The sequence below is a fragment of the Chelonoidis abingdonii genome, chromosome 21 (assembly GCF_003597395.2).
Source record: "Chelonoidis abingdonii isolate Lonesome George chromosome 21, CheloAbing_2.0, whole genome shotgun sequence".
NCBI classification, from domain to species: domain Eukaryota; kingdom Metazoa; phylum Chordata; order Testudines; family Testudinidae; genus Chelonoidis; species Chelonoidis abingdonii.
Genome location: NC_133789.1, coordinates 6,872,464 through 7,160,013, shown reverse-complemented (window position 1 = coordinate 7,160,013; position 287,550 = coordinate 6,872,464). Strand labels below are relative to the sequence as shown.

At 45.9% G+C, this 287,550-nt stretch overlaps 6 protein-coding genes and 2 long non-coding RNA genes across 22 annotated transcripts; 5 read left to right on the top strand and 3 right to left on the bottom strand.

Annotated features, from left to right (window-relative positions):
• The first annotated feature begins 89,607 nt into the window (after positions 1-89,607).
• Positions 89,608-96,765, top strand: LOC116831472 (uncharacterized). The gene is given in 4 exon segments (XM_075059624.1): positions 89,608-90,073; positions 92,188-92,287; positions 94,344-94,397; positions 95,780-96,765. Coding segments are annotated over 4 exon segments (318 nt in total). The 5' UTR covers positions 89,608-89,962; the 3' UTR covers positions 95,833-96,765.
• A 1,134-nt stretch (positions 96,766-97,899) lies between these two features.
• KAT7 (lysine acetyltransferase 7) lies at positions 97,900-114,068 on the bottom strand. The gene is made up of 15 exons (XM_032791487.2): positions 113,859-114,068; positions 111,469-111,616; positions 109,749-109,925; positions 109,293-109,532; positions 108,001-108,083; positions 107,677-107,766; positions 107,051-107,149; positions 106,766-106,876; positions 105,629-105,820; positions 105,167-105,256; positions 104,241-104,381; positions 102,694-102,787; positions 101,830-101,976; positions 100,303-100,409; positions 97,900-99,719 (listed from the first exon to the last, which is right to left on the bottom strand). Exons 1-15 carry the CDS (start codon positions 113,871-113,873, stop codon positions 99,618-99,620), a joined length of 1,836 nt encoding a protein of 611 aa, XP_032647378.1. The 5' UTR covers positions 113,874-114,068; the 3' UTR covers positions 97,900-99,617.
• A 269-nt stretch (positions 114,069-114,337) lies between these two features.
• On the top strand, positions 114,338-131,412 carry LOC116831473 (uncharacterized). The gene is made up of 6 exons (XR_004375204.2): positions 114,338-114,457; positions 117,968-118,067; positions 124,784-125,021; positions 127,224-127,403; positions 128,232-128,369; positions 128,631-131,412. It is a non-coding gene; the product is annotated as an uncharacterized LOC116831473 (long non-coding RNA).
• Positions 131,413-132,466: 1,054 nt separating this feature from the next.
• FAM117A (family with sequence similarity 117 member A) lies at positions 132,467-167,944 on the top strand. 7 transcript variants are annotated; one of them, XM_032791489.2, is made up of 8 exons: positions 132,467-132,725; positions 155,391-155,557; positions 159,867-159,962; positions 160,581-160,685; positions 161,064-161,198; positions 164,340-164,565; positions 165,004-165,124; positions 166,194-167,944. In XM_032791489.2, the coding sequence occupies exons 1-8, from the start codon at positions 132,602-132,604 to the stop codon at positions 166,534-166,536; spliced, it is 1,317 nt and encodes a 438-aa protein (XP_032647380.1). In that variant the 5' UTR covers positions 132,467-132,601; the 3' UTR covers positions 166,537-167,944. The 7 variants fall into 7 exon arrangements, with proteins under 7 accessions (XP_032647380.1, XP_032647379.1, XP_074915716.1 ...); XM_032791488.2 differs by having other exon boundaries at positions 132,539-132,725; positions 164,971-165,124; XM_032791491.2 differs by lacking the exon at positions 132,467-132,725 and adding an exon at positions 138,144-138,165 and having other exon boundaries at positions 164,971-165,124.
• Positions 167,945-176,513: 8,569 nt separating this feature from the next.
• Positions 176,514-187,356, top strand: SLC35B1 (solute carrier family 35 member B1). Its single transcript, XM_075059811.1, has 10 exons — positions 176,514-176,536; positions 177,337-177,381; positions 178,446-178,549; positions 180,503-180,633; positions 181,275-181,305; positions 181,534-181,694; positions 182,902-183,028; positions 184,038-184,144; positions 184,452-184,605; positions 187,043-187,356. Exons 1-10 carry the CDS (start codon positions 176,514-176,516, stop codon positions 187,093-187,095), a joined length of 936 nt encoding a protein of 311 aa, XP_074915912.1. The 3' UTR covers positions 187,096-187,356.
• A 10,456-nt stretch (positions 187,357-197,812) lies between these two features.
• Positions 197,813-207,587, bottom strand: LOC142045801 (uncharacterized). Its single transcript, XR_012654669.1, has 3 exons — positions 207,352-207,587; positions 205,705-205,768; positions 197,813-198,638 (listed from the first exon to the last, which is right to left on the bottom strand). It is a non-coding gene; the product is annotated as an uncharacterized LOC142045801 (long non-coding RNA).
• On the top strand, positions 207,088-239,859 carry SPOP (speckle type BTB/POZ protein). Of its 9 annotated transcripts, none has more exons than XM_075059618.1 (12): positions 207,094-207,227; positions 207,893-208,044; positions 211,545-211,616; positions 225,993-226,136; positions 226,738-226,859; positions 227,381-227,532; positions 227,634-227,761; positions 232,574-232,751; positions 233,410-233,465; positions 233,903-234,025; positions 237,761-237,903; positions 238,648-239,859. In XM_075059618.1, the coding sequence occupies exons 4-12, from the start codon at positions 226,059-226,061 to the stop codon at positions 238,790-238,792; spliced, it is 1,125 nt and encodes a 374-aa protein (XP_074915719.1). In that variant the 5' UTR covers positions 207,094-207,227; positions 207,893-208,044; positions 211,545-211,616; positions 225,993-226,058; the 3' UTR covers positions 238,793-239,859. The 9 variants fall into 9 exon arrangements, with proteins under 9 accessions (XP_032647384.1, XP_074915719.1, XP_032647385.1 ...); XM_032791494.2 differs by having other exon boundaries at positions 207,095-207,227; positions 225,989-226,136; XM_032791493.2 differs by lacking the exon at positions 207,893-208,044 and having other exon boundaries at positions 207,088-207,227; positions 225,989-226,136.
• Positions 239,860-258,585: 18,726 nt separating this feature from the next.
• On the bottom strand, positions 258,586-261,320 carry NXPH3 (neurexophilin 3). The gene is made up of 2 exons (XM_075059629.1): positions 261,041-261,320; positions 258,586-259,617 (listed from the first exon to the last, which is right to left on the bottom strand). The coding sequence occupies exons 1-2, from the start codon at positions 261,092-261,094 to the stop codon at positions 258,889-258,891; spliced, it is 783 nt and encodes a 260-aa protein (XP_074915730.1). The 5' UTR covers positions 261,095-261,320; the 3' UTR covers positions 258,586-258,888.
• Between the last annotated feature and the right edge of the window lie 26,230 nt (positions 261,321-287,550).

The window sequence follows — 287,550 nt, the reverse complement described above, 5'->3', positions numbered from 1 at the left end:
CTCCATTTGGGCATTAAAAACAGTGGATGTATCTGACATTAGAGGCCTGCTAAACCCAGGGTTGTGAGTTCAATCCCTGAGGAGGCCATTTGGGGATTGGTTCCCCTTTGAGCAGGGGGTTGGACTAGATGATCTCTTGAGGTCCCTTCCAACCCTAAAAATATATGATTCTGAAGCCTTGCTCAGTGCCTTAACCACACAACTTCCTTTTTCTCCTACACCTGGGATAGAAATCCATGCAACTGCAAAGCCATACCTTGGGCACAGATTTGTTTTGCCACTTTGGCAACAATTGCACCCCATGTGATGTCCATAAAATACCTAATCTGCTGCTCTGTCTGATGCAGATTCCAAAGGCCATTCAGAGCCTCTCTGAATCTTCCACAGCCCTTTGCTCACTCCCTGGGAAATGAAATAATCCTGAAATGATCCCTGTCAAAGGAAATCCACCAAATGGGCCATAATTACAAAGAGCTCAAGAGGAATGGGACCAACACCAGCTGTGGTTTCAAGGTCTAGGGTTCTAGTACATGCTGGAAGAGGTTGCTATTTTGCTACGGGCTTGTAGGTTTTTCATGGATAGGGATGTACCAGGAGGAATCAGTGGGAGCCACTTGGGGGGCAGAGGGGAAGGAAAGGCCTGCTGTGCCTTTAATTTTCTGCAGCCCAGGCTTTAGAAATGCAGCTTTGCTTGGAATGCTGTTGAGTGTGTAGCCCTGGGACAACTGCGATCCCTTTGATTTGGCAGACTGGAGCCAATGCAGGTTGCTTTGTGGGTGTATTTCGTAAGAAAACACAGGAGGCAGCAGTCCTGCCCTGTAACAGCCTCCAGACATTCTGGCTGAGCGCTGCCACAGCAACAGCCAAGAAAGGCACCGCCTGCAAGGGTGGCGTTTCAAGGAAGCCTTCTCTGGCTTGGGACATTTGCCCAGCTTGCAGAAAGCTTGTCTGTTTTCTGGCTCCGCCGTCCTTTGCACAGGCAGTGCAGGGAATGACAAAACTGCTAGCCCCACATGCGCACTTCAGTTGACTAACCCCACAGTGTGCGGCCAGGAGCAAGAGCATGCATGTTGCAAGCTCCGGTTGCAATCCAGGCACAGCACGGAACCTTAGCTCCACCACAAGGCATGAGTGGGACTGTCATGCAACACATGCTTACGACACAGTATCCCACCCACAGTGCTACCAAGGGCCAGGAGCGTGTGCTGCCGATGACTTGGCGTGTTTTGAGCCAGGTGGCTGGGAGAATCTTAAATCAATGAAGGCCCTGAGACTTGATACTGACAGGGAACTACATAAGCTATAAGATTTATTGATCGCATGTAGGCTGCACCGGTTTTCACCCTGCCCAACTCCTGCCCTGGCATGCACTGAAACCAGAGATGGATTCTCCAGGGACTGTGCAGGCATCCGGAGGGAAAGGACACATTGACAGCGCAATAGCCGCCATGGCACATGTGGGGTGTGGATACACGTGTTGTGATGAGCCACAGTGCCATGCAGATTCGTGGGCCAGCACCCTGACTGTCATGGGGCCACAGCATGCCTTGGGAGTGACTCAGATTTCCTTCTGAGCCCTGGATCATTGTTGTTCAATAGAGTTGCTCCTTCACTACACATCTGGAGCAAGCTATGGAGACATGGTCTGGGCCTACGCTTATGTCCCAACACATCTCTGATCCTTTCCGTAGCTCTTCCTTTCACTGAAAACACACCATCCAGGAGCATCAGGCTGCGCTAAGATGACCAGATGTACCAATTTTATAGGGACAGTCCCGATTTTTGGGTCTTTTTCTTATATAGGCTCCTATTACCCCCCACTCCCTGTCCCAATTTTTCACACTTGCTGTCTGGTCACCCTAGGCTGCACGATACACAGGAAGACACTGTCCCCGTCCTAAAGCTGAACTGCACAGACAATCCCATCCAACACACTATGCCAGGCTCAGATGGGACAATCTTTGTTATCTTTGTCTAATTATCGTCAAACGGATTCAGAGCAGAGATGGGCCCAAAGCAAAAACCACATCTGAAAATTCTGCAGCAGTGTGGGGAGAGTTTAGAGCGTTATCCAAAGCCCTGTGAAATTAACGGAAAGATTTCCATAGTCTTCATGGGGTTTCGGATCAGGCCCTACGAGTTTCAGGCAGAGCTCTGCTTCACATTGGGCCCAATCCTGCAAGGTGCTGAGCACCCTCAACTTCTGCTTAAACCAATGGCTCCTGGTCAGAGTCAGTGGGATCATAATGAAGGCTGGTCAAATGCTAAAAATACTGATCTCAGTCATGTTTTCACAAGTCAAGGTGCCAAGCTCCGTTCACTTGTAATTCACTTGGTCATGAACTGTCAGGCCATTGTGAAGATGCACCTGAAAGTGTCACAAATTTTATCATGAACTCAGAGCTGGGCTGGGTGGTCCAGCAGACAGTACATGGGGCTGGAGCTGGGTTCTTTTTCCAGCTGTGACCCTGGGGAAATCTCCTTCCCTAGCATGTTTTTAAATCTGATCTATTTTCCAAGTCTAGACAGTGCCTTTGTCTGTCTTGCCTATTTAGCTTGTGAGATCTTCAGGACAAGGTCTGTTTCTTACTAGGTGTTTGTACAGCCCCTAGCACAATGGATCTTGAGACCTCTTGGCGCTACCGTAATACTCTTAATAACAGCAACAGTCAAATGAAAACGTCACTTGTCTAAAAAGCCCTGATCCCTCTTTGTTTCTCTTTTTGAGCAGGCTTGCTGAACCTCCCAGTACGACCTTTCTCCAATATTCACTGGCTGTTGTTACACCTAGGTTCTCCCATGGATGGATTGAGAACTCACCCTTGGCCCCATGCACTGCATCTGCCATACATGTTTTCTTCCAGCTCCTCAATATGCTACACATTCAAAACTGCCCATAGGCATCTGTGGTTAGACCCACTAATGGAAGTGGGTGCTGTTTTCAGTCTGTTGGAGGGCTCCAGGCTCCAGAATGACCTCAGAAAAGTCCCAGTTAGGTCAGCAGCAGCTACTGCTCTTGTACAAAGAACCTTTTCCATTGGGAATGTCTGTGGCCACCAAGGATACACCAACCCCATGACAGGGAATTATATGGCAAGTTACATGCGGGAGCAAGCAAAATTTCCTCAGTGATCCAGGAGATCTCCCCTAGATGCATATACACTCAGAGAGACCATTCTGTGGCGTGCAGGGCAGTCTGGTTGTAGAATCCCCAGGCTGGGCAGTGCAGAATGCACCTATAACTCACCAACATGTACAATACGACATGGACTCTAGGCACAAGCAAAGCAAGCAGCCACATGGGTTTCCCATGGCCCATCATATGTACAGTGCTTCTATTTCCCACTCTAGAACTGCTCTTGTGAGAAAATGCCCGATGTGATTTTTTTTTACCACTACCACACAAATCAACAATCACAGCAGTAGGGTTTGAACCTACAGTCTCCAGCACAAAAGCAAACACCTCTGCTACTTGAGCTAACCCCAGTGTATAGCAGCACTAGCAAGACCAGACATGGGGTGGATGGAGGGAGGAGACATGCAATATGCTTTACAAGGACCAACTGGACAGCCTACTCTAATCTTTAATTTAGATCAAGGAAAACAAAAGCAAGAAATAACTAAAGGAGAGAGCACGGTGTGGTCCCTCTATGTAACAGTCTACAGCACTGGAGAACAAAATGGCGCTCTCCCAGCACCTAGGAAGAGAACTTTGAAATTTAAAGGCACAGTACACTGAAAATAAGACATTATGGGTTCACAGCTCCGTTCACTGCATTTGAGATATCTCACCCCACCCGTCTGGTAGTGGGATAATAAGGAAAGGAGTTTCTCTGTTGCAGATTCCACCCTGGAAGTTGGACCAGACCATGAGGCTCTCATCTCTGTGAGGGCCCTGCAGTAGCTTTAGGCCCCACATACACCACTGCCAGCACTGGTCCAACCAGTTCTACTGGCAGCAGATCATTTCCTGCACCTAGTTCTTCTGGTATCCTACAGAGTTTTCTGCCAGGCAGTTTTGTCATACAGCTCCTTCCCAGAAGCTCATTTGTATAAGTGAAAAAAACAATCTCTATGAGCCCACCTCCACCCAGCCTTGAGAGGTACCACTCCGCACCCAGGGAGAGGCTGGGAACATGGAGAGAGGAAGGCCCTTAGCCAGTCACCTATCACATGATTAATATTGGCTCATTGTTTCCTGGTTATCTTCTATGAGTCTGTCAGTATCCAACAGCTGCCTCTTGGCCCGTTCTTAGACTATGAGTTCTTTGGGGTAGAGATTATCTCATCGTTCTGTGTTTGTACAGCACCCAGCACACTGAGGTCCTGGTCCATGGTTGGCGCCCCCTAGTGCTACTGCAATACAATAATATCACTTGTGCTGACCGGTAGCACAGCTGAAGTAGGAGTGATGCTGGCTCTAGGTCAGAGTCCTGTCAAGCCCTCCATGGCCATTGATCCTCTGTTCGCCTCCATGAGCCAGGACTAGAGGGAGGAGGGCCAAAGAGGGATTCCATTGTCTTGCTGGAATGAAAGCCCAGACCAGCAGTGGGAGCCAAATTACTTCCTGGTGCAACACCATTGATGGCAGTGGAGTTACACAGGGGTAGACTTAGCCCAGTGCATGTGTTGACTTGAATTATTATTATCTTGTGGCTAAAGCACAGGATTGGGAGTCCAGGAATTTAAGATCAATTCCTGGCTCTGCTGCTGACTTTCTGCATGAGCCTGGGCAAGGTGCATGCCCCCCACCCCCCGTCATTTTCTAGGACACATTTTTCAAGCGAACAAAGGGTTGCGCTAAAATGAGTGAAGACGTCAGGAGTTGTGAACTTTTACTCAAGAGCCTCGTGGTCATCCAAATTCAGAAGCACAAGAAATAGACAGGAGCCCGTGAACTTGGGGCTGTGAATTGCGATTGATTCTAGTGTTTCACTCAGTTGCCAGGGCTCATTTCAAACCTCTGCAAAAACTGGAAAAGGTGCAGGAAGAGTGCTCGAGACAGAAAATTCTGACTATAAGTATAAGATAAAGAATGGAGCAGAGTGGGAGAAATGAGAAAAAAAGTATAAGAAAAATATAGATTCTTTGGTATGATCTGGCCATTTGGCACTGTTCGGGAGGCCCAAATGGTTGTAAATGGCCAGTGGAGAATTCCTCTTCTCCACAGACCTAAACCTGGCAGAAGCAGCTTTGCACCAAGCACTTCCTCCCCACAGCATAAGGGGCATGTCAGGGGTGGGAAGGGGGTGTGGCAGATTGGAGCTCTGCTACACAATCTTTCACCGTATGCCAATGGCATAAACTAGAGCAACCCCTGGTTCACTCTCAGGCTTGTACAGCATAAGGGAACATTCCCTGACACCCTCACTGCACTGAGCAAAGCTCAGAGGCAGGGAAAATTGGCCCTATATCTTGTCCCAAGGCTCCATTTCTGCCAGCCCAGCTTGGACAATTTCTGCACCTTTTCTAGAGCATCCTGGTATTAAACCATTTGTAAAAATTGCAATTAATTAATTATCCCATGTTTGAAAGCGCTTAGAAAATGTAAGTGCAGCTGAGCATTAGTACTGCCAAGTTCAATTATGATTATTAAATATTTACCTAGTGCCGTTACTTTGCATGGCCCTTTAGAGAGATCAAGAAAGATACTGTCCCTGCCTCAAAGGCCTTGCGATCTAGATTAGACAAAAAGAGTACACAGAGATAGACAACAGGAGGGGACAGGGCTGGAAGGGATGAGGGATGCCCCAGATCAAGATAAACATGAGTCATCCTGTGAGCAAATCTTATATTTTAAAATAAAGTTTCAGGAAAGATAAGGAGGAGGAGGCAGTGGTCACATAACATGTTTGTAAAGTGTGTGTCACATCTCTCCCTCCCTGCACCTTCTACTGCCTGGCACACACAGAGAATAACCTGCCACCACCTCCAGTTAAAGGAGCGCCTCCTTTAGCTCAAGAGGTAGGGGGCTTTGCTTTGTTGCAGTTTCAAACCTTGCTGAGAAGAAGGGAGTTCAGTCTCTGTGACCCAGTTGGTTCTTTGCTGAGCAAGCTGCAGGAGAGGGTTACAATTTGCACCAGTCCTAGCAATGATGCTTTATGGGGTGTAGACATCCATCCAGGTGGAAACAGAGAGACTCTAGCCTTCCCCCCACAACACACTTCAACACCAAGCAGCCAGCAGATGGACACATTCCATAACTACCAACCTGGCCCTTAGAACAAGAGTCCTTTGAAAGGGAAGCTCCTTAACCGACTACCACCCCACCGAGCCAGTCAGTCCCTGCAAGCTCAGGTAGCCTTCAATATGGGATTATCCATCTCTGGGCTAGGCAGCTGCTTTCTCCCACCCACCTGCTTCTTTCAAAGAATTGGATGTTGCACGCTAGGCTTCCTGCCTAACCCTGGAGATCTGAAGCTCCCATGGATGGTGGAAACTGCTCCTTTTGTGACATGCTGCTGCTAGGACTTCCCTGCCCAGCAATGTCGGAGTGGAGGCAGTGGGTGAAAACCAACCCAAGCTGTACAGCCTAATTGTTCCCAACCAAGTGACATGGTCACAAAAATACAAGAAGGGATGGCCAGGCACAGAGAGAGGATCAGACCTCCGCTCAGAAAATGGGAGCAAGCAACGGGAGATCCTGGATTCAGGTCCTGTTTCCTCCATCCATTCACTGTTTGGCATGGGGCAAATCTCTAAATCTCTGTGTCCCCATCTGTAAATACAGGGATAATAATGCTACCATGGAAGAACCGACCCAACCTGAGCCTGCTCATCTTGAGACCTCTACAATCAAAATCACCACCCCAAATCGCATGGTTGCAAATATGAACATATTTAGCTGGCTCTCACACCAGATCAGAGGGGAACAGGGGATCAGATTTCCATGGGCTCAGCACACACCATGAGGGCCAGATTTTCCGAAGAGCTCAGCACCCAACAGGATGAGGTTTCTTGAAAATCTGACCCATTGTATCACTTTCCCCAGCAGAAGCTACCCATTTGCCTACCACCCTCTTTTACTGCTATCCAGATTACCTTTCTTGTTTCTCGTCTAGGCCATATTTTCTACCCTCCTCCTTAATTTTATTCTTAGAACTCAGGGGTGCCTCTGTTTTGCACTAGTCAGACCTGTGCTCACACAATATGCAGTTGCAATTTTTAAGGATGCCCCCTCCTGGTGCAACTGTTGCCTTAATAACTGATAGCCTACGGCACATCTTTTCCCACTCTATGTTTGGTCTGCACTGATGGCTCTTATCCATTGAAAACTGGACTTTGCCACCGGCAAGACAGAGATCTGAGCAGAACATTTCCTTTGACTCCCAGGTCTTTGTTCCAGACTTTGGCAGTAAACTCCATCCCTGGGGCTCTCAGAAATGCAATGCAATGTGATAAGGAACCAGTGAGAGTGGGAACATTAAGGCAGACTGTGTGATAATAACAATACTCAGTGATTACTGTGCAAAGCCCTGTGCAAACATTAATTAATCCTCACAACAGCCCTGTAAGTGTTATCCCCATTTTACTGATGGGGAAACTTGGCCAAGGCCACACAGCAAAAATCAGTGGCAGGGTCAGTGTCCAGGATGTTGCTGGCTCCTCATGCTGTTCTCAGTTCGCACCATCTCTCCCTCTACAGCCAGGCCTCATTCCTAGCTCAGGACTTCATGAGCTCTGTTTCCCTAGCTCGCAGCCAGGCTGGGGAGATGGGGCCACGCTCCAAATTTTACAGTCAGATCTGACCTTCTCCCCCTGAGTTTCGGATAGGGCGCAGCCATCCCCATTTACCAGGTCACAATGGGGATGGCTGAGGAAGCAGAGCTGGAGGGAAAAGTGTGGTGTAACACTCCAGGGAGGTTGTCTATTTACTGTCTCCTGGCCTCTCTACACATGACAGGAGGCCACATGCAGCAACCCTGTCAGACATGGTGCTTTGACTGTGAGCTCATCAAAGAGCCAAACCCGTGGCTGACCCAGCCAGGCATCAGCTGGGAAGAATGCAGGGATACTGGGGAGACTACCTGGTATGAGGGGTGACTCCCATCACTCCCCACTTCCAAAGGGGAAACCATCTGGAGATCTGGGACACAGACACCTTGAGATGGGCAAAATACTTTGGTTCACAACAAGTGGGAGACTGAGTCAAATAGTTTCCCTGAAGCTCAGTAAGTTCTTTCTTCCCCTCCCTCGCCATGTCAGGCGGACGAGCAGTGGTATCTAGGAACCGGGCAGCATCCCTTTAAATAGACTGTGAGTCTTCTATTGTAGAAGCTACCCGATACTAACAGAGCAGCAGTGGGTCCTTGTCGCCAGGAGGCTCCAGCTTAAATGCAGTTAGCACACATGGTTATTTGGAACCCAAGTGTGTCCATGTGGTTTCTTTCTATTATCAGGACCTCCAGAACTAAAACCATGAGCTGCTATAGACTTTACAAAAAGCCATCATTTGATTTTTGCCAATTTTCACCCAAATTTTGGAAGTGCTGGAACAGGGGGCTGGCCGGGTCAGAAGTCCCAGAACAACTCAAGAGCTGGGATATGTTCCATTGCCAATTCCATGCCCAGCACATAGATGTTACCAGCTTTACAGATAGCGTGGATAGTTAGTGCTGTTCAAAGCCAATAATAGTGACCTACTTTTCATGCTAAAATGGGTCTAAAGCAAAAACCTATATCCGACTCTGTTTCAAAATATAAGGTTTTGGGTTTTTTTTGAATGTTTAAATAAAAACAAAAACAGGAGAAGAGAGTGATATTTACCCCAATATCTACATAGAAAATGGCAACATTTTTTGCACCCATTTTCACCTGTTTTTTGTAATAAACATCGATGAATTCCCGGGAAGTTTAAAACAAAATGAAATCTGAAAACAAAGGGCTTGTCCGTAGGTTACACAACATGAGCACATCATGGGACCGAACTGCGCTTCCGATTTGGATTTGGCTCCATCTCTAGGGCTACACCTTCTCATGGCAGAGCCAAAGAGGATGCTGTGATGCCACCTAGAGGGGACAACTGACACCAGCACAGCTATTAATAAAGCATGTGGGGTCAGATTTTGAAGGCATCGGCATCCAGACCCTGGGCCAGATTTTTCAAAAGCACTCAGCCACCAATGTTCGTCCAATGCACTGAGCCCTTCTGAGAACCTGGCCTCTTATTCAGAAACTGAAATGAGAGCTGAGCTCTTTGGGAAATTTGAACCCCATTATAGACAGGTGCTGAGGTCTCCTGGAAATTCCTGCCCTAGCGCTGGCAAGAAGATGCCAAAGCGACAGCCCTGTGGTCACCTCTGTCTACTGGGTCAAAGCAAGAAAGGCTGCCCCGAGGCTGCTGTACCAATGTGCTCCAGTCGTGATTAGGCTGACCCTCTTTAGGGAAGAGACAAGGTGGGTGAGGTTATATCTTTTACTGGACCAACTTCAGACCTGAAGAAGAGCTCTGTGGAGCTCTTGTCTCTTTTACCAACAGATGATGGTCCAATAAATGCACTGGATATGTGGAAGGCAGTTTGCCTAGTGCCTAGAATAGAGCTCTGGGAGTTAGGAGAGTTGAGTTCCACTGGTTCACTACAACAGTCCACTTTGCCACTCTGTGCCTCAGTTTCCTCATCTGTAAAATGGAGCTAAGATCCTGGAATGAAACATACTCCGTAGGTGTTAGTGCTCTCCAGGGCACTAACAGTGGGCACAGCAAAGATATTTGGTGTGCAGCTCTGCCAGTGGTTCACACAAGTACACATACACCCCCTTCAAAAACACACAGCCCCACCCACACCACACCCACACATCTGCCTCTCACCCACACAGCCCTGGCCCTCTGTGCAGCCCCATCATACACATCCCCATCTCTCTCTCTCTCACACTCACTCACACAAAGTCCTTTCACACTGTCAGTCTACCCCTCTCACTCACACACACAGCCCTTCCCTTCCCCACAGTCCGACCACAAACACAGCTCTTTCATGCTCCATGTTGACATGCACACACACAAAGTAAGGGAACCCTTTGTTCTCTGTGAGCTTTCACCCACAGCAGCTCTGTTGCTCGGGCTCACAGATTCCAACACCGACAGACCTGGGATCGCCCCGCAAGCACCACAACTGGCGTAAGCAGCAGGCCACGGAGCCAGGCAGGAGGAGAAGGCCTTTCTCACAGCCTCCAGCTGACCTCAGCCCGAACCAACCCACGGCGGCTCCGAATTTGCCCAGCGCAGCCAGAACGGAAAGGACACAATGATGGGGCAAAAGGGGGAGCCAAGGGTATTTACTTTGAGGGGTCTAACTGAGGCTGAGTTCGTGGGCTGCGGGGTAATTAGAAGAGAAGATCTTTATCAGCTGGGATCTGGGGCTGTCTGGTGGCTCCAGCCGTTGATATTGTGGTGACTGTGGTAGGAGGGCAGAAGAGGAAACCAGATTCCGATATCACTGCCTCTGAGCGGTGACTCTAAACTGATTGCAATGTCCTGGGAAGCCGGCCGCTGGGCGAGGCTCACCCCACCCCCTCCACCCTATCAGCATCAGGTAAGTGACTCCTCACTTCCCCTTGGGATTGCGATGGCTCCTGGCTCCTGGCTCTCCCTCGCCCGGACTGGGGAAGCGGCATAGCATTGGGATGTATCACTCATGCACAGGCTCACAGAGAAAGCTCCCAACACTTGGGTACAATGTGACAGGCAGAGATCCAGACGCACTGATACAATGAGAAAGACACGGCCACATGTATGTGGCGACACGCATGGATATGGGGAGACTGCAGTGCCTAGACAGATACAAACACACATGCACCACTATCGAAAGAGACGCATGAACCCACACGCGCAAACATGGCTTTCGGAACAGGTCTGCTGTTTCCTTCTACATTATATTAATCTTATTTTATTTCACCCCTTTCTTCTTTGTCTCCCTGTCCAGTTTCCCCACTTGCCGGCATCCGCTCTGCTGACTGTGGATGTAAAAAACAGCAGATGGTCCCTCTGGTCCCCATGCCCCACCACAAGGCGCTCAGCGAATCCAGGGCATACGTCCAGAGATGAGAGTCCCACAACACAGCACTGCCTAGCCTTCTGCCTGGCACTTCCCGCTTTGCCCTAACTCTCTGTGCCTCACTACCCAGCCCCCTGTAGGGCATTTCTCACTTCACCACAATGCCCAGTGCCCCTCTGTCCCATGTCCAGCATGCCCACTCCTCTCATTCCCTAATGGGACATCATCTGCTTCTCTGGGCCCCACCAAGCATGGCGTGGCCCACTCTAGCCCCAACCTCAAGCAGTGGGGTCCCTCCCACCATGCTACTGCCCTCGTCAGAGGTAGTGTGGCCTAGTGGTGAGAGAACCATGTGCTAGGCTGCTGGTTGTCCACCTAGTGGACTGGGATTCTCTTTAGTCCCATCTCTGCTACTAAGCCTGTTGGGTGACCTTGGGGAAGTCACTGCCCCTGGCTGTGCCTCAGTTTCCCCATCTGTCAAATAGGGATCATGACACCGCTCTCCTTTGTGATCTACAAGTGAAAAGCACTCACAACAGCTGAGTATTAATATTATTCACCCCAAAGGGATACTGCCCACCCCACTCGAAAACCCTTGCCCCTCTACCGCCCAATCCTTAATGTCACACCGATCATTTCCTAGCCACCCTACATAGTCCCACTTCTTTCTCTGGCCAGTGCCTAGTGTGACATTTCATGCTCTGCTTGGGGACTCAAGCATGACGCTGTCTATATGAATGTATGGACCCTGGCAGGTTTCCACCCACCCTGACCCTGCACCGCCTTGTGCTAAGCAATGGATGCACAAACACCATGCATCCACCTTGACCTGGGGGTTCCAACATGCCACGCATCATTCCAATGGGATGAAGAGTCTTGCCAGCTTCCCCAGTCTGTCCTTGCATCACTGACGAAGAATATATCTTGAGGACCCTTCTCAAAGCAGCTGCGTCTTCCCTTGAAAACTCAACATATCATATACCCCTTTTCTAGGTAAAGGGTCTTGCCTCAAATCCCTCACTGCCCTGCAAGCCCTTCAGTCCATGTCAGGTGCAAGCTGCACTCCTATTGCATACAGAGCCTGGAACTGAAGGGACTGGTTTTCCAAGCTGCTGACTACCCACCACCCCCAGTGGCGTCACAGGCAGTGAAATGCTCAACACCTGCGATAATTTGAGGCTCTCCAAGCTCTTTCAGGAGCCCCATGCCCTAAGCAATCTCCACCACTTGGCCTTACCTCTCATGCTTGAAACAAGTGGAAGATGCAACTTCGGGTCTGACTTCCCCACCCAGCAGCTTGGGACCCTGGGACTCACAGGCTGATCATGAAGCAGTGCCCCTCTCCCCAGATCACTGCATTTCATCAGACTCCTTTGCCCAGGAGAGGTGGTTTTCCCGCCATATCAAACTCCAGGTTGACTGAGGAAGTGTCCTGGGGGGAAGTACTGCATAAACTTGGGAGACCCATTTCACACCTTCCCTTTGGAGATTGATTCTCGGTGGGATGGTGGGGTGGGGGGTGGGGGGATTGGGTGGCAATCCCCAAGTAGGCATAGCACCAGAATATGAATCCCTGACCATGGTACGGATTGAAATCCAGAGGGGGGCACAGTAAGTACTGTGGGGGGCTAGGTCTTAGACGCATGACCACCAGCGTAGCACATGGTTCTCAATCCAGCTCACAGCTGATGTCCTTTAACTGGCTCATGACTGAAGTTCTACGACATGCAATCTGACAAGCGGTGGCCCGGGGTTCCAACCAAGCAGCTGGTCCCCATTTTGGCTGGTGGGGCTGGAGGGGAGGAGGAGGGGCATGTGTTGTCTGTGGATAAAGGGAGAGATCATCCCCACACCTGGAATATCGGCGGGTGAAGAGGAGAAACGACCACTCTCTGCAGCTGATCCCCCCTAGGATGTTTGTATCATTCGCCAAGGAACTGGCCAGCCTGAACCAAAATAAAATGGGAGGGAATTTGAGAGCTTGGGGTTTGTGAAGGGAACCTGGGATGCCCAATCCCCACTGAAAATCAAGGGCATTTGGGCATTGCCTCTCCTTATGCAGCTGAGCCTGAGACCTTGGGTTTCACTCTGAAATGGCATCAAGTGCTCAACCCCCAACCTTCTCCCATACTCACTCCTCTCTCTCTGCCTTCTGCCCCCCCCGCACAATCCTTTTCAAAGACCAGTTCTACCTGGGAGGGCCCTGGGAGGGAGGGAGAAGGGCCGAGGCTTCCGGCTGCCGCCTAGCAGCAGCCTGTCCCACAACTTGCTGGGAGGACGGAGCCAGATCAACTGCATTCCAAGGCGCATGGTGTTCTTTGAAAGTGGGAAGGCCCCAAGCCAGCCCTCTCCTAAATGCAGGAGGTGCTGGAGTGGCGCAGCATGAGCTGGAAGAACAGGTCGGGGCTGCCGTCTGGATGGGAGCAAGACAGGTGGCAATATGGTGATTGCAGGGAACAGCGGGTTCCAGCCAGACATTCCAATGTTTGAGAAAGAAGAGATGGCAGGAGTTGGAGGTAGTGGCCGGACGTCACTGGGAGGGGGAGATGGGGATTCTGGCCTGGGATCCCCCACCACGAAAGCCTTCGCCTCCCCTTCGGAATGAGGGAAAACCAGGACAACAGAGAGAGAAGCCATTTTAGTGGAAAACTGAGGTTAAAACTGATCTGTAGGTGGTGGGGACTGCACAGACCCTTAGCCTGAGTCTGATCTCACTCACAAGCTTTTAGACTGGGGGAGCCCATTGAATCAGTGGAGTGACTCCTGATTTACACCAGGATTGGGTCCATCCGACAGACACAGCAAGAGTTCAGAAAATTATTTTTCCTTTACAAGCGTCTGGAGCTTGGTTTTCTTCCTGCTGCTACCTTTCCTCCGGCAATTCTAGCCTTAGCCTCACTGCAACCATCCACGCACCCTCCCACACCCCACCACCACGCAATCCATGTGCACACAATCACAAAACCAGATGTTGTGGTGTATTGGTTAGCCCATATTCAGGGCTGGGCCAGGTTAGAAGGAGAGATGGATGAGGTGAGTCAGGTATTTCTTTGGTGCCATCCTGTTTATTATTACAAAGAACACGCATAAAGCCAGAGAAGTAACAACAGCGACCTTAAATCTACAGATTCAGCCCCAGATGCACCTCCTCCACCCAGAGAACAGAGATAGTCTGATAACTAAAATGATGGGGATCAGATAAGAACCTAGAAAAACTGGAGAAGAGCAGCAGCTTCCATGAAGTCCTCTAAGGACTTCACAATCCAAATTGAATTTGTCTGGGGAGAATCTAGACTCCACAGTACAGGGTGCTGTACAAAACCCTAACGTATCAGGGTTACATGGATTACAGAGCACAACATTCTTAGAATTAAGAATGGGGCTTGGAGTTCCTGTCCCATAGTCCCAGCACTGGTACCTTACATGCGGCAGTGGTGAAGCACCACTCCAGAGACAGAGCCCAACAGCATTTTCCAGCCTCTAGCCTCTGATTCTCTCCTCTGAAATCCAGACTCTTTGCCCTTCTAGAGCTTCTTCAGTGTCTGAGTAGCATCTTCCGGGGTTCCTTTCTCAGCCAGGACCAGAACATCTGCCGCTCTGGGGCTGGGGGATACAGGGCTTCTGGTCAGGCTCTCCTTGAATAGGAGATTTCTCCTCAACACGCTCATCCCGTTCATCAGTGGAAGAGACAGAGAGACTCACGGAGAACAAGAGGCAGATGGGGAGAAGACATCGTGGAGATGCTCCCCAAGAAGAAAACTGGTAGGGATTGTGGGGACTGGCCAGCTGAAGTCCTCTGTCACACAACATGGAGCTGAGTTTTATGTCAGCCTCCATAAGCTAGGGAGGGCGGGGCTCTGTTCCAGTGAAGTGCTCTGAGAGCCAGGCAGTAACATGGAGGAGTCTGGCTTCCCTTTCCCACCACCTGATCCAAAGTCACTGGGAGAGTCTTGCCATTGACTTCAACAGGCATTGGATCAGGCCCCACACTGTGCAACTGTGGACAAGCTGCTGGACCTCTTTGTGCCTCAGTTTCCCCACCTGTCCAGTGGTGAGAACACCTCCCTTCGCAGAGCATATTGAGAGCCCCTCCCCCATAAGCAGGTTGCATGGTGCATACGTGCAAAGTGTTATTAATTGGCTATAATTCAATAATGGAGCAGCAATCCCGGGAGGAGGAGGAGGACAATGATTCTGGGATGTCTCCCAACTCCAAGTCCTCAGAATCCTCAAGAAGCGAGCAGAGGTGTAAATCACCATTTCACCGCTTTATCAGCCATCAACATCCACATGGCTGATCCAAGTCTAAATTGCCGTGGGCATCCCTGTTACTTCTCCTGTTGGTTCATCATTGGAAAGGCAAGTACAGAATGGCCAAAGCAAAAGGCACAATTAGGATTAACTGTGCTGAAACGGTCTTTGGACCCACAGGGCTTTAACAATCCACAATCAGAGAATTTTCCTTGGCTCCTCCCCCTCTAAGAGCTATTTGTTTAGGCTTCATCGATCTGTCAGTGGGAACTCTCGCTGCCTGGTGATTGCTTCGGCAATAATCTCTCTGATCGGTGGATGCCATATAATCCACGTTTTCCTAAGGAGCAATGAACACATCTTCCTGGTTTCCGGATAAGGAAAGGCTCTTCTCCGCACCTGAAATCCCCTTCTCTTGGCAGCATCTCTTCACATAGGGGCCCGCCGGCAGTTTGCAATAGCATGTGTTTGTTTCACAGCAAAACAGCTCCCCAGATGGGGATTGCCATGGAGAGCTGGCATGGTGGGATTGCAGACCTGCCAGGCTATTAAAGTGACAGTGTTATATTCTGTAACCATGCTTGGTAGGCCCAGTGAGGAAGGATGGCTCAGTGGTTAGGGCGCTAGTTTGGGATCTGGGTGTTGAAGTTTCTGCTCTACTACTGGCTCCCTGTGTAACCCTGGCCAAGTCACTTAGCCTCTCTGGGCCTCAGTTTCCCCATTTTCACAATGGGGATAACTGCTGTGGCCTGCCTCACAGGGATGTTGTGAGGATAAATGCATTGAAGATTGTGAGCCTCTCAGATACTATGGTGATGCAGCCATTGAAGTACCTATGACAGGACCTGTGTAAAGAGGTTCAGATATAACCTTTGTAAAGAGGACTAAAGTGAGCATCAGAGGTTTAGAGAAGGGGACATAAGGGACCAGATACCACAGTGAGGGTCATGAAACACAGATTCTAATGGCTGGCAGCATGGTCCAAAGGCTAGGGAACTGGCTTGGCCTTGGAAGGCCTCTGTTCTATTCCTGGTGTAGTAATTGGCCCACTAGGAATCATGTCCTAGCTCTGTGCCTCAGTTTACCCATCTGTACAACAGGGATTACGGTACCTTTGCAAAGTGCTTTGAGGCCTACAGATGAGCAGTGCTAGATAAGAGCTAAGGAGCAGATCATAGCCTGGAAGTAGATGTCCAGGTGTCGCGACCCCTTGGCCCTTCCTATAATAGAAAATGTGAGGGGGTAGTGGTATGGAAAATGTTGAGAACCACGTGAATGTGTAGTTGTAGCCATGTCAGTCGCAGGATATTAGAGAGACAAGGTGGGTGAGGTCGTATCTTTTATTGGCTCTGACCTATCACTCCTCATCCTCAAAGGTCACAGGCACAATCCTTTCAAAAGATGAGCCTGGGAGCTTAATTCATTACTCTGCTAGACACCGAAAATCATGGCCTGAACAGAGACACTGGATGTACGGCTTATTACAACCATCTGTAACCCAGTAACCCCCTCTTTTTGTCCTATGACAACAGAGATGTTAACGGGCCACTCTCCCTTATACTAGGCTAAATAATCTGCTCCACCTTGCATGTAGCTGTGATGCTGGAAGTAGCCTCCCCGGCCCTGAAGAAGAGCTCTGTGCAGCTGGGAAGCTTGTCTCTCTCACTAACAGAACCTGGTGCGATAAAAGATATGATCTCCCTCAGCACATGCATGGCAGTTCTGCAGTCTCTGCACTCCTGCAAGCGCAGTCATTTGGAGCAGCACATTTTATGCTTGCTGGTGGATGGCAAACGGGGCTTAATGGAGCCAGAGCGCAGCCACTTCATACTGGAGAGAGAGAGTCCTATAGCGAGAGTGACAGTAAAACTAAGGCAGCTTCAATGGGACAGGGATGTCTCCATCACTCACTTCAGCTCTGCAGCAGGGACAGCTCCTATAAGCTGCCTCGCGCTTAAGCACAGGCCTGCAAACTGACAGGAATGATTTGACACTGTAAAGTATTCACAGGGATGAACATTCTTCCCATCAAACCACTGTGCTCCCCAGACACCAGCTGGAGGGGCACCTGGACAGGAATCGAGGGGCCTGTGTTCCTTCCCCAGCTGGTAGAACTCCTGGGTTCAGTTTTCAGTGGGTAGAGCAACTAGAGAAGAACCAGGGCCTTCCATCAACTCTCAGACCCCCGAGTTTGTTCCCAGTCCCCTGAACTGCTGGAATACAGCTTGGGATGATCTGAATACTGAACTCCTTGGTGAAACAGTATGGGAAATGGCAGCCGCTCTCAGTGGCTCTGTCTGTGCCCTACAAAGGGTTAAGCTCTGGTCTGTTTAAACTCCCATCTATTTAGGGAAGGGAGTTCTACTCCAACATGCTTGCACAGCCCCGGATGCCCTCAGGTCGTGTGAGCATCATCTCCAGAAATCGTTGGCATGCTTAGCCCTCCTGGCAGGTCCAAGAAACATGCTCCAAATCTGCAGGTGACTGGCTAAGCCAGTGGAGGAGGGGACCTTGATGAATGAGCTGATCACATCTTTCCTGTAGGAGTGAGGAGAGCTGGCTGGGGTTGATCCCTGCAGGAAAGCAGGAAATAATTCCCAAAGCAAAGGAGAAATGAGATTCCAGATCCCAGTCCCTGTGACTGGCAAGCGCAGGACAGGAGACGGGATCAGGGGCACTCATATGGGAAATTGATCTGGGGGGCAAGGAAGGATGCAGCTGCCTAACTGTGCTGCAGCTGATGTGCTAACAAAAGCTTCTTCACAAGTCTCCATGTCCACCAGGCATGGGCCAACCTGTTGGGGACAGATCTGAACCAAATATCCAAACCTTTAGCGGAGCCCAAACCCAGCAGACCAATGCGCCCCCACATTCGCTTTATTTTGGTAGGTGCCTCTGGAATTTCCACATCGAGGAGCCCAAATGCCAACACCCCGAAGCACGCCATTCCCAAAGTGACCCGAGCTAGCGTTAGGTCTCTCTAGCACCCAGAATGGTGAATCTCATGGGCATTTCTGACCTGCCTGGGGTCTGGAGTGCGATGGACTGAGGACCGGCTCCACCACAGAGCAATAGCAAATAGCTGGGACGGGGACACCTATCAGCCAAAATAAAACCACCCCAGCCATGGGAGTGCATGAGGACAAGAGGCAGCCCCACCATAGCAAGTGTCTGGAAGTCCTTAGGTCTCATTAGGACCAGTCTTCAGTCTCCAGTGCTAGGGAGAGCCCCATGCTTGGGTGTCCTATGTAAAGGGAGGGTCATGTAGGTTTCATGCCACCTGAGAGCAAAAAGTCCCATCAAGGGATTGTAGGCGGCATACAGACAGAATTAAGGACAGGCCACATGGCATCAGTCCCCATCCCCAGTGCAGCTTTCAAAAGCTTCAGAGCTACCACCTGTCCTGACCCAGCAGCAGCTGAAACCCATCACGTCCCGCCAGGGACAGCTGCCCAGATGCAACGTCCCTCCTTTCCCTCCTTGTGTTTGCTTGGCAATCTGCGGAGGGATGCTCCACAGACCCTGCCGCCCTGCAGAAGGAGAGAGCCAGAGGAAGAGAAGATATCGGGGGCAGCAGTTACTCATCGGGGCTCACCATCGGGGAAGTGCTGGTGGAAGTCAGACACCACCGCAGTTGCTTAGGAGTAGGGGAACCACACTGCCTATTTGGCCACAGTACTGACCTGGTTGGAGACCAAAGAAGGTCAGCTACCACATGACCCATCATGGCAAGAATGCAGGTCCAGATCCTCAGAGGTATTTAGGTGCCTCATTCCTATTGATCTCAAAGGGCGCAAGATGCCTAAATACCTTTGAGGATCTGGGCCACAGAATGGAAAGAATTCAGGAAGGAAGGTTAAAAACCCCAGGGCTGGATGCTGACCCAGGAGCTGGGATCCAGAGACTAAAGATCTTCGAACCTCCACAACCTCCTCCCCCACAGTGCAAGGAATGTAATGGGGGACACTGCTTCCAACCAGAGGCTGGGGTGGGGGAGGGATGGATCAAGAATCTGAGTAACTCGGTGGTTCTCAAACTTTTGTACTGGTGACCCCTTTCACATTGCAAGCCTCTGAGTGTGACCCCCCCTTATAAATTAAAAACACATTTTTATATATTTAACACCATTATAAATGCTGGAGGCAAAGTGGGGTTTGGGGTGGAGACTGACAGCTCACAATCACCCATGTAATAACCTCATGACCCCCTGAAGGGTCCTGACCCCAGTTTGAGAACCTCTGGAATAACTGGACTGCAACTGGCTGACTTAGACTGGGGGAGGAGAAGTCTGGTGTGAGGAAAGAACTGCCTCGTGCAATGGAATATTATGGTCCCTGTTTTCTCAAAGGGCCTAATTAGCTGAACCCTACCGTATTTGCAAGCACGTCCAATTCCCCCACCCCCCAGGCCTGTCACCAGTACACCTTCCACCCTTCCCCCTCTGCCACTCATCTGCATGTGCAAATTAGGCAGTGACACACTTCATTACACATACACATGGGCAATTACCCTATTTGCTTCACCACACACACATTTTAAACCCACCCAGTTTTTCTCTCCCACTTCCATTGCGTGGCTCAGGTGCTCGGGAGGCATCAGGCAGCGCTAGCAAGGATTATAGAACAGGCGTCAAAACCTGTGTGACTTGCAAGGGCCCTGGAAAGAGCAGTCACCTGAGGAGGAGTCTGGATGTACCCTGCACCTGCAAGCAAAGAGATGACAGGGCAGCTGGAAACCTGATACAGCCCAATTTCACCACCTGCAGCCTTCGCTGGGACAGGCCAGGAGTACCCACAAAACAGTGCTCAGCACCATTCCCTGCTCTGAGTCCCTGCCAGCACTCCTCTGACATTCCTACAGCGCCCCCTGCTGGGAGAGGCTGGGACTCACAGCCAGGCACCTGCCCTGCGCCCTACAGCGCCCCCTAACGGGAGAGACTGGGACTGGAGCAGTCAGATATCCCCTCACAGTCAGAGCTACTGCCCTGTTCTCTACAGCACCCCCTGCTGGGAGAGGCTGGGACTCACAGGCACCTGCCCTGCACCCTACAGCACCCCCTAATGGAAGAGACTGGGACTGGAGCAGCTAGAGCACCCCTCACAGCCAGGCACCTGCCCTGTGCCTTACAGCACCCTCTAATGGGAGAGACTGGGACTGGCGCAGTTAGAGCACCCCTCACAGCCAGAGCACCTGCCCTGCACCTTACAGCACCCCCTTCTGGGAAAGGCTGGGACTCACAGCCAGAGCACCTGCCCTGCACCCTACAGCACCCCCTTCTGGGAGAGGCTGGGACTGGCGCAGTTAGAGCACCCCTCACAGCCAGAGCACCTGCCCTGCACCTTACAGCACCCCCTTCTGGGAAAGGCTGGGACTCACAGCCAGAGCACTTGCCCTGCGCCCTACAGCACCCCCTGCTGAGAGAGATTTGGTGCTATTGATGCTCTGAGTTCCCCCAAGATGAACACCTTATTTTTACTTAAGACTCCTGTGGAGAGAGAGCTGGGAATGGGTTTGGTGCAGGTGGGGTTCCTTGAACCCTTGCTGGGAAAGAAGGGGAGGCCGGGAGCACTGAGATGCCACAGGAGGACAGCTTCCTTAGAAATCTTTGTACAAGAAAACATCAAGGCTCCAGGAAGCTCCTGCTGATTTGGCTCTCTCCCCTCAGGAGCGGGGTGGGTGCACTTCTGGAGACAGGGCGCGGCCCCCGAAGGAGCTCAAACACAGCACATAAAAGGGGACGCCAGGGAGATAAAGCAATATATCTTGGGGAAGCTGTAGAGATTTTCTAACCCAATTCCTTCTAAGCCAAACATCTCCCTCCTCCTAGTGACTATGCCCCCTCCCTGCTCTCCCTCTGGAGAGGTTTTGGCCTGGAGGTTGTAGCCACAGCACAGCTGAAGAGAGACACCTTGTGGAGATCCTGCATTATAAATACCCAGCCTGGGATTCTGAAGAGGGAGAGGGAAATGATCGTTAAGGCCAGAGAAGTTTAAAGAGAGGGAAACTGACCTGTCAGATAGGGGAATCCATTCTTCCTGCTAGGGCAGAATTTAGTTCCTCTCAGTCGATGGCTGTATGTATCTGATATTAATAGGATAAGTAGTACAAAGAAAATCTGTTTCTGTGATCTATCTGCATAGGTAATTACAGTACCTATAGCATCTGAGCACCTTATAGACACTAATGAATTTGTGCTCATAAGATCCCTGTGATCATAAGATCCTCATTTTAAAGAAAGAGGGAAACTGAGGCACTGAGGAGGGATGTGATTCATCCAAAGCTACACAGGAAACCTGTGACAGATCCTAAAATTGAATCCAGGAGTCCTGTCAATGCCTTCATCACAAGGCCCTCTGTCCTCTCCAATAATTTATTTCAATACAAAATGCAGACTTCAGTGACTTTTACAGGCATACCCAATTGTGGCTTCTGTCATGTAGACACTGTACAGAATTACCATATGGTCTTCAACTGTTGGATCATGGCCCAAGTAAGACTTTGACTGTGTCCAACATAGAAACAGCCCTGAGAGTGAAAGGAAAAATGACAGCATTCTCGAGGCGCCCACTCTACACAAATGCACCTTCCACTGCTGCCCTCAGTCCAGTGGCACCAAGAGTGGCTGACCAAGCCGTTGGCTGAAAGGTATAATATAGATCTAAGTCAAGTGTTTGTGATAAAGCTGGTTGTAATTTTTGGAATTTCTAAATTCTAGCAAAAATCTCAACTTTTAAAATTAAAAAAAAAAGTGGAGAAAAATTCAGACAAATCTTTCATTAAATTTCTCCTTCTTTCCCCATTACAGGTCCAACTCTCTAGGACTGGCTAAAATTGTTCAAATTTTGAAATGTCTTCATTTTAAAATTTGAGAAATTTCAAAATTTCAAATGTATAAAAAAGGGAAAAACTTCAAAATATTTTTCGTAATTCCCCCCCTTCCCCAAGCAGTCTTAGTTATGTAAACGTTAGTGTTAATTATTTATTAGTATTTATTAGTATTAATGATTAATTATTATTATTGTAGAATCCAAAGGCCCTAACTAATCAGGATATTGGCCCCATTGTGCCTAGCACTGCACAAACAGAGATGGAAAGACAATCATAAGTGGAAAACATGAAAAAATAGGTGCTATTTACACCTTCACGTAACACGAGAACTAAGAGTCACCTGATGAAATTAATAGGCAGCAGGTTCAAAACAAACATAAGGAAGGAAGTACTTCTTCACACAACACACAGCCTGCGGAACTCATTGCCGCAGGATGCTGTGAAGGCCAAAGTATAACTGGGTTTACAAAAGAATTAGATTATTTCATAGAGGATAGTTCCATCAGTGGCCTTTAGGCAGGATGGTCAGGGACACAATCCATTCTCCAGGTGTCCCTAAATCTCAAACTGCCAGAAGCTGGGACTGGACGACAGGGGATGGATCACTTGATAATTGCCCTGTTCTGTTCATTGCCTCTGAAGCATCTGGCACCAGCCACTGTTGGAAGAGAGGATATTGGGCTAGGTGGACCATTGGTCTGACCCAGATATGGCCATTTCTATGTTCTTACGTAATTGTTTACAAAAAAAGAACGGATTCTTAGCTGGTATAAACCAACACAGCTCCATTAACTCCACACAGCTCTGCCAACTTTCCCCAGCCGAGAATCTAAACCAAAGAGCTAAAACTCTATTCCAGAGATCAAAACGTAACATCGGAAGAAAGGATGTTAATGATTAAATAATTCATACAGATTTTGGTTAAAACCCCAGTGGACAGAGCACTGGGATGGGACTCTGGGGACCTAGGGTCTGTTCCTGCTTCTGCCACTGGTCTGGCTGGGTGATCTTGGGCAAGTCACTTCCCTGCTTTGTGCCTCAGTTTCCCCATCTGTGAAATGAAGCTAATGATCCTGACCTCCTTGTAAAGTGTTTTGACATCTACTGATGAAAAGTGTTACCAGTGCTAGGTTTGCACGTGTGTGGGGGGGGTGGTGGTAAAATGCATTTCTAACAAACATTCATTTGATGTGTTATAACTAGTTGTAAATAGCTTCCAAAGACAAATTTTCTATTTAACTGATTTCCTGTGAAACCTCTCTCAAGTTTCTTATCTTCCCTTGAAAGGCTCTTAAAATATTAAGATCCTCCAAAGTCCCTGAAGTGAATCAGAATCATAGAAATGTCGGGCTGGAAGGGGCCGTGAGAGGACATCTAGTCCAGCCCCCTGCACTGAGGCAGGACCAAGTAAACCCAGACCATCCCCGGACAGGTGTTTGTCCAGCCTGTTGTTAAAAACCTCCAACAAGGGGGTTCCACAGTCTCACTTGGAAACCTATTCCAGAGCTTAACTACCCTAAGAGTTGGAAAGATTTTCCTAATCTATAACTTGACTCTCCCTTGCTGCAGAATACACCCATTACTTCTTGTCCCACATGGTGAACAATGGATCACCATCCTCTTTATAACAGCCTTCAACATAGTTGAAGACTTTTATCACGTCCCATTTCAGTCTTCTTTTCTCAAGACTGAGCATGCCCAGTTTGTTTAACCTTTCCTTGCAGGTCAGGTTTTCTAAACCTTTGATCATTTTTTTTGCTCTCCTCTGGACTCTCTCCAATCTGTTCACATCTTTCCTAAAGTGCGAGGCCCAGAGGTTGCAGTACTGCAGCTGAGGCCTCCCCAGTGCCAAGTAAAGCAGGACAATTACCTCTGTATCTTTCATACGACCTTCCTGTTAATACACCCAGAATGATATTAGCCTTTTTTTGCCACTGCATCACATTGTTGACACAATGGATTGCCCTGGTCTGGGATTTTTTTTAGCTAACCAGGCTCAGCATCTGTCAGTTTCTGCTCAAGTTTGGGTTGTTTCATTTTTCTATCATTTCTTTGGGGGTGAAATTCACACCCGCAGACACACACGTACAAACCCCAAAGTGCCAGACTGCGTGTCTAGAACTACAAAAGAGCTTAGAGAAGTGCAAAATCGAGCCCCATCCCACTGCTCGCATGCCCGTCTGTGGCTACTATTCCATTCCTATAGGCTAGGCTAGCCATGACATCCCCTTTGAGCCCCCTGTGTAAGGGTTGGGGCCATGAGCGCTAGACACTATGGTGAGCGATAGTAGATAGGCATGAGCTTGGCTCCAGTGGCTTGTCCCTCAAAATCTCCAACCTTGTCACCAGTACCAGCATGAAGTCCATCTCCATGGCCTGCTGGGAATCCAGTGCCCTCCTGTGTTGACCCTTCCCCCTTCCCATGTGAGGGTCCTGCAGGGGCAAAGGATGGTCCAGCAGACAGAGAGTTAACGACATGCCTGTAAATCCAAACAATCTGAATCTCTTGAGTCTCCCTGGGCTGCGAATCTCACCCAAGGAGGCTCACATATCCAGTCCCAGTGGACATGCCCCAAGAACAGCCTTTCCCATCTAGTCTCAGCCAGGGCTGGCTCCAGCTTTTTTGCCGCCCCAAGCGGTGGAAAAAAAAAAAAAAAGAGAAAAAAGAAAAAGCCAATTGATCTGCCGCTGAAAGCGGAGTGATTGCCCTGCTGCCAAAGTGCCGCTGAGGACTAGAAGTGGAGCGGCTGAGTTGCCACCGAAGTACCGCCGAAGAAGAGAGGGATCGAAGGACCCGCTGTCGAATTGCCACCAGAGACCAGGACGTGCCGCCCCAGTAACGTACGGACTGCTGCTGCCCCTTTCTATTTTCAGCCCCAGGCACCTGCTTCCTTCACTGGTGCCTGGAGCTGACCCTGGTCTCAGCCCCTTTCAGAAGCTGAAGGAAAAAAGCTCAGAGGAGCATTGAATCAGACTAGAAGGTGTTTTGCTTTGCCCCTTTTTGGTTCAGGGGGCCTTCCACCCTGTTCATAACTTTGAAAATCACTCCCTCCGGGGAATACTGAATCTTACCAAAGCCAACTAGCTTGGTCTGCATTCATAGACCCCCACACCTACTCCTGACTGCAGTGGAGAGCTCCAGTGGCCCCTTCTCCCTGCCCAGCCTCTCAGTGCCTGTCTCAACAGTCTGCAACCCACAGCCAGCCCCAAAGATGTGGTGTCTACTCCCTGCTGTGCGCCCAGGGTGTCATCTGCCAAGTATGTGCTTGGGAGACTGGCTGGGGTATATGATAGTTAGGGGCGGCAGCCCGGTAACAGGTGCGGAAGGGGCTGGGATGGGGTCCCTGCAACGACTCTGAGCCAGTCATGTCCAAGCTATGCCATGGGGAAGGCACCGCTCAAGTCCCTCTCTCCCCCTTTCCCACCTGCTCCGGGGGTCAATCTCTAACTTCACAACCAGCAGCTCCATTAATAAAGAATAAAAGAGCTGGATAACCTCAAAGGAAAGCAAACAACTGTCCCTCGGGCCTAATCAAACACAGCCCCAGAAAAGCACCAGCCAAGCCTCAGAAAGTGTCTGCTTCCTCCCTTGCAAGCTAACCAGGGTAAAGAGTTCAAAGAACTCAACTGTTTGTTGAGCACTTTGAACACAAAAATGGGCCCCAGGGTGAGAGGATGAGGGCTTGCAGTTTTGATGCAGGGCTGGCAGGCAGAAGTTTTCACTTCCATTCCCAGCTCAGCAGTAGATTTATTGTCCATCCCTGGTAGTGGAGTAGCTCTGTGCCTCAGTTTCCCCATTGGTGAAATAATAATAATAAAATCCATCGTGTGGGGGTTTTTAGAGCCTTTATATCTGGAAAGGGCTCAGAGATCCTTGGCTGGAGAGTGCAGAGAATTCTAACTGAAAGGCTCAATCTTTACTGATCTTGCAGTTGTGTCTAAAATCCCACGGTGCTGTGTGCAGTACGTACACAGAGCAAGAGGCAATCCCTGCCTGAAGATCTCACAGTCCACACAGACAAGGTGTAGTATGGTGACAAGAAGCCCAGGGAGAGGAAGTCACTTACCCAAGGTCACAGAGGAAATGTGTGTCAGAATCATGAACTGCGTCCACCTGCCCCAGTCTCATACTCTAACCACACGCTAGATTATATGCAGATAGACCAGGTGCCTCTCTGCTGCTCACATGCCTCACTATGCACACTCCAGCTGTTGACTGTGCTAACTGGGAAGTGACAAAGACAGAGAGATTTCACCTTCTCCTGCTACACTCTTGCTGGTTCCAGTTACTCATTGCAACCCCCCTTGGAGCACTGTCCTTATCAGGGGTCTCCCATTGTGCTCACACCCTTCCCCAACAGGCCTGGGTTCAGAGGCCTGGAAAAGCTACCTTGGGTTCCAGGGCTTTAGAAATCCTCCCTCGGCATCCTATGGTTGCCAATAGGCCCTGCCCAGAGTGGTGCTGGGCTTGGGAAAGAATCGCGTGGAATTGTTGATTTTTCCTTAGAACTTGTAATGAATCTGGAAGGTGAAAACAAGAGAGTCCTGTGCTCAGATGTACTCCTTCTTAGGGGCAGTGGTGTCCTAGGCAGGTGTGGCTGGCCCAATCTCAGACCACCTTTAACCCACCCGGTAACTGCTAATATAACCCACGTGAACAGACAGGTCATGAATCCCTCTAGTAACGGGCCTACATGAGAGGATAAGAGTCTACTACTGCTGGAATAGCAATCGCTGGAGCTATTCCTTTAGCTCAAGTGGCAGCAGCTCACGCTTTTAGTGTGGAAAGTCTGAGGTTCAATCCCTGCTGATAATCCAAGCAAGGAGACTGCTCATTAGGACTGTATGTGTCACCTGCTAAGAGGAGAGTGTTCATCTCTGGCGATGCCTCCATAGTCACACTCACACCATTGTCACTATCATTCTACCACCATAGTCACCATTAGTCACCACCCCAGTCCCGGGCACCATTAGCAGTGTCATCAGTTATCCTATCACTTACAGCAAGGCAGCATGGTCCAGCTGCTAAGGCATTGCGTTGGGTGCCAGGAAACCTGGTTTCTATTCCCAGCTCGACTTGTCCTCTCTGTGTCCCAGGTCCCCGTCTCACCTACTTAGACTGCGAGCTCCTCGGGGCAGGGACTTTCTCTCACTTTGTATTCATACAGCACCTAGCAAAGTGGGGCCCCCTGATTTCAGTTGTGGCCTCTAGGTGCTACTGAAACACATCCACTACTAAAGTTTATGATGGAAAAAAAAGCAGCACTTCAGCTTCTCTCCCTTCATCAGCATCCTACAGATTTTATGCAGTAAGGATGGCTGGGAAAAAAGGTAGCTGTGAACATGGACAATGCAGTAGACAAGGAGGTCTGTCTGGCCAGTGGCATTTCATACTTCTTCTTGTTTGGATTCTCAACTCCTCACTCCACTATTTAAATTCTCCTACTTATCAACAGGCATTTTAGCATGTGATTTCCCCCCATCCCCATCCCATATTTTATGAGAGCCAATATGGCTTGAGAATAGGCATTGGAGGGGGCTGTGAGATGGACAAATCTGAAAGAAAGAAAGAAAGAAAGAAAGAAAGAAAGAAAGAAAGAAAGAAGCTGTCAGTGATTAAACAATAGCAAGAGAGCACATTGTTGAAACTTAAATAATAAAGTAGGAAAGAAAGACGATGTTCTTCAAAGGGTTAATTCCGTCCAGGTAGCTTCTTCCAAAGCTGAATATTACAAGGCACATCCCATCTTAACCGCAGACATCTTCAAATCCTTGATGGAAAGCTCTCCGTGCAGACTCAGACTTGTTGCAAAGGGCCTGCCAGCTCAGAACAACTCTGTGTCACCTATCAATCCTGGAGCTGCCTCCAGGGATGGGGAGGCTCAAGTTACGGAGAGGAACAGGCTGCTAAAGCTGGCGACAGCTCCCAATACAGGAGGCCGAGTGCATTCCACCCTGAGCTAAAAAAAGATGGTTGGGCTTTGATCTCTGGACTCTGCGCCGCAGCGACACAAGGCAGAAGGCCCTTGAGGAGGAGAGGGGTGGGGGATGGACTTGACAAGCCATTCCCTAAACCAGCCTTCTGCTCAGGCCCCGGAATCAAAGAGGGTGAGGGGACTGGTATGGCACCAACCACCAGTGATGAAAGCAGAGATGAGCCCAGCAGAGAGAAAGACGCCACAAATAGCTGGCTGAGACCTCCTTCTAAACACAGGGAGAGCTCCAGCAAGGAGGGACCACTTGGCTCAGGGGAATGGGACTGAATTTGAAGAGCTTTCATCTCTTTACTGGCTGGAATCCAGACTGGAATGGGTAGGGAGTCAGCAGTGTCACTATCTGATCTCAGCCCAGTTCCTAGTGGGTCTTCTACACCAACTCCACTGCTGGCAGGGTCTGTGGTTAGGCCGAGGACTGGATGGGCTAGGGAGACTGAACTCCTTTTAAGATTAGAATTCAGGGTGGCCAGTTTTGGTTGGACGTCTTCCTGGAGATTTAATCACGTGACATATTTTTTAATTAAAGATTAATCTTTAATTCCTGGAGACTCCAGGCCAACCATGGGATTAGGCCTAGGCCTAGCTAGACTGGTGTCCAGGCCTCAATTAGTAGCAGTCAGCCCCTTTCTGGGCAATCCCATGGGGCGTGCAAAGGAACGAATGGCACTTGTGCAGGGGCGAATGAGGGGCAGACCCTCGAGCCACCGGTACCTGTGCTGTGCCCGCTGGTGCATGAAGGGAGAGCTACTTGACAAGCTGCTAATCCAGAGCACAACAGCAAGGTGAGCTGCTCTGTGTGGGAACACTTGTCCGTAGAGAAATTTTAATTCAAAGTCCAGTGAAATTTCAAAGAGATTGCAGGATGTGAAGGGAGGGGAATTATCAAAGCTTTTCGGGATCTGCTACATTTACAGATGTAGCGCTTTCATCCATCTACTTGCGTCTGCCTGTCTCCTTCATCTATCTGTCTGGGGGAGCCCAGTTCCTACCCCCACCTTGCCGCAGAGTAGATCCTGCCTGGTCATGGGTGCATCAGCCCTTGTTTCACTGCATGATGGGACTGAATAGCAAACTAATCACTATCAGGGCTTTTCTTCCTCACAGATTTTCCATGACAGGTTTAGATCTTGAGCTCCGTGTCTCCTTCTGGGTCACAAAATTGATCATCTATAAAATTTAGAACCAGTCAGAAAATGTGTTGGGTTTCTTCCCTCCCATGACAAATTTCAGCTTTTCATCGAAAAATCAAAAACAAGAAAATTGATTTCCTTCCCTCCCCATCATTTTTCACAACTAAAACCCAAATATTTCCAGCCAAAAAAAATAAAAAATAAATCAGTTTTTGGCTGAAAATTTTCGGTTTTCCTATATAACATCAAACAAATTCCAGGAGAGTGGGCACTTCCTGCAAAAATTGTCCTTTTGTGGAAAACGCTCTTTTTTCATTACAAAAAAATAAAAAGTTTTCAACCAACCCTAGTAAAATCATTGAGATGCCAATCTCAGCAGACTCCCTCCACACTTGCTATATTACAACGCAACAGCAACTAACCTCTCTCATTATTTTTAGTACATAGATTTCCTTGTCCATTTCACTAGGTTATTGTCTCTTCTCCCACCATCAGAATAGATATTTTCCAGCATACTCCATTGTAATTAATATTGCTGTAACACACAGAGGGCCCAGCCAATTTAAGGTCTCAGTGAGCTACATATAGTGAGAAGTGTCCTTCCCCAGACAGTTTATAATATGAAAGGACGTAAGAACATAAGAATGGGGCAGACCAGTGGTCCATCTAGCTCAGTATATTGTCTTCTGACAGTGGCTTGTGCCAGATGCTTCAGAGGAAATAAACAGAACTGGGGAATTATGAGTGATCTACTCCATCGGCCAGTCCTAGTTTCTGGCAATTGGAGGTTTAGGGACACCCAGAGCAAGGGGTTGCATCCCTGACCATCTTGGCTAATAGCCATGTGGACCTATCCTCTATGAATTTATCTACTTCTTTTTTGAACCCAGTTATACTTTTGGCCTTCACAACATCCCCAGGCAATGAGTTCCACAGGTTGATTGTGCATTGTATGAAGAAATTCTTCCTTATGTTTGTTTTAAACCTGCTGCCTATTACTTTCATTGGGTGAGCCACAGTTCTTGTGTTATGTGGAGGAGTAAAGAACAAGACAAAGGGTGGGAGAAAGGGACACGACATACAAGCAAAAGTTGGGAAACTGAGGCAAAGAGAGATTAAGGTCCAGATCCTCAAAGGTATTCAGACACTTCACTGCCACTGATTTCAATGGGAGTTACATGCCATCTGGGTTTAAGTGACTTGCCCAAGAAGCTGGTCGCAAAACTGGGAATCCAACCCTTCAGTGCAGATCTCCTATTTGTGGTTATTGCTTGGGAAGCTTCCAGGGCCTGCCTCTCAGCCCCTCCCACATACACACTTTAATCCTCCTTTTCCCTCCCTTGCAATCACAAGAATCTTCCCCAAGCGGGAAGCACTGGATTTGGCTCCCTCTGCAGCCCAGCACTGCTGCCCTTTCATTCTGTCCAAGGGGCTTGCTAGAGAACAAAGAAAGGTGCTCCCACCCGCTCGGGGACGGGGCTGTCTCACCAGCTCCTCCAGCCCTTTTCAAACTCACAGGAGAAGCACAGATCCCCTGTGTGGGGACACCTTGCGTGGCTGCTGCTGGGCCTACTCACGTGGTCTCAGTTACCAGCAGGACTAGATTCGATCCTGTTATCAGTACACAGAAGGGAAACACAATCCTACAGCCTAGATATGGCAACATGAACAGCGTACACAGTAAGGTGAGAGGAAGCCCGCCCTTCTGTCCTGAGGCTGAGGAGATCTGAGTGTGGTTCCTGGCTCTGCCACTGCCTGGTCTTGGGCAAGTCACCTAATTTTGCTGTGATTCAGTCCCTCATTGGTACCACAGAAATGATAATGTTCTGTTTCTTGCCTATTTAGATTGTAAGCTCTTTGGGGCAGGGACTGTCTCTCACTGTGTATGTACAGCGCCTAGCAGTAGGGGGTCCTAGTCTCATTTTCTGCCTTGCCATGATACTGGTAACACACCCGATAGTGAGAAAACACGTAGGGGATGGAGTTAAATATTAAGTCAAGGAACAAATGATAAGCACTACAGCGGGGACAATAAGGATTTGCTACAATGGTATGTTCCATCTTGGGGGACAATATGCCGTTCAGCAAGGGCAATACACAGCATGAAAAAGCCTATGAGAAATATATCCCCCTCCCTTTTGCAAGGTGGCAGACTTAGAATGCAATAGATCTTCACTACTGAAGCACAAGGCTTGGACATACTCCTGAGACTGACCTATCCAGTCACTGTCCCACTTCTAGCTGGGCCAAGGATACAGCACTGCAGGTACCTGTATTAAATCTCTTTCCAGGATCCAACTAACTGGCTGTTTGATGGTACTGCGATGCACACAGAATGCACCTGAAAGTACGACCTTACCACATTCATCTTGCCTGATGAAGACTCTGAGCCTGCCTGTTTATTATCTGTATTATGGAAGTGCCTGGAAACCCCTCGATCAGGGACAGAGACAGTCCCTGCCGCAGAGTTTGCAGTCTAAGCAGAAGGCGAGAGGTGACAGACGGCCGAGGCACAGAGGGGGAAGCCCAACCAGAGCTGTGAGACCATTATGGTTACTGTAATAAGCAGTGGGCCCAGCACACCAGCTGCCTCACCCTTCTGTAGGCACCATGGCATGGGTAGGTTTTCCGCAAAACTCCTACTTTACTCAATAATGGTAGCTACTGTCACGACAGACAACTGGGGATTCAACTGGAGAACCCTTCAGAGCTAAAAGCATGAGCCCCTCCCACTCAAGGCAGAAGATGAGATGCTGTAGCTGAGAGCAGTAAGAGACTGTCTCTGCTGTGGATCAGGCACATCCAGGGGAGGGACAACTGACACTCAGCAGTGGGTTACACCACCAAAGTCCCCAAGCTCCATTGTATTCAGTCCAAGCCTGGGCTCTCTCTCCCTGGGGAGCCTGCCCTTACCTGCAAATGCAACTCAGCTAATCTGTAACTGGCAACAAAAAGAAAACCACTCCCCATGTGTCTTTTAATGTTTCCACAGGAACCTGGACAATGCCTTTGACATCATACATCGTGGGTGGCAAGCAATGTAAATAACCCCCTTCCGCGACAGAGCAGTTTCCAGAGGTGCCAGTGCACTCGCTCCCGTTCAAATTCAGCTGCAGGATTTACGGCCTCAGTCCTGTCAAACTGCAGCATACACAGCTGCTCCACAGGAATTCCCTCCCTCGGAAGAGCCTTTCCAGTGCATTCATGTACAGATGTCCCACCGCTCTGCTAAAAGGATGTCACCTTCTCTGCTCCAGCATCTCATCAGCAAATACCTGGCCTGCCACAGCTCCTAGTGACGTCAGCAGGGACTGCAGGAGCTCAGCACCTTAGAAATCAGGTCACTTATTTAGATACCTAACAAATCTGAGGATTGCAGCCGCTAAGTGTGTTTAGGAAACGAAATACCTACGTCAGGCACTGATGGTCTGTTTCTTCCCCAAGTGCTGAGCACCTGCAGTTCCCCTTGACTGCACTGAGCGGTGGGGTTGCTCAGCACCACAGAGAAAATCAGGCCATAAATTAGAGTCGGTCCCAAATCTTTTCCCCACCCCATGGAAATATTCAATGACAATAAAAAAACCTTCCCTTTTTGTCAAAATTTTCCATGCAAATTTTTGAGTTTTCAGTGAAAATCTGAAAACCAAAAAATTTTGGCTGAACACTGAAAGTTTTGGGATGAAAACTTTTGGTTTTCATCAGAAATATTTTGATAAAAGAAAAGAAAAGAAACTTTTCCACAGAGCGCAGTCAAGCTTTTTGCTTTTCCCTTCTCCAAAATGCAATTCCCCGTCAAAAAGCAATTTTGAAGGAAAAATTTCCACCAGCCCTATTATAAATGCTGTTTTAGGCCCCTAAGTTAGCACTCAGATGCTTAAATGTGCATTTGGTACCTAACTTTAGTTTGAAAATAGGGTTCATAAGTACTGGGCAGCTCATCTCACACGGTCAGGTTAGCACGCTGAATAAAGGACAAGGTGGAGTTATTCTGCTCCAGGAACCAGACTGTGACCCCAAGAGTCACAGTTCAGTCAGTGCTTTCCCTTTGCTCCATGAAGCTGCTCCAGTGCAATTTATTTCATCCAGAGGTGGCCAGCACAATGGGGATAAAGCCAAGGCTCTGCCCACTTCTCATCCTTGCCATCCTACCTGTGCGGGAGGGGAAGTAGCAGTCCTGCAGAGGTTGCTCTCCTCACTGCATTGCAACTTGTAATGTTAGTAGCTGGTTTGTAAGGCTGTCTTATGCATCCGTGCTGGCTAAACAGACACAAAGGTAGGTTCCTCAGCTAGCACTCCCCAGGACTCTATGCAACCTAACTATCCTTCTGGGTATTCCCAACATGCCTCTCACAAAACTTTATTCTCACAACTCTGAGCAAGTTTCCAGAGAGCTCATTGGACACATCTATAAACTAATGACATGAATGGGGCACATCAGGGTGTTATTCACCGCATGTCATGTCTGAAATTCCATCTGGTACTACAGCTGTTAGATATGTTTTCCTCCCTAGCAGCATAGTAAGGTGATTAGAATCAACAAATAAAAAAATAATATTCAGCAATTAATAATAATTCACAACACCAATATTACCTTATTATTACGTTGGGAGAGGTGTTGACTAGTGGTAGGAGCACAAACCCCGACAGCCAGGAATGCCTGAATTATAACCCAGCGCTGCCACCAATACTCCCTCTCTGGCCTTGGGGAAGTAAAGGAGGGTTGAATCCTGCAAGGTGCTGAGTGCTCTGGGTCTGATCCAGCAAAGCACTTATGCATGTGCGTATCTTTAAGCATCTGATTAATCAAATTGACTTCAATGAGATTTAAGCACAGGCTTAATTTTAAGTGCATGCTTGAAGTGCTGTGTGCAGGTGCTTAAGAGCTTGCTGAATCAGCTCCAGACCCTCTCTGCTTCAGTTTCTTCATGATGAATTTGGGGGAGCAGGGAGAGGTGCTTATCTGCTAGAGACAAGGTGTCCTGGGTAGACTGGCTCCTGACTCCCCTTCAAAGAGCCAACTGGAGTGCAAGGATTAAGTCATTAATGTTAGTCAAGCACTAAGCAGAGGACAAGTACTCAGTACTATTGCATTAGCACCTTTCAGCCAGAACCCCAATTCTCTGTGCAGACAATACTCCACAAAGAAGACGCATTCACCTGACACAGCTCTAACCTGCAGCTGCAGCTGCAGCTTGTGTGGAAGGTGGCTCACAGCATGGCTTTTTGTGGCCTTTTTACTTCAGGAATCATAGAACCCCCCCCCTTCCCCCCCCAGTGAAATCAGAGTGGGGATTTAAGGAGACAGACTCAATCACCTGAGTTGGAATTTGGCCAAGACAGTTGACTCCTGTGAAAAGTGCTGTGAGCTCTTTAATGACCTCAAGTGGTCAAGACCTGGGTTTCATGCCTCAATCAAACGACGGATTACACAGCGGCTGCAATAAAGCCTGCTGATCAGCAGCCGAATGCAAAAGGACTCAACTGCTCCATGGTGTAAGTCCCTTGCCTTCTTTAGAGATGAATTTGGTCCCCAGGAGACTCCAACTATGGGACAGAATACGGTGAGGTCATCAGACGGAACCAGCGTGGGGTGATCCTGAGATGTGCCGGGTTCAAGTGCCAGCTGCGTGATGAGTCAATCGTGCAGAGCTAGGAGTACGATAATTGGACGTCCTGGCTCGGAAACCAAATTCTCTGAACTGTTCTGAAATAAGTCATCTCCCACTGCACTAAAGGAAGCCATCTGAGAGTGGCATAGCCAAGGGAACAGAACAAGCAAACAGCGCTGTACCGAACAATGTTCCCAAAAATGCTGGTAAGGAGATGAGGCTTCAAAAATAACCAGCCTTGGCCTAACTTTTGGCTCCCACTGATTTCAGTGGGAGCCAAACTAAGCCAAGATGTTTGGAAATTCCATCCAAAAGCTTACGTCTGCCCCATCTTACAGGTTTGCCAGCCCAATAAGATCATCATCGGGAGCAGAATTTGACCTGGAGCCATGCATTGCCCCAAGGGCAATATTCTTTGCTAGATGGCGCAATTCCATTGACCTCAGTGGGTCATGGATGAGTTGACAGGAATCAATGTCACAATTAGCACTAGAGCCGGTCAAAAAAGTCCCAATGAAACATGCAAAATGTTAAAAATGGCATAATTCTGCCAAGTTTCAAACTAGAACAAATTTTCACTTTTCAGTTTTTGATGAACGTGATTTTGTTCATTTCAAGTAAAGCATGTTGGCTTCGAGGCCTCTAGTGGGAGCAGGCAATAGAAGAAAATGTTTGTTTTAGTGGATGGAGTTACTCAAACCCAGAACTCATGCTGGCCACCTTCAGCTGAAAGCCTGTATCTTCTTCCCCATTAGTTCCCAGCCAGGAAGCCTGGGACAGATCTGGATACATCAGTTCAGTGTACAATGCAATAAGTACAAGTAATTCTTCTTTATATCAGTCAGGACCGTTTGCATTCTGGATATATGTTCTGTGGGTGTGAATAGAAGGGTATCTGGATAGAGGTCAAGGGACATGAAATCAGCCTTAGCTAGGAGACATGAGACCTGGATCTGTGAGGAGCTGAGTGCTCCCTGCAATGTGCTTTGTCAGTGGGAGTGGAGAGTTCTTTGGCAGTTGGGAGTGGAGGTCAGTGGGAGTGGAGAGTTCGTTGACAGTTGAATTCCTTCCTTCCTTCCTTCCTTCCTGTGCTCAGAGCCCTACAGCCTGCAGTCAGTCATACCTCAGAAGTGGTATTCCCAGCAGAGCCGTCCCTAGGGTATGGTGAATCAAGGCAGCTGCTCCAGGCCCTGCACTGTTAGGGGCCCTGTGGGCCGGCGCGATTGGCCAGCACAGTCGGTCCTGGAAGTGACGGGTTGGTCCCAGAAGTGGCAAATTCATCACTTCTGCCCTGGGCCCTGCAACCCCCAAGGATGGCCCTGATTGCCAGTCCCATCTGTTCAAAAATCACAAAACAGCATGTCCCCGGAACATCTCGAGGCTGGCTTCAAAATCTCTTCTTTTTTTTCATTCTTTTTATTCGTCTTCCATTTCTGGAGCCTTTAGAACTCACACTTCCCAGCTTTTCTCTGCAGCCACAAGGGCTAGGACCTTCCTTTTCCTTGTTTAGCAAAAGCCAAGGTTCTCACTAGAACTGGTCAGGAATTTGTCCATGAAATGGTTTTTCATCAGAAAATGGTGATTTGTCAAAACAAAGACTCTTCTCTGGAAAGGGCTGGTTTTGATGAAACTTTCATTAGGAAATTTGCTCAGGTCCAGGATGAGAATTCTGGTCAAAACCAGACAGAGAGCCCTAGAATAGACAAACACCTAGAGGTTAGGGAGTGACTCTGGGAATTCAGAGCAGGACCTTTACCCTGAGTGTCCTCACCACTGAGCTACTAGATAGCCTGGCTATGGAGATTTCTCAGTCTCTCTTGTTGGATCTGTTCTACCTTGTCTCTGAGTCAATCTCTCTCTGACCCCAGTGAATATTTAATTATGAATACAAAGTGGAACACCTCCATCAAGAAAGACTGACTCCATAGCCTGAGATTGGGGCTTCCACATGCCTGCTCAGTGCCCCAACCACTGGGCTATAGAGGCAGCCCTTGTTCATGCTCAAGTTTAAGGCCAAAAGGGGCTTGGTTTTGTTCCCATGAAGAAAAAAATGTAAATCTTGACAATTTTGCAGGGACAGGAAAATCATGCCCCTCCCAGCTCTACTGACTCCAGGAGCTGGGTCTTGAAGAAACCCCCAAATATCATGAGAGTCAAGAGTTGGCAACACTACAAAAACAACACAGTGAGGGTGAAATCCTGGTCCCATTGAAGTCCATGGAGTTTTGTCATTGACTTCGGCAGAGTCAAGATTTCTCCCGAGGTCTCCAGGTCTCTTAAAAGAAGGCAAACACCCAGGGGTCTGTGAGCATCGATCAGAACACCCAAAGGCCTGGTTAGAACAGGGACCCAAACCACCATGGACAGGGAAGTGCCCAACTGCACTGCAGTGCTTCAAAGACCAGCTTACCCAGCGTTTGCACTGAATTCTCACTGAATTAAGTTCCATTTCTTTGGGTCAGGGTTGGCCTAGCTCCTGACCAGTCATGGGTCTTCATGGGCTCCTTCCCTGGAATCCTAGAAAGCTTGAGTCTCGCTGGGTTTACATGTTCCTCAGCCACAGCAGCCTCCTCCAAGTAGGCAGGGTGCTTATTAACTGCTAGGGAATATCACAATGGGAGAATGAAATTGCAGCCTTCAGGAGACAGCAATCTATCATTTCGTTTCCCTCAGTCACCGGGAAGAGCACTGCTCTGCTCAGACGTGATTTCATGAGCTGGATCAGCTCCCCGTCAGCTCCTGCCAATGTCCTGATCCAGCACAATTCCTGCCTCACCACATATGGCTGGGACTATGCATTTAGAGGATTAAAGGGAGGGGAACAAACCCACTTTAGGGGAGGGATGAGCTGAGAGGCACTGGTAAAAATAATAGCTTAAGGGGAGCCAAGAAGTTCTCATCTGTGACGGACCAAACTTGCTCTAGAGGGAGGGGACTGTGGGCTGGTGGTTAGAGCAGGGGCCTGGGAGGCAGGCTCCTGAGTTCTATTCTCAGCTGTGTGTGGAAGTGGGCGTTCAAGTGAGGGAATTGCAAGCCAGGATGCTGGGTTCTATTTGTGGCTCTGGGTGGCTAGAACAAAAGGTCTGGGAGCCAGGGCTCCCTAGATTCCGCTCTCAGCTCCAACTGGGAGCATTATCTAGTGGTTAGAGTGGGGGACAGGGAGTTAGAACTCCTAGGTTCTGTCCCTAGCTCTGCCATTGCCTTGGTATGTGACCTTGAGCAAGTTACTTAAACTCTCCTTGCCTCATTTTATTCATCTGTGAAACGGATGCCCAGTTTAAACAATCAATATTTGCAAAGCCCTTTGAAAGCCGCACTTGAAAGGCACCAGAGAAGCACAGCTCTCAGGGAGTCCAAAAAGCTGAACTGTTGTAACACCGAGATCTTAGTTTAGGTCAATGTCTTTGTTGTTCAACGAGAGAAAACTGCCCCCCCGGGAACACGTGGCAGGACCTTCGCTCTTAATAGTCTAAGAAGGGCATGCAGCCAGGAAGACATGGTGCTCCGAGTCCTTTCACTCTCAACAAAGCACCAGAGGGACAGCAGGGTATTTCATAATCTTTAGACATGGGCCAAATTCTCACCTGCTGGAAACAGATGCAATTCCATTGATCTCCACGGAGTGACTCACGTGAGGCAAGGTTGCAGGATTGAATATAAGAACAGCCACACTGGGTCAGACCAAAGGTCCATCTGGCCCAGTATCCTGTCTTCCGACAGTGGTCAATGCTAGGTGCCCCAGAGGGAATGAACAGAACAGGGAATCATCAAGTGATCCATCCCGTCGCCCATTCCCAGCTTCTGGCAAACAGAGGCTAGGGACACCATCCCTGCCCACCCAGGCTAATAGCCATTGATGGACCTATCCTCCAGGAACTTATCAAGTTCTTTTTTTTAACCTTATTATAGTCTTGGCCTTCACAACATCCTCTGGCAAGGAGTTCCACAGGCTGATGTGCGTTGTGTGAAGAAATACTTTTTGTTTGTTTTAAACCTGCTCCCTATGTGCTCACAATTAGAGCCAATCACGGAGCACAGACACCCCACAGTCAGAAGCCCTTTGAGCAGTCAGGTGCTGCTTTGATCTTTTCTCAATATTATTTATTATCAGTGTAGTGCCCACAGTCATGGACCCAGGACCCCACCATGCCAGGCAGTGATTCTTAACCTGCAGCCCGCTGGCAGCTTGCAGCCCAATCACCACACAGCTGCAGCTCATGTGACATCCTGAGGGCCATCCAGGTACTATACATATTGTGTGGATGCAGCCCACATAACACATAGAGAGCTGCATATGCAATAGTAAATAGGTTGAGAGCCACTAATTTAAGGTCACAATTAAAGAGCTCTACAGTTTTGTCTACACTACAAATGCTTTGCTGTTACTATACCAGTCCAGCAGAGTGCTGATGCAGCTTACGCTGACTGAAGGCATTTTTCTGCAGGCATAGTAACACCACTGCAGCAAGCATTATCCTTTAGCCACAGCTGCATCTACAATTGGGTTTTGCTGGCATAGTTATGTCGGCTGGAGGTGTGGATTTTGCACGCCCCCCAACCTACATACCTATGCCAATAAAACTCTGTTGTGGACACCTGGCCTCGGGTCTGCAGCAGCTGCACAAGGGGTTTCCAAGGCCAGCCCCGAAATTAGTCTGTGTGAACTAAAAGGGGAATCTCCCAGGTAGGGCAGGGTGGGAGAGCTTTCCAAGTCTAGCCACATTCACCAACGTCAAAATTCCTCCTCTCTCCAAGGCAGGTTTCTCATTTCCCAGGTGTTATTTACTGTTTGCAATCTTCCCACTTCAGGCTCAGTGACAAAGAGGAGAATGAAGCTAAAATTTGAGCTGTGAGAAAAATGGGTTTTTTTATCACTGGTGAATCAAAAAGTTGAAAATAAATTCATTTCTGGTCAAACAAAATATTTCATTTGGACAAACTCAAAACATTTTATTTCCATTTGGACCATTTTTAAACATTTTTGATACAATTTTTAACCTGATTAAAGGAAAGTTTGAACCAAAAACTTGCTCTGAAACAAACAAATCAAAATGTTTCGGTTTTCTCAGAAAACGTGTTAGGGTTCCCCCCCCCAACCAAAATAATTAAGCAGAACTAACAAAAACTCACGACATGTTTAATTGTCACCACATCTGCATTTTTTGCCCAAAATAAATTAAATAGCTAAATAATTTCGCCCAGTCTAGCTACAATAAGCCAGACTTGCTGCTTACCACACAAGGACTTGTGAGGCCAAGCAGTTGCCCATCCAAATTATGATGTGCATTATCAGCGTTGACGGCTATGGTGCTAGGAACTGGACAAACATCCAAAAGACAGTTCCTTCTGCTCTCTACCAGCTTAGCTTGCCAGTCTCTTGTGGGTCCCAAAGTCACTTTGCAGGCCTGCAAAGCGCTTGACGTATCACCATGATGCTATGAGATGAACAAGTCACGACATCAGGCAAATGCAGCTAAGTGACGGCCCTATTCTAAAGGTGCATACTTTTTTCTTCCAGAGCTCTACCTGCAGGTCTCCTGTATGGGGCTTGTCACCAAACTAGCTAAGCAGGCTCAGGCTGGGTCAATACTTGGCTAGGAGACTTCCAAGAAACACCCTGCTGCTGCAGGAAGCACAGCAGATGATTCAGTAGGTGGGGTTCTCCCTTCTGGGTTAGTACTAGACAAGTGGCCCAGCATGGCTCTAGAGGGTGCTGTGCTGCTGAAGGTGCCATCTTTCAAATGAGCTTGTGATCGTTAATAATCACATGGCCCTTTCTATAAGAGTATTAACCTTGGTGTGTTGGCCAGATTCCAAATCAGGCAATCACATTTAGCCTGCCTAACATTCCCCCTGCGCCTTCTATTAAGTACTGACCTTTGCTTTGCTAAACCGCTATGCAGGGTATGCTGTTAACAGCAGCCACGTTTCATCCCAGAAGTGGCTGCATTTCAATAGTGCTGAAGGTTGATTGTTTGCAAAGCACATTAGAGTCCTTTGGGATCACAAATGCTAGAGAAGGAAAGCATGGCCTTGTGGTTGCCACAAGCTTCAGGAAATCTGCCTTCAATTCCCAGCTCTGTTGCTGACACGCTGACACCAGGCAAGTGTCTTCTTTGCTGTGTGCCTGAGTTCTCCATGATAATACTTTATTTATACTGGGAGCTTTTTACTATAATAATACTGGAAATGCAAACTGGGATTAATTATCACAGAGGTCATCAAAATATTAACTATTAATTAAGAACATAAGAACAGCTGATTAATAATAATCTTATCATTAAACTTAAGATAGAAATATAGTGGAACTGTTATAGTTGAGATCCTTGACACCCCCACTCCTCCACCCAATGGGGGTGGAGGGGTTATGAACATTTAGACAAAGCGACAAGGGTATTCTCCCCGTTGTAATCCTCCAAAGGAGCCTGGCAGGGATGGGGTTAAACGGGGCAGGGGGGTACTCCTTGCCAGCTGTTGCATGGCAGAGAGAGAGAGAGGGGAGGTGCAAAACATGTATCACGCGGAAATGAAAATAAATCCCCTCCTGCGTTTTCCTCCTGTTTTTGCATGCCACTGCCTCTGCGTGAGCTGGGCTCGCTCACCCACACTCACACATGTACAGGGAGGCGAGATGCAGCCGTGCGGCACTGGCTGGGGCCTAGCAGGAGACAGGAACAGGGCGAGGCCCATCTCGAAGCAGATTTTCCTGCAGACCTGCAGGCACCTTTCGAAAACCACAAAACGGTAACCAAATAAACAACAGGGGCGTCTCCGGCTCACCCCACCCCCACCTACCCCCCTGCAGGCACTAAGCAACCCACGGCTGCCAAGCCTCTGACTGAGCTGGTAAATCAGCAAGGAGCCGTCAAGTGCCAGGCCTGGGAGGGGAGGTGGGTACGGTGCTTTTTGACAGTCAGAGGCAGAGGGGAAGGCTGGGAAGAGCAGCAGGCAGGCTGCTCAGCAGAGCTCCTTTTTGCCCTAATAGGAGCCGAGCCATCTCCCCTTGGGCTTGTGCATCAGACAAGTGAGCGCCCCTGCTCCTCGGGAGCCTCCCATGGGCCGCCCAGAGCTCATCCCAGCCCCCTCGCCGATTGCCACGTCCGCAGCGGGGCGCCAGGAGGAGGGGCCAGCGGCCCAACAGGCCACAAGCAAAACGAGTTAGGCAGTCTTGGATAAATCATCGGGCATGACAGTCAGCCCACGACGCCCGACGGATAAATTGGCTGTATCCAACCCAAGAGACAGCAGGAAGGGAAGAGGGGCTTGATTCGCCTCTGCCATTGGTGTAAATCTGGAGTGACTCCCTTTCTAGTTAATGGAGTTATGTTGGTGTAAAACTAGAGTAACACCATTGCAGTCAATAGAGCGACACTGGCTTAAAACAGAAGTGACCCCATTAAGTCAGTGAAGCTATGCTGGTGTAAATCAGGAGTAATTCCATTGTAGTCAACAGAGATACACTGATGTAAGCAACAGGAGAATCAGGCTTCTATGCCATGCTTTTACTCTGAGCACATCTCCCACCCTCCTCAGGCCTTCTCTGGCTTCCATTCTCTTTCCACATCAACCTCAAGCTTCTTCTTTTGTATCCATCCATAAAAAGCAACCATGGAACGCCTCTTCTTCACAGAAATACCACCCTGAAAGCTAGCCCAGTCCACAAAACGTGATCAGCGTCACTTTGAGCCTTGCTCCTGCACCCTCCTGCCAGCTTTGCTGGTTTTACAACCACATTTTCCTAAATAATGTTCTCCTCCCTGTTACAGTGTGAGAAAAGCCACACGAGCAATGGGAGAAGGAGGCACAATGACTGATCCAAAGCCCATTAAAAGTCAATGGAAGCCCCTGCTCTGGAACAGCTTTCCAAGGGGAGCAGCGGGGACAAAAAACCTTGCTGGCTTCAAGACTGAGCTTGCTCAGTTTACGGAAGGGGTGGTATGAGGAGACTGCCTACAGTGGCACGTAGCTGATCTGTGACTGCTAGCAGCAAGGGTGCTGGAAACTTTGTGGAGGGGTGGGAGGCCAATGGCACTGGAACCGGGTGGCACTGTCCCCTCACTTTTTAACATGGGCATAGTTTGGGAGGGGTAGGGGGCAGCGTTGCCTTCCCCCCCCCAAAAAAACCCTGCAAGCCTCGGGCAGGAGTGGAGCGGCACCAGGGGCCGCACTTCGCGGTGGGATTGCCCCCACAAATTTCATGGTGAGGGAGCTAATACTGATGATCAGCTCCACTGCCAGCGCCGACCCCCCCCCTCCAAACTACATCCATGTTAAAAAGTGGGAGGGGCGTGGCCCCCCTGCCCAGTTCTGGGTGTCACTGACTATCTGTAAATATCTCCAATGGCTGGTGATGGGACACCAGATGGGGAGGGTTCTGAGTTACTACAGAGAATTCTTTCCCAGGTGTCTGGCTGGTGGGTCTTAACCACATGCTCAGGGTCTAACTAATCACCATATTTGGGGTTGGGCAGGAATTTTTCCCCATGTCAGATTGACAGAGACTCTGCAGGTTTTTCACTTTCCCTTGCAGCATGGGGCACAAGTCACTTGCAGGTTTAAACTAGTGCAAATGGTGGAATCTCTGTAACTTGGAGTCTTTAAATTGTGATTTGAGTAACTCAGCCAGAAGTTATGGGTCTATTACAAGAGTGGGTGGACAAGGTTCCGTAGCCTGCAACGTGCAGGTCAGTCTAGATGATGGTCCCTTCTGACTTTAAAGTATGAGTCTAGGAGACTTTGTGGAGCACCGGATCAGGCCCATATGGAGGAAACTGAGTCTCACTATACACAACATCCTATCGAATACACAGAGTAAATCGACCTGAAAAAATGCAGAAAAATAACATTTGAAGTACAGCGAATGCAGGTGTTCTTTGTAACAATAAAGGGGACAAAAATCCAGAGAGGTGTGAAGTTCAAGGGAACAGGGTCCCTTAATAATCATGGGTAAACAAGAAGAACAGAAGGATGAATTCTCCATGGGAGACAGCATCATGTGTCTCTCTCTTATAACAAGCTGCATCTCCTCTGCCACCCAAATATGGCAGCTGCTACTGTCCACAGCAGACTCTAGATAAGGAAAACAAAATCATAGGTTCCATTGCTACCTCAGCCAGTCCCCACCTTGAAGGCTTTGATCGTCTCTGCCCGGCCTGCATCTCTTCCCTTGTTTCCTTTCACACTCCCTTTTGCAATCTACACTCCACCCTGGCCTCTCTCCTTACCTCTCCTGCTCACTCCCGACTTCAGTCCACTTCCTGTGGCCAGCACTGTGAGCTCCCGGCCGCTCCTCCTCCTTCCAAAATCATTACAGTGCTGCCACCTGTTCCCTGGCGTGTTCCAGCTACTCCAAGATCAAAGTTCCTGCCGTTATTGTTATGATTATTATTTGTATATGGTAGTGTCACAGCCCAGGCCCCCTTGGTGCTATACAAACACAGAACAAAAACACAGCCCCTGCCCAAAATAGCTGAAAGTCTAAACTTATGTATTTATCTATGTCATTCACCGAAAGCCTCCAACAAGATTCCCTTTAGTTCCACGCTGGTGAGATGAAATCCTGGCTCTGCTGAAGTCAATGGATGCTTTGCCTTTGACGTCAATGGGACTGAGATGACACTCATGGGGTCATGAGACAGTGGGAGGGACTCCCAGGAAGAGCTGTTTTCTTTTAACCCTGGACAATGGATTTTATTAGAATAAGGAAAGCAATGTTCTCATTAAAGCTACCATAGTCCATCTGCCTGTCTCTGCTTCACCTTCGTCTGCCCAGAGCCAACACCTGCTTGTCTCCCTGCTACAGATTCAAAGCAGCAGTATCCTTAGAAAGAAGAAAGGAATGAGAGCTGAACAGTAACTCAGTTTTAAGGTCTAGAGGTTTCACAGGGTTTAAAACACAAGTGGATTGTGCAAATCTATAATAAAATAATAATGCATAAATAATAAATTACACTTAATTAGAGATGGACCCAAACTGCACAATCCAGATCAGGACCCCTCCAAGTTCAAGGAGTCAGGAGTTGGGTTCGAGTCCATCTGGGGACTGAATGAATGGATATGAAGATAACTGAGTCTCTCTGGAGGAGTCATTGGTGGCATCGTTCAGGCCAAGATACAAGACAGTAGGCAAAATGTGAGAAAAAACTACCGGTGGTGGTTGATTTTGCAAGACCAAATCAGGGCAGGTTCAGATTCATCCAAACCTCCAAAGTTCAAGGTCCTTGGGGGGTCCCTTCTCAAATGCACATGACAGCTCACCCCCGCCCCCCGGCACTGCAAGAACCAGATCAGTGGAACAACCTCTAAACTATTGCTGTGCAGGTGGAAGACTTTAAAGGGAGGCAGGATGTTCCACTTTGAGTAGGGTAGATGGTTTGCCTAGATACAGTCAGCCTCTTCCATGCCATTATAAGGGCTTCCTGAGGAAGTCATGGATGGTGGCAAGGTGATGGTCACAGAGTGGCTGGCCCTTTAGGGAATGTCTACACTGCAAAAACATCCCAGCAGCAACGAGTCTCAGAGGTCAGGTCTATAGACCGGGCTCCTGGGGCTTGCACTATGGTGTTAACCCAGTGAAGACATTCCTGCTAGGGCTGGAGCCTGGGCTCTGAAACCTGCCCAAGCTCCAGCCTGAGCAGAAATGTCTACACAGCTATTTCTAGTGCCGTAGCCCAAACCCAGGCTCTGAGACTCACTGCCACAGGTGTTTCATTGCAGTGCTGACATACCCTACAGGGGAGTTGGGCCCACCTCACCAGTGCCAGATCAGCTAGCGCTCAGCTGAGCCTGATCATCACATCCTCTCCAGTTAGCTCCTCAGGCTTATCACCACCTCCCCTGGCATGACTTTGGGATAAACCCCTCCCCTCCAGTTCCTTGTGACTGCCAGAGGGAGGCTGGAAGAGGATGACCTTCCAAAGCAAAACCATCAGGCAGGTTCCCCATCATTCCAGGGACAGTAGAAGTAGCTTGGCCAAGGCTGCTCAGAGGTCTTGGAATGCCAGCTCTAGCAGAACATCGTTCTCCTCTAGGCAGCAGCACTCCTTGCCGCATTGCTGGAGATCTAAAGCCTGGAGGCTGCAGCTCACACGCACACACTTCCCGGCTTCCTCCTGCTGCCCCTCACCCGCCCTCCAAACAGCAGCAAGTCTGCTAGACAATGGCACGTTTGGGCACTGTGGAGGGCAGACTTGGTGATTACAGGGAGATGGGGAGCAGGGAGGCGCGGCCATCTAAGAGTACATGGCTCCAGAAGGCGTTGCCAGGGCACAAACAAATTACTCTCAAACCAAGAGAAATTGATCTAGGTCTGTACTCAGGAAGGTACCCAGCAGCAGTCGAGATAGGCGATAAACATCCAGGTTTGAGATCTGCACCAAATAAAACAGGGGAGGAGGGAGCCCTTGGAATTCCTGTCTCCCATCAGGGGCCAGCAAAGAATCTCACTCTCCCATGCCAGATCAGATCACCTGGTGCAAAAAAGCCTGAAAGAGAAAGTTATGGGAAAATCTTAGCACAGGGAAAGGTCCTTCCTGGCACCATCAGTGATGCTGGGGCTCATGCTCTGAAGCAGGAGAGTTTATAGCTCTTTCAAAACTCTTGTTATTTTTTAGTACACCTCTACCCCAATATAACACTGTTCTCGGGAGCCAAAAAATCTTACTGCATTATAGGTGAAACCGCATTATATCAAACTTGCTTTGATCCGCAGGAGTGTGCAGCCCCACCCCCCCGGAGCGCTGCTTTACTGCATTATATCTGAATTCGTGTTATATTGGGTGGCATTATACCGGAGTAGATGTGTATTTACTATTGTAACTCTGTCTATTCTTTTCTCCACATCAATGTCTGGCTTCTTTTTGGAATGCTGCTAAGCAACTGGCCTCAATGCATCTTGTGGCAATGACTTCCACAGACAAACTGCATCCCTACTTCCATCCCAGCCTCTGATAGGGGAATCACTCTGCAGATCCCCATCCAATCCAGATCGACTCCAAGCTCCTCTTCTTCAGACACATCACAGGGCCATCCCTCTCTCCCTCTGCACCTTACTGGGAATGCTGTGGTCAAGAGGAGTGTTGTAGTGACTGAGCTCAAAGGGGACTCTCTCAGCAAGACCAGGGCTGGGACACTTGTTATTCAACCCTCAGCAACTGGACTCCCTAACTACAAAGACAACATTGGCTTCATATCCCACCTCTCTGCCTGATCCAAAGCCTGTTTGAGTCAACGGAAAAATTCCATTGACTTTGGTGAGCTTTGGATCTGGCCCTTAAGGCACAAGAGATCTCTTTTCACAGGCTTCCCGTAAAGAAGGCTGAAAATCAGCTCTGTGATATTCCCCCACCCCCCAGTACAATTCTTAGACATCTGACCACAAGCAGGAGTGGTTCATGAGAGGGTCCTTCGCTGGACAAGGTGCCTCTTTTAGGGTCTAACTCAGCAAGATGCTTGCTTCAAACCCCTCGACTTCAGTGGGCCTGTCAGCATGTGCTGGAGTGCGTTGCAGAACCAGGGCCTCTAGACTTGTACTCTGTGTACAGATGATATGGCAATGGGAAGGACAGATAGATGAGACAGGCACTAGACAGACCCAAGCCGAGAGGGAACGTTAAATGCACGTAGACACAAATCTACGTGGATTTAAGACAGTCACAAGAAGAATGGCCCAGTGGTTGGACACTAGCCTAGTACCTGAGAGACTGGTCACTACTTTGTCGCTCCCTTCTGTGTTTAGCCCAGTGTGTTAATAGTAGGGTAGTAAGATAAATAACCTTCCAATGAGTCAGTATCAACCAGAGCATCTTGTCTGCATGCAGACTGGGCTTAGGGTCGGGACAGGTCTACATGCAGACTCCCCAGGGGAGGCACCTGAAGGGCACTGTGAGATGGGTTTTTCCAAGGCTGGGATGCCCTGCCAACCTAGTGCTGGGACCAGTGAATGGCAGGTGACATGGGGATGTTGGGAACCATCCAGTGCCAGCTAGAGAACTGAGTGAACCTGAATCACACCAGCTGCTCGAGAACCCTGGCACAGCCTTCCATTGACTCAGACTGAACTTGGCAGAGGAGTTTGTGGCGTATCAGTTCTGAGGCCGTGTGGGGCTGTGCTTGGGCATCCGAAGGGTTAATCAAATACTCAGTGGAGGGTTTATGGTGTGTTCTTTTTAAAGCCTCATTCATCTCATTTTTTTCCCTCCCTTCTCCACTCCCACCTTCCCATGAGCCCCCTAGGGCAGAGCTGCTAGGGTGCCTGAACTCTATGGTATGTGCATGTGCCTGTGGCTCTTGGCAACGAGGCTGGGTGGTAAATTCACATCAAAGGGGCTGCAGTACCAGCGAGATGCAAAAGGGTGTAATTACCGCCCTGGCTGAGCCACCCTCCCAGACTGTTTGAAGTAGCTCAGAGCAGAGAGGCATCAAAGGAGAGAATGGCTCCGGAGCAGGAGAAAGAGGTAGAGAGAGACAGCCCAAGCACGTCCCATTGTATCGGGAGGAACAAACCTAAAGGCACTTTACACCTGTGATCAAGAACCTTCACTTAGATCAGGGCATCTCTCTTCTGAGCACAGGAGTAGTGTTAAGGCAGCCCTGTTGGTAAAAAGGGAACAGGAGCAGGTATATTTCAACACAGGTAGTTTTCAGTCCTGGCAATAGTGCACAGAACCTCGTGCACGCATGGACTTGGAGAGTGAACGCTAGGGCTAGGGCACAGGGGTGCCGGATCACCCTGCACTCTGGGGCTGTGAGTAGAGCTGGTCAGAAAATAGAATTTCCCTCCCACCAGAAATTTCGGAAAAAGATCAACCCAAGCCACCTTATTAAAATGTTTTGTTTCAATGTCAAAACAATATAATATAAAATATTAAATAACAGTATATGAATATATGGGATTATATATATGAATTGACATTATATATAAATATATTTTAAATTAACATAATATAATAATATAAATGTTGGAATAGAATAAAACAAGATCAACAACACAAAGCAAAAGGAGACAGTCAAAATGAAATACTCCATTTCAATTTCAAGTTGTTTTGAAATTATTTTGTTGAAATGGATGTTTCCATGAAACGTTTTGATTGTGACAAAAACAACTTTCTCTGACAGGAAACTGTTGTGCTTAAAATTGTCCCACCAGCTCTAGCTGTGAGAGGGAATTTTGATATTAGTGTCTTTGAGGGTGGATCCCTTTGCAATCCAAAATCCTGGCATCAGTGTGTGGATCCTACTGCATTCAGAAACTCAAAACGTGAGTTCCAGTTCACGCCCAGGGCCAGGAGTCAGCAAGTCCTGCCTTTTATTCCCAGCTCTGCCACTGACCTGCTGTGTCACCTTGGGCAAGTCATGACCCCTCCCTGTGCCTCAGTTTCCTCCCATCTGCAAAATGAGGATAATGATGGTTTACTATCCTACCCAGGTGTCGTAAGGGTTAATGTTTGTACTTTGCACGTGTAAAATGCTACAAAATGCACTGATAGAGTGTAGTCTGTGGGACAGCTCTAGCAACAGGAAGCAGAATGCACCAGTGCCCCAAATGCTACATTCCCCACAAAGGCCCTTTGGAGCAGGGGAAGCAGCTGACTGACCTGGCAGCCCCCCAAAGAAGCAGTAGTGGAGCAGGAGCAACTAGAGCAGGGGTCGGCAACCTTTTAGAAGCGGTATGCCAAGTCTTCATTTATTCACTCTGATTTAAGGTTTTGTGTGCCAGTAATACATTTTAATGTTTTTAGAAGGTCTCTTTCTATAAGTCTATAATATAGAACTAAACTATTGTTGTATGTAAAGTAAATAAAGTTTTTTAAATGTTTAAGAAGCTTCATTTAAAATTGAATTAAAATGCAGAGCCCCCCAGACCGGTGGCCAGGACTTGGGCAGTGTGAGTGCCACTGAAAATCAGCGTGCGTGCTGCCTTTGGCGCCTGTGCCAGAAGTTGCCTACCCTTGTACATGAGACAGGAGATGAGGTGTGTGGGGCTCCTTCCCCAAGAAAGTCTCTGTAGTATGGTAAGCTGCACCCAGAGATGTTCACTGCACTGCACCAACGTCCTGGTGAGTAGTAGATTCGCACCCTGACCTGCTGCGCAGTAACTTGCATGCAGACAAGCCCTAACTTCCAAAACATGAAGCAAGACCTGAAATCAGGTTTGGAGTGGTTTCATGTTTTGTAACCCATGCTGGCAAGGCTCTGGCTGACAGGCTCTGCCATGCGTGTCCTGGGTAGGAAGCCTCCCTCCCTCTCTCCTGCCCTGGTGCAACCTGGGTGGTTCTCGGCACATCTCTCTTACGCAGCTACACCTCCTACTCCAGGGCAACAGCAAATGTCAGGTTTAGCGCTTCAGAAGGAGGTTTATGCTAGGAAATTTACAAAGCATCCAGCCCTAGGACACTGAACATCAAATGCCAATATCGCTCCATCTCTGGTCTCTTCACTGTCATCTTCCTCCTGCATGAGTCACACTGGTTGCTAAATAAAACGTGAATTGGCAAACTCAAGTGGGAATGGGAATGTGGCTGGTAGTGATGACTCAGTGAAACTAAACACATCAGTCTGTGAGGCATTGGTGGGCAAATCTCCATGTAGGAAGCATGTTTGAGGGCAACCCATGTGGAGGATGTTAAGGGAAAAAATCTCTTCCCTTCAACCTTGGGAAGGTTAGCCCTGTAGATGTAGGGCCCATTAAGTGGTTTTCATAAATAAATAACAATTGCAAACTGTTAACAATGAAGGTCATTGACTTGAAACAGATTGCTAAAGGATGTGGCAAATTCAGCCTCTTGGGAGTCTTTTGTTATGGCTGGAGTCAGCAGGTGGCGCTGTTCCACACAGTCTTACAAGTGCTTTTTCTTAGCATGCCAGCACAGTTCATTCAGTATTTGAAGAAATGCTGCATTGTTGTTAGTTTGCGATGTATGTACTCTTGGCAGGCCCTGTTGCAAGCAGCAAAGGAGTTTGCTCTCTGCCTTGTTCTCTCCTGGAGTTAGTCCGTGGGACAGAGTTGCTCCCTGGAAACCAGGCATTGGTGTTGGCCTGAGACTTCGGAAAGAGGGGTTGCTTGATTGCTGTTTCTGATCCCCTCTGTTCAAGGACTGGTGTATCTTGTTATAAATAAAACAAGTGACACTAAGAATATACCAAGACTCTGTGTCATTGATTTTGCCTCCAGCAGGAAGCCGACCTGCAAGCTTCCAGTAATTGGGTACCATTCAGCAGAGGGGCGACGCTTTAAATTGAGGTTGGACATGACATCTTTCAAAACTACCAAAAGAACGTGAATTGACAATTCCCTATATAAAATGAATGGAAATTGAATATCCAAATCCATTCAGGCAGCTTTGAAAATCTCAGCCTTTTTTAAATATACACTGCAGTGCAACTATGAGGCATTGAGCAGGATGCAGGAATCGCTGGGTGAAATTCTGTCTTAAGCGGGAGGTCAGACTAGATGATGACAGTGGGACCTTCTAGACTTAAAAAAAATCTATGTATCTATACAACTATAATAAGATAGTAGTGTTATCTGGATTGCTGGAGAAGAGTTAGCAGGATACTGAATGTAAAAACTCTGAGGAAAAACCTCTGCCACTCTTAAATAGAACCCAACAGTAAGCATGTACTATGGGTGCCTCATAATGCCAGTTCACAGCAGCTGTGAGCCTATTACAGGAGCTAGAGAAGCTTGGCACTAGAGCAGCTTGTGCTTTTAGCTCTGGAGGATGCCGGTTCAATCCTTGGGTGTTGCCTGTCACATCATCATCATCTGCAAGGAAATTCAGGCCTGGTCTTTGCTGGGGATTTGACCTGATTTGAGCCCCCTTGAAGGCAGAGGAGACAATCCACAACTGGCACCAGTACAATTCACCCCATTTTCAGGCAGAAGTAATCTCCACAGGAGTGGAGTTTTCTAAAGCACCTAGCGCTGGTCTGATTCGGCCCCCACAGAAGCAGATGGTAAAGCTGCCATTGGCTTCAATAGGAGTGGAGTCAGGCCAGTGCAGAGCGTGTGTGAAAATCCTGGCTCTAATGACTGTCTGTAGCACGGCTCTTATACAATGGACACTGAGCAGTACATGGTGCCTGTAATTGGAGCCATTCCCAACTTCTAGGGCTGATTCAAAACCAGATCAAATTATCTGGGACCCTGAAATCCCAAAAGCATCTCCAGATTTTGGGGGACTGTAGACCCCAAATCGAGGGCTTGTTGAAGCTCATCCCAATACTTTGGGCTCAAGTCCTGCAGTCATTCCCTAGGCAAAATCCCATGAGAGTTTTTAGCTGCTAAGTGATGGGCACTATGGGAAAATGATGGTGAATATACGGACCAAAAGCCGTTGAGTGTTTATGGGGAAGAAAGTGAGAGAGACAAATAGGGCCTTTGGGTTTAACCCTTGCAGAGGAGAGAAATAACAGGCAGGAGAGAAGAGATTCCAAGTCAGAGTCTGAACATGCACGCACCTGTTTGTGCAAATGCACAAGTCTGCACACACTAGTGAACATGTCCATGCACACACACATCTTATCCTGTGTGGTAGCAGCACCACCGTTTGGCACACAGCCCGAGCCATAAATCGGAAGCAGCAATCAAAGCAGAAGAGCTGCATTTCTGACCAGCAGGCTGTATTTACAAGCAGCTGCTGCCCTCCCTCACCTTCTAATTTGGAAGTTTTCTTTATTAACCATTCTCCCCACCCTTGCTTTCCAAGTGAATGGGGGCAGCTTCTTGAAGTCTCCCCGGGGACCTGAGCTGAACTGCTGCAGCCAGAGTTAGCAAGAACATCCTGCCTGTTAAAGGGACGTGACTCTAGAGATATGAAACACCAAGGCACAGACAGCCCAGGCCCCAAGCACATGTGAGTTTCAAAGCTGCTAGTTTGAGCCCTGCCACCGAATCCAAAATACCTTGCTTAACACCAACATTCCATCGGCCCTTTCCCCACCATCTCAGCTCCTTTCACTGCCTTCCCAAACGCCCCACCCACCACTTCCTGCCAGCCCTTGGGGTTCTCACCATCTTCCCTAGCCGCACTCCTGGGCTTGACACCCACACTGGCCCAGCTCAGCAGAATTATCCCCAGCAGAGGTGATGAACTTTCCTAAAGCTAGTCCTGGCACTCAATCTCCCAGGGTGAAATTCGCCCCCGTGCAGCACAAAAACACAGGCATCACTTAACTCTCACTTGAGTCCTGGTTTGAGGCTTTCTGTGGCTCCAAGCCCTCTGTACAGGGATCAATTTCATGCCCAGTGCCAGAGCTGGTGCCCAGCATTTCTCTAGCCTACGTAGCCGTAATTATTTATTGATGTTATGGGAGCACCCAGGGGCTCAAACAGAGATCAAAGCCCCAGTGTGCTAGGCACGGTACGTACATATAGTGGGAGACCATCCCTGCCCCACAGTTTGCAATCCAACTAGACAAGACAGATACAGAGGAGACAAGGAAGGTTTGCGCTGAGGCCCAGGGAGATTCAGTGACCAGCCTGATGTCACACAAGGAGTCAGGAGCAGAGCTGCGAATTGAATCCAGATTTCCTGAGTCATAGCCTCCTACCTGAAGCACAAGAGTCTATAAGCATCTGCAAAGCGCCCACCTCTAGATCCTGTCAGTGCCTGCTAATGACCAGTTCCGAGGCAGTGGCCGAGGACCGCAGTTTGCTGGCAGAAGCAAAGATCGCTTGGGTGCCTGGGGCTCCCATGAGGAGTGGGTGGGAGCAATGAGCCACTTAGGCATCTCCTCCAACCCTGCCAGGCAGGAGCTCTTCTCTGTTCCTTTCCTGCTGCAGAGGTGTCACAACATGCCTGCGTCTGAGCCCTCTGAGAGTGGGGTGGGAAGAAGGGGAGGCTGGGGTGGACCTGGTGTTCACCCTAGGCTCCTGCCAGCTTCGGTGGTCACATCAGTGCACACACACACACACACACACATACACACACATGCAAGTCCACAACAGCGCTGCTGAAAGCTCCACCTAGCCACAGAGATAACAGGGGTTCCCAGGAAAGCGGGTGGCTGGCTGGCTGGCTGGTGAGGGGATTGTTTCATGTTTTCTGTCATCCTTTGCAGGAGCCTGCAATTTGTAGGGACAGAGAGGCTGGTTCCTTGGGCAGTTAAAGCCTCGGGGACTGGAGGTTCCTCCCCAGCAGAATCTGTCACCACATCTTGGGGTTTTGGTTACTCCCTGGGAGGTCTCTGAACCTGGAGACGGGAGGCCAAGCAGAATGATCAGCTCCCTCCTGCCAGCGTAGATTATCACAGGGAATAAGAGAGGGGAGTGGAGGGAGCAACCCGCTTATATGCACTGCCACCCAGACACGCACACATAATTCCCAGGTCCCCCAAGGGGGAAGCTGTAGGATCCTGCACAACCCTCACATCCAAACTGTCCGAGGGAACTAACCCAGCCATTCACTGTCTGATTTGCTAAACTGCTCATTAGATGGGGCAGCACAGCGTGTGATACCATCAGCTGGGGTCAGGGAGAGGTTCCTCTCTCTGGGTTAATACTGGATATTTTGGTACTTCACTGTTCCAGTAGAACCTCAATTTTACAAACATCGATCTTACCAGCAACCAGTTACACAAACCATTTTTTCCCCAACTGTATGGAGGGGTAGTGATAGTAAACAAAGCGGAAGGGGAAATCACATATCAAAAGTGATGTCAATGATGAACAAGTCAATAACCAAGGCTGGATTAAAGAATTTTGGGGATCTGTGCACTATGAAAATTGGGGGCCCCCCACCTGACTGGCATCACAACATGGCACCTGCCTGAGTGGCATTGTGACCTGGTCCATCACAACAGGGGAGCAGCTGAGCCAAATTTGAGTGAGTGGCATTGCAATCTGGAACACAGGTTCACACCACTTAGGATTTAGGAGAGGGGTTCCCCTCAAATGGAGGCCCTGTGTAAATGCCACACATACACATTAATTAACCTGGGTCTCCACATCCCAATGCTGTCAGTGGGTTGAAAATGGCTGTGCAATTTGAATGACAAGACACAAGTGAGGCAGGGCACCATACAGCGACTTATGCACCGCACACCTACTCGTATGTGGGCTTATCCTCAGTCTAAATAAACAAGGGACACGAATGGCAGGAAGGTAAACAAGTGAAGCAAATTCCCCCAAGTCACCGAGCACGTCAGAGGCAGAGCCAGTACAACTCAGACCTCCTGTATCCCAGGCGAGTACTCTAGCTACTAGACCATGATGTCTCCATACTGGGAAAGCCTAGATGGACATTATCAAAGAGGGATAAGCCTTCTTCTGAAGCCTCCTAGATGGGCCCTAGAGTTGCTCTGCCATGGAGACCACCGTAATGAGACCATTACACAAGAGATAGCACTTTCCATGCAGCAGCCAGGTGCCTCTGCCTTGGATTCTTGCCTGGTTCTGGGATTTAAGATGCCAACTAATCCAAGAGAGAGAAAGTTGACCTCTTCCTTCTGCAAACAGCCTTGACATCTCCATTCATTTCACTGGGAGATGTTTCCTTCTCCTCTTCTCTGAAGCACATAGCATATGCCATGGCACCTGAAGGATTCCAAAAGAGCAGATCCTTAACCAAACGGCTTCTGTCCCTAGCCCGAAGTGTAGTTCCCCCCTCTCTAATATGCACACAGCCTCCTCCATTGGAAAGCAGGGTGCGCAGCTGAACTTGCATTACAATACTCAGCTACTATTGGCAGTCGCTCCCTGACAAAGCTCTGGGCCGACCTCTGCCCTTCTTCCCAGAAAAGAAGAAACTTTCTCACTGGGAAATAAAAACAAATAAGTTCTTTTTTTAGTGTTTTTGTAGGAAAGCATCCAGCTTTGGAGAGAAAAGAAAAACGCAAGGCTCATTGCTCTCTGTTCTGGATCAGCTGGAAAAAAATAACACTCACTCTTGGAAGGAGAGCAAAGGAAACAGATCCATTCCAAACTGATCCCAGTTCTGCACTGGTTTCACTTGAGCACGCATATTGCTCCTCCCAAACTCCTTTCTATAAGAGAGAATTGCTCTGAAATCAAGAAGGATAATTATGCATGGGTCCTGCTGCCCCAGGGCTGTAATTTACTTTGAGTGTGTGGAACATCAATGTCCCTAGAGAATAAAAACGGCCTTCCCTGTTGCTGGGCTGAAGTGTCACAATGGCAGAGGAGAACCTACAGAGCCAGCTTGAACCTTTTACTGCCAGGGCAGTGGAAAGAGTGGCATCAAGACACAGTCAACCAAAAGCAGAAGGGGTTGCAATGATCAAACACTCTCTGCCTCCCAAATGCTCTGAAACACACAAGTAGGGCCCAATTCACCTCCTATTGACACTGCTTACTGTAAACAAAGAGTAAATCCTTAGGCATTTACACTGGTGTAAGTGAGAGGAGACTCAAGCTCAGTATCTTTTCCTGTCCTGGACAGTAGGTTCCTCCTTCAAAGGAGTTTTCTCAGGCCCAGCCAAAGTGCTTGCACCATGAACTTCCCCATAGCAGTGCCCTGGCAATGCCAACCAGAACCCCAGCACTGCGCACATTCCCATGGCAACATTTTGTTAATGCCATCTAGAGCTCCAGAGACACAAAAGGCCTCTAGGCAGTGCCTGAGCGATGGCAGCTGGTCCTTCCAGAGTGGGCATGTTCTAAAGTGAACATCAGACAGCTAATACCCAGCTGGCACTCCAGAAGCCTTCATGGCATTGCCAGCTTGAAAGCCAGCACCACAGTCATCTTCTTACCAGTGTCCTGCCTGTAGCTGCCACTCTAGATTGTGATGCCACCGAATAAGACAGGATGGTCTCAGTCCTGCAGTCCTTACGCAGGCACAACTCTCATAGCAGAAATGTCAGCAGACTCCATCAGAATCCTACTCCTATCCTCTGCTGAATTCTCTACTGGTCTCCATCAGAGGGCCGGTACTCCTAGGAACAAATAGCTCACTTGACTGGTGACTGTTCCCAAGCAAAAGTTGGGCATCTGGAGCCAATGGGAAATTCTCAACTGGAATTTCCTCACTGGGCAATGGGAGTAAGGCCTGCAAGACAGGGGGCCTTAGGGCTGCTTAATCACCACCATGCCAAGCAGTGCCTGAGTTAGTGGCGTCTCTGCCTGTGCTCTGCTTTCCGGCCAGCTCCTGTAACCAGCCTGCTGCAAGGCTGGCGACCAGAGGCCTCGCCACAGCGAGCGCCTGTCTCTGGAGGGTCCTCCCAGGAGGAAATGTGGTTTCACAGTGGCTGCTTGTCCGTGGGATCTATTTGGAGACACGACCCCACCCGCCCGAGGGGTTGATGGATGACCAGCCAGGAGGATAAAAGGCTTTCCTCTTAAAGAAGACTGGCTAAATATAAACTCTTGCTGGCTTTTATGTGTCTTGAGTGCTAACTGAAACCAGCTGCAATGGTAAATCTGCTATTCCAGGCCCAGCCACTGCCTCCAGATCCGGGAGGCTGTCGCAGCCCAGCTCAAAAAGGCAGGCGCAGGGCACAGCTGCAGCCCGCGTGTGCTCCTAAGTTGTGGCTGATGCATCGTATGGGCGGGCGGGGTGGGGGGGCGATCAGAAGCAGAAATATAGCTAGTCAGATGCATTTTGTGTCCTCTTTCCCACCCGCCTGGCTCCTCTGTGCTCCAGAGGTGAACAGAAGCTGGAATGGTGCCACAGGAACACTCCCCCACAGCAGGTGCTGCTCAAGGCTGCCAGAAGGACCCTTGTGCTGCTCCCCTTATAAGCCCCAGTAGTATAGGAGTCACCGCAGCTCCTGGCACCACAGAGATTCTGGGCTGCTCCAGACAGGGCAGCAAGTGGTGGGAGGATGCTGCAAACTAGAGCAGCCCAGAGGCTGCTCTATTTTATGCTGCGGGCTGCTTCAGCCTCTAGAGCAATACAAAGGTGGTCTACAACTGAAGGTTGTACAAAGGTGGTCTAAACCCAAGTTCTATTCCCCACTCTGCCACTGGGCTGCTGGGTGACCTTGGGAAAGTCACTTCACCTTTACATGCCTCAGTTTCCCCATCTGTAAAACAAGGATGATGATTCTGCCCTCCTTTGTAAAGTCCTTTGAGATCTAGGAATGAGAAGTGCTACACAAGTGCTCATCATCCTCATCCTAAGGGCACTAGCTCCTGAGGGGGTTGCCAGGAGCATCTAGAGAGGGCTTGGCATGTGGTACCACAGTCACTGTATAATCCCCCTCAGTGCAGTGAAGCAGGAGGGAATTGGACATGGGCAGTGGTTCTAGAGTCAGACCTTATGCTGGAGCTGAGTGGCACATGCTGAGCCAGTCTCACACCGATTTCTCCTCGCTGCTGAAAAACTAATCCAGGCTCTGTGATACAATGAAGATGGTCCAGACAGATTAAACCCACAGCCTTGGGATCCTTGCTCCAGCAGCAACTCAGGGGCAGAGTGGCAGGCAGCCATCTGCTGGGATGGAACGAGCTGCCTTCCCCTGAGAGGAAGATCACAGCATCACGAGGCGGCAGGCAGGAGAAGGAATCTGTCCATAGAGAGAAAGGGCAAAGGATTTGGTGTGGGGAGGGGACACGAGTGGAGATGGACACTTTGATGGATCCAGATATTACCGGGAGAGAGCCCCATTTATAGAGGCAAAGAGGAGAGGAGAAGACCCAGAGTTAATGGCCACAAGGCCTGGCAATGTATTATGGGGGTGGTCGCAGATGGCTGATAACTGGACATTGGAGTGGACTTTTCAGTGAGGTTTGGGCAGATGGGTCTAACACTGGAGTAGCACACGGGAGCCCAGAGCCAAGTCCCTTAGTGGCCATCCAGGACAGGAAAGGAGTTTCTGTTAATAGTTTTAGAGGATGTTTTAAAGTAGGAAAAAGCGAAGGATGGGCTTTTGTTCTGCAAAACCTGATCAGTCAAGTGTGAATTTGCAAACCCCAAAGCAGGGGTTGGGAGAGCTGGATCAGGGTCCTGTTTCATCCAAACCCCAGAAGGTTTGAGGAGGGGGTTAGAGAACTCTCTGTCGCTGCCCCCACGCAGTGCAGTCAGAGAAGTGGGGAGCTACTCAGCCGGCAGGTGCCAGTGAAGCACCCGGAAATGAAAGGGATTGAACGATTGTTTTAGAGGAGGCGGCTTTCAGTTGAGTGATGCACATCTGGGACAACCACCCCTATAACCAACCCCCTAAAGATTGAATGGAGGACCTCCAGCACATAAACCACGAGCTGCTATAGTCTGAGCTGAAGAGCAATTCACGCTACACACATCCTCTGTGCCCTCACTCACACCCTTAGTCCGTCCGCTCCAGCTGGGGAGGCATAACGTACCCTAACCAGTAGGCTGCACATCCACCTGCTTGAAATTCTATCAAGGGGCTGGACCACAATATGCTTCCAATGCCATCCCAGGCCAACTCACACCCATCCCCCCTCAGCCCACCTGAGTAGCTTGCTCCCTGGCAGCCTCAGTCAGGGAGGGCTGTGGTCTGCACTGTGCCAGGGCGCTCTGCCAGCCTTCACCAATGGCTCCTACGCCCTGGAGCCCAGTTTAGAAGCCTCGTTTTACTGCTTCCCAAATACAGCGGGTTCGGCTCAGTGCACTTTCCCCAGTTTGCCCTGCGGAGGACGCAGGCTCGAAATAGACAAAGGAAGGGACACCTAAAAATAAAACCTAATTACAGAGGGGCAGGGTGTCTGGAGTTCAGAGCCTTCTGCTCTGCTGGTAACTAGTCACCATGGCTCCAAGCACAAATTGCCCTCTCTTCCTCCACAAAAGGGGAGAATCGACCTCCCGAGCAGCCTCCTAGATCTCAGGAGTGCCTTCTACCTCCCCGGGTCCAAATATGCCCAAGGAGAAGTCCTGTGGCATGCAGGGATACCAGTTTCTATTCCCCAGCCCCCATCCAGTGTCTCTGCTGCTCAGCAAAATGAACTGCCCTTGTGGTGTCAAGATTTCCACCCTCCCGTGGTTACACTCCAGGAGGTGCCAAGCCAGCCTGCCCTTTGAGTTGAGGAGGGAGGGGCGGTAGCTCTTCCAAAGTGAATCCACTTTGCTCCTAGATCAGGGTATTTGCTAGCAATGGGGATGCTCAGGCTACGTCTACACTACAGGATAAATTTGAATTAGCTTAAACCGATCTTATAAAACAGATATTATAAAGTCGATTGTCCGCGTCCACACTAGGCACATTAATTCGGTGGTGTGCGTCCATGGTCCGAGGCTAGCATCGATTTCTGGAGCAGTGCACTGTGGGTAGCTACTGTAAAATAATGAGGCCAATAATGTCGATTTCCGTCCACACTAACACTATTCCGATATAGTAATATCGATTTTAGCATTACTCCTCTCGTTTTGTAGGAGTACAGATATCAATTTAAAGAGCCCTTTAAATCGATATAAAGAGCAGTGTAGTGTGGACGGGTGCAGCATTAAATCAATTTAACGCTGTTAAAATCGGTTTAACAGCGTAGTGTAGACCAGGCCTCAGTCTCCCTAAAGGGAGGGATGAGGAAGTGTGTAGCTTCTACCATGCAAGAGATCAATCCAGAGCCTGGACATAGGACAGCTGAGGTCCCCTTTGGAGCGTCTGCCCTCATCCGAGCCTGGCAAAGAACCAACAGTGATAAAAGTCACGGCCTTCCCCAGAGGCAACCACAGCTGACAACAGAGGAGTGCCCCGCCCAAATGACCACTGCATACTGGGAGGGGGGTGGCTGAACTCTCTCACTCCCTATCAGTTCGTGGGGTCAAGAAGTTTAGATTGCTCAGGGCTGCTACAGAGAGAGCGAGGACTCTGTGCCCATTCACACAAATACACTGGAGAGAGTCTTGGAGGGAAATTCAGCCCTGGTGGAGACCCACCATGGGCAGATCCTCAGCTGGTACAAATCAGCATAGCGCCACTGACTCTAGAGGAGTTATGCTGTTTGCCACCGGCTGAGAATCTGGCCTACTGACTTCAGCACCAGGGCTGCACTTGGCCGGAAGTCTAGACCAACATGTGACCATGCAGCACAATCCCAGTGAGACAGGTGCCTGGACAGTAGAAGAGGGTTTCAGCATTTTTGGTTTAGTTTGTGAACAACTGTATTATTATTATGATACTTCCTGCCACATAAACTTCCCTCTGAGGTTATCAAAGCAGCTCCCAAACATTAATGCATGAATTCTCATCTCCCACCCACCAAGTACAATTATCCCCATTTTACAGGTGGACAAAATGAGGCAGAGATTTGCCCCAAGTCACCCTGGGAATCAACAGCAGACCCAGGAATAGAACTCAGGATTCCTGATGCCCAATCCCCGGCTCGACTGCTAGACCACATACCCTCTTTTCCCCACTGAAATACAGCCACCTCTGGGGTGGAGCGATGCAGCAGTGCCTCACCTCAGTTTAGGACAGGGAGGATGCTGTATCCCATTGGAACAGGGGGGTGGGAGGGTAGAGAAACAGAATAATGAAATCACTCAGATAAGAATAAAATCAGGGCAGGATAAAGGGTCATGGGATCTTTAAGGGCCATAACCCATCAGGACCTTAGTTTTGGGTCTCAACTGACAGAGGCCACAAAGTCTCCCTGTCCAGTGGTGACTCAGAAGGAACAGCACTATCTGCTGAATCACCAGCACAGCTTCCTGCACAAGCACGCGTCGCATGGAGAACTCCCAAGGAGAAATCAACCAAGCCCAACGCTGCTGAGCTCACAGGCCCAGCGTTTAGGAGAGGACTGTAGGGCTCCATGGCACGACCTGCTGAGGAATTAGGGTTTGTGTGGGGTATCTTTGCTCCTGATTAAGGGATCCCTGTTCAGCCATCCCCACTTCAGTACTGTCCTGATCTTGGTTATTACTGGCACTACGACAGCACCTAAAGGCCCTAACTGAGATCAGGACCTCATTGTGCAGGGTGCAATCCAAACAGAGAGAGAGGAGAGAGCCACCCTTGCCTCCCAGAAGTGTATGGACTAAGTAGACGGGACAGACAGAGAGTGGGGAAACCTAAGTACAGAGCCCAAGTAACTTCCCCAAGGTCACATTACAGAACTGGGAAGAGAATCCAGATCTCCGGACTCCCACACCAGCATTCTACCCACTAGATAACACAGCCTCTGATTTAACACTCCCCCATTTCTCTCTTCGGGGAGCAATCCTGCTCCTACTGTAATCAATGGGTAGTTTGGCAATAGGAGCAGGATTGAGAAGGTGATGTTTCCCCATGCACTATCCAAGCCTTGCCTTTCCCTCTCCATATGGGCTGGCCTGGAGCTGTCTTGTCTGCTCAGCCTATCTAGTCTCCATCTGTCAGCCTGGGCAGGACACAAGCTCTGCCTGTTTACCTGCATCATCTGGGTCTGACTGGCAGGCTCAGAGCTGTCCCTAGTTCTGTCTCCTATAATGCCTACAGAACTGTCTCTGTCTTTCTCTCATCTTAGGAGAGCAGCTTGCTGCTGCCACTGCCACAAGCAGCCTGGCAAGACTGACCACTGAAATTAATGGGAGTTTTGCCACTGGCTTCCATGAAATCAGCATTTCCTCTCTTGTCTCTTGCTCCAGCCACTGTGAAAACCTCCCCCTCTAAGTGAGAGAGTTACCAAGTTCCTAAGAAATGATAAGAGAGAGCAGAGAGGAATGCTGAGGCCACAGGCTGGGTGTGAACAGAAATGCAGCCTGGGTGAAGGCTGGAACCACAAATAATAGGAAGGCTGAAAATTCAGAATCCCTCCTGATCTGGGTCAAATTAGCCACTCACGCCAGTGAAGAGGGGGCTGACCTGAAGCGGCTGCATGAGGGAAGACATTCACACTGTGCAGAGGGCCAACACTAGGCCTAAGAGTGGGAATGAGGTGGTTGTATTGGGCCTCTCCGATCTGGGGGTTAGACTGGATCATTAATTGAGTCTAAGTCAACAACATGATGCAGCTGTGATGCGAAAAAGGCGAATATATTCTGAGGTGTATTAACATGAGTGTTGTATGTAAAACACAGGAGGTCATTGTCCTGCTCTATTCAGCACCGGTGAGGCCTCAGCTGCAGTACTGTGTCCAATTCTGGGCCCCGCACTTTAGGAAAGATGTGGACAGATTGGACAGAGTTCAGAGGAGAGCAACAACAATGATCAAAGGTTTAGAAAACCTGACCTGTGAGGAAAGGGTAAAAAAATGGGGATGTTTAATCTTGAGAAAAGACAACTGAGGACGGACCTGATAGTCTGCAAACTTGTTACAAAGAGGACAGTAATCAATTGTTCTCCATGTCCAGGACAAGAAGCAATGGGCTTAATCTGCAGCAAGGGAGATTTAGGTTAGACATTAGGAAAAGCTCATTGGAGGCTTTTAGAACAAGTTGGACAAACACCTGTCAGGGATGGTCTAGCTTTCCTTGGCCCTTTCTCAGTGCTGGGGGCTGGACCTGATGACTTCTCAAGGTTCCTTGCATTTTTCTGATTCTGTGTGTTTCTGTTTCACTAATGATGAATGACCTCTGCTCCTTTCTGTTCCTCTTACCCCCTTGCTGTCCAGGATGACTCCAGTTTATCCCTGAGCTGGAATTCACTGCATTTACCCCTCAGCGCAAGCCCTTGCACATACCACAGCCCTGCCTCTTACTCCAGGTCCTGCCCTCTGCCCTGGTTGGGGTTTCCCTTGAAGAAGTTGAGGTTGGAGACGGTCACCTCTGGTGAGGCTTCCAGGGGTTTATTCTCTGGGTTAGCATCTAATAACTAGCAGGACCTGAACCATCCCTGTCCAGATAGGAGCAGTCGCCTCTATTGAAGCAGGGAGGCTCTTAGGCCTGATGTTGGATTCTCCTCTAAATCAGCCTTACTGCTCTGCTTCCCCAGTCTCTCCCAGGTGTGGTGGTATCTGCAGAAGGTGCTAGGCCTGACTGTATTTTACAGGAAACTTTGCCACCTATTAGCCAGCGTAGGGCACCAGGTTGGGATTCAAGAAACCTGAATGCGATTCCTGGTTCTGCCACCGATGTGCTGTGTGACCTTGGGCAAGTCACGTTCCCTCCCACCCTGTGACTATCTTATCCATTCAGACTGTAAGCCTTTGGGGCAGAGTCTGTGTCTGCCCAGTGCCCAGCACAATGGAGCCAGAATCTTAGGCAGGGCTTCTGGGTGCCACCATAAGGCACACAACGTAATAATTAGCCAAACCAGGCCCTAAACTCAGCTCCATGGCATTTCTCGATCTGCAGCGTGATGACTTTTGAACGCGCAGCCTATCAATTCCAAAACATCAGGGAATGTTTTAAGCATTGGTGGGCAGAACCCAGATTTGGGTGAATATCGGAACACCGGAAAAGCCTGATTTCCACTATTCAGGCCCACACAGGTTGCCCATTTGGCACTGCAGGGCAGGGGACCCTCTGTGATGCCTCCTGCTGCTGCCTATACATATCGCAGGCGGCAGCTTAGGCTGCTCTCACGGGGCGTGCAGCTTGGCTGACATAAACTATTTGGGGCAGGGATTTTTCGGTGCCTAGCACAATGGGGGTGTGGTCCATGACTGGAGCTCCTAGGTGCTATGGTAACACAAATAAAGCAGCAGCAGCACTTCCCCCGTGATCTGGGTCATCGGTGGTGCCAGCAGACAATGGGTTAAAGCTCCATTAGTCATGTGCTGGGCAAAGTGATGCAGCAAAGCACCTCAAGGGAGCCCAGCCAACAGTGGAGGCCTAGCGCCATCTAAAGGCCGCATCCTGCCTTGGCTGCTCCCTGTGCTCAGGCGGGGAGGGGCTTTCGGACTCCAGGGAGCACTACTGAGTTTACGAAGGACCATGACTCGCTGGGGCAGGCAGCCAAGCCAGGCAGAAGGACCCAGCTAACTGCGGAGGCTCTGCCTTCACCCGCGGCCACTGGAGGGGGCAGGGAGAGCGAGCCACCAGCAGCCTCTCCCTGCAGCAGAGCCCAGTGGGACTGGGTGGCACCTGGTTTGTTTGCAGCTGAAAAGCCTGAGACAGCGCGAAAGCCAGAGCAGAACTCTTAGAACAGCCTGGAGCTGGGTGCACATCAACAATCCCTCCCAGAGAAGTACTGGGGTGTCAGGCACCTTCCCGCCACCTCACACACATATAATGCTTTCACCACCAAGCTTACAGACACCAGACACTCTGCAATGCTGAGTCTCTGCTGGGTTCTGAGAGCACAATGGTTAAAGGGCTCAGACATTTGCCAAGAACCCAGCTCCGCCCTCTCCACCAAAAATCCCTATTTCTTTATTAATCCCGCCACAAACGAGGACTTGGTGGGGAAAGGGAATGGATGTGCTCAAAAGGACACTCCAATTATTGTGATAGCAGCTAGGCGCCCCAGCCATGGAACAGGCGCCCATGGTGCCAGATGATATGCAAACACAGAACAAAAGACAGTCCCTGCCCCCAAAGAGTTTAAAATATAATACCACCTGATGCTTACAGAGCTCTTTCCACAACTAAGGAGATCAGTGTCATTATCCCCACTTTACAGGTGGGTAAACTGAGGCACAGAGCAAAGTGACTTGCCCAAGGCCATCCAGCAGGCCAGTGGCTGAGCCAGGAATAGGACCCAGGGATCCTGAGTCTCAGACTCATGCTCCATCCACTAGGCATATATATAAACTTTCCAAAGCACGGACCAGACAGTGATGTACATCCTCCAGAGCACATGTGTCAAACGCAAACACGTCTGCCCTAAAAGAGGCACATGCCCCAACATAGGGATAGCTGCCCTCAAATGTCATGCTTGGCAAACATCCTCTTCCCCTGAACTTGGACACACAGCTGTTTTCACTTTAAAAAAGAACACAGTAAAAGCATACTTGTTTGCAGAGAGAGGGAGAGAGAAAGGAAGGCAGACTTTGCTCACCCACACCCACGACAGCCAGTGGATTAACTTCCAAAGGACACTCAATCAGCAACTGTTCAGCAGATTTCCCTGAAGCTAGAGAGGAATCGCCCTCTGCCGGCTGCTGAGAGCAAAGCAGATCCAGCCATAAAATGTCTTGGATTGATATTTCAAAGAAGATTTCCAGTGTCTTTTGAGCACCTGCTTGTGGGCAGGTTAGACGCCAAAACACATGCGAGCTGCCTGTTGAATTAGCCAAGTCTAGCAAACCATATGATTATACTGACAAAGACAGCAATGGGTGTATAAGACCCCAGACCTGGCTAGAGGCAGGGGCAGTGTGTGATCAAAGGGGACCATACTGCAGGCTCAAGGTCTCCTGCCTGTAGATAAATGCTCAGTGTTGGATCTTTGCTCTCTAAACAACATTAAGAATATGATCAAACCCCATGGAGACAAGTATCAGAGGGGTAGCCGTGTTAGTCTGGATCTGTAAAAACAGTGAAGAGTGGCACCTTATAGACTAACAGACGTATTGGAGCATGAGCTTTCGTGGGTGAATACCCACTTCGTCAGATGCATGGAGACAGCTCAGCTTCACATAACTGCTTATATTTCCTATATTCCAGCATGCAAGGCCTAGCTACATAAACAAAGGATGCTGCTCCGTTGGGTTCTGGTGATTTCTGCAGCAAAAGACAGGGAGGTCCACAAACTAGTTAAAGGGGTATTATCCAGTTCCTATACACTCCATTCAGCTAAAGCCAAAAGACTTGGGGAGCTAAATTTCCTGAATGGCACCCAGCAGCTCCCACTGTGACACTCAGAGACAGATTTTCCAAAGAGTGCCAAGCACTTTAGAAAATCTGGCCACTTTATTTTCCAAGTGGCACAGAAAAGGAGCCAGTGTATCTCAAGATGCTCGTGATTAACAAATAGATAAACGCTTCCTGGACACATCATGAGACAGCAACACAGCTTGTGTGGCACAGAGCCCAAGAAGGGAAGTCGGAAGTTAACAATCATTCATTATACGTAGTTGCTAAGGCTTAGATAACTTACATGGTGCTTTTCATCTTCAAAGCACTGTACGGAATCAGCACATGAGGGATGCAGAGACACATACCTGTCTCTGTTCTGCATGCTCTGATTTATGTTGAGGTCAGCTGCGCCTATCACAGGGGTGCAGCAGACCCTCATTCCAGGTGTCATGCAAATTCTATCCCGCCCCAAGTGTATCCTCACAGTCCTCCCCATGTAGAAGTCCCTATCCCCCTGAGCACTGACACTGGAACTGTGGGGACCACCCAGACCCAAGCTGATCCTGCTGTTTGCCTTTAGAAACCAATAAAAGCTGCTGCACAGATGCTAAAGCTGATGGGGCAGAGGGAAGCACTTTCCATCCTGCAACAACTAAAGGACTCCTGGCAGCTTTCTGAGCTGTAGAAACCCATGAAGACAAGCCAGTATCGTACTGCTCATGGGAAGGATGCATTAAAGTTATGCCACTGAAATACTACACTGCAGCTTGTATGTTAGCACTGTTTTATTCTGAAAACGTGAAACCTGTGTGAACTATATTTGCTGGGCCAGATTCTGATCTCAGTTATGCCACTGCAAGTGTGGTGTAAGGACCAATTTCAGATCTTGGTAAGGCTGGCGTAAGTCCAGAGGAATTTCAGTGGAGTTACTCTGTATTTATCTTGGTGTCACTGAGGGCAGACTGTCTCCTGGGTGGTAAAGTGGTTACAGCTCAAGATGCCAGTGCTCTCTCATCAGTGTTTCCTTTGATAAAGGCATTTCGCTGAAAGGAATCCATGGCTGGTTGCTGCATTTGAAACTACTCTTCCAGCCCAAATCACGCCAAACGTAGGAGTCAAGCTGCGGCTCATCTTGATACACCTTGGCTGATTGCCACGACATGTTCCGCTTTCTTGCGGAAAGATATAGGCGCTGCCACTGCAAAAGAAAAACTCCTGCAGCCTGTATTCATGAATGCTCTGGAGCTGTGCCTGATCTCAGGGCAGTTTCACGCTGCTCTCAACTCTATTGACTTCGGTGGAGTTGCCCCGGATCTATCTACCCCCAAATGGCTTTGTTTGGATTAGGAAAGGAGGTCATGGTAGCTCCCTCCATCTTCACCTGGGCCTTGTTTACTAACCTAGACAAATCCATTCTGACTTTCCACTGGCCTGGCCTGCACCTTGTGGAGTCATTATCACCACTGCAAGTGAGAGCAAAGTGCTACCATCCAACATTCTGCCCACACTTGACACTGGTGTCAATGACTGCACATGGTGCAGGGCAATGAGTAACCTGGTCTGGCTTTGTCTTTGAAGAGTCCCCAACTTTAGCATAGAGTTGGGTAAGTCCAACCTAACCTTGGTCTTTTTCCTAGTCTGGGAAGAGATCCCTGGGAACCTAATTAAAGGGAAAGCAAACCTGAGCCAGACACTAATCTGTTACCCATCTGGCTTTGAGCTGCACATATTGAATGTATCTGTGGCAGCAAAGCAAAGTGTGAAAGAGCTCTCATCAATAGCAGAAGCTCCCAGTGAGTGACCCTATACTCCAGTGTTCCTGCTATGTCTGGGCTATCACTGAGTCATACCATGATCAATCATTTATAACAGGAGTGGAGGGAATTCAGAAAAGGAACAGCCTGGGGCGGGATTAAATTTTCTACCTTAGTCGCTAGGTTTTGTTTCTCAGTCCCAGATGATTTCTGTGGTTCTCTGAGGCAGCAGCATTTGGAGGGTGGGGGTGGCAGGAAAGGAGGTCCAGAAAGCCATCCCCCATATACCTCCTCCCTCAAATGCCCCATCTCTGTCCACCTGCTCCTTCCAGCCGTGCATAGCAGAAGAGCGGGGCATCAGCTGGGAGGAGGATCCTGGAGAGGCAGCTCCATGAAAGGAAGGGGTGGGAAAGTCGAAGCATTTCACTCTGCAAAGCAGTTTCCAAAGTCCCTCTGGAGTTCAGAATATTGCTGGGAGCACAGATTTCCAGGGTTTGTGGGGATTTACTGGGCTGATCTGGTCCCGAGGCACCTATCATAAAACTAATGCCCGGGAGTGAGGCTGTGAGACTGCTCTAATGTCCTGGGTCCAGGCACATGGCATGAGTCAGGGGTACAGAAGGTTAACACCATTGTTAAGTGTCAGAGGTCAGTCTCCATTGACTCCCCCAGTTTTGAAATTACAGTCCCTTCTTCCCCACCACCCCATAGCCCTCTATGTTCCGGCATTACCCCTGCATTAGCATCATCCTCTCTCTTGATCTCCCTCCACTCTTCTCTAATTTGTCATAGCTAGCCCCGGCCTGCTGAGAAAGGCTGGGATCCTCACTGCCTTTCAATCATCTGTCTCAAGGGACAGCATTAAGTGACAAAATGAGGCAGTTAAAGCAGCGGGTGATTTATTTCATCGGAAGGAGCAGCAACAGATCTGCTCAGCAGCCTCATGGGGAGGGGACAGGGAGCGCAGCTGAGCCTCTTGCTCAGAAGCATCAGCTCATTAGACACAGATGGAAGTTGCCACCTGATGTGCCCTGTGCCTCTCTCTTTTTGCTGGAGGGGAGGAAGCAACAGATGCAGAAATGCCAGGAGAGAATAGAAGCTTCCTGTTTCCGCTGGCGTACCTGAGCTCGACTCAGAAAGGCCTGGGGAAGCACAGCTGCCCAAGTTGGCTTACAACCCCATATATCTCCCTGCAGAAGATCCATAGACACCCCTCTGTCCCACTGCACATGACCCATAGATACACATATCTCCCTACAGAAAGTCCCATAAGGTGTTGAGAAGGCCCACAGAGACCTTAATAACCTGCCCTAGGTGACAATGTACATCAATGGCAGAACTGGGAATAGAACCCAAGAGTCATGAGGTGAATTCCTGACCCCTTGAAGTCAGTGGGAGTTTTCCCAATGGCTTCAATGAAGGTGAGGTTTCACTCCGACTTGCCAGTTCACTGCTTTTGCCATAGCCAGACAGTGTCCCAGACACAGATTAACCTTGCGTTGACTCTTATACACCAGTGTTAGTGAATGTACCAGCCATGCTCCTTTAGAAAGTTATGCTACCTAAAGTGTGAGCTGTGTCATGGAATGTGGGATGAGGCATCACTAGCCAGGAGCTCCGGAGGACGGCCTAGCACTGACAGACACTGGCTTTTCTCAGTCCTTGCAAAATACGAACAGACTGAAAACAAATAGCGACAATTAAACCTTTCGTACTTGATAAGTGCAAAGTGATGGACATTGGAAGGATCAATTTGAACTGCTCATCCACACTGATGGGTTCTAAATTAACTTGCAACTGCTTGTCAAAGCGATCTAGGTGCTTATGAAGTCAGGTCCACAAAAATCTCAGTTCACTGAGACCTGATGGTAAGAAAAAAAGCAAACAAGACGGCTGGCTTACGAAAGAGGTAAGGAACAACACTTAAACACATCATGCTGATATATTAGATGGCAGCGCATCACCTTGAACTCAGTGGTCATCCCACCTCCTAAGGGGTATACCAGAAACAGAAGCAATCCAGACAAGGACAATGAAAATAGAGAGAGACCTGGACAGGTTTCCATGCAAGCGCAGAATATCTAACATTTTCAAAAGTGCCTAAGGCCCAGCTGCGGGAAGGTATTGAGGCACCTAATTCCCGCTCAACTCAATGAAATTAAATACCTTTCAGGGTCTGAGCCTAAGTGGCTTAACAGCCTAACCCTCATTTTCAGAAGAGACACTTAGACTCCTAAGGCCCAAGTCCTCAAAGTTATGTAGGTGCCTAACTCCTATTGATTTAGGAGCCTAAATCCCAGTGACTTTCAATGGCCCCTAAATGCCTAAGTCAAGGTTGAAAACGGGACTTGGGCTCCTAAGTCACTTAGGCTCAGTCTATGCTTAAAAGTTTTGCTGCTATAGCTAGATTGGCAAAATCCTAGCAGTAGACGGTGCAACAGCCCAGCCTAGTAAGGCAATTGCTATGTAAGTAAACAGGTAACAAACTCCTCTGCCAGCCCCAAACTGTGCGGAAACAGACTGCAACCTTTCTAGCTGCGATAACGCATACAATTCAAATCCACGCTTCCAGCCCAGTAGCAACAGCGAATGGAACTTTTCAAACTATGAGCAGACACGTACAATACTGAGGGAATAACACAAATCATATCAAATCACTGGCGCACCAGTTCTAAATCCTGCAGCTGGTAATGAGCAATACCTGATGTTTCAGTGGAAAACAAAACATAAAGGCACAATTACCTAGGAAATTGCTCAATGCTGCCCACTCCAGAAATATTCCTTCCTGGTGACCCTTGCGTTATGCCTTGTTTTGTAAAGGGCCCGCTCAGTGCACAAGAAACACATGCTCGCTACAGCACTGCAGACTGGGAACCTGCTGCTTCATTGGGGGGACACCCACTAATGATGACCATTTCACTACATCTCTCCCTTCTTAATTTACAACCAGATATATTCTTTAAATAACCAGGGTCTCCCCTCTCTTTCATGGGTAGCGTCTCCCCTGAGCAGCCAGGGGAGACTCTGAGGGCAGAGAAACACTTACCCAGTCTCAGGCATTCCTGGCAAACAGGTGTCCTCTCCTGGTCGTGGCTCCTTAGGTGGTCATCACCCAAGGGCACAGGCTCTGGTGCTTGCATATTAGTTCACAAGCAGACATGATCCTGATGTCACCTTATGACTCGACAGTCACTTAATTGGACTTCAAAAGACAAGGGTCCAGTTTGTTCTAGGATAGCACCTTCTCCAGTGTGGATAGACATTCAGCATCGCTTCTGTCTGCGACAAGGATATTGTCAGCCTTTCATACCTTTCAACACATTTTCCAGGGCTCTCCGGAAAATCCAGCCATTGGCTGTGGACAATATTCCACATGGCGGTCTATTGTATAGTATAAGCCCTTGTGTTTATAAAGTCCACCTCCGGGCTTATATGCTGGTATGACTGCAATATGTCCAGCTTGCTATGTTTTTTACCACCAGCAGGTCCTCATCCATGTAGTGAAGTAGTTGTCTAACTTGGAGACTCCTGGCTGGTTTCACCAGCACATTAGATGTTGGCCATTCAGAAAACTGCACTGATAAATACTCCCTGCATTTTCCCCCCTAACTCAGTTTGTCTTTTCTCTGAGAGCATAAGGACCTGGTCTTGCTCTAAAGTATTTTGGCTTGACTCCATCCTGGATATAGAACCTCCATCCAAGGTCTCTAACTCTTTTTTGTAAATGGTTGGATAAGTATCCAGGACTTCCTTGAGTGCTGGTGTTTGCTAGGCTCAAATATGAAAATTTCCTTCCAATTCACTTTTAGTTCGTACAACCAATCCCTGCCTTAACAGTTTTTTTGATGTTGCCCCCAGATAACTAGGACTCATAGCTTTTCCTTCTGGCTTTTATATCTTAGAAAGATAAGTGCAGAACCTACCACCTAGATGCATTATCCGGTGTAGGTTTGCAGGGTAACTCCTATATTTGCTAGTGAGCCCAATCCTGCTTTGCATTGCTGACATGTGTAGTCCTTGATCACAGCAGCCGAAACCCCATTAGTATTGATTGATTGTGTAATTACTGTTACTTCCTAAGGTCCCACTTTCTTCCCTTTTTAAGCAATATACAGTGTAAACCTCCCCTCATGTCTTCCTCCCACTCAAGGTAAAAAGTCCTCTGTTTCATCTTTTCTTCTTGTCTTTTAGCATCTACCCTCCTGGGCTTCCCATACTGTTTGAGAGCCACCTTTGCATTTGTTGGCTAGGTATCTAATCTCAAGGCATTTATGACACTGGACCATTTTAAATTTACAAACTGATGCAAAATAAGTTCCTCCATGCTGGAAATGAACCCCTGGGAGTCTGAGTCCCTTGCAACTGGCTTTGGATTTTGTTTACTGAATCAGTTTAATTGTCCCTGCAGTTGAAAAGTGCAAATTTTGCAAGTTTTTCACTGCTTATTCCATTGAGGTTACTAAATTCTGCTACTTTGGGCCGGTTAAGTTCCTGTCTGCCAGCAATCATCTTTGAAAAGTCTCATTATTAACAACTTTACATTTTTTATTAAAGCTAATGTTAAAAAACTATATAATAGACAGGTTTTAGGGGGGAGGGATAGCTCAGTGGTTTGCGCATTGGCCTGCTAAACTCAGAGTTGTGATTTCAATCCTTGTGGGGGCCACTTAGGGATCTGGGGCAAAAACTGGTCCTGCTAGTGAAGGCAGCAGGCTGGACTTAATGACCTTTCAAGGTCCCTTCCAGTTCTAGGAGATTGGTATATCTCCAGTTATTATTTTTATTTATTATAGGTTGTAAAAAGAGTCTCTGTACATCTGGTTATAGTGCTTAGATTAGCCACAAATACAAAGTTTGTTTTAGAAGTCATAAGATACATATAGTGCTTAATCAGCAATAATCCAAATCAAGGTGAATAAATTTAGCAATACAGTTTGGATATTAGCATCCAAGTATTTGGGTATATCACTCATGAAAAGTTATAGAGTTGGTTTGTAGAAAACATATATATTAATGAATGAAGATTGTCAGTACAGGAGAATTTAGGTTAGGTTGTCCTTTAGAAAATACAGTCCATCAGTATTTCAGTTACTTTCCTGACCACGCTTCTCATCAGCACCTACACACCTATCTGTCCTGCAGCAAATCCTCTAGGACATTTCCAAATGAGCATTTATCTTTGCCACATACACAGCTCCGATCTTCCTTGCCTCCCCATACGGCTAAGGGTATGTCTACATTGGCAGAGTGACAGCACTGGCAGTTACAGCACCGCTCAGAGAGCATTGAAGGGAAACCACTGTAGTGTGTTCACACTGTCAGTTGCCTGTGCAATAGCGTGTTCACACTTGCAGCAGCATTCGGAATGGTGCATTCTGGGCAGCTATCCCACAGAGCATCTCTTTCTCTTCTGCCACTAAGAGCTGTGAGAAGGCAGAGGGGGTCCCCGGGCACCCTGGGTCCTGTCCCAGTGCCCCATGATACATTGCTTCGCATCCCAGCAGCCCCTGTGATTCCATCCGCATTTGGCGCCATCTTTCAATGGTTTGTGTACTGCGTGCCCTGCCTTTTTGGGCTGCAGGAATGGATCCTGAACTGTTGACCAGTATGCTGCTCACTCTGACCAAAACGTCATGAGTGGCAGTGGAGTTATTCCTTAAACTACAAAGGCAAGAGGAGTGCGACTTTGATCTCGCCATGTATAGTAGCTACAACACAAGATTGTTTGTGGCATTCACGGAGGTGCTGACCACAGTGGAATACCGCTTTTGGGCTCAGGAAAAAAGCACTGAGAGGTGCAATCACATCGTGATGCACGTCTGAGGTGAGGACCAGTGGCTGAAGAACTTTTGAATGAGGAAAGCCACATTCATGGGACTGTGTGATGAGCTCGCCCCAGCCCTGAAGTGCAAGGATATGAGAACGAGAGCTGCCCTGCCATTGGAGAAGCGCGTGGCGATTGCACTGTGGAAGCTGGCTACTTCACACTGCTACTGATCGGTTGCTAACCAGTTTGGAGTGGGAAAGTCTACCGTTGGACTCATGTTGACAGAAGTCTGCAGGGCCATTAATCGCATCCTGCTCCAAAAGACCGTGACATTGGGCAACGGGTATGACATTGTAGATGGCTTTAAACAAATGGGCTTCCCTAACTGCGGAGGGGTGATAGATGGCACGCACATTCCAATTCTGACACCAGACCACCTAGCCACTGAATACGTTAATCACACAGGGAATTTTTCAATGGTTCTTCAGGCACTTGTGGATCAACATGGGAGTTTCACAGCCATTAACGCAGGCTGGTCCAGAAAGGTGCATGACACACGCATCTTTCGGAACACTGGCCTGTTCAGGAAGCTGCAAGCATGGACTTTCTTCATGGACTTTCCACAGGATGTGGTCATTATGGATGATATCTCCCTGTTGAGGGTGAGCAAGGAATCAAGGGAGGGTCTTCTCCAAGACTGCGGCTTCCACCCTGGCCCCTATGCGGCTCACCTGTGTGCAGCAATGCTGTCTCCCACCCCCCTTTAACGGCACAGTGGCACGGGAAAGTTACTGTTAATGGGGCAAGAAACAAAGCAGCTCTGCCAAAGAACCTGCGGCAGTGGATTGCCCGGTATCTCTATGCAGTGGGAGACAAGCCTGCTTTCTGCAACCTTCTTGCCCCTAACAACTCACTTCAGCAATTCCCAAAATCAAATCCATTACCAGGGGCCTCCCCTCCTGTTTGTGCTTCACCAGCATCTTTCAGCTGTGACTGGTTAGCCTCCTCCAAGGTAGAAAAGAGCTCCTGGCGGCATCCATCTCTGACTTCTGAGTCATCCTCTGCCTCTGGGTCCCCCTGCCCCCTTCCCCTCCAAGATTTCCTCCTGGCTCGGTCTACTTTCAACCAGCACACGAGTCACTGAAGTATCCACAGTGGTCTTCACAGTAGAGGTAGGGTTGCTGCCGAGTATCGCGTCCAGCTCTTTGTAGAACCAGCAGCTCATGGGCGCAGCACCGGAGCAGTGGTTTGCCTCCAATGCCTTGTGGTAGGAGTTCTGCAGCTCCTTCTCTTTGACACTGCACTGCAGTGTGTCCTGGTCATGGCCCTTTTCTGTCATGCATCGTTAAATCTGTCCATATCATAATTCCTACGGCTGGAGCACAGCTGGGACTGGACAGCCTCCTCTCCCCAAATGCTGATGAGGTCCAGCATCTCAGCATTGCTCCAAGCGGGGGATCACCTGGTGCGTGGAGCAAGCATGGCCACCTAGAAAGATCCACCGAGACCACTGCACGCATCACCAAGCAAACAGGAAGGGGACTTTCAAAATTCCAAAGAATTTACATGGTTGGTCACCTGAGGGCAGGGCAGTAGAGTTCAAACCAAAGATCAGAAAGGCAAGAACAGGCATTGTTGGACACATCCCGGAGGCCAATCGCAGCACTGTAATTGATCACGATGTCTACACTGGCACCGCAGTGCTGTAGCCCCTGTGCAGAAAGCTCTACGCCTCTTGTTGGGGTGGCTTTTTTAAAGTGCTACAACTGCGCAGTTTCTGTGCACTAAGTGGCTTGGCAGCGTGTACACCTTGGGAGTTACAGCACAGAAAGCTGCTTTACTGTACAGAAACTTGCCAATATAGACAGGGCCTTCCATTCTTGTATTTTCCTTATCCTCCAGTTTTGTAAAGGGGCTGCTCAGTGCACAAGAAACATACTCAATTTACACGACTGCAGGCTGGGAACTTGCTGTTTAATTCACAATCACTACATATCAAACAAACCAGGTCCAAGAGGGAAACATCCACTAACTAAACAGAAAGTAAGGGAGGGGTGGAATGTGGCTCCAACCCATAATCCTCTGAGCCAGTTAACCATTTGATGACCGCTGTCCTACACCCTGAATCTTATCTTACCATGTTCAGTGCTTGATGTGTTTGTGGGATGTGTGGTTTAAATACTGGACAGCAATCATGAAGGACTGACACTGAGTTAGTAGCAAAGACACCAGCTTAGGAGTCGGAGGGCGTGCGTCTCATCCTTGCCATGCCAATGACCTGCCAGACAGAGGAAGGATGTCCTAGTGGTTAGGGCACTAGCTTAAGTGACACAAAAGTCTAAGTCCTGTTAATTTTCAATGTGACTTAGGCTCCCAAGTCATTTGGAACATGGGACCACACTCTTGAGTCACCTGGGCACTTTTGAAAATTACACCCTCAAGTTCCAAAGGCCCAGATTCTCAAAGGCATTTAGGCGCCTAACTCTCATTGATTTCAATGGGCCCTAAGCCACCTAGGCACTTTTGGAAATGTGACCTCATGTCTACAAACCACTCCAAACATGAAAACCTATTGGCATGATATTAATGATCATATGTTTATCTGGAATTCTGCCTCCCTCTGCTTCTGTAGGTTACATAACAATTCCTTGTTCCCAGCCTCTCCTGGGCTCTGTAAAGATTCTTGTTCTATGGTTGTTATGAGCAATCAAAGGTTTCCTGGACAAATAATAAAAGTCAGAGGAAAATTACAGCCTGTCTACTGCAGGACCTAGCATCTGATGCATCTCTTCCTTGGGGCAGTGTTGCGGTCAAGTTCTCCATGTCATTTAAGAGGCTGGAAGCAACATGCAATCCATCAAAAATGATTAAAAGGCATCCAACCCTGTAGGTGTCGATCAGGAACCTTCTTCTACTCCTCAGCCGAGCAGGCTTTACAGCAAGGGAAGAGAATATCCTTTCAATGGGCAAGTGCTGGTGTCAGCTGAATAAATCATCCCATTTGGCACTGGGGTTTTGCGTTTCTGTGTCTAATTCCAACATGAAAATGCTGTCAGCCGAGCAGCATCAAGGTGACTTTGCTCCACATCTGAGAGACTCTGTTTGAGTCTGGGCACTGGAAAGAAATAGACAAAGTGGAGTGGGTTCAGAGAAGGGCACGTGTAACCCACTGGTGAGTGTGTGTTGCAGGTCCCCTGTCTGTGCCGATCCACAGAGACTATGAGTTGTCACGGTCCTCTGCCAGGGAACTGGGCTCTTCACCTGGAACAGATCGATCTTTTCACTCTAGCAGTCCCCAGTTCAGGCCCTGTTGTATTGGCAAAGATGGCAGCCATCACACAAGGAACATGATTCGAAGCTGGAAGTGTTGATTGATGACTGGAGAATTAAAGAGTTAAATGTATCGAGCCTGGCTAAGAGCAACTAGAACAGGACTATGGTATGCAGAATTGTTAATAAGTTAGTGGGTACAATAAAGCTGTTGTTGTCATGCCCTGCAAATGGCCTTCCTGAATAAACACAGTCTTGCAAAGTCTCACAGTTTCATCATGAGTCTCATGATATCCAATGTTCTTCTTAAAGCCCCAGCTCCCGGAGCCAGGTGATGACATGAAAATCTCAGCTTTCATTAAAGACATTTCTAGCTCTCATGGTCGCAGAAAACAGCTTGAAAGTATGTGACACAAGTGCACTCTAGATGCTCCGGAATCAGAAGTCAAACAAAAAGAACACTAAAAATATTATTTTTTCTAATCTCATGATTTTAAGCCAGTCTCATGATTTTTGGCGCCTGACACGATTTTTGAATACCTGGAATTGGCAACACTGCAAGGAACTCTTAATAAGGGAATGAAATTAAGAAATGTCAAATTTAGACTGAATAATAAACAAAACTACCTGGCGTGAAATCTGCTAAACTCTGGACCACTCTCTCATCGCTTGGGACACCACGAACTAGAGACAGCACTGTGGACTATGCTGTAGCGAACAACCCTGCCTGACGCTGTAATAGTTTAGCAATTTTCTGTTCCATATGCCACCTAGTAAAATCCTCATGGATAAAGGAAGAAACCTGCATCAGGTGAGAGCGTTCTCCATCCCCATGGCCTGATATTCTCATTTTCTTCCCCCTGAGCTTGTGAATTCACATTGGCCCTCAGCTACGGTCATCCCAGAACCTCTGCTTTAGGGTGATGTGCTACTGTGGCAGATTACCCTGGGAGCCCTCTAGCTCCCTGTGCTGGTCACAGTACACTGGTGACTGATACGCTGGACCCACCTGAGATCAAGGTGATTCTTGCCCAAACTTGAATACTTCTTTTGAAAGAGATCTCAGGGCTCATCGGGATGCACTGAGCATCTCGCAGACAATGGCACTGTTTCCTCCTTCACTTTAGCTTGAAGCTTGTTCTCTTTCTCTTCCTCTGGCTCATTACAAGACAGAGGAACAAGCCATGGGTTTCTAAAGGATGACCTGATACAGCCCATTAGGCTGGTCAGTGAAAGCCTTCCCAGTGTGGTATGAATCTCTAACCTGCTGCTAGGAGGACAGCAGAAGCAGGAGAGATAGGGGGATGAGGTTAATTAGTTGTGAAGGAATCAAGGACTCTGCCTGCAGCATTAATAAGCCAGGAGAGATCTGTAAGTACAACAATCACCCACGCTAGCGATACCAGCAAAGGATGCAGAGCTTTTGTTTCGCTGAAGGGCTTATGGTCGCGGAGGAGAGGCCACACCTTGTCAGGATTTAGGGCCCACTAAAGTCAATGGCCCTTGGGTTTTGCTCTGAGCTGGAATCTGCCCCCACCCTTAATCCCTGAATCGGCTGTGGGGTGCAGTGATGGGCCAGTCAGTTAATCTAGTGTGGAGAGCTGCAAAAACTGATCTGAAGAGATGTTTCCCTCCCATTCAGGTGCTGCAATCAATCATATCCTGGAGCATGGAGCCAGGGAGGGACTGGCACTCAGCATTACAGCGACAAACCTCTTCCCTGGCCTGTAGCCTCCAGACAAGCGAGAGCTCCCATTGACTTCAGTGGATTTGCCATCTTGCTCCTCTATTGATGTTTACTGAACATATAATAGCTGTGTTACATCTAAATCAAGGGGGCAAACGTAACCCCCACTCTTTCCTTTGTGTGTCTAGAGGGCTCTGAGCTGGTTCCCAGAAATCCACAGAACACAGATCTACAGGGGTTCTCCCTGGTTCTAACATACATAGGGCAGGCAGGGATGAGCCAATGGATCTGCCGTTCCAGCTCTCACAGAGTGGACAGCACTGGGATAATAGCCATGGAGCAGCTCCAGTGCAGCTCTGCAGCCTTGTGGTGTGGGAGGAATCCCTGTGCCTCACGCACACCCCTGCCCCTCTTTCAGTTCTACCCTGTGTGCAGCCTGTCACTATAGCTGTGTACAGGGAGTAGGATCCCCCTCGCCCCCTGGTGTGAGTCACACCTGTGCAGAGGGACCAGCACAAAGTCTAGGCACCGCTGAAACCTTGAGTGGGCTTAAGTGGAGGTTCAGAGCTAGGCCTCTTGCTGGCCCTTTGCCCAGGGAGGAATGTCACCCCCAGTGCAACCTTAGAGACACTGTCAAGGATTTGTAGGCTCCAATTTGAGGCTGAGGAGCTGACTCTGGCCCTGTCCCAATATGCCTCTCTGGCAGCCGTAGGGGCTGCTGAGAAGTTGACTGGGACCATGGGAGAATCCTGCCCCCCACGTAAGTGGCTGTCTGCAGCCCTACTCACAGCCCCAAGGGTAGCGCATGTGCCGGGGTGACTAGCTACCTTAAGGCAGAGCAGCCCCATGACTCTGCAGCTCCCCTGCTCTACTCTGCAGCAACCCCATATAGCAGGAAAAAGCCAGGCTTAAAGGCAGCTTTGCTTCTCTCCCTTCCCCTGTGCTGCCTCCCTCAGAAGATGCAGTGCAGAAGAGGCCTTTTAGCATTTCTTTAAAATGTTAATACAAACGTTCTCACGATGTTTCCTTTCAATAAAACCTGGAGCGAGGGGTGTGTCTTTTGCGTTGGTTAAATAATCCCCTGCCCCTGCTGGACAGAACTGTCCCATGCTCCCCCAGCAGCTTGGTATTTGTGTGTTTGCAAGCCAGGAAAGGGAAAAGCCCTGGGCAGTGTCCTCTCTCCAAGCAGCATGCAGAGCAAGAGGCAAAGAGAAAGACAACGCCACCACAACTCACTTCTGTTCAAACCAATCCATTTTAACCATCTCAGGTGGTTTTAGTAGCACATTGAGGAACACTTCAGATATAGGGGCTGATTCTCCACTGCCTTACTCTTCCTTAGTGAGGCAAGGAGACCCATTCATTAGGGGCATTAGCCTGGACATGAGAAAATACATGTTCAGTTCCCTACTCCGCTACAGGCTTCTTGGCCATTCACTAGTCTCTCTATGCCTCAGTTTCCCCACTGATGCAACATGTGTTTTGTCCTCTCCAAAGTAGGGTTGCCAATTTTGATTGGACGTATTCCTGGAGGTTTCATCACATGACATAATCATTAGTTAACGGTTAGTTCCTGGAGACTCCTGGCAGGGCTGGCAACTCTACTTCAAAGGGCTAGCTAGTGCATGTATGAATCTCCTACTGCTAGCAGCTAGCAGAATAACTCCTCTGGCTCCAGAAGCAAAGGCCTGTCCTTTTACTCCTGAATTCAGATCCCACTGATGAGATGACCCACGGGGGAAGATTACTGTTGCTTTAGCACCTTGAATAGCCATTCACACCTGAGCAAAGCGGACACTAATCAGAATTGGGGCCCACGTCACATTCTGTGTGCACAGGTGTTAATGATGAGCCACGGAGCCAGGCAGAATTCGGCTCATGATTCTTCACAGCATTCCTTAAATTCTCTTTCTTTTCAGCTCCTCTGCCCTCATCCCAGATTCGGGCTGGGCGTTTTCTTGCGGTGCATGGGCAGGAGCACAGGATGGGGGTGGGAGGGGGAAGCAGATTTAATTATAGGGGATGCTTTTAAAAATAGAACTGAGTTGCCCTCCCCTGTTTGAGCTGGAGGGAGATGCAGCTGTTCTCGTTCTTTCCACGGTATCGGAATAACATGGAGGAGGGATGGAGTCCTGGGAGATGGACTGTCCTACGTGGGTTAAAACTGAGCTCTGCCTTAAACTGCAATCACAATAGAAATGACCAAAATAATGTCACTTATTTAGCTTTCCTTCCTCCCTGCTTCTCGCTCTCTCTCTCCCTTTTTCCTCTCCCATGCTTTATAGGAATATTAGCCACCTCGCAGAGCCTCACGTGCGGATGCATCACCACCACATCCTGCCCCCCACGATTACATCCAAAAAGAAAAGCCAGCAGGAATTTCAGTGCTCAGTGGGAGAAAAGAAACAGCAGCAGCAGCAGCAGCCAAGGGCTGGATGGATTCCTGGGTCTGCCTGCTGAGAAGTGTGTGGTTGAAAAAAAAGGAACATAAGAGTGGCCACACTGGGTAAGACCAAAGGTCCATCTAGCTCAGTATCCTGTCTTCTGACTGTGGCCAATGCCAGGTTCTTCAGAGGGAATGAACAGAACAGGAAATCAAGTGATCCATCTCATCGCTCCCTCCCAGTTCCTGGCAAACAGAGGCTAGGGACATTACAGAGTCTGGTTTTGCATCCCTGCCCGTCCTGGCTAATAGCTATTGATGGACTTATCTTCCGTGAATATATTTAGTTCTTTTTTTAACCTTGTTATAGTCTTGGCTTTCCCAACATCCTCTGGCAAGGAGTTCCACAAGTTGACCGTGTGTTGTATGATGAAATATTCCCTTATATTTGTTTCAAACCTGCTGCCTATTAATTTTATTGGGTGGCCCCTAGTTCTTGTGTTATGAGGAGTAAATAATATTTCCTTTTTTACTTTCTCCACACCAGTCATGATTTTATAGACTTCTATCAAAGACCCACCCCGCTTAGCTGTATTTTGCTGTGCAAAATATACCAATCCAGATGCTCCAACTCTGTGGGTGCTCTGGCGCTGGAACACTTATGGGGAAAAAATGGTGGGTGCTGAGCACCCACCAGGAGCCTCCCCATCAGCTTCCCCATCCGCTCAGTGCCTCCCGCCCACTGGCAGGCCCGGCCAATCAGTGCCTCCCCGCGCCTCCCGCCTGCCATCAGCGCCTCACCACGCCTCCCACCTGCCATCAGCTGTTTCACAGTGTGCAGGAGGAGCTGTGGGGGTTGAGGAAAGGAGACGAACAAGGGAGCGGTGTGCTCAGGGGAGGGGATGGAGCAGGGCAAGAAGAGGCAGGGTAGGTGTGGAGCGAGGGTGGGAAAAGGCAGTGCGGGGCAGAAAGAAGTGGGCAGGAGTGGGGCCTGGGGCAGAGCCAGGGATCAAGCACCCCCTGGCACATTGGAAAGTCAACACCTGTGTACCAAACTGCTCCACTTCTGGTGAGAAGCAAACTCTGAGTGTGCAATTATTATAGGGGGTCCAGAATAGATGAGAACCAGGAGGCCTAGGGCAGTAGTGGTATTTCAAAATGATACTGGGGAAAGAAAGAAAGAAAGAAAGAAAGATGAGAACAACCTTAGACATGGTCCATTCTCTCCAGTTCATGACAGCACCAACACTTTGTTTCTGACCTTAGGACACAGCCCTTCAAGGTGCTCAGCACTCCTCCATCCCCACTGGCTTCAGTGGGAGAGGAGGGTGCAGCACACTGCAGAATAGTCCCTTACCTGGCTTGCTGCTGATCCACCCTTAACCCCCATGTGCCCAATGCTATGGTTGTTAGTTGGAAGGGCTGCTCTCTCTGTCTGCTGCCCTCGCTAACCACACGGTTATCCCCTAAACAGCCCAGGGGCCTTATTACAGACAAAGTTATTGTTGTGGTTATGATGATGATGAAAGTGCCAGTTGGAAGCTACAAAGGGAATGGTGCTTCCCCGCCTGTTTACTCGCCTGCATTGAGCTGAGCAGCCATCTGGCATGGAGAATGGTTGCTACACAGTGTTTTGTCCCTTGCGTTCCCCACATATGCTCCCCTGGCCTCCTCATTAACCTTCCCTCAAGAGTCAAGTGTCTCCATTGTTTCTGGCCTGCTCCCCCTGAGAGCAAGCGGGGCTGGATTTGCATGACAAGGCTGAAGCACCCAGCTGTCCTGTGGGATTTCATGATCACTGCTTCCAGCAGCACCTGCCATCTCATTACCATCCCATTGATCCATGCCCCACTCGCATCAGGACTGCACCTATTTCACTGTGCTCTGGGGATGGGGTAGGCTGTGTTTTGGAATGGCCATGTGTCAGAGAGGAGGATCTCTGGGGATGTCTTCGCTGCAGTTGGAGGTGTGATCTGCAGCTCAGGTAGACATACTCACATTAGCTTTAATCTAGCTAGCATGGCTAAAAATAGCAGTGGAGACATGGCGGCCCAGACCCTAGTGCAGGCTAGCAACATGAATAAGTACAGTCCACGCAGCTGCATCTTCTCTGCTATTTTTCGGTGCGCTAGCTAGAATAAAGCTAATGCGAGTGTGCCTACCTAAGCTGCAATCACACCTCCAATTGCAGTGTGGACATATCTTCTGGGCTCAGGAAACTCTGCTTGCCAGGCCATTCCATCCCCCTCTAAATCTTAGGCTACTTAAATGGACAGTCCATTCCCATATAATTGAACTACTCCTATATCCTCGCATTCAATTGTCATTCTGCACCTGCTGATCCAATAGCTGAATCTTTCCTGGGTGCTGCCAAGGTGTCTGATTGTACAGCTTCATGAGCCAGGGGAGCAAAGGATCCACTAGGATCACTATTGGCATTTTAATATCGCTGCAGGTAATCTGCCGGTCGGGAAAGAAATTCCCTGCTTTCTGTGTACAGTCCAGTTTTCTTAAAGATATGAGGGTCATGCACCTTCTCTGAGCAGCCAACACTGATGACAGTGAAGCATCCCCAGTGATCCACCAATGCTTGCATAGCCACAGAAACGTAGCCCTTTCTGTTGATGTGCTCTGTAGCAAGGTAGTCTGGTGCCAAAACAGGAATATGCGCACCATCTACGATCCCTCTCCAGTTCAGGAACCCCATTGCTGCAGATCCATCCACTATGTCCTGCATATTGCCGAGAGTCACAGTCCTGCACAGCAAGAGACAATCAATGGCCCTGCACACCTGTGTGACATTGGCCTCTGCAATGGGGTTTCCAACCCCAAAATGATTTCCCACTGACCAGTCGCAACCTGGAGTTGCAAGTTTCCACAGTGTGGTTACCACTCACTTCTCCGCTGTTGATGCAGGTTTCATTTTGGTGTCCTTGCACTGGAGAGCTGGGGCAAGCTTGGCACACAGATCTAGAAAAGTGGCCTCGCGCATCTGAAAGATCTGCAGGAACTGCTTGTCCTCCAAAGCCTGCATTACAATGCGCTTCTACCTGTCAGTGCTAGTTTCTTGGGCCAGAAGTGCTGCTCCACCACCTGCAGCTGCTCTGCATACACCTTGAATTGGTTCTTGCTGTGTCCCACAGCAATCTGACCTGAAGAAGAGCTCTGTACAAGCTCAAAAGCTTCTCTCCAACAGAAGTTGGTCCAATAAAAGATATTACCTGACCCCCTTGTCGCTCTAATATCCTGGGACCAATATGGCTTCAACAACACTGCATACTCCAAGAAATCATCACGTTCCCGCTGATTCGGTTCTTCTTACGGTTTTGCAAATACCGGAGGATCACGTGTCCTGTCCTTGCAATGCTTATGTCAATAGTGCAGAGCTGTGCAGACTCAATGCTTTTGTCAGAGATGGCAGATAGTGAGGAGAGCCATGAGGGTTTGTGGGATACAGATGGTGACATTATGAGGTGGAGACAGTTGCACACTGGGCAACCAACCCTTTGCTCTCAGTTAATCCTGTGTGAATCATTGCCAAAACTTCCCAAAAGAAAGTGTGCTGGATGGTGGCAGGTTGCACTCTGGGATACCAATCTATGGTGCACCATACAGTGCACTGACACAAGCACTCCTGGTGAGTACATACAGCGCCAGTGCAAGGAACCGAGTATGCAGGCACACATGCAATATACGAACTGCAGCGGCTTTAGGCCAACATAAATTGTGTCTACAGAAGTTTGTAGTTTAGACATGGCTTTGCTGTGAATTGCCCCTCTCAGGAAGAAACTATTCCAGGGATACAGACTTGGGAAAGATTCCAGAAATGTCTTCTTTTTATTATTCGTATTTTGGTAGTGCCTGGGTCTTCCAGTGCTGAACCAGGACACCCATGGGGCTAGGTGCAAGCACAGAACAAAAAGATGGTCCCTGTCCCAAAGAGATTACAATGTAAGTATAAGAGAAAAGACAACTGGTGGAGACAGACAGATAGACAGATGTGGGAGAAGAAATAAAGAGTGCATTCTTGTCAGCATGATGGGCAGCATGGCCATTCCAAAACACAGCCTACCCCATCCCCAGAGCACAGTGAAATGGGTGCAGCCCTGATGCGAGTGGGGCATGGATCAATGGGGTGGTAATGAGATGGCAGGTGCTGCTGGAAGCAGTGATCATGAAATCCCACAGCACACCAGCTGCCTTGTGGTTGTTAATTTTTTTGTAGGCATCATGGCAAAGGAGAACTTTTAAAAAGGGATCCCTTCATCTCTCCCAAACAAGCCCTCTTTAAAATCTTTCCTTCTCTGTTCTGGGAGAGTTCCGTTTTCTAGGAGGACCTTAACTTTTCATTTCCTAATTTATTTAGTGTTTAAATTCATAACCTTGATTTTGTATTATCTAATCTAATTTAACCTATTTTCACCATACACACCCCAATCTCTCTCTGCCCACACACATAATCATCATTTATCTCCACAAATAAGCATCTATTTAATCTGCCTAGACACATCAGGCTAAATTCTTATCTCATTACACCAGTGTGATATCTGAGTAAGCGAGGTTACTTTGGATTTGCACCAAGGTCATTAAGATCAGAGTCTGTACTACCACCACAAAAATATTCATTGTATCAGAATGACTGGGAATAGAGTCACATGCTGCCCTATAATAGTGGGATTGCCCCTGCCGCTAAGGGAACCAAAAACTGTGGCTGGGTAATGTACGTTACATGCTGATCTGTTAAGCACTATATAGCCACACTAGGGGAAAATGTAGATGACTCCCCTAAGCATTCTTGATGGGATTAACTCCCACCCCGGCCTGTATGACGCCCAGATTTCTTTTTCCTTCTAGGGAATTAGGCCCAATGTGGGGGTCCCTGACATTTTTTCCTTTGAGATTCCCAAACTACTAGTACTCTGATTTTCCACAAAGATCTTTGCATTCATATACCAGAATCCTTTGCAATTTATGCCACTGCAATAATCATCATCAATCATCATCTTTTTCCCTAGAAGTTACAGCACAGGGCTTGAAGCCAAGACTTCCGATGTCAATTTTGCTCTGCCACTGGGTTGCTATGTAAACTTGGGCAGTTCACGTCACATCTTTGTGCCTCAGTTTCCCCATCTGCAAAATGGAGGTTAATAATATGTAACCTATGGACCTGTGAGGTTTAATTCAAGCTACTAGAGAAATACAAAGGATGGTTATGCTGTGTGGCAGCAGGGTAACTTGATTCCAGTGACCTATGCAGAGTTTAGCAGCCCTCCTTCACAAATCCCCAACTGTACCAGGTCCCAGCAGCATTGACTCATTGAGGCACGATGGTTCATTATGGAGCACTCTACGAGAATCATAGAATATCAGAGTTGGAAGGGACCTCAGGAGTCATCTAGTCCAACCCCCTGCTCAAAGCAGGACCAATTCCGCGGATGAAGAATAAAGTCAGAACTAAAAGCACAATATCCTATGTCAGGGAACAGAATCAAAGACGGGCTCTCTCCTCAGCTCCAAGCCCCTGTAGACCTGACAGGACCTGGCATGAACAAACTAGGCTTTGGCTAGTCTGATCATTGACAGAGGCTGGATCTCAGATGCACATACAGGGAGGTAATTATATGAAGCTGCTTTCTGTGCAATGCTGGAGTTAACGGCCTGTCCTCACGTCTATTTGAAATCTCTTTTTTCAAGGTTTTCAGCTGTGAAAACTTACCCTGGGCAGAAGCGCAGCCAGAATGCTCTCTGTCCAGGAACAGGATTTATTTCCTTCCATTTTTTACTAAATTCAGGGGGGAAATTAATTCAAGCATGTCCACGTTCAAAGGGGCAAAATAATTGGCATTTTCCAGTCTGAGATTTGCTTTAAAAATCCTGGGTATGATTCTTAGTTACACTCTGGCAAAAAGTGGCCTTAAAGTGGGTGGAAATTGCTCCTTGAGAATGCCCTGTCTACAGGGGGTTCTCTGACCAAGATAAAATTACTGTAAAGTCTCTAAATCTACTCTGCTCCCAGCCTCTGGAGTTGGGAACACATTGGGGGTGTGGCTGGAATACTATGTGCTGAGACTATCCTCTGTTTCCCTGGGCCAAGGCTGCTCTGCCATACATGGGGGGCTGAACAGGGCCCTTCATGGCTCCAGAATACAGGGAGCCCAAACATGGCCTAAAGCCCTCTTTGCCCCCAAGTCCATCCCCATTGCTGCCCCAAACAGTATAAAAAAAGCATTTCCTTTGATCAGTTTTGAATTTGCCACCTTTAAATTTAATCAGATGTCCTCTATTCTCATGTTATGAGACAGACAGAACAGAAGTTCCAGTCTACCTTCTCTAGACCATTCATTATTTTACCAGGTCCCCTCTTATTCATCTCCTTTCTAAAAGGTAAATTACGCCCATTTTTTCACTCTCTTCGTGTGAGTTTTTCCATGTGCCTCCGCCTGTGAGAAGATTAAATATCTAATGCTAGGCAGAATCTGTGTTGCCTTTAATCGCTAATATATGCTAGAGGCTGCAATTTCAATATTAATAATACTTTGAACTTCTCTAGCATCTTTCATCTGAGGGCTTGTCTACATGGGAAAGTTTTACCAGTAATACTGGTATAATAATACTGGTATAGTTACGCCAATATAACTCCCCATATGCACATTCTTATTACAGGGCCTTTTTTTGGTTAAGCTTAAACTGCTTTCCAAGTGACATAAGCTAAACTGAAAAGAGGCCCCCTTATACCAGTATATAGATGCAGGGAGCTCTATTGGTGTAACGACACTGCTTTAAATTTGTCCTTTAGCTTATATTGGTAAAACTTGCTCACGTAGACAAATCCTGAGAATCTCGAAGATCTCTGTAAGCAGTCATTAATTAAGCCTGTTTTTCAGATGGGCAAACTGAGGCACCATGAATTGTCTAAGGTTACACAGCAAAGTGGTGAATCAAACCCAGGAGTCCTGGCTTTCAGATCCTCAACTAGACAGGCTCTTTTCTGCAGTAGAAGAGCTCTGCTAGAGTGTTTTACACAACAGGTCACCAAGCGAAGTGGTGAGGAAGAAGAAATTTTCACTGAATACCAATCTAATTTTTCCTAATCTAAACTTCATTTCAAAGTGTCATTATTTCAAATGAGGGTTTAAAAAAATCCCTTCTACACAGTGTGAGAAGTCAGTCAAGGAGAATTCTGGGTAAAGGTCTGGCTTCTGCTGGCAAGGTATTTAGCGGCAGTGTCTATAAACAAAGCAGCAGCGGAAGTATACAGCTAGCAAGGCAGAAGGATTGCGATGAGATTCCTGCAAACTAGAGTAAGATGGGGACGTTTTTATGAAGTCTTTGTTCCATTAGTAACTGTCTGTTCTAGGGTTTAACTATGACAAGATGCTGTCAGAGTGGGTGCACAGAATGTACAGGCTGAGTCAGACTCAGAAGAAAAGTAGAAGCTATTCAATGAGTGAAAGTGTACTGTTGATGTCGTAGAGGGAACATGCACAGTTAAATAAACTGATAAGGAAATACAGAATGAAAAGAAGTGGATCAGAAAAGAAGTCCACCTCGTCCAGTTCCCTGCCTTCAGCAGTGGCCAGTGCTTGATGCTTTAGTGGAAGGTGAATCTTTTCCCCCAGCATACACACATTTGCTTGGCCAGATATGTAATGCTGTATATGGGGTGGATGAGTATTCCTTTTGGAGCCCTTCAGCTATCAGCACATGTCTGGTTGGTTACCCCTGTATTTGTAAGCAGCTCTGAAAAAGCTTCTTGGGTTATGTTTTTAGAGGTGGCATAGCTGGAAGATCAATACTGTGTTATGGTGGTGAGGGAAGGGGGAGGAAATCACTGGCTGGAAACAATGTTTGACAGGTTTAATTGGATGCTTCTTTGCAGTTGAGCTGTGGAGTCAAATTGACTCTCAACACTGTGGCTGGTTGTGCTGTGTGTGATTTCAGAGCAGTGAGACCCAACGTATCATTTCCTGGCTCAAAGGAGGGAGCTGTCCCTTCTGATGAGCATGAAATGGATGGCAGAAAGAGGGATAAAATGACACTTGGCAGTGGAAGATGAAGCCCAAAACTTCTGACTTCCTCAGAGTCAGAGGCTCTGGCAGCCCCCCTGAGCAGAGCACCCATTGGAATAAGTGTGTGTTTTTGTGTGCAAAAGGAATGCTGCAAACATCAGGGAAAATGAGAGCACCCCTCGGAATAAGTGTGTGTGTGTGTTATCAGAAGCCTTTAAAAAGGCATACACAGTCAACCTGCCTTGAGGTTTGAGTGATGGAGAGAGGTAATAAATGATAGGAGGACAGGGGAGCACAGAGCATCCCTCCCTCTCCTATACAAAGCCCACCTCCTCAGAGATTACCCTAGAATCACTGGGTACTTCTTTAGGTCATAAGAGTAGCTGCTCATTGATTGGACTGGGGAAGGTAAATTCCTTTGAGAAATCTGGATAAATAGAGGCAACAGAGCTCAGATTTGCAGATAGGTAAAAGGCGACTCTAGGACTTTGACAAGACAGAGGAAGAATAGAAAGAAACAGGCATTGAATTAAGGAATTGATGTCTTATTAAACTGATGCACATAGCTCTGGCTCTTACCAACTTACAGTGCAGCTATAAGACAGAAATAAACAAACGAGTGAGGAAAAAAAACAAGATCTTGCTTCTAAACTCCTTCAGCAGAACGTGAAAGAGCCCCAACCTTCTCGCTGAGGTCTTTAAAATCCAACTATTTAAACGTTTGCCAGAAGAGGTTTAGACGAGGATCTTTGTCAAGAGCTATGGAAAGCTTTAGAGTTTTTTTCCTGCTGATTTTTCTTTGTTCACAGATTTTCTGTTTTGAAGATGTGCCCAGTTTGGAGGAAGACCCTTGGATGGCCCCATCTCTGAAGGTAAATGGCTTATTCTTCCTTTCTTTGTGGATTTTTGAAGGCTGGGAGGGTGTTTTGAAGCCATTTATGGCTTGGGGAATTTGTTCTCTCAGTATCTTAGCACAGTCTGATTTAACTTTAGAGTCTCCTGCAAAGGAGGACCACTAAGAGCTAGTAGTGATGCTTTGCACTGATGTAGGACTTGTTCTCTTCATAGTCCTTTCCAAATAACAATACTCACAACACCCCCAGCAAGGTGTGGTGGGTAGAGAGGTATTTATTATCTCCCCTTTACAAATCGGAAAACTGAGACCTAGACAGATTAAGTGACTTCACCTCAAGCTTCTCTGGTTAAAAAGGAAAAGTGTGTAACATATTTTTAAAGGAATGATTTCTAAGAAGTGAAAAACATCCATCAGTAATCCCACTGGTGCTAGACACCACAGCAATGGGTACGTTAGGAATAAGGTACTTTGAAGGGTTACTACATAGGGTACGTTTCTAGATAGCGTTATCTGCTTTGAAGTGCAGTTGCATACAGAAAAGGGGATACTTTAAATATAGCACCTTCAAGTCCTATCTGCTTAGATCTCTATCACTAGTAAGTGTTAGCCAACGCAGCTAAGGGACAGGAAGCTAAAATATATTCTGCCCATGTATCAGCAGCTAAATTGTCATGCAAGCTTCCACTGAGTACTGTAATCTTTTCTACTGGCAATAAAGGGAAAAAAATAACAACCATACTTAGCTTGTACATAGTGCTTTTCATCTGTAGTTCTCAAAGCACTTTACAGAAGAAGGTAATGATATTCATCCCTACTTTACATGTGGGGAAACTTGAGTCACAGAGCAAGGCCATGATGTGCCCCAGGTCATATAGTAAGTCAGTGGCAGAGCTGAGAACAGAATGCAGGAATCCTGACTCTCAGTCTAATGTCCTTGCCACTGGACCACACTACTGTCCCAGTATGGCTTGGAGTTTCAGATCTCATAGTGAGTTGGCAGGCCTGGTAGTCTGAAAACTCCTCTTATGATTTGTAAGCTATAAGCAAAGTTGACTGGAAAATTGCTGAAAGCACAAGGTGGAACCCTGTAATGTCTTAATGATACATAGGAAGTGCCAGACTGGATCAGATAAGTTCGCTGTCCTGTCCCTGGCAGTGGCCAGTACCAGCTGCTTCAGAGGAAAATGCAAGAACCCTACAGCAGGTAGTTATGGGATAACCTGGCCATCAGAACATTTTCCTTCTGACTCCCATCCATTAGAGGTTGGCTCATTGATCTTCAAAAATTCTGTGATTTTTCGATTTGAAACATTCTTTTTACTAACAGCACAGCATATTAAACAGGAACTAACTCCTACCCTTTATAAGAGTTCCAGCGTTCCAGGACATGAGGTTAGAGTTAAAAAAAAATCCACATTTGTGACATATATTAATGCATCTGAGAACCTTTATATTACAAGTGGCAGAAATCACTTATAGGCTATATCTCAGTAATAAGGAACAAAAGAAAAAGTGGAATTGTGAGTTTGTTTAAAACCAAACACTGAAACACACTCGTCCCCTACAGTGCACACACTGAGCCCGATTCTCTATTGCAATGGAGAACTGGGCCCACACACACTGGGGTTTGTTTTACCTCTTCATTTGCAAAGTATATACAGCAAGGCTCCTGCTTTGCCTCCTGAGGCTTTACAAAAGCCATAATGAAAATCACTCTTTGCCATTGCGTGTTGTATTATCATTAATGTTCAGTAGTGGTTAAAACTACCTGAGCTCTGAGTGGAAATTTCATAACCTGGACTATCTAGCTACAGGGATTGGATCTCCCGGAGTCATTTCAATGGAGGGATGAACTGAGGCAATGGCCCAAGCTAAGTAGCACTATGGCAATTAATGTCAAGCTGTGTTATTGAAGTCCTATCAACTGTCTGTAGATATCAGTATCTGTATGTGTAGCATGCTAACGCAGTCGCATGACCAATTTGGCATCCTTTAACTATTTCACCCTCAAGGCTCCAAACTGCTGCTTGAAGGGAAGTTTTCACTCCCAGATTCTCAGCTCCTTGTTCATTACTAACAACGGGGATGGGATTTCAGCTTCTGTCTTTGGCTCTCCCTTTTGCTTTCTAGGATGAGGGCTTGCAGAGCAGCTCACTTCAGCGCTTTGCACAGCTGGTGAAAAGGGGGAAATTCCAGCAGTTCTACGGCCTGATGGGAAAACGAGCTAGTGGTAAGTTCAGTGCTTATCAGAAATGAAAGCAACAAGCGTCCACTCTTGCTTAGTCCATCAGACCAATGCATGCAAATTGCCACTGAATGCAAGGACCTAGTACTTTCCCTTGTTCAACAAGAGAACTGTTGGGCTTTTCTTTTGGTGAAGGGGACGTCAGCTGCTTTCATACTGTAGCCCTAACGGACTTCTATTTTCCCCTCACTTCTGTGATCCTTTGTGACAACCATTATTGTTATGCCTGAAGAGATTTCATTCAGAACTTATCAGTGGCACCTTGGTAATCAAAGGGTCGATATTTTCATAATAATACCACTTATCAGAGGAGCCAAAGGTTACCAACATTATCCCCATTTTAGAGATGGGGAAACTGAGGCTCAGAGAGGCAAAGTGACTTGACTAAGGTCACAGAGTGAGTTAGTAGGAGAGCTAGGAGCAGAACTTAGGTCACTCTTCTCCCACCCCCTTGCTCAAACCACTAGACCAAATGGCCTCTCTGAAGAACAAGCCCTCCCTTGGCTCAGAGTGCTTCCTACACAGCAAACCTAGCCCCTGCTCATCTCCACTGCACAAGAATGAGACTAGATCTGAGCACCTGGCAATACAGTATTAAACCGCCACCTCTTCCTCTCCTACATTAAATAGCCACCCAAGAGGGAATCCCATTGCAATTATAACACGTGACCTTGTACATCTCTCTAGAATGTGGGCAGTGTAATAAGCAAAATGCATATCTGACATTACACAGATCACTAGGGAGAGATTCAGGGGAAAAGAATGAGGTGTTCACGCCCAACTTTCATTTCTCTCTTTCTTTTTAAAAAGGGGTGCCACATACTTCACCAGTGGAGCATAAGAGTGAGTGTTTCTTTTACCCTCATCTTTCTGTTTGTAAAGCCAGTGATGCACATTCACCCCTACCCACAGCCCAGAGAGGCAGACACAATAATTTTGCCTAGAGTCCCCTGCCTCTGTGTCCCTAAAAATGATAGATGAGCTTTTTCCACCACCAAATGCTAACGGGAGTCTAAGTGGTACCTTGATCCGTTGCTAAGGGGAGGAAAAATGTTACTAATGAGATTGCGGTAACATGCTGATGTGCTCCAATCTGTATGAAAGGAGAGATGAGCACAAAAACCATCCTGAAACATACTCATGCTGCTTACCCCCCTGCCCCCCATAAAGGCAGATAAATACCATTCCTATTTTACAGCTACAGAAACTGAGGCAGGAGGTGAAGTGACTTGTCTATGGCCACTGGAGGAGTCAGTGGGATTAGGAGTTGGGTGCCCTGGGTCTCAGTCTCATACTCACACCCTCAGAATACACCTCTCTTTCCAAACAATGAGGGGCAGGGGAATGCTTCAATCCTCCATCCTGCCCTCAAAGGATTCTTATTTGCACAGGTCAACACTCAATACCTAGTTCCAGGCTTTCCTCGGGTCAGGTCGATCCAGACAGACTAACTTTGTCTGAGCTTTTTTTTTTTTTTCTTCCTAGCTTTAAGCCACAAAATTTTTTTGAACCAAAGTCTCTTCTTAGGAACAATACTGTCCTCCCCGCTCAGCTCCAGAGTAGCTCTGGGCCTGCGGCAGAGGAAGAGACACAAGGCTCTTCACACTTCTAGAGTATGGCTGTTCAGCAATAGACAGTGGTTCATAGTAATATAGCAGGGGAATCTGTGACAAAACCAGAGTAAGGGCTTGGCTACACGCTGTCTGGGTACTGCTTTAGCTAATATCGGTTTGAAAACCATATAAAGTTGTACAACCCTCCCCTAGTGTGGATGCAATAATGCCAGCATAAAGATGCCTTGTATCAGTAAACCGCAGCCAGCCTAGGGGTTTTACTGCTTGAAACTATTGTGGTAGAAAAACAGTTTTACTGGTACAAAACCTGTGTGTAAACCAGGCCTAAGGGAGGCTGAAATGACCAATTATGTCCACTGTTGACATACTATAGGTATGGGTCTCCCTCTACTTTTCCTGCCTGTAATAGTCTGCGTTTCACTTTTATACGTCTCCTTGCCAATCTCTGCATCTCTTTTCCGTACTAGGGCACCAAGGAGAGACGTTCATAGGACTCATGGGATGAAGATCCTCTAGTGGAGGTGGGTGAGCTCCCACGCCTGATGCTCCTTAGATCAGTCTCTCTCCCCCATCAGCTATTCTGACAGGGAGCTCTGAGCTCATTATTCACCTGTCCTCCTCCTCCACCCACTTATTTATAGGAATCCTCTATAGCTGCTGGCGTTTGCAAGAAGTTTGCTTGATGCAGACGGACCCTGATTGGTTCAAGTCTCTCTGGTGGCATTTGTGTGTGTACAGTTGTGTCTTAGTCATGCAGCACAGGGTTTTTATCACCACCTCCCCCAATCCCTTTCACTAAGGAACTGGCCTCTTGGCAATTTACCATCATATATACTACATGCTGCTGATTTACTATTCCAGCTCCAATTCTTGAGAAGCAGCTGGTATTAACTAATTGGGAATCGCCAACTTTCCTACCCAAATTAGTTTGAGCACAATTTAAAAAGAAAGATTTGATTCCCAAATACTGGAGTATGAGGATGGGGCATTTCCTACCTTTACGTCCACATGAGAGCATAGCCTAAAAGCTAGGAATAACTACTGCACATGATAGCATGACTTCATCCCCTCTGTGCAAAGTTTTTCCGAGTTGCCGTTTTTCTCTTCCATAGAATATTTTGTAGCTGCAGTTTATGATTTTGAAGGAAGCTAAAACATACTGGAACCCAAGTCTCTTCTTACACTCGCCCCCACTTGCATACATTTTCTGCTCCAGAATTATTTTTTGTATTAGGGTAGCACCTAGAGGCCCCAGTCAAGATCTGGAGCCCAGTGTGCTAGGTTCTGTGCGGACACATAGTATGAAACATTCCTTGACCCGAAGAGCTTACATTCTCAACAGACAAGATCAACAAGGGGAGGGAGAAATGATCCCCAGTTTGCAGATGGGAAACTGAGCCCCAGAGAGATTGAGTGACTTGCCCAAGATCATACAGGAAGTCTGTGGCAGAGCCAAGAAAAGAAATCTGGGTTCAGGAGTCCCAGCCTTGGGCTTTAACCACAAGACTACCGCTCCTATCAGGACTGAAGGTCTTCTCCACTGCAGAAATTGGATCTCAGACCTGGTCCATAATAAAAAGTTAGGTGGACTCAGCTATGTGAAAAATCCACCCCCTGGGCGACAGTTAAGCCAGTCTAACACTTGGTATAGACAGCATTAGGTTGACAGAAGAATTTTTCTGTCGACCTAGCTACTGGCTCTGAGGGAAGTAGATTACTTACACCAATGGGAGAACCCCCTCACATTAGCACCGGTACTACATACACTGAAGTGCTTCAGCGGCGCCGCTGCAGCACCTCAACTGTGCTGCTGTAGCATTTCAAGTGTAGATGAGCCCTTACTACTACAGAAACCAATCCAAATAGACTTTCCTCATGCAGATATTTTTCTCTCCTCCTACAGAGTCAACACAGGACTGGGACAACAGCCAGCCACTTCCTGCATGGGCGCCATAGCATGACATTCCATCAGCAACCAACATCTGCTCCTTTCCTTCACAAGCACTAGATTACGATAGCTATGTAGTCTGTTCATCGATTCACACCCCATGAATGGAGTAACACAGTGTTTTCTAGTACCAGATAAGCGCTTCAGGATCTTTTCTTTTACTACTGTCTCCTTTTGTCAAACTGCTATGATGTATAAATGTATTGCTGTTGCAGGGAAGAGTTGGCGCTTTCTTTACATCACATTTGATGAGCAGGGCACAGGGTGAGCACATCCCGTCCTTACTCCTGTAGAAAGACAGACACACACACTTTGGTTTCCTTGATACAGCCTGAAATGTAAGTTCTTAAAAATCAAAAGAGGAAGGAAATGCTTATCTAATATCTTTTCTTCAGTTTTTCAAAGTTAATAAACTGACTGCAGGGAGCCAGTGGGGACATAAAAGTTGAATAACTAAAGTACACAATGTATATGGCAAGAAAGCTTTATTTTCTCTCCTTCATCTCCCATTTCAATTCATTATGGAATAAGCATCCATCGTGGGGCAAGCACAAAAAACAACACCTGAAAAGCTTTCAGTCACCTCATTGTGGGCGGGAATGGAGATTTTTTTGTTCTGTATTTGTACACAGAACAATTGTTCAGCAGCATTATAATGGGGTGCATCGCTCTGGTAGGTTAGGCCACAGAGCTCTGTAGTCTAAGGTGCAGAGTGTAATTAGGAAGCTACTGCATTCAGCAAACTTTCAGCCATTAAGAGTATGAAGAATTTCCTAGTGATCAATAGCAGCCTCAGCTCAAAGAGACTACAGTGTGTCTCAGCACCACCCTTCTCTCGAGAGATGCATACAGCTGCTGGTTGAGAAAGACGCTCCCCTCTACATCCCCACAAACACTGTGCGATCCTCACAGAAACCCTGAGCATCCCATTCATATTTCCTCTTGTCCCTGTAGTCTAATAAATAGACAAGTGATCTAGTGGTACAGCTACCAAGATCAATGGTTCTCTGCCAAATTCTCCACAAGTTGTTTTCTACAGCAAGAGTATCAGACTTCACCAGGGTGAGACATTCCCTTATTTCTAATGTCCAACCCTTCTGCTATAGGAGAAGGGTGGGGGAAGGATGCCAGCAGAGCTATTTGGCAATGTTCTCATCATCAAGGTTTCATATATTCTCCCTGCTGATCAAAGGCTCTTCCTCTTCATGGAGGAACAGAAGCAGATGGTAACACAGAGTAGGTGCATGGATGCTCATCTCAACCAGAGGGTAAGAAAGGAGAGCAGAAAAAAGGGGAACCCAGGATGATTTGCTTCCCACAGTGAATCTCTGGAGAGAGATGGAACCAGAGCAGTTTGATTAGCTTCCAATTTAAATCAGACATTGTAGCAAAGGCTCCAAATCTTTGAGGTCTGCCTTGAACTTCAAACTTTTGATCTTCAAAAGACAGAGACTTAGTTCTTCAAAATCCTCCGGGGGAGAAGAAATAGGTCTCATTTCAAAGAGTTTAAGGCCAGAAGGGACTATTAGATCACCCAATCTTACCTCTATACCACCGCTCATTAATTATCAGCCAGATACCCCTATATTAAGCCTGAAGACTTCCATTAGACTAAAACATTTCAGTCCTCAGGGGACTAAACTGTGTGCCACAGGCAGAGAATAGGAGACTAAAAGGTGCCATGATCATGGAATAACAACTAGGACCATCAGTCTTAGGAAGCTCCTCCCTTCTTTCAACAACTTTGGATGGCCACTACAGTCAGCTTGGTATGAAGTATGGACGTTGGCAGTACGGTCTTAGGGCTATTGTACCTGCTAGAGTTACACATTCTCAACAGCACCATTCACTGCAGAGAGCCACTTCTAACCAAAGCTAATACAGGATCTAGGACATTTTTAACGCAGCTGACCTGAAGGCTGCTTCAGTCACTATCCCCATTACAATGACAGCATAAAGGCAGGTTCAAAATTAAAGTATCTTACACATTAGGAACGGAAAAGCAGTCTCACTCGACGGAAGAGTCACCTTAAATCCCCACTGCTCAGGAAAACTAAATGGAAGGAACTGACGACTTGAGCAGAGAACATGCTTTATTGAGAAGTAGATACAGGAATAGCACATTCTACCACATCAGGGGAACAGAGTTTAGCTTGTGTACGTGAGTGGCCTTCTTCCCCACTCCCCAGAGTTCCACCCTGCCAGATGTCTTCAGCTACAATGTATGATCCAAGGGCACTTGACAGCAATCCTCAGTAATGCCCACAAAGATATAAATCCTGTGCCGAGATCTATTTATTTAGGGAGACAAAGAAAAAGGCACAGCATGAAAGGGCCTATCGAGAACTTCTCCACATTGGGAATGGTCAGTGATTAACAAGAAATGGCCCTTACTTACCAGCACAGGGTAAGAGCTTCATTTCAGACACCACACAACAAGAGATCATCGGAAGGGTCTAAACGCAGCTATCACTCACCTCACATCTGTCCCCTTGCAGGAGATAGATAGGAAACACATAGCACAAGGACAGTGGTTATACTTGAAAGCCATTTTACAGAGGTTTCTTTTGGTGGTGCAGAGGGGTGTGTGTGTGGGGGGGGGGGGGGTCACTGTTGTTCTACAAGAACAGATAGGATGCACTGTCAACAGAAAAGCAATCATCCACACAGCTAGCTGGAGCTGCTGTTGATGCACAGAATGTATGCTTTAGACAATCCAACAACTGAAGATATTGCTTTATAGACTCTCTGTGGCTGTTTGGACAAGGTTATCAAAAATTCACCTGAAATTAATATTTTATTTCTTTAATATAGAGTCTTTTCAAAAAGCTACAATTCAAAGACTGTTTTAGGAGAACAACTAAGTTGAAATACACTAAACTTGTTTCTATACGTGTAAAGGAAAAACCACCAACTCCAGCAACAGGAAATCAGTGATATCTGACCTAAGAAGCCTGTACTGCCACAATACTGTACTAACCTCAGGAGAGCCTGCCACCCCCAAAAGGGCTACTCTGTACCAGTATGGCACATAACAGTGCTTTCACACTATTAATCTGGACTCTTCCAGGGTAACACCAATGATCACACCACTCACTGACAGGTGCAAGTTGTGCAAGCTTCAGAGTGTACAATCTTAGCAGTCAGTTTTTGTTACACGAAGACCTGGTATATTACGTGGGGAAGCTCTCTTTAAAGAGGTGTCATGCTGTCTTACTGAAACTAATTGATACATGGGGTAAGGAAGTTCATCAGACAGGGTTAGTTGTAACAATGCTAAAGTCAGTAAACTGGCAACATGTTGAGAATCTGCTTGGATGCAGATTTACAACCCTTTTCCGAAATCAAACGTTGATAGAATAATTTGGAGAACAGATTTGTAGACCTTGTTCAAAGGCCACAGAAGCTGTCATGTCCATTACTTAGAAAACAGAGTGCCTGCAGGAAGGAACACAAACAGATTATAGGACACGACACAACCTCATTGGAATAAGAACATGAGGGTAGGACCAGTGACTGGACAGGTACAGTACCAGATATCAGAACTCCTTGGGCCAGTGCTTGGGTCCTATACAGATCCAATCCTTGCAACCTCATTGAGGCCGAAACAAAAGTTCCTCAGAACCAGCGTCTGTGGTGTGCACAAAAGATCTGGGCCAGAACAGTACCAAGGGGAACTGATCTTCCTGGAGGGTACTGTACCAGCCAATCACAACAGCAACAGATACAACAGAGATCCCTAGGATACTTCCTACGGCTGGGGTTCTTCACTGCCTTCTGGAGTGATGGCCAGTTAAGTTCCCTTGGGAGGGGTCCATTTCAAACAACTGGGATCCATTGTCTTATTGGTGTTTGATCTTTTTGCCTCTTTGGCTATCCATTCGTCAATCAGATCCTGAGAAAGAGAGCATGAAAGGGCAGGTTAAACCAAAGAGAATAATTGATGTGAATTATCCATTGGACAACCCACATGCGAGTCCAATACTTTGGAGACGACCTGCGCACCATCTGCTTGGTACCACAGAGATGACACGTTGTGAATGGAGCAGCCCATATTACTTTTTAGGAACTCCGCTAATAACATAGGTCAGGTTGTCTTCACCTACAGGTAAGAGCCTCAGGAAGGGGAAATTAAAATAAATAGTGAAGAGGGGAGCTGGGTTTGAGGATTTACTTGCTTAAGACTAGCAGTGGAATTTCCCTATGTCAAAAAACAGCACAGACGGTGGTTAAAAAGTAGAGGATTTCTAAACTAGTTGGGGAGGAGGGAAAAATCAGACTGGGGACCCCTGAAACTTTATCAGATATTTTGTTTCGCGTTAAGATTAAAAAGTTCCCTCATCAGAATCAAAGCGCAAGAAAACCCAACACAATGCATAGAGAACGTAGATTAAGATAGGATATTATCCTATGGACCTAACACACAAAGCTGAACTGTAAGCAACGAAAAGTGCAGGTGCAGCCACCAGAAGTCTCACCTGTCTCTTTAACACCAGGTGTTTTCCCTTCCAGTACTTGAGCATTTGAAGTGCCTGCAGAGTACTAACTATGTCAACAGGGTTCACTGCAGTCTCCTGGCTGATTTCTGAAAAACAAGGTCACAGTCCACAGGAGGATAGGAGGCAGCAGGCCAGACCACCAAAGAATTTCCTCAAGACTGCAGCTGTCGTACTTGTTTAGTTCTCAAATACAACTTCATGTTTTGCTGTACCCACTCTTCATAATCACATCTATAAGATGCCTTGCGAACACTGAGATCTTTTAAGTTTAATGCGAATACTCATTCCTCTGCTTCAGCTTGGTCAATGATTAGGGAAGCAGTGTTATCTAGTGGTTGGAGTCCACAGACCCTGTTGTGTCACTGACTTGCTATGTGACCATAGGCAAATCACCACCTCTATGCTTCACTTTCCTCACCTGCAAAATGGGAATAATTGTTATCGCCCAAGGGATGACTGCGAGGCGTAACTGTTTGTAAAGAACTTTGGAGAGCCTTAGATTCTATACAAATTGCTAATAATGAAGTCTACGTATCTATCACTGCATAGATTCGAAGTATTTTTAGAAATTTTCGGAAATCTCTCCTTAGCCAAAGAGTTTTTCCCTTTTGAAATTAATATTCTAAATTAGCGATGCATTTCGTTCTCTAAAGAAAGCCATAACACAAATCATCCTCCACCTCCTGGTACTCTCTGTAGCCAGTCGGCATATGCAGTGACTGAATGCTATTTACTCAGACCTCAGCAGTGACCACTGTGGAGGAAAACTACAAAGATTTACTGGATTGTCACACAAAACTGTCAATTCACACAAAGACAAGAAGAAGAGAGGTAAAATGGCCCCATATTCTCCTCATATGAAAGGAAAGTAAAGTAATGCTGCAGGTCAAATATTTCAGCCAGCTGGCCACCAACACCAAACCTCAGAAGAAAATCTGGATCTATTGGGAACGAGCGAGAGAATACTCACCACCTACACTGAGTAATGCAGCAATGAAAAGGGTTGATTTTTGAAAGCATAGACATAAGCTAAGCAGCAGTCCACGTGCCTGCTGTGTTCCTATTAACTAGAGCTGCATAGCATCAGAGGTGTAAAACATTACCCATTTGTATCTAGTTATTCAGTCTTGCTTTTCTGGAGAGCGAGCTGTGCAGGGGAGCTGCTCAGAATGCTCAAGCTGCTGTTTAGATCCCTATCGCTCACTGTTTTTCTTTTTATAAACAATTAAGGGCATAAACGGGGGTGCTCTGAGAGTCTTCAAAACCCATCAACCTAACTTAATTTTAAAAATAGTGGGGTAAGACAGCCAGACAAAACCCCATCTAATTACAGTCTAGAGGGGCCACGCCACTTTAAGAACCCCAGTAGGAGAAAGCAACTCACCCATGAAGGTAAAATGGACCAAACGTCAGTCACCGTAGGTCTGGGGAAAGGGGTGAAGAACAAAGAGCACAGAAACGTTCCTGAACAAATTCTCTATGAGCTCATTTAGCACTAGAACCCACCTTTGATAGAGATCTCTTTGCCTTGGAAATTATGCAGATAACGGAGAAGAACTTCCTTCCAGTAACTACGGTAGCTGATAAGGCCCAAGTCAGACAGCGGGCGTTCTGGAGAGCCAACCTTTTCTTCCACTTTGGAAAGTAAATAACCTGTGAGCAAGAGAAAACATTTACTCACAGTATACCAGGCTCCCTCCTGACTGTCAACTAGCTACAGTTAACTGCAGGGATTTGTCATCATGGATGCCCAAAAAGCAACGTGTGTGTTGCACAAGTTCACCAAGAAATAGTTAATCTGGGGCAGCCAATGCCTCCTGAATACCACTTTACGTGAAGCACTGGAAAAGCAGCTCAGAAGTCTTTTTCCATACAGGCAGACCAACTACAGCCTGCTAAATGGTGAACGATTATAATTCAGTCCAGGAAATACTGCTGACTTGCATCATGATCAGGATGATCTGAGACACATTTGGAAAGAACCACAAGAGGCAGCTGTGCAGATTTTGTTAGCGTAAGTTTCCCTGTAAGGGAGTAACAGTACCTGGATATGAACCATGCTAAAGGCTCTTCTTTTGATTGGCCAATTCTGCGCCCACACATCTGTTACAATCCTGCCCTGCCCACTGGCGCACACATGCAAAAGCGTGTGCTGAACAGCTCTTCTGGGAGTCAAGGGCACGGATACATTATGTGCAAGCTTGGTCTGAAGGAAACTTATCTGACTCAGCTGTGCATTTCTCTGCTTCTCAAAAGTCAGTGCAGGAATACAGTATAGAGACAAAAGCTGAACTCTTGAAGAAAGAGGGTTTGCCTCAAATTTCACAGACATTGCTGAAAGATTCTGTCATAACTTTTCCATATACTTACTGAAGTCAATGAGCATTTTGCCATAACCCTGCCTCATGTACTGGGGCATTGTCAGAATACAAGACACATTGTAGTTGAGAAAAGAATTCTTCTCCTGAAAGCAAAAAGAGGGAGGAACTAAATCAGCAGGTCTCAATCTGCACAAACAGCAAGTACATCACTACTGCAGCAGGCCAAACAAGGCAGCACAACTGATGCAATACAAGTTGAGTGAAATAGCAATGTAATAGCCAACCTGACAACTAACTTTCAGTGTGAGCGTCCTCCACCCACCTAGCTGGCTTAGAGTTTATTACTGTATTAACCCTTAAACTGGATATCCACTCTCATGATTGCTAGGGGTAGGGTGGAAGGCAAATTGAGCCCTGTCATGAGAGGTTGTTGATTTAACCAGGACATTAGGGTACTGCTGGCACAGCAATCTCTGTTCTGAATCCAACAACCTTCTTAAGTGCACATGCAACATAAAATCAACACTGCATTAGAATGATACACATACTGCACTAGCAAAAAGTTTAATGAGGGAAGAGACCCATTAGGACAAATGTTATCTGCAGGCCAAGGCAGGATATTTCTTTATGTTTCTTTAGTGCTTTATCCAGTCATAATTTAGGTGGCTTAAGAGACGGAGCTTCCAACACTCTCCTTGGGAGACTATTCTACTGTCTAATGGCTTTCATTTGCTGCATTTTTTACTCTCTCAGGACAACTGCACCACAGAAACTGCATTTAAATAAAGATAGCTAGGAAGTGTACTTCACAAAGATGTACTAGGCATTAAGAAAACAGTCCAGAGACACTTCTGTCTATTAAGGAGGCAACATGGGTGAGCAGACAAGGCACCAAACTATGAGCCAGGGGACCTGGCTTTTACCCTAACTTCTGCTACTGACATGTGGTGTGGCCTTGGGCAATTCACTTCACCTTTGCTCCTCAGTTCCCCATCTATAAAATGGATATGATATTTTCCCATCTCAAAATGCTTTATAAAGATCTAGGGATAAAAAGCATTAGAAGTGCTAACTACACCTCTACCTCAATATAACGCTGTCCTCGGGAGTGAAATGTATCTTACCACATTATAGGTGAAACCACGTTATATTGAACTTGCTTTGATCCACCGGAGTGCGCAACCCCGCCCCGCTGGAGCACTGCTTTACCACGTTATATCCAAATTCGTGTTATATCGGGTCACATTACATCAAGGTAGAGGTGTATTATCAGAAAATGAATCTAAATGTATCACAAAGGAATTCATCTCCATTTGAGACAGCGAGATCCTAGCTAACTTGTATACAAGTGATTACGAATTACTGTTTAATATAACGTCTCTTTGCAAAGTTTGATTTTGCTAGCAATTAGGAAAGCTAAATAGCAAAGCTTCTGAAAAGCTTTTGTAGTTTAGCTTTGAAATTTTAGCTCTGCCTGGACACTTGGATGTTGGGACTTGTAGAAAACTGAAGAGTGAGGGTTTGCAAGGATAACCTCTGTCTCAAGCTACAGCATTAATACAGGTTTACATATATCGGTGGTTGATTTCTACTGACCTTGGAGAAATACCCTATCAGGTGGCAGCCAGTGTTGTCAGCTTCTGTCATGACATAGAAGAGGAAGGGTTCAACGTCATAATACAGAGTCTTATGATCCAAGAAAAGCTTCGCCAGCAGGCACAGGTTTTGGCAGTAGATCTGGAAGCAGAAGGAGAATCTGACACACCTGTTTGTCATGGTGCAGCATCTCTGAAAGAGAACCCCTTCCACTTTTGAAAGGATGGGAACTGTAACAAAATACAGATTAGAGTAGATCTGTTCTTCCACCAAATGCGTGTCTTCTCAAAACAGCTTCATTCCTAGCCATGGCAACAAACCCCCTCAATGTCCAGTTTCTAGAAGGGCTTAGAAGGGTCTTCCACTATAGCAACGGCTCTAGCCATTTGGAGGCAACTGTACCACTTCACTAGACTAAGCCCTCAGTTGTACCTGCCAGTACACACTACATGCTAGTCAACTGCGCATGCTCTAACCAACAATGGAGCTGGGTTGCTCCACTGCAGTTTATAGCACTCGTAACTGAATGGGAGACAGGCAGTGGTGGCTTGAGTCCAGGAACTGAGGGTCCTCATTAAAGGTTCAGAAGGGGAACTGAACATACAATTGACAGCAGCTTCTGCTCTAGTACTTGTATGTGAACAAGCCGATGGAACCATGGACCTCCAGGAGGGCTGAACAACAGCCACAAAGACAATGCAGATACACATTATTCAGGTGCACTGTTGCAAGAACCAACCAGTGCATTAAGATAACTACTAGCATTGCGAGAAGGGGCAATGTAGGCACTAACACCCCTTCTGGAATCAGAGGGAAAGAGGCCATGATCTCCTGCTTCTCTGCAGTGTAAGGCAGGAAACATATGAAGTACATTAGAAGGGTGAACACCAGAAGCAAGACTGTGCCATCATTGCAATTCCAGTTACCTTGTTCTTTTTCCCATCCACTTCAAACACCGAAATGGAGCCTTTGCGGTAAATTTCGTCCCCTGGTGGATGTTTCCAGACACATTTTGCCTACAAGAAAATGACAATCAAAGTTAGGGTAACAATACTGCTCTAGCAGCTGCTTTGAAAGCAGAAAGAGCCTCTTGGATACCGAATAAGTGTTCCCAACATGGAAACATTCATTCCTGTTCAGCTACAATGAGAAACTGGATTCCCAGCCCCTACTCCTACTCAACTAGAGTCCATCCAGTTGGCCCAGGGATTAAGACAATCTGAGAAAACCCGTCTTCCTTTCAAAGCTGTGCTGAGCACTTAGCATTCAGGGAGGCAGGCTCCCAAAGTGACTATTAGAGTCCAAAACAGCTACTTTGTTTAGACTGTTTTCATTATACTTCCAATCTCTAAAACTAAGGAGCTGGGCAATGATCACCAAGGATTTACCATGTGTCTGCGTAGTATTGTCTGACTCTTCATGTATTTGAGACAGAACTCGCACATGTAGAGGCGTCCCAAACGAGCATACTCTTCTGGATAGGGAGAATGATACCAGGTGTCCAGCTCATAGCGGCCAAAGGCAATCGTTTTAATCATGTTGCTGCCTTCTGTGATCTGGCCCTGAAGCCGTAACTTCTCCTATCAGCGGAAGGAATAGAGGAAATGTAATAAAAAAGGAAAAGGAAAAGGAAAAACAAACATTTATTTCCCTTCTGTGAGCCTCTTCCAGAGCCATCTTACAAAATGCAAATCCCCAAGGAGCCCTCCATGCTAGCCTGACACGTTAACAAGTTTCTTGTCATGCCAGTATGGCCTGTGATCTCCAGGACCTCACATTGCTCAACCTTACCTTAGATTGTTAACTTAAAAGCAAATTTACCCTCCATGCCACTTCGTATTTTCTCCCTCCCACAAGGGGAGGAGGGCCACTGACCATCCTGGTCGAGGTGGCCCCAAGCTACCACCAGAGACCATCAAAATTGCTTCTGGATCAGCTTTGGGGGTGGGAAACAGCATCTCAAGAAGCCCTTATCAGTCTAGCTTAAGACACAGTTCCGAACTCCAGGATGGCAGCGCGTTGATAGGCTGGCCTCCTGCAGAGCATTTTAAACTCTCAACTCAATCAATACTCAGCTATTGTTTCAATGTGTGAAGCTGTTGCTCATTCTGCCCAGGAACACATTGATCTTCTCTCACAGGAGGAAAGCTGCAAATGAGCACTTGATAAATGGGACAGAATCACTCTCTCGGCTCAGAGCTCTCGCAGTGTCCAAGACTGGAAAAGCACAGCTCCAGCTGTACCGTGGGCAAATTCATTGTCGTCAGACACCTCTAGACTCCTTATATTTTTAAGACCAAAATACAGGAAGACAGTCAGCCCTGGTGTAACTCCACTGACTTGGCTCTTATTTTGAAGATGTTTCACTCTGCATTCTATTGCCATTTACACTTTGCATAGTTCAGAGGTGGTTCTCCTCACACACTCTCACTTATCAGCACAAGCACTGCAGACTGTGGGCACATTCAGCTCTTGGAAAAGCAAAGGCCGCTGCTAGCAGACATGTTAAGGATTAAGAGTCTCACCAGGTCTTCAGAGGCCCGTGCTTGTGCTCTTCGGAAAAGCTCTAAGTCATACTCGCTCGTCAGGTTTTCCAAGAGGGGTTCTCTGGTGTTGCCATAGGTTTGTCTGTGTTCCTGAAACAATTAAATATTAGGAGCTTTAAACCTCTGAATGATCTATGCCAACCCTGGGCTGCCGAATGCCACAGCCTTGTTAGCCCAGCACTCTGCAGGATGAGTGGAAAGCAAAATCTCCGTATGCTTGTTGCATATTATAGAAAGGAACTAAAGTAAATTTTGCTGTCATACCATGTACTTTTCTTTCTGCTCTTTGGTTAGTCCCGCATTCCTTTTCTTCCTCAGCTCTGCTACTTTCTCTTTGTACCGCAGCTGTCTCTCTGTTGGTGCCTGAAAGAGAGAAGCTAGGAATAGTCAATGCACTTAGCTTACTTCAGACATTGCCCATATCCTTTCAGTTCTAAAGGACTCAACATTCCATGCGTTCCCCCTTTCATCAAGTCTTTCTTCCCTGAAGGATACGTTCAGTTGATTGTTCGTCACCAACAGTTAGGAAGGGCAACATGAAATCACAAGGCAACATAAAGGAATATAGAGCATGTTACGTGAGCAATGCGTTAATAATGTGTGCAAGCTGCATCTTCCATTTAAAAAAAGTGTTTAAATGAGTTTTATGAATTTCAAAGCTCATGAGAGAACACAGATTAGAGTCGGGCAGAGCGCAGACATGGAAAAGACAGAGTCCTCTTTCTTCCCCAGGCCTGCTAGTACGCCTCAATCCCAATGCATAGAACCATAAATTCATCTAGATTTGAATCAGGAAGAGGAATGCAAGAGTTCCAGTCACAAAAGCTTGAAGGCCCAAACTGAGGTTTCGCACCTGGAATTGGGACACTGTTTATGCAGAGAATGCATACCTGATGTCTGGTGGCATGCCTGTTGTTGTCATCCTGTCTGTGGGACAGCATCCTCTCCTCTATCTGTTTATCTCGGCTCTGTGCTCTCACCTGGAAATCAGAACAAAGCTCTCAAAGCATGTGAGGACTCTTTTTCCAGTTCCCCTTTGAATTCCAGTATACAGAATGCACACCATGACATAAATATGCACTGCCGTTTCATGTCTGAAGTGAGACTACACTTTGAGCATAATAATCATTCATTTAACGCTGGGCTATTAATGACAGGCCTTGACATCTCGTACTGTAAAAGCAGAATGAAAACAGAAGAGGAGAGAAAGTTACCTTGCACTCATCTGCTGAGAGATTATGATATAGTGGACATCCTGATATGGAAAAGTGTCTCTCATGCTTCCCTGTTAGGTGTCCTGTGGAGAACAAGAGAAAAAACCTTATAGCCAGTAAGTAAAAAAGCCAATAATTAAAGCATCTTTAGATCAGGTGGTTAGACACTGTGGCTGGGTTTCAAAGAGGGGCTTAATAAGTTATTACCCATAAAACACGACGAACAAACCTCATGATTCAAGAGATAAGCTGCAGGGGCCAAAAAGAAAACCCAAATATACACACTACATCACATTATCAGGTTAGATCATCTTCCTTCCAAGTATCCTGCTTCTTGCAGTAAAAGGGTCTTATCTCAAGGACCCTGTATTTTCCCCAAGCCTTTCTGAGAAATCACTTTCCTGTCACATCACATCCGTTCCCCATGTACTCTTCACCCCTCCACTGCAGGGTGCAAGAATTCCAAAAGGATTTACTAGGCTTGGAACCAACAAATTTCAACAATGTTCCATCCAGAATACCGCAAGATATCAATGTAAAGAGGGTTTTTTCATTTTGTTTCAAAGTGAATTTAGCGCAGATTGCATTTGTCCACAGAACTGGTAAAGTTCAGACAGCAGCAGGGCAAGCTTCCTCCACACTATCCTGTCACAGCACTGACACGCATTGACCACTTCAAGTGAGAAAGGGTATTTCAAACTCCATGGCTCATTCGGTTGCTCTCTTTGCTGAGAAACTATTAAAAAAGGGGCAACTGAAGTTTGCGTAGGCGGAAACTGAAGCAAAATCAAAACTATTTCCACATATGCCAAAGAGCCAACAGGTAGCACAGCATCTAGTCACTTCTACCAGACTGGATCTCAACTACTGACCTAGAAGAATATTCCATTGACCTTCCAGGCCCAACGCTGCAGAGAATTTTGCAGTAAACTCAGAGCTTTTTGTATGAGTGATAAGGCATCTTGAGAATTCCACTGATCTTGGTGCAGATAGAGAAACTTGGAAAAAATCAGCACTGTAACCATCCATTCTCAGGCTTTTCTTCTCCTCACCACCCTCAACTATTTCTGGCCAAAAGACACCCCTGAAATGTATGTATTGCTGGCGTGTTCCAGTTCCCACAAGTGGTTTTCTATTTCAACCATCCATAAGATACCCTGATCCCAATAAAATGCATGCTGCTGAGACATGCAACTCCACCCAGTGGGGGTTCTCAACCCTGTGAAACGTGGGCTACTGAGCTCAGTGTCAGAAATGGAAGGGAGAGGAACTAATCTTGGAGCTGGCTTTACCTAGGGAGTTGCAACCAGGTGTGGGACACTTCATGTTGAAGTTGTAGCTTTCGTGGAAGCGGCGGCGCTTAGGGCGGTGAGACAGGTCACTTCCAGAATCCTTCATGGACATGTCCTTGGCAATGCTCTCATCATGGGACACATTTGGACTGGAAATATCTATGTCAGACTCTGAAGAGGGGGCATTCCCAGTTGGGGTGCGCGGTGGAGACTCGTCATGATCCACTGCATTTTTGGTATCTGAATGAGAGTTGAGACGTTATAGATTTGCATGAAGGGAAGCTTACAAAGAAATTAATTACGTGACTTCACACAACACACAGCCACCTGCTGCAAACCCTCATCCTTAAGCCCTGCATTAAACCCTCAGTCTCATAGGGCTGGTCTCAGAGAGAAAGTACACCACTTAGCTGACATCGTCCTGCAAGCACTCAAAGCCACACCTCACTCCCATACCTCTATCGGATAAGTCAACCACTTGCTCTGTTTCTGATCCAGATGAGCGGGTCTGTCGGAGTGGATATTTTTTTGGAGTCACAGGGGTGGGTTGCTGTTGACTGCGGGTCACCCTCCTAGTAGAATAGGCAGGCTCCTGTGTGCCAAAGGATGGCGGATTACGAACTGGGCTGGAATCTAGTTTAATAAAAAAAACAAAAACAAAAAAACACACCACCAATTTAATTGAAGGCAACCACTACCAATCACTAACCTGCCTCCCCGCCTGACCCCAAAGTCAGGGTCAAATTACCTTGGGTTCTGCTCCTATCAACATTCCAAACTACAGGTTCATCATCATCTGACAGCTTGACCCCAACAGCAAGGTATCTCTTCCGACGCCATTGATACATCTACTAGTATCAAGATCTGTTTGTCTAAGCCGCCCTCTTTCACAGTTTTACAGACACTATGAGCCACAAGAATCTGAGGAATGAGGCACAAAGTCAACTTGCTCTATACTCCATCATGTATCCAATTGTTACAAACCATCTCCCAGTGAGAAAGAGAAAAAGTTGTCTGTGAAGATGAGAATCATTACTAGTTAGATCAGCCCTCTGTATACCACAGCTGCTTTTGGTGCAAGGCAGTAGAGTCGGCAACCTGCATGTAACCTTCCAGCATTACCATCCTTAAAGATTCTCAGGCAGCAAATTCTCCAGCAAAAAATGTTTTTTTCCTTTTAATTACTGTCAGCAGTCATTAAATCAACTGAGAGAAAGTGGAGAAGTAAAACATACCCTCAGTCTAGATGCCAAAATGTAAAAGTTTGCAAAATATACCCCACTGACACAATATATTGATTACACTCCATTATACAACAGGCTTTTCAACTAATCTGAAAATGCACTCCTCCTCACAGCACAGAGCCCCAACTTCCATTTCTGAGCACCTCCAAGCCGCCTGAAGTCTCCAAATACCAACTTCCCTCTTTCTGTCTAATTATTTATATGCTGTTCTCATCACCATGATATTACTAAGCTAAAATTCAGGAGAAAAAACCGCGAGGTCCAGTTTCAGGGACATGGTTACAATGAAGCCATAACAGAACAGTGAATTCCAGATGTGTCAGGCCTTTATGCAAAGGTATGTTTTGAACATTTCTTCTGATTACAATACAAATAGCTGTTCCTTAAAATAAGTCAAGTGACTTAGAAATTTTGGGAACATTCATTCATGTGAATGATACTTAGCACTTCTATATAACTATACGCTTAAGAATCTTTAAGTGCACCAAAAACACTAAAGTGAGCATCACAAACGTTTGTATTAGGTAGGCAGCATCCATTATACACATAAGGAAACTGAGAGAGGTCAAGTGACTTTTTAAAGGTCTCAGAAAATCAGTGGCAAAGCTAAGAACAGAACCTAAGAATTCCAACTGCCAGTTCCTTTAACTATGAGACAACACTACTTTTCAGATTAGGGAATAGATAGGTGGTCAGACTTCCAACCCCCTGTTTAATCATTAGATTGAACAGCCTCATTTATGCAATGCATCCTTGCAATGCCTTTTTTCCTTTCCCTGGCACACCTGTATTCAATGAGAAAAAATAATGAATGGGATTAACTAATGTGGAGGTATAGATTCACTGAAATTCCTTTTAAGCATTACCAAGCCAAGAATACTGTGACTGCTCAGCCGGCTGCATCTGGTGGAGCTAGGAAGAAAGGCATTTACCTTGAGAGCTCTGACTGAGCCTGGCTGAGGAACGGGTCACGCGGGCGGATCTTCGCGACGTGCCATCGCTTTCAGAGCTGTCCGTGTGCTCAGGATCTGTAGAGAAATCGGAGTCTTCGGTTCCATCTGAACTACTGCCTGCATTCCTCTGTAACACCACAGACCCAGACATTAGCACAGGAGCACTTCTACTTGTATAAATACTAGAAATAAGAGAACATTTGATGCTAGAAAGATCATTTCAATACACAACAAAAACAAACTAATGCATCTAGGCAGTTTGCCCCGGAGGAAAAACTCGCTTTAGTACAACAAAGATGAGATATCAGACAGTACCATCCATAATACAGGATTTTTGCAAACAGATCAGGTCCATAAAACTGCAGATGACACTAATTTCATTTTAGAAGAATATACTTGAAGTTTCAAGCAATTCAGACATTAGCTCCCTAATTTAACACAAAAGATTCCAGATTACCTGCTCTCTTTCCAGGGCTCTCACTACACCACCTCACATAAGAAGCAGTGCTTCCCCTTCTATCCTCTGAAAGCATGCTCTTTCAAGAAAGTGAGGCAGCAGAGCCAAGGCCCAGTGCATCCTAGTGATGTGCAAGCACCGGCAGAGTTAGCAGTGGGAAAGATGGGAACCAAGACTACATGTTCTGACCAAATGACCATTCCACTCGCCCCAATGGGGCAGGGTTTGGGGTCCAGAGTGGGAGCGATGTGAAAGAAAGCCCAGGACGGAGCGAACATGCAGGATTTCATGCCATGGCAAGCTGATGAATGCAAGTGCGTCATCCTGAGTCTTCTGGATGCTCCTATATACAGGGAGTCCCAGCTACAGAATCCTGGGATTTGGGAAGGAGGAAGGTGAAGGAGCTCAGGGGAATCTGACGAGGTACAGAGGGGAGTATAAGGGGTAGCTGATGAAGTCCATCAAGGGTGAGCTTTAGCAGAGCACAATGGTGTGGTGTAGAGAGGGTATGGGGAAGGGGCGAGATAAAAGCAGTCCTGTGGGTGTGGTATAGCAGGAATAGCTAAAGCAGCCCACGGTGGGGGTGCGTTTATGGCATAGAGGGAAATATGGGGGAAGAAATAAGGCCAAGTGCAGGAGGGTGGCACAGATAGAAGCATGGGGAGAGCTAAGACAGTCTGGGTGGTAGTACAGGAGAGTGCATGGGGGGCAGGGAATTAATGCAGCCCAATGCAAAAGTCTTCCGAGGTCATTAACTCAGCCAGATATTTGCCTAGTTTTACACAAAAAAAGCACTAGTGAAGTCAGTACCAACTACAGTGTCACACAATGATTTGTTTATACTGCTCTACATACTAATACACTGACATGTAAGTTCACTCTAAGTCCCAACTGATTTATTTGATAATTATACGGTAAAAATGAGAATGGCAGGAGGCAGCAACTTTCCAGTACTAGTGGGGCTGTGACACTTTGGTGGTTTTAGGCCTGATTTTGTAAGTGAGGTGAAAGGGGGGGGGGAAGGCAAGCCCAATCAGACTCCTGAAAGAGGGGTCCAGTCCGTGTGGAAAGGTGGAGAACTCTGCTCTAGAGGGTGAGGCGAGCCCAGGCGGGGACGCTCTAGTGGGGAGTAAGGCAATCCTGGGCGGGGGGTGCCCGGGGGGGGTGGGAAAGGGCAAGACAATCGGGGGGGTAACAGACTAAACCAAGCGCTACACCCCTGTCCCTGGCTTGGGGATGGGGCGCCCCTACGTACCGCTGCCGCAGCCGCTTTCTTTTGCCTCCGCTGCGTTACCGCTCACTCGCGCGCTCCCCTGGCCTGGTCCAACCAATCACGGGGGAAGAGGGGAGGGGCGGATAGGAATCCTCTCCAATAGAAACGGTAATGAGAAAAGGCGCGGCCCCAGGGAGTGACTGACAAGAAATTTCGGCCTATCCGCGTGCATTTCGCTGCCACAGAACCAGCCACTCAGGGAGCACAGATTGAACGGGAGGGAAAGGAGAGCGAACGGGAGAAACAAGGCACGCGTGGGGAGGTGACGGTAGGGGCGGAGACGGGCAGCAATGATGTCCAATCAGCGTCGAGCAGAACCGTAAAGAGGAGCTAATAAACGACCAGGTCTCCAAAGAGTTGTCCAATCAGTAAGGCAAGAAGGCGGAACGTGCTCCAAGAGGGGGAAGGGGAAAAGACGACCGTTGAGGCGATGAGTGACAGCAGCGGTGACCAATCAGTACTCAGCAGGCCCTACTGAGGAGCCATTCAGGTTGCAAAATGGGCGGGTACAGGGGGCTGAAGGCCGCTATTTTCGCTCAGTTTTCATTGCTGTAGGGGCTGTTCGGTGGGGGGACAAACAGGATCTAACCGCCCTTTCCCTCCCCAAGGCTTTTCCAGCCTGCTCGGCCCTGTACTCACCTTCCTGCGCGGCATCCTTGGTGGGGGCGGGGGCAGCGAAGGCGGTTGGTCTCCGGTGCCCCCGGCCCGGGAAGCGGCAGTAGCCGCCGCGTTAGCACCGGCGGGCTCCGTGGTGACAGCCGTGTCTCTCGTTCTATCTCGCTGACGATTACTTCGCGCCAGGCCGCTCCTCCGCTGCCAACAGCTCCTGTTTCCAGCTAGGTCCCTCACGCTTCCGCCGGGACACGGTCCACACCCCCGTCACGTGACTCAGATCTAGCCTCACGCCAGCGGCCGCCGCCATCTTGGATTCGGACAGGTAGAGTCAGGATCTGTTGAAAATGAAGCTGATTGCAGCCATTTTGGATGTGGGCACTGACACTTCCAGGCGGGGGGCTGCCCGCCATCTTGGTTTAGGGCATTAAGAAGGATTCGACCCTGTTGACGCTCAAAGTTGGAAGGGCCATTTGTGATTCGGACACGATGTTTTCCAAGGAGCCTGATGTCTGCGACCGATTAGGGCAGGCGCCGACTGCCTCTGAGGCCATGATCAGCCATCTTGGATGCTGTCAATAGAGCCCCTTGCTGGTTTCATTGATCGATTCGGTGTGAGTAGGTCGGTGAGTATCGATGATTTTCCTTTGCGAGGTGGGAGAGTCAGGTGTTGTGGTCTCGGTACTACAGCTTGCTCTCCGCTTTTCCTGACTACCGGGGGCTTATGGGACTTCATCCCTGGGTTCTATCTCTTCCAGATTCAGTCGGATATCTGGCGCTGAGGCGGGGTACGACAGGGGGTTTCAGGGGACTGGGAAACCGAGTTCTTTTTACCCAGCTTGGGGTGGCAGCGTGAGTTGGTGGGTGAATCAGCTCCTTAGGAAACCAGTGCTCATTGTAGGATTGAGGTCTTAGGGTACCTTTCCCATCAGAACTCACAAATTTATAGCTCTTTCGTATGTCAGTGAGCCAACATAAAAAAAGTCAAATTTCAGCGGCTTAAAAAAATGGCCCACACTTATATAGGCCACTATATAAAGTCACTTAGGCACCTTTGAAAATTTTGCACATAGTGATGATTTGGGATGAAAATTTGCAAAAAGAAACTAAGAATCCTGGTTCCCCCCTTATTATTTTCACATGCTGCTGTTCTTTAATCTGGCATTGAGATGCTGTGTGATAAAGTCACTTAACCTTTCAATGTCTCAATTTCTCCATCTTTCAAATAAGGATAATACTTCCTATGTGGACTGTAGGCATAACCCAGTAATTTTTGCAATATGCCTACTGGAATGAGTAAGTAAAATCTATATTAATAACTGTTTGTTTATTTGTTTTGTTATAGTCTGCTGTTACAAACCTGAGAAGGAGAGAATTCTATCAAATGGAAAGTTTGTGTGCCAGTCACAAATAATGAAAAAGATTAAAAGAAATGGTTTAAATGTTTTTAGATTTTTTAAATGGCAATTCCCACTAAGTTAAGCAGACTTCTTATCGGTACGGGTTAAAAAAAAATGGAGATATCCCTATCTCCTAGAATGGGAAGGAACCCTGAAAGGTCATTGAGTCCAGCCCCCTGCCTTTACTAGCAGGACCAAGTACTGATTTTGGCCCAGATCCCTAAGTGGTCCCCTCAGAGGATTGAGCTCACAGCCTGGGTTTAGCAGGCCAATGCTCAAACCACTGAGCTATCCCTGCCCCCCCTGTAAACAGTTAATGAGCTAAACATTCATTGCAAGGTTTGTTTATTGCTTTAATAATACTTGATGTGTTTTATATTTCATTAGCATCATATGGCAGTACAAAGATCTCAGAGTACTTTAAAAATTAATAATAATCTCACAACAGTCTTATGGGGTATTGTAGATAAGGCCAGACCCGCCCTAGAAAATTTCGCCATTATGGCATTTTACACCAGCAAAAAGCCTTATTAGTGTAGACACAGTTATGTTGGCAAAAATGTCATATTGCTTGTATAACTCATTTTGTTGGGGAAGCTGGGTATGAGCTTTACATTGCACTTCTACTGCAGGAAGAGGGGGCCTTGCTGGTATAGTTATACCAGAAAATCCTTTCTAGCATAGACAAGGCCTAAATGTTATCCCTATTTCTACTGATGATGAGTGACCTATCTCCTCCAAATCCTAAACTTTACAAAAACTGAGGTTGTTTCCTTCCACCCCAAACAAATCATGATGTTCTTCTATAATCTTGATATTTGATGTATTTGAAGACAGGCTATGGAATCTAAAAGAAAGGTCTTGATCATCTGCGTTCATTTAAGAACGGCACCTTTTCATTTTTGCCAAAATGTGTACTCTGGGGTTTTGGCCCAATTCTAATGTGGGCAGTTATATTCTTCCTCACTTAAATCCTCTTTCATATTCAATTGGATAAAGAAGCCTTTGCTAGTGTTCCTGCACATTATTAAACAGTGCTGGGGTGGGATGTGGCAGTTGCTGTATTTCAGTGTTGGGTGAAGGATTTGTCTGTGCAGCTTGTACATCAGTTATAGTTTAAGTGTTTTGAGATGAGTCTGGCTGAAAAGTTCTGTAGAACTGAAATTCTATTAAGTGTGCATCATACACCTGTGACTTATGATTTTTGTGGAATGTTGCTTAAATTAACTTCTTGCAAATGTGCACATCCTGTCAAGTTAGACTTCTCTGGAAGTGTCAGTGCTGACAAGAAAACTATTGGCTAAATGGGACAGACAATCCTGCTGTGATAAGACTTGATTCAAATTTCTTTGAAGAAGTTAATAAGCAGTGAAACTAAACAGCATTTTGCAAATTGCTTAGAAAATTGCTACATGGTCCTGATATAATAATTGTCTGCTGCTGCCAAGGGACAAGAACTGTAGAATTGAGAACAAAGGGCATTTTGTGGCCAATGAGACATTAATTTCTATATTTAACTTGGCCAGGGCTTTATTGCAGTTATAGCTGCATCTTGTTGTTATGTCAGCAGAGCTCTCTAAGCAACATACAGTATATAACCATGTTTAGAGCTGGTTTATTAGGCTGTTCCTGCTCTGTATCTCCAGAGTCAATATTCACTTAGAAGTAAGAGTCAGGATCCTGTGACTGCCTGTGCTCTAAGTGAATGGAAAGTCTATTTCTGGGAGTCTTTATTTGCAGTGGTCCAGTGTGTAATATTCTGCACTTAGCCATAATGTTTCAGTTGGTAATCTCAAAGCATTGCACAAAAGTGGGTAAGTATTTGACTAAGTTTATATAGCTGATGAAACTGAGACGCTGAAGTTCAGCAATTGGCTCAAATATTACGGCACTTGGAATCTAGGCCTCCAATCTCCCATGCTTCTAATAGCAACACTGGCTCGCTTTCATAGTTCCTGAAATAGTTACTCCTAGGGGAATTTGGTGCCAAAAAATTCTGTACACAATATTTTCAAATTCTGCATATTTTATTCATCAAAATAACACAATATAATCATGCCTGTTTCAATTATTTTGGTAATTTTATTTCAAAATACCTGACAACAAATATATCTATAACAAAATAGACAACAAAAAGATTCAGGAAATGTTTTTTGACAAATAGATTCCTTACTAGGCATATTAATACAGAACTTTGAGTAATTTATTTAAAATACAATACAGAAAAGTGTTTTCTGCACCCCTCAGAAGCTGTGCGAAGGCGTGGGGGAATCAGGGGTAATGAGGGAGAGAGAAGTAATTGCTGGGAAGGGACCTGGGAATGAATTTGAAAGGTTGTTGGGTTTGGGTGGGAGAAGTTTTTTGGGAGGGGGATTGTTAGGGGGTTGGGGAGTCTCTCCCTTGCAGACTCTGTTTGACCCCTAGCCTCTCCCATTGATTCATGCACATCTGTCCCTATTCCTGTGTGTTCCACCACCCTTCTTCCCTCATCCCCATGTTTCCTTTCATTCCCTGCCCATCATGTGTCAATGCATCCCGCAGCCACCCCTCCTCTCCTTCCTTCTGTCCCTGTGTGTCCCTGTACCTCCACTCATCCACCCCTTCTCCCCCATCCCCATGTATTCATGCACCTCCTGCCTGCCCCCCAGCAGTAAATAGTATGAGGACGATTGACAATACCGCTATTTTAACAAAGTATGCGTGAATGGAAAAAACACATTTTCCTCCTGTAAATAGGTTTTGTTCAGATGCCTGATGAGAAAGGAAGATAGATGCCTTCAATGCTGAGTGTTTCCATCCTCCTTCCCATCCTCTGTTGAAAGGAGGAAAGGACCAGGTAATTATTATGCTGCAGCTTGCCAGAACTTTTCTCACAGAGATAAATCTATGATGGAGCTAATTTTAGAGACTGGGTGGCTCAGGGGATTGATAATGGGATACAGAGGCTTTTGCTGTGTGTCTGCTAGTTCAAAATCCAGTTCAAGTTGGGAATGTCTGGGAAATGGTAAAATCTGATGGCTGTTCAGTGACTTGCCTATGGAGCATGTTCAAGGTCTCTGTCCAGCTCCTCTCGAAAATTCCACTATCACTAGTTCTGATTAGTGCAGTTGTACGTACTGGGGAGAACTATGTAGTAAAAGTTTCTTGTGCCTGCCCAGGACATGCTTGGTTCAAACCCTAGTACAATTTTCTCTTTCACTAGCACAGATTGATTGACCTTTTAAAGATATATTAGGGAGAGGGTATGGGGAGGACATTTGTCTATTTATTTTTTTTTTTTGGCCATTGTGTTAAAATAAATTCCCTTGCATGAAGAGCAGTGGGCTGTGTCAGGAACGAGGATCCTTCTTTCTGTCTGAGTTTTCAAGCGTTCCCTTCATTGCCTGAGTTTGGAATAAGGCATTTAAAGTCTCATTTCTACACTGACTTAGCATTACCACTAGATGTCACTGTATTAAGCGAGTTATTCACCCTTCTAGATTTAAAACTTCACAAGTTCTTAAGTTAAAGGGCTGGATCTGACTCCTCTACATGCAATAATCAAATGAACTTTTATCTATGAAGAAAAAAAAACATTTCTGGCTCCCTGTGGTCCCTTAAGCAAGACTGAAAATCTTCCAAGGAAGACCCAGAATGAAGAATTTTCTGGAGTCACTTTGGGTTACGTTTTCAAAAGCACCTACATAGTTTAAGAGGCTAACTTCTATTGTCAAAAGTGACTGAGGAACCAAAGTCTCACTGAAAGTAATTGAGATGCATTGCGCAAATCTTAGCAGTACCAGCAACTATAAGAGGTGAAAGGAAAAGCGTTCCTGAAGAAGGGTGTGGCTCTTCTGATAAGTAAAAGCAGTCTTCCTAATACCTAGTGAGGCAATGATATGTAATGGTTAGGACAGAAGACTGAGAGTTAAGAGACTGGAGTTCTGTACCTGGCCCTGTTACAGGCTTGCCAAATCAGTTAACGCTGTTTTAGGTTACCGACCCATAAAATGGGGATAATACAAATCTGCCTTAACAGGGATGTCATGAGGCTTAGTACATGTTTGTGAAGCACTTCACGATCCTCAACTGAAAAATGCTGTACAAGAAGTGTTCTATTATACATTATTAATTGCTAGGGTTAGGGGGTTATTTTTTGTGAGACATTAAGAGATCCCTTTACCTGCAGCAGCACAGTTAGGTGAAGTGGGGACAAATGACATAAGAGTAAAACACGACACAGGGGAGATATCTGAAACATTGGCTTTTCTTTGCATGATTGCACATATCCATTCCATTTCAGGTGTGTGTGCATGCCCAGGGTACCAGAATGACAGATTTTTCCCTTAGCAGTGGCGGTTTGGGCAGTACATGGACCCTTCGTTACCTTGTGCTGCTGCACGTTTGGCATAAAGATCATGGTCGCCCCAGATCTTTCTCGGTTCCTTCCTACCATTTTGACTGGTAGTTGGAGGGCATCAACTTGCCACTGCAAGTTTCTCCCTTGACAGGAAAATTTGTTTTTCATCCTGTGAATAGTAAGTGTATTTGTTAGTGTTAGATAAGTATAGGTTTTCTTTGTTGTTTTTCTTGGAGCCTAAGTTCCTTTTTTTTCACTGGGTACCAATGCCTGGTACTGGAATATGCCTTAGTCTCTGGATTTTAAGCCTTGTGCAGGCTACAAGAAATCTATGCCAGTGACCCACCCTCATTACACCTGCCTGAAGTGCCTCAAGAAGGTCGCATTCAAGACTGCTGCCAGATTTGCAGGACTTTAAATCCCAGACAAAAAAGAATAGAGAGGTGAGGCAGTGTCACGTCCTCTTGGAGGCAGCCCTGCATATGCCTTCTGAACCTTCCCGCTTTGGGCACACACTGAGTACTCTGCATCAATGCAGATTGCTCTCTGGACATCACTTCTGAATGTTGGCACTGATCCCCTACCCTGGCGCCAAGAAAGAAGCACAGAAGATCAGATTCGTTAAAGGAGCAGAGGTGTGGCTCCACTAGAATAGTGGTTCTTAAACTGTGGATTGGAACCCCAAAGTGGATTACGATCCTGTTTTAATGGGGTTGCCAGGGCTGGCTTAGACTTGCAGTGGCCAGAGGCTGAAGCCAAAGCCTGAATCCCACTGTCTGGGGCTGAAGCCTGAGGGCTTCAGCCTTGGGGGTGAATGGGGCTGAGTGAGGCTTTGGCTTTGCTCAGCCTCCATCTGGGGTGGCAGGTATCAGGCAGGCTCAGGCTTCGGTCTCCCTTCCGGGTTGGGTAGTAACTTTTTTGTCAGAAGGGGGTCGCAGTGCAATGAAGCTTGAGAACCCCTGCACTAGAGGATTGAAGTCCCTGCTACCATCCACCAATAAAGAATCAAGAGGACAGGGTAGAGCATCTGGGAAGAGATGCTTTCGCATACAAGTCTCTTCTCATCAGGGGTTGTACAAGTGTCAGTAGAGCTGCATCAGAAAAGTGTCTCATTCCCAAGCATATAATGCTAGGACAATTCCCATGCTCACCTATGCTGTCCCTGGAGAGATCTTCAAGGTGTACGTGACAAATTGTCACTGTCTTTCACAAAAACATCTCTTTCAGGGCTGATAGTCTCTTTGTGCTGCCAACTGCATGTCACTGGCTAGGAATCTTGGGCCTGATTCTTTACTGTCTTGACCTTGTGTAGTTATTTATCCCTGTGCAAACAGGGTGTAAAATGCCAACATGCTGATTTGGTAGTTCTTACACTTTTTTTTGCATGTGTACAAAGATGATACAAGGTGCAAAGCTGTAGTGAATCTAGTCTGGATTAAAGAGCAGATGCAATTTCACAGCAGTAAGGCTGGCTCTGCAGCTGTTGAGCCTCCACCTCCGTTGGAGTTGAGGGTGCACAGCAGTTCTCAAGAGGCCCTTCGTACTTTTCAGGGTTAGGCCCAGTCTGAGTGAACTTGTGTATAGCCCAGCCTGTAGCAGTCATGAAGATAGTCTAGGATACTGGATTCATTTTCATATTGGCCCAGTGTACTTATTCATGGATTTAGCAATTAAAATATTCATCAGCTGTTGCATGCAAAGGGGACTCTAGTTTTGAGCATATGTGCCCACAGTCCTTTCAGCAAACAGCTGGCTGAGATGGACCAATGCCTCTTCTTCATTCCCTTTCTGCTCTGATTTCCCATGAAGCAGAGGGCAGCTCAGAATCCTTTTGTCTGGTAACCCCAAGTTCCTTTTCCAAGCCAGTTTGCATGTAGCCAGGATCTGGATTATACTGTAAACAATAACTACAGAAATCTTCACTATCAAGAGACAGTCTTGGCCACCTACCATTTATTGAGTTGGAAGTTTTGCAGGGCACAGTTAGCTTTAGGTAGACAAAGGTACTACGGGGAACTCCAACAGAACCCTTGCAAGTACTTTTTCTGCTGGCATCGTAGGCAGTTCTCTGGAGCCAGCATTTTCTGGCATCCAAGAACAAGGTCTAGGCCAGTTTGGCCCAGCTGACTTTTAGTGTAACGGAAAACAGTCCAGTTTGAGCTTTGCTGAAAGCGAAAAAGTTTTCACTCAGCTATAGCTGCAGACTTCCTGGTTCTTTCCCCCAGCCCCAATGTTATAGTTGAATTTATTGAATAGGTCCATAATAAAAGTAATTTTTGCTAAGCCGAGTCAAAACGCCTCATGATGGGCCAAATGTTTTATGCCTTCCCTGCCCCACCCAGCTTGGGTTTTTTTGTATCCTCTTGGCTGCTTTTGAATTCATAACCTGCTCCTTTAATACATTCCTTCCAGTCTAAGCAGTGCTCTCCAACTGCCTGGCACTGATGTTAATGTCTTGCTTCCTGATCAATCAAGTTCTTTGCATGCTTCCTTAAAGGAAAACTCTACTTATTTTATTCAGCCCACTGGCACAAACATTCCCAGGGGTAAGAAACATTTATCGCTAGGACTAAAACTTTGACACACGTGGGAAGGGAGATTAAAATGTTTATCCCACTTGGCATTTCTGACCCTATCCTGTGGGCAGTCATTTTCCCCTAAAATTGACCCAGGCAATGTGGATAATGAGTAGCAGAGACTGTGTAATTTCCTGAATAGTGGTTTGACTGTAATAAAGAAAGAAGAAGGGGTGGGCGGGGAACCTTTAAGCACAACCTATGCCCTTGGTTACAGATGATCAGTTTCCCTGGAGTCAGTGGATGTACTGGGGATAGAATCTATTTTGCAGTGTTTCAGTTTTTAAACAGTGGCCCCAATTCCCCATTGTCCTGTGCCTCTTGTAGTCACACCAATATGTATAAAATGTTATCAGATCAGACTGCTAGCATTTTATACCCACTTTACCCTGGATTACATGAGTGCAGTGGTGAGTTGGGCCAGTAACGTGTCCTTTTTTCTAATGAGTGTCAAACTAATATCAAAGCATATGGGGAAACAAGATGAGTGCTCTTTCCAGTAGGCCTGCACTCTGCCAGAATCACTCTCCAACAAGATGGCTGCCCTAGGAGAAGGTTCAGAAATGCCAGCTGGAATTGAAAGTTTATTTGAAAACTCCTGTTTTCAGTTTATTCATGGTAAAACAAAATCCACCCCAATCTTCTTTCCTTTGGAACTTCTAGACTGTTATGTTCAGCCAAATGGGTTGTTTTCTTTCAGTATCTGCTTTTTCTTCCTATATTCTGCCTGTTACTAAACAGCTCTCTCTATGTAACCTATTTCCGAATTCATGGGGTCTTAAGCGTTTTCAAAACGAGAAAACCATCTTAATAGAAAAGCTGTCATTGGAATCACCTTGCCTCTGATAGAATAACATTCCTGTGCCAAATATAGCAGTTTACATGGAAAAGTAACATCAGGAAAATATTTAATGCATGTTTAACTTATTCTAATACAATTTAGTAGCTGGAAACAAAGCAATCCAACACCAAGTGACCAGGCAGCTGCCTGCAGGCCACCAGCTAATGCTCTGTGGATCACAACTGGTCCATAGATAAGAGTTCTAATTACAGAGGGTCTCATACACTAGTTCAGAAGCCATGTTTTCCCCCCACCCCAGGAATGTAATGCTTACTCCTGCTGTTTTATAATTCATTCTCCTAAGCAAGCCATTATTCTGTGACGATTAACACTTTGCATTTAATGTAGCCCCTCTTTTCAAGGGGAATCTCAAAGCATTTTAACAAACATTAGTTAAGCCTCTGAGGCAGGGTAACCTTTTATACCCATTTTTTTGTGGTACAGTGACTTTTTTTTTTTTTTTTCCTTCAGTGTGAGTCAGTGGCAGAGTTGGGAACAGAACACGTGAGTGGGGATTTTTAGTGTCTCATTCTATCCATGGGACAGCATTCTCACACTGTTTCTGTAACTAGACCCTTTATCTTCTGAATCCATGCATTATCTGGCACTGATTCTTCAGTGATTGACTGGTTTTCTCTCACGGGTGCTATTCTTTATTCATTTACATGCTCCCTTGCTGAACTGGCAATTTTTTGACATCAGTGATTCCTCTTATGTGAATTTATTACTTTCTGCTGTATGATAATATATAACTTAGTGCAAATTGTCTGTTTCATAATATCTCATCTTACTTTTATTATGAGTTAATGGCAAAGGTCCCACTGAATTCAATGTGAGCCAGATCAGACTCTGAAGTAGCTTAGATGTGTGGAGAATAATCTGTCAAAGCCTCTAATTTAAAAAAAAATAACATCAGTTATGCTCTTTTACATCAAACCATGTGAGTGTCCAAACTCCCCACTAGTGAAAAGCAGCCATCTTTGGGGGATGGGGATAGAAGGCAGGTAACCATTTTATGTAACAATTTAGAGGGAGTGAGAAGAATTTTGTTCAAGGATACTGAGGGAAAGTCTGGTTCATACAAAAACATACCCTTTGAAGTTTCACTAAAAGATCAAGACCTTAAAACTTAGCTTTGTCTCCCTCCCACCCATAGTAAACACCAAGGAATTTACTTAATCTCATTCAGGATTTGTATGATGGACCAGAATGATAAACTGTATTGGATCTGTTCATTCTGAGAGATTTCCATTTTGCTTGTCAGTCCCTCCAGTGAAGCTGATAGACTCAGAGCCAAGGAGGGGGAGATGGAGTTGTTTTTTTTTAAGGTGTGACTCAGGGCAATGAGAGGAGGAAAACCTGTTACACACAAATAGATGCTCGTACACATACAGACTATAAATACTGAGCATACTGTTGTACAGACTGTGCTTTTTAAAAAGGCTACTCCTTTTGAGAGAGTATTGACTAGATCAGCACTTTGCTTCAGATACTATGGAACAGATTTGATAGATTCGGATGCTTTGATGCAGCATTTGCTCTTCCTAATGAGGTAGCTGGCATTCTGGGGTTCTGCAAAGAGAGAGATGGGTGAGAATGGTAGTTGGCTGGCTGGATTAGATCTCTGCAGTAGATTAGTTCTGCTTCTTGACTGTTCAGGATTGGAAGGTTACAGAAATTACAACAGCAGGATTCATAGAAACCAGCAGATATAATACAATAAACAAAACATGGGTTCTTAACCTTGGGTCCTTTAACACCAATAAGACTACATCGCTTTTTTTGCTGTTTTACAGCACAGCATTGAGGAACCTCTGTTATGAGGAGATGACTACATTGTTCAGCTATATTTGAGCGCAGGATCCAGCACTTCAGAAAAGTAATTGTTTTACCTCCACCATTCTCAGAGCTGTGGCAGTGACTTCTGGAAGTGCAGCAGCTCCTGAAGGGGTCCAGAATGCACATCATGTAGACATTTTCTTCTGTCACAGTAGACACAAACCTTCCATCCTGGGCTGATTTGATGAGATTGAGGTGAGATCTTAAAATAGCTGCAGCCCTCTGGATGGATAAAAATTAGTTGTTTTCCCATTGTGGAGTAATTTAAAACCAACTGTTTTTAGCAGGATGCCAAATACTGCAGCTGTCAGCCTTGCTAATTATCAACTCATCCCACTCCTAACCATCTTCCTTCCTTACAGTTCTTTTCTCCTCTTCTTGGGAAGCTCTGCCTAAAAGTCTTAGAGGTAGTAAGCTTAGAGGCATTGGCAGAATGAAATAAATCATTACCTATAGGGTCTCCTGGGGCAAGGCACTGTAGCTATATCACTGTAATATCATAGTGTTGATGCTTTCTACAGTGATAGAAGGTTTTTTTTCCATCACTGCAGGAACCTCATCTCCCTGAGCAACAGTAGCTCGGTCAAAGGAAATCGTCTTTGGTCAACATAGTTGCATCTACAGCAGGGATTAGCTCATCATAGCTACAGTACTCAAGGGTGTGGATTTTTCACATCCCTGAGTGCTGTAGGCAGTGTCAACCTAACTTTTTTTAAGTAAAGACCAGGCCTAAGAATCTAGAGGAGGAAGAAACAACTTGGTGGCGAAGACTATCTGGGGTAGTGCTTCTCCTCAAAGTAGCAAAGCTAAGCTGCATCCCATTGCAGCCTGCAAACACCCCAGCTATATTTATAACACATGATCTGGTTAACTCAGGCACTGGAACACATTTGTTTTACCTCTCTTATGGCAGAGTGAAACAACAGCATGGAAACACCAGTGCTGAGGTGGCATGAGGCATGATAATTTTTGATCTGTGTCCAGTTGTAGAAATTGTTTGAAAGGTGAGTTTGAACTTTCACAAAGTATGGACCAATTAAATGATCAGGGATTAATAGAAGGGTGAAGCTACCAGTCAAAAGCTGTGATGAAAGAATGCAGTCAGTGGCCTTTATTTAGCATTGCTAATTCCATTCTTCACTGTCTTCTTACGATGGAGCTGTTCTCTTACCCATGTACCGTCATCAGTTCCTGCTCCATTCTTGTATCTTGGCTCTCCCAGCTGACTTACATTCATCTCCTGTTCCTTTGACACTATTCCATTTGGACCTTGATAGTTAAGTGTAGTTATTTCCAGGGCCAGTGGTTTGCTATTGAAAAGGCTTTGTATACAGAAAGGCAGAAACAGCCTAAAAGAGTGTCTCCAACAGATAAATTTTACTCGTAATTTCATACACAAATTTTGAAGGGGTGGGGGCGATTCTATGTGGTCAGCCAGGAGAACAGGCTCAGGGACTCTCTAACAGGAAGTTAAGGAACTAGTGTGAGGTCTTAGGTGAATTGAGGAGAACCTGCAGAAACGGCATCCACCAGAAAAGCCATCTGGGAATATGTAGTATAATTTTTCCCCTGCCTTCAAGAGAGTGGTGCTGTGAATAAGGTCAATAGTGTGTCCTTCTGGGAGAGGCTGGGACTAGAGTATTACTATTTATTTATTATCATTATCATTATCTATGAATTCCTGCAGCACCTAGGAACCCCAGTCATGGACCAGAACCCCATGGTAGTGCTGTAGGTGTTCTACAAACACAACAAAAAATGGCAGGTTTGAGCTTCCGCACATAGAGATCCTAAATCATTCCTGCCCATGATGGGATAGGATTGGAGTAGATGTGAGCTCCCACACAATTGGTGCTCCTGCACAATTTTTTATAGTACCATGAGCTAGGAGAGGGTAGGCCAGTAGTACCTGTGAGCTCCCAAACAGGGACTGATTCTATAGTATCCGTAGTTAGGAGTGATTGGACGAGAAGATTTTATGGCGATGACAGTAGGTGGGTATTTTTTTTTTCTTTTAAAAATGTTAATAACAAAATTGTAGGTTATACTTCATCTGTGCTTCAATTACAAGATTAATTCTATGCATCTGTCATTCCTTCATTAACTGAAATATTGCAGCATACGCATGCATACCCTCTGTAAGAGAGTTCTTCTTGAAATAAGATTGCGCTCAATGCAAGAGTTATGTCCTGAGTGTTCCACATGCAAATTGAAGCAGCAAGTCTTGTGAGAAGGGGGATAGAGGAAGATGATGAAGAGCACTGCTCTGCTGTGATCTCCACTATAGGAGGTTAGCTGCTCACTCCTGTAATATAACGTTTTCTTGTTTCCAGAAAGGTTGGAGTGGAGCTGAGGCTGCTTTGCCACCTCGCTCCTTTTCTCTTCTCTCTTATCTAGTTAAACCACAGCTTCCCAGGCTCTGCTGCGTCTGCATGAGATATGCATACCACACCCGTCTCGCTGCACACCAGCCATCCCCTCCTGAAGACACCCATGGGGAAGCAGAAAAGTGATGTCTGAAACCATTAGACAGAGTCTGGTCCCAGGGTGGGCCAGGATAGGATTACAAGAGCCACTGCAAGTCTTTATAACAATATCTCTTGGCCTGAAGTTTGATCACCTCCCTTTCAGTTTGGACTAGGACATAAAACTATATGTTGTGTAATAGCTTGCATACAGAATGTGTGAAATAGAACTACAAAGCTCCAATGAAAGCAAGAGCAGGAAAAATGATCCCAAACGATATCTGAGAATTAGGGGGGTGGGTGGGGTGATGGAGTAAGAGACACAGAGGTTGTGAAAGGCTCTTCCAGGCAGTGGGAGATGCAGGGGAGAAGGTCCTTGCATCTGAAGGAATGGAGAAGTAGATTAGTTCCAGGAGTCACATTTTCAAAATACCTCAGGACCAGGTTTTCAGCACCCAACAGCTCATATTTTGACACTTTTGTGAATAGATTTGCAAGAGAACTCTGTATGCCAAATCCAGAGCAATGGTGAAAATTTTGGCTCTGATTGTGGGTACTGAGCTCTTTAAAACCCTGGCCTACCTGAGTGGAAGGGATAGGGAGGGGAATAGAAGTGAATGAATCCTGTGAGGAAATACAATACAATTCTAAATATCTGTTCTGCAGTCAGACGTATGCTACATGTGAACTTAGGAGGTCTGCCTGCCTTCATGGATCTGATTTTGCAGGATTGAGTCTTAGAGTATTTTCAAAGAAAATTAGTTAGCTAATTCCAGCTATCAGACAGTAAATGGTGTAAATAGCAGAAAGCTGGTGCGAAGGCGTTGTATAGTGAATACATTTAAAACAATAATTGAGGCCAATAGCAGAGGAAGAAGCTATCCGATATTAAGAACCTTATACTGATGTGCTATGTGTCTCAAATAATTCCTTATTTTAGAACATTCAGGGTCCTACTTAAACTCTCCAAATCCAGGTGAAACCACGCTGCAGCTGTCATGCCAACACTTAAACTCTGTGTACTGTGAGCCACCATCACGTCAGAGAAGATGCACCAAGCACAACACCAAGAGTACATGTGAGTCTTGCATACCTGTCTGTGACATTATGGAGTAGCTACCCTGCTTTGTTGTCCCTCTGTTGTGGTACCTATGGTGTGTTGGTTTGTCCACTGCGTAGAGGCTCTGGCAGTACCCCCCGTACAAGATAGTTTAAGGGTGGGGGCGTCTGCATTTTCTGGCTTTTTTGTTTGAGGTTCATCCAGTTTATTAATGCTGTTTGAACATATTTTAAATGTAGCTTAATTTCATGTGTGTATTTATTTCTATCTTTTCCTTAGAGGATCCAAAGAGAATAAGGTGGGAGTATTAAAGCAGAATGGAACCAAATTCATCCACTGCAGTTGATGGTTACACTAGGGTCTGAATTTGGTCCAGTGCATTTAACCACGTTCACCATATTCCTGTGATACAGTTTTAAAATATTTTATGATTTGGATCTTGTATGATTTTAAACTTGTAGGTTTTTGAGGTGCCTGGAATGCTGTGGCAGGTAGGTGATATCAAAATAAAATATATTAATAATATGGGGCCTAACTTTGAGGTCTGTTTTTTATTCATTCCATAGGATTTGACCTATGTGTATTATCATGTATTCACATGATGGACTAACAAACTGGATCATCTTGAATTTTCTCTTATTCTCCACAGGTGACCCAATGATCCTGTTCCCCCCCCCCCCCCAACCTTTAACCCTTCCATTATTATTAAAGCCCTACACTACAGTGATCTCCCTTCAGGCAGGGGGTGGGGCACTGGATGGGACAATTTTTGGAAGCTACAAGTGCTGCTCCTTCATTTAATAAGAGACACTTCCAGAATCTACACTCCTAGGGGCTTGATCCTGCAAGTAGCGCAATATCTCCTGAAGATACCGAATGCAGTCAACCCATTAAAGTCCGTTTGAGTTGAGGGCACTCTGCAGATTGGAGGATTGGCATCTAAAGAGAAAGGGTCTGATCCCTTTGGCAACAGGAGCTGGATTAGACCCTAAAACCTGGACTGGGAGTCAAATCCTGGAGTTACAAAACATCACTTTGGCTTGTGCACTTGGCACTAGCATGAGTTACTCTGGTTTGAAAGCAGCATAAATGGCACTAGTGCAAGCCCTGCCGTATGCTGGTGTAGCATATCTACCTTGAGACTTTGCATCAGTGCAGCTCTACTGTTGCAAAAATTCTAATGTAGACAAACCCTAACCTATCACTTAAGCCCACATGGCTTTCCCTTCTTTGCCTATACCTGTTTCTAATTTATCTCTGTGGTATCTTTATAAATCTACAGTAGCTTAGCTTTTTTTTTTTTTTTTCCCTTCTCATTCACCCACCACATTTTTTAAAATGCTATTATTTGAGGGGGGAGGTATGCTGAGATAGAACTCTTAGATTTCACCTGAAAGCAGGAAGAAGCTATGGTCCATCTAGTAGTAAATAGTACTAGTGAAACTGCTGTTAGGAGAAAAACTTTTTAAGGAGAGTTTTCTAGTTTAAAGACAAACCATGAACATTTCACTGACTTCAGTGTGGGCAGAGTTAGGCTAAAACTGAGTGCTTTTGCAGATCTCAGCCACTAAGGGACCATGGACCAAACATGAGGTCAGATATTAGGAATCCTGAGTTCTAATCCTGCCTGCTAACTTGGTGCATGGCTATAAGCAGGTTTAAACCTCTTCCTGCCTCAAGTTTCCCCAACTGCAAAAGAGGGCTAATACTTAAAAGCCTCTCTCACAGGGATATTGGAAGGATAAATATTCGTGCATGGCATTGAAACTAATAATTACTAAATATTTTCATTAGGAACTTGTTCATAAACACGCTTTGCAGTCACTGAGGATCCAGCATTCTTCACGCAAATTACATCACCTCAGAGAAAGTACTGAAAGCACTTCAAGCAATCATTGTTAGAAATGGCTAGGTTATTTGAGGTGGATGATGGCATAAGTGTGTAATTAATGGACTGTTTAGTCAAACTGTAATAGTAACCTAGGTGGACACACAGATAGGTTCATGCAGTTATGTAATGTTGTAGCAATATTTTTGTCTTCTCCTCTTTTCTATGCTACAATTATTATTAGGGCAATCAGAATTACATGTGAGAAAAGACTGAAAGGGTGTCCTTTATATTTTGCAAGAACAGAAATCATTTTCCATAGGTAATATCTTTTAAATTGAGCAACCCATCCCCTACTGGGAGCTGACAGCCTAAAAATTTAAAATAGCTTAATTGTCTGCTAAGGAAAATATCTGAGCAAATATGATTCTCCCCCTCCCCCAACCATGATAGCTTTTATTCTAAAATTTCAGAGGTTAGGACAACTTTTTTCATATTTTGTGTCTGATAATTATCAGGACCACATACCAATACATTTTCTCTTTCGCTCTGACACGTGATGATGCTCTTCTAGCTATATCACAGTACTGGCAGTAAGAAAACATGCTCTGCTTGAAGACACATACTCTCTGTGAAGTATAATATGAATGATGCTGCAAATGCATCATATGGCACATTGTGTCAAGAACAATGGATTTAGTTACTTCTAATTGTCCTGTAAAATTATTTCATTTTTTTAAAAGATCTCTAAGAAGGGGAGTGCTAAAATCTGAATCTGTTAAGCTACCTCATTTTCTTCTTTTCCTCCCTTTTGCATGTAGATAAATCAGTAGCTGGGGATCTAAATGATTTGGAGGATTCCTGGAAGAGGTGAAAACCTAAGTCACAGTATTCAAATCTGACCCAGCAAAGACTGAAAGCTGGTACTTTCTGACAGCTAGTCAGTAAGGCTTACGGGCTAGGAAATGAATGGAGGATGCTTGCTGTAACTTTAGTGTGAATAAAGGACTTCAGTTTCCTGATCTGACATCTCCTGGGAATACTCAAATTGATAAAGATGAAATTAAGTACACTTATGTGAACATTTATTTCTTATGGTCTCATTGCTGTCAATGATCAGGTACCTATTATAGGTTAATTCCTGAATCCAGAGGAGTCTTGACTATTTTTTTCTATGCTCCTTTTATTCCAGGTCATACAGGAATCTGTATTAAATAATTATTTAACTGCAAACCAGTGGGACCTATTATAGTGAAATGTTTTCCTCACAAAAGAGGTTCATTGTAAGTAAAGGTTTTGCTTCACTAGAAATAGAGGTTCAGTACACCCAGGTTCTGAATACGATGGTGTTTCTGTTCAATATTTGGAGAAGATCAACTGTGCTCAAACCCTTTATCAATGCATCACTGTGGAGACAAGAGAAAAGAGACCAAGTTTCTTGTTAGGTGTGCAGTTTGGCAGAACTGTTGCTTTGTCCTGCTAAGAAAGTAGTAGTCAATTAAACCTCTGCTCCTGTCTAAGCTCCCCCCACAGTAGCGAGCTTGATGTTCACTTCACCATTTTTAAGGTGGTGATATTTCAGTAACTCCTGTTAGACAATATTCACGCTCTAGATACAGGCACAAGCTAGGAGTCCTGACTCCCCACTCGTCTTAACAACCTTTTTATGAAGGGTTGAGAGAATAGAGTGTATCTATGTCATCGCCTACTACGTGTTTTGTGTTAGCGACTCCAGCTGTGTGCGCTCAGCGCAGGCAGGCCCTACCACAGTGAGCTTCCCGCACGTGGTCCTCATGTAGACCTCACGCTCTTGCCCCAGTAACTGGCTCTAAAAGCGAAAAACAAACTCGGTATCGTCAGTGAGCTGCGAACCAGCCGGCAAGCGCTAAACCACAGCGCCCACCTAATCTAGCATGGGGAGGGGGCGGGACCCTACTATCGCCTGCCTTCCTGACTGGGCACTGCGGCGGGGATTGAGACACAAACATGTCCTGCCTTTCTGATTGGTGCTTGGCGTGAGGGGGTGGGACTCCAATTCGATTTCTGATTGGATGCCGAAGAGAGGCAGGCCTTTTGTGCGCTTCTTCTTTTCTGATTGGTCTGAGGTGGTTTGTCCATCTGTTGCGTCTCTATTGCCCTCTGGTCCGGATAGGAGGGGAGCGCGATATTATTATTTCTTGCTCTTCTGATTGGACCGTGCGTGAGGGGCGGGACCTTCGCAGTCTTCTCCCTTCTGGGTAATACTCGGGGCGTGGCGGCGGCCCTCTATTGGCCGGTGGGCGGAGCTAGCCGCCGTCGGGGTCCAATGGGCAGCGGCGTACGTTGGTCAGCTCGTTCCCCGAGGCTCTGATAAGTGGCAGCGCGCGGGGGGGTTCGCTGGTTACTGTTGGGGCTCGCGGGTGAGGCTGGGTCGGAGCTGGGGATGGCGGGAGCCGCCGGGGCCTCCTGCTGCCGGGGCGGAGTGGGGGGGCTGCAGCCGCTTAGGGCCACCATCCCGTTCCAACTGCAGCAGCGGCGCGGGGCAGGCGGAGACGGCGGCCGGGCAGGTAATGGGGGCCTGAGGGAGGGGCGAGCTCTGGTGTTGGTGGGGGAATGGGAGGGAGGGGGCTGGGCTGTCGGGCGCGCAACGAGGTGTTGGGGGGGCACGGGAGAGAGCTGAGGGGGAAGGGCGGGCGAGTGAAAGGGAGACCGGGGTGGCCGTAGTGCTTACAAGACCGTACGCGAGCCTCCACTCAGAACGTTAGGGTCGACGCCCCCCGCCCCCCCCACGAATCTCCCCCCGCCCCTCCCCCGTGTCAGTTGGGGTCCCGTTAGCGCGCACCCGCCCGCCACGTGCTTCAGGACCCAGTTGTGCGGGGCGACGCAGCACCGCCGGGGCTGGTCGGGCCCTGAGGCGCTCCCCCCGCAGTGGCCGTAGCCCCCACCCCTTACATCTGCGGCCGTTCAGCTCTCCCCGCCTCTCCCGGGGGACGGTTCCTAGCTGACAGCTGGCCAGTAGGGCTTGCTCACCTATTCCCCGTTAGGGGCCCGTTTCTGTCTGTGGAGCCAGATTGTTGCCAACCCAAGTTCTTCTCTTGCACGTGCAGTAAACAGGTGTGTGGGACGCATACAGTAAGACCTTGCAGGGGTACGTATGTAGCGCCACAAGCAGACTAGGGTGGGTAGGTAAAAGTCAAACAGATTAAGATTGAAGGAAAGGAGGGGCCTGTGCAAGAAGTGGTGGGATGTTAGAAAAGAAGATCTTTATTTTGGCGTTCGGTGCTTTACAGGATATGGCACTAAATAGAGCAGTTTGGAGGGAGACAACTTGTAGAGCAGACTCCATTTGATGCGGTTTACACAAGGAAGAAGACCAAAAGTGGCAAGTGAACAAAGCAAGGCCCTTTTCCCACCCAGTAAAACATCCTCAACTGTACTCCTGCAGAGCCTGATCTGGCCTTTAGGGCATATGGCAAAGCACCTTGGCTGGCTCTTGCTTGAGGGTTGTGATGGAGAGTCTTATCCTTGGGTTACTTAGCTAAGGTTGAGTTTAGCATAATGTGCTACCGTTTGAGTTGTAGGTAGCCCAGAATCTTTGTGATGAGCTGGTTTTTAATGGTGGAAAACTAGCTTAGTACTTGTTAACATGGCAGTGTGCATGTGATAAAATGCTTAACGTCCACTTCTAGAGCTGGGTCAGGTTGGAAACATAACTTCCCTGTATTTATCAGCTGGTACTGGCTTGATTATGGTGATATAACTCCACAAGTTCCTCCACCTCTTTGCCTTCCATTTCCCATCTTTGAAAAGAAAATAACGTACTTCTCACAGGGATGGTTAGGAGGATTACTTAATGTTTGTAACAAGAAGATGAAAAGCTTTATTAAGTGTGCCATTATCAACTTGGCAAGCTGAGCAATGATCCCACCCAGCATAGGGATCAAAACTTGTTAGCTACACTTCGATGGAAGGATCTGTATGCTGAGAAAGGGAGGAGGGAACAGCGACATGGCAGAGAGCAAAAAGGTAGAATTTTTCAAATTTACTTCATGACAGTAGCTCTGGTGATCTTGGATTCCTAGAACCTCCGTTCTTAGCTTCAAAGTTAGTTTCAAGTTTAAATCTGAACTTTCCTGAAGGATGTGGGTGGAAAGCCCCTGCGTCTTAGTCTAAACATGCTCTCCGGTTGATTAAATTTACAGCTTACACTCTCTTTATTCTAAACATATCATCAGTCTGAGCAGGGTGACTTTGGCCCAAGCCATGAGTCTATAGTGTTCAAATGGCTGATGCTGTGACTCAGGCTGATACTGAAATTATATAGTGGTGCAAGTTGTTTGTTTTTTTTTTTAAAAGGGAGGTAATTTGAATCCTTATCAAGTACTGTGTCAAGGGAAATAGTATTGCCTAGAGCTAGACCTATGGACGGTTCTGAGACTTGTTTTCTGTTCCCACATCTGCAGCTAACTTTGAGAAAAATCACGCTGCTGGTTCCTACGTCTGTAAAATAGGGATATTTACCCACCTTTGTAAACCACTTTTAGATTCAATGAGGGAAGTCTCTTTTCAGAGTATTAATGTAAGAAAAGTACATAAAATGAGTATGTACTTGTGAGTGCTTTTTAAATACAAATTGAGTGGGTCGAAATGAGAGACTGGAATGGGTGAGATATGGGGGGACACTGTGGGGGGGATTTGGGATGAGAAGCAAAGATATAGTGGAAGGTGAACAAGAGCTAAACTAATTGGAAGATATTTTTAACTGCATTAAAACCATTTGGGTAGATGCGGTAAGTTTAAAATTCCATGTGGGCATTCTAATTAAATGCACAAATAAAGAGCTTTCATCTTTGGGCTCTTGCCGTCCCTTATGCACATTTGCCTGTTTGAGGCAGGGAAAATTTGTTCTTTGCCTTTGCATTATAACAAATTGCCTTATTTTAAGATGACTTTAGGTCACAATTAAAAGAAGCTAAACTGAAAGCTGTATCTGGAGTTGAACAGCGTATCCTATTACTGAGGTCACTTGACTTGATACAGAAGCAATCATTTAAATTTGTTTGTACTATAAACCATAATGGATCCCAAAACTGCATTGCTGAGGTATCTCTAAAGTCTTTTTTTTAATCACTAAATATAACCCTTTTGGAGGGTTTATATGAGCTTGTGGAAATGTTTTTCCTTCATGTGTGATTGCTGATTTATTTATAGGGTTGCTCATGAATGCTGAGCTGCTGCTGAAATCTTTCTTACTATTTGAAAGAGCAGTGCAACACTTATTTTGGACAAAACACAAGATTGCATGGGCTTTTCAAATAGTAAAGAATGTTGGTAAAAATTTTGGCCTACCAACCTTGACACCATCCATTTGAAATGCTTTCATCTGGTTTTATGCATCAGTTCTTAAATCTACTTTAGGGTGGGTTAGAGCAGTCACTTTTATAAAGTAGGAATTAATGGCTGTTCGTCAAGTGTTGTGCATTTCATTATTTGAGGCTTATAGTACTAGTTTTTCCTGCCACTGTGAGGTTTAGTATTGATCAGAGAAGCCATTAGAGTATTTTGCCCAATTTACACTTGAAATGAGTTCATGAAATAAATAGCCCATTTCTTTGAGTACTCATCCCCCCTCTATGCCACCTCTACTCTGAAACTGAAATGAAACTGCTGTGAATATGGCAATTTATCATTTGACAGTCTGAAAACTTATAAAATTAAAGCAAAACATTATCAAGAAATTAGGACATATGTAGGTTAGCTTTTTCTGCCGGCTGCATTATGGAGTCTCACTGTGGCTCTGTACTGCCCTGTGACATGGCATTAGATGCTTGTCGGTTTTCTGAGGGTTAGAAGGCTGAAAATCCACTGACAGTATTCAGAAACAGGAATTGCTGGTCTTCATTTCTTCCTGGCTTTGTGCCCTTACTGCTCAGGCTCCGGCAGCTTGAATTTTTCCTCTTGATTTCGTTCATGTACAGTTTGAGATGTATTTAAATTTCCATTGCTGTGCCCCAGTCACTGTTCATACAATAAGCTTCACTTACCATTTGTATGTGTGGGAGCAACTGCAGTAAATTGACTGTGGTTTAACTAAAACTATATCAGTGTTTCCTAACTTGAAAACTTTCTTTGCATTCTTGGGATCTCAGCCCTGAAATCTGTTGCTATCAGTTTTTTTCTTCATTCCTGTGCCCTGGTTTATTGGATTGCTCATGAGTGGCTTGACTGCTGGGCTGCTGAGGTGGGTTGCTCTTAAAAAGCTGAAGCCCAGCAGTTTCTCCAGTACTAGCTGCGTGTCTTTCCATGGCTTCGACTGACGCATGGAAAGACAGTCTTTGAGCCAGTCTGATTCTGCAGCTGCTCTGTTCACAGAAAATCCTGCTGAAATAAAATAGGGAGCAGCTGTTGAATCTGCCCCTTAAAGAGCTTTTGCTAAACTGCATAGCTATTCTGCAGTGGAGAAGCCAGGAAAACAATTCTGTGGAGCCTGGGGTTTGTTGTCTTGGTGTTTAGCAGTCTTCATGCTTTGAAGTTTATAGTGTGTGTCAATGGAGGTAGCCATGAGGTTTTCCATCATCCCGTATCTCTTCAGTGGTGTAGTTTATGCTAGTAAGGTAGGTAAATTACTACCCTGTCTTGAAGATCCTGTTCAGATATGGGCCAAACCTGTTCCACTGTCTCCTTTTACACCAGTTAGATGGCTTGGAGACTGCCGGTGCTATCAAAATTTCATAGGTTCAGTAACAGTCAAGAGCTATGTTCTCACAAAGGTGGGATCAGCTCTTTGGAAATGGTTAGATTTATTTTAGTTCACTGTAGAGAAAGCTGTGTTGTGTGAAGCTCCAGTTTCCCCCAGTGTATATTCCGAGCTCCACATTAACTGGAAAATTTCTCTTCTGAGTATCCAGACTCTAACCTCCACAGGGACCTATGAATACATTTCTACATGCTTCATGCCCTTGAATCTACTGGGATGAGAACCAAGCAGTCTTCGCTTTCTGAAGATCTTGCACAGATGGCTTAAATTTGGCTTTCTAATTGTCTAAAATAAATTGTTGAGGTCCTCTGAGCTTTCTCCTTGCCAGACTGACCATTGGAAATGGCAGCTGCTTAAGAAAACTTGGAACTTAATGTATGTGGCAGCATTGGTGTACGTGGTGCTTTATGAATACAAGTGGTCCAACTACGTGCCCTGCTGAGCTTGCAGGCTAAATTAGACAACGCATAGAAAAAAGTAGGGGATGGATCAGTGCATCATAAAAGCAAAGCAACTCTATAGTTGTTTTCTTAGTAGTTCCAATAGTTCCAGTAATGATAAAAATAACAAAACTTTTGTTTATACTGTAATATAAGTTGTGTTAAAGGGTCATGTGGTGATTCGGGGCTGACTGCTTAGCGGCGCACAGGTGGTCACAAACTGCATTTTAAGGGGAGTCTTGGAGGAAAGGGAGGACGTTTCTTGATCCACTGGAGGAGACACTCTATAATATAGGGAGTGACATGAAAGAAGTGCATAGTTGGTGGAGGGCATAGGAGTCAATTATTGGTGGCAGAGTGTAGTACATGAGAGGTGGAATAGTGTGAGATGAGTAGAGATGAAGTCAGAGGGTCTTCACCTGTGCATGCATGTAGCTATGTTTAGAGGATGATGTTGGTTAGGGATTACTTTTTTTGCCAATTTCCATACGTCCTGTCATCTTAATAGAGATGTATTGGTAAAGAATTATGGACATGATCGCTTATGGGTAACTATTCCCTTTTCACCAGGACAAAAAGTTTCCTGTGTCATGTAGCTTATAGAATTATATAGTGTTCTTTAACTTTTTGGGAAGTTGATATTAACTGAGGTGACTCATCCAACTAGCATTTTGTAGCTTGCTCTCTGAATCTGCCTGTTTCTGAGATGCCAAATCTTTTTCTTGCTGCGTAGATCTTGCTAGACCAGTGAAGAACTGAGTGAATTACCAAATCAAGTTTTATCATGGCATCAGTGTGAAACCATGTCTGGTGAATATTCTAGATTTAAAGTGGTTGGGACACGGTTTCATAAGCAATTAAGTCTGTGTATGCTTGGGAGAACAAAAATGTTGTTTAGGAAGAAAATGTCTGTTTACCGCTTGAAAGCATTGTGAATGTACTTTGTCTACATGGTATATCTAGAGCAGAGCCTGATAAATTAATATTTCTTCTCCTCACCTCTGCCATAGCAGTTTTGAAATGAACTTGAAGGCTTTCACTACCAAAATAGTGGCCCAGGTGTTTGTGGTTTTGCTGTTCTTGGGTTTTCTTTTGTGCTGTTGAGTAACTTCCGCAGGTGCATTTATGCAGGGATGGTCAGAGTGGGGCACACAGCCTACCCCTCATCTTTAATATATACCTGTCTTCTGGTAAGGAATTGCTTTGTGGGAGTGATTGCTTAGATCCAGTAAAGCATTGCATGGTGGAATCTGTAGTCTCCATATGCTGCAGCCATCCTTTACTTTAAATAAGGAGTTGTGGCCAATTATCTGATCAGTTTAATGTAGGTTGGCTAAAAGTTATATGTCCTTGAAGTAATGGATCTCTTGCTAACTCTGGCATTCCCTCCCAGGGATTTCTGGACTTCTGGAAAACATGTGAATGTGCTGTTGATACCATGTTGAGCAGGGCTGAGGATCTTGTTGCTAGTAGTGATGGGAGTAACTTTAGCTGCCTTCAGTATTCTATTTCTTGCATTGTTGGTCTGATTTTTTTCCTCAGGTGAAACATCCACATGTTGGCTGATTATATAGTAAAGGTTCACATGCATGTGTTTAGTATGTATGGAATGAATCGTTCCCTGTGATAGGAATAAGTTGACTGGTTTCATTCCGCAGATCTTGGATTCTTGAGTGAGTCTATGGTTGTCTAATTGGCAGTCTACCTGTAACCCTGTGTTTTGGATGAGGGATGTCTCAGGCAGGATTAACAGGTCAGGTTGTGTCAACCATATAAAAGTAGGAGAATTAATCCACTTTCACTCCAAGTGAGAAGATAGTAATTGTAGGAGGTGTAACTCAGGACACTAGGAACTCATGGGATGAACTTCAGTAATAATAGAACCTAACTTGAATTATATTGTACTATGTCACACAGCAAAGACACTTGCACACAAACTCTGCTCAGCTAAATTGAAGGAATAAAGCTGAACTATTCCTTGCGAAAGTCATAGGACATCCTGCTGCTTTTCCCTCTTAAGGGCTTTTTCAAGCGTGTGGATTGACAGGATTTGAGGGATTAGGGACAGGGAGGAAGTTGTCCAGAAAGTGAACATCCTTAGGGACTGGACTGAAGATGGGAAGATCTTGCAGTTAATATTCTTGCTGCTGCTCTAGACAAAAGCAGTTCATCTTTGCCCTATGCAATCAAGTCAGTTCTCTTTATCTTCTATAAAGTGTGGCTATATACAGTATATGGCTCTGACTTGAGGCCAGATGCAAAACACAGGTGGTGTAATGTTAAGTGCAGAACAAGTTTGTCATGAGCCGTATAATTAGAGCCACTTCAGGGAGTTGGTGTCTTCTGTTGATATGGATCATAACTTCACTGTAAACTTGCTGCTCTCAGCTTCCTTGCCTCTTTACAAGTCTGGGAATGGGGAAATAAAGGATGTGATCACATCTCACTAATTTTGATTTGTATTGACAGTTCTGTATCAGACAAGCTGTTCCCTGCTTTAAAATTTTGCTTCTGTTGGGTAAATTTGAGGTTAGCTTGTGCCCCGAAGGAACGAGATGGCTTTTATGGGCTATCTGAATTGCTCTCTTGAGATCTAGGTTTGTGTCTTTGGATCCTTTTTTTTCTATCAGAATGTAAACAATAGAGTTTCCGATGGTCTACCAGTACATTTCAATAACATTGCTTTGAGTATGATGCAGAGCCGGAAGCACTGGAGACAGTAATCTGTTAGGGACCGGGTGGACTGTAAACTCTTAATTCCAGGCACTGTTTTACTTTGCATTTGTACAGTGATAGTATGTTGGTGTCCTGATCTCAACTGAGGCTTCTAGACTCTACGGTAACACATAATAAAATAACTTTTCCTATGGGAAGTAGTTGGATACAAAAACAAATAATCCCAGTTTAAACTAGTTGTGTTTAAAACAGGAATGGGCAAACTTTTTAGCCCAAGGCCACATCTGGTTATAGAAATTGTGTGGCAGGCCATGAATGTTCACGAAACTGGGGGTTGTGGGGGGGGGGTGAGGGCTCTGGCTTGGAGTGCAGGCTCTGGGGTGGGGCCAGAAATGAGGTGTTCAGGGTGTGAGGGAGCGTTCTGGGCTGGGGCCAGGGGGTTGGAGTGTGGGGAAGGGCCGGGGGTACAGGCTCTGGGGTGGGGCAGGGGATGAGGGGTTGGGGGTGCAAGAGGGGGATGAGGGCTGGGATGGGGGTTTAGGGTGCAGGAAAGGGGCAGGGGTGGGATGTAGGCTCCAGGTGGCACTTACCTCAGGCAGCTCCTGGAAGCAGCAGCAAGTCTCTGCTCCGGCTCCTAAGCGGAGGCACAGCCAGGCAGCTCAGTGTGCTGCCCTGTCTGCAGGAACCTCCCCTGCATTTGGGGTGGGGGCAGCATGCAGAGGTCCCTGGCTGCCCCTGCATATAGGAGATGGAGGGAGGACATGCTGTTGCTTCCGGGAGCTGTGCAGAGCAGGGCAAGGCCCAGCTGGATTAAATTAATCTCGAGGGTCAGATTAAAATGTCTGAAGGGCCGGATTGCGGCCCTTGGGCCCTAGTTTGCCCACCCCTGGTTTAAATGCAAGCTGACCTCATTGGCCACACTTCCCTTTTCTCCAGATTAGCAAAGCCATAAGAGAAATTTTGGTAACATATTGTGTATTGTAATTCTTTGCTTTTTTACTTTTGCATTGGAGTCATGCTATAACTTGTAAACTTCTGTTATGCTTTCTACTGTGCAGAATTTACTTACTGGCTTCGTTGTTGGACACCAAAAGCAGGTGGCAAGGCCTGGACAGTTTCTTGCTTGTTTTTAACTTTAGAAATACCAGCAATATCAAATCTGGTCTGCTGTTCTTCGAGTGCGTGCTCATAACCATTCCAGTTAGGTGTGCGCGTGCCGCGTGCATGTTCGTCAGAAGACTTTTACCCTAGCAACGCTCGGTGGGTCAGCAGGGCGGCCCCTGGAGTGGTGCCGCTATGGCGCTTGATATATACCCCTGCCAGCCCATCCGTCCCTCAGTTCCTTCTTACCACCCGTGTCGGTCGTTGGAACAGTGGAGTGCGTCTTAGCTGATCTCCACCTCCCTAGCTATTCACTCGTTTATATAGTTATTGTGTATATAGTTCGATTTTTCTATAGTTCTATTTTAGTAGTTCTTGTAGTAGTTATTGTATATTGTCAAAGAAGATAGGGGGTTAGCCCCTTCTCCTCAGCCAGTACAGGGGCCCATGCCCAGTTCCCCAGGCTTCAAACCGTGCACGGCCTGTCATAGGCTGACGCCCACAGGAGACCCTCATGACTCCTGTTTAAAGTGCTTGGGCGAATCCCACCTCGCGGACAAGTGCCGAATCTGCAAGGCTTTCAAGCCCCGGACAAAAAAGGAATGGGACATTCGCCTGAAGCAACTTTTGATGGAGGCAGCTCTAACTCCTCCAGCTTTGGCACCAACTGCGGCACCAGGGACAAGTGCCTCCTCTGCACCAGAGCGCACGACTGCAGTGAAGGCTCCTCGTCTCCAGCCTTCACTGGCCCAAGCTTCTGCCCGGCACCGCTCCCTCTCCCCAAGGAGCAAGAGACATAAGACTCCTGCGGCCCCTGTATCTACACCGCATTCAGAGCGTACAACCAAGTCGGACCGCCCAGCACTGCCAACTGCCACGGCACCGAAGACCTCTGCACCGTTGATTCCGGTCTCACAAGAGCCGTCGAGTCCGGTGCCTATCAGCTCCCCGGCACACGCCGGAGACACACATGGTCGAGCTTGTCGTGCCCTTCACGCCGGAGACCTTCTCCACAGCACGAGAACTGATTGCCTTGACACAGCCCGAGCTGCTTCAACCCCCGGCACCACCGGTGCGGGTTGTTCAATCATTGGGCAAGCCTGCCATGATGAGGCCATCTTCACCTGGTATCATCGACCGTTGCCGGTCACGATCCACGTCCCACAGGCACTCTCTGTCCCGCCATCGATCCTGATCCCGACACCACTCACAGTCCCGGTACCGCTCTCCATCTCAGTACCGGTCATACTCTTGGCACCGGTCCAGGTCCCGACACCACCATACCTCTCACAGCCGATCTCGGCATGGAGATTCAAGGCACCAGTCAACCTCCCGGCACCGCGCTGGTCGCAGGTCCCGGTCCCACTCTCAGCACCGATACGACTCCCGGTACCGTTCTCTGGTACCACGTAGAGAAGGATCGAATGGACGCAGAGACCCAATCCAATCGGCCTCAGCTCCTCCGTGGCCTTCTCGTCATCTATCCGTCTCATCCCATGCAGACAGTGCTTCCTATGGGGATTTGGATATGCATACCCATGGCCCGGACCACGGACCTCATCAGTGGTCCTTTTGGACACCTTGGGCTTATCACCAAGCCCAACCGGAACCGGCTGGCTCATCACGCTCTGGTCGCTGAGAACACCGCGTGCCAGAGGCCACTGTGAGCAGACCTCCCCCTGCTGGTACAGAGGAAACCCGTATTCACGCACTGGAACTGCATGATCTTACGGCTCCGGAGGTCCCCCAGGATCAGGAGTCAGTGCAGGACCCACTCGTCCCTGGGCTGTCGTCCTCCTCTTCTCCGGATGAGGCAGTAGTGGGGACGTCATCATCAGGCCCACTTCCGATTGACCTCAGGTCACACCAGGACCTTCTGCGGCGTGTTGCCCAGAATCTTAACTTAGTGGTAGAGGAAGTTCCAGAGGTGGAAGACCCGGTGATAAGCATTTTGTCTGCGGAAACACCAACTAGGGTGGCTCTCCCCTTCATCCGTTTGATCCAGGCTAGAGCAGACACCATCTAGCAATCCCCGGCATCCATCCTGCCCACAGCCAGAGGGGTCGAACGGAAGTACATGGTGCCTTCCAAGGGGTATGCGTACCTCCAATGTGCACCCCCCTCCCTGTTCATTGGTTGTACAGTCCGTCAATGAACGGGAGCGCCACGGCCAACAAGCCCCTGCACCTAAATCAAGGGAGGCCAGGCGTATGGATTTGTTGGGACAGAAAATCTATTCCGCGGGAGGCCTCCAACTCAGGGTAGCGAACCAACAAGCCCTCCTGAGTAGGTACAACTACAACACCTGGGAGGTGGTAGGGAAGTTTACAGAGCTGGTCCCACAGGACTCGCGCCAGGAATTTACAGCACTCCTGGAGGAGAGGAAGAGAGTTGCGCGGACCTCCCTACAGGCCTCGCTAGATGCCGCCGATTCGGCGGCTAGAACAGTTGCCTCTGGAATAACCATGCAACATCTATCATGGCTGCAAGTGTCAGGCCTGCCACGGAACTTCAACATACCATACAGGACTTGCCATTTGATGGACAGGGCTTGTTCTCACAAAAGACAGACCCCAGGCTGCAGAGTCTAAAGGACAGCCGCGTTATTATGCATTCGCTGGGAATGCATACGCCACAGACTCAAAGAAGGCCATTCCGCTCCCAACCTCAATGCCCTTACCCCCTGCCTAGGCCAAGGCAAGAATTTGCCAGAAGACGAGGTTGTACCAACCGCAGACGTCAGTCTGAACCTCAAGGGGGTAACAATTCTGGTCCCACCAAACCAACAGTGGGACCCAAATCAAACTTTTGAGGGTGCGCCTGAGAGCAGTGTACCAATTGCCTCCCAGGATCCCTTTCAGTTCTACAACCGCCTTTCCCCGTTCCTCCTTGCGTGGTCCCAATTAACTTCAGGTAGTTGGGTCCTACGCACGGTGGAGCTTGGATACCATCTTCAGTTTTTCACCCCCTCCCTTCAACCCCCCCCATCCCTCTTCAGGGACCCCTCTCACGAGCAACTCCTCCTGCAGGAGGTCCGGAGACTCCTTACAATCGGAGCTATAGAGGAGGTACCGGAGGAATTAAGAGGCAAGGGGTTTTATTCCCAATATTTCCTAATCCCCAAGGCAAAAGGGGGCCTCTGGCCTATCCTAGACCTGAGAGGACTGAACAAATTCATGAAAAAGTTCAAGTTCTGCATGGTATCCCTGGGAACCAACATTCCTTCCCTGGATCCCGGAGATTGGTACACCGCTCTCGACATGAAGGACGCATATTTCCACATTGCAATTTACCCCCCGCCCAGACGGTATCTCCGCTTTGTGGTAAATCATTGAGATTATCAATTTACTGTCCTTCCCTTTGGCCTCTCCTCGGCCCCTTGAGTCTTCACGAAGTGTATAGCGGTCGTCGCAGCTTCCCTACGGCGTTGTCGAATACATGTCTTTCCTTACCTTGACGACTGGCTTATTCGAGGGGCCTCCGAGGCACAAGTCATCAGTCATGTGACCATCATCAAGGACCTGTTCACGCGTCTAGGCCTGATAATCAATGGAGAAAAGTCCACTCTGGTGCCTATGGAGAGGATGGAGTTTATTGGGGCCATGCTGGACTCCAACCTTGCAACGGCCAGTTTGCCCCCACGTCGTTTTCAGGCTATAGTCTCCCTTGTACAAAGACTTCAGAGCTTCCCAACAACCTCTGCCCGCATTTGCCTTGGTCTCCTCGGTCACATGGCTGCATGCACATTCGTCACAAAGCACCCCAGACTGCGAATGCGTCCTCTCCAAACTTGGCTTGCCTCAGCCTATTGTCCGGGCAGAGACGCCATAGACATTATACTCACAATTCCGCTGAGCATTCTGGGCTCCCTTGACTGGTGGCGAACGTCATCCCTGGTGTGTGCAGGTCTGCCGTTTCGTCCACCGCAGCCCTCCACATCCCTAACAACGGACGCGTCGTCTCTCGGCTGGGGTGTTCACCTAGGGCACCTTCGCACTCAAGGCCTTTGGTCGTCCCGGGAGTTGACGTTACACATCAATGTCCGAGAGCTGAGAGCGGTTTGGCTGGCATGCCAAGCGTTCCAATGCGATCTGCAGGACCGTTGTGTTGCAGTGTTCATGGACAACATGACAGCCATGTATTACATAAACAAACAGGGAGGGACACGGTCCTCCCCCCTTTGTCAAGAGGCAATCCAACTGTGGAACTTCTGCATAGCCCATTCCATAGATCTAGTAGCCTTCTTTCTCCCAGGAATCCAGAACATTCTTGCAGATCCTTCCTGTCGCACGAGTGGTCCATCCGTCCGGACATTCTCCATTCTGTTTTCCGGAGGTAGGGCTTTCCCCACATAGATCTTTTTGCCTCCAGAGTGAACAGGAAATGCCAGGTGTTCTGCTCCCTACAAGGTCGCTCCCCGGGCTCCCTCTCGGACGCGTTCCTAATTCTGTGGAAAGGTCACCTATTTTATGCCTTCCCACCATTTCCTCTCGTCCACCGAGTTCTACTCAAGCTCCGCAGGGACAGAGCCCGCCTAATACTGATCGCTCCGGCATGGCCGAGACAGCAGTGGTACACCCTGCTGCTCCATCTTTCTCTGACAGAGCCGATTCCCCTGCCACTCTGCCCGGACCTCATCACATAGGACTTCAGCAGGTTTCACCACCTGGACCTGCAGTCCCTTCATCTGACAGCATGGCTGCTGTCTGGTTGAGCCAATCGGAGTTGCGTTTTTCCATCTCAGTGCAGCAGGTGCTGCTGGGAAGCAGAAAACCTTCCACGCGAACAATGTATCTCGCTAAATGGAAGCACTTCTCTCACTGGTGCACCCAGCATGACCTTACCCCACAAACTGTATCTATCCCCATTATCTTGGACTATTTATGGTCCCTCAAAGAGCAGGGCTTGGCACTCTCTTCTATAAGGGTGCGTCTTGCAGCTATTTCCACCTTCCATCCTGGGGAAACTGGCAGTTCCATTTTTTCTCACCCCATAGTTTCCAGATTCCTCTAAGGCTTGGAGCAACTCTACCCTCAGGTCAAACGCCCTACCCGTACCTGGGATCTAAACCTCGTATTAGCTAGGCTCATGGGTCCCCCCTTTGAGCCTTTAGCCACATGCTCGCTGCTGTACCTGTCCTGGAAGACAGCCTTCCTCGTTGCTATCACCTTGGCTAGGCGAGTCTCGGAACTTTGAGCATTGACTGTGGATCCCCCGTATACGATATTCCACAAGGACAAGGTACAGCTACAACTGCACCCGGCATTCCTCCCTAAGGGTGGTCTCTGCCTTCCATGTTAATCAGGACATCTTTCTGCCAGTCTTTTTTCCGAAGCCACATTCATCGCATCGGGAACAACAGCTGCATACTCTGGATGTCTGCAGGGCTCTCCCCTTTTACATCGAGAGGACCAAACCCTTCCAACGTTTGCCTCAGCTATTTGTAGTGGTGGCAGAGCGCATGAAGGGCATGGCAGTCTCTTCCCGACAAATTTCATCTTGGGTGACATCCTGTATTCGGGCATGCTATGACTTGGCTCACGTTCTGACCGGCCGTCTCACCGCCCACTCTGTTCGGGCTCAAGCCTCATCTGCCGTGTTCTTGGCCCATGTTCCCATCCAGGAAATATGCCGCGCGGCCACCTGGTCTTCCATCCACACCTTTGCATCGCACTACGCATTAGTCCAGCAGTCCAGAGACGATGCCGCCTTTGGCTCAGTGGTCTTACATTCTGCAACATCTTGCTCCGACCCCACTAACTAGGTAAGGCTTGGGAGTCACCTAACTGGAATGGATATGAGCAAGCACTCGAAGAAGAAAAGACAGTTACTCACCTTTGTAACTGTTGTTCTTCAAGATGTATTGCTCATATCCATTCCAAACCCGCCCTCCTTCCCTATTGTCGGAGTAGCCGGCAAGAAGGAACTAAGGGACGGATGGGCCGGCAGGGGTATATATCAAGTACCATAGCGGTGCCATTCCAGGGAGTGCCCTGCCGGCCAACTAAGTGTTGCTAGGGTAAAAGTCTTCCGGTGAACGTGCACGCACACCTAACTGGAATGGATATGAGCAATACATCTCGAAGAATAACAGTTACAAAGGTGAGTAACTGTCTTTTTTTTTTTTTTTTTTTTTATTGGTATATTTCCAAGAACCCAGAGGATTGAATGGGTATTTCCTCATCCTTTAGTCGAGGACAAAGTTGAATCTTAGTGATCTCTACTCCTAACTGTTTGTCAGGTGTTTGGTTTGTTTTTGTTAAAGACTTTTATTTTAAATAGATTTAACGAGGACTAGAAATTAGTTCCTCTCAATTGCTCAGGGTTTCACTTTCTGTATTTGACATAATCCTACTAGTTCTCCAGTCATCTGTAATCTACTAGGTAAAATTTCAAATGTAAAAACCTGTTTCTGAAGCAACCCTTATTTGGTCCATACAGGGTCAGTAACCCACCTGTTCTTCTTTGCCAGCTCACTCTTAACCTTGCAGAGCATAAAAGCCAGTTCAGAAGTGCTGCATGTATGCACTGGGATAAGTGATCCACTTGCTTGAAGCCCTTGTTGAAGAATGCCTTCAGACTGGGCCTGAGAATGTCTGTTGGAGCCAAAGATTTCAAGTTGGAGGATGTTGAAATACTCCAGATTGTGTTTTCTTATTATAAAATAAACTTTAGAGAATTAAGATAAAAGGTGAAAAGTTCAGCTCATTTCCTCCAGTAACTGGGTGTTTAGCTACAGCCTTGTACCCTAAGTAACTTGTGTTTGTGTTCAGTGGAGCTGCTCCTTAAGGCATGCATTGTCTTTGGATTTGATTGAGAGCCACAGAAAAGCCTGAACTTCTAGTATTCCTTATTGAATAATATCCTTAAATTACATCTGCAGATGGCTTTTTTCCTTGGACAGCTTTCTCCAGCTGCATTCAAATACAGCCTGTAACTAGGGAAATGGTTACAAAGACTGCAATTTCTTTAGTTTTGCTTGCAGGCCAGATCTTAAAACTCCAACCCAGTTTAGCAGTGCCTACAGGAGAAGTTGATGAGAGTCATAACTAATGTCAGTCTAGCTCTTCACTCTGGTAACTCCTCTTATCATACACTGCTCCTTACCCTTGGCTATGAGTGAATGAAAATTCTTTTCCACAAGGTCATCAAGGGACTGCCTCTTTCAGTGCAAAATGGTAGCCTATCCACATGATTCAGCCTAGATGACTAGAAAGCTCTTACATGTTTTTCAGAGGGTTACATTTACGAGTTGGCTGTCTTGAAACTGTGTTGGAGTTTGGAGTCTGGATGTCTTGGAACTGTGTGCACAGATCTTATGCAAGAATTGGAGGGGTACTGTGGTTTAACCTCAGCTTCTGCCTAATCACCGGAAGATGCAGTGGATTTCAGTGCTCCCAAGGCTGTGCAGTTTATGTATATTTATTGAAATGGAACCAAGGGCTATGAAATGTGTAACTGGTACGTATGTGAATTTACCGTGTTGGTTGTAAATCTTTTACAAGTAAAAGGATTATAATCCTCAAGGTGGAGGAATGGAACAGAGGCAGAGATGTAGAATACTTACTTTGCACGGAGATGTCATCTTAAAATAGAATGTATGCCAAGAGTTGTGGACATTTTCAGCTATTTGTGCTACAGAGAAATGTTAATGCTAATTGTTGGGGGTGGGGATGGACATTTTTGTCCTCTCCCTAAATCCTCCTGTAACCTGGTGTTTTTTAAACTTTCACTACCATGAACAAACCCCTTGGCTGAACTTGCTTCCAGTTCAAATTATTCTCGTCTACTTATTCATGTATGTTGTATGGTTGACATAAGTTATCAATAGATGTCTCACTTGACTTTATCCCTCCTCCATATTTGTGAACATAGTCTTCTTTTCTACACCTATGTTCTGAATAAAGTGGGCTTTTTTCCCACTAGAATCAGCACTACCTTACTGTTTTCAGCTCTTGAAACAAGGAGATGACTCACTAGCTAATCTGCTCCTTAGCTTGCATCATGGATCCCTTTCTTCATACCCGTTTCAGCGTTTATTTCTATTTTGCAGTACTTTGGAGTTCCTCCAGTACTATTGTGATAGGGGCTTATTAGTACCTAAATAGCTCTGCCCTTCAGTGGTTTGAACAAGAAGCCAGCATGTTCTCTCTGGGTGCACTTAAAATGCTGCTTTTGTTTCTGGTACAGGCTTTAGATCTGCCCTTTGTCCCTTCCACTTCAGAAGGGCCTGTCTATTGTCTTCTTCCATAGAGACAGCTGTCTTTTCTGTGACATCCATGTGAGCTTTAACCCTGAACCCTGCCAATTTCCACATCTCACTTTGATCCCAGTCTTGACAATCAGCTCCTGACTATGCCCTAAATTCTTGTTAATTCCTTCAGACTAATATCCTAGGCTTCTCTGTAGCGTTAGCTGTGTGCTAAGCACAGGAGTATTGATCAAGGATTTTAAACTTCATCATAACTGTGACAAGTGAAGTTACCGATGCACTGCTTTGCAGAACTCCTAGATAAAGACTTATATATTGCATAATACTAAATTGCTCTCAAACCTTTTGATGTCATCAAGGTGTGCTCCGGCAGCAGTTTGAAGAGGAGGCAGCACCTAATGATATATTGCGCTTTAGCAGTGTATGGAATATTCGTATTGAGAGTCATTAAGGGAGAGAGTAGCTTTTTATAGATTTGGCTATCACTTCCAGAATATGAAAGACAAGAGCCTCATCTGGGAAATAATAAACGTTTGGTTTAGTCTTTGTTCAGATGAGAGATGATGCTAGTAGGATTGATGGATGCTGCAATTTGCCAGTGCTGCAGTGTACCTTGAAATGGAGTAACAAATCTTTCTTGCACCTGCCCAGTCTGCAAAATATAAATGCCAAGTTTAAAATGAAAATTGAGAATAAATCTATAGACTCCGATCACTGCTGTTAAATATTCTAGCCTTCTTAGTGACAAAGACCTCTATCAATTTAAACTATGATGTACTATTGTCCTGAGTCTGCCAAGATACTGAAATAACTCCATGATGCAACACTGAAGCTTCAGCTCTGATCACTTTTGTCAGTATTAATGCTTTCACTGCACTGGAAACCTCTAGATAGTGCTTTTATGGCACATCTTGACATTCTGTGAGAGTAAGGTAGCAAATATCTGTTGGTATTTGGAGATCTGATGCCTTCAATTAAAGTGATGTCAGATGAAGTGTCTCCCTGAATGTAGTCTGTGGACTCCTGAGTTTTCTCTGAAATGTGGTTCATTAGACTAGAGCCCTCCATGTGTCTTTTGCTAAAATGTAAGTAGGTACAAGAGAACAAAACTCCATGTAGACTCTTCCTTGAGAGAGATCCCTGCAGATTTGTCGACTGTACCCATAACATCTTGAATTTGGATCCTGTCAGATTATAGCTGAGCTGTTAATAGGGCCTAGTTTATGCTGTTTTTGTAGTGATGTAACTATGTAGATTAGGGGTCTGATTTTTTTTTAACCAATATATTGATACAACCCCTGGAGTGGACACAGTTAAACTGACAAAAATGTGGCTTATCAGTGTTACTTATTCCCCTTCCCATCTAGTTGATAAGGTGTATGCCAGTCTAGTGAAGGCTGTACTGCTTTCCAGTGTTGACATGACCCCTTAGATAGGAGATCACCAAAGGACGTCTAGATCAGTGGTCCTCAAACTTTTGTACTGGTGACCCCTTTCACATAGCAAGCCTCTGAGTGTGACCCCTCCCTTGTACATGAAAAACACTTTTAAATATATTTAACATCATTATAACTGCAGGAGGCAAAGCAGGGTTCGAGGAGGAAGCTGATAGCTCATGACCCCCCCATGTAGTAATCTTGCAAGTCCCTGAGGGGTCGCAATCCCCAGTTTGAGAACCCACCTGATCTAGATGATGGAGAAACTGTTATTGCTAATTCAGGATGGGGGCACACTTTTTAGACACTCAGCCAATGGCCTACCTTGATGTTAGGTTTCACTGCAAGTCATTTAAAAGACCTCCTACAGCACAATCAAAGTACCTGTTGTAGTTTGCGAGAACTATGATAGAATGCAAGCACCCCACTGGAATTTTATCTGCCTAAAATTCCTCCTGTAGGATCAGCTGGATATAAAGTATTTACGATATGCTTTGAAAAATTTCTGCCCAAGTGAAGTGAGCTGTTCATATGTAGCTTGTAAAGCTTGTTGCATGCTTTGGGATACGTGGCTGGAAGGCACTGTATAAATCAGTTATTGACCCTAGTAATCCTCACATGGGAGTGGCTTTGGCTGTATCTCTACTGGATTCTCATTTTCATGAGAGCCTCTAAAAAAAGTAGACATCTTGCATTAAATGTTTAGATTCTTTGCTTGAGCTAATGAGCTCAGAATTGTAACAAATTCCTTGATGTGCTCATATATCACAGCACAGAAGTAAAATTTCTCCACTGTTATGATACCTGTAACAGTCAGGCACAATGAGATAAGTTTAGCATTAGTTCAGCCTTAACTTTGACTTTTATCTAAGCTCTGTCAGTTTGTTAAACCTTTAAAGGGACACAGTTAATCTTAAGAGTTGACATATTTCAAAAGACTTCAGTGTCTGATTAAACTGCATGTCCTTGAACTTTTAAAAACATTTTTCTGCTTCCCTTTTGATAAGGATTAGCTCAGCAAGGGAGAAACTATAAGGGGGATTGTGAAATAAACTATATGCAAATGCAAAACTACTGAAAATATTTTTGCTAGCTTCTGTTTGTATATTAGGTGTTGCCTGTAACTACATTGGGTACAAAATTTCCAGCTAGAAATGTGTTGCTGTCCCTTTAATGATTTTTAATAAGTTTGTCCAGGGATCTGATATGTCCTTCTGCAGATGAGATGGGCACTTACGTTTTCTTCCTACAACTCCCTAGAAAGCTATATTTGCTGAGAGCCCAATGCTAATGTGATGGGGATAGAGTCCAGAGTTCTAGTATAAAAAATGAACTGAAAAGGTACCCACCTTAACGATCAGGTCACTCTTGACCTGAGTGAGTGAAAAGGACTATGCAAAAGTTGTCAGTGCAGCAGTGAGAGACAACCAAGTGGGTCTCTGAGATATAGCAATGGTTCTGTTATCTTGAGTGGCTTTGCTGTCGCATGAAAATCGAAAGCCCTCAAACTTGACTTTTGTCAGCTGTGTAGTTAGCTTTGGACCAAATCCAGAGCCTACAGCCAGGTGGCAGGGCTGTTTGGACTTAGTGCAATAGGATGATAATAGAACTGCTGTAAACAGGACACTCCACCCTGTCTCGACTTCTCTCATGCACCCACTTTGTCACGCTGGAAACGTTGTTTTACTGTCTCCAATGCTTTTTTTAGATCTATTCACTTTGACTGGAGGAGGGTAGCCCTCATCCAACACAAGCCCTGCCATCTGACTTCCTCCACACCCTTCCCCATCTTAGATTGCTACTGCCTTTAAGGGAACAACACTGTCCACTTGCAGAATTGACCTACTGCAGTGGCAAGATGCTCCATCTGAAAGAAGGAATCGTGGTACGGCCACTCACATATTGCAAGTAGGCATTCCCTCCTCAGGACTTTAATCTGTGCATTTGTGATTCCTCTGTGCAACAGGCATAGCTATCTTAAGAGACTATGTTCATGCCCACACTCATTTCTCGTGTATGCTGTAGAAGTCATTTTAGAATGGAGAGGAGCTGATATTTGCCAGACCATCCCCACAGTCTAATTGTGTTTGTAGATGGAAAGGCATCAGTCCTCATGTATCAGCAGGTGATGGCTATTGCAACACAGAGAACCTTCAGTGGTGGTGTAAAGGGAGTTTCTGGGATCCAATAGGCGCTGACTCTGGGTGCTCTGGAACTGGAGCACCCATGTGGGGAAAAGCCTCCCATATCAGCTCTCCCCCTCCCCACATCTCCCACCCACCATGATCAGCTGTTTCACAGTGTGCAGGAGCTCTAGGGGGGAGGAATGAGGATGTGGTGTGCTCAGGGGAGTGAGTGGGAAGAGGTGGAGGGGTGTTGGGGGTGGGGAGGGAGGGAGTGGATTGGGGCAGAGTGGAGGCGGGGAGGTTGGACCGGCACATTAGAAAGTCAGCACCTGTGCTGGGATCTCTGGGATGTAGTGGACTGTGGGGTGGTGGAGATGGGAGCAGGAGGTTGTCCAATTATGGTAGCAAGTTTAACTCCTCTTTTGCCAGAAACCTATTCTTGGGGAGCTGCATGAGTGGAGGGGACAGCTGATGCCATATATAATTGAGATGCAAGTGATGCAGCCTGTGAGGCAGTGACTCACTGAAAGGAACTGCTAACACTTGAGCAGGTTTTTAAACTAAAATTAGGGTGGTGGTTTTTCTCAGGCTGAGAGTTATTTAAGGCAGGGACCATCTCTTCATATTTCTACATGTCTGTCCACAATCCAATCTGAGAGCTTCTAGGTCCTGTTGCAGTACAAATATTAATCTTTTCCAGCCCTACCACAGGCCTCTATGGCAAGTTGCTTTTTGTTTCCACTCCTTCTCACCTGGAACTCAATTTCCATTACTTCTGTCATTTTTAGATGACAGATTAAGTTGATGGGGAATCTCACCGGAAACAGAGGTTAGTAAACAGATGGCAGCCATTTCTGAGCACTTAGGATGCCATGTGGCAAGGATTGAAAGCCTCTGTATATTGAATCATTCGGTTACTAGAGTATTTTTACTAGAATTGTTAGAAATTTATAGAAATATTAATACTAGAGTACAGGCTTAATTTACACTGTGAAACCAAAGTGCTAAATTGTTTTTCACCCACTGTGCTCTGAATTTGGGGGATTCATATATAAAACACCTGAACCAGGGCTGTCCAAGGCCTCATTGACTCTTTGCCAAGAGGCCAGTGTGCTGATTCTAATTTGCATATTAATTTACATGTATAATCAAACTAAATGCAAAAAAACCCTAGTGTTGACTTGAGGTTGCATGTTCCTTTATAGAATAGAAAATGCTCATTTGACTTCATCAGTAATAAAACCCTGCTGTTCTGTCACTGCACTGCAATTCCAGGGAGAAGGAGACTACACTGTATTGTCAGGCCACACATGGAGTGCACACCTACTTTAGAGCTGACTAGGAATGTAATATGCTGGGGGCTGAGGTTATATGTAACATGTCCCCTCTTTCAGTGTGCCTGCCAAGAGAGAAGTTTGGCATTCTGTACTCTTAGCTGTTGGCATGAAATAGAAGCACGTCTGTGCACACAGTTACTGACATGGGAACTTACACTGGTGGTGTTTACAGAAGCTTTTCTGTTCGTCATAAAGCTGCAATTGTGAAAATATTCCTCTCTGAATAGGCAATATAGTTGTCCAGTGGACTGAGCATGAAACAGAGCCAGGACTCTTCTGAATTTTTGTTCTGGCTGTGACGCTGACCACGTCACTTACCCCCTATGCTTCATATCTGCTTTGTAAAATGGGGGTATGTATTTACTAACCTCCCTTAATGCTTACATAACTCCTTTCATTGGAGGATCCCACAGTGCCTCAAGTAAATACCTCCTTTTTTACATATAGGGAAACTGAGGCACGCAGGCTCCGGCTTGCATGCAGTGTCATTATCTTAGATTAGAACCCAGGTGTTACGACTCGGTAGTGTACTTTGGCCACTAGGCAACATTGCTATGCAGGCTTAATAGATGTTTGCACAGTACAGCATTAATGCAAAAATATTGTATGTGTGTCGAGTATTTCAGTATGCCATTGAGCTGTGACTACATTGAATTCTTAAGTTCGACTGGAATTTCTGATCAACAGTTTCAAGCAGGTACTTCAGCACTGATTTAAAAGTTCTTGCACTAGGGAAAGAATCTTACTGTGATAAACATTAGCAAAGATCTCTGTAGTGGGGGCATTTAGGCAGATTTCCCTTCCCTGACCCAGCTAGCCAATGACCATGGTGACTTCTGACAGTTGAGGATGAATAACAGGACTTTCATTGTGGTCTAGATTCAGGCTGGGAGATGGCAAGTGAGAGCCTACAAGTTTTTGCTACTATAATGGCATGAGTGCAGTGGATTAATTAGAAATAATAGGACTTCTCTTGTTTCCAGTAACTGAACTAATTTCTCTATCCCTATCTGTGCATTCTGGTTACTCTCATAACCATCCCTGAAATGGATTTTCACTTGGTTGCAGTGTATCAAATAGAAGACATTTAAACACTAAGTGTTAGTTGTAGGCAGAGAGTTAAATTTTTTTTGCTTTTTTCTTCTAGCTAGCGTTCCATGTGCTACTGCTGTTGAAAAGACATGCCGGACCAGAGCACCCAGAGTGAGGCGCACCTCTTCGCTCGATACCATCCTTGGATCGTACCTCCTAGGACAGTGGCCACGGGATGCTGATGGAGCTTTTGCTTCGTGCATGAATGACAAAGCTACCCAGGTATGGAAGGTACCTTTTGCAAGGTCTGAGGTAGTGGAAGGGTTACAGAATGCTGAACTGGGGCTGCATAAACTGATTGTCAAAGAAGACATCAAGCTTTTGTCTGTTCTACTGCAACTTTCTAGGAAGACCTTCCCCTCTTACTACTTAACCTCACTTCACTGCAGTTTGGTGTGGAGTTAGAATTCCCTTGTCCTTGTCTGGAGGCAGATGGCCTCTGGTGCTTTGCTTCAGTACTGGCTCAGTGTTGGGTTTTGTGTTTTTTTTGTTTGTTTTTTTGGTGGCTTGCAGCTCTGGGCCAAATCCTCATATAACACTCATGGGCTCTGTGCCACAGCAAGAAGTCAAGGGTGCTCCCACAGAGGACTTGCTCAATGTGAGCCACACAGCACTCTGCTGTATAGTGGAAAGGCTCCAGACTTTGAGGAACTCTTAGCCACCTGTAAATATTACTGTATGGCAACAGATACTGGCTCTGCATATGGAGAGGTGGAAGAATTTAGAAGGATAAGAGCATCCTTAACTCACTTAACTAGCCATTTATTTAGCACATTAAAGCTGTCTATTAATGGAGTGTTCATTCTCCAGCGGTTTATTACTTACTGGGCTGTTTGCAGGAAATTCTTAATTGGTTTCCAGGTTCCACGTTCAGGGGTTGGAGGGCATTCTGAACAGAAAGGGAAGGAATTCTTTCGCCTTGTACCTCTGGGGTGGGAGATGAGGGAGCCGGTCTCTTAAAGCCTATTGGCACCAGAAAGGAAATTTAACCATAGTATTTAGGATCTACAACTAAAATGTTAACTTTTTTTTTGGCATTTGACCCTCTTTCCGGGCCCTCTTCTCACCAGTATGTTAAAAGCTGATATGTTCATCTGACCCCTACTTCCCATGTGGATTTAACTGGTGTCCCTTAAGCAAGTTATGCCAGTGAGGTAACAGTACCTTCCATCTGACTGTCTGAAAGCTCTCTGCAAACAACAGCTCCCAGTACACCTGTGAAATAAGTAATTATCACCACTATTTTGTCGATGGGGAAACTGACAGGGTTAGGAATTTCCTGGGAAAAACTAGATTAGGCCAGGGTGCTGGTAAAATCCTGGCTTATGCCTGATTTAAACTGGGAAAAATAATTGCATCAGTATCCAGCAAGAGCAGCAAGTATAGAATGAATCTTTTTTTCAAATTTGGGATACATCCATTCAGAACTGCAAAAGGAATAGGCTCAGTGTGTCCAGTGCATCAGAGTTGGTTGTCTTCTACAGAATGTGGCATGGCCGAATGGACCTGGACTGCTAGGCTGAAATTCTGTGCACCCGATTGCTTAATACTTCAAGCCTACCACTCTGCATTATTGTTTTCATATCGAATGTTTTCAACTTTTGTTTATACAATATTGAAACCTGAAATGAGTCACAACCTGTAGAACTTCCTTGAGCAAATACTGAACCAAAATGTGTAGACATTCCAGTGTTCGGTATTCTTAGTAATATGCCCACTGCAAGTTACTTTTCTTTTGTACAGCTCTAAAGTAACCTACTGCCCTACGTAGCCACAATTTGACTATAGAACTAAAACTAAGTGTAATGTGGTGTGCAGTAACACATCCGTTTTTAAAACAGAAAATGCCTTAAACAGAGGCTAACTAGTTTTTCCTAGGGTGGTAAAAAACACAATTTTACCTGCTAAAAAACACCTCTGGTAAATACCATGCCATCCCTGGAAACTGAGACACATAGGTTGTGACTTGCCTAGGTGTCACACTAAACTTGTGGCAGAGCTTAGAGTGGAGCCCAAGCTTCATAGCTGCCAGTCTTGTGCCTTATCCATATCACGTTCTTCCACCTGTCATCCCATTCTAACTTTTACTGAGCAGCAGGATAATCTGTGGTGCTGTTCTGCAATTTACCAGACTGAATTTGTCAGTGTCTTCTGGCACAGTGAAGCGTACTCCCTGGAACTTCTGGTGGCCTGTGCATGTTTACACCTTTCTTTAAATAGCTACTGATCAGCTGTTTTGCAAAACTCTAGATCTGCTAGCTTAAGGTGGTTAAGTGAGATGCAGCTGCAGGTCCTGAGTGCGGGGGCGAGGATGGCAGCAATATACATGATTGGAGCTTGTGGTTTCATCTTTCTTGCTGCACAAAGCATTTTGTCCCTTCTCACTCTGAGAGGAAGTGGTTTTTGCCACAGTTAGTACAACAGGTTCTGTAATTTCCTTCTCTGCTGACAGACTTGGCCCTAGAGAGGTAGGAGGCACATGCATGCTCAGTCTTCAGGCGTTCCCACTCCTGCAGTGTTCCTTCTTCATTTTTAGGCTCTGTTCTTCTGATGGGAGCCTTCAAGCAGTGCTAAGTGCTCTGGTGTTAAGGTTCTCTAGCCCTTGGAGTGCAGAGCCCAGTGTAGATATCTGGAGCCCACTAAGGTGGTGAGGGACCAAATGCAGCTTTGGAGTATAACACCCCACACCTACTATGAGCGTCCAGTAGCATTTTACAAACAACTTGGAATAAATTGTCTTGAATATGTTTCTTAGCATTGGTTCATAAGTACATGAGGTGTCCAGCATTTTAAGAAGTTAAATTACTTTAACCGCAGAGCAATAGCAGCCCTGGAAGCTGCAATTCAAGCATCCCCATCAATGTCCCTGCTGCTCTGACCAGGTTGCCGAATGTGGGGTTGGGTCAGCCCCATGCCGATTCAGTCTTGGATCTGGCAGACACTAGTTTGTTTCATGGAAACCACTAGCAACAAATTTCAAGTGTTGCAGCGAACACAATTTTTCACTTATTTGAAGTGGGCAACTGGATCCAATCTGCTAACATAAGAGGACTTCACTTAAGTTTTTGGTCTGGTGACTACCCTTCCTATCTGCATGCCACATCAGGCGACAGTGCTGCTGCTGCAATCCCGAAGAGGAACCCCTGAGTAAAATCACAAGGTTGTTGGTGGAAAAGCAGAATGTTAAACTGCCAGTGGTCCTAAGGAGTCCAGCTCAACCTCTGCTATTCAGTGAAAGTTGGAGCACTACCTGTAAATCAGCTGTATTCGGTTATAAAGCTTAATCTGTCAGAGGAAACCTTGTACCTGTCTGGATAGCTTGTCTTGTCCCTCTGGCTTGGACTGTAACCTTTTAAGCAACATTCTGCAGAGAGGATTCTGCAGCCTTAGTGACTCAACAGGGCTGTTTTAAACAGCTGCTGTTTTTGCAATGACCTCTCCAGGGAGGTCAGTTGAGTTGCTTGGAGAGAAACTGTTCTCAGGCCTTTGCACCTTCTGGCAGCTTGTCCAGTGAGGGCTGAGGAGGAAATTAACATCAATCCCTCCCACAGAAATGGCAGGGAGGGGAATGACTTGGGATGAGTGGTTTGTAATGGGTTTAAATGCGGTGGTGGGGAAAACGACTGCTGACATTTGAGTGAGGTACCTTGGGACTCCTTTCTGATCTCATGGGTGAGATATTAGGAACTGAAGTTCACTGTCCAGTACAAGGAAATTCACATGCTTTACCTAGCTGGAGATTGGCAAACAGTTTCTTTTGATGATTGAAATATAGTTGTCTCTTGAAAAAACAGTTCTGTAAAATAGTGCTGAGGTTGTTTCCCCAACAAGTTCAAATTTGCTCAGTTTACTGTCAGTCTGGCAGACTCAAATGGGATCTGAGTCAAGCCAGATTCTGGTATCACTCATGCATCAGAACCAATACAAGACTCTGGTAGCCAACTTCTGCTTTTGGTTACACGTATGAACTTCCACTCAAGGCTGGACAGGTGTAATGGGGAAGAAAAATCTAGCCTAGCGGTCAGAACATAACAATTTGCTCTGAGATGTGCTGACTCTGCTAGGCTAACATGAGTGAAAAGGAAAATATGTACATCACTCCCGTCACCAGATCTGACTGGGTGTATGTGGGAGGCAGGAGATGTCATTTATACATGCCTGCTTTTTTCTCTGGCTGTGCGTAGCAATATTATTCATCACTGATATCTGAGCACTTGTCAAAAAGATAAAGCCAGTGGCTCGAGTGGTTCTCTCCTTGCCTATCCCAGTACAGGAAGAGGTAGGTTCAAAGAACCACAAGTTCAAACAAACATTGCTTGATCTCAGAGTATTAACATTCAACTATTTTCTGATCTGTTTTACTATGCATAGTACTGAGACCCAAAATGGTTAATCCAGAGCTGAAGGAAAAACTGGAATGTAAGTGTGGATGCACAGTACTTGTTCACTTTTTTCCTAGGAGGCCTTATCCCCTGCCTAGAAGACAGTAAATTTGGTGGGTGCAGTCCTAAATAATCTCTCTTCCCTTCAGACTCCAACATCCTGGCATGAAGTGGAAGTCGGGAAGGCCAGTGCCAGTACTCATAAGCGTTCTGCATCTTGGGGTAGCACGGATCACCGCAGAGAGGTAAACAGACCCCCTTCTACAACTTACAACCGATAAAAATCTTACTCATTATGGACTATACCTTGCCCATAAAGTGAGGAAAGAGGGTATAACTGAAGCTGAGATATTTAAACTCCCATGTGCACTCATTAGCCCTTAGTTTGAGGGCTGCATGGCCTAAGCAAAGATTACATGGCAGGTCAGCATGCTCTTCCTCCCTCACCCACCCTTTGTTTGATAAACTGCAAGTCCCTCCTCTAGCCAGCTTCCATGTAAGGAGGTTTGCAAGTGATGCACTGAGCTATGGGCATGGCCTCTCTGACTATAACACCAACCCTTGGGGTGAGCTCTATTGAGTCCTGGTTTAGAGCTGATGCTGTAAATGGAAGACTAATATTCCTGGACCCTTGGAAAGGGAAAGCTGTCTACACCTTTCTAAAATGGGGGAGTTTACCATTAAACCTTTGGAATAACGTCCTCCCCACCCTCTGAGAGATGTCCAAGGTTTGTTCTAGCTTGACTGAATGTGTCCCTCAGTCTTATAACTTCCTGTGGGGGGAACATTGGGGAGGGGATGGTGAATTTTAGTTGAGTCCTGTTTTCTTGTCCAGTTTAATATACACTGAATTTGTTTGCTAGATTGCTAAACTGAAGCAGCAGCTCCAGCGAACTAAGCTAAGTGGCAAAGAGAAGGACCGGAGCTCCCCACTTCAGGGGGATCACGCTGTCCTTGGATCAGTCAGGGTACGTTTCATGTTTCCCCTCCTTCCCAATCTGTTTTGCAGTGTACCCTACTTAGCCTGGGGAGCACAGTCCAGTTCTGCTGCCAGATTACAAATTCAATTTCCAAGTGGTTCTCAGTTTTGTTTAAATTCTAATATCCAGTGTGGTGGTTTTTAAAAAACAACAACCTTCCCCACGTACCCCTTAAGGCTTTGGACTGCAGTCAATGGGTTTAATATACACACTCTCCTATCAAGGTTTTCCCCAACCAGCTGGCTTCCTAGAACATCCTGGCTGAAAATTCAGAGCTGTGGGATAGACAGCTGTGCATGGAGATCAGTATGAGTTTGTGTGGCTGCAGTGGACTCTACACCTCAGTCTGACTCTGTGTTGTCACAGGACTCCCCTCCTGGACTCCCTCCTGCTTCTCCTGTTTTGAAGCTCAGCCCCTGCTTACATAGGAGCCTGGAAGGACTAAACCAGGAGCTGGAGGAGGTGTTTGTGAAGGAACAAGGAGATGAGGAGCTTCTCAGGGTGAGTTGTCCCTTCAGGGTAGAATCATAAGTATCAAGCTGGAAGGGACCTCGAAGTCATAAAGTGCAGTCCCCTGCACTAAGGCAGCTCCTAGTAAACCTAGACCATCCCTGACAGGGGTTTGTCTAAGCCTCCAACAATGGAGATTCCACAGCCTCCTTGGAAGCCTATTCCAGAGCTTAATTACCCATATAGTTAGAAAGTTTTTCCTAATATCTAAGCTAAGTCTCCCTTGCTGGAGATTAAGCCCATTAACTGCTTGTTCTGTATTCAGTGGACATAGAGAACAATGGATCAGTCTTTATAACAGCCATTAACGTTTTTGAAGATTTATCAGGTCCCCCACCATCTTTTCTCAATACTAAACAAGCCCAGGTTTTTAACTCTTCCTAATAGATCAGGTTTTCTAAACCTTTTATCATTTTTGTTGTTCTCCTCTGGACTCGCTCCAATTTGTCCACATCTTTCCTAAAGGATGGTGCCCAGAACTGGACACAGTACTCCAGCTGAGGCCTCACCAGTGCTGAGCAGGACAATTACCTCTTATATATAGCACTCCTGTTAATACACCCCAGAATATTAGCCTTTTTCACAACTGTCACATTGACTCGTATTCAGTTTGATTCATTGTAACCACACATGCCCTCACAGGTTTTTCACCATGACTACTACCTAGCCCCTAAGTCCCTATTTTGTAGTTGTGCATTTGATTTTTCCTTCCTAAGTGAATTATTTTGCACTTATCTTTTTGAATTTCATCTTGTTAAATTCAGACCAGTTCTCCAGTTTGTCAAGGTGATTTTGAATTCTAAGCCTGTCCTCCAAAGTGTTTGCAACTCTTCCAAGTTTGTCATCTGCAGATATTGTGAGCATACTCTTCACTTTATTATCCAAGCCATTAATGAAAATATTTAGTACCAGATGCATGACTGACCCCTGTGGGACCTCACTAGATAAGCCCTTCCAGTTTGACAGCAAACCATTGATAACTACTCTTTTTGAGTATGGTCTTTCAAGCAGTTGTGCACCATCTTTAAGCTCATCTAGAGCACATTACCATAGTTCGCTTATTAGAGAGTCACTTGTATCTTAATTTTAGTTGATACAGTCCCATCATGTCTACAGCTTCTTCCCTCTCCACTGGGCCAATAACCCTGTCAGAGAAGGGAATTAGGTTGGTCTGGCATGATTTGTGCTTGACAAAGCCATGCTGGCTATTCTTTATAAGCTTATTATCTTCCAGGTGCTCACAAACTGATTGTTTAATAATTTGTTTCAGTGCCTTTTCAGGTATTGAAGTTAAGCACACGGCTCTAATTCTCTGAGTCCTCTTTGTTCCCCTTTTTTAAAGATAGGTACTGTATTTGCCCTTCTCCTGTCATCTGGGACCTCACCTGTTTCTTCCATGAGTTCTCAAAGATAATTGCTAATTGTTCTGAGATTGCTTCAGCTAGTTCCTTATGTACCCTAGGATGAATTTCGTCAGGATTTGTTGATGTGACTACATCTAGCTTATCTAAACATTCTTTAACGTGTTCGTTCATTCTCTATCTTGACTTGTTCTTTCCCTCTTGTTGTTAATTGTATTGAGTATCTGACCACCTTTTTAGTGAAGACTGAAGCAAAACTGGCCTTAAACATCTCAGCCTCCTTGATACCATCAGTTAATAGCTCTTTTCCTGCTAAGTAGAGAATTTGCACTTCGCTTCATCTTTCTCTTGCTCCTAATGTATTTAAAGAACCTCTTTTTGTTGCCTTTCATGTCCTTTGGTAGGCATAACTCATTTTTGCTTAGCTTTTTCTGACTTTGCCCATACATACTTGTGCTATTCTTTTGTACTCCTCAGCAATTTCTCCATGTTTCCACTTTATGTAGGATTCCTGCTTGATTTTCAGGTAAACAGCTCCCGACAGAGCCATATTGGCCTCTTGCTAGTCTCCCAGTCTTTCCTTTGCATCAGGATAGTTTGCAGTTGTGCCTCTAATACTGTCTCCTTGTGAAAATGCTAACTCTACTGAACTCCTTTCTCCCTTCATTTTCTTTCCATGGGACTTTACCTACCAGTTTCCTCAGTTTGTCTGTCTTTTTTTAACAAGTCTGTTTTTATTCTGCTGCTCTCACTCCTATCCTTTCCTGGGGATCATGAAATCTATCACTTTGTAACTGTAGATTTTTAAAGATTTAGGCACTGAACTACCACTGGTTTCAGTAGGCGTTAGGTGCCTAATTACCTTAAAATTCAATTCTGACTTTCACATGGTCACACGGAGTCTGTGGCAGAGCAGTGAACTGAACCAAGGTCTGTTGAGTCCCAAACCACTGCCCTGACCACTTCTTCTTCGGTTTGTGTTTGTCATTAAAACTATAGGAAGCAACCAAGGAAGTTCTGAAACTCTTACAATTGCTTTGCCAATAGATGTTATGATTATCTGCTCATTTGTCAGCTCTCCACCTTCTTACTTGGGCCCTTTGGGTATGGAACTCCATCCCAGAGCTGAGCCATAAGTCTTCCTCTCTGCTCCACATCCCTCTTCAAACCCACTGCTGCTGTGACACTTAAGAAATCAGCCGGTTAACTACACGCACCCTCATTTTAAAAAGCATATTAAATTATGGTAATGTTCCAAGGTCTCAGTGAGAATCAGGGCCTCCTTGTGCATATGTAGGAGAGCTCTTAATCTAAAGGATTGTGCCTATACCAGTTCTGCATAGTTGCCTATCCCTCCCCATTTGTATGTTGCTTGTCTAAGATTACATAAACTCTTCAGGGCAAGGGTTGTGTCTTTGTATTGGGCCAGGCTCTGTCTGTGTCCAGCCAGGCTGAGGGCCTTGCTGAAGTATCTGGACATTGCTGCAGCATAAATATTGAGTTGTTGCCTAAGGTGTGTGGCATTAAACTGGCAGGGAGAGGGAATTCGTCTGAAGGCTAGTAGAGAAACGACTCTCTAATTCAGCACCTCCATGTGTTCTGGGTGGGTATATGATCTGGCCCTGCCTGTATAAATCCCAAAGCGCATGGTCGAGAGCAGTAGGATTGCTTCAGTCCACTGAGATCTAAATGCTACTTGTAAATTCTGCCTGCCTGTGTGAAAGGGGGCTGAGGTTGGGGGCTTCTGTTCAATAAGCTTTCCTCCCTCTAGATTCTGGATGTTCCAGACGGCCACAGGGCACCAGCCCCTCCCCAGAGAGGCTCTGAGGATCTTTTGCTGCTGACTCTGGAACCCAGCAGTAGCAGCTGCAGCAGCCTTTCTCTTTCCCCATCCCCTTCTGTGCCTCTCCGATCTTCTCCGCACACCCCTGCAAGAGCAGCTACAGAGGAGCTTTCTTCTGTCCTGGAGGAGCCGCTGCCTGACCCCAAGGAGAAAGGTAAATGGCAGTAGCTGGGCTCAGCAATGGCCTTATCTCAGCACAGGGAGGTATGGGAATGTGAAGGATGATGTGAACACATTAACCTTTAGTGTAACAACCCAGCTCTCTCCACCTCCAGTGTGTTTTGAATTGGGATTGTGGGAGCCCAGAAGTTAAAATAGGAGGTGGGGAGAGTGGGGTGGGGTGTCTTTGAGTAGGTGCTGGAACAAATTGGAGTTGCAAGGACTCTTCTGTGTAGGTTTTTTTCCCCTCAGTCACTTGAGAATTCTCAGCACCAGACTGACTGAGGATACAAGTTGGTAACTGAATGCAGTTCTGGCGCCAGGACTTTTTAGGACACTACTGTGATCTCGGGGAGCTTATCCTGTGTTGATTTAAAAGGGCTCTGTTGAATTCTTCTAGAATCTTCTCAAAAAAGTCTTCCTTCCCTGCTAGAGGATGGTAGCCCCTCTCCAGTCCTGGCCTTTGCCTCATCTCCTCGACCTAACCACAGCTACATGTTTAAACGGGAACCTCCCGAGGGATGTGAAAAAGTCCGGGCCTTTGAAGAGGCTTTGTAAGTATGAGAAGGGACGAAGACTTGATGGAGAGTTTAAATGAGATAGTGCCAACGCTTACGCATCTCCCTTGCCTACATTGTACTGCATAACTGTCACTCCCCTCTCCTTGCCCCAGCTCCAAGGAAATAAACCTCTAAACCAGACTGGAATTGGGGAGCAGCTTCTCTTGGGATGTACACAGACATTAGATGTGCTGCCCTCTTGTTGGGTGCAGAAGCAACGAACCAGAGTGCTTCTGGCACACTGGAGGACTCTTCTGTGAAGATGCCTAGTGGCATCTGCCTTCCCACCACACACACAAGCACTTTGCTCACCCAGCCAACACGCCTGCTTGGCCACAAGAGTTGGTCCTCAAATAAACCAGTTCTGCTTTCCTCAACCCCCAGCAGGATGGAGCTGTTGACCTCACCTGTGCTATTGGCTGTCCTTCCTGCTCAGCCTGGTGGTTTGTTCCCATAACCACCCACAGTTGCCTGGATGTTTCTCCCAGTCAGCCTGTTTCCCTTCTACTGGTCTCCAGCCCAGTGGCTGAGCTGAGAACTGTAGGGAGGGTGAGAAGAGGCCAGTGGGGGTTCCTACCATTGTCAAGGGTGACTTGGGTCTCATTCCATCTCAGGCAGGTCTACGCTTAAAATGGTGCACCACAGTAGTGCTTCAGTGAAGATGCTACTGCACTGAGAGCATCTCCGGTCATCATAGCTACCTCCTCTCGTGGAGGTGGATTAATGTCAGTGGGAGACGCCTTTGACATAGCTCTGTGTACACCAGGGGCTAGGTCAGCATAACTGCGTTGATCAGGTGTGTGGATGTATATTTATAGTGTAGACCTGTCCCTAGAGTCTTGGTCTGCCCAGCTGCTCATAGCCCTCACTCATTGCTGGCCGTGTGCTTCCGACTGTTGCCTGCCTGGGAAGTGGCCAGCTTGTGAAGGGTTAAGACAGTAGGCAGTCTATGCCCTCCCCACAACAAGCATATACCATTAAAGCTGCAATTGCTTGAACAGCTGTAGGCACTCCGAGGGCTCCATTCCTAACCTATTTCCTTTTGTTTCTCTCCCTCCTTCAGATCCCCCAGCCCTGATCAGAATTTTCTGCCCTCCTGTCCTGATAAGAACAAAGTCCACTTCAACCCAACAGGCTCTGCCTTTTGTCCGGTCAGTCTGGTAAAGCCTCTCTTTCCAAACATGGGCTTTCTGTTCAGAAGCTTCCCTACTACCCCCAGCCCCGTGCCACCAGGCACATTCACCTCCTGCCAGTCCACTGCCCCAGGCCCATTCCTTGGGTCGCGGAAAGACTCCGCAGCAGATGGCTTTAGTGAGGTCTCCAAATCACCTCCACTGAACTTTGAACACTGGAAGCGCACCCAGACAGAAGAGAGTGTCCTCTTCCATAGCTCTCTTGTGGTCTGAGGCCTTTGGGAGACCCGGCACAGCAAAGCATCTGTGGTTCTTCAGTGCATCTTAAACAGCCTGTGGTGCCTTGAAGTTGGGACTTGAAGGTTAGATGGGCAGCCCTGGGATTGAAAACCACAGCAAGTTTCCTCCAGAATGATGGTGAAAACTGTTAAGTACAATGTGCCACAGGACTCTTGCTGCTGGAGTGGTTCCTTTCTTCGAGCCCCCCAGTACTTTAAAGCACTTTCCTCTCCTGTGTTGAAATGTCATTTTTTCCTGTATGATTGTTTTGCTGTCAAAGAGCAGCTGGGACTCTGCTGCTGGTGAGCAGCATGGAAATTCAAGCTCTCTGGCTCTGTAAATGAAATTCCTTGCTGCAGGTATTCAGGGGACAGAGTTTCCTAGCACTTCTCATCCCCACAGTTGTCACATGGATTTCCTGCACCCAGGGGGAGGCCAGTAGCTTGGCTGCCTTTTGAAGAAGCTGGTAGAACCTGGCTTAGCTGATTTCAGCTATCTGAATGTATTGGGCAGAATTTGACAATGCATCTGCACTCTGCACATCAAAGGCAGCTTGAGCCACTTAGAGCACCCAAAATACAGAAGAGAGAGACGTGAGGGGTTTGGAAGTGAACTGTAGACAGTTCCACTACTGGATATCCGAACCCTTTGATATAGCCACCTAGAGCTTTCAGGAGCCTCTTGGAATGCCTTGCTGTACAAAGATAGAGAATGCAGATCAGATACCTGCCAGTGCACCTTCAGGGACCTCTGTTTGCGTAAGACCTGTACTCTGGGATGCTTCTTACATGACGGAGGATTAATAAGGAGAGATGTGCTGCTGTGGAGCTGTCTGCATGGCTTGGTAGGTAGCGGAGGGCCTCTCAGACCCCCACAACAGCCTTTTTTCAGGGGAAGAAGATGGAAATCCAAGGCTGAGCAGCATACAAAAGGTTTCCATGAAATTTATGAAGGTTGCTGCTAGTAGAGATGTTACATGCTGCTTTCCAACCGGATGCTGTGGACAGCCTGACTGGCTCTGGTATTGTTTGCAATGTGCAGGGGTGGAGTTGGGGATCAGAACCATTTTGTCTCACTGCAGAAAAACTTTATGCACAGACGTAAGATCATCCTACCTGGGCTGAAGTCTGAGATCCTATTAGACCCAGTGATGCTTATCCCAGCACAAAGCCTTATAAGGTGAAACTATAACATGGGGAATTCTGATTGTAATGCCTCTTGAAAATGAAAGTATTTGATTTGTGTTCTGTTGCTAAGGCTCTGGGTTGTATTGAAGAAGCCTATTTTCTTGTATCTGATGTAGAAACTCTATTTTCTTCCAAAGACACTATTTTTGCAGCTGTTTGACGTTTGTATTTTATGTATGTATTGCAAAGCTTAAAGGAGGAATGTTAGCCTTGGAGTTTTTGTCTTATGTTCAGAGTTTTTTGCAGATATTGGTGTTGCCAGTAAAAAAAAAAAAAAAAAAAAAGTAATTATTCCACGTATCCAAAGCTCCTTTTCTCTTTCTTTGGGGTTTGAGTGTATTTAGTCTAAACTGGAATTTCTGCATAGTTTAATCAACGGATGCTGAAATGACAGGCCAGATCGACTGCATTTTCTGCTGCAGTGGCCTCCTATCTGTTGATACATTACCTTTGTCTCAGAACGTGGGCTTCCCAGCCCGTTGCTGGTGCACAGCAAAGGGAGTGGTTCAATACTATTTACCACTATCCACTAAACATGCTGTAGCTCCACTGCAGAGCATATGCTAGGCAAGAGACTTGCTAGTGTGCTACACCTCAGGTGGTCCTTGTACTGTTTTTAGGCTTAGGACTGACTTTCGAAACTCTTGCCAGTAATGCTAAATAGCAGCTAATGTTAAAATTGCTTGTCTGTAATGTACTGAAGATGTGTGCTCATCTTAGCAGTATGAATACAGCTTCTAAATTAGGCTGTGGAGAGGAAATGCAGCCGGTTTGGAGGAAAACGCCTACATACATAAACTCTGCTTCATCCTACTGCATGGTCATGGCATTTCAGTGCTGCCCTGGGAGAGCTCTGCAGCTGTTAGTAGCAAAGGCTTATTGAAAATGTGAGATGAACCTCACTAGGCCAGGTAACCATGTACCCAGAGCAGGGGAAAGCTGCGGACCTCAGCTTGGAGAACATAAGTCAGATTTATTAGAGGAAGGTGCAGTGAACAAGGTACTGCATTTTTTTATTTTTATTTTTTTTATTTTTTTTTGAAATCTTGAGTCCCTCTATCCAGCTCTTCTTGAATCAGAATTTAATATTGCAGTGGGGGAACGCTCTGCTACCAAGAGTTCCAAACTGCTCCCAACTTTTCAGCTGTTGCCACCTTCTGATGAAACCTCAGTCATGAGTTTGAGTGGTTTTGGCAGGGAGAGATGGGGAAGAGTCTTTAAACTAACATGCCAAGTAGCCTTAAACACTTATTTTTGCTTGCTTATAAATGTTAATTCAAATGACCTCTTCCTGACACTGCAAGTCACTCCATCTGCAGCTCTGCCAACACCACAATCTCTGACCTACACCTGCCATACTGCAGACTCTGGGGGGAAAAGGTGGTCAACCAGCCCAAACTGTGTGAAGAGAAATAGCAAGTAGACACCAGAAAACACAACTGTACAGGTGCTGCCCCAGGAATAGCTTTCTTTGCTGTTAATCTGTCAATCCATCCTTTAACTCCAAATGGAGTGGGTAATAGTCAGTGGGGCCTGTTCAGAGCATGGCAACCTCCATCACTCAGTGCTGTGGTTTGAGAGACATGTCATGGCTCCTAGTGTGTGCTATGCATGGATTACAAGCTTGCTGTATGATTCAGGGAAGCAAGATGGAAAACTGGCTGCCTGATGAAACACTAGGCTTCTCATAAATTGCTAGTGCATTCATTTCTCTGCACCCCCTGCCTGCAGACTGAATGACATACTTCACTCCTCTCCTCTGGTGTGCAATTAAATCTTGATAGTAGTGCCCTGCTGGAGTACTCCTTTCAGCAGTCTGCATTCCAGTCAAGGCTGGGATTATTTGAATAAAGAATCCCTACTGAAAGGAGACAGAAGCAGTGAGGAATAAATGACTACAGACAGGGGAAGCCAGCACTGTAAACCAAGGAGCCTTGTATTTAGTTCTAGCTAGAGTTGGCCTGGTTCCTGCAATATGCTGCTCAGTCATAAACTCCACAGCCACCTAGACTGATCATCCTTCCTCCTGTACCCATAGTTAGGACTGGATACATGGTGTGCAAGTTCTGTACAAAAATGCTCAAAGCTTTCTGAGGGCTCTGGATTGTCCTGTTGATGATGGTAAAATGTTTGGATTTGTGCACACAGAAAGCAGAAGATAACCTAACTGAATTGGGTTAAGATCCTGAATGATAGCGAGCTGTATGTAGATGAGTGCTAGCACATTTTGCCTGGATAAGTAACGGCAAGTTTGGATAACCAGAGGAAAAATACTTCCGTCAGCAATATTTCACCTCTTGTCTACCCTGGAGGAGTTCCTAAAGAACTTCTGTTTTTGTTGCCAGTCTATGGACAATATGAAGATACTACATTTAATTAGATTGTGAATAAAGAGCCCTTACGTATCCCAGAAGCTGGACTTTTGGAACTGAGTGGACAAGATCGTCCAGATAATTGGCAGTTATATGAGTAAATTTAGCAGAGATCATTTAGGGAGGGGCTTATATATTGTAGGCAGGCACTACCAGCATTTAAAAAGCATTCACTGCCTCCATATATTTTTCTTCTCCAGAACCCCACCAGTATAGTTGATCCCTCAGTGTTCCTCCACAATGATCTTTAATATTAGGGAGGTGGGTCTGGTAGCTAAAAGCCCTGTCATAAATTTGCGGGATGGAGTTGGGTTCTAGAATCACAAAGCAGTTTCTGTATCACTGTTAAAAGTTAAGTTCTAATAAATATACCTCCCCCTGTTCTTCTTTCCCTAACCATCTTAAATCATCCCAATATCCAGGTCAGTTGGACTCACTGGTTCTTGTATTGTAGCACCGTGCTGCTCTGTTTGGATTGCAGACAGGAATGTTTAAATATCAGCGTTTTTTATTGGGATTCCACTTCATGGAGCCACTTCTGATGCTTCTAAATTTGGGGAAGTCTTGTGCCTCTTTAAACAACATGACCACACTGACATCAGCGTACAAACCCTGTACATGTCAGCTACGGCCAATGTTACTTCCGCACTCCCACTAAGGTGGACCTAGTGGGGAAGTCAAACCTGTTCTCAGCGGCAGGCTCTGTGTTTAAAAATAAAGAGTTTTGCAGATGTGGGGGGTCAGCCCAGCAGGAGGTAACCATTCTTGCTAGACAGTAACAACGGCATCAGAGTTTCTAAAGAGTAATTGCAGTAAACCAAGTAGTTTGTGCAAGCTGGGAAAATGCTAATCAATCTTAACACTGAAATGATTTCTAAAAGTCTGTCTTCAAGGTGAAGTTCTGCTGAACAACCCCAACCCCATCCTGCTTTCTGCAGGTGCACAGACATTCTACACTGGTATTTCCCAAACCTCTGGATTTAGTTTGAAGAAAAGCAAATGGAACATCTCATGCTGCTAAGTGCAGGATGTGGTCCTTACACCAATCCCCACGCAGAAGGAAGAGCTGTGGAAAAGTGCCTGTTGGAGCTGGTTTTTCTTTTATAAAGGGGAGAGGTGGCAGGGAGGGAAGAGAACATTCCTTGGGCTGGTGTGTGTTAATTGAAAACCAGCAGACACTCTTTTTTAAAAACAAGAGGAATGAGAACCTGCAGTGTAGTGTAATTGTATTTGTAAATTACCTGGGGGGCGGGGAGAAAGGGTGATTCATCTGCCAGCATGTGCTGAGCCCTATGTGAGGGTGGGGAAGGTGGCTGTGCTTTCCCTAGCCTGGAGCTGCCAGGGGAGGATGTACACCTCGCTGAAGGTCAAGGGAACTGTCAGAGCTGATCCCACTTGCACCCTGCCTGCAATAGCCCCTCTGCACTGTAGGGGAACTGCTGTCATGAGAACCCTCTCCTGTGACCAGGCCTCCTACAACAGCAGTGTCTCTTTCAGGGGGTGTAGAACAGGCCCTGTGCCTGCCCAGGCTCTCCCTTATGAGGGCAGTGTCCTAGGGCTGCCTTATGCCTGTTTTGTGACCCTAAAATGGAGATTATGTAAGCAGGAAATCCCTTCCACTTCATATGTCTTCAGTTGTGTAGGGGTTTAAAGCCTAGTGTTAGGATTTGCCTGCTTGTTTGCTTTCTGGCCAAGACTTGACACTATACATGAATAGGCTAATATGTACCAATTCTAGATGTACTGGACTAGACTGCTTACTACTTATATAGCTAATGCTGATTTGCCTTTAGTGCCAGCAGCCTCTGCTTTTGGAACAGGCCAAAGTAGGTTCTGACCCTAGCAAGACAAGAACTGGGTAGTGGACTGAACTGCAAGTGACCTGGGTTCAGGTCCTATCTCAGTGAGACTTACTGTGGGAGTTAGGCAGGTTAGTTTATTCTGCACTGGTTTTTATCACCAGGGGAGGACTGTGTGCAGTCAAGGACTTTGTTTGGAGTTTTTTCTAAATGGTCTCTGTGCTCTGGCTGTAGTAGAGATGGCAGCCTGTAGAAGTGCACCTGGCAGTTGGCATGGAAGATGGGGAGGGTTAGGAAAGTCCCTCCTTCCTCAGGCAGTTCACTCTACAGCCTCAGAGCAGCTGCTGTGAAAGCTCCTGTTTTCTACATCCATGAGCTTCCCCTTCAGGCTGAAAAAGTTCCCTGGAGCTGCTGACCATAGGCCTCAGCCTGCAGCTTTAGATGAGGTGGGCTTAGTTCCTGGTGGTGCTTGAACGTGACTTGATATTCTGTGGAGAAACTACTGCAGGGGGCAGAGGCCAAGTTGTTGAGGACACGGGCTGCAGGGTCCTGTACTAGCCCCTCAGCTCCCCAGCTGTAAACAGGGGGCTAGTGCTTCAATCCCTCACCGGGCCACCTGAAGTCACAGTCCAAAGTGCATACGGTGGCTGTGAGAGCTGGTGCTTCTGGAAAAAAAGAGGTGATCCCTGCACGTGCGGGGTGGGGGTCAGAGCACATGGTTATACCACTAACCCCCCCACCCCTGACAGGTAGTACAGAGGTGACTGGCCAATGCAATAAAACTGGATTGTGCCGATACAGAGACTTCTATATGCTCCCCTACCTGCCTCTTTGTCCCTCCCCCTCTTCTACTGACTCCCCCTGCCTGCCTCTTCCCTTCCCTGCTCCTACTGGCCACCCTCCCCTCTTTCTACCACCCCCCACCTGCATCTTCCTCCCTCCCCCCCCTTCTACCGACCTCCCCTGCTGCTCTTCGTCCCATCCCCGTTCTTCTACCACCATCCACCCCCGCCTGCCTCTTCCTCCCTCCCCTCCTTCTACCACCCCCCCCGCCCTTGCCTCCTTCCACTTCCTACCGGCCACCCCCCCGCCTGCCTCTTCCCTTCCACCTGCCCCTCCCCCCTTCTTACAACCCCCCCACTGCCTCTTCCCTCCCTCGCCCTATTCAACCCCGGCCGCCTCTTCTCTCTTGTTTCTACCACCCTTCCTGCCTCCGTCCCCGCCCCCTTTACAGGCTCCCAACGCTGAGGGCTTCCCCGCAGCCTCTCCGATAGCAAGCTGCTGCGGCGCATGCGCCCTGGGCGGGTCACAATGCTTCCCGGCAGCCCTTGTGTATTCGAGCTTGACACTTTAGGACGCGCTAGAACCGCGCTCCTGGTTCCGCCTTCGCAAGCCACGGGGCCAATCCGCGCTGTCCACATTGGAGCACGTCACTGCCGGAGCGCCGGAGCTATGAGAAGGGATCCCCAGGCTTTGGCGAACGTACGCGCTGCCTGATCGAAAAGCTGCTTTGTTGGGGCTCGGCTGCGGGGAACAAGGCGGCGGCGGCGGCGAATTAACCCTCTGTGCGGCAGCAGTGTTCCCTCTCGCCCGGCAGGCGGGGCCGCTGCCCCTCCACTTCCCGCTCTTCCTGCCTCGCCGGGTCCGGCAGCGCGAGGGCAAGCCCCACCTTGGAGCCGGCGGGGCTCGGGTGCGGCTGTCTCGAGTCGCTTTTATGAAGTCCCCTGCGTCGCCGCTGCTGCCGGCTCCGCTCCGCGAAAGTGCGCTCTGGACGTGCCGCCTTTGGCCCTGAGCGGGCCCAGCGCCGCAGCCATGGGGGCGGAGTCGGGGGCGGCCCCCTGCTGCCGAGCGGCTCCGGCTGCCCGTCTGCTTCCTGGGCGTCTTCGTCTGCTACTTTCTACTAGGATCCTTGCAGTAGAGCATGTGAGTGACCCCCCGGACCCCCCCAGGGGACCCCCTCCCGCTCCTGCAGGAGGAGCATGTGATGTGACCCCCGCGGACCCCCCGCCCGGCCCCTTGCAGGAGAGCATGTGAGGACCCCTACGGGACCCCCAGGGACCCCCCCGCCCCGGCTCCTCAGAGAGCTATGTGAGTGACCCCCGGGGACCCCCCGCCCGGCCCCTGCAGGAAGCATGTTGTGACCCCGCCCCGGGACCCCCGCCCCGGCTCCTGCAGGAGACATTTGAGTGACCCCCGGGACCCCCCCGCCCGGCCTGCAGAAAGACATGTGAGTGGACCCCCCGGACCCCCCCAGGGGACCCCCCGCCCGGCCCCTGGCTAGGAAGATGTGAGTGACCCCCCGGGACCCCCCCTCCCGGCCCTGCAGGAGAGCATTGGAGTGATCCCCCCCGGACCCCCCACGCCCGGCCCCTGCATGTGAGATGCATGTGAGTTGACCCCCGCGGGACCCCCCGCCCGGCCCTGCAGCATGAGAGCATGTGAGTGACCCCCGGACCCCCCCGCCGGCCCTGCAGAGAGCATGTGATGACCCCCTCGGACCCCCCCCAGGACCCCCCCGCCCCGGCTCCTGCAGGAGAGCATGTAGTGACCCCCCCGGGCCCCCGCCCGGCCCCTGCAGTTAGAGAGCATGTTGATGTGACCCCCCCGGTAAACCCCCCAGGGACCCCCCCGCCCGGCCCCTGTCAGGAGAGATGTGAGTTGACCCCCCGGGACCCCCCCGCCCGGCGCCCCTGCTAGGAGAGCATGTGAGTGACACCCCCAGGGAACCCCCCTGTCCGGCATCTGCAGGGAGAGATGTGAGTTGACCCCCCCGGGACCCCCGCCCCGCCCCTTGCAGGAGAGCTGTGAAGTGGAACCCCCGGGCCCCCCCCAGGACCCCCCGCCCGGCCCCCTGCAGGAGACATGTGAGTTGACCCCCCCCGGACCACCGCCCGCCCCTGCAGGAGAGGCATGTGCGTGGACCCCCCGGGACCCCAGGGACCCCCCCGCCCGGCTCCTTGCAGGAGAGGCATGTGAGTGACCCCCCCGGGGACCCCCGCGGCCCTGCAGGAGGAGCATGTGAAGTGACCCCCCCGGGGACCCCCCCGCCGGTCCCTGCGTGAGAGCATGTGATGTGACCCCCCCGGGGACCCCCAAGCCGCCCAGGCGCCCTGCAGGAGAGCACTATAGTAGTGACCCCCCGGCGAGAACGAACCCCCCAGGGACCCCCCGCCCGGCCCTGGTCAGGAGGGCCATGTGAGTGACCCCCCGGGACCCCCTCCGCCGGCCCTGCGAGAGAGCATGTGAGTACCCCCCCCCGGGGACCCCCCGCCCGGGCCCCTGCAGTGAGAGCATTTGTGAGTGACTCCCCCGGGACCCCCCGGCCCGGCCCCTGCAGGAGAGCATGTGAAGTGACCCCCGGGACCCCCCGGCCGCGGCCCTGCAGGAGAGCATGTGAGTGACCCGCCCCCTCGGACCCCCCCGCCCTCGGCCCTCAGGAGTAGCATGTGAAGTGACCCCCCCGGGACCCCCGGACGCCTCCTGCCTCGTCTAGGGAGAGCATGTGAGTGACCCCCCGGGACCCCCACGCCTCGGCCCCTGTAGGCAAGAGCATGTGAGTGACCCCCCAGGGACCCCGCCCCCGGCGCATGAGCTCGCCAACCCCGCGGCCTGAGGAGCATGTGAGTGACCCCCCCGGACCCCCCAGGGACCCCCCCGCCCGGCATCCTGCAGGAGAAGCATGTGAAGTACCCCCCCCGGGACCCCCCCCGCCGCGGCCCCTGCAGGAGAGCATGTGAGTGACCCGCCCGGGACCCCACCAGGACCCCCCCGCCCGGCCCTGCAGGAGGCATGTGAGTGACCCGCCGGCCCCTGCAGGAGAGCTTGTGAGTGACCCCCCCACGGCGATCCCCCCGGCCCGGCCCTGCAGTGAGAGCATGTGAGTGAACCCCCCGGACCCCGCCCCGGCCCTTGCAGGAGAGCATAGTGAGATGACCCCCCGGGACCCCGTCCCCCGCCCTGCATGGGAGAGCATGTGGAGTGACCCCTCGGGACCCGCCTCCCCAGGAACCCCCCGCCCGCATCCTGCAGAGAGCATGTTACGACCCCCCGGCCCCACCGGCCCTGCAGGAGAGCATGTGAGCGACCCCCGCCGGACCCCCGCCCGGCTCCTGCAGGAGAGCATGTGGAGTTGACCCCCCGGGACCCCCCCAGGACCCCCGCCCACGCGCCCTGCAGGAGATGCATGTGAGGTGACCCCCACCGGGACCCCCCCGCCGCTCGCTGCAGGAAGCATGTGAGTACCCCCCCGGACTCCCGCCCGCTCCTGCAGGAGAGCATGTGATGACCCCCAGGGACCCCCCTGTCGCTCCTGCAGAGCAGAGATGTTGAGTGACCCCCCGGACACCCCCAGGGACCCCCCGGCCGGGGCTTCCTGCAGGAGGCATGTGAGTGACCCCCCCGGACAAACCCCGCCCGTGGACCCCCGCCCGGCTCCGCATGGAGAAGCATGTGACAGTGACCCCCCCACGGGGACCCTCCCCCCGGCTCCTGCAGGAGAGCTGTGAGTGACCCCCGGACCCCCCGCCCGAGGCCCCTGCAGGGAGTAGGCATGTGAGTGACTCCGCCCGGGACCCCCCCGCCCCGCTCCTGCGGAGAGCAGTGAGTGACCCACCATGCCGGCTCCTGCAGGAGAGCAGTGAGTGACCCCCCGGACCCCCTGCCGCTCCTGCAGCGATAGGTTGTGATGACCCCCCAGGGACCCCTTGCCCGGCTCCTGCAGGGAGAGCGTGTGAGTGACCTCCCCCGGAACCCCCAGGACCCCCCGCCGCCCGGCCCCTGCTAGGAGAGCTATGTTAGTGACCCCCCCCGGACCCCGCGCCGGCGTACCTGCAGAGAGCATGTGAGTGACCCCGCGGACCCCCCGCCGGCTCTGAGGGGAGCATATGAGTGACCCCCCGCCTGGACCCCCCCGACCCGGCTCCTGCGTGAGAGCATGTGATGCACCCCCCAGCCCAGGACCTCCCCGCCCGGCTCTCAGGAGAGCATGGTGAGTGACCCCCCCCCGGACCTCCCCGCTGGCTCTGCATGAGAGATGTGAGTGCCCCCCGGCCCCCCCCCCCGCCCGGCTCCTGCAGGAAAAGCTTTGTGAGTGACCCCCCCGGGACTCCCCCGCCCGGTCCTGCAGGAGAGCATGTGAGTGACCCCCCCCTCGGGACCCCCCACCCGGCTCCCTGCATGGTGACCCCCCCCGGGGTCCCCCGCCGCCTGCCCGGCTCCTGCTGTAGTGACCCCCCTCCCCGGACCCCCCCCCGCCCGCCCATGCTCCTGCAGGAGAGCATGAATGACCCCCTGGGACCCCCCCCCCGCTGCCCTGGCTCCTGCAGGAGCAGTCTGTGAATACCCCCCGCCACCGGCCCGGCTCCTGCATGTGAGTGACACCCCCCCCCAGCTCCTGCAGAGAGATGGTGAGTGACCACCCCCCCGTGCCGCTCCCAGCAACAGGGGACCTCCCCCGGACCCCCGGCTCCTGCAGGAGAGCATGTGAGTGACCCCCTCCCCCCGGCACCTCCCGTCCGGCTCCTGCAGGAGAGCATGTGAGTGACACTCCCCCACCCACCTCTCCTCCCGGAGAGACCTCGACACCCTCCCGCCCGCCCCAGCTTCTGCAAGAGAGATCACAAGTGACCCCCTTTCCTCCCCGCACCCCCACCTCGGCTCCTGCCAGAGAAACCGTGATTTCCCCGCCCTCCCCAGTGCAGACACTGGTGAGCACCTGTCTGGGTCCTGCAGTGACCTATATTTGTAGATTACACTGGTGTGTGGGCGCGTTTGTGTTTCATTTGTGGGCATGTGCAGAGCTCCCCCATGCCAGGCCTGAGGGTGGGAAAGGGTTCGTTTTCCCTAGCCTGGAGCTACCGGGGGAGGATGTACAGCTCCACACGTCATCAGTGACAGCCCCTCCCAGCCCCATGCTAGGAGAGCATGTGAGTGACCCCTGCCTAGTGCCTCTTCTGCCCCAGCACTGGGGAGCTGCTCTGCCTGGATCTTGCACCAGAGCATGTAAGAGCCCTCTCCCAATCTGGGCAGCCCCCTCCCAGCTTGGAGACCAGGACTGTTTATAGCCAAGCATGTAAGTGACTCCTATTTCTCTGTTTCTGGGTCTTACGCTAAGATGTAAATTGCACCCTTCCACTGCGAAGTCTCCCTCTTCTAGTCTGGGGACCTCCCCTACTTTCTACACAGTGTCAGAAGCTGGACATGTCATCTCTTCTGGGCATCCTACCAGAAAGCAAGACATCTCCATGGGGGAATCTTCAGGATCCTGTGTTGTGCTGGAGTTTCTTTCTCAGCTGTGTGACGAGGGTTTGAGAAGCCTCATTCCACTGCAGGCTTAAAGCAAACATAGCTGAAGGAAGGGGAGGTGGGGGGACTGGTAGATACAGCTGAGGGCACCATTTGCAACATGTTTAAACAAGTTGGTAGCTGTTGGGCTAAATCACCTGGGAAGAAAGCATGAGTAAATGTGTGCCATGCCTTATGCTGCAGTCTCACTCGGTGTACCTCTCACCCTCTCAATCTCCTGTTTAATTCATTTGTTCTTACAGAACTAGAGGTAAATATGGAGAAGGTGCCAAGCAGGAAAAGTTCAAATATGCTTTGTCCTTGGTCTTCATTCAATGCGTGATCAATGCCATCTTTGCCAGGTTAGGTAAGTGTTCCAGAACAACCAGTATGTCACGCCTTGCTTTTCTACATCAGGACCTCTTTGAGCCTGACTCCCATCCCACTTCCTTCTCCTCTGGACTGGGGAGTGACTCTCTTCCAGAGTCGTGGGGTCCACCCAGTGGTTACCTGTAGTGTAGGTCACACTCCCGATACCAACGATTGCCTAAGTCGCAACTGACCATGCTGCGCTAAAGTGGCTTCATACAGCCAAAGGGAACAACAAAAAACTTCTTCGTTGGAGTTTAGCTCTCCAAGATTTTGATTTTGAAATTCAACACATTTCAGAAGGTTTCTAAACAAAGTATGCTGATTGCACTCTTCCGTAAGGTTTCCCAGAATACACTTGCCGTTAAAACTTTCCTTAAGATGTTAGAAGTCTTTGTAGTTTACAACTTCGTAGTATATGTAAAGGTCATGTGTTTATTAATCTGTTTAGTCTAAAGTTCTAGGAAGAAATCACGCCAGTTGATTTAGTTTCCCCAAATAGTGCTGCTTTGTCTTGTTTACTTTCTACTTTGTACTACGCATTCCCTCTGAAAAGACAGTGATGCGTGACTAGGGCAACTATGGTCAAAGATACAGCTTGAGATAGAAAAAAGCACTAAAACTACCACTATACTCTAGCATAGTATAAGCAGCTTCTCGTAGAGTGCCCAAAAAAAGAACAGCTAGAACATCTAGAATGTACATACCTATAAGCACTCTCTCTATTCCATCCTACTGAGTTGTCAAGTTCATTGTGCTCTAAGTGATAAACGAAGACAAAGTAAATCACCCAACAACGTGGCTTAACCCCTACACAACTGAAGACATCATAGAATGGTGAAGAGTGTCCTGCTCTCTAGCGTATCAATCTAGCGCTGATTTTGGGTCATATCCACCAACTCAGTCATTAAGGCAGGCGCTTACCATTCACGACCTTGCCTTCTATAAGGAAGAGTTGAACAGGACACAGAGGCCATATTATAACTTTACACTCCCCTAGAACGGTAACTGCTGGTGTTTAGAGCCTGTCACATAGGAGCACTACGAAGTGGTTTATGTAGCGCTACTCATGATCCAGTCCTCCTGACAAATGAGCGAGGACATTGCATGCGCAAGAGCGTACTGGGTGCAGAGTGATATACAGCTCCTGAGCAGTCCTCCTCTGAACTCTACAAGCACTGATTTGGAGTGTACAAATACTCGTGCGCATACACTGCACTCATACCCAGAAGCAGCGCAGGAATTATCACACCACCCTAATCACCTCTCACCTTCTATTCATTAGCAATGTCTGCATGTCTTAACTATGGTCTGGAAGGGGGTCAAGTGAGAGAGATCCACTGGGATTGCTACTCTCCTCCAGACCCAACATTCCCTCCCTGAGTTTTGAAAAAATCCAGTTTCCTGATTGGTCCTCTGGTCAGGTGTTTGGTTCCCTTTGTTAACCCTTTACAGGTGAAAGAAACATTAACCCTTAGCTATCTGTTTATGACATGAGCACACAGTGGTTTTTCCATTTGTCTGCACAGACATTGCACAACTACTGGCTAACCTGATTTAATAAAGACTTTTATAAATGAGAGACACTGCATAAAACCAGATTCTAAATTCTTTTCATTCAATGTGGTTTTATTGTTGGGAGGGGTCAGAGGAGACCACTGGGATGTCCAAGCTTTTGTCTCCTGTAAGAGATTCTATACCTATTTCCTTGTGGGTTTTTTCATCTTCCTTCTGTCCCACCAGGTTTCAGGAATTCAGCATAACTCCTTTGCCTCAGAGAGCATGTGAGCTGAAAAGATTGAGTGGTTTTGATGCTCTGGAGAGTTTATCTCCCCTCTGCTGTAGATACTTTGTGGCTTTTGTATCTCAATGGCATTATAAAATAGCCTTATGATGCCAACTTCCAGTCTTATCAGTCCATTTAGGTTTCTTTTATGTTTTGTCTTCACAGTGATCCAGTTTTTTGACACCATCAGGGTGGATCGGACCCAGAACTGGCTGTATGCAGCTTGTTCACTTTCCTATGTGGGTGCTATGGTTTCCAGCAATTCAGCTCTGCAGTTTGTCAACTATCCAACTCAGGTGAAGAAAGGCAGACAGATGAGTGTGTTAGGAAGAAGGTTGTGCTGTAAAAATTCCCCTTTACAGATTTGCCCTTTCCCTATTGAGGATTTTTACAAATTCTAATTCTGCACTCTTGGTATGTGGGATGCTCACATGATCCATCAATGCACTGTGACAGGAAGCAATTCTAGTTAAAGAGTAAGTCACTAAAAAAGATTGACCGTGGAGGACGCTGCAGTTCTGACCCTCGTTGTCCTGCAAGAGTGACACTGAGGATGGTGTTCTACTGCTTTTCTTTTTACTCTATCCTTGCAAGGCACAGTGATGGTAGTGATTCCAAGAGGGACTAGCCATCCAGATGGATAACAAACATCCAGAGTTCTAATAGGAATTGCTGAAGGAAAAATCCTCCATGTTTCAGGGGTTAAGCCAGTGTCAGAAACCTACATTGGGGAGGTGGTAGAGGATCCTCCATCTGCCTACTGCAAGGTTTCTTGCATCTTCTTCTGAAGGATCTGGTGCTGACCACCATCAGAGACAGGACACTGAACTAGATGGACCATGGGTCTGATCTAATATGGCAGTTCTTGTGATCCTCTTGCCTGGTGTGGGGGAGGCTGTAGTATGCAGCTAGTTAAGATACTCTTTTTCTCTTACAGGTCCTTGGGAAGTCCTGTAAGCCCATTCCAGGTGAGCAGCTACTAAATTATAGCTTTGTGTGTGTGTCATGCCATGAGCAGGCCATGGGTTGCATTCCCAGAAACAGTCCAGCTGCTCACTCAATAGCTCCATACCAACTAGTGTGGATAACAAACTGTCTGTGAACTTCCCAATTAGGTCCAGAACTGGACACCAAGTCATTTGATTGCTAGCGGAGGGTTTTGAGGAGCACTTTACCAAATCATCTTTTCTTTTCAGTTATGCTCTTAGGGGTGACGGTGCTGAGGAAGAAATACCCACTAGCCAAATATCTGTGTGTCCTGCTGATTGTCACAGGCGTGGCTCTGTTCATGTACAAGCCTAAAAAGGGAGGTGATGGTGAGGACGACCACATCTTTGGCTATGGAGAACTCCTCCTGGTAAGTACTGGGTTGTTTGAAGCATAAGTCGTTCCAAGGTTTTGTATTGGTGAAAGGTACTAGAGGAGAAAACAATTACAGGTGCGGCTTCTGCCTGGATCTACCCACCATGAGGGATTGGCAAAAAGCCAGCATTAGAATGCTTTGGTAGCGATGATCTTTTCAGAGGGACATGCTTGCATACTGCCATATGATGATATGGGGTGAAGCACTGGCACCTCCTCAGAATGCCCTCTGAACTGTTCTTAAATAAGCAGGTAGAAGCAAGAAACCTATAGAATTTAAATGCTGCTACTTGGAAATTCTGCACATGTGCAGAATTTACGTCCCCTGTAGATTTCTTTGCTGCCGTGCAGAAAAATGACTTTCTGGCAGGGAAGCCACAAGAGCAGTTATACAACCTCCCCCAGCAGTATGTTTCAGGTGCCCAGGGCAGCCGGCAGAGAGAGCAATCACTGTGGGGCAGGAGGCAGGACTGGGAAAGACCTGGCTGGTGGCTCCTACTCTGCACTAGGCTCAGCTGCTAGTCACAGCTGGGCTGGGGAGGATGGGACTTTCTCGTCCCCTTCACAGTATCCAGGGCCAGATCAGATCCACCCTCAGATTTCTCCCCCAGCTGGAGGAAACTCTGCAAACTGCCTCCCCCCTCGTGCTTCCTGCACCCATCGCTCCTCAGTTGTAGGGGAGGGATCACTGTACAGGGAGCTGCTCCCCCATCTGCCCAGACCTGCTCATACCCAGATCTTCCTCCCAAGCCTCACCCCCACCCCCTGACAAGCCCCATTTTCCCTGCACCTGGAACACCCCAATGAGCCAGCCAGATCCCCACCCTATTGAGCCCCAACCAGTTGCACCTGACTGCGCTCCCACTGACCTCCCTTCCCCAGCATCTGGACACCTCCCCCCCCCCAAGCTCCCCACATCCAGACACCCCTCCTGCTGAGTCCCATCCACCTTCACCTGGACCCCCTGTGTAGCCAGTGGCTGTGCTCCCCACTGTCATGTTGGAGCCTCCTCATTTATTTGACAAATAAAATATGCAGAATTTTGCAAAATTTTAAAATACTGTGCGCAACATTTTTAATTTTTGGTGCAGAATGCCCTCAGGAGTAATTCAATGCATGTTCCAGGAAGGGAGTAGCTGGCAGAGTTCTTCTAGTCTTCTGCAACATCACTTTTTTTTTCTTTTTTTTTTTCTTTCCCTTAGCTGTTGTCACTAACATTGGATGGACTGACAGGAGTGTCTCAGGACCATATGAGAGCTCATTACCAAACTGGTTCCAATCACATGATGCTAAATGTTAATCTATGGTCCACCTTGTTCCTGGGGGCTGGTAAGGAACATCTGAGGAAGCCATAGTGACCTGGCCTGAAGACTGATTTGTAAGATCCTCTAGGCAGGACCCTCATCTCTTGTTCTAAAAAGGGCCTAGTATGTCTTGCAGAGCTTATTTTTTGTTTGTTTTTTAAACCTAATTTGTGGAGATTTTGTTGTAGTTTCTTAAATTGCCACCAGGGGACACTGCTTCTCCTAAAGCACCATTCCCAAAACTGCATTCACGTGTCTGAAAAGTTCCTGTTTTCAGGCTGGCTCGGTAGCATAGATTGCAGCTTCCTAGGCTACAATTTGGTGTCTCTTGTTTTGGCAAAGGACTGGGGTCACATCAGGCTTCTAAACAGAAGCTGCCTGTTCTATTTCTCTGTCTGTGTGTGTGTGTGTGTGTGTGTGTGTGTGTGTGTGTGTGTGTGAGAGAGAGAGATTGTTGGCGGCTGTCTTTTGAGAATTGGGCTACATAGTGCAAGGTACAATCTGTTGTCATGAAACACCGACTGTAATGTTTGTTTCATCTGTTCCATTCATAGCTGAGGCCAAGTTTAAAAGTGTACATCACATCTGGAATGTGAAGGACATGTTCCTTGCTAAGATGACATTCTTACGTTCTGCTGTAGCATCTGATTCCTCTCACTGACCTCCAGGCACCCCTTATGCTGGCTGCAAACAATGAGTTCAGGCTAAGTGGGTACAGGAGGACAGCAATAGTACATAAAGCTGCAAAACTGAAGCAGCAAAGTGAACTTAACTCTTGGATGTTATGTTACTTTGTTTAAATCGTGGGGTGGGTAGCCAACTTGCTGTTTTCTCTTCCAAAACAACCTATCTGGCATGGTGCAGTGACTGAAAGTTCTTTGCCACTGGTATTCTCTGCGTGGAGCTTAGTCTTTGCTATCTGTATCTGTTATCGGACCATAGTGAACGTGAGCTAGGAGTATAAATGCTCCAGCCCTGTCTGCCCAGGATGTCTCTGCCTTGAGTTCATCCTGCTCTCTTTAAACTTTCTGCAGGTATCTTGTTCACTGGAGAGCTCTGGGAATTCCTGAGTTTTGCTGAACGCTATCCCAGCATCCTCTACAACATCTTGCTGTTTGGCCTGACAAGTGCACTGGGTCAGGTAAGTAACTTTCTGGTTCCCTTACCCCAGGCACTTGATGACCAAAGAACATTGAATGCTCATTTACTTGTGGGACGGAAATGTCAAGTTGTCTGGTCTTCCTGCCATATCTGATTGTTCCTAGCTCACTGTTCAGTCAGTACTTTCAGATCAATACTGTCAAGGTTGTGTACAAATTCTTGTCGTCTTCAGGTTGTGGTTGGGATTTGTTCTTTGCCAAAAGATTCTCTGAAAAGGTTTAAGATGGATCTTCATGTTGGAGATCTTGCCTTCTCAGACAGACTGAATCTTTCTTTCTCTCTCTCAGAGTTTCATCTTCATGACTGTGGTATACTTTGGACCCTTAACTTGTTCAATCATCACCACAACCCGCAAATTCTTCACCATTTTAGCATCTGTCATTCTGTTTGCCAACCCAATCAGCATGATGCAGTGGGTGGGAACTATCCTGGTATTCATGGGTAAGTCCTGGAAGTCTGGCTTTTTAAAGTCTCTTCCTCATGTTAGAGCGGTGGAGTATAGACAGGCGGGGAGATGGGTTGACCTAGGATTTTGGACAATGGGATTTTCTTGGACAAGCTTGCTGGCAAAATCACTATCTCAGGGCCCTATCTCTATTAAGGGCCCAAAAACAAGCTAATCCGATGGGTAGGAAAGATAAAAAATGTGGCAAAAGACCACATTGGCTTAACCACGAGATCTTGCATGACCTACAAAATAAAATGGAGTCATATAAAAAATGGAAACTAGGTCAGATTACAAAGGATGAATATAGGCAAACAACACAGGAATGCAGGGGCAAGATTAGAAAGGCAAAGGCACAAAATGAGCTCAAACTAGCTATGGGAATAAAGGGAAACAAGAACAACTTTATCAATACATTAGAAGCAAGAGGAAGACCAAGGACAGGGTAGCCCACTGCTTAGTGAAGAGGAGAGAACACAGTAACAGAAAAACTTGGAAATGGCAGAGAATGCTTAATAACTTTTGTTTCGGTCTTCATTGAGAAGATTGAAGGAATGTCTAACATAGTGATAATGCTTATGGGAAGGGGGTATCGGTTTAGAAGATAATAAAAAAGAAGCAAGTTAAAAAATCACTTAGAAAAGTTTAGATGCCTGCAAGTCACCAGGCGCCTGATGAAATGCATCCTAGAATAACATCAAGGAGTTAATAGAGGAGGTATCTGAGCCTCTAGCTATTATCTTTGGAAAGTCATGGGAGACGGGAGAGATTCCAAGAAGACTGGAAAAGGGCAAATATAGTGCCCATTATAAAAAGGAAATAAAAACAACCCAGGAAACTACAGACCAGTTTAGTTTAACATTTCTGTGCCAGGGAAGAATAATGGAGCAAGTAATTAAAGAAATCATCTGCAAAAACTTGGAAGGTGATAGGGAAATAGCCAGCATGGATTTGTAAAGAACAATCGTGTCGAACAAAATCGTGTCAAACCAATTCTGATTGGTTTCTTTGATAGGATATACGAGTCTTGTGGATAAGCGGAGACCCCGGTGGATATGGTATACCTAGACTTTAGTAAGGCATTGGGATACGGTCTCCGCATGATATCCTTATCGATAAACTAGGCAAATACAATTTAGGATGGGCTACTATAAGGTGGGTGCATAACTGGGCTGGATAACCATACTCAGAGTAGTTAGTATAATGGGCTCCCAATCCTGCTGGAAAGGTATAACAAGTGGGGTTCCGCAGGGGTCTGTTTTGGGACCGGCTCTGTTCAATATCTTTCATCGACGACTTTAGATGTTTGGCATAGAAAGTACGCTTATTAAGTTTGCGGACGATACCCAAACTGGAAGGGATTGCAACTGCTTTGGAGGACAGGGTCAAAATTCAAAATGATCTGGACAAATTGGAGAAATGGTCTGAGGTAAACTGGATGAAGTTCAATAAAGACAAATGCAAAAATGCCCCACTTAGGAAGGAACAATCCAGTTTCACACATATAGAATGGGAAGAGGACTGTCTAGGAAGGAGTATGGCAGAAAGAGATTCTAGGGGGGGGGGGGTCATAGTGGACCACAAGCTAAATATGAGTCAACAGTGTGATACTGTTGCAAAAAAGCAAACGTGATTCTGGGATGCATTAACAGGTGTGTTGTAAAACAAGACACGAGAAGTCATTCTTCCACTCTACTCTGGTTAGGCCTCAACTGGAGTATTGTGTGTCCAGTGTCTGGGCACCACATTTCAAGAAAGATGTAAGTGGAGAAACTGGAGAGGGTCCAGAGAAGAGCAACAAGAATGATTAAAGGTCTTGAGAACATGGACCTAATGAAGGAAGGCTGAAAGAATGGGTTTATTTAGTTTGGAAAAGAGAAGACTAAGGGGGGACGATGATAGCAGTTTTCAGGTATCTAAAAGGGTGTCATCAGGAGGAAGGAGAAAACTTGTTCACCTTGGCCTCTAATGATAGAACAAGAAGCAATGGGCTTAAACTGCAGCAAGGGAGATTTAGGTTGGACATTACGAAAAAGTTCCTAACTGTCAGGGTAGTTAAACACTGGAATAAATTGCCTAGGGAGGTTGTGGAATCTCCATCTCTGGAGATATTTAAGAGTAGGTTAGATAAATGTCTGTCAGGGATGGTCTAGACAGTATTTGGTCCTCGCATGAGGGCAGGGGACAGGACTCAATGCAAGGTCCCTTCCAGTCCTAGAGTCTATGAATTTATGTTTTGGGGAGGGGAAGTGGGTATCTTTGAGGCTGTTGCTATGGTCACATATCCAACTGACCTGGGAGACCTTTTTTGGACTCTAAAAAAAAGTTTCACAGGTACCCACTGTCTCTCAAGTAATTCGGCATCAGTTAGCATGTGGAGCTATAGAAAGGCCTTGGGCTTTCCCTTAGAATTTTTTTCTCATTTCTCTGCAGGTCTTGGACTTGATGCCAACTATGGGAAGGGATCAAAGAAGACAACACATTAGGAAGACTTGGAATGGACTCTTTAACTTATTGTCTTGTACCTCAGCATCTGTTACGAAACTAGACTCAGGATGGGTGCCCAGGGAAAGGAATGGGTATTGGTTTTTAATTATGAAGTGTTTTAAAATGTGTTGATTTTAATCAAGAGTTTAGCCTTTTTTTTTCTCTAATCAAAATTGCATTGATAGATCCCAGTAGCAGGGAGAAATTCAAGTCTTAATGGGAGAAACACTTCATACCTTTATTAAAGAAAAGGAGAGAAGTCACTTTTCTGACCTTTATTTCAAAGCAGTCTTCCGGTTGTTCTTGAAGGCCTTGTTCTCTGCGACCTTGCAGCCTTCTCAGCATGTAGAAATATTACAACTAGCATTCCTCCTCTACCATACTCCAAAGGAAAGTGTCAGTCTTTGTTTCTTATGTCTGAGTTTGGTGCAGTGTAGCAAAAGCCCAGGATTGAGTGACAATATTGAAAAGAGAAATCCCATCTCTCCCTAGGAGAATGGGTCTCCAGAACATGGTTGGTGAAGCAGTGAGAGGGGGTTCTAGTTTTCATTAATATACCCAACTTGTACAGCTTGTAATCTTCTCTCCATCAGCACTATTTAAAATAGAAAGAGCAACTTTGTTACATATACCCAAAATCCTGGGCTCTGCAGTTTTCATCCCATCTGCTTAGCCACTTGTGGCCAAATTAATTCTCTTTCATCCCACCCCCTCTGCTGTTGAAGAAACAAGACTCTCTGCTGCTAAAACCATGCCAAGGTTTTGTGACAGCAGCTTCTAAATGTTGAAAGCGATCTTGTTAATTAACCGGCCTCACTGAGAGCTGTGGAACGCCTGCTCCTGAGTGCACAGGCTGTCTCCCAAGTGTTGTAGGGGGAGGAGCTATTAGCATAATGATGCCTTCAAAGTTGGAGAGCAAAATTCTCCAAAGAGCAAACTTTACACATGAAAGCGTGTTTCCACCAGCTGTTGCTTCGTTTCCATCTGTTCTGTGACTTGGCCTCTTGCCCCTCCAGATGGGATCTTGATCGCCTTCCTGAGTGACTGCTGCAAGTCTGTTCTTCCCCACACCCCCTGGAACCTTTCTGGCCATAGCTTGGCTTTCATTAATCTTTTTAATGTCCCATGGCTCTTCCCAAAGGACAGGTTTCTTTCAAAATTGAACTTTTTAGGAAAAGATATTAAAGTTCATCTGGACATCTTTTCCTCCATCACCAACTCCTCCACACTAACTTCCTATTTCCTTAAAGATTGACTGATTAATAGCAAACACGTTCTCTGTAGGGGAGAATCCCTGATTCAACTCTCCTGCTATTTAACTCCATGAGTCCTGTGTTCACCATGAAATCTAGCTATTCTTAGTCCCTATGTACACTCTGACATCTCCCATGTAGGTACAGCTTTAGCCTCTTAACATCCCATTTCTACAGTTCAAGAAGTGAGCCATAAACTGTGACGCAGTTCACATAGGGAGCCTATGGCAGAACTAGAAATTGGACCTGGCTCTCCTGATTTTCAGTCCAGTGCCTTAATTATAAGGCTATCCTTCCTCCTTTTAAAGATGAAGACTAGCATGAGTGGTGGGAGATGGATATGGCCTATGCACCTCAAAGAAACCTGTAGCTAAGACTCCATACATTTATTCTGGAGCAGTAGCAAAATTGTTCTAGGTTGGCTCTATGTTCTGATAACTGTTTCTTGCATTTGCCCCTTTAAAATTACTGTTGAGATTGGTGCCTGAACTCCTTATGTAAACAATGCCTTATTCCCACATCACTCAGGCTGCAATGTAGTTGTAGGGGTTTGTACTACTAACAAACAGGGTTTACCGTAGGACTGCTTACTTACCCACCTCTGAGCTCAGTACAGCCAGGGTTGACATTCCATCAGACAAACCCAGCATATTTTTAGGATATACAAGAATCAATCTCTTATTAGTAACTGTGAGTCTATGCCTGGCGAACACTGCAATTCAAAGGGAAATTAGTCAGTTTTTACTATATCTTAGCTAGACACCAATTTGTTGTTAGGACAACGAAACATCTTTAAAAACAAAGAAACCTCTTCTGCAAGGATTTAAGCATTACTCTCCCCTGCAGATAGTTTGATTGCTGGTGTTAAATTTATTTAGCTGTTGACTGACTTGTCAGCATTTGTTGAAGGAGAGTCACAGAAGGAAGACCTGTGTCTAAACTCAGCCTTCTTCAGTGTATCTGATTGTCCTGTTATACAGCTGCAAGAAGCTGGAAATGGAAATTGTTTTTAATAAAAGGGTGATTTGGCAGAGGTGCTGACAAATGCATGATTTAGACTGGAAACAAAACAGCAAGTGCAGAACACAGTGAGAGCATCCAGTATCAAGATGACAAGTTAGCAAAGGCCACATCTTCCTCTTCTCTGCCTGTTCTGAGATTCATGTATGAGAGCAAGGGTGGGCAAACTTTTTGCCCCAAGGGCCACATTGGGGTTGGGCAGCTGTATGGAGGACCAGGTAGGGATGGCTGTGCCTCCCTAAACAGCCTGGTCCCTTCCACTTTCCACCCCGACTGCCCCCCTCAGAATCCCCAACCCATCCAACCTCCCCTGCTGCTTGTCCCCTGACTGCTGCCTCCGGGGACCCCCTGGGATCCCATCCCCCCTGCTTCCTGACTGCCCTCCTGATCCCTGCCCCCTGGGACTCCCACTTTCAACCCTCCCTGTTTCCCATCCTCTAATTGCTGTCCCCCCCCGAACCTCCACCCCATCCAACTTCCCCCAGGATACCCTGTTCCATGCCCCCTTACCACCAGTAGTTTGCCCACATCTGTACTAGAGGACTTTTTTTTGGTGGAGAACTAGCAAGTCACAACTAGGGGGCAGTCTCATTTCAAGCATGTCAATATTATATATGAATAAAACAGCACTTTGGTTAATATACTTTTATTTCTAAAGTCTGTGGGCTTACAGCAGAAATACAATTTGGGAATTAAGGTCTTCCTCCATTATTATTCTATTTGTAGAGTCTCTGAACCCCCAAGATGCAATAGTGAAGATGCGTCATTAAGACCAAATACTGATTCTTCACTACATTTCCAGTATGAGAGCTGTTGTGTGTGTGCACGCACACACTTTCATGTTCTCTTGTCATTGTATAAGAAACAAGTGCCTTCATTCACAACAGCTGCCACAGGCCTTGCAGTCATTTTTAAAAGCACATCGAGCAGAATCCTGTTAGGAACATTAAAAAGGTTGCAGAGCAATTTTTAAACTAAGAGATGGGGAAAAGCCAACAATTAAAGAGGAACACATGGATCAGACAGAGATTTCTCTTAGAGGAGAGTCTATTGATAGAGATTCTCTAGGTTATAGTCAGGTGCAGAGGATGGAAGAAGATAAGGTAAGGGCCAGATCAGACGAGAAAACATTCACAAAGAATCGGCCACATTAGAAAAGGGCAGACAAACAAACAGTGAAGTTTTTAAAGTGCTTGTACACAAATGTTAGAAGTCTAAATAATAAGATGGGTGAACTAGAGTGCCTCGTGATAAAGGAGGATATTGATGATGATAGGCATCACAGAAACCTGGTGGACTGTGGACAATCAATGGGACACAATCATTCCAGGGTACAAAATATATCGGAAGGACAGAACAGGTTGTGCAGGGGGGAGGAGGAAGTGGCACTATATGTGAAAGAAAATGTAGAATTAAGTGACGTAGATTCACTTAAGATTTTTACATCTTCCATAGAAACTCTATGGATAGTAATTTAATGCTCTAAGAAGAACATAACATTAGGGATCTCTTATAGACCACCTGACCAGGACAGTGATAGTGATGATGAAATGCTAAGGGAAATTAGAGAGGCTATCAAAATTAAGAACTCAATAATAGTGGGGGATTTTAATTATCCCCATATTGACTGGGAACATGTCCTCAGGACAAAGTGCAGAGATAAAATTTCTTGATACTTTAAATGACTGCTTCTTGGAGCAGCTAGTACGGGAACCCACAAGGGGAGAGGCAACTCTCGGTTTAGTCCTGAGTGGAGCACAAGAGCTGGTCCATGAGGTAACTATAACAGGACCGCTTGGAAATAGTTACTATAATATAACAACATTTAACATCCCTGTGGTGGGAAGAACATCTCAACAGCCCAACACTGTGGCATTTAATTTAAAAAAGGGGAACTATGCAAAAATGAGGGGATTAGTTAAACAAAAGTTAAAAGGTACAGTGACTAAAGTGAAATCCCTGCAAGCTGCATGAATGCTTTTTAAAGACACCACAATTAGAGGCCCAACTTAAATGTATACCTGGAATTAAGAAACACAGTAAAAACTAAAAAAGAGCCACTGTGGCTTAAAAAACATGTAAAAGAAGCAGTGAGATAAAAAGGCATTTTTTAAAAAGTGGAAGTCAAATCCTAGTGAGGTAAATAGAAAGGAGCACAAACACTGCCAAATTAAATGTAAAAATGTAGTAAGAAAAGCCAAGGAGGAGTTTGAAGAACGGCTAGCCAAAAACTCCAAAGATAATAAAATGTTTAAGTACATCAGAAGCAGGAAGCCTGCTAAACAACCAGTGGGGCCCCTGAATCGAGATAGAAAAGGAGTGCTTAGACAATAAAGTCATTGCGGAGAAGCTAAATGGATTCTTTGCTTCAGTCTTGACGGCTGAGGATGTTAGGGAGATTCCCAAACCTGAGCCAGCTTTTGCAGGTGACAAATCTGAGGAATGGTCACAGATTGAAGTGTCACTAGAGGAAGTTTTGGAATTAATTGATAAACTTAACGTAAACAGGTCACCAGGACCAGATGGCATTCACTCAAGAGTTCTAAAAGAACTCAAATGTGAAGTTACGGAACTATTAACTATGGTTTGTAACATGTCCTTTAAATCGGTTCTGTATCCAATGACTGGAAGATAGCTAATGTAATGCCAATATTTAAAAAAGGGCTCTAGAGGTGATCCCGGCAATTACAGACTGGTAAGTCTAACGTCAGTACCAGGCAAATTAGTTGAAAACAATAGTAAAGAATAAAATTGTCAGACACATAGAAGAACATAAATTGTTGGGCAAAAGTCAACATGGTTTCTGTAAAGGGAAATCGTGTCTTACTAATCTATTAGAGTTCTTTGAAGGGGTCAACAAACATGTGGACAAGGGGGATCCAGTGGACATAGTGTACTTAGATTTCCAGAAAGCCTTTTGACAAGGTCCTCACCAAAGGCTCTTATGTAAATTAAGTTGTCATGGGATAAAAGGGAAGGTCCTTTCATGGATTGAGAACTGGTTAAAAGACAGGGAACAAAGGGTAGAAATTAATGGTAAATTCTCAGAATGGAGAGGGTAACTAGTGGTGTTCCCCAAGGGTCAGTCCTAGGACCAATCCTATTCAACTTATTCATAAATGATCTGGAGAAAGGGGTAAAAAGTGAGGTGGCAAAAGTTTGCAGATGATACTAAACTGCTCAAGATAGTTAAGACCAAAGCAGACTGTGAAGAACTTCAAAAAGATCTCACAAAACTAAGTGATTGGGCAACAAAATGGCAAATGAAATTTAATGTGGATAAATGTAAAGTAATGCACACTTGGAAAAAATAACCCCAACTATACATACAATATGATGGGGCTAATTTAGCTACAACAAATCAGGAAAAAGATCTTGGAGTCATCGTGGATAGTTCTCTGAAGATGTCCACGCAGTGTGCAGAGGCAGGTCAAAAAAGCAAACAGGATGTTAGGAATCATTAAAAAGGGGATAGAGATAAGAACTGGAATAAGACGGAAAATATATTATTGCCCTTATATAAATCAGTGGTATGCCCACATTTTGAATACTGCGTACAGATGTGGTCTCCTCATCTCAAAAAAGATATACAGGCACTAGAAAAGGTTCAGAGAAGGGCAACTGAAATGATTAGGCTTTGGAACGGGTCCCATATGAGGAGAGATTAAAGAGGCTAGGACTTTTCAGCTTGGAAAAGAGGAGACTAAGGTAAAGGTATATAAAATCATGAGTGATGTGGAGAAAGTAGATAAGGAAAGGTTATTTACTTATTCCCATAATACAAGAACTAGGGGCCACCAAATGAAATTAATGGGCAGCAGGTTTAAAACAAATAAAAGGAAGTTCTTCACACAGCACACAGTCAACTTGTGGACCACCTTGCCTGAGGAGGTTGTGAAGGTTAGGACTACAACAGCGTTTGAGAGAGACCTGGATAAATTTATGGAGGTTAAGTCCATTAATGGCTATTAGCGAGGATGGGTAAGGAATAGTGTCCCTAGACTTTGTTTGTTTGTCAAAGGGTGGAAATGGATGGCAAGAGAGAGAACACTTGATCATTATCTGTTAGGTTCACTCCCTTTGGGGCACCTAGCATTGGCCACTGTCTGTAGACAGGATACTGGGCTAGATGGACCTTTGGTCTGACCTGGTATGGCTGTTCTTATGTTCTATGAACGTTGTCAGTTCTTGGCAGTTCCTAGGAGATAAGTCATGCACATACACAGAATAAACAGCAAGTTACAGTGCTGTAATGTTTTGTGTGCAAGGTCCTTCTAGGAGGTACTGGTTGATACAGCTAAGAATGGTGAAGTTTTATTTTAAGGCTGACTGAAAAACAGTATCCACAAGGGGAACAGCTTGGCAGCTTTCCTTTTCATCCTTCCCTTCTTTACTCAGGCCCCCTGCAACTCCATCAGCCTTTTGTTTAAATAATTACTGCTGTAAACTCTCTCAAAACAATGTGGTATTGTATGAATATACAGTTCATTAAGGGCACATCTGGCTGTATAGAGTGGATACTTTTTTGGGCACAATACAGCATTAAATAGTCTGACAATTGTTTAATGGATAATGAAGAGATGATTACTTCTTTATTAATTGCTATCTTATAGTTGCCATTTTTCAAAAGTGCTTAGTGATTTGGGGATTTACGCACTTATGCTTGGCATCACATTCAACGAAACAGGAGACTAATCTCTTTTTAAAAATAATAATAATAATAATGATTTTGAGTTCCCAATTTATATGGACCTGATTTTCAGAAAGTACTGAGCACCTGAATTCTGAAAATCAGGACCCTTTTAAAGTGTCTCAAGTTGAGCACCCAAAACTCATTAGTCGCATAAAAAAAATCTAATCCTTACATTTATAGTGAGATGGGGTCAAAACTAGTAGTGACCAAGTCCAACACAAAGACAATGATCCTTTCAGGGGCTCTGCAGTAGGTGAAAGAGAATGCTAGTGAGTCCTTGGAGATAAAAGGAAATATGTTTACGCACTTATAACATCTGTTAGCCATTTGGTAGCCAAACATCATACTGGTTTTAGTTAACTGGCAGAGTTCCTTCTCTGCATCCCACCTCCATCATGTGTGTATACAAACTACAGCAGCTGGGACTAAAATCAGGCCATTTGTGGTCCACAGGAGCAGTTTCAACCCACTGAGGCTCCCACTGGTTCAATCCAAGCTCAGCCTATTCTCTGCTAAAATTGTTCTTTCCATGGCAGAACTCTCATCCTGTCCCTATTCCATTAATCTTTTGTTCCCAAGAGATTGACCCTTTAACCCTTTCTCTTTTAAGTGACTTCTTATATTTACAACCCCAGTTGTGGACTAGAACCCCATTGTGCTAGGCCATATATGAACGCAACAAAAAGGAAGTCTTGCCCCCAAAAGCTTACAATCTTGCAGCTGTGCCATCTGTAAACAAGGTCTATGTTAGGTATTTAGGATGAGGGACTGCTGTTGTCACCAGTTACCTAACCCTCTAGTAACAGTAGAGTGTGCACTCAGCTGTGCACTCACTGCTTCTATTCCTGACAGTTCCAATACATCACACTCATTCCATTTTTCTTTTTATCTTCTGAATTTCACTGGTGTTTATTTCAGAGCCCTTCCCACCTCCAGAGCTGGCAAAATTCTATACCTTTAAGAAGAGCAGCAGTGAAAGAAAGAAAAACACATTTGCACACAATACAGAGAGTGCAGAGAATGGAATGGTCTCTAATTTACCAAATTTCTTTTGCATATACTGCAAAGCAAAGCAGCTGAATTAAGTGGTTGTGAGATGCCTAAAAAAAATCTGGTTTGATTTTTTTAATGGAAGTTTTTCCTAGCTGAAGATCAGGTTAGCTTTTCAGCTACCCAGTGGCTTGAGAGTTAAACAAATTAAGTTATGTGTTGGTTCCCATTGTTTTATCAAAAGGCTTCCTCACCACCGTTCTACTGGGATACTAGATGGAACTCCCTTTGGACTCTCTCTGTGTTGACACTTAAGAGTGATGTGATGCAAAGTACTTCCTCCTCAGAAGGTGTAAATGAACTGCTGATCCAAGAAATATGAGACTGGGAACTGCTACCAGATGTAGTTATCCCATATGGCTCTGCAGAACAGTAGAGTATTTTTGAAGAATTCCTATTTATTTCCACAAAATAAAGGATGCAGATGAGATCTTTAAAACAGCATGCAAAGGAAAGATATAAAGCAAAAGACCCAACAGTTCCCAGGGAAGGCAAGATTGAGAGTCCAACTTCAAACTGGAATCAGTATTCCTGGCGATAGGGAGTACTGAGCATCTCGCAGCAGCAACTGGGATGGGGATATATGCTTGAAACAGGTACATTCAAATGGAACAGTTTTGTGCCTGGATTTATAGTATGCAAACTAATAAATAGATGATTCAAACAAGAAATAACAAGGCAAGAGATGCATTTAAAATAGGCATGACAGAAATAAGTACACCACACAGATTGTCACAGATGAGATATTAAAAGTTATAAATATTTTAAAGAAAAGTGAGATCAATCTGTATTAAACCTCTCATAATTAAGAAAATAAACATCCTTTTCCTGTTTTCTCCATTTTGTCTGTGATGTTCGTCTCTTCACTTTAAGAGTATAGCTGCGTGTATGAAACCCTTTAGTCTTTTTATTCTTCTCATTCTATTTTAGGTATTTATACATGAATAATGTGTTTCCATAGAGATTTGCCAGGCATTGTACTTGGTTCAGAGTGGTCATTTAAAAAACAAACTCAGAGTATGTTTTCCACATGCAATGTAAATAAATATACATAATTTAATATCAACTTGTGGTAATCTAGCCGTCCAGTCCCAGACCTGAACTTTAGCGTCCACAATCTGGTCCTGTCCCAAACCTGGACTTTTGCGTCCAAAAGTCTGGGGGCTTACCTGAAACTCCCCCAAGCTCACTACCAGCTTGGGTATTTGGGCTGCCACCAGGTCAGGTAGGTAAATTTACTTAGGGGCACCCTGACTCCCCCTTCCTCTCTCATGGGTGTCCCAACTCCCTGGTGGGACCTCATCCAGATCCAAAGTCCCTTGATGCTAAAAGGCAGGGGGAAAAATCCTTCTCCCCTCCATTCCGCTCTTGCACAGAACCGTTTTCTCTACTTCCCAAGCGATAGCGTTTCTTACCCTCAGGAAATTGAGATTGCAAAATGCCACCTATATATAGCTTGGCTTCCTTCCCCCGTGTCATGACTCTCATAGCAGCGGTACTAGGAATAAAAACTCAACCACAAGAGAACAGAGAGATATCTTCGTTCTCTTTCACTCCGATCTGCTCTTTCTCCTGACCCAAATGGAATAGCCACAGGCCTGCTTTTCCCTTATGCCTCCCCTAGGGAAAGACGATATCACAAGGTTTAAAATTAGAAACTTTATAGATAAAAAAGAAGAAAATATAAACAATCATCTTGCATTAAGAAACTCAATACAGGCTCTTGCATTATAGAAAATATAAAGAAACAGTCTGATTTAAAGATGCCCAATTAACCAGCACAACAAATTAACATACAGGTAATATACACCCAACGACCATCAAAGTGACTATCTTTCGCGTTCCTGGGTACTTACAGATGTTTAGAAGAGTATTGAGACGAGAATTACGAAGAAAGTACTGTATTTCTTCATAGCTAGAAAACAAACAATAAGAATCCGAGTATACAAATTCCCGCCCCTGACTTTAAACAATCCAGTTCTCTGATTGGTCCCCTGGTCAGGTGTTTGGTTACCCTTTCCAGGTAAAAGAAACTTAACCCTTACCTTACCTATCTAGTTATGACACAACTTACCTATGCAGGGGAAAACATATCTATTATTATTTCTTGTTTTCCCTGAGTGCCAAGGAGTCTTAGTCATAGATCAGAACCCAATAGTGCTAAGCACTGTACAAAACACAGTGTCTCACATTAGATACATCACAGGGACAGTTCTGCCAGTACTACTGATAATGAGCTCTGTCCAACCACATTTTAGTAGGAGGCATTCCATCACTGGAGAGTGGTGCCTAGAGAAATGTGTTGGTTAGCTAAGGGGGCAAGGTCTGAAGATAGGCTGAGAGAAGATTTCCATAAGTAAGTGTACTGATGACTTTATATAAACAGTCACAGTAAAAAGTTTTGGAGACTACAAAGAAAGGCTTTTGTATGGAGACAAGGTGTGAAGTCTTCCTTGAAACCCCAACTGCAAACTTCATTTTGTGTTTTCTCCTTTAAACCATCCCCACAGAGGAGCAGGACTCTTTGATGGGGGCTTGCCTCAGCCTTGGAGTAGGGGTCAGACTGTGGCAGCATCAATTGACAGCAAAAAGCAATCCTATGAAGGACTAACTTCCATCAAAGTTAGCCATTTGACAGCAATGCACTTTTGCTTTCTCCTCTCACCTGCACTCCCAAAAGCTGAGTTCATTACCTTCCAGAGATGAGAAGAGATAGATTGGGACTTGAATTTGTATGATTTTACAGCCTTATCACATAACATTAATCTAAGAATTTTTAAAGCTTTTCTTAGATTTCCACTGAACACAATGTATTGTTTCCCAGGTAATGCCCTCTCTTCCTTGCTCCTTATTAGCTGTGAGGAGTTCTGCAACATGTTGCCATTTTAAAAAGAATTTGATGGTTCCTGCTCAGGTTTAGCGGCTGCTGCTGTTTAATTGCTCTTCGGTGGCTTATGTGAATCGAGCTGGCAAGTTTCTCTTCAGTTCCTAGTGAACAAATATAGTCATATATGCAAGCACCCTAATAAGCTATAAGCTGTCACTTACTGTATGTTTCTACAGTGCCTGCTACCATAGGCCTCAACCCTGGTTGAGGCTTCTAGGCTCTACCACAATATAAATGTAAAATAATTGGCACTAATTAACCCTTCCTATCCATCTCAGAAGAATAAACATCCCTAGAGGCTATCTCCTTAGGGCAGGAATGAAACATATAGGTAGGGCAATAGGATCCTTGCACTATTGCTTTCTCAGCTGTACCTGCTTAGAGGGTTTTATTCTCAAAAGACTATTACTAGGTAAATTTTACATGCCAACCAGACTGCATGGGCCATCCCTACAGAGCAACTGAACATGCTTCATCCTGAGCCTGCAGGGTCTGAGCAAGACTTTCCCTGAAATTGTATCTTCCAGCAGCTGAAGGCCCACTGTAGTGCCAAGCATTGAAATTGACAGCAGTGTTCCTTTTCTCTGTGTTCTCCTGTGCTGGCAACCAGGAAGCGTGGAGAAGGAGGTGACAACTACACTGGAATGCAGAGAAGCGAGGAAGGAAGGAAGAGGTGGAATGCCACAGTATGGGTAGGACAGGAGGAGGGAAGAGGATGCAGTGGGGGCTGGAGTTTGGCTAGCAGCAGAGAGGGATGAACACAGGCTAGGGGAACAACAGCCTTTAATCACTAAAGCATGCTTCCCCTACAGAACCTGGAATTGAGTCTGAGGGTCCTTAGTCTCTACATTCCTCTGATGTCAGCAAATACCTGTGAAGCCCATCAGCAAAATCTCTCTCATCTTCTAATGACTGGTGCACCTGACCTGGGAGATAACAACCTAATACAGCTACCATTTAGTCCATTAGCACAAACAGCAGAAGTCTGAGCTGTGAATCTAAAGGTCTAAACCCTACTGATGACCCAAACTGGTGAATATAGTTTCACATGATAGAATTTCTGTTTTTTTTTTTCCAGTTTGTTACTTTTTTTAAATTAGGAAACTACATTAGAAACATGACATTAAAAGAACATTAAGGTTGTGAAGTCAAGCGCTCAAATGTTAGGAAATTTCAGAAATAAGGTTCCCTGTGAAAACTTAATTCAGCCTCCTTATATACAATATGTATATGCACATTATGATAGTCTTTCATTACATGACCCCATACTATTTTTTCCAATAAGACCCCTTCCTCATTTGGTACACAGGATAGAGGTTCATCACAGAATGAATCAGGATTCTGTGGTCAGTGCGGCTGTTGTATGAATAAGGCAGGGAAGAAAGAGGACAGGCTCATAGTTAAGGAACTCAAATGTCACCCTAGAGAACTGTATTCTATCCCTGCCTGTGCCACCGGGTTCCTATGAGATGCTGGGCAAATCACTTAAACCAAAATTGTCACAGGTGACCACTAACTGTGGATACCCATAAAATGAGGAACACAATGTGATACACCTGGTCTAGAGTTGCAAAAATTCTAAATGCTCACAACTGCAACTGGAATCAATTGGAGCCATGTTTTGAACAAAAAGTACTATGGAAATATTAAGTCCTCTGCAAAATAAGGCCCTAGATGTTTCAGGCTGGCTACCCAATATTAGCGTACACATTTAACAGTTTTTGGCCTTAATCTCTCTTGTGCTTCAGTTTCCCAGCTGTCAGTTGGGAATAGTACTATTACCTAATCTCAAATGAGTAGATAAACTCATTAATGTTTGTGAAGCATTCAGCTACTATGGCCTGAGCACCAAGCAAATACCATGAAGAAATTATTATTTTTTTATCCAGTGAAAAGTATGCATGGTGTGTGTTAAATAAAGCCTACAGGCACACATTCAATGTGGAGGATAAAAAGAAATATTAAATAGCTGCCCATTCATTGAAAGAGACATGGTATCTGTGGGGGAAAAAAAATACCATGTGATCATGTAATTAAAGATTAAAGTGTATATGTGCATCGGGGCCAAATTGAAGTTGCCTGGCAAAATTTAATTCTGGCATTTCCTATCTTTGGAGTGTTTGACTTTGCAACCTTAACATTCTTTTAACATAATTATTTTGGATATCATAGCATGTCATTTAACCTCTCAAGTTCTCAATTAATGAATAGCATTCTGTCCTGCACAGAGGTATTCTTTCCTTAAGGTACATTTGATAAAGGCAATAAACCATAACTAAACACCTGAATGTTATATTGCCACCTTTTGATTACAACAACTCAATGCCATTCCAGACCTATTATAAAACATTGTTCTTGAGGAAGCCAAAACAAGCAAAAGCAACTGATAAGCTGAACACGGGTGAAAAAAATCATATAGAGTCCTCTTAAAATGCTTTAAGATGGATGCTGCAATTTATAATGCTCATTATAATTTTTACAAGAATAAGTGTAAATTAATAATATGAACTTTCATTGTTTTATTCGCAGTTAAAGGGTGTACATTTACATACATGAAGTTTTCTCCATTAGTGAAAAAGAAAGTGGAACCTAATTAAGTTGTGCTCCCTGCATAGCTTTGTACCTTGACACCATTACTTTAGGAGTCTAAAACCAAACAGAGTAGGTTTTGGAAACCTTGCCTTCTTTTCATCCTGTTCTCTTTTATCCCTTTTTTAGTCCTGTTCTCTTTCCCTGCAAGGTGACTAGTCAGATTTCATCTTTCTTTTCCCTTAGTTCTCTCCACTCTTTCCTCCTCCTCAACCTAGATGAAATTTTAAATAATCATTACTCCTTTCCTAGATCCTCTCTCTTCATTGTTCCCTACTCCCTTCTCATCTCATTCTTCATTGTTTCTTCTCTTACTCTCTTCTGTAGCTTGTCCTTTTTTAATCCTGATTAATGGCTCTCTGTTTAAACCCCCTTTCTCTTTTTGTTCATTCAGGTCTTCCTACCTCCTGTTACACTGGCTAAATCATTCTCTATTTCCAAGTCCTTTGTCCAGTTATCCTTCTCTACCTGCAGAGGGGGAAAAAGCAGTGATAAAAACCCTTCAGATTCTTCCCTACCCAGTTCCACTTCTCCACTGAAATCAATTGCTGTGATAACATTGAAGGTTTTAATGAATACAGGATCAAAAGCATCTTAAAGAAAACCAGCCGCTGAAAACAAGAGCCAGGCTCATCAGGGAAGACAGGAGACGCTTCTAACAAGAAACAAAGCACTGACTCAAAGACATCAGGGAGTCATTTCCTCATAAAGGCACATTTAAAAGTATGATTTCCTTCACTAAGAAATTAACTTTGATACTTTTCCAATAGGTGTAAAAATAGAACCATACACCAACTGCCTGCAATTAAAATCTCAAAATCAGATTTTTCTCTAAAGGAGACTAGTGCAGTCTAACAAGATTAGCCCTCTCACAAATAAGGCTGCAGGTTCAAAACTTAGCACTAATGCAGTGGTTTGAGTATCCTCTGGTGTTCTGCGGCTAGGAAGGTGAATCCTGACAAGCAGTGGTGCACTCAGATCTGAGCATCCCTGTACAAAAATCACACGCCAATATTGCACACTGACCTAAGAGAATGACTCTCGGCAGTAGTGTTTGTGTCTCATATCAGACAGACTAGGAATCCTTTTGGTTTGTGTTTTAAATGCATCTTTTGCACCTGAGGCATAAGCAGTTCTGTTTATTGCAAAGTAAGCTGCTGCAGTCCACCCCATACTGTAATATTTTGTCATTATATAATGCTTTTAATCAGATAATTTCAAAGCACTTTAGAATCAGTTAATAAGTCACAACGATCTTGTGAGATAGGTAAACTAAAACAGGAAAAGTTACATGATTTGCTCAAAGTCAGAGAGCAAGTTGGTAGAAGACCTGAGAGTAAAACCTAGGAATTGTGGCTCCCGGACTCGTGCTCGAACATTAAAATAATGCTGACCATCTCTTCTCACATATAAACCCTCACAACCTCTTCTTCCTACATCTAGAGTCCCAGATGAATATCACCCAAGAAATGTAATCTAGTGGTCTGTGCACGGGACTAAGTGCAAGAAACTCCTAACTTCTAAAGTAATCCTGAGTCTGCTAATGACTTGCTGAGAGGCCTTGAGTAAGTTTCTGAATCTGTCAGTTGTTCAACTTTAAAAGAAGGATAATAATATTTAACTTCCTGCCTCATGGGCCACTGAGGATTAGTTAATATTTATACAGCATTCTGAAAATACAGGTGCTAATTACTATCCAGCTTCCCATGAAGAAAATGTTGGAATACACGAGCCCTTCTATTTCACTATCAACTATTCTCTTATGAATTTAATTCAGAGGAAAGAGGGCTATGGAAGAAAGATTCCAGCAGTTTCCTTTCCTTTGAAAATCTAGTCTACAAAAGCTACAGGCTTGCTTGATACAACCAGAATCTCAGCAGCTCTATGTTATATCGCAGATTGTGCAGACACTTGCCACATCTTGGTGCATTCAACAAGTGCACTAAAGCTAATTACTTATCTTGCCCAAAATTGTATGATGTAAGCTTTATCTAGGGGTAAGGAAGGATCCCGCATTTCCAGGAGGATGGAGTGGGCAGCCTAATGGATCTTATGTGGGGAGGGATAGCTCAGAGGTTTGAACACTGGCCTGCTAAACCCAGGGTTGTGAGCTCAATCCTTGAGGGGGCCACTTTGGAATCTGCAGCAAAAACCTGTTAGGGACAGTACTTGATCTTGCTGTGAAGGCAGGGGACTGGACTCAATGACCTTCCAGTTCTACAGAAACAATTTTTTTTTTTTTTTTAAGAGTCTGTGTTCCTATTACCAAAATTTCATGGTTAAACCACACAACACCAGTAATATCAAGATTCATTTTTAAAACCTTTGCTTTAAAAAACAATAACTGTATGCTCAGAGCAAGGAATGAGCCCATTATTGCTCATGAATACACTGAAGCATTCCTTTGGGATTACATTTGGAAAATGAGTTGTGCAGATTTCCCCCGACCTAAGGAGAAGTGAATGAAATAACTTCCATTGTGTGTTTGACTGTTGCATAGATAAAAGCCTCATTAAGTCTCTCCAGTGATTGGAGATAGGTTTTGTTTGGTTTTGTAACAAAGATAGCAAATAGAGGAAAAAATTAAATAACTGTTTTCATACCCTCCTGATCATCAGGAGTCTATATGAGTTTTTAATTAGTACTGCATTTTCAATAAGTTTGTATCTGTACGTGTTACTGATTCTTTCCTGGATAACACTGAGATAATTATAAGAATCCAGTTTTTCAGTCTCTCACAAAAGGGATGGCGGATATATTTAATCATGATGTAGAAACACTGGCAGCTTTCTCTGAGCCCAGCCTCCCTCTAATTACATTTCTACATTTTAGTGAACTGAAAGGGAAAAATATAGGAACTCAACAATTAAAACAAAAGAGGAAGTGAATATTAAAAAGCAGCAGCTGTTTAAGATTCTTATACACAACTGTTTCAAGGACATCAGTTTAACCAGCATCACATCAAACCAAACATCTATGTACACAAAGGCTATAGAAAGAGCACCTCCAAAGTCATATATACATTAGAATTTGCTGCATCTTTTCATGCAGAAAAAAAACAAACCATCTGTTTCATATCATTCAGATGATCACTGGGAATTTGTACCCCACACTTGTGCACTGGAGGGTTCAGTACTCCCACATGCACACTAGCATCAAAACTCACATCAGTGCATCACTTTTCAAATTCTCAAGCTCTGAGCAGTTACCTCCAGCTGGGAACTCTCCAGCACTCTCACTAGTGTCCTCTTTTCTATATGTGCATGTTTACTTTCACATGCACAGCTACAACAGAGGGCAGGATTGACCTAAGTTAATATTTCATGTGAACGATAGAGGGAATTTAATCTTTTTCATGATTCAACTGGATTTAAATATCCAATTATAAAAAATTGGAATTTCAAACTTGTTTGACCACGAAAAATCCATGTTTCCCAACATTTCCTGAGCTACATAAAAAGGAATATCTATTTAAATGACATGGATAACATTGAAAGTGTGAGAAATCCATCTATGCTGGATCCAAATGCAGTTGCTCGATTAGCCAATTGAAAGGAACATCTCCATTAGCTTCCAGGAGACGTGAAAGAGGCAAGCTTTTGAGCTTCCACAGAGCTCTTCTTTAGCTCTGTAAGCCTGAAAGCTTGTCTCTTTCACCATCAAAAGTTGGTCTAATAAAAGATATTACCTCATTCATCTTGTTTCTCTAATATCTTGAGACCGACATGGCTATACCAACACTGCAAGCAATTCACTAGAAGTAGTATTTTAGTCTTTCAGTGCTCCCACTACAAGAAATTAAGGTCATCACTAGAGACTCAGCATTTCTGGGCACATTTGGAACAAAAGTCAGGTATCAGTCCATTGCAAGATGCAGATGATAAAACTGTATTCACTGCTATTGTTATTCAAGCTACCTAGCTGAAAGTTAGCTCTGTTCTACACATGCTGCCATCACACTTTCAATGGAAGCGTAGACATACCCTATAATTAAATCTCATGCATCAGCCAGTTATCTGCAGGAATCAGAAAGGAATTTCCCCCCCACACACACACTACTCACTTGGCCAAATGTATTCTCGGTCCCCCCTTCCCCCCCTCCTCTGATGCACCTGATATTGACTACGGCTGGGGACAAGACACCAGATGAGGTGGACCAGTGCTCTTTGGTGATACACAGAATCCTCTCTCTTAGATGCCTGACAGATGTGTCTTGGTCACATACTCAGGGTTATACTGATTGCCAGATTTAGTGTTTGTAAGGAATCTTCCCCCAGAGAAAATGGACAGGGACCTTGGGGGAGGGAGTTTGACTTCCTCGGAAGCCTGGGCTATTGTTTACCTGCTAGGATCATTTGAACACATTTCACTTTATTCTCTACCTCTGCAGGGTCGTTGGGCATTGGTGGTAGTTTCATCTCTCCTGTTCTCTGCATGGGGCACAGAACAGTTTAGTCTCTTGAGAACTGAAATGCTTTGGTCTAATTAAAGTCATCGGGCTCAATACAGGGGTATTTGGATGATATTTAATGACCTATGATATGCAGAAAGTTAGATTAGATAATCTTATGGTTCTTTCTGGCCTTAAGCTCTAAGAAACTCAGCAGTCTTTATTGAGCATGTAGAAGATGGGGAAAAGGGAAGGATTACACTTAAGAAAACAGTTCATGGGAGAAAAGTAAATATGTCATTTTCACAAGTTTTGAATGCTAATTGCAATCCCATGCCATCCAGAATGCAGTTTTATGGCCATTTCTTCATAACAAGCAGCATGATCTGCTGCTTTGTCACCTTGGGCAGCAGCTTGTGAAATATGAAAAACAAACAGGGTCCAAGGACTGATGATTACTTGGATGAGACCTTTGCAAGGAAAGGAAAGCCCAGCAGGAAATAATAGCGTAGGTGACACTCTTCTGAGTTAGTACTGGACGTCCTAGCATGGTGCATGTGGTGTTGGTGATATCATCTTTCAGCTAAGATAAAATACCAGTGCTCTGATCATTTCTGTTTAATACAGAGCTGAAGTACTTTTAATGATGACAAGCATGTTAGCCATGCAACATATTTTATGGAATTACCTAATTATGCTTACAGTTTTAATCGGAAACTGTATGACTTATTGTTACTTCCAATCCATTTAGTCTCTGATAAGCACCTGCTGTGTTCCAGTGCAAAAGTACCTGCATTTCAGTGATACAATGAACAATCCCTATTTAGAATAATCAAAAATGATAACTTACAATATTGTAGACTCTGTCTTAGCTGGCCTTCAGCTTTCATCTAGCTGTTCTCTCCATTCACTGAGAAGTGGAATTTTTAAAACAAAGTCAGATACAGAACTACATGATTCAGAGAACTGGACTTTAGGATTCCAGTTCAAATCAAGCCTGGGTTGGTAACTGGAAGCCTTCCTTCTCCTTGCACAATGTGTCCCATCAAAAGCTTCCCTGCTTCTTTCCCTCATTTGACACTACAACAGATTTCAAGCTGCACTGTAACAACTTATGAATACTCTACACTGGGGTTGTTTTCATTATGACTATATTAGTTTACAATAACAGGAGATTGTCTTAAAAAAATAACCACACAGGCAGGAAGAAAAAGAATGGCTCAAGATAAGCTACCTCTCTGCAAATGCTTGAGTTGTTAAGGAAGGATAACAGAACTATTAGCTTTGATGGTTCTGATGCCTCTCTATCTAAACTACAAAACCGGTGTGGACCAACTCAAGAAAAGGCAAAAGATTTAAAGTACTGGGGCTGGTTTATAAAGGACCACCACCTGAAGAGGAGGAGGATAATCGTTCGGAGGGAGACACACGGACCTGCTGGGGGTGGCTGAAGAAGTCAGGCCTGCCCACGTTAGGGGCCAGAGACAGGGATGTCTTTAGGGAAGAGCGATAGGCAGCTAAGAGTGTTGTTTTAAAATCCTTCTCTCCAGAGGTCTTGTTCCTGCTGCTCCAGCGAACGCCACTTGGCCATCTGGTCACCGTAGCCCACTGGGCAGACTCCTAAAGGGAAGAACCACCAGCACCCGAGGTCACTAGGCCCTGCTTCGCAGGCCAGGTCGATAGGCAGGGTACTACAGATCAAAGGCTGCGAACACGGGGAAACTCCCCCTAGCTTAGCTGGTCACCTGAGAGGGGGCACAGGTGCCACTAGCCCTGTAACCATGCAGCCTCCCTTCTCCCCAAGAGCCACACCCCCAAGTGTCTGATACCCCACACGACGCCCCCAAACAGCGCCTCACCCCAGCAGCCACCCTGCTCCTCCCCCCAACGGCTCCCTGTTCCTCACACACAGACCCCCGCTCTCAGCCCTCCCACGGGCCCACCTTTCCCGCCTCGGGGCCCGGAGGGGAGGGGCTGTCTACTCCCATGCACGCGCGCCGCGTTCTCCTCGCTCACCCTCACCTCAGCGCGTGAGCCTCGGCCTCTGCCGCTTCGCTCGACGCCCTTCCCGCCTCCCTGCACGCCGCGCATGCTCAGTGCGTCCCTCTCCACACACACACACACCCCCTCTCCCCGAGCGTGGCGTCGTGGCGCTGGGGGACGGCGTCGCGGCGAGGCCCGGATGTGTCGGTTTGGGGCAGTATGAGGAGGCCACAAGGGGACAGCAACAACCAGCGGTGTAATCTCAGGTGAGGGGAGGGGAAACCGGATGGCGGAGTGGGACGAGACCCGAGGATCTCCACGGGGAGGTGTTGGTGGCACCACACCCCCCTCCGAGAGTCGCATGTAGGGCAGCCCCAAGCAGGGACTCACCAGCTGGCTGGGAGTAAGAGATCCGCACCGAACTGCCTCTCTTTCTCTACTGGCTGTTCAAATGGCATTGCGACAACGGCAGCCGCTGCTAAATAGTGAGCCATCATAGTTTATGGGAACCGAAGAAGAACAGCGCATGTGCCGCAGCGCTGCCAAATTATGAGCTAACGAGAGACGAAACATGAGGGAGGGGCGGACGCATTTGTTGGGAGGAGTGGGCGCATGCGCGCGCAGCTCCAGTGGGCGTTGGGAAGGCGCGTGTGCAGCAACAGGAGGCATCTGGTAGAATCCGAGATGAGGCAGTGTGCGCGCGCAGCCTCTATTAGGATGCCGGAGGAGGAACAGTCAGGATATCACGCAGGCGCACCTTGAAGGGAAGAGCCAGGAGCAGCAACATCCTGCTGCTTCGTGTGCTCAGCGCCTGCGCAGAACGTCACTGCAGGGACCTGCGGAATAAGGATCCTCTACACCTGCGCAGGGAGACTTGGAGAAGGGAGACATGCTGCCAAATAGTGAGCTGCCTCTGTTTGTATTCTCACAGGGGGCTGGCTGCAGAAAGTGGGATAGGAGTCCTCAGGGAGGGGCTTTAGCCTCACCTATTGCACCTGTCTGGGCCAGGGCTCCTCTGACTCGCTACCCTGCTGTAGAACAAAGCTGCCTTCAGCAATAGGGGTAACTCACTGAAGCCAAGAGGTAAGAGTCCTGGGGAAGGGGGCCAATAGTTAAGCCAGTAAGGATTATGGCGAAGGGGGAACAAGCTGTTGAATCAGCAAGGAGTGAAGTGAGGGAGAGGGGTAACCACCCACTTAAAAATAAAAAATCAGGATTGGATAGCAAGACCAGTAGTTGGGAGGGAAATAGTTCAGTCAACGAATTCGAGGTGGGAGAAGGGGGAACAAGGATTGGCATAAGGAAAGCGAGATGACCAGCAGCTAAACAAACAAAGAGAGAGTGTTGTTGGGGGTGGGGGGTGGAAATGACCAGTATTTGCTAAACTAATGAGAATTGTGAGGAAAACAGCTAAACCAGCGGGGAATATCAGTTTTTATATCAGCTTAGTACTGTATCATATAGGTATTGGTATCTCTCTTAGCAGAATGGCCCAGTTCTGGGACTGTATTAGTGCATCATCGCAGCTGATGAAGAGGCAACGAAGTTCCTTTTGCTCATGTTAAATATGTTTATAATATGAGCTGATTGCTAGATGTATTGGTATTTGTTACTGGAATATCTTGATTAAGAATGTACACTATTGCAAGTGTAAAATAATTATCTACATGGCTGTGGTCTGTGAGAAGGAAAGTGTATTTTTGTAAAAGGGAAATGTATGTCATTTGATTGTGTCTTCACATTTCTCTTACCAGACTGTGTTAGATGATGTTTGGATCAGAAAAATCACATCACATCATGGTTTATGAAAAGGAATGACTTTTTTGTAAACGAATGTTTGCTGGTTTCTTTGTGTTGTCGGTCTGATGGCTTGCCATAAGAAGTGTGACTAATTATCATTAGTGCTGCAGATTTGTCACAGCATTTTTTTAAATCAAAAATCACACTGCAGTCACAGTAAATCTCGTGTAGCGTTATGGGTTTAGAAGGAAATGGTGTATAAAGTCACAGTGTGAGGAGATCAGGTCCTGTCCCTGGGTGAGGAGGTCCTTGGGGTAACGGAGGAGGGGAGACAGGTGGTTTTCAGAGCGAACTGAACCTGCACTCAGCCCTCAGCAATGGCTTTTGTCCTGCAGGACTGACCCAGCTGTCTGCTCCAGCCCTTTGGCTCTTGCCACATTGTGCAGACGGGTTGCCCCCCCATAACATGTTGCCCCCACTCTTCCTGGCCCTGGTGCTGCCGGATCACTTGCCCCAAGGTATGGCAGTAAACATAGTCAGGCCGTGGTCCAGGGTTAATCAAAGACACAAAGAAAAGTCACCGACGAACAGAAAAATCAAAGCATCTCTGACAGACCTGCAGCCCTAATTATCAATATTCATGATCAAATGCTTTATGAAAAAAAATAGTTTCCTCTGGAAAAGTCAAGAACAGTTATGGGAGACTTGATTCTTTGCTGGTAGATACACCTCTACCCTGATATAACGCTGTCCTCAGGAGCCAAAAAATCTTACCGCGTTATAGGTGAAACCGTGTTATATCGAACTTGCTTTGATCTTCTGGAGTGTGCACACACATACACACCCCGGAGCGCTGCTTGACTGCATTATAGCCGAATTCTCGTTATATCGGGGAGAGGGGTGTGTGTGTATATATAATTTATTTATTTTTTTTACCAGAGTGCTAGGCCTGAAATGGCTTGGTTTGATGATGTCACTTGCATCGTGGTTTATGGAATGAAGAGATGTGGCTATGTTTGGGGTTTTTTTTAATCACTAGTATATCTAGAGGCCTCAAACTTTGGCAGTGTCAATGCATCACTGACAGCCTGTTACTAAATCAGAAATGGACAGTAATAAAAAACAGGCACACAGTATAAGCCTCAGTAACTACTGTAAAATCTGATGTATGGACTTCAAGGACACTTACTCCTTATTCTGATAAAATAAATCAACTTTTATAAACCACATATTTTACTCTTTGATTGGTATTTCTATTATCAAGGTGGTGGCGTACTTTTTAAAGCCATAATAGAAAGTTACAAGATGACTTTGACACCTTTTTTTTTTTTTATTTATTACAGTTATAGTAAATTTCTTAGGAACGTGCTCGGTCATTTTATGTGTGCTCAGTATAGTCAGCAGTAGCCTGCTTCTATAGCTGGAGCTTTGTGTAGGATGTCATTGTACTTATGTAATGGAACTTCATCTTCAAATTGTGGTGGGTACTGTAGTTGGGACACTTTTGTTTTGAAAGTGTCCACGAGTGGTACCATCCTGATCCTACATGTTACGATTGGGCAGTGTCATCAATGGGAACATTTACAAAAAAGGCCCACTAGTTCAGTTGAACAGGTGTTAGAACTGGTCCATGATCTAATGTATATAAGACTCTGGCCACTAGAGCCTTTTTTTTTTTTTTTTTTTTTTTTTTTTTTACTGCTGTGTCAGTTAGACGTACTGAAAAGTAAAAACAGTTCCAGCTACCAGAACCATCCCTAGATTCGAGTTCCATCAGGTCAACTGAACCAGTGTTAGCACTATCAGAATTTTTTGGGTGATAGGGATGGGAATGTACATTTCTGAGGCATAGCCTGGACTTTAAATGTACAGTGTTAGATTTGTTGTGGGCTGTGTGTCTGTCCTCTATTAATTTTCTAGATCCAAATACAGTATACAATTGGAGGGACTTAACAGCTTTGTTTTTGGTATTCACCTTTCTGTTTAGTATTTGGCTCATGTGACTTGCCATTCCACTGCCTCACACATGTTCTCAACCTGTACACTTCAAAGTATCTGGTTCAGTTCTTCTTGGGTGTTTTATTTCTGTAAAAGTTTTACCCAGAGATAGCAAAAGATATATTTATTGAACTAATAAGAAACAGTGTTAATCTTTGATTGGAAGAGTGATAGAAGACTCAAAATGGCTAGGGTCAAATTGGTGTGTTTGGAAATGTGTGCTGATGAACATCTGCATAGGTTTCTCTCCTCTCCCTCCCCCCCTCGCCTTTCAGCTTAGTTCTCTGCACAATTGAAGGGTTACGTAAGATCCTGCTGTAATGCTCCAGCCTCTGATTACTGCTGCTTGCTATTCAGCATGAAAAGGGAATCAAACAGAATTTTTTTATTTATAATAGAAATGATTTATATATTCAGTTTCTGATGCATTGCTTGCTTCCTCACTACTAATTCAGAATCTTGCAGGATGCTACTGGGTTCTAGCATGAACAAGACACTTATTAATGCATCATGTACCCCAAATTCTAAAGACACATGACAATGAAGAAGGATAACATACAATTAAAAATGCTCAAGTCTGGGTTTAAAATATGTCTTTGTTTATGAGGCAATTTTAGCCTTCTATTTCAGAAACTATCTCCAGAGATTTAGCAGAGGTTGTCTCCTCTTCTTGGTTTCACATTGTTACTGCTGGCCCTGTACTGAACTCTGTTGGGATTGGAGGTGGAAGAAAGAGGTGTTCTGTAAACCTATCTTTCTGTACTGGTGATATGACTAATATTCGAGAAAATAAATAGCAGACACTGAATATGCCATTTACTTTATTTATTTTTACAAATTTCTAGGACAAAAAAGATGCAGAACCACTGACTGTGTAGCAAATGCCCAGGAAAGACTTGGGAGTTCATTTTTGCGCTGTGAGTAAATTCTGTTGCTGATTACAGGAGTTGCATAGCTGCATTCTGTGTGGTAGAGCTGGTCTTGCAGCTTTGGGAGTGCTGGATTAATAAAGAAGCTAGCAGCACAGAGGGAATTAAACATTCCAACAATAACCTTTAACTGGACATATTTTTCTAGCTACTACTTTGGAAGAGACTAACAAAATATTGCTAGCTGCAGTGGTGCCTACCACTGTAGGAACAAGTACTAGAATTGCTATACTCTTCTGTAGACATTAGTATTATCACTTCTTAGCCTGTAATGTATATCCTATTCTGTTCATTACACAGTACGGTTATACTACTTCAGATTGCATTAATAATAAACCCAGTGTGTACATTGTTGATGTTGACTATCTTTTTTTTGGTACAGAAAAGGTTGAATTAATTTATCCTACTGTATTTGACATGGTCCATCTAAAGCAATTTCCAGTGCTCTTTTTACAAAGCTCTAGCTTTCTCTAACAACAAAAAATCCTTGTATGCAAACATGGGGAAAATGGACTACAGAATAAAAGCAGAATATTTACACTTAAAAATAGCTGGTGAACATGCTCACTAGTTACTACTACAACCATTTAAAATATTTTGGAATCTCATTATTCATTAAATTGCACTCTGTCTGAAATATGGTAGAATCTGAAAAAGATTTAATTCTTGCAACTGTTACACTTTCAGGAGCCTCATAGCTCAAATGTCATCAGAGGTATAAGTCTATTTAAATTATGACATGGACTTTGAAATTATGGTATACTTAAAAAAGACATTGAGTTTGGGTCACTCTGACCCCATCACACATTCTTCTCTGTTGGTGTTGATGCAGCTAAAATTGACAGCTGTACTGCTAGAGGGTCAGACCTTTCTGAAAATCTACAACAGATGTCTGTTGTCAAATCTGAGACAACCCCGCCACTGGCAACATCTACACCAGTGGTTCTCAACCTGCAGGCCGCATGTGGCCCAATCTCACAGCTACGGCCCATATGACATCCTCAGTGCCATACAGGTAGTACAGGGATCGGCAACCTTTGGCACATGGCCTGTCAGGGAAATCCGCTGGCTGGCTGAGACGGTTTGTTTACTTGCAGCATCCACAGGTTCTGCTGATCACAGCTCCTGCTAGCCATGGTTCACCTTAGAACTTAAGAATGGCCGTACTGGGTCAGACCAAACATTCATCTAGCCCAGTATCCTGTCTACGGACAGTGGTCAATGCCAAGTGGCCCAGAGGGAGTGAACTTAACAGGTAATGATCAAGTGATCGCTCTCCTGCCATCCATCTCCACCCTCTGACAAACAGAGGCTAGGGACACCATTCCTTACCCATCCTGGCTAATAACCATTAATGGACTTAACCTCCATGAATTTATCCAGGTCGTCTCTTTTAAATTCTGTTAGTCCCAGCTTCACAATCTTCTCAGGCAAGGTTCACAGGTTGACTGTGCGCTGTTGTGAAGAAGAACTTCCTTTTATTTGTTTTAACTTTTGCCCATTAATTTCCAGCATATCCCTCGGCACACGCATTCCCGCAGCCCCATTAGCCTGGAATGGTGAACCGTGACCGTGGAGCTGCGATTTGGCCGAACCTGCATATGCTGCAGGTAAACAAACGTCCTGGCTCACAAAAGATTTGCCACTGCACATATAGTCATTCCTGAGGTGTATTATATTTGTATGGATGCGACCTCATAACCCATAGACAGCTGGATATGTGCCATATTGGTTATTAGGCGAGAACCACTGATCTACACAATAAACAGGCTCTTACAGGTAAGTGAGGTAGAGTAGTGAAACAGTGTGCTGTAATGTAATGTCTTTAGACATGCACTTGTCATTTAAACATGAGACCATTTATCTTCCAGCAGAGTCAGAGAGATATGGAAGAGTTTGACTATCTTAGAAACAAAAATATAACAACAAGTTAACTGTAAACCAGTAGATTTTGAGCTAGGCCCCTCCCTCCTTTGAGTTACAGTTTAGGCTGAATCCCCTCTCAACCAGCCAACAACAGGAACATGTAAGGCTGGGTGGCTCATGAGGTGAGTTGGGGGTGAGTTGGTGCTCCTTTCCCAAGCCTCCAGTGGACCACGCCGCACCAGTTTGGCAACTCTTACCTAAGTCAAACTGAAGAAGAGAACCACTTGTTGGGTAATGTTGCTATTCTAGGGTCTGTCTCTTCAGTTTTCAGGTTGCTATTACATGACACACTAGTCTTCATGTTTTTCACCACCTAAGCCTTCACTGTGTATATAAGTGTCAGACCTCAAGCAGTAGTGCATAATAATTGAATCATATCAATCAGTCAGGTAAAGGGATTTTTAGATTCATTGTGGAGTGTTTACAAAAATCTTAAACTTATTGCAGTTTTTAGTTTGTATTTGCCTGCCATTTTCACACTAGCGATTAAGTGTCCTTCTTTGAGATATCTTCCACTTGGCAGAGTCTTGTCTACCTTTTCTAGGTATGGAGGAGCATGGTCCATGCAAGGTTTGGAAGTTCAAAGATTTGGCTGAATCTTGTTACAGTTACTAACTGCCTTTAGATATTGTGCTCTCCTTCAGGCATTGCAGTGCATTTGTATGCAAAAAATTTCCACTCAGAATGAAATTGACATCCATTCAATTTATGTACCTTTAGAATTAAGCAAGAAAAATAAATTACAGTTAAAGTAAGTTCTGAATAAAATAAATAAAGCTTTTAAAGTTAACTTTATTTTAGTGACTGCTCTCCTTTTGAATGGAATGTTCAAATTATTTTGGACCATTTATGATGGACTTGCTCACTGTTGTCAAGAGAGCAGAAAAAGGGTTACAAGTCCTGCTGCAACTGAGACTTGTCTTTTAGCCTGTGTCTACCTGATGTTCACAGTTGTACTATCTTAGTCTCTGTTGTTGCGTGTGTGTGTGTTGCAGACATCTGGTGCTCATTTATATACTGGCAACATGGCTATATAACATTGGGACTCAGTGGGTGTGAAGAGAAGTAGGAAGATGACATTAAGCTGACCATAGCAAGTGTGAAAATCATCGAGACGGTGGGAGTATAGCAGCCTATATAAGAAAAGCCCCAATGCTGGGGGCTTGTAAAAAATACTTTTTTTTTTTTTTTTTTTTTTTTTTTTTTTTTTTTTTTTTTAGCAAACGGGCATACTTAAGATTCATTGTGTAAGAAAGCAAGGCTACTGATTTGAAGTAAATTCAGGAGGTTTTGAAGTGGAAAGCACTGGCCAATTTGATTTTTTTTTCTATCTTTGTGTCTGATAAGGTCATATATTTAAAAAATACATGCAACCTGGGAGGGTGCGCCACCCCCTCCATTAGAGAGGAACTCTTATGTCCTGTAAAGCAGAAGGGCCAACAAAGTGCGAGCTGATAGCAAATTGCAGAACTCTGACAAGCATAATTTTCAATCCCTGAAAAGCTTTGAATGCTTTTGATTAACATGACATTGGGGGGGTTTCAATGGCAGGAGTTTGTTGGGCTGATGTGTGGCTGAACGTGATGATCTTGCACGAGTATAAGGTTTTGGAACAATATGCTGGAACCAGCAGAAGAGGGTGCTGCTACCAGTATGTTTCCAGGTTAAGAAGCCTCCCTACCACCTTGGGGAATATTGTGGTAAAAATATGTTCTGTGGGAAATGAGTATCCTGGGCAATTTATGGACTTATACCTTTATTAACAAGTTTTTTGTTATAAGCTTATATGTAACATCTAAGTAATGAATGTGTGTACTCTGTTAAAAAGATTCAAGTGGATGAGAGTAGAAGAAAAGGCAAATATCTGGTAAAAACAAAATAGTGAGTTAGCCACTGAAATTCTTTAATGTTAGTGTTGAAACTTTTTTTAAATTGTGCACTATTCTTTAGGTTTTGATTTCTTTTTACTTATTTATTTGTGAGAGTAATGATTATGGTTTTTACTTCCTGCTACAGTTTAGCCCAACAAAGCAAATATCTTCTAAGTTGAGATTTCATCCTTCACTGTGCCTTCTTGTTCTTAGGTATAGAAGAGAAGCTCACAAGATTAGTGATGATAAATTATGTTCTGGTCAGAACTTCCTCCATTCTGGTTTATACCTAGAATGCCTGAATTTTACATTAATAATGTTCTTTGTATGTTTTCACTGGCTTTGGGCATTGCAGTTTTGCTATATGTTTGATCTTATTGGTCGTTAAAGGCTTTTGTATTTTTTTGGGGGGGTGGGGGGTTCTTGTGGCTTGGATCCCAAATATGATTTCTACTTTTTTCTGATTGACCTCAGTTAAGGGTATATGTCACTTCCCCAAGATAAGGACTCAGTATTTTAATTCAGGTTTACTGGAATTCTTCTGGGAACCTGATGTCTCATTCACTATTAATTTTAGTAGAATGTTTCTCCAGTTTTTTAATCTCATTCTTTTTCATATGGTTTTTCGCGTTTTAATAGTGCTACCATTTGATAATATTAACTTCTGTCTCCTTACTATATAAAACGAGACTGTTGCTTCTCTACTTCTAGCTGAAGGAGCCATTGACTGTATGATTTTCCTGGTCTTGGTTGTCCTGTGTTGTAGCACAAAATGGTTTCAAGAGATGTATTGGACATGGGTTACTTAAAAACATGTACATATTCTTTATTGAACTAATACATAATCAAATGCTGTAATGTTTTGGACCAGTATGAGTCATTCCTGTGCTAGGTTTCAGAGTGGTAGACGTGTTGGTCTGTATCGGAAAAAACAACGAGGAGTCCTTGTGGCACCTTTAGAGACTAACAAATTTATTTGGGCATAGCTTTCATGGGCTAAAACCCACTTCATGAGACGTATGGAGTGAAAAATACAATAAGCAGTGTGTGTGTGTGTATATAAAATAGTATTACAGCACATGAAAAGATGAGTGTTGCCTTACCAAGTGGGGGATCAGTGCTAACGAGGCCAATTTCCAGCAGTTGACAAGAAGGTGTGAGTATCAGAGGGAAAATTACTTTTTGTCGTGACCCATCCACTCCAGTCTTTATTCAGACCTAATTTGATGGTGTCCAGATTGCAAATTAATTCCAGTTCTGCAGTTTCTCATTGAAGTCTGTTTTTGAAGGTTTTTTTGGTTGAAGAATTGCAACTTTTAAGTCTGTTATTCAGTGTCCAGGGAGATTGAAGTGCTCTCCTACTGGTTTTTTTAATGTTACAATCCTTGATATCTGATTTGTCCATCCATTCTTTTGCATGGAGACTGTCCGATTTGGGCAGTTTACATGGCAAAGGGGCATTGCTGGCACATGATGGCATATATCACATTGGTAGATATGCCGGTGAACGAGCCCCTGATGGTGTAGCTAATGTGGTTAGGTCCTATGATGAATAGATATGTAGACAGAGTTAGCAAAGGGTTTGTTGCAGGGATTGGTTCCTGGGTTAGTGTTTTTGTTGCGTGGATCTACAACCTATCCTGAAGGACTATCTCTTACTCTCACAGATCTTAGGAGACAGGTCAGTCCTTGCTTACAGACAGCCTCCCACAACCTGAAGCAAATAAACACCACACAACAAGAACACACAGCAGCTCTGGTCCCTCCTCTTAAAGGAAAAGTGGTGCCTTCTGTTCTGTTTCCCTGCTCTTTTCTGGCCCTTCTGCAAAAGAGGATAAGTTCCTGCATCCCTACTGAAAAACAGCAAGTGGCTCAAATGCCATTCTGCTCTTTTCTTCCTCCCATCTATCAAGGGCGTTGAGGGCTTCCCGAGTCCAACTCTTCCCACTCACCTGGGTTTTTCAAACTCTTAGTTAGCTAAGATTTACCCAATCGTCAGTCTAGTTATTGAAAAGCACTCAAACAGTATAATCCAGATCCCCACATCACTTCTTTAAAATGGATATTCATTTTATTTTGAACAAATGTGATGAAGAAACCACAATTTTTTTTTGTTTTGTTCCATGACTGATCACATTTCCTAGTTCCAGACTTAAAAGCTGTGATAAAATTAGTTTTGTGGACTGTTCTATTTTTCTACCACTTCATGCAGTTATCTTGTGTGGCCCTTGTTTGAGAGAAGATTTGAGCTCCTGCAGATTGTTTTGCAAACACTTGCAAGGATATTTCTCTAGTTTGTACTCTAATAATATTGGTTTTGTCAGATGTTGATCAGCTCTGCCTGAAGCCTGCTTAAATAGAAGATGTATTGAAAACTAATAGAAGGAAAGCAGCAGCAATCAGTTTGCTAATTAGTCTTTTTCTAAATATTATAGAGACTTATTCTGCCTAACATCAGTAGGCTTCTGAAAATTCCTTTGTTAGTAGAGTTCACTAGATCTCAAAGTTATGATGTTGCGGGTGAAACAAGTGGCTTTAAAATTACCCCTGTCTCTTTGCAAAATTATTGTCCAGAGAAAAAAGTTTATAACTGAATTATTAACTTCTAAATGAGGTTGCCATTGGAAACATTGTCTGTACTACATATGACTTAACACACAATTTTAGGGGAGTGGTAGAACAGTGGTGTATCAGAAGGTAAACATCAAATTCTCTTAATATGTAGCTTTAGTCTATCTCAGTTGTATCTGAGCACCTCTCAAGCATTTAAAAAGAAAATAAACTATCTTCCTATTCCGTGGGGAAAATAGTTCAGTTAATTTATGACTTTCTATTTTGTGTGTGGGAAAAATTCAAGGGAAAGCCACGTCAAAGAAATTAGTTTTAAGTTGAGTTCTACAAATGGTAAGGTTCGTGGTCATTCTTCTGCTGGAGTAAGTTCATATAGCTCAGCCCCTGTAAATTCTGTCTCCAATACTCATTTGCAAGCCTCCACTCCACTGTTGTAAAATGTAGCTATTGGGAGAGGTGATTTCTTGGGTAACAGAAGCCAATCCCAGGGAGGGCATTGAATGTTGGGACAGAGACCTTGAACTGGACTCTTAACTGGAAGCCCATGCAGAGGGCAGAGCTGTGGGGGGATCTGTTAACAGTGAGTTGTGTTCTCATTTTGGACCATTGGATTTTTTTTATGGTGTTTTGCTTCATTCCTAGATATCGCTTTTAATACTGTATTCCGAAGATCTTGAATGCATGCTGCATCATCGCCAAGTCTGTGTGTGATTAGAAGTGATGCACTTGTCTAGCCCTCTGCAACAAGTAGCATAAAGCAAACCAGAAAAAGCCCAAGGTTGTGACTCAATTTAACAACTTGAGAACAAAAGCCCTTCCTGGCAGGATTGTTATATAAGGAGGCAGGTTCCTTCGTCCTACCATCGGTCTCCTCAGTCTTGCGTTAGTTTAGCTTTAGTCATCTGCTGTTCGCCCAGTGGTGATTTTTAGTTAAACAGCTGTGGTGCTGTTTTGTTTGATGTAAAGGAGATATGGAATTTTAGGCTTGGCTGCATACTGCTGGCACTCCAGCCTATGGTGCCTCACCAGTTCAAATGAATTCATGTGAATTTTGACAATTGAGCCTTTTGGGACTCTATAGATGGGTGCTTTGAAGGAAGAGAAGCAATTAATAGAAAAGCTTAAACTTCTTTTAGAAGTTAATTTGACATTCTTAAACTAAGTTTTTAAAGGTAGAAAGTTAGCAAATGAAAGCATAATGGGTTGCCAGTCTTTAGGGCTTTCCAAGGAAACCCACATGTTTGGGTTCTGTCTTGATATTCTGGTAAATTGATCCTCTTTCCCTTCCTATGCTCTCTCAATAAAGAAAAAATTCTGTGTGTCCAGACTAAGTGGTGGCAATAACTTAATGCAATGTATTTAACCAAATTACATGAGCTTTGTTGCAGATTTTATTTTATGCATCTTAAAGTCACGCAGCTTCCAGACGCTCCTATTACCTCAGTAACTCAGCTGGCTAGTTGATAGAGGAGGGAAGCTTCTATTGCACACTATGCCAGGGACTATTATAGAAATGAGTTGGCATGAAGTTATTTTAAATAAATTAAAATAACAACATGGTGTCTATCCAATACTCTTAAAACATCATTAACAATACAAGTATCAGAGGGGTAGCCGTGTTAGTCTGAATCTGTAAAAGCAGCAAAGAGTTCTGTGGCACCTTCTAGACTAACAGATGAAGTGGGTATTCACCCACGAAAGCTCATGCTCCATTAACAATACAGAATAGCATGTCTGGGCAGTCGTGATTTAAGGGCGCACCTTCAACTTAATCACATCTCTGTCTGAATATTTTGGACCTGGATAACTGTAACTGAAAGAAATTAGCGCAAAAACAAACAAATTATGTAGTTTTGTTCACTCTTCCTCCTGTATACTCAGTTTCTCCCTTGATGAAAAATACTGATGTTTGTAGGGTCATTAAGTGTGTAAAGAGGAATATCATTAGCAAATGGTTCTGATTCGCTTATTCATTCAGAGAGACTATTGGACTGAGACTGGCAACCAGTTCACTGGAACCTAGAGTAACATGCAGAGGTTTTTGGTCTCTGAGAGAGCATTCATGGTTTTTTTGGTTGGTTGGTTTTTTTTAATGCAAACAGTCAACTGAATTTATTCTACATCCCAAATAGGGAGTAGTGCAGTGCATCAAGGTGGAATGAATGTTCCACAGGACACTTCTCTCCTTACTATGATGATACCACTTTTCTCATCTCTTCTCCTGCCTGTGAACATCACTATTGCCAGCCTCCAAAGATTAAAAATTGTGAGATTGACCACAAAATCATGTGTGCATGTGTTGTCTTTTGATTTTTTTTAACTCCCTCTGCCTGTACTGTGTGTGTGTGTAACAATTAGTGTTGCCTCTCTTCCAAATTTATTAGGTAGGTGATTTTTGACTCTCACTGCAGGAGCTTTCATCCCCTCATCCGCCTCTCCTTTGCCAAGAATTAAGTTTGCCCCCGACCAGCCTCCAAGTCAGTCTTGCCACCCCACCCCCGTCAGTTCAGCCTCCCAGCCTCACTGCAGCTGCTCCTGAGGTTTTTAACGCGCATCTCATCCGCCAGGCCTGAAGGGTGCTGCAGCAGGGTCCCCTCTCACCTTCCAGGTTGCGGGGGCAGCAGTTCCAGGGGCTCTTCACCCCCTTCTGCCTCTTTGCATGCTTGGTATTACAGGGAAAGAGCGAGGAGCAGCAGAGGAGCCATGTTCATTGCTTACAGGAGGGTCGGGGAGGAGTAGATGCACCTTGAACTGCCTTTTCTCCAGCTGACTCCTCTCCTGTGAGAGAATGGCTTCAGGTTGCTGTGGGGATGGGGAGAGGGAGAAAAGGAGAGTTCTTCCTACATCAGTCCTGATTGGTGGCTCTGTTCCAGTGGGTGAGAAGTTGGGGAAGTCAGCCAATCAGAGGATGTTTTTATCCTTCCCAGGCTGGGCTCAGAATCATGTTAGGGCCAGAGTTGCTCACATAGTAATGAAATGGATGCTAGCTCCAGCCAGAATCCCAACATTGGTGGAAAAAATCGCAAGAGTTGCCAGTACTGGAACACATTGGATGCAAACTCTGTATCTGTTTGCCATTTTGATTCCCAATAATTCTCCCTTGGTACTTAGTTAAGAGGAAGAGGTCTATAAGGTCTTCAGGGTTTGATCGTTACAGAATGAAAAGAAGGCTGAAGTGCAAATAAATAAATAAATAAATGGAATTATCCAGCTCCTGTTTGGCATAAATGGATCCCTCACTCTACCTTAGAAAAGGAGAACCCTCGCTGACCTGGAATGAGTTAAATTTCTGCACATCTCCATCCCCTTATTTCTCCATAATTGGCATGTTTACTTCATGGAATTTTGCACATTACTGTATTTCAGTTTTCCAGATGGAAAAGTCTCTGGTTGTTAAGATATTTTCACCTTTCTGAGCTTTATATTAGAAGGAATGATGGAGGATTCCCAGGCTATCTCCCTGCACATAAGCTGTCTTTTTTGGAGAGCACCACCTGTGTAGCTGGAGTTGTCACTGATACCCACTGCACTTACATTTTTGTTCAGATTAAACATACATGCTATTATTTTTTAACGTCCACTTTGATTGGAGATGTTTACTCACCAGAGGTGCCTTCCATGGCATTACGCACTGCTGTGAAGGGATGGGCTGCTCTGAAGGGATGGGCTCCAGGATTAAAAACAGTTCTTGGCTGTCGGGGAGAATGGATCCTCCACTTGCCTGCCTCACATTCTCCTCCTCCTCATCTTCCTTGTCAACAGTGTCCTCTTCATTGTTGTACAAAGCACCCAGGGCTCCTGAGAGGTATCGGCGGAGACTGTTGGGGTAGTAGTGGGGTCACCGCTGAGATTCGCATGCAGATCCTTATAAAAGCAGCATGTCTGTGGGGCAGAACCAGAATGACCGTTCACCTCCCTTGTCTTCTGGTATGCGTGCCGAAGCTCCTTTTATTTTCACGCAGCACTGCTGGTGTCCCCTATGCCCTGTGCATTCTTAGCATAGATGTCACCGTTTCTTCTGTTGGATAGGAGTTCTGCCTCTACAGACTTTTCTCCCCACACAGCAATAAGATCTACCACCTCCTCTGTACTCCATGCTGGAGCGCCTTTGCAGCCTTAGGTCTCCATGATCAGATGTGCTGGTGAGCTCTCCACACTGATCAAACAGGAAATGAAAATTCAGAAGTTCCTGGGGCATTAATGGGAGCAGCTGTTTCCTGTGTACCTTGCTGACCTGCAGTGGAGTTGAAAGTGCTCTCCAGAGAGGTCACAGCGGAGCGCTGTGGGATGACACCTGGAGGCCAGTTCATTCAAATTACACAATGCCATGTCTGCACTATACCCATGTCGACCTGTGGATGTCAAATCAAGCGCTATGCCTCTCATGGAGGTGGAATACAGAAGTCTAGTTTACAGGCCACTTAGATCAGCGGAAGGGACTTGGTAGTGTAGATACATATGTTATTAGATCGACTTAATGCAGCTTATGTCAACCTATGTTTGTTGTGTAGACGAGGCCTGAGAGAGTAGTGTCATCAGCCTGTAATCTGTCCAGTCCCTCCAAAACTAGTTTCAGTTGCTCTTGTAAATTTAGAACCTTGCCACAGATTTGTTGTGTGAGATATGCTATGTTTTGATCAAAGTAGTCCACATACTCAATGCATATTTCAATATACAGTTGTTCAATACAAATGTAGAGAGACAATCTTCCTGAGAATGTCATCAGTCCTTCTTTTTCAATCAACCATGAAGCTGATGGTAGTTACAGAATAATCTGAGCATCTACAGCATGCTGTAGGACTGTTAGGTGCTGGTGTTGAGAAAATAAAGCCTAAATAATTCTGAACACTCATATGTCTGAAGATTAGGTTCATTGGGTCTCTGTTGTGCTAGACACTGTACAATCGGAAGCACACAGTTATTTTCATTATGCAGTCAATTTAGTAAGTTTTTTACTGTACCTTTCTTTGTGTTCTTCAATGGCATCTTCATGAAGTTAGGCACAATATCGTATACTGTTCTTTTCACACACAATCAATACCATTTTGAAGGAATGCAAATTCTCCTATAAGAATGCTTGTAGCTGTTTTTTGATCAATCGTCTTGCATTAATGTGGATGCTATTTCTTTTACTACTTCGCTTGAAAAATCAGGCAGTGGACCTGCAAATTTCAGTCTTTCTGAAGGAGTGAATCTTGGACAAAGTGCGTTAGTTATTTATTTAAATTGCTCTTTTTGTGCCACATTGAAGATGATGCTGTTAGCATTTTTAAAAAAAAACAACTGCAACTTCCTTATGAAGTCCAAGTCACTTGCTTTTCAGTTGTAGTTGGGTTTTTAATGATATGATCAGACTGTTTTTTTTTTTTGTCATATTTTGGGTGTCAAATATGACAGACATTGCTACGCAATGAAACTAATCTTGAAGAGCTGCTGGAAGCCTGGAACAGGGACTTGAATTATTATATTGGTTGTCTTTGATTACAGCAGTGATAGTCAACATGTCTCACTTGAGGCTCATCAAACATATCCATATTTTGTTCTTCTGCTTTACTAAACAGTTTTGTTATGGCACATTTGATCTTGAATAAGCTCACTTTCTGCACTTCTTAAAATGAGCAAGAGTCCCTTTTTAAGCTTGTTACTTAACAACTCTTGACAATTTTTACATTGCAATAATTTTTTTTATTGAATACCATAGAATTCACTTATTTGCAACCTGTTGGTTCCCAGCAAAAAATGCTAATATATATCTACACATTGCCAGTAAGAGGAAAATAAATTTGCATGGCTGCAACTGGTGAAGGAAGCGGTAGGGTGTGCTTTCCCTGAATGCAGCCCTGCAGTCCTGCCTGCTACTAGTGGTTGGGATGTCCCAGCACTTCCTTCCCTGGCTGTAGCCCTGCAGATTTGGCTGCAGCTGGAAGGGAAGGCTGTGAGCAGGGCAGCAGCACGCTTCATGGGGCTGCAGCCAAGGAGGGCACATCCCAGCTCTTCTATCCCTGTCTGCAGCCCAGGAAGGAAATGCTGGGATTTCCCAAACCCAGGGCCCAAATACAAGAGCAGGATGCAGCCCAGAGAGCACAGAGAGGTACTATGTAGCCCTCTGGATCCCCAGCATCTGCTCCGCACGGAAGGCTCCAACATCTGGGCTTCAGCCCCGGTCCCTCTGTTGCCCTGCCTGCAGCCTCAGACAGGTTTGTTGGGCTGCAGCCAGGGAAAGCACATCAAAAAGTTGTGAGTTGGATACTGGCAACAGGCATGTGACTTAAGTCCGATTAACATTAGAGTCAGTTGGAAGGGATTGGTTCCCAGCACAATGTTGCTATTAGCCAGTTGTTAATAATAGGATTATTATTAAGCAGCGTCCACTGTGTAATCAGTTGCTTTTGTTTTACCACTTCCTTCAACTTCAGAGGCATTAAGTCAGATACATTCATACACTGTTTAGTAATCACTAAACACTAATCTTCGGTTCACTCTATTGACCAGCAGCTTCCATATTTACAGCAATTAGAATTAGAAACAACCGCGTAGTGAATTCAGCTATATGAAAACTGAAAAATAAAGCCAGCTTGAAATAGAACTATGGTTTCAAGTGCCCTGACTTTCTTCCGGAAGCTCATAGATCCTTGCATTTCCTACTCCCCTCTTGTGAACATTCAATAACAACTGAGTCAACAAGCAGGCCACACCCCTTCTCCGATCACTAGTACCTCCATCCCTTTTCTCTATATTTCTTGTTAGTTGTATAACTTTCTCATTGTTTTTAACAAGCATAAGAACAACCCATATGTCATTACCACTTCTCTCTTAACTTTTCAGAATAATTTCAATCTCTGAGTGAAAGCTAGATCCTATTGTTTCTAGTATTAAAAATAAAACATTGAAATACATGCGTTAATGCAAATGTTTGAGGTAATGTTTTGGTGCACTTTTTTTAATGAATCCTCCCAACTCCCTACGGTACCCCCTCCCCACAAAATAAGAGAAAATCCTAATAAAAACCTTGGGAGTGCAAAACAAGTGGGTTGTTCGTTTACAGAACAATTCTGTTGTTTTTTTTCACAACCCTGTACAGCAGCTGAGTAAATTCTGCTGACTCATTATGGTAGTTGTGGGTTGTGGACTTCGCCAGCATATAAAGTGTGTGTGTGGGGGGGGGGTGACTGTCCGTCCCTCTAAGGAAAGGGACCAGCTAAGCTTTGAGAGAAAGCTTAGGCTGAAGTTTTTTGTGATGGTGCTGTTTCAACCACCAATAAAGCTGAACCCCGTTATTGGAATAAATTTGGACTATGTACTCTGTTTCTCACACTGCCACGTATCAGTTTGGTACTGTGCCAGAAGAAAAATGAGGAGTAAATGTCATGGACCTTAACTGATAGCCTAGGAGAATAATAGGATCATAGAATATTAGGATTGGAAAAGACCTCAGGAGGTCATCTAGTCCAGATGAACAACAGTAAATGCAGGTCAAGCAGAGAGTGCCCTACTCTAGTCTAGGAATGTGGTCCATATTCTGGTTTTGTTCCTATTGAGAGTTCATATATCGAAAGCATGAGTGAATATGGTCTTCATCTCAGATTTCCCTCTTTCTAAGTGTATGTCTGCACTGCAGACAGAGGTGTAATTGCAGCTTGGGTAGACAGGCATACCCGTGCCAACCTTTTCCATCTCTGTACTGCTAAAAACAGCAGTGTAGATATGATGGCACAGGCTTCTTGGCGTGCTTGTATAGCTCACATTGGACCCTGGATATATACTAATGCTAATCCACTCTGAAGCTCATGCCACTGCATCTATGCAGCTATTTTTAATAGCGCTGATACATCTACTCAGGCTGCATTTGCACCTTAGATGCTGCATAGACACCGTAACGTGCTTCTGTCTAAAGTTGTTGAAAGGAGGAGGTGAGTGTGACTTCTTGTTTCATTTTTACTCTGAGTAAAATGTCCTGCAAGTTCTAATGGAATTGCTCTTTTCTCCGGCCAGGTAGGGTGAAGACAGCATAACTGTTTTCTTTCACTGAATTGTGAAACCCTGTTTAATCTTCAAACTGGCGATGTCAAGGGTGCCGAGTCCTCCTCCTCCGGCAGAAATGTCGAGTGGACCTGTAGCAGAAAGCTGGTGCTACACTCAGGTAAATTCACAGTGTGCTCAGATGGTCGGAGTTTACTAAGATTATACCATACAAAAAGAAGCTTGGTGATCTCAACAAATTCAGAGCCCAGGTTTTCAGAGGTAAAAGTCTAATTACCAACTAACTAAACCAATGCAACTAGGACTACATCAGATTTTAGTTACAAATATATTTATACTGCTCCATCTCTAAACTCACTGTTTTTTTCTTGTGGATCTGCCTATGAATGGAAGCAGCATGGGCTGAGTCAGGTGAGAGGGTGCAGAGGGAGGCTAATGTCACTCTATCGCCTTCCTTCCTTCCTGTCTCACTTTTATGGAACTTCCTAAGATAGACTGAAAAAGTACTGATGGTCCATTTTGGACATGCAACTATTATAGAACTAGATTTGTTTGTGCTTCCCTTGGGTTACTTTTCACATGCACGAGAGGAAGTCAGGTGCCTTGGCAGAACCCTCCATAGGTTGCTGTGTAGTGCAGACATGGGCGTGGGCAGATCTTAGATTAGTAACATAGTGATGAGGTTATTTCAGTTCTTCCCCTCTACTTGCTCATTGTGCACAGTCATGACCCTGAACTGCTTTCTTGTTTTGAATCTTCAGATTAAGGTGGTAAAGTTTTCGTACATGTGGACCATAAACAATTTCAGCTTCTGCCGGGAGGAAATGGGTGAGGTCATCAAAAGTTCAACCTTTTCATCAGGAGCCAATGATAAACTGAAATGGTAAGAAAGATTGCAGAAGATACTCACCCAACATATCCAAACTGGAGAGAGAAGTTAATGCCCTTAGCACACTGAGATACATCTAACGTATCTAAACTGCAGAGAGGTCCCGGTTCTCACGGGCACACACAACATACACTCAGGGAAAACAGAGTGTTGCCTTGGTATAGTGTTTGGGTGCATACAACATAGACAGCAGGATCTGTCTCTGTAGTTTAGGGTCTTTATACTTTGCTAATGGAGACCGTTAAGAAGTACGTAGCCCTTTCATGATTTTGAATTGATTGTCTTGTAGACAGATTCATATTTCTGGACCTACCTAAGTGCCCATATAGGATATGTAATCTAGAAGAAATATCACAGTATTCTTGTTTTGTTTACCTTAGTCAATGATCAGCGTAGCAGAACTTGTTTGCTGTACGCTTTATTGTGTAAACTTTATAATACTCTTCCATTGAAAGCTGTGAATGCCTTGCCAGAAAACTGTTCCTAACATCTCATGCAGATGTCTATTTCTACAGGTGTTTGCGTGTGAACCCTAAGGGCTTGGATGAAGAAAGTAAAGATTACCTGTCCCTTTACCTATTATTGGTTAGCTGTCCAAAGAGTGAAGTTCGTGCAAAGTTCAAATTCTCCATCCTCAATGCTAAAGGAGAAGAAACAAAAGCAATGGGTATCTGTAGCTCTTACCTGTTCGGGTCATTTACTTGTGTTCTATGTTTGTTCATGCTAACAGCGCCAGCATTTGTTTGAATCAACATATCTGTCTTTCAGAGAGCCAGCGAGCATATCGATTTGTGCAGGGCAAGGACTGGGGATTCAAGAAGTTTATTAGAAGAGACTTTCTCTTGGATGAGGCCAATGGACTTCTTCCAGATGACAAACTCACTCTCTTCTGTGAGGCAAGTCTCTCTGTTGGGCTGAAATGCTAGCAATTCTATTGGCTTCAGATACTCACAACTCTGTTTCAGGATTGGTTTTTAAGGAGTCACAGGTGGAGCCCCTGTGGGGGAGGAGTGTTGGCTATGTTTGCAGTGCTGTATGGATTTTTTTTTTTTTTTTTCAATTTGTGACTGACTACAATATTGCCACTTCATTTATTTTCGGTTGCTGTGTTTCTGAGGTCACCTGCAGAGGTAAAGGACAACAACCAAACATACATTCAGATGCTCCTTGTCATTCCAGTTCTGGTTCTATATCAACAACACATTATTTGACATTCACTGGACTAGTATCAACTTGGGTTTGTTTTTTTGGTTCCAAATACTTGATAATGTAAGTGGGTCCATGAAGAAATTTGGTAATGGAGCAGAAGTAATCTGAAGATTCCTAAACTTACCCAACATACATCACTCTTACAATAGGAAAGGTTTCTTTATAGAAGTGTGCAGTTTTTGGTTTTTGATTGTTAAATATATACCTTGCTTGGGTACCTGAGAACTTTGTAGAGTAGACTAAGGGTGTCATAGAGTAAAACCTCGAATACCTGTCTGAGTCGAAGGGAGGACTTCAGCTAATGACAGATTATTGCTCAGTTTGGTGGGAAAATGTTTCAACCGGCTAACTACGCAGGAATAATATTCTGAAGGGCTGTGGCTATGAGACAAATCCAGTGTTCAAACTGACCAGAGATGCCCCTTGTGAGAGAGTGCATTTGAATTAAAAACTGCAATTGTTTGGGACTGTAGCGGAGCAAGAACTGCACACAAATATCTTGAAATTGAAAGATATAGATATCCCTTTTGCTGTTCAAGAACAAGCCACATGGATAGTATGTACCTCTGAGGAAGGCACAGCAGTGATAATTTGTGTAAACTGTCAGGGACGCATTGAACAGCTCCTATACTGATCATGAATGGCTTGAAATTTTGCTTTATGTGCAAAAAGACAGACTCTTCCAGAGCCTTTGCTTGCAGCACCAAATAAGTAATCTTTTGCTATTGACCTGGCTCGTGAGAAATATTTTTTTGAGAAATGAAGGATTTCCAAAAGTGTTATGAAGACCCCTCTCAGAAGAATACATTTAGGGAGGGTCTCTTTAAAAGTGCTCAGTGTTGTCCTATTTCCAAACATTTTACCGTTAACTTCAGTTGGAGCATTAACTTGAATGGGAGCAAACTTTAAGCTAATACTGAGAGCATTAGAAAATCCCACTTCTAGTATATTACACGATCTGTATTGTGCTTGCTCAGTGAGATTTTCAAAAGTGCCTCACTGATTTAGGAACACAACTTTCATGGACTTTCAATGGAACTTCTGCTTTTTAAGTCACCAAGGTACTTCTGAAAATCCCAGCCTCAGTGTTGTGCATCCAGGAGTATCTCTGATAAGAAATGGGCATTCCAATTATTCACTGGTGAGATTTTAGAAAAGGGTTTCTCTCTTAGTTTTCTAAGTGTGTTCTAGCCTCCCTGAGGAGAAGAATTTTCAAGTGGGTTCTCTATCCTCTAGTTTCCTGTGGGCAGTATCTTATCTACGGCTATTTGGAGGTCTCCAAAGCACTGTAGAGCCGTAAACCAAAAATTTCAGACCAGGATACCTAAAGTTAGGAGCCTAAATCCAGTTATATAGTTTTATTTAGCATCCAGGTCTGAAAATGTTGGTCTTTAATCTAGTTCTTAAAGTGTCTCTCTTTGACCCCCTGCATTCTGTTCCTCTTCATCCTTTACTGGAAATTAGTGTTCCTGGTACCTATGGACCTTTGCCAGAAAGCAGGGACAGCTAGCCCCCCTTTTCTGTGTATCATGGATGTGATTTTTCATGAGGGTTAAGTCTTCGCTTTTGCTGCAGCAGCCTCCTGAACCAAAAAAGGAAAGGCTTCAATTACCGTTGTACAGGGTGGCTATTTTCCTCTGCATATTTTCTTCCAACATCATAGGCTGTATCTGTTTGCCTCAGCAGACACCTTGTTTAAGAGACTTACTCAATCAGTTATGTGCTAACTGTTGAGCCATTCCTGTCATGATTGGGATTCATGCTTTAATTTTTGTGGTAATGTTTTTATGTTTAGGAAAATGTTTTGGATGGGGCCTGTGTTGCTTTAACAATTTTTGTTTCTCTTTCCTTTAATTATTATGAATGTCATTCATGGCAATTCAGAGTCAATGAATAGTCAGTGGGGCAGGGAAAGAGAAGGTGAATGCCTTAACTACCAGCCTATAAAGTCACACTCAAAGGATGTGAGAGATCCAACTTCAAGTTCCTGCTTCCGTTACTATGTAATTAATTCTAAAAAGTGGAACAGCTTCAAGAGGAGAGGTGGAGAAAGACCCACACCAGAACATCCCATAGCTGGTGGCTGGGGCATTGTCCTACAATGTGGGAGACCCAGTTTCAAATCCCTTCTCCATTAGGCAGAGTAAGGAATTGAACCCAGGTTTCCCATGTCCCAGGAGAGTGCCCTAACCACTGGGCTAAAAATGGTAAGGAGGGTACTACCAGCAGCTCCTCCTCCTCTTCCTGTCCTATGAATCATAGGGTTACAATGGACCACAAGAGTCATTTAGTCTAATGCCCTGCCAAGATGCAGGATTTGTTATGTTTAAACCATCCAAGACTTTTTGAAAACTTCCAGGGAAGAAGCTTCTACAACCTCCTTAGGCAGTCTGTTCCATTGTCCTACTGTTTTACAGTTAGGAAGTTTTTTCCTGAGATTTAATCTAAATCTGTTGTGCTATAATTTTGAACCCATTGTCTCCTGTGCTATCTTCTGTGGCAAAAGAGAATAACTTTTCTCCATCTTTTTTTTATGGCAGCCTTTCAAATATCTGAAGACTGCTATCATATTCCCCCTTAATCTCCTCTTTTCCAAACCGAACGTACACAGTTCCTTCAGGGTTTGCTCACATGGCTTGCATTCAGTCCCTTTGATCTTCTTTGTTGCTTGCCTCTGGATCCTTACCAGTTTCTCTGTACCCTTTCTATACTTGGTGACCAAAACTTGTTTTCAGTTTGACAGAACTGAAACTTTTTTTTGAATAGCCAGCGAACCAAAATATCATTATTTGCCCAACTGTCATTTCATATCCTTAAGCCAAGTGTCTGCATTACCCAAGAGAAAAAGAGAATTTGTTCCTGGTCTCACATGACAACCTTTCTTCCTGTTATCTGTTCCATGATTTGTTCCGCCTGTCCGTCTATATTCATTGTGCAGGAGGAGAAGCTTAAGTTTATAGGTTGCTGATGTTGGAGGGGAAGGGAATGTAATTTGTAAGCTTAAAGTCAGCAAAAGTTCCTTCTCAACAACTTTTGCTGATGCTGTAAGTTTCTTAGCACATAAACAGGTGTGCCATATGCTCTTCTAACACTTCTCTGCTGGCCACAGGTGCTGAGCGCTACTGCTTGCAGCTGTGCTTTCGTTCAGCAAGAATGTTTCCCATCCAGAAGCTCTCTAAGGAATTAGGAACACTTGGTGTTGAGAGACTATTGCCTGGGGGTTGTCAGTGGTATATAGGGTTGGGGGGGGGGGGATTGTGGGGGCTGAAGGAGGAGGTTATGGGCCAGTTCTCTATAGACCAGAAGATTGCTTAATTGTCTCTCTCTAAGCAGCATCTTCTCTGTTTTGTTAGCTTTTCTAAAAAGTCTCCACTCCTTTGTTCATCCAACTCTGACCCTTGATATCAAGTTGTTGAGAATGCAGTTGGGGAGGAGAATAATGGTCCTTGTCTAGCATTTTTAATTCATACCCCACTTGCTCATCAGTTTGGAGATTCTCTGGACTGTCTGTGCAAGTGGTGTTTCACTCTCCATCTCCTGACTGACTGCATTATGTTTTGCTCTTAAATCGCTCTCTAATTCCAGGAAAATAACTGGCTACAGAGGATCGATACTTGCAGCCTGGAGAGAGTGGATGGTTTAGCCTTTCCTTGATTAGTCCTTTTGGTTATTCTTGCCAGATAACTTATTTTATTCATTTCAGGAAGGAATTCAGTATGCAGATATCTGGAAAATCTTATTTGGCTGATTCAAAGTCAGAATTCTGGACCCTGAGTATTCATGACTGAGCTCGGATTTGGAATTCCTCTTAGATGAGTCTGAAAAGGGCCTAGGTTATAGCTCTTTGAGTTCAAGTCACTGTTCTGGAAGTCCTCTTTTTAACAGGTCAAGAAGATGGTATAGTTCATGTACTCAGGTGTCTGCTGCTTCCTGAAAACTGTCAAGAAACTGAGTCCAGCCATCAGATCCTGTAGCCGATTGGCCCTTAATTTGGACCTAAAGCATCGATGAAACCTTTGTTTTGAGTTATCTGGGAAGGTCTCCCTCTATTTCCTTAAAGCTGGTTCCTTGAGTCTATAATGCTTGTTAGAAGGATACAAGAATTGAGGGCGCCTTTTTTTTTTACAGAACCTTGTCAAGGAAAGACTGGAAAAGGTTTATCAAGACATCTCCCACATTCACTCCAAAAACTTAATCTCTTTCTTCTTTAATCAAGAAGCTTCCCTTCTTTGAGGTCCATCTTCACTTGTCAGATACTGTTAGGATTCTGAAATTTAACTTGGACAGGACAGAACAAGTACAACAGCAGCCATCCAAGTTTCACTTGTGCTGCCTCTATCAGTGTTCCTCAATTTTATAGGTGGCTTTTCAGTGTGGGCATATATCTAGTTCCACTGTGTTTCATTTGGGAGATGAAGGTTTGATCTCTCAATCTCCCTTCACATGTCCTGGAACGTGAAGCCTGTTGTAGATAAATTTAACACTCTGCTTCTTTTCAGGTGAGTGTGGTACAGGACTCAGTCAATATCTCTGGTCAGAATACCATGAACATGGTGAAGGTACCTGAGTGCCGTTTGGCGGATGAGTTAGGAGGACTCTGGGAGAATTCTCGCTTCACAGACTGCTGTCTGTGTGTTGCAGGCCAGGAGTTCCAGGCTCACAAAGCCATACTGGCAGGTCGGTATTGACTTGTGCAGGTCTTAGCAGCATGGGAGACAGCAGCAGCATGGCAGATGGAGTGCTCTCATAATAAGTCTTTGAGTTACTTCTGCTTTTAGGAAAATGCTCCAGGAAATAGCAGCAAAAGTGCCTCCGATCCCTTTCAACTATAGTTCTATAGTGAAAGATCCTGCTTTGACAATGGCAGCTAATTTACTGCCATAATGTTGCTGGGGGTGGGGGAGGGTTCTCCTCCCCTTTAGTGGAATTGTCTGCTTCCTCACTAGATGAGAATAGTGAGGAGGTTGTTTGTGATTGGCACTGTAACCTCCCTCCCAAAGCAGCTGTGGAGGGAGGTTACCAGCTTTTTCTGAAGCATCTTTGCTTAGGTCCACTGCAATAGATCTCTGCATTTGCTCTTCAGCCTTGTTTTGAGGGCCACAGGAAATCCTAAGTTACACATTTTAAAGTTACATTGACACTGGGTCACCAAAAGAGTTTATAGGTGTAATAGTATTTTGAGTTTGTGACTGCTGTTATCTTGTAATATTTCCTGTCTTAATACCAAGGAGATTGGGTAAGGAAAGCTACTGGGTATTACCCCTTCTCCCCCAGAGGTGCTGAAGGTTATATCTCTCTAGTATTTTAATTATATTTGTTTTATTCCCCCCCCCAGCACGGTCCCCGGTTTTCAGTGCCATGTTTGAACATGAGATGGAAGAAAGTAAAAAGGTCAGTGTCTAAAGAGAGAAGGAGCTTTCCAAGTTGGACAAATAGATCTCAGGTCAATTCTTAATATCCTTGATTACTTGATACTGCCAGGTAGTAGCTGATGTAACTCACAAGTGCAAATTTTTGAACATTTTTGGGGTTTTTTCATATTGGATACAGGAGTCTGTTTTAGCTGCCTTGACAGGAGGAAGAAAGATCAATGAGATAGTTGTGATCTTTGTTACGCTTGAGAAAGAGTGTGCAGTAGGATAGGGACAAGTAGAAGCTATTAAATAAAACAGAATCTTTTTTACTCCCTCTACACACTTTTGTGAGTGGTACATGTTGCTTAAGAGTTCTCTGTATAAATACTTTCAAAATTCAGAAAACTCTAGTGTAGAGAGATCTGTTTCTATCATTGTGCCAGGATCTTAATAATCTTCATTCTCCTGCAACAGAATCGGGTTGAAATCAATGATGTGGAACCTGAAGTTTTTAAGGAAATGATGTGCTTTATTTACACGGGGAAGGCGCCAAACCTCGATAAAATGGCTGACGATTTGTTGGCAGCTGCTGACAAGGTACAGTTGGGATTTGTGGTGGTTTGGGGGATTGGCAATGACATATGCCTTGTTTTACATGGTGAGCCTTGGAGATTACGGCATTGATATTTTCACAGAGATCCTTGAACTGTACTAAGGGAGTGTTGGATGAGGTTAAATGAGCATGTGTGCACACGTGCTCTCATGCGCATGTGTTTCTTGCTGAAACATACTCCTGGCCAGTTCTGTTGAACTGCTCCTATTAACTGGACCTAGTCTTATATACCATAGGAAAAATGATAGAAATACAAAATGTAACTCGTAAGAGGAATTAATGCAAACCGTTCTGTCCTCAGTTCAAGTAGTGAGAGGAGATAGAGCACCTCTGTTCTATTAAATTCATGTTGGTCATAAATACTTGTCACAAGTGCTCATTTGAAAAACTGCCCTAGAACTCAGGGTTTATCTCTGTTCTTCATAGTCTAGCATATGAGCTGGGGATGAGGTAGGAGGAAAGTTGAGAGTGGAACCAGAATTAAGTGGCCAGGGCACTGAATCTCAAAAGTAGCATTCTGTTTTGCCAGACTGGGATCATAGTCTTAGTCTTTGCTTTTCCCTCTGGGCTGGTTGGTAGTAGCAGCTTCTAGCAGGGATGCCCTGAACATAAGGGAGATGGAGAATGATGTTTGCAGTTTGAGGAGAAATGGATCCACTGGAGGAAGCTTCTTGCCTTAACCCTACTGTGACTTTGCAGGGCTAATGCAGGGAGGTATCGGGGATATTCTGGCTAGAGGGCTGGTGGTAGTCCTTGTCTGGCAAGAGCACTGCAATAGCCTAGCCTGCCAGCCTCTGTCCACCTCCCTTTGGAGCACCAAGGACAGAAGATGCGTTGCTGGCCTATGAGTCATATTTACTGGTGGAAATTCTTAATCTATAACCAGAATTTTTATTTCCTTTCTTTTGCTTTTAAAAGTGAACTTAGTGCTGGTGAAAGGTGCCAGTTTGACAGCACTGGAGACTAAAGTCCTCTATTTATCCACCAAACAGGTTCAGCACGGGTAGCAGCAGTGCAAGATTCTCCACACTGCCCTGCCATTGTGCCTCAACTCTGACCTGGAGGGACCACCTCTAGGGGTGAGAGCGTAGTTCAGTCTCCATGCTTCTTCAGTCCTTGGATTCTCTTGTGGGTGCCAATTAGCATGGTGGATTTTAAGATGTGGATGCATGTAACTTTGTTCCACACAAATCACCATGCAGCCATCAAATAGTAACCACTTCCCGTCACTACTGACCAGGGCCTAATTGAAACTGGTGATGTGGAAGTGAAATGCTCCATATGGGGGCTTCATAACGGCATAACTAGAATAAAATGGGGAGTAATACAAACAGATCCTTGGGCACAGTATAACCATTGCCATGTGTTTTATTCTGTATTTTAAATAGTATTGATTGAAAGCTCGGATACCATCTTTAACTGAGGCAAGAGTAAATAAATAGCAGAAGTATATTAAGAGCAGAGAGTTAGCTTTAAGTTTGAATTTCTTGCCTTTTAATATAGCTTTTCCCTTTAAAGTCCTCGTGTGTCTTTTTAAAAGCAGAAACGGAATCTTTCATGAAAGCATATAAAACATCTAATATTTGCCCAAGAGATCTGAAACAGCTTCTTCTGAACTCTTCGAGTCTCTTGGGAGAAAATAGGTAATTAGACCCAAAACAAAACAAAACACGTCTTCTAAACCCAGGAGATACTATTTCAGTCTCTTGGGGAAGGCCGCTATTAGGCAGTTTTTTCAAAAGTGTAATTAAGAAAGAAAGAAAAAAAAACTTTGTACCTGAAAGACAAGAATGTCTACTTTTTGTCCACTTACATCATTGAGAGCTGTTATTCGTAGTGAAAATCCATATGAAAATAGTATGTGGGGAAAGAAATGTATTCCGTATCCACAGAAAATAATTTTAAGCTTCTGTTAACACAGACAATAATAGGAATAACTGCTTGCAAAACGTCCTCCTTGCTCCCGTGTTGAAACTCTTTCAGTTAGAATTTACTAGCTTAATTTGTATATTTCCCTTTCTCACAAAGAGGTCAAACTATTAAACAAACTTGCCATCTCCCTTAGATTCTTTGGCAGGGGAGAACTGTCCTTGCTGTGAGTGCCATGATTCAAGCTGAAAGGACCGTTATTACCAAGTTTTTTTATAAATGAAAAATGTCTTGTCTTATATGAAGCCATTGATTTTAACCTTAACTATAATGGAATAAAGTGCACCAGAATGTCTAAAAATTAGTTTTACACAATGCCTTTCATACTGTGAGCATCGAAAATGAGGTAGACACCAGCACTATAGTGACTGTAGGTAAACTAAGCAGTCCTTATGAGTCCGGAAGTAGTTCATACACAATCTCTCACATATTAATGAGGATCTGCCATTAATACAGCTTCTCATCCCAAAGGGATTCCAAAAAACACTATAAACTATACACAAGGGTCATTGTATCCACCACTGAAGTGTAGTTACCTCTCAGATGAAAAGCAGCAGCTCTTTAAGAACACTCAATAATGATACTCGTCATTTTAAGATAAGAAGTGAGGAAACCTTACCATGTTGAAGTATTAGGAGAATTTATGTAGTCTGAATGTAACCATGCAAGTTAGAATTTGGTCAGAATCCTGGGATTGCTGGCCTTATACTTGTGAAGGGCATCGTGAGATTCATAATGAGTCAGGACCTCAGTTTTGTTTCATCCAAAAGACATCAATTCCAGAGTCAAATCTCACAGGCCAAGATTTTCAAAAGTGACTGTGATTCTAGATGCCTCAACTTTTTGGTGCCCAACTGAAAGACTTTTTTAAAGTCTTATTTTAAGAAGCTGGATGTTCAGCACTTTCTAAAAAGCAGATCCTTTTAAGCTGTCAAGTTCAGCACTCCATATCACTGGTTGCTTTTCAAAACCTGGCTCATAGTGCCTACAGATTGTTTCAGTACAGATTCAGGTGCTGCAGGAAGTGGTGTGTGAGACTGATAGCTGTTCTTTTTCTCCTTAGTGTTCCCTTTCAGTTTCTTATCAGACTACTGACCTGGCCCTACTGAGACTGTTGCAACACAGGATGACTAGAAACTGCTTGAGAAACACAAGTGAGAGTAGGGCTTTTGCCCAGGCTTTTCAAATATGCTATGAAACTTGGATTATCAAAGGAAACAGGTAGAAAGGGCCTCTGTTTAACATCTTAATAATATAAAAGTAGTACTCTGTGTTTGAGCAAGCTTCATCTTGACTTGCAGAGCATTAATGACAAAGAGAGTGAAAACTGGAACATAAGAACACCTGTGGAGCATTTACCATAGCATAGGTTTGTCCACTGAACAAGAACCGTATGTGTAACAATAGAGTAAGAGAAGCACTAGATTTCAGCAGTATGTGGTGTGCAATATCTGAGCTAATTAGAGTTTAAAATGAGAGTTCCAGGTCATCCTTAAGCATGATAACAACGCCTGTAATGCTGTAACACAAGAAGGCTGGGATAAGAGTTATGATGGGTATGATGCCTGTCCATTCCTCTGCTCAGGGTGGGCATATAATTACTGTACTCTCTTGCTGGTCAGAAGCCTCTTATGAATACAGATTGTGTGTGTGTAACAAAGTGGAGAGGTCTTTGCAGCATGATAGCGTATTCTTTGTTACTGAAGGGAGAAGCAACACAAGTAGAGCTTCAGTGCAGATCAAATTAAGGCTTTCTCCATTGTAACCATAAATTGGCTTCTTTTTTGCAGTATGCTCTGGAACGCTTGAAGGTGATGTGCGAGGATGCACTGTGCAGTAACCTGTCAGTGGAAAATGCAGCTGAGATTCTCATCCTGGCTGATCTACACAGTGCTGATCAGCTAAAAACTCAAGCTGTGGACTTCATTAACTAGTAAGTTTCCTCCAGTCTCAGCCTTGGAGCAAGAATGACACAAATTTGGAGGAGAAAAGAAACCGCTGAATTTACTCCAGTCCTCTTGTGACTAATAAACCCAGAGGGTGGGAGTCGTGATCTTCTTTAACCTTATGGTCTGTGGTACCCAAATACAAACATAAATTTGTCTGGCATCATAGAAAATGCCATTAGTTCTAAGGATGAATTAATGAGTTATCTCTGGGTCAGTTCAGGAGGGGAGTTCTGTAGACTATTGAACTGTCTCGCCATTTCTGTGTCGTTGAGAACTTTTAAAATGTAAAATACCACTAGAGGGAGAGAGCAGTCATTAATATTTGTAAATGTTAATATAGCAGATATTTTCCTAAGTACAATTGACTATATCAATGTTTGAAATCTTTTGTGGTGCTAGTTTATAATTGTCTTGTCTCCCACCTATGTGGTATATGTGGAGAAATCATATCACTTGTCATGAATGGGGGCTAAAAGAGGGATACATTGTGTCTTTCTGGCGTTGGAACATTCATGTTTGGATCATTAAATCTTATCATGCTGAAGGACAGTGCAAAGCAAAAACTGGACCAGCAGGACCAAAACTTGTGAACATACTGTAAGTGATATAACATGTGCAGTAAACAAGAGAGAGAACTTCCTCAGGGCATGTGAAAAGAATCTGTTTTAATATTGTTTACCCAGCAAAATCAATAACTCTCGATTTTTAATGTTCTGTTTTCTTTCTAGTCATGCTTCTGATGTCATGGAGACCTCAGGATGGAAGTCCATGGTGGTATCGCATCCCCATTTGGTGGCTGAGGCATATCGCTCTTTGGCCTCTGCACAGTGTCCCTTCCTGGGACCACCACGTAAGCGACTGAAGCAATCCTAAGGCCGTGCCTGTTACATGACTCCATGTTTTTCCGGAAGCAGCAGCAGCCATTGCTGCTCTGACCTTGACCACCAAGTAGACAGCGCAATCTGAGGAGCTTTTACTCTGTTGTGGGGGGAAAGACTGCTTCGTGACACCCAGACTTTTTAAAACAGCACCAAGTAACTTGGGGAGAGGGGGGAGGGTGGGCCTGGGGCTCAGGGGCTGTTCAACCTAATGAATCCCTGTCACTGCATCGTCTGTGTGTTCCCTTCAACTTGGCTAAGTCAATAACTACGGGGTTCTGTTTAAGCACCGGCCCACTCAGACTATCCCAGTAGTGGTACTGGCGGGAAATAATGTCTCTGTGTCTGACAGCACAGAACAAATCGTCAGACACCTGGAGCAAAGAAGACGTTTTAGTTTTGGAGAGAGTAGGAAAAGAAGAGAATTTCCAATGAGGTTCCGAAAAGGAAGTACATGGTGGGAGCTCCAGTAGTATTTATATAAAAAAATTTAAGTCCTTCCAGCTGTGCTAAAAAACAGGACATTTGTGTAACTCCTTAATGCCATTCAGCAACAAGAAGATCAGTTTCTCTGTTAGTAGCACTTGTATGTTGATTGCAAAAAAAAAACAAACTTTTTACTAAATGACAAGTTGAAGTGAAAAGAGACAGCAAAAGGCTGTGTGCTGAGGAGGATGTGAATAGACTAAAGGCAGCCTTTGCAAATCTACATTGGCTTTCCAGGACCGGCAAATCCTTGATCTGAAGTGTGCTGTTTGACAAGGACAGTGGTTACCTGTTTTTAGATATTGTGGGAAATGTTTTTGGCATTTTTCCCTGCTTTATTTTTTCCCCCTTTTTTAAAAAAAAGAGGAGAAGTTTTATTGTTGATGAATGCTGCGTCAAAGGTTCCTATCCTGAGTTGCTAAATGGTTCTTATCAATTGTTTGTACCTGACTTGCTGACTGTCTAGGAGCCAGTCCTGTTCCTTTCTATTAGTCACTCTTCTTACAGGGAAGAAGTTCCAAAATAGCTGGTAATTTTTTTTTTCTTTTTGAAAATATAAATAATTACTATTTTGTACTGTGTGGTATCTTTTTTTTTTTTTTTTTTTTTTGTTTTTTTTGTTCCCTCTATTTTTAGACTCCTCCCAGTTGAAAACCAATTCCCAAAGGGTTCAATTTCAGTCTGCTATAGGGTATATACTGACACGCCATTCCCAGAATCCAAATGGGATTTATTAAGGGAGGTTGTTCACAGAGCTGCAATGCCAAATTACGTTTTATTCCTCTTAGCAGGTATTGCCAAAGTACCTGAGAACATTTTGTTTTAATACTAGGTGCATGAAGTTGATCCCTAGCCTTACCTGTGTCTGTATTTATATATAAATATGGGAAGGGTGCGCAGTTGTTCAACTGATTAATAACAGCAGTATGAAAGGACGGATGGCTGAATGCAGGGGAGAGACGCCATCTGTTTGGGCCATCATTAGGTCCAGATATCCAGGGAGATTAAATTGAAGCACACTGCTTCAGGGTGGTGGGAAACTGTTCTGGCTTCAAGATGTCCAGACAGGGCATGAAATGTACTATAGAGAACAATTTAGCTTTGTCTGGGAAATGGATTAGATGACTTGTTTCTAATTTCTGATTCTATTATTCCCTTTCACAGCCTCTGTCCGTTGTGTGAAAGAGAGAACCTCCACTCAGTGCTCGTGGGGTTTTTTCTTTTATTTATCCTCTCTTTTTTAAATCCTCACGCTATTTTTTTATCAAATCGTGATTTGCAGGAAAGCGTTTTCTCCCCACCCTCCCCTGTTTGCTATATCCTCAGCATACACACTGCCTTTTCCACATTTCACTTGTCTCATAAATTCCCATAATATATCTGTTGCTTAAACTCTAACTAAACCTGTGTGTGGGATTTAGTATGCACTTTCTTTTAGGTAGAGTGTAGTCAACTGTTCACATTCTCCCCACTGCTCCAGCTTTGTAAGAGCTGCGAACTGGCATCCCCAAGTTATAACTACATTCTAACTTTAAAAGTTTGCTGCCAGTTAATTGAGAGGCGTAAAGCTGACTAATTATTCTACGGAAGCTTTGTTTACTGAAAAGTTAAAACCACAAAGCTTTCAACCCATTGGGATAGCATGACCAACTGTTCTGGGAGTCTCCCTGACTCTGCCTTTCCTGGGGATTCAGACATGCCTACAAGAAGGTAAATGGGTCTTGGCATGACTTGTCCCACCCCTTCTTTGGGGAAGTACTTACTGGAAAGCAAATACAGATTTGGCCGTCTCTTTCCCAGAGGAATGGAGATATACCTTTAGGAAGGTAATCAGTTCTGGGACTTGTCTGTCCCAGCCTTTCCTGTAGGGCCAGATATGTCTTCAGGGTACACTCAGTGTCATGGAAGTTCCCTGAATTCAGATGCATGAAGGAGGCTACTTGTTCAGATTGTTCCAGTTGCATTAACACTTTGCCAACTTCACACACACTTTTTTTTTTTTTTTAATTGTAAATGATACAGCTGAAGCCATCTGGTTATAACAACATCAGAGCTGGAGCATACTGTTCATAAACCTCCCACTGACATCTTCCCCTCCCCAGATCTGAAATGTAATTTGAGTTAACTCACAATCTGTGGCATGTGTTGTTACTGCAGAGATGTTGGTGCCAGTGGAACAGTTGGAGATTTGAATTCCACAAGGAGAAGCATTTTTATCAAAACAATATTTCAGAGCGATGTTTTTACAGAATCTTCTCAGCCACAGTGCAGCTATGCTGAGATCTGAATTAAGTATTTGGTCTTCGCTCTGTGGCCCTGATGTCTTCTTCATCCTCCCCCTGCCCCCCAATACACTGTTACAGGGATATACCCAAGCTTTGTGTATAATCACGTCTCTGTCTGCATGTTATCTCTCTGCTCACACTTCCTCCAGTTGCTTTCACACTGAGCTAGAGGGGCTGCTACTTTCTCAGGAGGAATGAGAAATACCTGCACGAACTTATTAGCTTCTTCAGTCAGCAGTAGGGTATACATCAGCCTAAGCCCAGAAGGCTTCTGAGCATCCAAGCACCGAATGATCGATTTCTGCCCAGAGAGCTCTCTCATGGACTGCCCCTTGGGCTTTCTGTTTATTATGGAGTCAGAGTCTACTGAGGTATTTTTCTCCTTATTGTGTAAGTTTTTCCAGATGAAAGGAAACAGCTTGTCTGCGAACAAACAACTGAACGGGGAGAACTGCTGTGCTTGGAAACTGTCCCTTGCTTTGTTCTGCTCTAAAACTGCTGTTAAGGACAACATACTATCTTTGTAAAATATCTGTTATGGCTTCTTCCACTTTCGTTTGTTTCAGAAGACTTCAGTCAAGTTCAGTGCAATGTTTTCTGTGAAGGCTATGCTAAAATAATTATGTTGTTTAATCAGTTTGGGCCACGCAGATCTCCTTGCTCTCTCGTGACTCCTTTCGAACTTGTGATTCAGAATTATTTAACTTGTTTATTTCTAATGACTTTTCAGTTAATTTAATATGAAAGTATTTAATTATACAAGGTGTCTCTCTCTGCTTCCCCTTCTCCTCCCCAACGTCCTGCCACTTGGAACTTTGCCTTTGATTCCAGACACATGCAGCAGCAAATTCTGACTGGGCAATTCTTGTTTCTATTAGTTATCACAAAATTAACCTTAAAAGCATAAGTGGTACTGCTTTAGTGTGCACAGGAATCAGTGGTTTAAGCAGATTAGTGCCAAGTTTGTACAATAAACTGGGCCAAAAAAATTGGGAGACAGTGGAAAATATCATGGAGTTGGAGAAATAATACACAGGGGCCTAGAGAGGTTTAAAATATAGACATGAAATAACCAAATGAGAACTGTGAATTAGAGTCTTTTTTTCCCATAGCAGTTGTCCCTTCAGGTCAGAGTTGAGGTTTGTTTGGCAGAGAGTGGTTTGAAGAAGTTTGCACTACTGATTTTTGCTGTACTTATTTGGTGCCTCAGATTTCAGTCTCCAGGACTCGATCACTAAATTCACTGGAAGAAAAACAGTAATAAAAGTATTGGAGGGGACAGAGGGAATTGTCATTCAGTCAAGAGTAATACAAGAGAATGCACCTGGGCAATAATAATCCGAAACTCAGAGATTCTTTGGAAAGAAGATAATTGGAAAGTAGTGATGCCAAAAGAAAGCTAGGAGAGCTGGCGAACAGTAAATTGGATAGCAGGTTACAATGAGGTAAGGAAGCCAAAATACAGACAGTTTTGGGCTGCATGGGCAGAAGTATTGCTTCATGGGCTATTCCCATGGTGTTCCCTCTGCACTAGTACTGATGAGACCAAAGCCAAGAGTTATTTACCTCAACTGCCAGGCATTAATTTGGAAGGAATTCAAAGAAAACAAAGATTAGCTAAAATTATTGCCATTTGGCAACAGAATGTTGGGAATGTAACTGTTTACTGTTCAACTATTTGTGCAAAGAGCAAGGAGGAGATGAATCCAGTGTTCAGACAGGCAGGGGTGAATAACTAGGACTGATGGGATGAAACTGAACAAATTAAAACCTCGGCTGACTATCAGAAAACCTTTCCTGGTACCGAGGTTCTAGAAGAGTGTCTAAGCGGTGGGTATCTCATCACTTTTAAGTGATTCAAAGCTAGACTAGACAAAACACTTCAGAATGCAGTGGGGAACGGATGAAGCTGGCATGGGGATGGACTTGGTGACCTACCTAATATAGTGGTTTTCCAGTGAGTTTAATCGTTTTATTGATCAGTCTCCTTCCTTTATCTTATCTTTCCTGTGATGGCAATAGTGTTTGGTTATCTGGAAAAATACCAATAGGACAGTCGTAGGGAGATGATGTGAACGTGAACTCTATTAAGATGGTTGCGGCTGCTTAATTTAGGGTATTTTGTTTCCTGCTCTGCCCCCCCCCCCTCCATTTTTTACTTGTATTATTTTGTCCTTCCAGAACAGGACTGTGCTTTTATTAATACTGAATCTCCTTTCGTTGCCTGGGGCTCCTCCTGAACTAATCTATCCAGTCCACATTACTTTGGTCCTGCCCCCCTCCTTCCTCCTCCACCCCCCTTCTAGTCTTGGTGTCATTGGCAAATTTGCTCATTGTTCAACTTATGCCAAAGAAACACATGACAGACACAAACCAGCTACGCAGGATGTTAAGTTCATTAAGCTTTCTGAAAGAGTCCTGCACTGGGTTACAACTAGCAGGGTGAATCACTCATTGAAGTTAACTGATACTTCACCACTGCAACAGATGTAACGTTGCAGGCACTTGGCAGTACTTTATGGACCAGGGTTTGAAAATTATCAGCCATGTTCTGCTTCTAACATCTATGAAATATATTAGGACTATGGAACATGACAGAAGTTCTCATCTGATTTGCAAGGCGAGTCTAGACGAAGCATGGCAGTGTAAAGTGAGACCTTCTGCACTTGTATTTGGAAATAGTGTAAGACTAGAGTATGGGCAATAGACAGATTCCAAATGATCCCAGAAATGAGGTGTGCCCCTCTGCGTTAGCTAGCGTGTTGGTAGTAATGACACAGTGATATAGCATGACTTCTAGAATTGGCGACTTGTCTGGCAGAGAGGCCAGGGAACTGGAAGTTGTGAATTTGTATTCCCACTTGTGCTATGGTCTTATTTTGTGACCTTGAACAAACTATTTTGCTTCATATCTCCATAAGAAAAATGGGACTAACGATACTCTCTAAAGCCCTTAGAGGTCTGCGGATGAAAAGTACTGTAAGTGTTGCTGATTATAATCCTTTCCTAGTGGTCCTGAAATTTATTTTTCTTCATGGCTTTCCCCCCATCTTCTCCATTGTTCTGGCTTAGGTAATGCCATCACTTATGCTGCTCAATTTAAAACAAAAGTAAAAACAAACAAACTTGCAGATCTGATCTCAAATGTGATATGGCAGATGGTAAAATCTGAATTAGGCAGCAGCAGTCTCTTATCTGAGGCCTATAAACAAAGCTGAACAGCAAAATTTTCTTTAATGAGCTAAATGTATTCCTAAGTGCTGAAGCCTCAAATAGTAAAGATAAAAGGGAGCATTTAGCATGCAGTGAGTTTCTAAACCAACTTTTTTATTCATTTCAGCACCCTCAGAAATCCTTCCATCCAACTCCAGGGCTGTTTTAACACCCTAGAATGCATCATTTGGTGATGTCATAATTATCCCTGTGACCATGCTGTGGCGTAGAGCCAGGTTATTTGGAGCTAAGGTAAGTGGCATTTTTATTATATTGATGTGGTTTTTGAAAAAATGCCATATACCCTTTGTGGTTAGAATTAATTGTGCAAAACCATGCTCTATAATAAATGCCACTTACCTGAGAGCCAGCTCTGTTCTCCACGGGGGCTAGAATGGAAGTTCTGATGACGCAGAATTATGCATTCTGGAATGTGAGCAGAGCAGGAGTTGGCAGTGGGTAACATCAAGGAGATGAAAGCGTTCTGTGAGTTTAAAAAAACCGCAGCTGTTTTGGCTGGCACATTTCTCTGTTTTTTTCTCTAGTGTTGGCCATGGCAACTGCTACTCAGTGTAGCACTCTCAGCTCATTGCAAACAGAAAAAGATGTCTCCCAAATTTTATATCTAAGAAAACTTGTCCTGTGAGTGAACAAGTATCAGATATTCGTGCCACGTGATCTAGGGGCAACGTACATATGTGTGTGTGTGTGTGAGAGGAAGAGAAACAGATGCTAGATCAGAAAGCAAGAGGGGAGCAGGATAGCTCAGAGAATTGGTAAGTAGAAGGAGTACTATTATATATTTGTATGTTCTTGGTATATGATGCTCTGTTTTAGTGCCTGTTGGCTGCTCAGTGGCTTATCTGAAATAATTTGGTGATCTCCGTCCTTGATAGTTCACACATAACTGCCACCCCCGCTGGTGCTTAATGGTCCCCTTGAAATTGCAGCAGAGAGGCCAAGTTTTGCATGGATCATGATGACCATCACCCACTCCTTGCAATAGATAATGTGGGGAAAGCTTGTACTGCCACTGCCCAAAGTGCAGCTGTCCCTGAAAATGGGTGGTTGGGTAGATAATACTGCAAAACAAAAGTTGGCGATATTCAATTGGCCAATACACTATTTCTGTAGGATTGAGTGACACAGAGTTCTGTGCTAGCCAAATCTGAGGGCCAAAGGCTTTCAACCAGTGATGTGCGACCTCCCTCCTGGTCTTTCTATGTCTTATTTCTGGTATGAAAAAAAAATTTTAAAATAGAGGCATAGGGGGACAGCCCACTGTCCCCAGCAGTAATTCTGAGTGTAGCAGAGACATCGCTCCCAGCTCAAAACTTCTTGTAACAGAGCTGGAATCAGAAGGCTGGCTACCAAACATAGAAGCAAATAGCTTTCCTCTAAATAGAAACTGCCGAAGCATCCCGAGGGCTACAGAGATCAAAAAAAGGAACATGCAAGGTAAGCAACGTTTTCTTGTGGTAACAGCTAGGAGAGCAGCTAGGCCTGCTTGGGTCCTGTAAACCAATGTTTATTCTAGCTGAGTGCAGGCTTGCTAAGAAGTGCTCAGAGAGAGGCTCCTGTAGTAGAAACTAATGGAGATTTCACTTCCAGTAAATCTGTCAGACAGCAATGGGTGTATCTCTGCATTTGACCATTGTCTTAGTGGGCTGGAGTCAGATATGAGATGGAAAATATCAACTGCTGTTTTTTCTTTCCTCTCTCTTCAGCTAGCCTTTCTGAAAAACTCATAAACCACTAGCAAACTCTCGGGCTGGTATCAGGCGTGATAGGCTCCCAGGCTGTTTTTCCTTGTGCTGTCTTCGCTCCTATAATTAGCCCTCGGTCCAACATTGCTTTATGGAATTTATTGAATAGACTTCTCTGGATACCTTGTGCTCACTGTCTATCAGATGAGAGAGAAAACTGAGACCCTGTCTGCCTGCTGATTAAGATCTCTGTCTCGATTTATGCAGTGCCCATCACTGAGCAAAACTCTCCCCAAGAGATCGTATTAACCTAGTTGTCCTGACTAAATTCCAATATAGGCAGAATATGATTAATCATCAGATTTCCTCCCTATAGTTTGTCGGATGCAGTATTCTTTGTTTCAGATCCTAAAATGCTGTGTAATGTTTCTGTGATCTGTTAGAACAGCTTCTGTATTACGCTTCAGAGGTGGCTGCATTTCAGTGGTATATGAAAGTTTATTCCTTAATGTGTGCAGTTTGTGCCGAGATTTTTTTTAATAAGAGGGTCTATGTAAACAAGAGATATTATAGACAGGTCCACCTAAAAGAGACTGCTCCTGACTGTAGCGGAGCCCCCAGGTTGTTTTATGGTTTGGATGAAGTTGCATTTCTGACTTGAGGGATTCAGATTCGGTAGTTGAGTATGAGCATATCTACTCTCTGATGTTCTTCTGTTATAGCTGTGTTGGCCAGAGGCATGATCCCTGAGCAACATAGCTGTGCAAGCAGAAGTCCCTAATGTAGACAGTTGTAATGGCAAAACTGCTTTTACTGGTATAGCTTGTTCAGCTCATATAGGGAAAGGGAGGAATGGTTTTACTCTGTTGGTACCAACCACAGCTTTGTCAGCATAGCTGTGTCTACAGTAGGAGTGTTTTGCCAGTATAGTATACTGGTATTCCTACACTGGTCAAGAGCTTCTAGTATAGAGACGGCCTACGTGTTTCATAGGGATTTAACCCAGTGCAATTCTCAATGTGCTACGGTACTAGTGCCTTTTCCCTCTGCTCTCCAGTTTGTTCCTGTTCTGTGACAAAAATCTCTATCCTTTTGTCGATTTTGGACGGGAATCAGCCTTGGTAGAGAGGGTGGTCACTACATTGGAGTAGGAGGTAATCTGCGTCCCTTTGGCACCATTGAATCAGTGTATAGTCTTCAGGAGGAACAAATTTAGAGTATCCGCCCCTGGATTTCCAACTGGTCTGCAGAATGAAGTGTTTTCAGGAAGCAAAAAGAGAGGGTAAGGGTGGGATCCCAGAAGAGGGTCTTTCTCTTTCAGAACAATTAGCAAAATGGAGGGGAAAATGGAGAACCGCTGGGCTAAAACAATGTAATAAAGGAATGCGCGGAAGTTCCAGGCACACGACCTTGGAGGAAAAGATGCTTTGAGTAGATGGTCTTGGTCCACACTTAAATTTTTGAGTTGCCATACTTAGGGCACTCAGGAATGTGAAAAATCCTCAACTGTTCGTGCTGTAGGTGTGCAGACCTAATCCCTGCTGTGTAGGCACAAGCAGGCTGATAGAAGAATGCTTTTGTCAATGTAGTTATCGTTGCTGGGGATGTCGTGTTTGTAGGATGATGGAAAAACCTCTTCTGTTGCTGTAGGATGAGTGTAGACCACAGGAGTAAGTTGGTGTAGCTATGTTGGTGTCCCCAGAGAATAGATGCGGCCTAAAGAAGAGAATTTTTTTTTTAATTGATGAGAATATTTCCCGGTGAGGAAAATAGATAAAAGTGGGCGTTTCTTGATGCATTTGAAAGCAAAGACACATCTGCCTCAGATCAGATAAGCCTGGCAAGTGGAAAACATATGAGCCCTCCCTATCTGCTTTTATCATACGCATGATACATCTCCATTCCCTACATGTGTCAGTCACCAAGTGATGTGGCCCTCACATAGCTTGGCAGAGAAAAGCAGTGACAACAAACTAGTCTGCTGTCATAGATCCTTTTATTGACCAGATGCGTTGACTCTCCCTCCCCCATCACCCCAGTGAAAAATGTTAATCATTTAGCCAGTCTCTCACCAAAACACTACAAGCGTCCAAATGCTTCAGGAGCTGGGAGAATTCCAGAGCTCAAGAGCATACAAGTAAAACTGAATTATTTAACATGTTGGGGGTTTTTTTAGTGCAAGCAGGTGCATGCTATGAAAAAATTTTGGGTCTGGAATCCTCTATGGAGAGGTTAATGCCTTGTGGAATTCGAAAGAACAGGATGGGTTTTTCATCCCTCCCTTCTAGACTCCTCCTTGGCAGCTTTTTCTTTTGAATTCTCCTTCCCTATCTTCCCCCCTCCACCCACCCATAGCCTCGCACTCTTTGTGTTTTCTTCTGATACTTCGCCTGTTGAAGCAACTCTTCTGAAGCTGTCGTAACGATCCATTGAGCACTGACAGCATTTGTGATGCTTTGTACAAACTAGAAGATATGGTCCTTGTCCCGAGGGCTTTGCAATCTAGTTCAGACTCAGTGCACTTCAGACACAATATTGTACACTTGATGTAAGTTCAACTGGAAATTGAGCAGATGTCAAAAGGTTTGGCAGAAGAAGTGGTGATCTTCCCTCTCTTCCCTTAAGGAAGGGTTAGAAAAAAGAGGGAGGTAATCTAGTTTTGTGAAGGAAGGAGGCACTTCCAACAATGAAGTGTCTTTTATTAACTGAGTGCTGGTGGGGGAGGAGTCAGGGTATATGTGAACACCTTGGGGTTGCGTCCTGAAACCCCCATATTCCTCATTTTAATATAATCATGATCTTATATATAAAGCATGCCTTGTAAGGTATCAGGGGAAAGGTTATGACCTGCTGAAAGTCATTTCTCTATCCATATATGTGTTTCATTAATGCATATGAAGTTATGAGAATTGTGTTGGATGGTGGTCACTAAAACATGCTGTAAGTTGGGGGAATCAGCCAGACCTTAGCTCCACAAAGGCAACAGCAAGGAAACTAACCAATGCCTGGGTGGGATATGAATCAACCCATCAACAACCATTGTCCTGCAAGGGAGCTACAATGCAATGGTTCACCTGCATGAGGCCACACCAGGGGAATTGCTGGACCTTGCTTGGAGAGATTCAGCAATGCCCCCTGGCATGCCTGGACTTGTATTCTACAAGCACGTGGCCTGAGGGTATAAAACAGACGGAGTGGACACAAACTGGGCCCTTCTCCTGCCCCCACCTATGCTGCAAGCAACCAAGACACCGAGAAGAAGACAAGACTCCAACAGAGGAGATTGGCCCAGGTTTAAGGAACAAACCTGTACTTTAAGGACTGCAATATCCAGTGGGGTGAGAAAAACTGCTTCATCTAGTTGCTGCCCAGTCTAATAGGGTTGAGAGTTTAGACTGCATGCTAATATTTTATTTTGGTAACTCTGACTTTTTGCCTATCAAATCTATCTTTGCCTAAAATCTGTCTTTCATAGTCAATAAATTTGTTTAACTGTTTATCTTTACCAGTGAGTTGGTATAAAGTGTGGGGGCAAATCTGCTCAGGTTTGACAAAGGCTGGTGTATGTCCACTTTCCATTGTTGAAGTGGTGAACCAATTACTAAATTAGACAGCATATTCCTGAGGTACAGTACTGGGAGCTGGGTGGGGATTTAGCTGATGCCTTTCTCTTGTGTGATTCATGAGTGGCTATGAGAGCATTCGTGCAATCTAGCTGGGTGTGGGCTCCACATGCAGTTGTGCTGAGTGATCACAGCACCTGGCGGGGTTTGCTGCTTGTCATGAGTAAGACATTGTGAGGGATAGCCCAGGCTGGAGAGTTAAGGGGGCACAGTGGTCCCACAGTCCCAGGCTGCACCATGGGGGGATCCCATCAGACACTTAACGGGCTTTAAACAGTAACTGGAATACTGAAGGCAACACACTCTTCACCCATTGTCATGCCTATTTGTACTGGAGTACAGAGAGGAGCCCTAAGATCTGAGGGATGCAGATGTCAGTTAAACAGGGATGCTGAGTGCAGCTCCACTGTGGACCCATTCTAATTGTTCAGGAGCCTTGAAGATCTATCGGAGTTGGCTTGTCCAGTCCCATGGACAGGTTTCAGCTCGTGTGACTGTTTTTTCTCACTTGATCTGCCCAACTCACATTAGTCTCAAAGCTTTCATATTGCTTTGTTCAAGACCATATGTTACAGCTGCAGAGCTGGCTGCTACCTCTGAAAGTGCTTAAATAGGGATATGTCTGTACTGAAAATCACTGTAGAGGTGATTTTTACACACACACACACATTTCACCTGTCAATTTATAATGTAAGAAAACAAGGGAACCCCATGCTACAATCCTGCTAATAACACCTGCTCAAGCCATTATTTCTAGCATTGTTTAAGCCACAGTGCAGCTGGGGACCTAACAGAAGAACCAGGGGACACATTTCTGAGCCTCTCCTCCCTTAACCTCTTTAGGCACAAGTCACCAAGAAGAGGAGACTCTGGTACCAGATGGGTGCTCTGTGAGATCTGGGAATCCATCACACAAAGTGAATTCTTTCCTGTCACCAGGAGGTTCCAAGCCTCATTTTACAGAACAACATGTGCAAGCTGAGCTCCCCTATGGGATTAGAATGCCCCATCCCTGTAGCACTTGGCTGGGTGCCATCATGCCACCAGTGCATTAAGAAAACAGCCTGTTTGCTATTTAACTGTCAACTTCTGTCGTTTCTGTCGCAGAAATTGGCTTGGTTGGCAACATCCCACCTTCCAGGTCAGAGTGTGGTAGTTTTGGGTGGCATGGGGGGCGGGGGGGAGGATTGTTCTTTCACCCTGATCCTAGCCAACCATGGGTATGCTTTTTGCACAGGAAGAAGTTCCAGTGATGAGATGATAGTTTTCGTAATGCGACATCACATTTTCTTTCTCAGTGAGCAGTGCGGCTCGGCCGTTAATTGGAAAGAAAACAATCAGAGACCTGCTGCTGCTGGTGTTTGTTTAAAGCATGGGAAGATAAAGGAAAGCTTGTGTGTCTGAGAGAGCAGCTGGTGTTAAGCTGTGTGGTGGAAGCAGTCATACGTGGGAACTGTAGCTCAGTATAATTGGCAAACGAAGCCATAGTCATTCTTTTAGCTCAAACGCCATACTTCCAACACACAAACATGTTTCGGGTGTGACGTGTGTAATAACAAGCCACAATGTTTGGAGTTTTACTAATAATTGTCCTTGCATTCCCCACTTTCCACTGAGGATCTGCACCGTGCTTTACAAACTCTAAGCCTCACCACATCCCTGGAAAGCAAATGAGTATTATCCCCATATAGATGGGAGCAAACCAGAAACGCAGAAACAGAATGACTTGGTCCAAGGTCGCTTAGCAAGCCAGTAGCATAGTCAGGAATAAGGCCCGGGAACTGTGCTTCTTGAGCTACTAGACAGCACTGACGTAATAAAATCCTGTCCTAGTTATGCCAAAGTATTGCAGCAGATGTGGTATATGAAAAGGAAGTATATTGCCTTATTAGAGACAATGCAGAGGAGGAGGGTAAGGATGACGTCAAGTAACAGGGAAGACTCCAGAATGACATGAAAGAAAATGTCACCATTTTGTCACTTCACCAAAAGTAGGGAATTTAGCCTTACAATTAGATAAATGGAGTCTGGTTTAGTGACTGGGGCCCTGACCTTGGAATCAGGCAATATGGGTTTTATTCTCAGTCCTGCCACTGACCTGCTGTGTGACTTTGGGCAAGTGACTTCTGTTTCCCCTCGTACCCTTTGTCTATTTTGTCTGTAAGCTCCTCAAGGCAGGGACTTTCTCAGTCTGCATATGTACAGTGCCTAACAAACAGGGCCATGATCCTCGTTGGGGTCTTAAAGCAGTAAGATAATGTTAATAAACAAAGTTGGCCACAGCTGCTTTATGTAGAGTAATAAATGGGTAGAATAAGTTACCAGAGCAACAACTGATGCAAGGAATATAAATTCATGGAGACACCTACAGGTTTAAAAAAAAAAAAAAAAAAAAAAACCACACAATTCATAAATATATGGATGATTCATTACATCTCATAATTCAAGCTAACAGTCTCAATGAAAATACTGGGTTATATATTTCCTACAGTTCTCATGGACTATAGATTTTCAAAGCCTTTCTTAACCATTTGATATTTCAAGAATATAAAACAGTCACGTACATTGATTTATATTGCGGTAGCACTTAAGAACCGCATTCTGAACCAGGACTGCGACGTACAAACACGAAACAAAAAGACAGTTCCTGTTCCAAAGAGCTTACAATGTAACAGTGGCTCTCCAGCCCCTGCCTGGTCAAAATGGAAGGGGCAGCCACCATTGAGACTTGGACATTTTCCCCAAAGAAATCTAAATAATAAATTCTGTGAACTTTTTAACTGCTTAGAAATCTTTCAATATTTAAAATGAAACTAGCGTAACTACTCCTTGCTGAGGTTCAGCAGTCTGGGTAGTTTGAAGCTGTGCTACTTCTCAGTTTCAGGGCATGGAAAAAGACCGTTGAATTATGTTTTTAAAGTGGGAAAAGTACACTGTATGTACTCGTTTATTAGCCTGTTCATTTATAAGCTGACCCCCCCCAAAATGGATAGGTAAAAATAGCAAAAACTGTATGACCTTTCATAAGCCGAACGTATATTTCAGGGGTTGGAAAACCTTGGCTCCTGGCCCATCAGGATAAGCCGCTGGGGTTGGACATTTTGTTTACCTGGAGCGTTCACAGTCACGGAGCCCCTCAACTCCCAGTGGCTGCGGTTCGCCGTTCCCAGTCAATGGAAGCTGCGGGAAGTGGTGCCACTTCCTGCAGCTCCCATTGGCTGGGCATGGCGAACCACGGCCACTGGGAGCTGAGGGGCTCCATGCCTGCAGATGCTCCAAACAAAACGACAATGTATTAGATATTCAATTCAATGATTCCATACAGTTTAAAATCATCAAATTTTGGTGTAGACCCATTTATAAGCTGACCCCCACTCTTTGATGCATCATTTTATTACCAAAAATATTCAGCTTATGAACAAGTATATATGGTAGTTTGTTTTTCCTCACCTTTTATGATCATTCAATTGTACCTGAAGGATATTTCATCAAACCTTAAGAAAAACAAACCAAGCCTCTTTATGCTGACACAGTCTATGGAAAGTTGCTGTTCATGCGGAGTCATTTTTTCCCCCCAGAAAGTTATTGACCCAATTTCAGTATTGTCAATTGCAAGTGTTCAAAAATCGTGAGTCAGGCTCCACAAAAAATTAGATTGAATTTTAAAATCAGGATCATTTTAAAATAATTTTGGGCTTCCTTTTTTTTTTTTTTTTTAATTTGCTTTTTGGTGTTTGAGCCATTAGAAGTTATATTTTTTCAAGCTTTTTTGTTTTTCTTTTCTTTTTTCCCTGCAACCATCAGGGCTAGAAACTTTTTGTGTTTTTAATTGAAAGTGGAGATTCTTAGGAAATAAAATGACTGCTGTAGCCAGGGTTGTGCAAAAAAACACCAAATACTGCAAGACTCATGATAAAATTACAAGAACTGGCAATACATCAACTTTAGGATTATAAAAAGAAGTTGTATCAAATTAACTATGATGCTTGTTGCAAAAAAAACTTTACTTACAAATTAATACTAATAATTCCTTCTCATTCAAAATCTTGGCATCTGGCTGGAATATTTGTAGATTTATTGAAGAGTCTTGATGACATTATGGGCTATAATACGAGTCTTGGTGTTTCAGTGGATTCCATATTTTTGTTAAGCTTCAGACTATGCCATCCTTGCGTTGAGATGGGCTTTTCTTTGGGACTAGTCCTATTGTAATCAATTAGATGAGCATTTCTCAACCTTCTTGATACTATGGACTGGCTTGCTGCCTTCCTAAACTGTGTCAGGGACATCTCGGGGACTTGTGTTGGTCCACTGACCGGTTGTTGAGAAACACTGAATTGGACCACTCAGAGTAAGGAACTAAATATGATTTAGGGTTGCATAATTGGTCTCTTAATCTCAAATAAATATCCCGTTTAACATATCCAAAGCTAGCAGTGGCAGAGCTAAGTGTGGTGACTTGAAAGACCAAAAAAATTAAATGACAAGGGAAAGTCACATCTGCAAGTACGTAAAGGGTCTAAATGCCCCCCATAACGGAAATGGATTTAGGGTTTGGTTTAGGCAGGTACCATGGGATTTAATTAGGAGTAGTGAGACGTGAAACTAAACAAAGGAACCTTTAGGCTGAATGCAGTGACGGGGAAGATGTACTAGCTATTCAAGTGTAAAACAGTCTCGTAAGGCAAATGTTGGAAGCCCCATCATCTGAGCCACTTAAAATGGACAGGATAGAAGCAGAGAATTTACAGTGTACGGAAAAAGCCATCAGTGGCGGGGGGGGGGGGGGGGGAGAGAAAATGGCAATGTTGTAGGTGGTCTCCATCTCAAATTCCTGTGATTCTGTATAGTACTTTTTCCTCAGTGAAAAGTGTCATGTTGCTGTTCTGTAATAACTGGCATTTGATTTGTTTCTCAGTAGCTTCTGATTTTTCTGATTCTTCTTGTCCTTGGTGCAGTGTCCAGCTGGCTTCTTTCTCCCCTGGAGTTCTGACAGTGTCAGCTGTTGAAAAAGTGAAAAGCGAGGGTGGTTGCCTTTGGCATGGGGATAGGGCAATTGATTCTGGAAGGCTGGGTTTCTGAACAAGCCAAAGCAAAAGTTAGACGCATCTTTGAGACTCATTAAAACAATTAGAAGGATTTGGTGGGGAAGGAAGAGACTCTGTTAGCCAACTGGGGAATTTCATACTGGAGATGGAGGAAATCACTGCCATGTACTGTATGGTTCTACATCTCAGCCAATAGCAGATGCAATCGAAAGCTGTTCTTTCTCCTGAGACATAGATATCAGCTTCCACTCCCATTGAGTTACTCTGCATGGTGGAAGCCTGTGCTTATAAACAGAGATGGATGATTAACTGCAAAAATATTCCATAAATATTGCTATGATTTTTTTTAATTAACTCCCCCTGTCATGGATGCATGACTTTTGGTTTTCCTTTCCACAGTTGTTCCTGGAACTAACTTTGTATTGTTTAGCATTTGCAGTGATAATAGTGTATTTCAACTGTACATATTCATGGAGAAAATAACTTAAACTTTCCGTATGTATTTGCAGCAGAGGTTCCTTCATGAGTGTTAGATTCATCTGGTCCGGGAACAATAACAATATTGTGTGGCCAATCTCCACTCCACAGCACAGCTTGAAGAGTAAGCTGCAGACCAAACTAAATTAATTACAAAATAGAGCTCAATAAATTCAAGGAAATCGCCACGTATTCTCAGACATTTCATTGAACATAAGGTGAAATTGGCTGAATAAATTGTTACACAGGGTCTCATTCGGGTCTAGTTGGAACAAAGAGGGGTGAGCCACATAGGTGATATAAGCTAGATACACATTCTGTGTTTTTTACCTTCTTTTGTTTGCTGTTTAGTGAAATTCTCTTTTGATCATCTTATGTTGCTTGGTTAGTTGGGAGGAGATGATTCTAATCTAGAATAATAGATGGTGCTGGTCTCCTAGTAACCACCAACTGCCCTATCGCTTTCTAAAATGCTGCATCCTGTATAGCCTGGCTGTTTGTTTTTGATGCTCTGAAAATTAAATTTTTCAGAAATATCTCCAAGTGAGCAACTTCCATGTATTTTTTTTTTTCCTCTTATGGTGGGAGGGAAGAGGTTAACAGATTTTTCTTTATTTCTTTTCAGAGGAAGCATGAAACCTTCTGGGGATGTACCTTAGCTTGCTCCCTGTGAGATTAAAGCAATCCTTTCAAAATATCAGATATTATTATGACTGTTGTTTATTTTTATTGTTTTGGTTTTTACAACTGAGCTTTCAAGATATTTTGTGCTCCGGTTTGTGAAGAGTAAAAATTCTTGGTTATTCAACTAAAGGTTTTTTGATTGATGTAGTTGGCTGGCTTCTCGGTGTTACTCTGTATGTAAATGCTCAGATACGTGTAATAGAGCCTCGCTGACTTGCTGTAATAACCAGATGATCCACTCTGAATTAGCAACCAGGTAAAGAAACATGATTGAAAAACAAAAGCAAAACAGCAGTGGGTCACAAAACCTACTTTAACTGTCATTCAGTTTCAATGCATAATACTCCAGTAAATGTACTTGGATAGGATTTTACTGACGTGATAAAGTCTTAGTAATGGGAGACCTTGGCATAGTGTGGGGGTGGGAAGGGACAGAATGGAGAGCTCGCTGGGTCTTCTGTGAGAATGTCAGTCTGCGCACTCTGTGCATCGAAGTGAAGTTTGTGAGGTTCTAATGCAGGGGTGGGCAAACTGGGGCATGGCGGCCACATCTGGCCCTTCAGACATTTTAATCCGGCCCTTGAGCTCCAGCTAGGGAGTGGGGTCTGGGGCTTGCCCCGCTGTATGCGTGCCGTGGCCAGGAACCGCGGCCAATGGGAGCTGCAGAGGCAGTGCCTGCAGATGGTGCAGTGTGTAGAGCCACCTGGCCGTGCCTCCACGTAAGAGGCAGAGGGGGGACATGCTGCTACTTCCCTGAGCTGCTTGAGGTAAGCACCGCCCAGAGCCTGCACCACTGTGCCCCGACCTCCTTCCCAGCCCTGATCCCCCACCCACCCTCCAAACACCTCAGTCTCAGCCTGGAGCACCCTCCTGCACCCTAACCCCTCATTTCTGCCCCACCCCAGAAACCGCACCCCTAGCCAGAGCCCTCACCCCCACCCCACACCCCCAATTTCATGAACATTCATGACCCACCATATAATTTCCATCCCCAGATGTGGCCCTTGGGCCAAAAAGTTTGCCCATCTCTGTTCTAACGTACAGGGAAAGGCAAAGAGATTTGAGGCTACAAAGTCAAGTTTAGTAACTCAGAATTCACACATCCACTGCGGCATATAAACCCCATACAATGCCTGATTTAAAATGCTAAAGGTAACAAATTCAAGTCCTGCAGGCTAATAAAAATGTATCCAATGCTCAGATTGTAGAAAAAATGAATGCAGGAGAAGAACTTGAACAGAAAGGTATATATGGGCAATGGGGTTAGGAGAGGCCATATTAGGAGACTGGATCATGGATTTTGCATTTCTCATTCATAACTGTGAAGATTTTTGTTTTTTAGCCAGGGAAGAGAGAATTTTAAAGACCAGATGGTTCTCAGTGAAAACACTTACCCTGCCCTCTTAGCACTGGGGAAACTTTATTCATTTCAAGGACAAGATTTTATTTTATTTTTTTAAATAAATTAAATGATACAGCCAGCACCTAACTTCTCTCTCTCTCTCACACACACACACCCCTTTTCACCAAAAAAATTAAAAAGAAATACAGAAGCTACATAGTATATAGGGCTGAGATGCTTTGGGGCTCAGGGATGGGTGGAAGAGATCTGCTGGAGGTAGACAAATAATCGAGAACAGGAAGCATGTGGGGTGCTGACATGACTGAGAATGCAGATGCAAGGGGGAGAGGAGAAGTGATGTGGGTCATGGATTTGATGAAAGGAAATTCGTGAATCCTATATACTGTGCCAGCATTTTTGACTGGGTTGACCAGTTTCTTTATCTGTCAATCCATAGGGCTGAGATTCTGTAGAAACTCCAGCTGGCGGCAGTGGCTAACAGAGTCTGAAAACCCCACAGCAAGGAGAGATGACACTTCCTCTGGAAACTTGTCATCCCTAGACAATCAAATTTCCCTTCTTCATTACTGCCTAGTTGTGGCAGAGGATCCTCCAAATATTTCTACTTCTAAGCTTTTAGCGCTTAGTCTCTGGAGACACCTGCACAAATACAGATTGTACACATAAGACCCTGATAGTCAACTCTAGCTCATACTTTGGTAGAGCTCCAAGTACATGTTGTCCACTGATATCAAACAGCCATCTTTAATACACTAGCATGAGTCCTCTTTAATATCCTTCTCTCCAACGAGACCTCTTACTCTAGAGCCAGGCCACAGTTGGTTTGGTTTTTAAGCATGTGTCTGTAGACCCCTTGACCCAATGTCCAGGCCTTGGTTTCTTGGCCATGTGAGCTAGGTCCAGGCAAATATTCTTGTGTTGAGAAACCCAAATCCTGATGATGATTTCTGTACTTCGTGTCCAGGCATCTTCTACATAGCCCAGTCTCTAAACACCACAGCTCTGGGTCAGGTTTAGAAAAGCCAGTACCCTGAGTCTAGAATTCCTTTCTTCAACGCTTAGGCTTTCAGAGAAAATCAGTACTCCTTCCTTTTCTGTCCTGCATCAGAACTCTGGTTTTAGAGACCCCTGCACTCTGCTTCAGCTTACAAAACTGTTTCCCCAGGACACCCGTCTCTGGGCTATCCCTGAGATGGAAGAGGTCTATCATCCAGAGGGGTAATAAGGTACATCACTGTGGTAGTTATAGTCTGGACACACCTTCTGCACTAGCCTGTAGTCTATGCTGTAGAAGGTGATGTAGATGCAAATGATTTTGAAGGGTTTGGAACAGACCCAGGAGACATGACTCTGGGTGTGCTCATAGTAGCAGGTTTTGGAGGGGTCGTAAGTACAGAGTGTGGTTTTCTTGGCGTGATCCACTTTCTCATAATCTACCCGGCAGTTGAAGATCTTGGATTCTTTGGCCTCAATGAAGATCTGCTGCTCCAGGTCAAACTCCACTGTCTTGGTGGGCGGGACGAGGCTGACAGAGATAGTGCCCTGCCCAGTGGAGTTGTGCCGGAAGAAGACATTAACGGTACCGTTACCATGATCGACGACCTTCCCAGTGATCAAAAGGTTCAGCTTTACTGTCTTGATGTTGGAATAAAAATCACCCCAGCCAAAAATTTTCTTAACCTTGCCTGTGTTTGACACAGGGTCCCTGCGTCCTCTAGAGTGTGCGCCCTGGTCCAGCTCAGAGAGATTGTCCAGGACTTCCCAGAACTCTTGTGAACTAGAGACCAGCTCTAGGTGAGTCAAATTCTGCTGTGGGGTTTGAGTTAGTAGGGACTTCGGGGAGAGGTGCTCCCTCTTCTTTTGCAGTTGGGGTCTGTCTTGAACTTCATTTTCACCTTGCTCCGCATCCTCCCCCTGTTCTTGTTCAGAGATCACCTGAACAGGACAATAGGAGAGAATAAGAGAGATGTATCTTCTCCCTCCCACTGTTCTTGCACTCTCTCCTCTTTCCACTTACCTCTAGACATGTCATCACAAATCTTCTCCCCTCTTTCTCCTTCCTCTTTCTTGTTTTCCTGCTCCCCTTTCTCTTATATGCTTCTCTCTGATCCTCCTTTGAATAACTTCCTTGCTCTATCTACCCTATTGTCTCTCTACACTCATCCTTCCTTTGTGCCCTGAGTAACGGGCTTTCTTCCACGTGAGCCTCTGGGATTTTGTATGCCCTCTTGTTCAGGATGCCACCTAATCCCTCCAGCTTTCCAAAAATGTCATCTGAGGTCAGTTCCCCAGGATCTCTGCTTAAAGCTGGTGGAGAGGGGCATAGAAGAGATGGGCAGGGGACGGGGTTAGTGCTTGCTGGATGTAATGGACTAATCATCAACCACTGTCCTAAGAATGCGGGTCTTATAGCCTTTCCTCAGTCACTGAGATCCCATCGCCCCCCTCCCACACGCTATGGTTCAGTTGACTATAGCACCATCCTCTGGTTCTTCGGTCTCCCAGCTGTTGTGGCTGTCAGGCAGTGGGCGACAGGGACAGAATCAGGGCCAGCTGTGGACAAGCAGAGGCACAGCCAGTCCTTGGCAAGGTCCAGTTCTGAAGCCAGGGGGGCGGCGCCTCTTCTTCCCCCTCCCTCCCCACTGCAAGGTCTGGCGATATCTCAGCCCTAGGCTTGCTCTCTGCCCCCCCACCCCCTCGCGGAGCTCTCTTGCTGGTGGGAGGGGAGCTGAGGTTGCAGCAGGGGGGGCAACATCTGGCAGGGAGGCACGTGAGAGATGCAGATGTGACTCACCTACAGCCTCCCCCCCCCCGGGGAAGTCAGGTTGCCGTGGTGATTTCAGCCACCCAGCTCCGTGTGTGTCCGCCGGGGGAGGCGGGAGGGCTGGCTGGGACCCTGCGGGCTTTCAGCGCTCACCTGGCGGAGAAGGAAGGGGCGGGGGGGGGGAGCCACCTAGGCTCAGCGCCCTGTGCCACCCCCCGGCGGGCAGTGGGGACAGCGGGGCACGCTGCCCCCTTCATCCCACCCTCGGCCCGGGGGGCGCGGGGGAATTGGTCACACGAGTCCTTGAACTCGCCACACTTTGGGGGAGCTGCCTCCTTTCCTTTCCCCGCAGCCCCCCTCCCCATCAGCCAGACACTCCCCCCGTCCCATATCAGCTGCACAATCACACAAGTTTTTTTTGAGGGGGTGGGGGGTTAAGACTTCTTGCAAATGCCTCCTTATACTTTTAAAGAGCCTCTCTCCCCCCCATCCCCCCCTTTTCCCTAGCCGCGGACTTCCCTCTGCCGCCTCCCCTCCCCCCCCCCCCCAATCAACTCACCACAAGGAGTAGGCTCCCCGGAACCCCTAGGAAGCCAGCGAGATGCTCCCCGGGACCAGGAGCAGCAGGCAGCAGCGAGACAGCTGCATTTTCAGCCGGTGCCTCTCCTCCTGCCTCGCGGTGCCTGGAACTGGAGGGGGCGGGGAGGTGTTGGTCCTCTTATAAGCGGGGCTCCTGGCTCCTACGGCCCCCCCATCCCATGATCTGTCTGGCAACTCCCTTCCAGATCTGCTGCTGGGCAGAGGCAGGCGCCAGCAGCCGCCCCTCCCGTCCCTTACACCTGCTGCCGCCGCTGGCTCCCTCCATGTGACGATCACTCCCCTCTGCTTCGTGGCAGACTCTGTGAAACTCTCCTACCCCCCGCCCCCCCGGCACTGTTCGCACCCTCCCACCGGCAGATACCTGCAGCAACTCCAGGGTTAACCCTTCCCTGCCTGCACCGCAGCTGGACCCTCCAGAGGGCAGGATTCCTAGCAGGCTTTGGGCACTCAGTGTGAATGCTCCCAAATACGACTTGAGACCAGCGTCCCCATCAGTGCCTGAAACCTCTGGGAGAACACAAGAATCGTGAGCTGGAAAAGTCTTTGTCCGCCTGAGCTCACCATGGGATCAACATGCTAATGCTGAACAAAGGAGGATGAACTATGAAAAGTAAGGAAGTGTGTGAAGTTTGGGGAAAGCAAACCCAGAATAATGGTTTATCCTCCAAGCCAGGATAATACCAACAGCCAGGATTATATCTTTACTCAGTACCTGAAGGTCTCTCATTGCCCTGCTGCAGTGACTTCCAATCTTTGAGTCCTAGGACCATAAAATAGGAAACAAAGTTTGGGACACTCCTGTAACCATAAAGGCCAGGGAAGAGTAGTCACAACCTGGCTGGGACCTATTCATGAACCTCTGAATTCAATGATCACCGGTAGAACTGGCTGGGAATTTTTCAACCAGAATGTGTTTCATCTGCAAATTCACAGAAATCGACACTGTTAGGCTTGGAAAATAGTCTGAGTTATCCAAATGTTTTGACATTTTCATAATGACTTTTTGTTCAGAAGTTTAAGCTAATTGCAGTAAAAAAACCAGGTTATTTGTTTAGGTTTTTGATTCATGAACATTTTTTGAGCTCTATTTTTCTGTCCCATTCAGGATGGGGAAAAAACATTTGAAATCTCACATATTTGCAGGGCAGGAAAACAGTTCTCTTTGGGAGGGGTAGCTGTGTTATTTAGAAGCTATTTGGCTCATTCAAGGGATATTCTATAGGAATGGACAGAAGGAAAATATAAACAGTGCTTAAATAATAAGAAAACAACCTTCCTCTAAAATCACTGGTTCTTGAATTGTCTGCTTTGCGCAGTTACTCACATTGTGGATATGTATCAGCGGGTAGCCATGTTAGTCTGTATCCACAAAAACAACAAACAGTCTGGTGGCACCTTAAAGACTAACAGATTTATTTGGGCATAAGCTTTCATGGGTAAAAAATCTCATTTCTTCTGCATCTGAAGAAGTGAGGTTTTTTTACCCATGAAAGCTTATGCCCAAATAAATCTGTTAGTCTTTAAGGTGCCACCTGGCGACTCGCTGTTGTTGTTGTTGTGGATATAAAACACTGTCATTCTGATTTCTGAGGTGTTTCACACTCCCCTTGCATATGGGTGTAAGTGACTTAGCTGTATGGAAATGCAGAACTGGGCCCAATAGAATTGTTCCTTGTGCAAGAAATATTTAGTGACAAGAGTGGGTAAAGTTTGGTGGGAGGGGGGAAGAGATTTGAAAAAAAAAAAGCATGGAATAAATTCAGAGGAGGATCTCCTGGTGAATAGTCCAGGAATGGAACCTCTATACTTCTAAGAGACTTGAGAAGCAATACGATCCAGTGCCTTGGCCAGTGGGCTGGGAGTCTGGAGATCTGTTCCCAGCTGTGTCACTGACTTATTGTGTGACCTTGAGGGAATCACTTCCCTCTCTGTTTTCCCTGCCACCCTTTGGGTGTCTTGTCTATTTATAAACTCCTCAGGGTGGGGTGTCTCTCTTTTATGTGTATGTACAGCACCCCTAGTGCAATGAGGCCTTGATTTCAGACACTACCATGATACTACCACTAGTGAATATGTTACCTATGAAAGCCCTGGTCCTGTACTATTGAAATCAATGAGAGCTTTGCCATTGTCTTCAACGTGCATAGGCTCAAGTCCAAAGTAGGCATCAATGCAGCTTGGCATTTAGTTTGTCAGTTGTTCATAAAATATAAAGAGCTATAAGATATAGCTAGTAGACCTTAGTTTATCTTATCTTACAATGTCCAGAGACCTTGAAAGAACAGTAGTTAAGTTTGTGGTGTTTTTGTTTAGTTGACCTGGGCACTGGAGAAACCTTTGAAGTTCACAAGACTTTATTTATTTTGAATTTCAGCTGTAAGCCCTGCTGATCACTGACTGGCTTGGAAAACACCACATGAAATTAGCGTAGGGAATAACCTACCCCAAGGCACAATCATAACTTTGACCCCTCCCCTTCCCATTTTTTGTAGTAATTTTCTCTACCTCCTTCTCTGTAACATTTAAATGGCCAGTGCTTGATAATTTTAGCTCTGGCCTGATCTCCTCTCCCTCCTGTGTCTGAAATTCACAAGAGGCAAGGAACTGAAGAAACGTAATTTAATTCCCCCAAAGCCACTTTATTTGTATTTATATTATCCCAAAATTAAAACCGCCATCCCAGGCTCTGACACGCTTAAAAAATATAGAACTTCCCAGTCAAATAAACAGCCACCACCTATTGCTTCCAGCCACAACTAGGAGAGAAAAAGGAACAGTGGTTTAAATCAGTTGATCTAGGTGGCATCATTATGCTTATTTCGCAGATGAGGAAACTGAGGCACGGGGGGAAGTGACTTGCCCAAGGTTACTGCAGCAGAGCAGTGGCAGAGCCAAGAATAAAACTGAGATCTCCTGAGTCCCAGTCTAGTGCTCTAGCTACTAAGCCACAGTGTCTCCCACAACAATCCCACCAGAGCTGCCTCTCTCTCTCTCCCTCTGCATCCTCACTAATCTCCCTCCTCCTCATGAACCAGGTAGAAAAGATGAGCCTTGCAGCACATCCTGAAGGGGCCAGGGGAGCTCAAAAAGGACAAAGACCTGGCATAATTTTTAGCAGATGCGAAGTTAGTCATGCATTCAGGGTTCTCTTTCTGCTGCTTATGTGAGGATATCTAACCTTGTGGCTTTTTAAATCTTAAATGAAGGTGAATAAATAAGGGACCTTTTAATTTCACCTTGATGCCTGGGGATTGAGTCATCCTGTCATCGATGTTTAGATCGAGTGACAGCTTGTCATGGAAGCTTAATACCCAGGGTTATGGTTTTGGTGCTGAGTTTACAGGCAGCGTTGAGATTTTCTTTTGGAGGAAGGAGATGGGTGAGAGCGCCCTCTAAACTGAAAGGGGAGAGAAGAACTGTGTTGGATGATCCTAGCAGATATAACCAGGAGCAATGGGACCCAACCAAGGACAAATCTTGGGGAAAATCTTCCTGGCAAAAATTAAACTGCTGAATACTCCTCCAAGAGAAATGGTGGAAGTGTGACATTTAAAACCTCATCGGACAGAACATTGGTGAATGATCCTGTCCTCGTCCTTGTCTTCATGGCTTGCATGTCTCTAACCACTTCCGTTAGTCTATAACAGGGGTAGGCAACCTATGGTACCTGTGCCGAAGGCGGCACACGAGTTGATTTTCAGTGGCACTCACACTGCCAGAGTCCTGGCCACTGGGCCGGGGGGCTCTGCATTTTAATTTAATTTTAAAAGAAGCTTCTGAAACATTTTAAAAAACCTTATTTGCTTTCCATACAACAATAGTTTAGTTATATATTACAGACTTATAGAAAGAGACCTTTTAAAAACATTAAAATGTATGACTGGCACGTGAAACCTTAAATTGGAGTGAATAAATGAAGACTCAGCACAGCACTTCTGAAAGGTTTCCGACCCCTGGTCTATAAGGTGCCGCAGGACTCTTGTCACTTTTTGCAGATCCAGACTAACATGGCTACCCCTCTGATACTTCTAACCACTACGATTCACATGGTGAATTGCTGCTCTTTCCTTGGTGGGGTTCCGTGGAGAGGGGAGGCGGAGGACTTTGAAAGCGTCTCCTGGTAAGCAGGAAGAGCTGGTGCATTGTTACATCATGAATCATTTCACCCGTTGTGTTTGCAGAGTTGCAGCATGGAGGGCTTTAGCTTTTTAGAAAGCCTGGTTGAGAAAGACAAACTGGTCCTGAGCCTAATCCAGATCTGCAGAGCCACCTGGTGGGTGGCCCAGAGGCTTCCTGGAATTAGTCCTGCTGGATTCCTGTGATGTGGACAGTTCTGATGGCAAATACTCCTTCCTTGTCTAGAAAAAGATACTCCTTCCTTTTTCCTGCTGAATCCATTTAACACCATGGGGCCTTGACCCTCCTCACAGGGGACATTTTAAAAATGGACAGACCTGTAGAAGTTGGAGTTGGAAAAGCACTCTTAGGAAAGGTAGCCTGTCCAGTGGGAGGGTGCTGGCCTGGGATTTTTGAGACTTAGGTTTCATTCTCAGCTTTACCAGTGACCTCTGTGACTGTGGGGAAATCACTTCCCCACTCTGTGCTTCTATTTTCCCCTCTCTGTCTTGTCTATTTCAACAGTCAGCATTGTGGGGCAGGGACCATCTCTTACTAGGTGTTTGTACAGCCCCTAGCACAAAGGGACTGTAGATGCTACTGTCATGCAAATCGTAATCATACAGTCCATGTCCCTGGGGCCAGTGCAGGATTGCTCTCTATACCGTGTTTCTAGCATTTTGTGCAGTCTGGTTTTACCAAGTGATTGGATCTTTCTAGTGGGACATTCTGATGTTGTTTAGACCAGCATTCACCGAAGCCTGGCCCATAGGAGAGTGGTTGGCTTGTTGAAAAACTCCAATGATTCCTATTCTCTGCTCGAAATAATGTCTCTGCTCTTGAAAAGCCTGGCTTGTGGTTGGATGTCCTTTCCTGTGGGGTATAATAAGAATGGGTCTTGGGTGAGGGATGAGGGCAACAGTGCAAGTTCTGGGTAACGAAGATATAATGGCTAATGAAGTGTTTGATGAAGGTAACAGTGGTAGCAGGATGAGGGAGGGATGTCAGTTGCAATGGATTATTTTTTAATGCATTGATCACTGCAGAATTGTCCAGCTGTGGGTTCCCTTTCTGGGTTTATGCTGCCCTCTAGTGGATCTCCTTTACTTGGGAAAAATCTAACCAAACCAAAGTGTATGTAAGTGCTTTGGGCGACTGGAGTGGGGTCTTGCAATGGGTGGAAAGAGCTTGGAAAGCTGTGATGCTGAAAATGATCTTGGGGAAATAGTGGAGAGCAAATTAGATGTGACTTAGCAATCAACCGGGGTAATGTATTGTCTTTTTCTCTAGGCACAACCTTAATATGAGGAAACCATGTGGACACAATTGGAATCCAAATAACTGTGTTTATTAACTATATACAAACATGCAAGACCTACCTATGTATACACACTACTGCTCTGCTAGGTTCTAGTGGCTTCTGCAGCAGAAGTCAGGGAGGCCAAGTAGGGGAATATTTAAAGGCAACCTACCCAATTCCTATACACTGTGCAGTGGAAAAGGCTTTGTGCCGCCGATGCAGAGGCGTGTCATTACAAGTAGTCCCCTTCTACATGCTGTGACAAAGTTCCTCCTCTACACTGGTGGGTCTGGCGCTTATTGGTGGGTTTGCTCGCCTCACAGATTCACCCTGTGGGTCAGGAAACAGCCCAGATACCTTCCCCTCTGGTAGAAGCCACAGTCCAGTTCAATTCCTCCTGTGTTTGATCAGGAGTGGGGAGGTTCCAGGGAAACCCGGGCCCACCCTCTACTCTGGGTTCCAGCCCAGGGCCTGTGAACTGCAGCTGTCTAGAGTGCCTTCTGGTACAGCTGTGCAACAGCTACAACTCCCTGGGGGCTACTTCCCCATGGCCTCCTCCCAACACCTTCTTTGTCCTCACCACTGGACCTTCCTTCTGCTATCTGATAATGCTTGTGCTTCTCAGACCTCCAGCAGTATGTCTACTCACTCTCAGCTTCTTGCACGCCTCTTGCTCCCAGTTCCTCGCACGCACTTCCTATCCTCTGGCTGAGGAGGGCATTGTCCTGAATATTGTGAGGAGGGAAGAAATTCCTGCCAGTAAGAGCACTTAGACTTTAGACTAGTCACCCAAACAGTGGTGGCAGCCTGAAGGTTTTGAAAATTTAAGACTAAACAAGAATATGCACTACATATTGTAGAGAAGAATCCTGCATCAGCTATTGGGGTGGGGGAGATGGGCTGACCGATTTCTCCATCTCTCATTTCTATGACTTTGTGAATGTGCTTTCTAATCCTCCTCAGAGCAGGAAGCCCAGTCTAGGGGTCACAACAGAGGGTTGAGAGCTAGAACTTCCCAGAAATAACACCAGCCTCCTGTTTGGCCTTGGACAAGTCACTTAACCACCTCAGTCAGGGCCGGCTCCAGGCACCAGCGCAGCAAGCTGTTGCTTGGGGTGGCCCATGGAAGGGGGCGGCACATCCGGGTCTTCGGCTGCAGTTCGGCAGCGGGTCCCTCAGTCCCTCTCGGAGGGAAGGACCAGCCACTGAATTGCTGCTGAAAAATGAAGTGGCATGGTAAAGCAGCCGCTGAAGTGCGGCCGATCGTGGCTTTTATTTATTTATTTATTTATTTATTTATTCTCTTTGCTGCTTGGGGTGGCAAAAAACCTGGAGCTGGCCCTAGCCTGAGTACAATGGGGATAATTATTACCACTCTTCTAAAGGTGATGGATGGACTAATTAATGCATGATTAAGACAAAAATAGTCAGTAGTATAAGAAATACATTAAGGCTTTTGGAATACAGCCTGGTTAATAACACTTAGCTCTTTTTGTGCTTTCCATCAGTAAAGATCAAAGCACTTTACAAAGCAGGTAAGCGTCGTTATCCTCAACAACGGGGACACAGAGGTGGGCTGACTTGCTCCAGGTTATCCAGCAGGTCAGTGGCAAAATCAGGAATAAAAGGATTCCAGAGACCCAGTCCACTCACCACACTATATTGGATATAAAACCTGAGTGTGTTTCCTTAGCTGCACTGTCTACCGTGTGCACATGTCTCTGTGTGTGTGTGTGCACATGTATGTATGCAGGTATATATACATTTGTACATTCCAAGGCCAGAAGGGACCATTGTGATCATCTAGTCTGACCTCCTGTATAACACAGAACTCTCCCAAAATCATTCCTTTAGAAAAAACATCCAATCTCAATTTAAAAATTTCCAGTGATAGAGAATCCACCAGGACCTTTGATAAATTGTTCCTATGGTAAATTACTGTCATGGTGGAAAAAATTACCCCTTATTGTCTAGCTTCAGCTTTCAGCCACATGATACACTTTTCTCTGCTAGACTGAAGAACCCATTTTCAAATATGTGTTCCTCATGTAGGTACTTATCGATTGTAATCAAGTCATCCCACTGACTTTCTGTTTGTTAAGCTAAATAGATTGAGTTCCTTGAGGCTGTCACTATAAGGCATGTTTTCTAATCCTTTATCCTTCTCATGGCTGTTCTCTGAACCTTCTCCAATTTGCCAACATCCTTTCTGAATTAGGGGTACCAGAACTTACACAGGATTCCATCAGCGGTCACACTAGTGCCAAATACAGAGGTCAAATAACCCCTCCTTGATATTCCCCTGTTTATGCATCCAAGGATTGCTTTTGGCTACAGCGTTGCACTGGGAGCTCATGTTCCTCCCAAATCTTTTTCAGAGTTGCTGCTTCCCGACATAGAGTCCTCCATCCTGAAAGTATGGCCGACATTCTTTATTCCTCAAATTGATTTACATGTATAATCTGTCTCTTACACACCATTGAGGGTTTCCTAAATGAGATCAGAATCAAGCCTGTGGTTTGCAGTTGGCAATGGGCCTTGGATTTCCCAGTCTAACTAGAGGCCCCAGTGATGCAACGGAGGGAGTTATCATAAATCCCTTGTCTAAATTCCACCATCAGATTAAAGGGAGGTTTGGGGCTGATTGCCCTGTCTATGAGAGCATTCAGCCCTTCTCTGGGTACAGCTAAATCATCCCAGCTAGGTGTGATTTGCATCCATAGGGCTAATTAAAAAAATAATCTCTGAAAACCAATTTGGCCTGCACCGGTGTCAGGGATTTTAGAAAAAACAATGCCCTTGGCAAGGTTATCCCAGGATTCCTCTGCAAGGTCTTCACCCTCAATTTCATATTGCACAGCTTCAGTGGGGTGCTCTGTCCTCGATATACATTGTGCGTGTATATGTGGGTGCGTAACATGTATGAATGAAGTTTAAGCATTTCCAGCACACGGCACATAAATCAAGTTTCTTTGCTGAGTGGTTATGCCTCCCTTCTTGCTAAGGTTCAGAGAACGTGTTTGGATTTTAAGTGGCAAAACCAGTTAAAGTATTCCTTCCTGCATCCTCCCTCGTCTTTGCAGGGCGCGCACTCACAAACCCCAGGGGTTATCATAAAGGTAAAGGGAGAGGAGGAGAGACGCATCTGGGGAGTGCCTTGTTAAAATACAGGTGACCCATCATTGGGGCCTCTTGTCATTCTGGAGGCAAAATGTCACGTGACACAGATGCTGCCCAACATACCATGCGACAAGATGGGGCACTGCCCCATTTGCCACCTGTAAACTCAGTGTTACTCTCATTGGTGCCAGTGCTGGCTTAACGCTAGTGTGATTTTCCATGGACTTCAGTGGAGTAACTCCTGGCTTACAGAGGTGCAGTGACATCGGAATCAATCCCCTGGATTTCAGCCAGTGATGGGCCTTCCCGACTTGTGACTCTAGAGGGCAGCAGGGAGCTGCTTTATGGCTGCATCTTGGGGGACTGTGTGCTTCCTCAATGGACCTAGCTGCTGGTGGAGATGAAGATCAGTGAACTGTAACTGGATTTCTTTATGGTGAATTACTGAAAATGTGCTATGTCACCAGGGATTGCCCCCGCCTTTTGGGGGTGGGGGTGGATTTTGGTTTGGTGGCCAAAAACTATTTCAGAAGCATGCTATTATATATGGCCTGTAGCAACTTAAAGGTCCCATAGAATTTAAAAAAAAAAAAATAGGAAAGGAATGTTTATGTTGGTATCTTGGCTGAATTCCCATGTGGGTAGCTACATTCTGTCTACCCAAAAATTCCCCATGCAGTGTGAGCTGGATGTAGGACTGATTTGTTGTGCAAAGTGGTTATGCACTGTTATAACAGTTCCCATGTTCCACTCCAGAGACAGCTGCATTGTTTGTTCTGGTAGATAAGTAATTGACAAAGTGCTTTGGAATGGAGGTAAACTTAAGGTATTAATGTAGTAAAGAGAATGATTTACAATGCTGGAGAATGTTTCGATTGTTTCTCCCTGTGGGTTCCTCCACAAATTGGCTCGTTTGATAATCTTGGTCCAAGAAAACTGTAGAGAGAAGAGACTTCTTGCTTCTGCTCCAAGGTAGTTGTGGATCTGACTTCTCTTTCATCAGGAGCAAGGACTCTAGGAAAAGCCCCTCCCCCCCATCTCCATGCCTGGAGGCTTCCCAGCCCTGATATGAAGGGACTTACATTTCACCCCCCCATACTGAGGGAATGAGGTCTCTAATTTCACCTCTCTTCCTCCGCGGAGGCTGAGTATCATTTCATAAAAATAACACAGAAAGCAACTACACTCTGGGAAAAAATAATTATGGGAAAAACAAATCAGTGCCAAAGGGGCTTTCGTGAAAATATCAGGTTTGGAGAGAAGGCTGCTGAGTTTGGGACATGAGCCCTTCTGCCTGTTTGCTGAGCAGGCTAGGGCTGCAGTACAATCTCTCCAGCACGTTTATTTCCTTTCAAACCTCTGGCTTCCCATGGAAATGCTATGGGTTTCTTTTCCCTCTTTGTGTTCAGTGGGGGAACAGACACATTATTGTGGTTTATTTTCTCAAGAGTTTTCTCTGTCAGCCCTGTTGTTGTTTTTTTTTAATGTGCTCCCAAACTTCATCACTTGAGCCATCTGCCTCTGCTAGCCCCTTTATCCCACTCTTAATTTCATCTGTGGACTGCAGAATTTGCAGGGCAGGTTTGTTTGATCATTTAATTGTTAATTCCTCCGAGCAAGGCCTCATGTCTGTCTTGTAAAGCAGCGTGTGTACACTGATGGCGCTAACAATAAACCTATATGAGAGGGAACTATGATCTCCTTGCTGGGTCAATCCTTGGTCTCTCTGTGGGGATAGTGCCATTTGTGATGGGAGTTCATGTGATGTGGATGTGCATTCATTAGGAACTGGACAGTGACTCACCAGCTGACTTCATGCCAAGGCCCACAAATGAAGGGTAGTAACTTTTGGGTATGAGGCCAGATTTGAACCAACAAACTAGAGAGGAAACGGTTCACGTTTTCTGAGCCATCTACCAAGTCAGCATTGTCGCACCTCCATAATGATTAGCACTGATCAGAAATTTTCAGATAAAACAATTTAATTTGAAAATGCCAATTCGTAGAACCCACACTATTTCTTGGAACCATCTTGGATTCAATGGACTTTCAGCAAATCAAAGGCAGGTTTCCATGGGAAATTTGCTTGGTTTCCTGCCAACTCACCGGGTGGGCTGCCGGGGAACTTCCTCTTCCAGTTTCCAGGTTCTCTGCCATGGAGTAAGAAGTGTGGAAGTCCTCGGATGAGCTCCCACAGTCCATGGGTGTGGGACTCGGGGGCCAGCGAGGAGCCTAGCAGCTGCTGAGTGAAATAAACGTTTATTACTGAGACAAGATGGATGAAGTAATATCTTTTGCTGGACCAACTTCTGATGGTGAGAGAGACAAGCTTTCATTACTGCTAATTCAGAACAAAACCACATTTTGAAATAACAGCATTTCTTGTGAACCGGAAATCCCACATTTCAGCCAGCTCTAATAAAGATGCCAGGTAAGCATGCACTGATGCAATCTAATGGCCCCAAGATGCAAAGTTTGCAGATATCAGCATTTCTTATGCACAATATGTGGTGATAATGATGTTAATGCAAAAAATTAAATTGGACTTTGCCAGTCAAACAAGATGACACACTTTTGTTGGGGAGGGCTAAAGGGTTGTCTGCGTTCTCCTGGAACTGGACAAGAAAGGTCAATTTCTTGGAGGGCAAAGAGTGATCAGTGCCAGTTTAGTCTGGAAGGGTAAGAGGCTGAAATCTTTACGGTTAGCAGCTTGGAAATTTGATCTGGAGTGAAAGATTGGAAATAAGAAAATCTCTAACCATGAGAGGCGGGAGGTTTTGGCACAGCCTCCCGACAGGAATAGAAGGGGCAAGAAACCTACCTGGTTTTAAGATGGAGCTGGCTAAATTTATGAATGAGTTTATATGATGCAGATGCTTTCAATAGCAGGGGACTGGACTCTATGACTCAGGAGGTCCTTGCCAGTCCTATGTTCTTATGAATGGAAAAACGCCTAGCAGTGAACCTCAGAGTTAAAGTCTTATTTGAGCCCCAGAAGTTTGGATGAATCTCTGCATACTGCAGCGTCAGGATGGAGGTTTCAGGAGGACAGCCTTTCTCAGGTCATCTTGAAATGTAAGTAGGCGTGTGAGGAAGCTAATCAAATACTTCTAAACCTGAACATCAAACCAGTTCTAGTACGGGGAGTAAAGGTCCAATACGTTTTCTCTAATGCAACCAGCTCATGTATCGGTCTGTCTTTCATTGTACTGGAATTGCAGAATCTTAGTAGCCAGAGATGGAGAAGACCAATAAAATTCCATTCAGCCCAGTTCCCAGAGGGCTGGTGCAGGACTGTTCCCTCTGGTGTGTTTTTTTTCGTTTCCTTCAAGTGAGTAATCTAGTCTGGTTTTATGTCTTTCGCATGTTGGGCTTCTACCACTTCCCTTAGGAGACTGTTCTGCACCCTCCTCGCACTCATTATTAGGGAGAATACTTTTCCATGTATTCATTCTTTATTCCCCCTTCTTAATTTCATCCTAGTTACATATTAGTTGCTAAATAAGGTCAAGCAGCACCAGCCAAAACTAGCTTAATTGCATAAAATAGGGCTAGGCTTGGGGTTTATTGCAGATCTCATGCCAGGTAATGTTCTCTTTAAAGCTCCAGCTGCTGGAGTCAAGTGACTATGTTAGAATCTCAGCTTTCATTAAAAAAAAGTATTGAATTCTTCTGGTTGCAGAGAGAGGCCTGAACGTGCAGCCAAGTGCACCCAAGAGGTTTGGAAACCAGAAGTCAAACAAAAGACCCCAAATGTACAATTATTTTGGTAAGTCTCGTGATTTTTAAGCCAATCTCCTGACTTTTTTGGGGACCTGGCTCAAAATAGTTGAATGTTGGGGTTTGTAATACTGGCATATCCCTGCTTTGGGGAGGGATAGTTCGGTGGTTTTGAGCTTGGCCTGCTAAACCCAGGGTTATGAGTTCAATCCTTGAGGGGGCCGCTTAGGGAATCTGAGGCAAAATCAGTACTTGGTCCTGCTAGTGAAGGCAGGGGGCTGGACTCAATGACTTTCAAGGTCCCCTCCAGTTCTAGGAGATTGGTATATCTCCAATTATTTTTGGAGATGGATGACAGGAGAGAGATCACTTGATCATTGCCTGTTGGCTTCACTCCCTCTGGGGCACCTGGCATTGGCCACTGTTGGTAGACAGACACTGGGCTAGATGGACCTTTGGTCTGACCCGGTACGGCTGTTCTTATGTTCTTATGGGCTGTCAGAGTGGGGCAGGAAGATGTGATCCTAAAATCCAGGGTATGTCTTGACTTCAGTCAGAGGTATGACTGCAGCTCCAGGTAGGCACCCGCTCTAGCTAGTCTGGCTTAATTATAGCAGTAAAGATACAGCAGTGAAGGTTTCTCTATCGATTGTACAAGCCCACCTGGAAACCTGGGTACAACCTTGCTTTGGTAGCCCATACTGGGGTCCATGCGGCTGTGTTTTCACTGCCATTTTTAGCCATGCTGGCTAGGTCAAAGTTAGCACAGGTACGCCTGTAAGAACTGCAGTTTGCACTTCCAATTGCAGTGTAGAAGTATTCTGAGTGTAGCAGTCCTCTCCCCTGCAAATGATGGCTCTGTGTGGTACTCAGCACCATGCTGAGGCAGGTCAAACAGCAGCTGAGATGGTATAGCCTTGCCCTAGCTAGAGGCTGCAATGAGAAATACCACTCCTCCCCTCTCTGCTCCTTCCCTTTCCCCTGGAGCTGACAGCTGAAGCTAAGCTGTCAATATTTGTTTACAGCTTTCTCTTCCCCATCTCGAGCAGGTCCTGTCAGCCCAGGGAGTGCCACTTTTGTCAGTGAAGCGCAGTGGAAACTATCCATCTGTCTGAATTAAACAGCATGGACATGCTGATCCATGGAGGGCAGATTCTGCATCTCCAGCATCCTGGTTGAGCTGGTCCAGGTGGGAGATTGTTTTCTGAACAAACACATTAGTGTGGCTTTTGTTTCTCTTAGCCAGAAGGTAGCCTCCAGAAAGTCAGCTTCACACTCTCAGGCATTAGATAAGCAGAGAAAAGGTGGGTTTTTACTGCCCTCCCTTTCATTAATCTCCTTCCTTTGTCTCCCCATCACCCCCTGCCTTTCTCTGTCTCTTTTCAGTCTCAGCTGCCAATGTTAGTCCTTGGCGTTCCCAGCCCTCCCTGAGCTGGCTGCAAAATGAAGATAAGCTGGGAGCCATATAACAATAATACTTAGTGCTAGGGTGGGTCAGAAATGGGTGTCCCTCCCCCACCCCCACCCCAGGAAAATTTTAGTTTGCAGATGACATTAAACTGGGAGGAGTGGTAGATACGCTGGAGGATAGGGTTAGGATACAGAGGGACTGAGGCACATTAGAGAATTGGACCAGAAGAAATGTGATGAGGTTCAGCAAGGACAAGTGCAGAGTCCTGCACTTAGGATGGAAGAATTCCATTCACTGCTACAGACTAGGGAACAAGTGGCTAGGCAGCAGTTCTGCAGAAAAGGAACTAAGGGTTACAGTGGATGAGAAACTGGATGTGAGTCAACAGTGTGCCCTTGTTGCCAAGAAGGCTAATGGCATTTTGGGCTGTATAAGTAGGAACATTGCCAGCAGATCGAGGGACATGATCATTCCCCTCTATTCGGCATTAGTGAGGCCTCATCTGGAGTACTGTGTCCAGTTTTGGACCCCACACTACAAGAAGGATGTGGAAAAATTAGAAAGAGTCCAGTGGAGGGCAACAAAAATGATTAGGGGGCTGGAGCACATGATTTATGAGGAGGGGCTGAGGGAACTGGGATTGTTTCGTCTGCAGAAGAGAAGAATGAGGGGGGATTTGATAGCTGCTTTCAACTACCTGAAGGGGGGGTCCAAAGAGGAAGGATCTAGACTGTTCTCAGTGGTACCAGATGACAGAACAAGGAGCAATGGTCTCAAATTGCAGTGGGGGAGGTTTAGGTTGGATATTAGGAAAAACTTTTTCACTAGGAAGGTGGTGAAGCACTGGAATGGGTTACCTAGGGAGGTGGTAGAATCTCCTTTTAAGGTCAGGCTTGACAAAGCCCTGGCTGGGATGATTTAGATGGGGATTGGTCCTGCTTTGAGCAGGGGATTGGACTAGATACCTCTTGAGGTCCCCTCCAACCCTGATATTCTCTGATTCTGACACATTTTGAGGTAAGGCTGTCTGTAATATGCAGGGCCAAAATCACAGCTTGGTTGTGTCTTTCTCTGTACCCAATGCAAGCCATATGCACACATGGGCTTACTAGGCAATATAGACATACCCAGTATAGACATACCTGGAGTGAGCAGCTAGCAGACTCATAAACTATTTCCAGGGAAACCTGTTGAATCCCTGTACTTTTCTCTGTGAAGTGCTTGCTTCACCTCCACTTGACACCAAGCTCCAGACCTCGAGTGGAGAATTACTTTCCTGGAGCAGCCGTTAGGTGTTCATTCGCAGGCTGGAACGTTAGCAGCTGTTCCATTCAGAGCCGGGATGTTATCCAGGACACATTCCTTTCTGCTCTCCTCCCCACCACTCCTTCAGAGGCAGGAAAACCGTTCCATTCTAAAGGCTTTTATATCCTAATAAACGCCCAAACTCTGAAGGCACCCAATCCATTTGCAGAGGCCAGAGTGAAAACGGAGACTGGCTCCTTGACTCCTGTCTGCTTTAGCTCAGGTGATGGAGGGGACGGGACCCAAATTGAAGTAGGGCCATTAATAGGTTTAATAGCCTCGTTTTCCCTTGATCTGGTAGGGCGGGGGAGTGAATCATGTGGTTGTAAACTCACTGTGTTGGCAGCCAGCTGCCTCTGCCTTGCTCGTAAAAGTGGCTGCAGGGATCTGCATTTTGTTTCAAACCTGGGAAGCTACTTGTCTTTGAAGGGAGCCAGGGTGAAATGGATGGACACTGCGCACGCCACATGCCGGAGCTGCCATCTCCACAGCACGCTGCACTGGGAACCTCACGGGGTGCTAAAGGACTGGGGGGTGTGGCACGTCCAGAAAAGCCCTTTAGGTGCTGGCTATTTTCAAAGCACGCTACTGAACTTTTAGCGTGTGGTAGCAGGATCTGCACGGCAGCAAGCTAAGCCTCCCCTGACCTAGGCCATGACCCCACCCATATTCCATCCTGAGGCCCATCCCTCCCTTCCCCTCTACCCTGAAGCCGGTTGGGGTTCAGCTCCAGCTGGTGGCCTGCGGCAGCCCAGGTCAGTGCTGGAGGGGCTGGCCCAGCAGTGGGTGGGCCAGCTGACACAGCTGGGGTGGGCAGGCTGGGGCTCCTCCAGCTGTGGGGGGAGGCTCTGGTGGGCAGGGGTGGGGCCTCAGGTGGAAGGGGCAGGGCCAGCAGGCTAGCCTCCTCGAAGAGGGGCAGTTCACCTCCTCCCCATGAAGCTGATGATGCAGGGGGATGTTTTGTTTCATGTGATACCCAAAAAATAAAAAGAAAAAAGAAAAGAAAGAAAAGACAGAGAGAAGAGAAAAGAAAAGCTTCAGAACAAGAAAGATCAGAGGACTATGGGCTGCAGGGGTGGCTTTCCCAAGGAGCATGGCGAAGGGTCAGTGAATGCAGGCAGAAGGCTGGTAGAGCACAGGCCCATGGAAGAAGCGGGTCCAGGCTTGCAGGCTAGCATGGCCTTTCCAGCGCTCACACCCCATCAGCAGACTGGTCTGTCCCCAACACAGGGGCAGCTTGGCCCTGGCTAAGCACTGGGTGTGGATCTCTGCGGACTTTGGGATAGAGCCGTTTTCCGTTCTGGGGATCATGTTGCCCATAGAAAGGGCTGTGTTGGCCAGGTGGCTTGAACTCGCACCTTTGAGGGAGCGGGATGGATTTTTCCATTGGCGTTACTGGCATGTTTGCCGAGGGCTTTGTTGTTGTGACCAGGGGAGAGGGGGCAGGTGCTCAGTGCCTAGCAAAGAACTGGGCGCATGCTTGTTTAACGGGGATTAATGGCTTGGCAAGTGCGTCATTCAGTGATCTTGCTGGCTGGCATTGTCTTCACTCGCTGTCCTGCCCTATTATTTAGTAACAGTAACACCTATAGGCCTTAATCAAGATGGGTGGAGTGGCCACGGCATGGGTGATATACAAAACACGAAGCAAGAGGTGCTCCCGCAGGAAGGCAAGAGGGAGAGAGGGAGGGGGAACAGCGGCCCAGAGAGGGGAAGTGACTTGCCTGAGGTCGCCAGCAGGTTGGTGCAGAGCTGGGAACAGTACCCAGGGCTCCTCACACCCAGTCCTGCTCCACGCCATGTGCACTAGCATATGGATGACATTTTCAGAAGTGTCTAAGTCCCACTTTCTGAAGCGACCTAGCCACTTAGGAGCCTACATCTCAGTGAAAGTCAATAGGCCTTAGACTCCCAAGTGGCTAAATCACTTCTGCAAATAGGGCTTAGGATCCAAAGGCCCCAATCATTGGGAATTAGGCCCCTGAATAACTTTGTTCTGTGCCTAAGTTACTAAGTCACTTCTGATAACTTTACCCCTGCCTGGGGGAGGGATAGCTCAGTGGTTTGAGCATTGGTCTGCTAAACCCAGGGTTGTGAGTTCAATCCGTTAGGGGGCCGTTTAGGAAACGGGGGTAAAAATCTGTCTGGGGATTGGTCCTGCTTTGAGCAGGGGGTTGGACTAGATGACCTCCTGATGTCCCTTCCAACTCTGATATTGTATGATAGCTTCCTGCTAAGATTGATAGTTAGCTCTGTTCCTTCTGGCCTCACCATGAAAGGGGGCTACCTATCTCCCCTACACAGGTGCTGTCAGTATGAGTTGTCGGGGGGTGCTTGACCACCAAGCTCCACCCCCTCTCCACTCCTTCCTCTGAGTTCCTGCTCCACCTCTTCCCACCCCCACCCCACCTCATCTCCTGGGCATGCCCCACCCTTCCTGCATACTGCTGAACAGCTGATCACTGGGAGCAGAGGCAAGGAGCTAATGGGGGGGCGCTGCTGATGGGTGCTGAGCACCTGCTATTTTTTTTTTTTCTGTGAGTACTCCAGCCCCGGAGCACCCACGGAGTCAGCGTCTATGCTCCCATATAAGGAGGGTGCTGCTTGCCAGAATGTTAGCAGCAACTTATGAGGTTTGCACGGTATTTTCCATAAAAGCAAGTCCCTAAGTCATCGGCTCCATGTGAGTCACTTCCCTCAGCAACAGGTGCAGAGCATGAGTCAGCCAAGAACTCTGTATCCGACACCCGGGCAGCCCTCCTGTCCCCCACACACAGGCAGAGCACAGCTAGACAAGTTTAGATATGCACGTTTTGACAGACACACGTAAGCTGAGCCATGTATGGTGGCACTTTAGTTTCTTTACTGATCTCAGGCATTGTCTGAAGTGTAAGCAGCTCATGAGTCAGTGAAAAAAACCACAGCGTGGGAAATGCTGACTTTTAAGGGCATGAAAAATGCATAGAAATGTGCCTCAGGTGACATGTATCCTCAGGCATAGCTGGAAGAAATGTGCATTAAAATGCCGAGTCTCTGTCAAGAGCATAGATACACACACAAGTCACCTTCACACAGACCAGGAGTTGCTGGGAGGCAGCTGTACAACAGTGCAGTATTTCGCTCCTATACTATAGCCCCTTCTAGCTAGTGGTCTCCAAAGTGTTTTACAAATGCTAATGAAGCCTTAAAACACCCCTTTTACTCAGTAGCTATTGTCATCTAGGCCTGTGCAGATCGTGAAAATCAGGCACAGCAAGTTAAGCGACTCTTCCAATGTCACGGGCCAAGTGGCAATGCTGGGAGCAGAGCCTGGCTCCCAGACCTTTCTTTTAACCATTAGACATACTTCCTTTTTGATATGGGATCCTGACACGCTCATAGGTGTATCCAGTGTGGCGCATGGACACTCGCGTTCTGTCACAAGCTTGGATGACCAGACAGCAAGGGTGAAAAACCGGGACGGGTGGCTGGGGGGAACAGAGGCCTATAGAAGAAAAAGGCCCAAATATCTGGTCACCCTTGCACAAGCAGATACAAATGGCCCTTTGGACATCCAAGCCCTGGAATGCTAGTGGAGTGGATGCATCTCAGACTCAGGGAGGGGAGGCAAATAATCAGAATTGCTGCTTGTTTGTGGTCCCAGAAGTTAGAGTGTGAATAAACATGAGAACATAGGTGCTGGAAGCAGGGGGCTGCCACATCCCCTGGTTTGAAGTGGGCTCCATCAGAAACAGGGTTTACAGTTTGGGTCAATGGCTCTCAGCAGTGCACCCCTACTATACAAATTGTTCCAGCCCCCTTGCATGAGAACCACATGCCGAGAGAGCACACAGGCAAAAATGTGTAATTCTGAATAGCTCCTCCAAAAGGAAATATTTTAATTCCATGCAGGTCACGCGAAGGTTAGCTAGACAAATGTTACTCTTGCCATTAAACAAGGAGCCCCCTGCACCTTCCCTCCTCCAAACTCCACTCACCACCCGCAGTCGGGGCTAGTTTATCCCCTCCGACGTGCGGTAAATCTGACTGCATAAATCATTCCCCCTACACCTTCACTTCCACCTTCACGCTTACTGCTTTGTTTTGTCTTTCGCTGAGAAGTCCGGTCAGGTCCAGGAAGTGGAACAGCTGCAATGGGTAGGTTGAAAGCACATTTCCCACCCCTCATCCTCCTCCCAGTTCTGCTGCCTGTGGGTGGATATGGCTTTAAGACAGCAGTGATGGATGAGTGACGCTCACCCAACCTCTGCCCTGTCTGGTACCTAGGCCGTAGCGGTGCTCAATTTCAGAACCGTTTGTTCAAGGGCTTCCTGGGAATCCCTTCCTTTGTCTCCCTTTTTGGCTGACTTGACTTTTAAACCTTCCTGCTGCAAATGAAGGGGCCCAGGTGGGGTGTGAGACACTGGGGAAACAAGCCTCGGCTTAATAGGCAAGGATATTTCAGAGTTATAAGCCACTCAGATTGCTCATGTTTAGCTGCAGTTAGCTGCCTCTTGCCTATATGTCATACAGGCTTTTATATTTGTTTGTGTTGTTCTAAAGGTGGAATTACTCATTCTGCTTGGAAACAGGACCAGCCTGGGGCTGCTGAACTTTGCCCCAGTGGTCCGGGCCTGGTAGCAGCCACTGGAGTAATGCTAATCTACACCAGCTGAGAATCTGGCCCTTTGGTGGGTACAACGGTAGGGCAGATGACTTGAAGAAGGTTGCCTAAGGGTGTCTTGCCACCATTGACACCTCAGTTTTTGTGAATGGCACCAAAACCTGCTCATGAATCTAGGAAAATGATTTACTTAGACACTTCATAGAACTGGAAGGGACTTCGAGGGTTCAGCTAGTCTAGTCTCCTGCACTTGTGGCAGGACTAAGTATTATCTAGACCATCCCTGACAGGTGTTTGTCTAACCTGCTCTTAAAAATCTCCAATGATGGAGATTCTACGACCTCCTTAGGCAGTTTATTCCAGTGCTTCACCACCCTGACAGAAAGTTTTTCCTAATGTCCAACCTAAACCTCCCTTGCTGCAATTTAAGCCCATTGCTTCTTGTCCTATCCTCAGAGGCTATGAAGAACAATTTTTCTCCCTCCTCCTTGTAACCACCTTTTATGTACGTGAAAACTGTTGATGAAATTGAAACATGCTCATGAACCATTTTGGTCAATGTGAATCTCCATCATTTTGTCCAAAAAATCTTCACCCAGCTCTATATCTTAGTAGTAGAGAGAGGAATCGCAGAAAATAAAAATGAGAACCATCCAACAACACTGTAAACGTTGGACCATCCAATCCATTTCCTTGTGAACGCAGGATTGTTCCCTGCAGTTGGTAACTGATTGATTTGAAATGAAAGGCAAGGATAAACTGGAGATAGGGAACAACTATCTAGTAATGAGATCACAGACTGAGGAATAGTCTCCCAAGGGAAGCAACAGAAGCTGCATTTCTTGAGACAAATTGCTGCAGAACATACTGTGGTGGTTGGAAGCAATCCTTCATTGACCTGGTAATGGAGAAGAAGTTCAGATAGAAGATGCCTATCTCTGATATCTATAATTCAAGGAGCTTCTAAGATTCTAACATCTGTGGGTATGCTTACACTGCAATTGGACAGCTGCAGCTGGCCCGTGCCAGCTGACTTGGGCTTACTGGACTCGGGCTAAGGGGCTGTTTTAATTGGTCTGTAGACATTCAGGTTCAGGCTGCAGCTGGAGCTCTGGGATCCTCCTACCTTTCAGGGTCCTAGGGCTTGGGCTGCAGCCCAAGCCCAATGCCACGTCACAATTAAACAGCCCCAGCCTAGCATGCCCAAGTCAGTTGGCACGGGACAGCTATGGGGTTTTAAGGATAGTGTAGATGTACCCTATATCAAGGAGGAGTTGTTAGGTCATTAGTCACCAGGTGGGGATGCTTAGGAGAGAGATGGACAAGTTGGTGAGCAACAGAGGCCTTCAAGGCCAAAAGCTCCCCTAGCTAATTTACCTACTTAATCTAAGGGATCAGTGATTCACAACTCTTACCTTCTCCTAGTCACTTCTGAAAAGCAGACCTACTAGCACATTGGGGGGCCATCCCATTTTGAGTGCACAACCTGAGATTCCTTAAAGGGAGCTGATTTTCAGAAAGATACTGCCATAGATGCCTAGATGTGAAGGCCAGACAGGGACCATTATATCATCTAGTCAGATCTCCTGCATGACACTGGCCAGAGGACCTCAGCCAGTGATCTTTGCATCAAACCTGTAACTTTCAGTTGAGCTGGAGCACAGCTTTTAGAAAGCAACCCAGGCCTGGGGGGAGGGATAGCTCAGTGGTTTGAGCATTGGCCTGTCAAACCCAGGGTTGCGAGTTCAGTTCTTAAGGGGGCCACTTAGAGATCTGGGACAAAATTGGTACTTGGCCCCCCTAGTGAAGGGAGAGGGCTAGACCTGATGACCTTTCAAGGACCCTTCCAGCTCTATGAGATAGGTATATCTCCATATATTAAAGACATCAAGTGATGGAGAAGCCACTTTGTTCCAGTGGCTACTTGCCCTCACTGTTAAGAATGCATGCCTTATTTCTAACTTGAATTTCTCAAGCTTCAGGTTCCCAGCCAGCAGAGCTCATTATGCCTTTTTCTGCTAGACTAAAGAACATCCATTGGGAGAAAATGAATGTGGCTCTGACTGCCCTATCAACACCCATGTCCCCCCCCCCCCCAAATCACTAGTTGCTTTTGAAAAAGTGGACCATAATTTATAAATCGACCTCCATCTCTTTGTTTATCTCTCTTAAGCTCCTGAGATGGGCTCAAGGCTGGCTCCTGTCAGTTATCATCTTTGACCAGAAACAGGAAAGAAACAGTTTGTAGAACTGAGCCACATTGCGGCTTTTGAGGTTTTAGAGAATTAAAACAACAAATTGTCCATTTCTGTGAAACCGACACTTTGCTGGAGCTCCCAGAGGAATCCGAGCTCCCAAGCCAAAATCCGAAAGAGCTGCGGAAGAAAAATCAATCATTTTTTAAAAATACGAACCTCGGTACTTTTCCTTCCACAAATCCCTTTTTGGCTCAGATTTTAACATTTCCTCTTCCAAGTGACAAAGAACTGCAGACAAACAGCTGTCTTTTTTCCCACTCCACTAAGTGCAGCTCTCAAGGACAGGGCATTGTACTCGAAACCAAACTCTCCCCTCTAGTTGTTTTAATAGAGAGAAATACTATGCTGGTTGCTTAACTAAAGACCTTTTCCAACCCAGCAAATGTTTTTTTGAACTTAATTGGATTTGCTCTCCATATTTCTACAGCTTTTATGTTTCTTATTTTGTGTTTTTTATAGGAAACATCTGTCCAAGAGGGAACCTGCCTTTGATTAAGAGATCCTCTAAGAAATTCTGCTCCTAGATTATTGGGAGCTCCCAGCAGATCCAGGTTTGTCTTACATTTTCTATGCCGCAGAGGTGGATTAATCCCCACCAGGTACAGGATTAGACCAAGTCAGGGACTGAAACATCAGTGGGGGACTTGTGCCGAGGCAGCGGGTCTGGGAGCTAAGGGGTTAACTGCTGGGAACAATTGGTGCATGATGGAACCTGCAGCTTGAATTTCTTCTGGGCACTAAATACCTGGGATGAAATCCTGACCCCACTGAAGTTAATAACAAAGCTCCCAATGACTTCAATGGAAGCCAAAATTCACCCTGATGGGTTTCATGTGGTTAAGGAATGGAAGCTGTCTATTGACGCTTTCACTGTAACTGACTAGATTGCCAAGAAGCGGGGAAGTGATAAGCCATCGTCAAACAGCTGAAGAAAGCGGGTGCCCATCAGCTTACTGTATCTGAAAATGAGTCTCCAAAGGAATGGTGTAGAAGCTTCTGTTGCTTGAGTCATTTAATTTAGATGGGAGAAAGTGCTGGAGAATAGACTGCAGGGGGAAGGAATGATCCAGCAATGGACGGGGGAATGGGCTAATAATCATAAATAGTTACATACAACTGATCTACACAATTAGCATATATAAATAATCTTGACTTGATTAAGTACAGTAGGCTCTGAGATTTTCAAAGCTAGGCAGAGGTCTGAGCCACATAGTTCCCCTTGAAAATATGAACTCTCCTAGCTGACTTTGAAAGTCTCAGACTGTCTTTTCCATCTTTCACTTCTGCAAAACTAGCACTGAAGTGTTTTGTACCTGTGATGACGATAACATGCATAGACTGTGCATCTGCTGTTTCCTCCCTCTGAGGATCTTCCAGCCCTTTGCAAACAATGAATTAAGCATCTTGCAGAGTTGCAAGTGGGGGAAAGCTGAGGCCAGGGAGGTGACATAACTTGCCCTAGGGTCATGCAGCAAATCTGTGGCTTAAACACAGGTCTCCTGACTGTGCTTTTACCACAAAATCATCCTTCCTCATTCTCCTGGCAGCTCAAAAGTATCCTCTGGTGTTTTTTCAGGATGTGCTGGGTGCTGTGCAAATGTCAGGTAGCTCCTACCACCAGAGACCTTATAGTCAAGGTTAAAGACAAGGAGGGTAACGCAGGCAAATGTGTAGTGATGGGCCCACCTGCCCGTTTTAGCACTGTCTTATGCTTGTGAAACCACTAATGGCACAGGCTAAGATTTTTAAAAGTGATCAGTTTTGTGGCCTTGGGTTTTGGATGTCTAATTTGACACACCTTAAAGAGGACCTAATTTTCAGGCTCAGGTCCTGAGCGCTTGCTGACAATCGGGTCCCTCTCTGTGCCTCAGCTTTCCCATCTGTAAAATGGGGATAATGAACCTTGACCACCTTTGTAATATGCTCCAAGATCTACTGATGACAAGCACTAGATAGGAGCTAGATATTATTTCTTTCTTTCTTTTATTATGTGAAGGCCTGTCAAGTTGGGCACTCACAATCATTAGTCATGTATGAACAATCTTGGCCACAGCAGTTTTCTTGCCAATCGAAAACAGCAAACCTAAGGGGGCAGTAGAATTTTGTAGGCTGCTTTATCTGCGCATAAAACCAGTTGTCTGCTTCACTGTTTCCACCAGGAACTTTGAAAGCGTCAGAACAAAGCGGTGGCACATCAGCTGTCCCTCCCCAGGCTGCTATCCAGTAGGTGGTGTGTTAAAGGATGATGAATAGCAGGATACTGCCCGCATTTCCATGCGGGAGCTCTAACTGCCTGCTGAGTTTCTGCCTTGCGGCTGTACGATGTTACACGAACATTTTAATTTGTATCATGAAGCACGGCTGACAAATGGGCAGATCTGTTTGTGAAAAGAGGATTGGCTACTGATGATTTACAACAAGGCTTATGCACGCCAGCTCAGGAGTGTTTTAACATGATGGCCTAATGGTTGTTAATTTGGCTGGAATTTACTGCGATGCCTTTAATCCTGATGGACTCGTTGGGTATTTAATATAAATATTCTAAGTGCTTCTGTGGGATTTTCTCCTAGAACTTGGCATTTAGCTACACGGCCCATATACGGCAGCTACTGTTTCATGGGAGTCTTCTCTGCATTTCCTCCCGTTGGACAATTGCTGGGCCAGATTCTGTGCTGTGTCTCCAGAGAGATGGAACACACAGAAGGCACAATCCGAGCAGAGCTTTATGCCACCTGTGCTGCCTAGATACCAGGCTGCTGCAGGGGCCAAAATGGTCTCTGGCGTAACTTAGAGCAGCCCCCAACTGCTCCAACTTATGGTAACCTTTTCTGGGAGGCAATACAGCTCAGAATCTCCTTAGCATTGAAGACTACGGTTACTGCCTCTCCTGCCCCAGTGCAGTCTCTACTCCTGGACTTGTGAGGATGGCAGTGAAAAGCAGGGCCAGCTCCAGGGTTTTTGCTGCCCTAAGCGGTGGAGGTGGGGGGAGCCGCGATCAGCAGAACCTCCACTGCACCACTTTGTTCTTCGGCGGTAATTTGGCAGCAGATCCTTCCCTCCGAGAGGGACCGAGTGACCTGCCACTGAAGAGCCCGACATGCCACCCCTTCCCCTTGGCAGCCCCAAGCACCTGCTTGCTGAGCTGGTGCCTGGAGCCGGCCCTGGTGAAAAGTCAATTACATCCGTTCTGCACTGCTCTGCTGAGTTCTACCTGATCACATAACGTTCTTTGTGGCTCTGATCCATTGCTGGATCGGTGCATAAGGCTAGAATTGGGGGTCCGGAATAGGTCTCAATGAATATTAGGGTGCAAGAAGTCCAGGAGGGGTGTCTGAATTTTGAACGCAGACCACTCCCCCTAAATCGGCTCCGGGGATCTGGACATCTGTCCCACTCTTCGTTTGGCCTAGTTCACAGCACTGTGTGGTTTTACTAAGGTTTTTAATTTCCTCTCCTTTTTGTGCTCTGAAAGTCATTTTTCTCCCATCCACCCCCTCCCCCGGTCCAAGAGCCACCGAATCTCTCATATTCCAGGTTTGCTCTGGCCCTGTCTAATCGATCCCTGATCCAGGCCTTTTCCTCTCACAAGTTGATTTTTGTTTTTTATTTTTTGCTCCCTGGCAAGCTGAAGTTCAGCCATGTGTTTCTGTTTAGGGGAAGTTGGCCTGACAGTTCCAGCCCTCCTCCTCGGTGGGAAAGACTGTTCCAAAGGCCTGGAAATGTGTGAAGGCTGCAATTTGACTCCCTTGGCTTCCACTTCTCAGCAGAAAAAGAACTGCTGGTGCCAAAATTCAACCCTCCCGGGGAGGCTGGAAATATTTAGGACTCCGTCCAAGGATCAATAAAATAAAGAACAGGCCAGGATTGTTGGGCTCCTTCAAACAATAAATTCCCAGCCCTGGGGAAGGCCGGTCCAGAAGGCCAATGTTGCCATGATTCTTGGGGCATCACAGTTGCGCTGAAGAATCCAGGCCCTGATACCTTAGCAAGCCCATTGCTACAGAAGGGGAGAGACAGGATGTTCAGTTAATGCCGGGTGAATATATGTTCCCTATGGACATCCAAGGGCAGTAGTCCCCGGCTCCTACTGAAAGGGGATGTCCACTCATTATTGAGCTGTGTTAATGGAATGCCTAGTAGTCTCAGTCATGGGCCAGGCCCCTGCTGTGCTAGATGCTGTACATACACAAATAGTGCTTGTCCCAAGGGCTTAAAATCTAAGTATAGCTGGAGGCATCATCCTTGTGCGGGCTCAAAGAGCGAAACCCCTTCCAAGGAAAAAGAGGACGGGGCCATGAGTAGCGTCTCCTCTCTGTATGGGGAATAATTCCCCACTCTTTGCTCTCCGGCTGCAACTGTGGTGTTAGTGGATTGGGCTGGGAGTCAGGGGACCAGAGTCCTAGCTCTGCCACAGACTCGCTGTGTGACCTTGGGCAAATCTCTTAATCTCTCCATGCCTTCATTCCCCCAGCTGTATACTGGGAATGATAGTCGCCCCTTGTGGCTAGCCAGGGATGAATGAGCACTATCGAGGTACTAAGCTGTGGGAGCATTTCAGGGGAAGCAGCTGCTCATGTACTTGTGTCCACTGCAATCTGTGGGGATTGTCTCCTGAGACTCTGCAGCCTGGCCCGTCTCTAGCTGCTGGAGACAGAGGAAGGTAAAGCAGAG

Bases quoted from the DNA above. Each gene is read 5' to 3' on its own strand.
- KAT7 (XM_032791487.2), bottom strand. The intron at 109,533-109,748 runs GTATGGGAGTGA...ACTCTCATTCAG, and splicing joins GGTTGACTTATCCGATAGAG to ATACCAAAAATGCAGTGGAT. The intron at 107,150-107,676 runs GTATGCATTCTC...TCTCTCTTTCAG, and splicing joins GGCATGCCACCAGACATCAG to GCACCAACAGAGAGACAGCT.
- SPOP (XM_032791493.2), top strand. From the start codon at position 226,059: ATGTCAAGGGTGCCGAGTCCTCCTCCTCCGGCAGAAATGTCGAGTGGA. The intron at 226,860-227,380 runs GTAAGAAAGATT...CTATTTCTACAG, and splicing joins GCCAATGATAAACTGAAATG to GTGTTTGCGTGTGAACCCTA. The intron at 227,762-232,573 runs GCAAGTCTCTCT...GCTTCTTTTCAG, and splicing joins AACTCACTCTCTTCTGTGAG to GTGAGTGTGGTACAGGACTC.
- FAM117A (XM_032791488.2), top strand. From the start codon at position 132,602: ATGGCGGGAGCCGCCGGGGCCTCCTGCTGCCGGGGCGGAGTGGGGGGG. The intron at 132,726-155,390 runs GTAATGGGGGCC...TTTTTCTTCTAG, and splicing joins CGGAGACGGCGGCCGGGCAG to CTAGCGTTCCATGTGCTACT. The intron at 160,686-161,063 runs GTACGTTTCATG...GTGTTGTCACAG, and splicing joins CTGTCCTTGGATCAGTCAGG to GACTCCCCTCCTGGACTCCC.
- NXPH3 (XM_075059629.1), bottom strand. From the start codon at position 261,094: ATGCAGCTGTCTCGCTGCTGCCTGCTGCTCCTGGTCCCGGGGAGCATC. The intron at 259,618-261,040 runs GCTTCCTAGGGG...TGTCCTGTTCAG, and splicing joins TCCCGGGGAGCATCTCGCTG to GTGATCTCTGAACAAGAACA.
- SLC35B1 (XM_075059811.1), top strand. From the start codon at position 176,514: ATGCCGGCTCCTGCAGGAGAGCA. The intron at 177,382-178,445 runs GTGAGTGACCCC...TTGTTCTTACAG, and splicing joins CGGCTCCTGCAGGAGAGCAT to AACTAGAGGTAAATATGGAG. The intron at 183,029-184,037 runs GTAAGGAACATC...AACTTTCTGCAG, and splicing joins CACCTTGTTCCTGGGGGCTG to GTATCTTGTTCACTGGAGAG.